The sequence below is a fragment of the Phalacrocorax aristotelis genome, chromosome Z (assembly GCF_949628215.1).
Source record: "Phalacrocorax aristotelis chromosome Z, bGulAri2.1, whole genome shotgun sequence".
In the NCBI taxonomy this organism is placed as follows: Eukaryota; Metazoa; Chordata; class Aves; order Suliformes; family Phalacrocoracidae; genus Phalacrocorax; species Phalacrocorax aristotelis.
The window spans coordinates 4,385,451-4,607,236 of NC_134311.1; the positions used below are offsets into that span (position 1 = coordinate 4,385,451).

At 40.5% G+C, this 221,786-nt stretch overlaps 1 protein-coding gene and 1 long non-coding RNA gene across 30 annotated transcripts; one reads left to right on the plus strand and one right to left on the minus strand.

Moving 5' to 3' along the window:
• Positions 1-43,776: 43,776 nt before the first annotated feature.
• On the minus strand, positions 43,777-54,897 carry LOC142050605 (uncharacterized). Of its 2 annotated transcripts, none has more exons than XR_012658075.1 (2): positions 54,752-54,897; positions 43,777-46,619 (listed from the first exon to the last, which is right to left on the minus strand). It is a non-coding gene; the product is annotated as an uncharacterized LOC142050605 (long non-coding RNA). The 2 variants fall into 2 exon arrangements; XR_012658074.1 differs by having other exon boundaries at positions 43,777-46,677.
• On the plus strand, positions 45,122-185,256 carry MEF2C (myocyte enhancer factor 2C). Of its 28 annotated transcripts, none has more exons than XM_075079414.1 (11): positions 45,122-45,294; positions 55,620-55,718; positions 106,731-106,928; positions 119,159-119,362; positions 147,544-147,687; positions 154,665-154,851; positions 156,066-156,113; positions 170,795-170,967; positions 173,193-173,322; positions 174,211-174,346; positions 181,269-185,256. In XM_075079414.1, the coding sequence occupies exons 3-11, from the start codon at positions 106,875-106,877 to the stop codon at positions 181,588-181,590; spliced, it is 1,398 nt and encodes a 465-aa protein (XP_074935515.1). In that variant the 5' UTR covers positions 45,122-45,294; positions 55,620-55,718; positions 106,731-106,874; the 3' UTR covers positions 181,591-185,256. The 28 variants fall into 28 exon arrangements, with proteins under 28 accessions (XP_074935515.1, XP_074935530.1, XP_074935526.1 ...); XM_075079429.1 differs by having other exon boundaries at positions 181,365-185,256; XM_075079425.1 differs by having other exon boundaries at positions 154,665-154,842.
• The last annotated feature ends 36,530 nt before the right edge of the window (positions 185,257-221,786 follow it).

The window sequence follows — 221,786 nt, forward strand, 5'->3', positions numbered from 1 at the left end:
GACTGATCTTGACATTCGTTGAGTCTGTTGTTACCCTTAATCCTGGTTATGTGCTTGGTACCTCTGATGTACATACAGCACATCACTGCATCCTGAGTGAGTCCTACTCTTCACTGACAAAACCCATTTTCAGCAGTTTTCCAGTTTTTGAAGACTGAACACAAAAATATTACTATTCCCAGTAGCACAGAATGATGTGGAAATACCACAGAAATAGAGTTCATGTTACACAGGGACCCCACCATTGTAGACAGTCTCTTATCTCTACATTCATAATAGCCTGAAACCCTTACTCCATTGAGAAAATGAGACTCTAGAGTAGTGAGCTGCACTGTGAAAATCTTAACGCACACAGCTTTTGAAAAACCCTTGCTCCTCACACAGTTATTTCTCACCACCCATCTCCATGACCCGGCAGCTGTGCTGGGAAGACAGTGACTTCTGTGTGGTCCTGTCCCATCTCTCCCGTGGTATCTGGACGTTGCTCAGAGAGGCAGCTGTCCGCGATTACAGATCTCCCTTATGTCATGGGTCACATCACCAGGGAAGTGGGAAGGTTCAGGATGACAAACTGAAAGTAATCTGTCACTGTCAACTCCATGGGATCAAAGGAAAAACAAACTCTATCTGTTTTGGCAAATGGTGAAGGGAAGAGGAAAAGCACAGGATGTTAGGTTAACATAGACAGACAGGACTGACCTCTGCTATCTAGATTAGTTTATTTTGCTGCAGTATTTTGCATGCCGAAATCACTTTTGTCAGAGAGCCTCCAAGCTCTTTTCAGAAGATGTAATTAAGAGCTGTGACACCTCTGTGAGACACGATTGCACTCGTCCTGCAATGGGGTGGCCCTCAGAGAGATGCTACGTCGCTCAGGTGATACCCGAGAAGTAACAAAGGTGTTCTGGATTCAGTAACCGCCAGGTGTAAGGGTGACAATAGCATGGACAGCATAGGGGCAAGGTGACAGCACTCCTGATGGAATGGGCCCAAGAACCGGTCTCTGGGCCATGAGTGCACAAGTCAGAGCTGAGAAGAAGACAGTTCAATATTGGTAAAGAAGTCTGGAGAACAATGACCTCTGCCCAAGGGTGGAAAGGAGCTTCACTTAAGGCGAGGCATTGCTGGCATAAATTTTCAAGCAACTGAAAACTTTTAAAGTGGTGTTTGCGGTCCTCTTAAAATATCAAATTGAAAACTGGTATAAATGTTTTCTTTTTGTCTCTTCTAACCTGCATGAGTAATACACGAGCTACATCTGCTTCAGCAATCTCATGCACACGATCACCATTGCCCGGCGTTAATCAAGAGCAGTGAACTCAGCTTCCACAATACAATCAGTTCTTGTTCTCAACTTCTGAGAGTTCATAATTCAGTCTTACTGTCATTTCTTTCCTCTTCCATATTCTTTCATGAAAGGTAAACCTGCACAGAAAGAAACCAGAGTCATTAACTGTTGGAAACTTTAATGTGCTACAAAACCAGAATTAGAAGTGATAATGAAATTTCCACTGCTGAAAGCAGACTTTGCTAACTGATGTATGTAGTGAGAAAGTAGTGGCCATATAACCAACAAAAATAAGAACCATGTTCATTTTTAATATGCCTCATTCATCTTTGCTTGAATTGGCAGAACACCAAATTAGACTTTAAGTTAAGATGTTCCTTTTAATTTTCAGTAATTAAAATAAATATATGTTTAACCGTTTCCATTAGACTCTGTTAAATCCAGCATATTTGACAAAATATCCCTTAGAACAATGTCTACCAAACTTAATAACATTTGTAGTGCACTTTGGAGTGAATAAAATGAATTAGTCCTGAAAAAACAGGTTCAGTTCTGCAAAAGCAGCTCACTGCTAAATTACTTGTATTTCCATGGACAGACTCTGTTGTTACTGAATAAGTTCTTTTTTTCCCCCTAGGAGCTAAATAACGATGAGCAGGAACAACCTAAACCATGAAGGCAGATAAGATTAGCATCCTGACTATCTGTCCCATCCACACTCCATGATCAGCTGGGCTGGGAATCAAGCAGCTCCAAACTTCACAAAGCAGCCTCAATTTGCAGGCCAGCAGCACAGATTTTTGCAGCTATGAGCTCTTGCAGTTCATAAAAGGCTTGTAAGTCCCACTATTGAAAACTCTTTTCCAGGTGCTATGCTATGGTCCCAACACTGCTCCCATTCAATCAACAAGAGATCAATACCTGAATTCAGAGGAAACAACAGTGAGGCCAGAAGGACTATTTCCACACATCTTCAGGCTAACACTAAGAAGTTGTGTCATAACTTCTCTATTGTCAAAACAGCAAATTCTCTGGTTTGATCCAAAATTCCTTTTTCAGTGAGAAAAACCTTTAACTGAAAATACATGTTTCATTTTGCTGGAGAAAATAGACTCAGAGATATTGTTGCCACTTCCGGTTTCATTAAAAATTCTGGAAGTGTCCTCTAAACCAGTAGCAAGATGAGAAGGCAATTTTGATTTCGACATGGATTCCAAAATGCCTAATGAACTCAAATGTTGGAATTTGTTATGGAAACACAGAAGTAAATAGCAGTAACTGTATCAAGAACAGGACTGTTGATAACAGCAAAAGGTAAAAAGCTAGGAGAAAAGAAAAAAAAAATCAAAATAAGAGAGAGTTTCTCTTGGAGTAAGACAGATTTCCAAAAAGCAGAGTTAGAAGCAAGGAGTGACAAAGTTACAGGGGGAAAAAGGAAACTGGGAAAGAGAGAGAAAAGAGAGAGAAAGCAGCAGAACTGGGTTATACAGAGTCTTGTCCTGAGGAATGGACACTGAGGAAATGAGGTGGCCAAACTCTACAGAAAGCAGGGCATTTAATAGTCAAGTCGATGAATTATCTTGAAAAGGAAAAGAAACTGGCAACTGAGACAAAAGCTAGCAGATAAACATAAATAGTGCTATGAAATCAAAGAAAATGAGGCATACACACACAATACTAAGAGAAGAGAGAAAGCCAAACCACAGAGCTCTGCCAAGGGATCAAACCCTGGAAGATTCATCTCGCCAAGAATTGTGAGGGCTTGTTTATTTTTGCTTTCTTATTCCTGCCAGAAGATATAAACTATATCTATTTACTTAGGGGGAAAAATTGTATTGCAATACAGCCAATTTCTCTTGGGGGAAAAAAGGATGCTGTAACAAAAATGCCTGAACAGTTTTTCACAGTATATCCAGGGACGCTGTAAGTGTTCGGCAAAGCTAAAAGTGTACAAGGTCTCTCTACAGGGCTGATCTACGGAGAAACGGTGGAATCATGGGCCAGATTCAGATATGCCTGTGAAGCCTGAATAGCCTGTGTCAGGCTCAGTTCCACTGAAGTCAATGGAACTATTCCCAATAATCAATTTGAATCAGGACTGTGAGACTGATAATGAAGCTTTTGCTTTTTAATAACAGCCTTAGCTTCACAAACATAGACCTTTTACAGGCCCTCACAAAAAGGTAAAGCGAGGAAAATGGATATTCCATTTTGGGGAAAGAAAACGTGTGTTTGCTGGTTGCTCCTCAGGCTCTAAGTGAGCGTCTCTGCAGATCTGCTAGCTTTAACAAAACAATGGAGAAAATAATTTGCCTCTATAATTTAAAAAGAAAACAAGAAAATAAAAGAAAACCCACCCCCAGTGATCTGCACGTTGCTCCTGTACAAACACTGGCTGTACGTGATCTGAGCTTTGAGCACACACAGAGGTTGGTAAGTTCAGCTGACGGCTGTGCAGAATTTAGGCCAAACAGCACACAGAGCACAGGTCCTCTCAGCTTCAACCCTTCTGCAAGATTTTATCTGACAATATTTTCCCTTGCCCACACCTTGTTTCATGTCTTTAAAGTGCAGGAGGAAGCAGGAGGCATTGCACCAAACAAATCTTAGATAGCCTAAGCAAACCACTGGCAGGCCACAGGAGCTGGTCGTCGGGCTTGGAGTTCTGTTGAAGTTTTCAAAACAGACTCTTTCTCTTCCCGTTTTGCCCACCTCATTTGTTTTTTAAGCGTCGATTGATCTTTGACTGGCCACAAGACCTTTGAAACTGGCACGAGGCTTTTGCTTATGCTTTGACTACCCAAATTTGTGAACCCGCTTAATCTACATTTATCAAAAATTGAGTCCACTGGCATAACTAAAGTCTTCATTTGAGGTAGCTGTAAGTTTTCAAAAGGGCAAGTGATTCTCTGCTTTTTCCTCATTGTAGCCCTCTTTTCTGTAACCTGCTCTCTTTTTCTACGACTGCACAACACAGATGTGAATTTTAGATTTGCATCATGCCATATAACATTGCCACAGTGCACAGAGGTATTTTCTATGTGGAATTGTGCTATAATCCAGCTATCCTTTTTCAGCTACCTGTTAAACTACATCATTATTGTGTTACTGACTGATCTTGAATAAAGTGATGCGGCGGCATCTGGAAATACAGGTAAGGGATGCACCACGTTTAGGCAGAATCTCCAGAAGTAAAAGCAAATCCAACTATTCTCAAATTGCTTTTTCAAGCAAATTACCAGAAAGAAATTTCAGCTTTTTAATGAAATACTTCCTTAATACACTTTAAAGAGATGGAAGGCCAAAGGAGATTGACCACGACAGAACACCAACAGCTGAGAGGAGGAAGGCATTCCTGAATAAGAGCTGGCGCTTAACCTTTGCATTCCCTTCCTTGTATAGTGGAAGAGCTGGTCCTAGGGTAAGAACAGGATTGGCTGGAAGTGGAGTCTGACCAGGAGCAGTACAAGGTACCATATCTCAAGCTGTGCATGTAGTCATCATACAAACGTGCTTCCTGTTCCTTCCTGTAAGTGCACGTAGAGAGCAGCATAATTTTGTAGACCTGGAAATGCAAAACCCTAACACATCGCTGGATTTCCCGAAGTCTCAAACATCTACATTAAAACCTTTGCTACTTTTAGTTTTTTATCATTCCTACTTGAAGTCAAACATGACACTATAATTGTATTGGCATTTGGACAAAGGGCAGCTCTGAAATCTGGGTGCATCTCATGGCCATAGACACGGCATATATGTCAGAGCCAATGCACAGGATACAGGACGGGTGTATACTCAGACGCAGAAGAGGGAAGTAGAGAACAGTCTGTTACTTTCTCAGACCAGTGAAGCCTGCTCCCAAGAGAAATTTAAATTTGTGCGAAGTGAAGCTCTGCCAACATATGTTGGCATATCAGGAATCACGGGCTGGGAGCTGCCTGCATTGCCATTGCTTTGGGGCAGGGGGAGGGGACGGAGGCTTAGGAGGTATGCAGTTGTTGTGTGCACAGGGACAGATATCTGAGAGCTTTGAGCTCAATCTTTTTCCATGACCTAAGCAATGGTTAAAGATTTCCATTCCTGCCGGATTCAAGTCTTACCCTAAGGCTAGCTTTCAATGTGTCGGTGGCTTTGGATACACCCCAGTAGTCCTGAAATCCCTGTAGTTTTAAGGGACATGTATATGAGGTTATCCAAGCAACGTGGGAATGGACAAGCGGCTTCGGTTATCAGAGCAGGACTGATTTCCATCATCATAGTACATCTCCCCTTTTAACCCAGTTACTAAATTAAATATATTAACTACTAACTAATTAAGTAGTATTAAACTATACAACAGCAGCTAGTTTTCTTCCTCACAACAGCAATCTATGGACTCATAAAGGGAACAGCACAGTATTATGTTACACAGCACGTGTTTCTGTGGAATTCTTATGGGAAAACAGAGCCACATCACCTGCTGGGAGGTCTGCTGGGGGCCAGCAGACACATGCAGCACCCAAGACACTCTAACTGTATTAAATAAGGTCTGCAAGAATTTGGATTAATGTATATTTGCAGCCTATGCAACATGCATCTTTTTTCATGTAAAAAGCAATGATAATCAGCAAAGAGGTACATAGTGATGGGTACTGTCTGTTACAGGAGACTCACTGTGGGGACTTGCAACATACTAAGGGCTTGCAGTGTACTAAAGGTTTGCAATACCCTCACTTAAAACCTTCATCAGTGAGCAAATGCCTCACCTGCCTAAGGCAGCTTGGAGACCTTGCATGCTGGGGCAGGGCAGGGTCTCTGGACGCAGGAGACAGTGGGATTCGGCACATGGCCCATGACCAAAAGCCGTGAAGGCTGAACAGGCCTAACTGTCAAACAAAGGACTGATTCTCACCCTTGCCCTGCCCAGCCTGCCAGGAACAAGCCAAGCCTGGGGTATCAAACTCTGAGCAGAGGAGGGAGGCTCAAATCCCCAACCTGCAGGAGCACTGTGGCAGCCGCATGCAGCAACCAGCAGTGTGTTGGAAGATAAGGTACTTGCGGGTATGATAAACGAAGCCCTGACTCTTCCAGCCCTGCTTGGGGCAGAACTAAATTGCTTTAGGGACCACGTTACTCCAGCACAGCTTTTCAGAACCAGGGTAATATCACCTATGGTAGTTTATCCTGGTTGTATGTGTATGGTCTGGGATTAAAACAAGCTGTTGTGTTAAGATGTCATTGAGCTGCGTTAACCTCAGAAAGGACAGGGCTTAATGAACAGGGAGGTTCCCTGAGAGATGAGCAGAGACTAGAAGATGCTCCGAAAGAAGAACAGAGGAGGCAGCACTCCAGTAGCACATTGGCTTATTTAAAGAACGCAAGCTGACTCTTTTATTTTTTCTCTAAATTAAGCTACGATCAATGTTAAGCTAAAACTAAGTTTAGGGTACTTGTTTTACAGAGACCTGCTGTGATGTCATAGCACCAGTCACTCTTTCTCAAAGGACTAAAGGCGAAAGGGCAGCTCATGTGGTACAGAAGAAATGCATAGCCAAGACAGGGTATGACATCCCTAGCCTGACCACAATGTGGGATATTTGTAAAATCCTTCCCCAAGACACCTAACGCCACACATTCAGGGACAGTGGCGTTTTTTAACCATAGGAAGGTCTGGGGGTTGTGTCTGTCCTGTCAAACTGATATCTGCTAATGACAGATACCTCTGGTATTCCTCTCCGGGGTTCACTGTACTGATATCAGTCACCTCATTAACAGCGCTAAAGTAGTGTGAGAGATAAACCTGGCTCCTTCTCTTTCAAAGTCTGTGAAAAGGAAAATTGTAAGAGGGCTTTTCTTCCCTAAATTAGTTGACTGCTCTGTGCTCCCATTGCATAGCCTCTGCTCAGATTCACATACCCCTGCCAGCCCCGGAGCCACAAAGCAAGCCGTGACAAACAAGAACACAGCATACTTCTTCATACTTACTCCAAGACTCCCCCGGATTGGGTTGGCACTGCATGAAAGAGGAACCCCATCACACCTCATGACAAAACAATGAGGAAACATGCCTATCCTATTCACAGCGGTCCTCAGAAATGCCCAAAGACTCATTTCTCCCAGCATGATGAAATGTAGATGAAACACCAGCGAAAATGGACTGTGCATCAGCGCTAAAGTATTCACACCTCATTGGAGAGCTAAATGGGGACAGTAAGCTAATCATTGTGACACTATATAACTCAGTTTGTGGGGGAACCCAGCAAAAAAAAAAAAAAAATAGAAATACACCATACGAAGCTTCATTTGCAGCTCATGGCAAGCTTCATGTTTGTCTTCCAGGTATATGTGCTTGTGAAGATTTCTATTTGCATCTGATATTTCGTATTGCTACAGCTCAACACCTTTATTGAGAAGGGATTTGGTAGATTTTTATCCCCTAGCCATTTATACCAGCCTCATTCTGTGAGGAGGCGTGTGCTGCTCAGTCATACTTGCGCACCACGTAACACTGAAGCCTCCTGCTTCTTCCAACAGGACTTAGTTGTCCTTACACAACCATACACTTTGGTGTGTCCTTCTGTGCGACTAGTGATTCATCTTCTGCCAAGCCTGCGGCAGTCACCAAGACGCAGCAAATGGCACGTTTTCTGGCTCATAACTGGCTTCAAAGTAGACATCCCACCTGAACATCTGCCTGCAGATGAGAATGTAACCAGTCCACCGTGGTGCAAAGAGCCCCAGGAGAATGGCATGGTTTTCAGCCACTCCAGCCAGCAGTGTCCAGCTTTGGAAGAATTCTGAATGTAGAAAATAAGAACCAGCACCCAGTTAGAGGTGCTTCAGCCCCAGGTGAAACGTGCTGTCCTCACTTGATCCTGTCCTGCTCCTTATTCTGCACAGGGTTGCCTACTCCAAAAGGTTTTGTGATGGCCATAACCCACTATTGCCTCATTTTCACATAATGATAGAGCTGCACTCCAGTTTCTGATCCGTAGGCTTGGAGTATGAAGATAGCCAATGATGGCTTTTCTTTTCAAGGCTTTTAAAAGTGTGGGATGAGTTGTCAAAGTGGCAAATTTCCCTTTTCTTTGGCACTAATGTTTCTAACCAAGAAAATGGCTGGAAATTTTCCCTTTTTTCCATCTTGCATGGTTGCCACTCCCTGGGACTCAAATGACTCAAACATTTTCTCTGTCTGCTGAACAATGATGATTTTGTGGTGAAAGTGCTGACATCGTCCTGCCCCTGGTAAGTTTTTGCTGCCCAGAAATTACTAATTCCCTGTGTACGATTCTGGAAAATTGCACTGGGTACTTAGTTGTAAGTACTGAAGATGTGTCTCAAAATAACATTACTTAACCATCTCTCTGAGCTCACACGAGGTATTACGCCACCTTTATTTGTCTCAAGGACTAAAAATGGAATTAAAAGCAAAGAACCGTGTCTTTGGGCAATTCCACATCTTGCTATTATTTCTTTTTCCTCACTGCTATGTATTTGTTTGACAGTATTTACTGCACTATATCATGGTAAAGTTCTGAATCCTCATTCATTCCTTATTAAAACAACTTGAGTATTTTGAGATCTCCAGATGGGAGGGACTGCAAAATGATATTCTGAAAAAACATATTTAATAATTGGAAACTATCACTGTTACATCATTAATGGCCATTCTGAACTTGAACTGCTGGTATAACTGTTGTTCTGCATTGGGATTTTTGCTTAGTTATGGCAGTATCTCACCAGATACAGCTTATACATTCAAGTGTAATACAGAACTGTTAAATACTAATAGCCCTTTCTTTACAGGACGTTATATGGACACTAAGTTCAACAAGGTTTAAAATTCTGATCTTACTCTTCACTTTATTCCAACCGACATAAAATAATGTTAAATAAAATTGTATGTGGTGTCTAAAACTTCCCTTTAAGGTATTTTCCTAGATTACAAATTTTGCATACACCCATTTTAAAACCCTTGTAGCCATTTTAAAGGTTTTCTCATCTTTCAGAATCTCTCTGCACCCCTTGAAGGAGATGAAGTAACCTGCTTTTTCTAACTTCCTTCACTTTTTCTTCTTTCTGCTCTCCCAAAAACACCTTTCTGCTGCTCCTTCCTGCCTCTCCGACCGTCCTTGTGCATGCACCCCACAAACAGCCACCTTTACTCAAATCCCTCAACAAAAGCCAACGTTTTCTGAAATCCTTAAGGGGATCATCATCTCAACATTATTCTTTAATTCATAAAACAGTGAATTAGACAAAATGCACTTCAAACTGGTTTTCTTTTCATCTCCTCCTTCGTCGTTTTATCAGCCTTTCACTTGACCACAGATTCAGTAGAGCTGAATTTGCAGGGAGCTGAGCACCTCCCGGGCACGAGCATCCCGAAACACGAACAGCACCCTTGGGTTTAGGCACGATGCTGCTAAAAACAGCTAACCCACCTGCAACCCCGCCTGCAACTGACAACCTAAACTCCTTTCAGTCTGCAGCCACCAGGACCGTTGAGCTTCACCATAACACTGGATACCAGATTGCCTTTGACATCGTTACTTGACTTGCACAAACAACTATGCCGCAGAGCTTGTGTGAGTTAGTGGAGTATTTTGTACAAGCAGGTGCGGCAGAGGGAATGGTTAGGCACAGTGCCGTTTTCTGGAGCAACAAAGCCAGCCTCAGAGACTTATGTTCCAAACCCCCATACCCTGTGCTTCACCTCCCTGGGGTTGTCCAGATACCTGTTTTTTAAGCCATGCTATACACTAGAAATTTTATTTCTTTATGCCAGGTTTAGGTAAGCTTCAGGAAAGATAATATCTGCTTTGGCAGAAATGTAGAGTGCTTTGGCAGGTGATACTTAGGCTTGCAAATCTAACCTGTAAACAATTTTTGGGCAAACATGAGCAGGTTTGTGCTCTCTGACGCCTCAGAGCCAGCCCTCGCAGCTCCCCAGCTATCCCACCAAGCCGTGGCCTGGGGCCAGAGCAGGCACATGGATTTCACACGCAGGGATACAAAGGACTCGGTTGTTCTCACTCTGAAGCCAGTTGTACTTCCAGAAAGAATTCCACTGGGATTTCAGCGAGCTGGCTGCCCGCAGCTGGGAAGTCGCACCCTCCGTGCACCCCAGGCCAGTGGTGCCCCGTCTCAGCAGGGCTTCTCCCAGCTCATCACCACAGCTCCAAGCTCTTCATTACACAGCATTCATCAGGAAGACCATATCTCGTTCAATCTTCAGCCAAAACAGTGTTAAAAAGAGAAGCAAATTAAAAACTTGGGGAAAGTGAGGTAAGCGACAACCACCCCTTTCCCTGTTTCTGCAGGTCTCCATCAGAAGTGCCGACACCACCACTGATGCTGTGTCCTCGATCGGGATGTGCGTGAGGGCTGAGACACGTTACTAAGCATCCCCCAGACAGCTTCAAGGTTGGCAGGCCTTTTCTGGCCGTCATTCTGGACCAAGTGTACGTGACAGGACAAAAAACCGCATCTTAAAAGTCACGAAAGATGACGAGTCAACGTTTTATTTTCATAAAACATTTTCTATTTTCCAGCACGACCGCACTCAGGTGTAGCGGCGCCTGGTACCAGAAATGCTATTCAGTGTGAGCTGTTTCCTAAAGGAAAAGCGCATGTGAGAATTCAGATTATTTTGTCTAGCGCAGCTGCTGCTTGTACTGCAAAAGGAGAGCTGCAGCTGACGACAAGGTGGTATGGAGCGTGACACCTCTGCTGGCCCCCCTCCAGGAGCACTGAGCCGGCCTGCAGCTCACAGTACGTGTCTTAATTGTTGACAGCGACCCATTAGGACAACATAAGCCTCATTTAATGAACGCAATAAGTTAAAACCGAAGCACTTGGGTAGACTTTGGTGGTGTTGGGGCAGGAGGCTGCGGAGTGAGGTCGCATTGACCACGCAAAACAAAGTTCTCCCGTGGTAGACCATGGTGCTGGAGCTACGGCTGGACTGCTTAGTCTGCTGCCTTCATCATCATAACCTTCGGGCTTTGTAAGGGGGGAGGTAAATGATATTCTGGTTCACCCTTAACACAGTTTTGAGGCTGCAAGGAAAATGTACACCAGACAGATACACTTGAGCCATAAACGGCAAAAATGTCATCAATAGCTTCATTACTTTGACCTTCTCACAGTCTTTTTTGTAAATACTAGTAGGTCAGTAACTTAAATACGCTGTACCTTAAATACTTGCATAATTCAGAGTGAATTATTTCAGCCCCAGTTTTACAAAACCTTTTGAAGGAATGAAAAGGTGTTAACGTTTCCAACCCAAAGTATTTATTTACAGCACAACAAAGAAGAAAAGAGGTGAAAAGATTACACAGGCAATAAAGATCTCCCTATTTATTCATCACATACTTTCTAGGGCTTTTTGCTCTTTAGATTTGTTCTAATATTATCAGAATTGATTTTTAGTCTCTCTGATCCCAGAGGAAATGTCTTCAGTGAAGCTCTCGGTGGATAACTGTAATGAAGAATCAGCTTGCAGAGCTGTTACTATGGTACTCTTAAGTGTAGAGCTTCTAAAAAATTAACTGATAAGAAAATTCCGCTGCACTATATTTAGAAGTATTTCATTTCCTAGCTTTTGACATAAAATAATTTAACAATTCAAAGTCTACATGGAAATTGTTTGTTTTTTTATTCCAGCATGGTATCTTTTAAAACATGTTTTTGTTGGCTTTTCAATAAACCCGAATTTAGTAAAAAGCTTGCTTACAAAATTCTCCAAAAATAAAATTGGAAGCAAGAATTATACTGTTCATTTCTCTGGGTTTTGTTTTGGTTTGTTTTTGGTGGGTTTTTTTGTCATTCTGAGAACCAAATCCCTTAGACTCTACTAGAAAATATTTATGTACAAAGAGCTCTATTTGGATGTTTACCTTTACTTTATACTCTAGAAAGGCATTTTAACAGGGGTACTACTTTCTGACTCCCTTGGAAAAAGCCCAGGTCTATTTTTAGATGCCAGCATCCTAAACTGTGTACTATATGACACAGGGCAATGCAAGCAAAAACGGCAAATTCAGCTTCCTATTATTTTTGAGCACGAGCCAACACTGGCCCGTTTCTGTAGGACAGCCTGGCTTAAAGCCCTCTATAGTCACCACTGAAATCATTATGGGGAATATGGGATTATTACAGGCACGACTGTACTTCACATACGTAGTTTATACCACCTGAAGAAGAGTGAGTGCAAAATAACTGAAAATGACACCAAAGCACACATACACATTTGCAGAAATCTCTGTACTGTTATTACAAATCAGTTTACGCTAACACCTTCATTTGAATCATTCCTATTTAAAAAAAAAAAAAAAAAGAAAAAGAAAAAAATCACCCCTCTCCGCACTGCTTATAACAAATTGCCTGCCAGCACACAATTAATTTCCTGCAAACCTGCTCAGCAGTGCCCTCCCCACCTTGTGGCCGTAGGGCTGGGGGATTAGTTGCCGTAACGGCTTTCTTGTACCACTTATAAATGAGGTAAAATGCTTGACAATTACGCTTTTTCAGGGTTGGCCACCTGCACTTCTCTGTGAGCACTTGGAACTCCACTCGCAGCTCTGGCCATCGGATTCCACCCGGCTGAAGTTTCATAAATGGCTCACACAGCATCACGGGCACGGCCTCGACGCAGTGCAAGGAGAAGAGTAGGAATGTAGCTGCTTTTAGTAATTAGTCAGATAAAGGTAATGAAAAAAAAAATTGCTACCATTGAAATTACCCTCTGTGCCTTTCCATCGCCTTTGTATCTTTGCATTGTCTTTGCGTTCTTGCACCTTTGCAACATGTCTGGCAATAATTCCACCTTCAGTGGTTTCACAGAAAGAGGAGGGCGCATCATAAATGATGACGAACGAATAGCAATAAGGTTTTTCACTTCTGCAAAGGCTTTGTATTCTCAAAAAGTCATGTGGAAACAAAAAATTAACCACATGACTTTGTAACATCCAAGTGAGGTTAGCACTAGCTCTGAGAGGGGAACATCCCATAAATAACTCCTGAAAGGCATCTGATTATGTGGTTAGGATAATATCACTTTCCTTCTCTGCAGAGACCTAGAAAACAAGTAATGAAAAGTCCTATACCAATCAATGATCGATTAATTATATTACCACCATTAGTATTATAATCTTATTATGAATTATGAATTATTTCATCATGTTTTCCCTCCACTAACTTTTCAGTGAGAACTGTATTGCCATTTGTAATTATGTAATTCATGAGCAACATTCACCTATTCTCCCCGCTTCCGACCCAGAAATAGTCCCGGTTGTTGGGGTGCGTCAGGGCAGTAAGTCGTGGCTGCGTCGGCAGGCGTGCACGCCGCCTGCCGCAGAGCTGAGCAGATCGCTGGGGGCCCGGCTTCAGCCCTCTGCATGCTCTTAGTCTGGGGAAAACAGTATTCGTGTGTTACAGAGAGTTTTGCACGGTTCAGAAACACTGACACCGTCTATGTGACCACCCTACTCTAGCTGATGCTACGAAGATCATACTGCATTTTCTGAGCTTACTCCCCATTTCTATTCACTAGCCTAAAATATTGGGCTTTGAAAGGACAGCTTTGACTAGCTGTATTTTTTTGTGTGCTGTTTCTATTGCTTTACATAACGAGAAGACATCAAGGACAGTTATTTAAACGTGGAGAATATAGCAGAGTTACAGAGTAGGGGTATTGTGAGGTTTCAAGACTAACACTTTTATACATATATATATGTATATATACACACGCATATATAAGTTGGCATGTACATATTTATTTTCTATCACTTTTTATTCTTTTATTTAAATATTTCTTTGCATTTAGTACCAGAGAAGAGGTTGACATGGCTCCTTCCAACTTTTGCGCAAGTTTTTAACTGTTCTCGCACTAACTAACTAATAATCTAACTTATGCAGAACCGCTCATAGTAAATATCATTAAGAGTGTAAGTTTTTAAAAGCTAGAGCCCTAGAAGTTACAGCATGGGATGGAGAGTCAAGAGTGTTGAATTCCACTGCTGATTTCGTCACTGAATTCCGGAGTAAAGAGCGGTTACGTCATTTCACCTGTTTCCCTGTTATTTCACAGGGACGTTGTAAAAATTGAAGTTTTAATTTTGGAATCTCAGGATAAAGGGAGGGGTACAAGCTTGCCAAGTGATTTTATGGTGGTTGTTGTGACTTGCAAGAAGCCTGAAAAAACCAAATCCTTAACAAGGATTCTTCCTTCATTATTTTTCCACATTGTTTAATTATTGCAGGGAGTGCTGAGATGTATACACCAGTGGCTTTCTAAACTAAAGATTTGAGACAGTGCTTTTGCGGGGGGGGAGACAAAATAAATTACCTAGGTTTACAAAAAAGATTAACCAAAATTTTTAGGCCAAGTTTTGTCTTTGTTAAATGCAACTTTTGTTCCTGTAGACATATAGTATTCTGTGTGCCCCATGCTCATTGCTATTCACTCTTCTGCTAGCCATGGAGAACTGGGGCACTGAGAGCAAATGCTTGGCTCATAATGGCCATTTTTATGGAGTTTTTTTATTTATTGACCAAATAATGCCTCCCCCTGCCCTACACCAAGCCTGAAAGCTCTTACTGGAAAGTGGAAGATGGTTTTCTCCTGCTGGTTTTGAAGAAAGAAGATTTTTTGAAAGCCATTTTTGAATTATCCCTGTTTTTAGTGGCTGAGCCAGAGCCATTTTCTCTTTTATTGTGCACCTCATTTTGTTCACTTCATTTCCCTCTGAGGTCAACACCAGAGCTGAGCCTACCCATGGGCAATGGAGTATCCCATCAGATCTGCCTCTGCCACGGGAGCACAGTGATCCAAGAGTCAAAACCTACCCTACCTCAGCAGCCTGTTGGTTTTACGTTAAGTCTGAAGATCGCACGTGATCTCGATGGCTTTTGATCAAGTGCTGTTGTATAAACACAGGCACGTTCACTCTGCTTCGCAGAGCTGACTCCTTCGTCAGCAGCGTGCACAGCTCCCATCACATCCACAGGATAGGATCCCGAGTGTGTAAGTTCATTGTCTGCTTCCTCCTCTTTGAAATATTACATTTTTAGAGCCTTGGTTTTAAACATGCTCTATAAATCTGACAGTGAGTGTTGCTGAAGTCCCAACTCTAAATAAATAGTTTAAAATAAAAGTTGTATAAATACCCATCTGTGCCAACAATACAGTTTGAAAGGGAGCGCTGTAAACACAAAGTAAATTAAATGGGATCCACTTTTGCGGGGTGGATGGCTACTTAAACCAGTTATTATAGAGAAGATTTTGTTGTGTGGTGCGACAGCACGTACCCATGTGGCTAACCAAGAGCTGGTTGAAGAAACAAACCCCACCCATACCTAGGAGCAGTGCCACGACCAGACCACAATTCCTGCGAGGCATAAATTTAATTTGCTGAAAATGAAGCACAGGCACTGTCGCAGCTCATTAGCCAGCAACAGACATATTGCAAGAGAAGAAAGTGGAATTTGGTGGATGGTCCAACTTCTACATGTGCTGTGAATAAAACAGACTATTGTTTTTTGATAAAGGAGTATTGTTTTGAATGTGCCGGGTAACTAAGTAAAGCCAGCAGAATTTTTTGGCCAAATATAGTCTCTTGCTCACTGCTAAAAATCCTAGCTTTTAAATTAGGAGCTGAAGTCATTGAAAAAAAAGTTTACATTCCTGCAGCCGGCTGCAGCAAAGCCAAACAAATGTTTGGCTTAATATTCATCTCTTTCATGAATGTTTCTTAAATGTCTAAGTCAGAAAATACCATTTCTATTATTTAGTAATTCGATGCTTAAAGCATTGGTTTTCTTCCCTTCTTTTCCCCCCTTATTATTTTTATTTTAACTTGTTCAGAAAAGACCCAGTAGGGTCACTGCTGTGGTATTAGGCTATGTGAAGCATTTCATAACTTAAAGAAATCATGGTTTCAGCTTCTGGCACCAGCTCCAGTTGTAGGTCACAGTTACTAGCAGTATGTTTTTTGTTGGGTTTTTTTGTCATATCCCAAACCACTGGAAAAGAGGAAAAGAAGGTGTTGTTTTTAACAGTAGCTAGCTGCAGTTGTGATATGGGTCTAGAAAACTAGCAGGGCTTAGGAGACCTGACTGTAAAAAACAGTGAGAACTGCTACATTTCTTTAGGGCAACGCTGTGCGAATGACAAGCCATAAAATTATTAAAATTAGTACAGTAACTACTGCAAACCTGAATTGTCTTCCACAACCTTTGATATATTTGGTGCTCGCTGCATTTAGCCACTCTGGCAGGCCGACAAGGCTTCTTTGGTTCCAGGATCTGGGTCTGAACAAGTCAGCCCCATTCCTGCCCCAGCAGCAGTGCCAGGACCAAGGTGGAGGGATGCAGCCTATGCCTTGCACCTCCAGGGGACCTGAGGAGCATTTGGCCCCAGGAGACATTTGGTCCCTGGTCCAGAGCTGGTGCCCTTTGTTTCTCCCTTCTTCCCACCCATGAGCTGAGGGTATCATCCAGGAAAGCAATCTCCCTAGCAAGCTAGTTTTGGAGTACATTTCTATCCAAGCAAACAAAAATCAATTTCTCTGTTCACTATTGCAGCTACTTTCTCTATTTGCTATTTCACATCTCTATCTTCTTAATACCTATTTCTTCTGACAGTGTTTCCTCCAGAAACAAGCCATACTGGGAGATTCAGATTCAACCCAATGAGGGGCATCATAGAATCATTAAGGTTGGAAAAGACCCTTAAGATCATCGCGTCCAACCTCTAACCTATCACTGCCAAGCCCACCACTAACCCGTATCCTCAAGCACCACATCTGCCCTTCTTTCAAATACCTCCAGGGATGGAGACTCCACCACCTCCCTGGGCAGCCTGTTCCAATGCCTGACAACCCTTTTGGTGAAGAAGTTGTTTTTCTTAATATCCAACCTAAACTTCCCCTGGCACAGCTTGAGGCCATTTCCTCTTGTCCTATCGCTTGTTACTAGGGAGAAGAGTCCAACCCCCACCTCGCAACAACCTCCTTTCAGGTGGTTGTAAAGAGCAAGCACGCATGAGAGAGCAGTGCAAGCATGAAGGCAAAACCAAAACCACACTGGGATCCATCCACTAGGGTGCTGAGCACAGCTCCCCTAAACTGCCAGAAGTATGACTGCCACGTGGAGGAAGAGATTAGCTACAATTAACTGACTTTTCTCCTTTTCAGACTTCTTGGAAGCTGTATTAAGACAATAATCAGACCAGCATGTTGGCCCCCCTAATACAATGTGGGGTACAAAGTGTGTATTTGGTTGGTGCCTGTGCTTTGCCTTTTTCTTAACCATACTAAGGAAGTTTGATTTTTGGGTAATGGGTATCTCTGACCATAGAGCGATGGAGTGGAAAGGGAATAGAGAAGGTGGATGTACTCAACCTGGCCCACTGGTAGGGTCCAGTTCAGTAGGGCACACAGGGATTGCCCTGGAGGATTAGCTGAGCCATGGCAGAAGGCTGACCTGTTTTCTAAGAATTAAGAAGCAGGTGCAATCAGAGCAGACTTGTCTTTTTCCAGCTTTTTCTGCACAGTGATGAGGCCACAAACACATCATACCTCAAAAGGGTGGACTGTGAGCAAAGCCCCTTGGATCCCATCTCACCCCCCCTTGCCCGCTACGAGAGCGGACAACTTGTCTTCTCATGTTTATTAATTTGTCTGTGTTAATGATTAAGATGCACAAGCATTTTGGACTCTTAGAGTGCTCATTATCATGTTAAAAACACAGGAATTCTTTCAAATTTTATTTCTCCCAACTATTTGCTAGGACATGACTTAGCTAGTTGTGCATTGTAAGGAGGGAAACCTACTTCAGCGGGGAAACCTACTACAGGAAGAGTGTAGAGTTGGGATATCAATTTATTTACATGAATTTCCAAAAAGTGTACAATTGACTTACCTTTGTTCCCTTTCCTTCCAGTTTACTTCACTATTCAAGATGCAGGAAGTACAAAATTATATGTCTGAAAACATTGTTTTAAAAATCCCACATTGTAAGCTTATATGTCTTCTAAAGAACCTTTTCCCCAGACTTGGCATGTAGGTTGTGAAGCTTCATGCACTTGATGGCCAGCTTTGAGGTCTTGAACCTCTCAGGTTTTGAAGATGGCCCTGAACATGTTAAAGTTTAGGTGGTTTTAATGGAATTACTTCAAGATATAAAGACAAGCATCTGCATAAAACATTTCAAAATTACAATTAATACATACCACATAAGAGTTACCACACACTGAGTAGTTTCATTTTATTCTGCTGCAGCTAATACAAGGAGGGGGGTTCTGCCTGCTTCATTTCATCTGTAGAAGTTAATATATATATTAACACTCAATATTTCCCTCTCTTCAATTCTTGAATGATACAAGAAGTTGCTAGTCACAACTTTGGCTGAGAACCACATTGAGGATAAAAAATTTTCCTTCCAATCGTACACAACATTAATCAAACAAAACAAAATACTTATTTTGTTGAATTATTTTAACTGAGTTACTATAACAATAAGCCTATCCTAATCAGTATTGCCAGCACTTGCAGTTTTATCACCAGTCACAGGATATTTGGTGGTTTCCATAAAATCCCCACTTTTTTTCTCAGGCAGTTAGATCCAGTATTTTTAAGTCTCAGTCCCTTATAAATATTGAAAAAATCATGAGTCCTAACAAGTGAAAAACCAGAAGACAAATGAAAAAATTATGAATGGACGGAATGAAACACTGACATTTCTGGCTTTGACTTGCACGTGATAGGGTTTCTCGCTCTCATTTTTGTTTGCTCGTTGGTTTTGTTTTATTCTGAAGCCAACATCACTTTTGAGGATCTGGTTCACAATTTTGGAAAATCTGGGGATTGCAGTGCTGCCGATTCAATAACATTTTATTGGGTTACAGTCACCTTTTCTTTTTTTTCTTGTATTTTCTCCCTCTTTCCCTCCTCTCCCCCACTGCCCGCCCCACTTCCAGGACCAGCACTAGAGCTTCCCCGCTATTCCTGGAATGTCTGACCAAAGCCCCAACGAAAGGCACCAATGTCTTAAAAGCTGAAGCCTTCTCAGATTACAAGTAACACCAGGGTAACACCAAATGCTGCCTGTGCCACCCACGGCCACTGTCATCCATGTCAAACTTTCACTGACAACAGCTGATCTCAGACAGACAATGGAAAATTTGGAGGATTAAAAAAAAAAAAAAAAAAAAAAACACCCAGAAAAAAAACACCTACAAAAACCCAACCCACTGTTAAAAAGAGCAAACAAATTGATAGTGACATGGATCACTCATGTTGACTTAATAGATTGCCCTAGTTCTTCAGCATGGATGACTTTACAGCCGCTGCTATCCCAGCATAGCTGTTGCTGATCATGCTGCTGTGCACTTTAAGAAGAGTAGGACTTCAGAAGGAAGTGTGGTGGAAATTTCCAAAATATAGACGGTCTGTTTGGATAAAGACAGGCTTTTTATACTTAATTGCTAGGCCTGGGATGCTTGGCTGCCCTGACCACTGGCTCTGTCTGGGTACACTCGGATGGATTCACACTGGTGGGATCCCCCGTGAATAGGGGCGTTCCCTTCCCCTAGCATCACTTGCTTCTTTCTTCTTGCTGTACGAGGCAGACGACTGAAAGGGGAAAATATTTCCATCTGCTTTGTTGCTAACATTTCTGGTTTTCCTAGTTCTGGGTGAGGAATGATTTTGCTGTCTTGTGGGGCAGCTGGAACAAAAGAGAATTAGCAAAATCAACACATCTCCCATCAGTTAAAAAATGAGCTATATTAAATATTTAGGTACTCTTCAAATGTTGTCTGAAAAAATAACTTCTGTGGCATAAACAGGGCTTGTCTTAACGGTTCTGCAGAGCGAAAGGACCTTCATCCATTAGCAATTAGATACGCAGTAGACAGACTCCTGAAGGTTGTGACATGCTTGCATGTAAAGAAGGCTTCCAAACCGTATTAAAATTAATCATGCATTTTCAAACATGCTTGAGCTTTTTGATGCAGACACCAGAGTAGGTAACACAGTTGCAAGGTTTCAACATATAACAGCTCTGGGTTATCTAAAAATAGACCATCAGATTCTATTTTTAGCAATGGTGATATAAATCTAAAGAAACCTCACTAACTTCAGAGTAGTTGCCTTGTATTTACATATGAATTAAAGATGCCAAATCAGTCTCTGGTTTATTGCTGCATACTGCTAAATGCAAATCTCTGATTCTGCAAACAAAAGCTGTACTAATGCATACGACTGGAAATGTCCACATTAATTCTCTGTAACAGCCACCAAGCAAGAGTTAATATTCTCAGGTAGAAAAAGTCTGTGAGTGTTTTTTACTACCAGTCTGTTTTAATACCAGCTTGTGGATTGGGACAGCTGAAACAGCAATTGCTCAGAATGTTTTTTAAGCCACGATTTTTTGGTTACCTCACTTATCACCATGTCAGAATATTTTCTTCAGCAAATTAGAAACTGACTTTTTCCTTATGTACTTTTAAAGTATTCCAAAGATTCATTCACAACGCCAAGCTGCAGTAAAATCCAGCATAATGTAAATCACTCTCTGATACTTCTTTTCCTTTCTCTTTCTGGATAGAGTTATGAATGCAATGAAAAATAAATGATTTTGAATGCCATCAGTGGAGAAACTGGTATCACGGATGGAGTTTAAAAGTCAGATCATCTTGCTAATAGCTAAATAATGTATTTCCTAAGTTGGATTTTGGCTACACAAGTTTGAATGCTTGAACATTTTTTATTTTAATAAGGAGAGCATTTTAAAGTGCTGAAACCAGGGATAAGGTAACATTATCCTCTTGGCACATTTAATAATATGTACTAACGCAGCCCGTATTTCCAACCCCTCTTCCCTGTCTAGCATTAATGCTGCAAATTGATGTATTTTTCTGAACAGCAAACCCAAGCAGTAATGTGGTCATGGGAAACTGGAACAAATGACCACTTGCTCTGGAAAGCAGCACACTGAGAGTTTGAAGTCCTTTGTGTTTACATAGTGGCTTGACTCTCAGCAACAGGTCATAGCCGCAGAAACAAGAGCTGCCTGAAATATCGTGTAGGGCCTGTAAACCCAGGAATGTGCTGTGTGCTGCCAGCAGTGCCCTATAGGATCTCAAGCAGCCCGTGTTCCCGAGGCCTGGGAGGACTGCAGACACATCTGACCAGACCTGTTGGGCTAAGGTGACTTTGACAGAAGTCAGCCCGTTAAGCTAGCAGTGAAGCTTGTCTTTAAGTCTTTCAACTTCTAAACGTTGTAGCAACTCCAAGACAAAGACGCTGCTCACAACAGAGAGCACCACTGACAGTATTTCCAAGGTAAGAATTAATTAAAAATGAATGCATTTTGTTTTGATGGCTTCTTTGGAAAGCAAAACAAACCCCAAACCTCATCTAAGTTGGTCCTTAAATGACACAAGATACCAGCCTGTGTTTCCTCTCCAAATGGAAAGACAAAAATCTACCAAGTTTTATTCGATGAGTTGTAATATGCATAACGGATTCAAAGACAGTAGCCTTTTCTCGGTAGCTGATACCGTGGGAATGAGTATTTTGAAAGGGGTGTTATATGGAGTTTTTGAATCAAAATGTCACTTTTCTAGGCTTCCCATGTACCTTCCTTTCCTGTTTAGAAAGAAAAAAGATGGCAGGCAGCTAAATACCATCATTGACAGCAATTCCCTTACGATAAGTGGACCCCCAGCATGGCATCACTGCAGGGCTGGTTTCCCTGCAGAGCTAGCCAACCAGCTCACGCATCCCTGTGGCTGCTGCCCACCAGAAACCTTATGAATGGCCTCAAAACCGAGTCTTGGCTGATTTGCAATCCCTTCTAGTTTCATGGTTCCTTCTAGGCATCTCAGTAGATCCATTTTACTTTAGATAAATGTTTCTACCTTCTCAACTCACACATAACTCTGACTTGTTATGGTTAGCTATCAATTGGCATTTCCAAAAGCACCCATCTCCACCCACCCACCAAGTAGTCCAGGATAGCAGGGTACCTATTACACAAGCCAAACCAGTCAATCTGTTCAAGGGTGTGAAATTCTGAGCTGGCACTGACTAGTAGCAAAGAATTATTCAGAAGCACCACAGTGTACACATTTTAAAATACATTTAACTTCTCAGTTCTTAGACTGCCTGTAAACTTTTTGAGTTGCAGAGGCTACACTGGGATGTAATTAAATAACAAGGCTGCTGTCTATAATTATAATGACTCTTTTAAAGGTTTTCATTTAAAGACATAAATGTGATGGCCTTAAAACAACCGGCAATAGTGTGCATGGCTTGATTTCAAATTTCTATACTTAAATGAGCAGAGATCAGGAGAAACAAGGAATCTTGCCACTCTTTTTGTGCCAGATGAAGACTGTCCAATCTCATTTCCATAATAAAATCAAAAAGGCACATTGAATTGTTTTTCATACTTGGGATTGCAAGAACAAACTAAATGCCAAGGGCCAGTCCTGAACATGCCTATCTTCTTCAGTAATGTAACTAAAGGAAGCAGTGCTCCTGATCAACTGGAACTACTTTTGCTGACACGTATGTTTGAAGACCTGGGTCATTAGGGTTTAGTTCTTGGCTTTCAAAATTGTGCCTGATCCTTTCAGAAAAAAAGGCTTTTACCAAAGTACTTTCAAATGGTTGACGCCACCCCAGTCTTCTATCAAAGAGTTGATTACCTTAAATGAAAACAAATAACATTGCCATGCAAAAAAATGCAGGTTTTGCTGTTGTTACAGAATCCTTTTTTCCCTGTCAAGTGGACCTACCACAGTTCAAGATATACGTTTTAGGTTAGGCAGACAGGATAAATTGCATTCTCGTTAACAAAATGCATTAGGCTACAGACTAACAAAAACACCTTACTTTGGGCCAACAAAGCTTCCATTAAAACTAAAGGATATTTGTGTGGCAGAGCCATAAAATATGCTCTTTGCACAGGATTCTTTCAAACCACAGTCTAGCGAAATGCATGGACATGCTTCCATTGGCATTAGTGACTTCTACATCAGGTGCTAAGACACTGTGTGTATCATGCCTTCTTAATGGAGATTCACAGGGGAAGAAAAAAACAGATTTATTATAAATGGAGATGTTCTGAAAGTTTTTTTACCTATGCTAAAAAATTACTGAGTGGAAATCAAGGTTCAGCATGACGTGTACTTCTTTATCTTACCCAAATCAGCAGTGCTACATCCAATTCTCCATAGTTTTGTCGAAGCCGCCTGAAGATTTGAAATCTTAAGTGAGGGCACAAGGTCTTGAATTGCCAACAAAGACAAATTTGTAGCATGCCATTTTTAACAAAGCAAAAAAGTCATTATCAAACCTTTCAGACAACTGAAATAATAAATCATTTCAATTTCAATTAATAGCATTCCCATTCTTTGTGAGGCAAGTCTTTGAAGGCAGATAATGCTAAGTTTCCTTGCTAAAACCGGGTGCGCTGGGACCCACCACTCCGTCTCATGCTCTGCGTAGGGGTAGCAATGACGGCATGTAACGGCAGCATTTAGGACAAAGCACATAATCAGTGCACACTCTGATCCCCAGCTGCAAAATTAATACAACAGTGTCAAAGGGTAGACAGGGCTTGAAGCCTCAGAAAATGTCTGTTCCAACTTGCCACACTTGGGGGAAAAAAGAGAGTTAAAAGTATATATAATACCTCTTTCTGAGGTCGTAGGCAGATGATTAAAGTTTAGTCTTCCGTCATAATCCTTCTGGCACTTGTTACGCACGTGGCTGTTAACTATAAAGCCACTCTGTTGTTGCTCTTACTTCAGGCATCTGTAGGGCACTTTGGTGTGTGCTGCTAAAGAACAATTTACATAGATCAGGAAAGTACCAAATAACTTTGCACAAAAGGGAAAACACGTGCCCTGTGACATTGAGCCCCAACAGGTCTGTTGCCCACAGTGGGGGCCAGTATCGGATGTAGTGACAAGCCAAGAGATTCAGTGAAGGTCAAGAGACCCAGTACTGCATTTTCCTTAATCTTCCATCAGCTGGAAGTGAGCTAAATGACTTGTCTCTGGTCCTAAAACGGTCTGAATTCTGGCTTGGATGTATTTCCCTGAAACCATTCACCAGAGCCAAGACAGTGTCACTGAAATTATCCTCTACACCATCATTATTAGTAACATTCCTGGGGCTGAAGCGTTTTTTCCTAACAAAGCTGATACAGCAGGGCGTAAGTGGATACATCGTCTGAAAAACAGCCCGAGGCGATGGGGTGGTGGCTTGCGAGGCACACAGCAGCCTTTTGGCCACCACCAGCCCTCCGTCAGAGGGCAGTTGAAGCATCCGCGCCACCGCCGCTCGGGGATGAGCCGTACCAAAGAGGGACAGCCAGGCAGGACTAGCGCGGCTACCTCTCCTCCCTTTGCATCAGCCAGAAAAATTTCTTTCCCAGAAAATAATATATCGCACACCCCCTCCCCTTGCCATTAAACAGATGGACTTGGCTGTCCCAGCAGAGAGCCTGGGGTTGCCATGGCTTTGATGAACACCAGCGTCACAGGGCATAACTCAGCAGCACCCTGTGCTCTGCAACTCTGCCCCAAAACACTCCTCCGAGCAACCCTGAGGGGCTGGAAGCATCCCGCGCCCCATAAACACAGACCTTCCATCACAGTCCAAAGCAGGGATGTGTTTTTACCACCTCCCAGGAGATGTGTTGTAGATTAAAGCACAGCCGGCTTCAGCTCTGTCACTCTTTCCAATTGCAGCCAAGGGGTATCGTCTTTTTCTGAGTACCAAGATATTTAGAGGACCTGGCACCAGCAAAGCCTACCCATTGTACTGGGCTCTGTAATAGGTCTGGAATTGCTTTATAAATCCGGAGAGCAGCATGTGAAAATGAAGACATTTGAGGAAGAAAGCTTCTGAAAATGTTCTTGTGAATATGCTCCCATTTCAAGTACAATTAGATTTCTGAGGCACCAGAGAGCCAATTAATTATGCAACCAGCTCAATAAAGACAGATAAAACAAATATACCAAACACACATACACACATGCAAAACCCCCTCATGTTTTCTCTTGAAAACTTGTATTTTTTAATATTTGGTTTCTAATTTGCCTATTTTCCCTTGATCACAGCCACAGTTCTTCAGGCGGAGGGCAGACATATTCTTCAAGGACTGAGAGAGAGCTTTCCGTAGTAAGTAATTTTCAGATATGGATTACAACTGTGTTTTTTTCAAGATTTAAATGAATCAAGCAAGAGAAAGAAAATCTTGAAACTTTGCCTAGAACTTGATACTTTCAAGCTTCTAAAGAATCTGGGAAAACGAACTTCACATCCAGCTTCCTCTTAAAAATACAAAGGAATTTTTTAGCAATTACCTTGTTATTTTCACTACCAGCACATAAACACAAACTCATGCTATTGTTCTACAAAGAGCATTTTCTTTTACCCTACCAAACAATCTGGTCCTTGATCCTGAAAGCCTGCTGCATTTTCCTTGATCACTTGGGAAGGATGAGGAGTCCAGGGCTCTCAAAATCCGTACAGCAGTAAATCAATATATGACATGTCTGCAAGACATTGATTTAGTGGTCACATATTTCATTGATTTTTGACACTTAACCTGACTCTAGTTTATCAGTGTTTTAAACATTTCTTGAATGTGTGCAAAACTTTTCTTCAGTGTGCAAAAGAACATCCTCAGCTCCTCCTTCTTTCCATATTGGACAATCCAATTAGCAGCTGCTAAATCTGAAAGATTCCACCTTTCCCAAGCATTTTTAAAATAATCATTATTAAGTCTATATTGTTCAAATATATATGTATGGGGGGTTCTGGTCCACAGGAGGTGCTTATTCTGGCCTCATTTTTCTTGGGTGGATGTCACTGAGCGGAAACAATGTTTTCTGAAAACAGATTTACGAACAAGTCTTGATTAAATCACGTAGTATATCTGAGGGACAGTCCATATACGATAAAAGGTCAAAGGTTGGTTGTCCTCACATTGTAACCGGTAAGACAGTCATGTTGTGGAAATTTAGGTTGTCTTTAATCCTGCATTAGCTGTGTGTCTGCATGCATTTGTTTGTATGCAGGGTAGGAAGAAGGGGCACACAATTAGTTGACTAATTACAATTACTTGCTGTGCATGCATTCAATGGTCAGCATCAAGAAAATCCTAAAATGTAGTTCAAAATATGTCACATATTTTCTATACTTATGATTAAGCTTGAAAGAAAGGGCAGCACTGATGGAAGAGTGTACTGGCTGTAGAAATGTATGATAGGCTTAATTACAGAAGCCCTAAAGCACCTGAGCATCGGAAAGTGGGGTCGCAGAGAGCGTCTACATGGCACACCCGGTGGACACACTACGCAGTGGCACGTTACTCCTAGACTCCATGAGATATTGCTCCTCAGCTCCTGAAGGCTGAGGAGGGAGAATGACCTGACACTGCTCACTTAATGGGTGGCCCATCACTGGAAGTGTTCAAGGTCAGGCTGGATGGGGCTACGAGCAACCCAATCTAGTGAAAGACGTCCTTGCCCATGGCAGGGCGTTTGGACTAAGTGATCTTCATAGGTCCCTTCCAACCCAAATCATTCTATGATTATATGAATTGACAGCAGCAAGAAATAATCCTGGGTGGTGCTTGGATCCTTCTTGTCTGGTTCCTGCCTGGACCATGACATCAAGACATAAAGCAAGCTATCTAGACTTGCTTGACAGTCATAGCACTGGTGGGCTCCTGTAGCGTAGGGTTCATCGGTTCTAAACAGGAATTGTGGCGAGGTGTCTGTGTCTTGCCACCGACTACAAAAGGAACTTAAGTGACAAGCTTAGGCTCAAAACTTTATCCAGTGAGAAGAATCACACCCATTGGGCTCAAAATGCCAGCAGTGGCCTTGCTCCTTTTCCATGGTCCCTGTGGCTCCTGCCAGTAGAAACAACTGTAGAAGCGCAACATCTAAGCAAGCCCTGTGCAGACATCTCTAGGGGCTTCTTTCCTTCGCTCTGTATTGCAGGCTATGGGTTAATCCAAAACATGTTGAGATTTGTCCCAAAACTTAGGAAACCCAGCTTAGCCAGTGTACTGAGAGCAGAAAATCAAGACAAAATTTGGCCCTTTCTGTTTTCAGTTGTTGATAGAAATTCTTGAATATTTTGTCTTTAACTATTTTCAGATATGGCCAGAAAACAAGTATTTCCTTTCCTTTGCCCACTGTTTCTCCACTATACAGTGCTACCAATGTTATGTCTGCTAGCCACTTTGCCTCGAGTACTGAGAAGGTTAAAGCCCATGGTAATACTGAAACTGAAGAGAAGAAAAATGTAGGCTGGCTGTGGTAGAGCAGAGATCTGGAAGGGAGCTGTGCCTGGACAAGGTTGCTTACAGGATCAGGGACTTATTTATCCTAATGTACGTTTGTATCTACAGCTGGTGTGTGTCAATCTTCCGTCCTCATCTTCCTGGTGGTATCTAGGCACAATGTTTTGAGGGAGAACAAAACGAGGTTGTGAGCCAAAGCTCACTCGTATTGCTTGGAAAGGGGACAGTGACCCAGGTGGACTTCATGTCATGTCACTTGAGGCTATTTTTTTTCTCTTCATCTTGTAAAGAGAAGGTGGCAAAAAAAGAGTCTTGTGTAAAACTTCAGTTTTTTAAAGTGTTTAATTGACAATCAAAGGCAAACAATGTATTTAAAGGTTATTGTAATTACCTCTACTTACATTTTTGTTCCATAAACAACATTTTGTTAACTTTCCAAATTATGCAGTGTTGCTTTGACCTGGTTTTTTAGATGCCTGAAAGGATAATAAAGAATCTGAAAGGCAGTAATTTTGGACTTAAAGTTTGAACGTTGTATGCATTTATTTTTAGTATATAATGTAAAGGATGCTTAAAGATGGGGGGGGGGGGGGGGGGGCAGAGGAGTAAACCCAGGTCAGGAATGAAAAAGTGTTGATTTGGGCAGTTTACTGCTCACCTTTTATTTATTCAAGCTGCATTATTTCTTTTTCAAATGAATCATCATGCAATATCATTTACAGTCTGACCAACAAAAGCTGTTACTAGTGCTAGAGTTAGTGGGATTTCATAGTCTCTTCAGATCTCATGAACGCTCTAACTGTAACAATGAAAGTACACACTTATTAAAGATAGCAAGTTAACACAAAACAAAATAATTACTTTATAATTCATTTTCAGACCCATCTGGCTTTCTTCTCAAAGCTTCTATCACCAGGCTGAAGATTATCTGGGTATTCTTTAGCTAGCGACTTGAGAAATATTTGGGATTCAGGAGCCGATTCAGGAGACAGAAGACATGCTGAAGTTCTTGGAAACTATGTGTCAGCCTCCGTGGCTCCAAATGGAAAAAAGGGCTGCAGAGAAATCCGACCAACACCAAGCAACTGTTCTGAAGAATGCGGCTTAAGGTTTTCAAAGTGGAGTCAGCCTGCTAATGCATGCAGCTGTAGTGGAGGGACACACAAAAGCAGGGAGCAGACGGGAACAGGGAGAAGCACTCCCTTTTCATCAATCCTGCATGAAAGATCTTCCTCTGTGATACGTCCAGATTGAAATGTTCTTCACTCTAATTGACCTTAAAGAATAACCACTGATAGAAAGATTTACTAGCTGATAATTACAGCCCTTCATTTATGAGATTTAGGTTTTCAACCAGACAGCCAGAGAACGAAATATGAGTCAAGCTTCTACTCTCTGAGTCCAGAGTATCGGGGTACAAATCTTCATCTGAGATTGCAGGAGGAAATTTCACAAGGTGACATAAAAATGAACATGTCTTCCCGCAATGTAGCTTTTATTGCAGCACCTAATTTTACCCTAATGACGCAAAATGCAAAACTGATATTGGTTTCTGTTAAGAGCAAAGCCCTGTTTGTAACACTTGCTATAACTTTTATTTTAAACCTGGTAATTATAGGAGGCACAGGTGGTGCTGCCCATAGCTAAGGCTGCCCATGATTTCCCATATTAAGATTCTTTTTTATAAAGATGTTTACATTATAACATCAAGTCTTAAAATAACGGGAAATACCAGAATTAAGGCCAGGAGTGCATCTTTAAATTGCCTCCTTCCCCCCTCGGTTGTACATGTTATGTCATGCTCTTCGAATACCTTATCACAAACCTCTTTTTCTATCAGACTCCTCCCTAACGCAGTGCAGAGAGCGGACCATTTTCTGGGCTTGAATTGGGCTTGTTTAGTGAAGACGACATTTGTCTGAGACACTTGTTTCATAATTTGGTTGGAGAACAGGGAACATGTCACCGGGTTGCGAGAAAAGGAAGGATGGTTTCGTAATTAATGCAGCCCCTTAGTCCCACACTCCATCACCGTACAAGCTCGTCAGATAAACCATTAATAGATCGCTTCAGTTGACAGATTTTCCCATATCATCTCATAGAGGCATAGACCCATCTATGATATTCCAAGATGTGCAGACCACTGCTCCAACTGGGGAAACACGCAGCTGGTCATGCTGAGCCAACCCAAAATCCAGACCCTCCTCCCCCTCAGGCTCTTGTCAGAAACCCAGGATTTTCAAAAGAGTTTTTAGTAGATACAAAGTGGAAATCTGAGTATGTTTAGACTAACAAAGTCTACACTAATTTATATTAAGAAAAATCCCTGTGGGTTTGTTATAAGATTTTGTTGTTGAAATTGGCTTCGTCCAACTATTTCCACACCCAGACATGACAAAAAATCTGCTGAGTCCCATGGCTTTGACATCTTACATGAAGAATTCAGGGTCAATAGGATGGAAGATATGACTGTGTTAACTCAGGCCCATTTCCCTTGACAAACTTTTGGCTAAATAACCGAGTTTTCCACTCCTTTCATCTACTTGATAGGGAGAAAAAAAGAATGTGCATAGGGCACACACACCGATTTTTGTATATAAATATGAAATATTCTCAGAACAAAAGACAATATAGATTATTTGTCCAAATCAAATTCAACATAAGGTAGACATAAAATGCAGTGGGAAGCGGCATGAGAGGAATGGTGATAATTCACTACTGTACCACTTTACAAAAGTATATCATGCTTTAGACTGCTGTCTAGACAAATCTCTTCTTACAAAGATACTTCAGTAATCTCCTTGGAAGTACATCATCTAAACCAAGTAATATCAATTTGAGTTACAAATATGAGCTGTTCTTATCTAGAACTTAAGGTCAGTAGCAGATGTTACAAATTCCTATAGATGCATGCCCAAAGAGAAGGATTTTTTTTTTTTTTTTTAATGGCAGAAATCTGCTAGCTATTCTTGCCTTATCTGCAACAGCTGAGCAATCTTTCAGTGCCATGAGGAGATTGAAAACTTGGCTCATATCTAGCATGGACAAGCTTGCCTTAATCACATTGCTCTTTTACATGTGCACAAGGACATCAACATTGACAGTGCTACAGTAAAGCAGCCATTTGCTGAAAACAACTGTCAACATTGTCAAGTTTTTTGGAACCTTTTATAATGTGATTTGTGTGACAAAGCTTGTATAATTCTGTTTATCAGCTGCAGTAACAAATTTCCGTAAGGGGGATATATGGAGAAACATACCGGAGCTGGATTTTCTGTTACCAGCTCCTGCCTAACGCTCTAAAGCAAATGGATTAGAAAACATTACCAGATAAATGAACTGCAACAGCCAGAGCTTGCAGTCCCATTTAAACCAATTTTGAGAGTTTTCACAAAAAGTTGAGAAAACTGAAGTAGAAAGATTTTGTCTTTCACTTAAAAGTCAGACTTTTTCTAAATCATTCATGTATTTTTCTTTCTACGCTAATCTTGCCATTGAACACGTAAAGATACGCTTGAAGAAAGAATCAAAATTAAATTATGTGTGGTGCTAATTGATACCTGGGGTTTTTTTAAAAGCCAACATGAAAGGCTTGGAATAGGCACAGAATAGGTGAATACTGCAAGGTACATGGTAAAATGCTGCAGAGGGTGGGACATAAACCTTATTTAGGATTAGTAATTTAGACTTGGGACTGGTGCCTACCTTGCGCATATACCAGCTATTGGCAGTGCTTAGCTCTTCCAGCACATCGCAAGACCAGTCTCTTAGCATCTGCCACTCTCCAAGCTACTGGACCATTAACATGAATCTGCAAATGGCTCTTGGCATCCTTGGCACCACGACTCTTTCAGTTTACTGCATTATGCCCTCATACTTTCCTAGGTATCAATGTTATGAAAAATAATAAAATCTAACGGTATTAAACAGTCAGCATTTTGTCAATAACAACTTGAAAGTATATGAAGTCATCTCTAACCAAATTTCATCCCACAGGCTCAGTGCTGTGCCTGATTACCCGAAGTTCTAATCACTCTAGCTCACCTTCTTCTCCCTTTCAATCAACCATTCTTCCTATTGATCCATAAAATAGCGTGTCAAGAACGAGGCGTGTTTGCCCAAACAGATCCTGTCTCACATCTCAGATATGTTACGAGGACAGCTTTGCATTTCCTCCTGCAGTTCTCTTCAGACCGTGCATTAATGCTGCGGGAGGTACTGGCCCCTGAACTCCCGCACTGTCCCCATGGAATGCTAATGAGAGACCGACTGCTCTAGCAGAAAACTTTCTCTGTATCGTCTTAATCACAATTTCTAAAGATGCATTTTATGTATGTATCAGCTGCAGCCCTGTTGATGCTCTGAGCTGTTCCAATTGATTTTTCTAACACACACTTGCAATGCCTGGGAGATATCTTAGCACAAGCTGTACAATTACTGGTATATATCTTGAATTAAAGAGGAAAGGGGGAGGAAAAGAGGGAGAGGAGGGACTGTGGGCACAGTGCACATTAGGCCCAGAGAGTTTCGTAACTCCCAGGAGAATCTAGTGCACCCTGTCAAAGTGAATGGTGTCTCACACTTAATTTGGTTGGTGGCCAGAGGCTACAAATAATTCTCTTGCCCACAGCTAAGGTTACTCAGCTGTATAACACGGATGAAAGCACTGGCTTTGGCAAATACTTAGAATCATGGACATGGTTTTGCCATCCGGGGAAGCACTAAGTTATACAGAATTGTATAGGTGTTGCTCTGAGCTTACAATGTAATGCATTTCTGATTGTTCCCAAAGTTTAGGAAGAATAAAACAGTTAGTCTTCATGATGAGAAAAGGAAGCAGGAAAATAAAGTGACACACTTGAATGAACTGTGAGGAAATAAAGTGCACAACATGTGATAATGCCATGACTCTGTGTTACTGCGCATTTCTGGGCTGAAAAGATATGGCTTGATGGGTAATTTGTCATGCTGTGCAATAGAGAACAACAGTAAAGAGACTTCAGACAGAAGAAAATTACACAAATAGTAGGGTGGAAAGGTATAATTGAAGATGGCAAAAGACTGAAAGAAAGACATTTAAAATTACTGTACTGACCTACTAAATGCACTTGGGCGTGGAATCCTGGCCCCACAGAAGAGGCGTTAAAGGACTGCAGGCTGTGACACTACTACAGGATAATGCCAATCTTATGGAGCTCTTAGAGGATAAAAAAAACATCCACTGTTAGCTGAAAAAAATCAGGCCCTTGTTTTTTACACACACACACAGCCTGAACAAATAGTAAATTCACAACAAGGGAAAATTTACCTATGGCCAAGCTGGTCCCTGGTATCCGGACCCGTGGCAGCAAGACCTCGCCTTCTCCTGGTGAACTCCACAAGGACTTATTCTCTGCCACTGGGACGTGTGGTGCACTGTGTCTGCAGACAGCCCTAGTGAGCTAAGAGAATATTTGCTGCTACTTTAGCTCATTTGCCTTTTTGCCACTGAAGAGAGAAATAATAGCCAGAGATACTAAAAGACCCGTGCTCAGAGAAGCTAGCAGTGGAAAGGGCTACCACAAATATGTCTTTCTCTGTTCGACATGTCCACTGCTGCTCAAACTCCTGGTTCCTTACCAAAAGCTCTTGAGAGGAGTCTGAGACTCTCCTTAGGACACGGAATCTTGTGCTACAGAGAGAAAATGAGATGCCTTCCAATAAGGCACCTACAAATAACCTTCCTGTCACCCTTCTTCCTGTTCTTCTTCCCGTACTCTCATAGCATGCCACTAAAGGTGCACTAAAGGAAGCAGAGGGAGACCTTATTTTTCCTTTTGATTTATTACATAGTACTTACTAGTCTCAGAAAGATGTTGTGAGTGCACATGAAAAATATCTGAGCCCTTCATAACCACCAGGTGAAGAAGGCTATCAAGGATTGAGATAAGGTCTATTACTGTCTCCTCCAAGACTCCATGAATGTGAAATGTTCATATTATCAGCTAACTTCTTACTTTCACTGATGCGCTTCAGTATAACACAAGGAATACCACCAGCATGTTAACAGTTTTGTCTTTTCTTCACTTCAGGAGGCTTTTGAGTTCTACTTTCATATCCGTGTGCTCTTTTATCTGAGAGAAATCACAGAGCACATCTCTTTCTCCCCTCAGGAGAAACACCAGAAAATCATACTAAAATGAGCTTCCCAAGGCTTCCTCGTCACGGGCACAGTATACTGGCACAACAGCAAAAGCACTGCTGGTTTAATGGTTTGCCAGGTTCCTGAAGCACCCACTCTGCGTGAAGCCTGAACTGAAGAAAGCCAGAGCAGCTGCAGAATGAGGCACTATCCCATTGCAGAGATACGCTAAACCATTTTGCTACTGTACAAACATTTTGACCATAAAAATAAATGATCTAAATTGTGAAACTGTAGCTAGCCTGCTGTCAAGTTAAATAAACAATGAAGCAACCCAGAGACTCCAATAGCAATTGCTGTTCCATGACCTATGCTTTTCAAAAGGCCACTTCTAGTGCATTTAAGTACTAAATGAAGAGAATACTTTAGTAAAATAAGTTTCTGTGTTTGTTTATCACACACCATTCGGTAATAGTCAGGCCCCTGTGTGATTCCGTGGCAATTAAATTTGCCAGAGAATCCACCCACTGCTGCAGACGCACACTGCAGGATGCAGACTGTCATTTTTTAAACTAAAATAGGGTGGTTTTTTTGCCTTTAGTGGCAAAGAAAATCTTCCAGATGTTAACTGAAAATAAAGTCATGCAGAGATACATGCCCAAGTTTGCAGGCAGCCTAACACAATGGCTCTGATAGGCTTGAACTGCCCCTTGATTTTAATTGTTAATTAAACCAGAAAACTTGATCGCCATTATTTAAATGGTCAATGATGCTAAGTATTTCGCAGCTGCTTGTTATCCTAATCTCTGCTTCCCAGAACATCTTCATATTCTTGCCAAATTCGACAAATTTCAGCTTCCCCATATCTACTCCCCAAACCTTCTGTTTATTGTGCTGACAACTCTTGGTAGCAATATTGCCGTCTGCAGCTTGCTTAAAAATGAAAAATTAAGTCTGGCATAAAATCAATAGGATGCAACATAAGATTAAATGCCATACAATGCTGAATTCATTGTATCATTTTGGTAAAGACTTCCTTTTATTTCTTTTTTATTTATTTATTTACTTGCAGCAGAGCCTGAATTCTCAATCTTTTGCAACAGAAGACTGCAGCAGAATTCAGGTCAAGGCAGCTGCAGCTTAAGATAGGGTCATAAAGAAAGCATATCATAGTGTGCCAGCCATAAGTAACAGTTCTGATTCAAGTCCTTATGCAAAATAGCTATGTTATGCTCATGTATCTTACCCATTTCAAAACCTGCGTGCTTTATTGACATTTCCCAGACTATAGTATATGAACATAAAAGTAACATAAGATCTAGGACCTCAGCTGGTGTAAATTAGTGTCTGTTCAATGGGAGTGATGCCAGTTGTGTTGGCTGAGGATTGGTGCATGGAAAATGACTGGGAAAATATAGATGGAACTGTGTATAATGTTTCCCATTAGTAAACTTATGTTCAAGCATTCCCAAAGAGATGAAAGGTGGACTCCTTGTCCTCACAAAAACATAAAACAAGAAAAAAACCCACCTTTCCTTGAGGTTTACTTCTCAGTCGGCTACGTAAATCACAGCCAATCACTCGGGGGCATCGCCACATTTTCTGCTCTGAGGATGCAAATTATTACTCATCAACCTTGAGAAAGAAGTTAGGAATGAGAGCGGGAGGTGCAATCCTTCCCTTGGCAAGGTGAAGTTCCTTCACCATTCCTCTGTCACAGCTGTGCAAACAGGTATGCTTCTGGCCCGATTTATGTAGCTGTAGCTTTAGGAAGAAGTCATGGAATGAAACCTTGGACAACTCTCAAAAGAAAAACTTCAGCCTCAAAAATTGTTCTTAGCACTTAAGACTGAATACTTTATTCACTGTAAAGTAGTCCTTCATGCTGGCTTTAATACCGGAAAACAAATTCATATAATTGACAAAAGTGCTAAGAACACATTAGTGTTCACAGAACAGCTCTGCTTCCTTATGGAGATTTTGGCTTTTCTGTTATTCAGGGGGGTTGGGGGGTTCAGAAGCAAGACAACTTTTACTTGAACAAATCCATCATGTTACTTTAAAAAAACCAAACAAAAAAAAATGTTTGAAATTATGAACTGCTTTTATACATAGTTAGCAAAACCTCATTCAAGGCAACCTAGAGAAAATACAGGATTTGGGCTCATTTCACACTATTTTTACTATACTTATGGGCTAAATAGTGGTATTTTGTCCTTACCAGAATGGTGGAATTTTCAAGACTAGTAGTTTTCATTCAAAAATGGACAGGAGCTATTCCTAACTAGAGGGTCATAAATTGATCTCATGGATTTATACTGTAAGTAAGCTAGCTTATATTGGCCGAATAACCTAGCAAAATAATTGCATTAACCTGCAAAATCTTCCTCCAAAAAACAGCATTTACAAAGCATATTCCGTAGCCTGAGGTTTTAGTCTCAGCTTTGTTTTCCCAAGAGCATTCCAACTCCCTTTCCCAAGCAGCTACACGCATAGCCTTTGCCCAGAACATTTACAGGAGGAAGCTAAACTGAAGTTATTTCTTTCCTGAAAAGGATGTCCTATTATATTTCATAACCTGTGATCTCAGGGATAGAGAATGGAGACCTGAAGCTCTCGTAGCTATGCTTAAATGTCTTTGGTAGCTCTATGTTTGCAATGGCTGGACCAAGTGGGTCAAATCTGTCACTTTATCTTCCCTAATTCATCTGTGACAGAAGCCAGTATGCCCAAGCCATACTTCGGCAGTTCTAATTTGAACTTCATAGCTTTCCCCTTGCCCCGCCGCCCTCGTATCGAGTGATTAGCCTGGCTGAGATACAGAAATTGTGGCTGTTGTGCCACCGAGGGGTAAGATGAGCAAAACCTGTAACCAGGAGCAGAAGGTCCACTTCAGGCATGGCTGATCTCTACTCTGGTCACTGTAGGCTAGAAGCCTCCAGCCAAGCAGCAGACTACACATTTCATCCAGGTCACGAAATACCTGGATTTCCACAACAATGGAATTATACCGCTCTCCACATGTGGGATGATTGGCTGCAGGTATGGAAGTTTCCTGGGTGAAAAGTCACTTCTTGATGTTCTGCAGAGGTGGCACCCTCTTTCCACCATTGCTGAAGGTAGAAACATATACACTAAAATATGACATATCTGCTGTTCTTCTTCCTTTTTGTCATGTGACTGTTGCTTTAACTATCTATGACCAAAACTTTCCCTCAAAAACTAATCCTTTCGCCTGGACTTAAGTGCTGGGAGATGAAGAAGTGGCTGGTGCTGGCTGTCCTCTGCATGCTTCCCAGTTTTTTGTTCTGCCAACACCTTCACCTTATTGAAAAAAACTCCCTCTGGCTCAATGGAGCTGCTGCAGCTATATCATCAACACGCATCTTGTGTTCTCCTAACTTGTTGATGAGGGTTGCAGCCATGCTCAAAACAAGATGAAGTGAGGACTCTTCATCAACCGTGTGTCAGTCCTCCCCCAAAAAAACAAAGCCAGGGAACTCTTCCCTAGCGTCTGTATGTATAATCTCTACTGCATTTCTGCAAACACACCTGCAAGACACAGATGTTTTCCACTTCCATTTTTCATCTCAACCTGAACTTATCCAAAACACACGGCTCCTTAGGACCGTCACGAGGAAAGGTGACCTAGGCAGATGCATGACTGCAAGCATTGATAAGGGAAAGAGAAAGGAAGAAGCTGTCAAGACTGCAACAGGCTGTAATGGCCCTGATAAGCCTCCCACACACCCATGCCCCCAGACCCATGAGCTCCATTTAAGCTCAGCCCAGGGCCTTAATTAGCCAGAACTATGTTTTAAGTATAGCAGTCTTTGGATGGACAGTAGATCTTTGCTACAGGCAGCTGTCTCCTGGGTAGGCACCTGCTTTGCCAAAGCTTTGTCACCAGTCCTGTCTTTGGCCTTGTGCCCTGGATGGACTAAGGAGCCATGCTGTGGCCTCATCTCCAGCCCTGGCCCTGGCCCACCTCCTGCCATTCCTTACTCTGCTCTCCGGGTGATCCCTGGACCTGACCGATTGCTTCGCCCTGTATAGATTAATAGCATTAATTACAGACTTCAACCTGGGCCACATTACATTTCCTTAAAATCTAATTACAGCAGGTCAGTATATACTTACCTCGTCAGAAAGCTGGAAGTGTTAATGGCCACGCGATATTCGCCCAATATAAAGTCATTAAATGACCAAGTGAGTTGATGGTTGTAAGCACCCTAAATTTCCATTTTACACATCTTACCTGATGTATTTTAACTGTCGTAAATACTGTTCTAATCACTCCAGCTTCAAGGCAGCTGATGTGCTGTACATGTTTGAGAGGGTGGTATCAATTAACTACACTATCTATAATGCCATGCCTGCAATTACTACTACTTCACAACTTATCATTAATGCATTTGCCAGGGTTTTTCCAAAGTAACATTTATTTAGAGGTTAATCAAAATTCCTAAGACTGCCATTTATTATAATCTGATTTCGGATAATTGTCCAAATCAGTGGCTCTTAGAGGCAGCAGTTTTGTCTCAGTCTCAATGAATATGGTACATTAATGCCAAAAACAACAGAGGATTAGAATTACATTTTTGTACATACAAGTGGCTACTGCAAAACTCAGTTCTTCAGAATGTATGAATCCTACTAGAAATCTTTCTGCCTACTAGCTAGAAGGCTGGACAATACTTGCAGCCATACTAAGAGCTAGGAGGGTGGGACAAAGGGAGGAAGACAAGGTGAGCTTAGTTCCCTGTATCGTTCCAAGGAGCACCAGAAAAGGAGTAAGGAGAGAAAGAATAACCTAGATATTCATCCTTTTGCAACAGAAATTGAGACCGAGCAGATAAGGAGCGGGATAAGGGAGCAGCCGACACATCTGTCCCTATAAAAGGCAAAACATGCAGTTTACTGTGCACCTTAGTAAATCCTCAGAAACTGTGATAATATACTGTCCATTGCTTAATATATCGCAAATATCAGAACTAGTTGCCATGCAGCTCTAAGTTGGCTCTATGTATATAGGCATGCCAACAGCTTTTAATCACTTCCTCCCCCGCTTTGGTGCCAGATTCCCAACTGAAGCCTCAGACAGTGAATTTCTCTTTGGCAGATAATGCCACTTGGGCAGACGTCAGGTACACTCCTAAGACTGTCCCTAAACTTCTTCCATTATTCCAAAACCTGTTTTGGAGATTCCAACCTGTTTTAGAATCTCTGTCAGAGATTCCTAGTGAAACAACTTTACCTGTTTTTTTTTTAACATGTGTAATCTAGAATACCTCTGCTCCTGTTCAGGTAACTGCTGAATCATTCTAGAAAAACCAGGATGAAAAGATAACTTTAAATCTCAATGGTTGACATTTGAAAACATGCAAACAATGAAAAATCTCAATGAGAAATGTTAGGCAATCTTGTGGATGGCTGTGGTACCAGATCCACCTAAAATAACAGTTTTTAAATGAACTATTCACATAGTCTGAAAGGCTCAAAACAAGAAGGAGGCCCATTTACTTGTTTATTAGTAAGCATCTTTTGTAGACATCAGGCCAAATACAAAATAATTCTCTTATCTATGGAACAGAACATATTTGTGAAACTGGGACTTGCAGGAGTTTGGGAGGCAAGAGCAAAATACGAAAAAATGGTTTGCAGGAGCAGGAGTTGAGTAATTTTTACTTGAAACTGGGAATCTTTAGCAAAACCCTTTATTCCGCTGATCCTTTCCAATGTTTATTATAAATACTCCTTTTCAAATAATTAATTTGACAATACAACATATTGCTGATTTGCACTAAAATGTTTTAGTTCTAAAAGCTTGTAACATTTTGAGGTTTTCGGTTTTGCTTTTAGATGCTGTCTATGAATCACTCCCTATCATATTTATATTTCAGTTCTTGGGCAACTGTACTGGCAATTAGTATGTAAAACAGTTATACAAAAAAGCAGATCAGTCTGTAATAAATCATACTTTGGCAGAGAAGGTCACTATTAATTTATTACTTTAAAGTAACTTATAATCAGTGTAACTCTTCTGCAGTAAACATTCCTGGGGAAGCTCTCCTCTCCTTCCTCTGTTGACAGAATCCTGGAGCACGCTTAAATTAATGGCATATACGTACCTGAGTTCCCACAGACTGCAGCTGCTCGCACTGCTTTCACTCCAGTGCAATGGTATAGATCTATTCACGTGTATCCCAGAACCTCTTTTCGGTTTTACTCCGACAAAGTCTAGTAAGAGAGAGGTTTGTGGTGAGTTAGGCGTTTGTAGCTCCTGGAACAGGCCTTCTTATTGACTCAGCCTGTCCTCTAACGCCTGCACGTGAACCTGGTGGGACAGAGGCAATGCTACAGCCTGCACTGAGCTGCACAGAGGCTGCTCTGCATGAAACGCCAAGTTTGGGCCCTACCATGTCATCTCATCCCTTCCTGTCTGTATATAGCTCTGCATATTGTATTACACAAGCTCACTGGCTACTCAGTATTCTTGCATGTGTCAGAAATTACTTCCTCTGCCTACAGGAGTAACCTCTCTGCACAGCTTCTTTTAAATCTTTTAAAGAAAATCTAGCAGAAGGGGCGTCTGATGTGCTCATATAGGTGTGCATGCAGCACTCTCAGACACAGTATTTCAGCACAACCAGTAACTCACTGCAAGGTCAGATTCTTCTCTGACATTCACCTGTCTACCCTTCCCCTTCAGTGGTTTTAATTTTCGTTTTTTGAAAAGTTGCTTTCATCTTAGGACATAAAAAATGGAAAAGTAGAGAAGCATATTCCGAAGTTTTCTCTTTTCCCCACTCTCAGAGACGTGCTTTTGCCAAGAAAGGTTAAGGACCTTGATGTCACTTCCAACCTGGTATTTTATGTTTCTATGATTACATTTTTCCCTGCTTTCAGCTGCATTTATGCCAAATCTGACTCTTTCTGCAATACGGCACACATCTCCCTCTGGCTACAAACAGCTACTGCCGCAAAGAGAATTATTCCTACTTAAACACCATCTCTTCCTTCTGACTCCTTCTCTACTTCTCTCTTCTCTATCTCCCATCTCACCCTGTATTTACTCCATTCCCCTTCTTAACTTACGGACCTACATATTTCTGAAGTTTTATTGTGCAATTTGTTTCCTAAATAAAGTTATTCTACTTTGAAATACGACTCCCCACCGCTAAGAGCCACTTAAATAGACAGGCATCTCACCTTCTCTACCTTAACCCTGCCCTGCTTCCTTCTCTCAAAACTATAGGGAATGCTGTGGCTAAACCCACTTTTTTCTTACTTACTGTCCATATAACTCACGATTTACTTTCTTTTCAGGAATAAAATCGCAGCCCCTCTTCTGTATTAGGAAAACCTATGTAACACTGCCCTTCCTCTCACTTGCCAAATGCATGTTTACATTCTTTCTGCTTTTGGACTCTGCACAATACAGGGAAGGCCACTTGCAACTTCACATATGTGTGCTTAGTGCTGTATGCACGTATTTGAGTCCATTTATGAACTCGGGGTGCCACACTCTATCACAAGGCTATTGTAGCTGTGTACTTCCCTCCTGGCAACTGCCTGCTCCTACCAGGGGAAGCAGATGCTGTGTTTTCAGCTTCCCCACCCCTTTTCGAGCCCAAATTTGAACCATTTTTGTTGTGTACAAGTTCCTCAAATGCAGCTGCTTTTTAGTCAGTCGAGTTTCTTTCTCAGTCCTTTTTCAGCTGGGTATGTTTCAAGCATGGAAGGGTCAGAATTTAGGGCCCATTTTCACTCTGATGGCTCCAAAATAACAGGAAGTGCTCCTTGGAGAATTCCTTGTCTACAGTTTAGTCCGCTGATGATCTTTAAAAGCCGTCAAACAACTCAGCTCACTTTCCTTTTCACAGCAGTACTCCCCACACCTTAGCGTATTCTTAAATGTTTTCCTGGTTTTTTCCCCCGCTTATTTGTATTTGATCTATAAATTCAAAAAGCATGCAATGAGCCTTTATGTTTGTGAAGTACGTGTAAGTTGATGGTGCTATAAAAGTGGTCTGTGGAAAACTAAAATAGTAATAATAAGTTGGGCATATGATGATCTAGAGTTGTATAATATGCCCATTATCATACGATCTGTGCAGTTTTGTCATAGCTTTTTAGCACCTGAAAAACTGAATATAGGCCAAATGTTGTATCTCTATTTTACGTGATGGAGAAGGGAGACAGATTTTATCTGCAATATGCTCAGGCTGACTTTCTAGCATTTTGGAAGTGATTCTTTAACAAATGCTAGGAAAAAAAGACATCTTGGATTAAAAACCTAAAAATCATAAAGCTGAGAACATATTACTTAGATGAAGATTTATGTGCCCAAGTGATACCACTATCAATTTTCCCCATCCCTTTCTTTCCCTGAGATATGTGGCTAGGAAGAATCAGCTTTTTACTTGTTACAGAGGGGCAACAGAGCAAATCTCGTTACCCCGATTTTGGCGTGGCAGGGTCAAGCCCAGCCTTCACTGTATTTTGCAGTGCACCTGAGCAATCCTGCCATTCAAGTAAATAACTGAAATTTTATTTGTTCAGGATGGTGAACAAGGTCAGAGCTTCCTCGTCCACGTCAGACTGAATGCACAGAGGGCTGAGCCAAGACTCCCTCCCTCTACTTCCCCAGTCAGTACCCCAGCAACCTTGACCTTGTAGCAAGGACAGGCACATGATCGAAGGGAAATGTACAAAATCGTCATGTGTGCTGCATCCTTCCCCGGAGGCTGAAAGTTTCACCTCTCTGATATGCTTAGTTGGCTCAGAGTAGAAGTTCTTGAGAGCGATCACAATCCTGGCTCTCACGTGGCAATCTGCAGGGCGAATGGGACAGCCCACAGGCGGATTACCCGCTGAAGCCTCCACACACAGTCAAGCAGGTTCAACTGGCCCACACCACAGTCGCACTTCTTAAATAAAATCTTTACACATTTGTAAATGCACATGCATGAGTAAAAGGATAAGCCTGATGTGGAGAACCTAGCATGCGAAAAGGTAACACTTTCACTAGGTAGCAAAGTTTTACAGGGTTTCTACAAAGGCTGTTCCAGCCTAGTCAGCGGAGAGATCATTTGTGCCATCTGCACTCAGCAGGGACTGGGTTGTTGAGACAAGGTGGCAAATAAAAACAGGAACAGCAGTAAATGAAAATAATATGCAGATACACAAACTTAGCAAACCAAGACTCTAAACCAGTTGGATTTCAGTGAGAACTGCTGGATCTCCCTACAAAGAAACGTGTTTTTCTGATAGCAGTTGTAATTAGCGAGGCATTTTAGTGTTACAACCTGGCCCAGGTGAAGCAAATGTTTTCCATCAGCAAAATTAAGGTAGAAATTTTGAAAAACACATAATGTAAACTAACGGATAGCAATCGCTCATTTTCATACATTGTAGATCATACTACATTCACAGCGTGCACCAGTTGTACCAGTTAATAGGTAGAATTCCAAGAGAGTTTTGAATTCAAGCCAAGGCAACTTTGAAATAACCACATTTGATCTGCAAAGGATCTTCCTCAGCGTGATAGTTTTGAAAACAAATGTAGTTCGTCCCTTACTTCTGTTAGTTCTTTGCTTCGATATTTTAGCCAAGTAGTGGGGCAGACACATCTTAATAGGAAAAATATTATTTTGCATTTGCCTTATTTCTGTGCTCCAGCATCTCCTTTACTTTCAGTCTTTTCATTCGGTTTCAAGACGATTGTTAAGCTCTCAACCTCTGTGACCGACTAAACAGGGATATAGATGGGTATGGCTGTTGCCAAAAGAAAATAGTCTGACTCCTTAGTATTTTTTCCTATTTATTCCCCAGAAAGACAGAAAAATAGACTAGTTTAATGCAATTAGAGCAGTGCCTTAGTCTGTTGGTAATATGAACTATGATCATTGCTTCTCTAACACTAATGGATCATGAAAAATTTCAGAGTTTTCATTCATTAGGACTTTTTGAACATTGTTTTTAATCTAAGAGTGAGAGCTGATACGAGATTTGAAATGAAACACATGATTTTATCAGATATGATGAAAACGTAAGGTCTTTATTATGACAGATACAAACCCCAAGAACCAAGCTTCCACAAAGTACCTCCTGTATAATTATTAAATAAAAACACTTACTTATTCGGTACTCAGCTTTTAAACCCTGAATAAGAGAAGTACATATTGAGACAGAGGTACTCAAAACGTTTCCATGGATACAGGATGATGCCAATCAGGTCCACGTTTTTATCTGAAAGGGTGCCCCTGCAGAGACATACAGCTTGGTGAGTGGTTGTTTATACAAGTAAGTAAATAGGAACCTTGTTTATTTTACAAAGAGCTCCTGGCCCACACTTTTTTGCATCACTTTTTCAGAAGGAACATTTTGCTCCTCTTAAACAGCATATTGTAGTAAAACACACACCTTTGAAATTTTTCCTTGAAGTTGTTTGAGCTTATGACAGTTTTCAAGCAGAAAATGGAGTATTTAGGTATGCTGCTACCAATCCTGGCAAACCTACGTGGGTGACTCTTTTTTTTTGACTCTGTGATAAGACATACTGATACAAATGACATCATTCTATTTTGATCACTCAAAGCCACTTCCAGGAAGGAAAAAAAAGCAAGGGGCAGATGTAACGATAAATACCCTTACCTTCATCCAATAAGGACAAGAACACCAGGTTTTGATCGCTTCTCTCAGAAGGGTCTCCATTTAGTTTAGCTCCCATTTTAAAAGTGGTTGGTTCCTAGATTCCCACCGCAAAAGCGCTACACACATGTAATTTTGACATGCAGCCTCTCAACACTGCATGCTTTCTAATTTGGGGAATGAGATTAATACCTCCCGTTTGAGAGGTCTTAGTCTTCTGGTATTTCTTTGGATAAAAAAGCACAATGAGTTAGCGAAAAGAAAGGCAATCAACTTTATTACTTAACACACTTTAATAACCTGAACTGAAATATGTGTGTGCTGTATTTCCATTTAAAAAAGTTTCCTTCCAGCCACAATTAATAGAACAAAACCCCGTCTTGTTCAGAGATTATTCTTGGAAAACTAATTTTAACATCTATGTAAAGGAGGAAAGTTGGGGTTTTTTGCCACGTGCAAGCAATTTGGCCTTCCTTCTTCCCGAAGAAGCGATTCCTGGATAAGACGACCGATCTGATATTTTCCACTTGAACTCGCAGCGTGCTTGGAAAGGGGACGGCAATGCCGCGTTCGTTTGCCAGCGCTGACAAAGGTCTGTTTGTCAGTGATACCTTTTACAGCTAAATTTACTCAGGAGTGACAGAAGCAGGTGCACCTTGGCCTGCCAGACACTTGCGCGCCCGCATCACGCAGCCTACAGGTCAACAACCAAAGGAGAAAAAGCCCAGGGCTGAGGAGGAGAGGGTGAGTGAGGCAAACACAACCCAAACTGGGGGGTTTCTCTTCAAAGCCAGCTGGTCTGGCTTTATTCTACAGGAATTTTTTTACCTGCCGGTTTGATCAACGAAGCCCTCAGCAGGTGCTGACGGGTACAACTTCCTGGAGAAGCAGAAGAAGGGCACTGGTGAGTTTTAATCGAGAAAACAATTAAAAAATATATATATTATTCTTAAGCCTTTGGAGTTGTTCTGCTTTCCGCAGCGCTGGCCGATTCGGCTCCAGGCTCGTGGCTACGCTCGCAAAGCTTTCTTCAAGAGAAAGCAGATAAGCTTTGTAGCATGCTTTGCATTTGATTTGATACGGTGCTTGATTTTAGCTTCTGTTGCCAAGAAAAGTTTCTTGAAAGTGACTGGGTATTTATAGTCAGTTTCTTTCAAACTGATTCTATGAATCTGAATGGAAGGAACATAAGAGGACCACATACAGGAGCACCAGAAGACAGACAGCACTGGGGGTGTACTCTGTGCACCCCCCATCTGCCTCCTTTAAAATAAATGAGTTGTCCTGCTAATTTCCAAATAAATAGAAAGGATGTGCTGTCGGGAGACTGTTCCCCGCATGTGGAGCTCCAGTAGACATTCCAGAGCCTTAGAAACTCCTTCTGAACATCAACGTAAGATTATTTTTTAATGAATAAGGGAGTGAAATTAACAATGTTTAGAACATTTGACAAGACTTGGTAATCAAAGGATAATCACGCAAAACTCTTGCCTCTCCTTAAAGTGAAAAGGTAAATTACAAAACAGAGGCTACATGACAGCACTGCTTGGCATGATGTTTTTTAAAGATATCACAAATTTACACAATTTTCCTTAATTTAAAACCACAAATTATGCCCTTGTGTGTACTCTTTAATTTGCGTAAGAGCTGGGAAACTAGACGAAGGGAAAAAAGATTTATTTTTCTAGAACAATAAGATTTCAATTAATGTGAAAATGTAGGAAAATGTGACCACATGTTAAAATAAATATTTTGGAGGGGAGAAAAGCATTTTTATTATGATTTCTATTTCAAGAACTCATTCTTTTAACTTTGTTTTGCAGTATTCATTACAAATTGTTGTGTTAAATTGAAAACATTTATTTAAGCAAGTAAACAGACAGAAAACTTGACCATAGGAATCTTTCTGAGTAAACAGATTCCATATTCACAATTCACGTGCACACCATAGAAGACACTAATGGGAGAAAGAAAGGCTTCTTTCTCATACTGTACACGTCAATATACAGTTAGGCTACTTCTGTAGTAGATACTCCCTGTGTGTCAAAATAAGTTATTTACCAGCAATGGATGCCCTAAGATTAGGTTGAATAACAATACCTGAGGCCCTTTTAAACATCCCTGATCTGAGATCTTTTTCAGCTAGGCTGCTCGGTGTGGGACCAGTACAGCTGGCAGGGAACTCCAACCTCCGCAGATATAGATCAGGCCTCAATCCTTGTCCATTTTCTTCATTTTGGGAGACAAGAAAAGCGCAGCAGAGATCATTTTTTCTTTCTGGAATGTGCTATACAAAAATAATCACCCTTTTGTTTGCTGCAAGAATATCCCACTGTATGTGAGATTAAAAGACCAGTAGAATAAAGCATTACTAGTCAAAGCATACAGCAAACCTCTAAATATGAAAGATACTTTCTCAGATGAAGTATGAAATGTAAAACAAAACAAAAAACCCCAAACTAGAGCTGCCTATAAACTAAGCAATACCTGTAAAACATCGCTGTTTCATGCATCACATTTGTAATGTATGGAAACCAAATCCCCTAAACAGTCATTAAAACCAAGCACTGCTAAATCCGAAGACAGTAAATAGTAACGGCAATTCCTAGAGTTAACCAGACATTGTACGTGCTACACTAATCAAGAAAAACATATAGCCTTTGGTTTAGAACCTTTGATTCTGTATACTCTAAGTTTGTCAGCATTTTACCGTATTGATATTAAAGACTCAGAAACAGTAATTAATGTGACAAACTCCTGGATAATTTCAGGAAATTACTATTAAATTAGTCTATATTTCACTGCATTTGTGAAAAACAGTATTGTGTAGAGTAACACTTCAGGATGTTTTACTTTTCTAGAAAAAGATTGTTTAATGTTGCAAAAGGTGGAGATTACACAGTAGATAATTTATAACATTAAACGAATGTCTTTTATTGGTCTTTCTGTTTCTTATTTTTCTCATCATCAGCCTTAAGTAAAATTCTAAAGTATTTCTATTATTAATGAAATACTGAGAGATTAAGAAATAGAAAAACCGTATTTAATTCACTTACACTTTACTACCATTTCAGTTAGAAAGAGAATCTGCCCTAAAATGCCTGGTACCCTCACTTGTTTCTGTACCAACTATTCCCCATTAACTAAAAGCCCTGCTGTCTGTTTTGTAAACTAGGGTAGTTTATTCTAGACTATCTTTTTACCTCTTTTATTCTGAAAAGCTACAGTCTAGCTCAGCTTTCAACAACCCGTTTGCCTTTTCCAATCACTCCAAGCTTTAGTGTCAGGAAGACATCTATATTAGTTATTCCACAGTGCGTGTAAATATAAAACGGGATTTAACCACAAAGCTTTGGCAAAAGTCGCAATTTAGTGACTGTGTTGTGGTCTCCAGAAGTTAATCCGAGGCTTTTCATACAGTGTTACATGGTATTTTCAAGCGCATAGTGCCGCCTTCTCCCTTCACTTAAGGTGGTGAAAACTGGACACTTTCCACTGAAGGCAACAGAGCTGCATCTAAAAGTTACTTAAATTTTGTCATGAACTGCATGACAGAAATTAGGGGGAAAAGTCAGATAAATTGCCTTAATTACTGATTCATATATGAACATTTAAACATGCATATTTTCCATTTTACACTTCTATTATGAATTCAAAGTGCTTGTGTGTCAATATACACACACCTGTGTATATTAAGCTTATGTGTACTTACATATATAGAAGTTTGTATATATACACTTTATAATTATTTTTCCCTTGATACAGTAAGCAAAATCTTATTCTACAAAAGATATATTTTTTTTTCCCCACAGACTTTTCTGAATTCATTTTTTTGTTCATAAAGTCATTGGCTATTGGTCTGAGACCATCTCCCTGCAAATCAAAGGGACCCATGCACGTTAGGAAGCAGTGGAGAGTTCTCCTCCCTGCCAGTCTGCCGGCACCGCAGGGAGCCGCTGCCTCGCTGGGACTTCACCACCCCTGAGCTGTTGCAGTGGCTGCAGACTGCTCTGCAGCTGCGCCCCACCCCTGCACCCCACTGTGGCCCTTTCCCATGCGGAGACACCCCCCGCATTCCCACACCACTCCCAAAGACTGCTCGCAGCTCCTCCCTGCTATCCCATTTCAAAAATGCTGTTGCACTGTACAGTTCACCCCAAAGAAGGTAACGTGGGCTGGCCTTGCAGCGTTCCCTGTGCCACACTGCGCAGACACGCAAACTGCTAACCGAGCCATCCTCTCCAACGAAAGGAAGAACAATTTATTGCATAGTTAAACTGGGGTTTATTCCTTTGAAAGCAACTAGGATTATGAGGCGAGTGTTGGAAGCACCACTTAAGAAATCTTCAATAAACACAAAAGCAACAGCGCATTCTCTGCATAACTCTAAAGGCACTGGATTCTAAATCAAGTTCAATAAATACAGCTTACAAAGGATAAACATATAGATTTAAGCTAAGGTGTACCAGTTTGCTGGAAGCATGTAAAATAACTACACAGAATGGATGAAAGAGCAATTACCGCTTCGTCATAAATACATAAACCCTAGTTCTACATATAAAAGTTGCGCTTACAGTGTACAAAGTTCAATCTAACGTTAATGTAGCCGATGCACCATACCCTGAAACATGACAGCACCTGTCAGGGTGAAAAATTAAAAGCTGAATAGTATGATACCCAGCTGCTAAGGATTAATTGAGCAAAACAAACCTTTCTGTATCTAGGTTGTTTGGGTTTTGGTTTGGGTTTTTTTTTTAATTTAAAAAAAAAAAAGCTTTCCCCCAGTAATTTTCATCATTCTCTACTTTCTTTTATTGCTATACCAATAATGATATGGAAGTATGCAAAATTGGCAATTCCTATAGTTTTTGCAATAGATATTTGCAGCATTCATTATTTTTTCTTTGCTTTCTTAAGTGATGGCAGGATACCCTCTATCCAATCTAACTATATGCAAATAGCCCTTTCCCCAGTATCAATCTATCTCCTGAGTTTGAAATTATTGTAGAAGAATGTTTAGAAGAGATTATGAAATAATCTACTTGTGCATCAAGAGGTAGTTGCTACCCTTGGAAAGATCCAGCTATCCATTTAATTATGTGTCCTTGCACTGACTGACTTCATTAACCATTCAATCCTCAACCACTATGCTTTCAATAGTGCTTTAGATCCCAGGCACATACAACCTCACTGAAATGAGATTTTGGTTTGTATTCTTCCTCCGATATATGAAGGAATTGGGTCCCAATTAGGGCAAAGAAGCACTTGTCCCTTGGACAAGTCCTGGAGGAGACTGTTCCTTAAAGGGTTTGCAAACTGCTGGGTTTAACCTGCAAAAAGGATGCAGGAACTGCTCATTGAATCTTACATTAATCCAGAAACTCTTAATCTGTCTACCCCCATTAGTGACAGCCCTTCTTAAATCTTTTCTGCCCATATGCCTTTTGTCCCATCTTCACCTACCTAAACATCTAGACCCCAAAAGACTCTTCAGTCCCACTTAAGAGCTAGAAAAATTTCATAACTCCCTTCCAAACATGCACCTGTTCTCCAGCACTTGCTCCTTTATCTGAGTCACAGCCAAGAGGGCAACTAACCCATGTCCAGGGATACCAGTGGAAAAGGAAGGGGCTTTACAGCACAGACCCTCAGACTTCTGTAGATCTAAACGGTAAAGTCAAACGCTAGCACCACCATAACTTTAAGTCTTACTGAGAACTTAAAAATGGAGAAGGTAACAACATAGTCGATGGGTTAGTTCAAGAGGTTTCAATACATATTTGATTGGAGATTAACTAGTTAATTAAAAAAAGAACTGAAGGTGTCTCTGTATGGTCCTTATTTGCCTGACAAAAATAACACCCCTCAATTTCAGAAGCTTCTTCGATTTAGTAATCAAATTTCTTCTCCTTTAACCGTGTCAGTGTAGGTATCTGTAAAGTCATCACTGACATCATATCCTGCTGGTCTGATTGGTGCAGGCTTGTAGAACGTAACAGACCAGAAATGGGGACTTAAATTTGTCTGCACCATACAGGATGGGTGCAAAGATGCTCAAGCTAGATCATATGACAGCAACAATAACCTCCGATGAAATACATCTAAACCAAAGCACATATCCAAACATGACCTCTGAGGCTTAGTTTCCTTTTAACCTCAGTAATATCAACTTTTTAAAGTGCTTCCATGGGAAGAGTTATAACCAATGACATCACAGCTGGAGGCTCATGGAAGTTTTAATATAGATGAACATTAAGTGGCACAAGCAAATCTAAAAGCTGACCCAACTATTGTGCAATTACATTTTATGACCACAGAGGTTACAAGTTCTTATTCACTTTTCAACAAGAGCTGTCACCCTCCAAAAGGCCTTTTTAAAACACCTAATAAAAGTTTTACATTAATTGTTGTTTTAATAATAGAAATATCAGTATTACAGCAGCACTTAGAAAACACATTTATGGATCAATGCCTGTGTTTGGAGCTGTTCAAGTACAAAATAAAAATATGAATTTAGTACTGAAGAGTTTACAAACGCTCAAAACCAGTGCATTTTCTCAAAATGTCCAGAGAATAACCTGTTACTTCTTGATACCTGCATGGAAGTGTATCTGTATAAAAGTTTGCCAGCAATACCTTTATCTCCTCATTCCATGTAATGATCTATTGCTGCTCTATTCTATACTCAATTTATGCTGCAAACATCACACAGCATACTCTGTTACAACAGGAAGGATGATTGACCTTTAAAATTTGCATATCATTTACTCCAGCTTTGGTTCCAGAAAGTGGTAGACAATTTGAAACAGAGGCAAATTGTCAGAGAAACAGCCAAAAAGCTGAATGCTTATCTAAAATATATCTCAAAGTCTAGTCTGGGAAACTCCTAAGAATTGGGTTCCTCAAAAAAAAAAACCCAAACCAAACAAAAAAAAAGTAATTTCCTTTTCTAGTTCAGAATACTATTAACAGCAGCCTTTCATGTGGTACGTTGGAATCTGTATCTGCAGCCAGGATGGGGAGCCATACTGGCCTTCAGCAACAGGAGATGAAGTTGACCAACGTTTTTCCACCCTTAGAAGAAGTTTGAATTGTGGCTAGGGGTCTATCCAAAACAAATCTCTACTTCCCTTGGCCCTCAAAATTACCATGAATTTCATTGTCTACACAGATGCAGATGCTGATCTAATTTGTAGCAGCTGCAGAATACTTAATTAAGCCTTTTCTGGCCATCTATGGCTGTCTGCTTCTGCACCACATCATCATGCAGTGCAAGATAGACAAATGCTTGAGTGTCACACAATTAGCAAGGGGGTGCAATCATATTTTTTCTTTTGGGTTGTCTGGGTTTTGGCAAAATACCTGAAAATATCACAATACCTTAGTCAGGCAATTCCATTTCAGGAAAAGAGAAGGAATGCACAGCCTAAAAAAAATTCTTCCCCTCCCCACCTCAACACCTTTCCCAAAATGAAAGGCTGTCACAGGGAGATTCTCTTTATTCAACTAAGGGCAATCAGAAGGACAAATAGATGTGGTAGCAGGAGCGAGAGGGTTGGTCCTTTCTTAAAATGCCACTTCTGAAACTGAATTTCTTCTTGGAAGGAAGTAAGGAGAACTGTCCTAGCAGAAACTTCCTTTTACAATGACCAGCTAATGGTGAAGAGGTTTAAACCTTCTAAAGCTGCAATAATTAACAATGAAATACAAAGTTGTCTCCTCTTAGTCAAGTCTAGAGGTTGTGTGAGATACTGGAAGGTAGATAAAGATTTTAAAGCCAGGGACTCCCAGCGCTGTACTCTGCCGTTGGCAGGAACCTACCTGATCCCTTCTGTAAGTTCAAGAGGCTCTACAGCTCCTCTGATTTAGTCTCTGTTCGGACATAGGCCCTTCCAAACAGAATCGCCAAAGCACAGCATGTCTCCCTCCACCATGCTCTTCTGTATTAGCGACCAAGCTGAGTAGTAAAGATATTGTATTTCTTGGGCAAAGACTGTTTAATAATCTAGGTAGACTTTAATCACAGTTGTATTAAACCATACGATAAATTATACTTCCACCAAATGCCTTGCTTTAAAAAAAAATCTAATGTTTCTGAGGCATATGAAGATGCAGAATAATCAGACTGATGAACAGCAGTTCATGAAAATGACAACGTTTCCAAAATTATTCTTCAAATACATTTCTGTACTTAAACCCTATTAAGATGGGGAATTGATTCCAAATTTCCACTCTAAGCTCATATTTGATCTATTTTTATATTTTTGCATAGGAAAAAAGCCCATTTAGCTTGAAATTTCACCTAATTAACTTTATGTCAGAAGAGATGGGGGGGTGGGGGTAGGATTGAAACTAGCTCCTGAGCTTTAGAGTTTGTCTGAGACTGAAGTTTTGCTTGTCGATTTCTGACTAGTGCTGAAGAACTTCAAAACCCTTGATACATTTCTTCCATGCAAGTCTAGACTCACATTTTTGGAGTCCCTAAATCTCAACGGGGGAAAGGTCAGTAGGTTAAATTCTTCCTTTAGTTACACTTAAGTAAGATCGTTGACTACAAGTATTGTCCCCCTAAAATATAGACGGGTATATATAAACTATGTGCATTTGGTGGAACGTGGTCACAGGATGATGAGGACATTTGAATATCTTACAGGGAGACAGGGGCTGGTACAGGAACTAGAGTTACTGCACAGCCAAAGATTAATTCTGAGGCAGGAATAGGATCTGTGTGGCCACTGACGTAGGGCTGAGCTTCCATTTTAGGGTCTCACTTGAGAGCTATCAGACTGCACTGGATTTCAGCAGACTTCAGGGGACTCTGGGTGTGGCACCTGAGCCCCGCAGCACCCCTGTTCCACACCAAGAATGAGATTCAACATTTCTATAGCTGTTAACTCCTTCAGATGCAAATTCAGGCTCACTTTCAAACAAACGACAGACCTGAAGTATTAGTTTATTTCTAAAAAGCATGTGCAGCAAAGAAAAATAGTGGTTATCACTAGCTCCAGATCTGATTCTGGTATTAGTCTGTGTTGCCATTCACAAAGTAATAAGTACTATTTTTACACTTCTAGGACAATTTTAGCAATATATAATCTTTCAAAGAAAACAAATTTGTCCACAAAAAAGTTACCTCCTATCTCTAGTTTTAAAACACTGCTGAAAAAAGACACAAAACAAATATTACTCTAAAAAAAATTCTTAGATAAAAATAATCTTTGGACAACTGTTTATGAGATATTTAAAGGACAATATCAACTTGCAAACTACGGTTTCAGAAACTGCCTTTTGTAACAATGAAACACTTCAGATTACTAGAACTGGATCAATTTAGGAAAACAAACAAACTCCCTTTTCATTGTTGACTTAGTGCATCTGGCAGCCTTCTCCCCTCTACAATCAGGCTCTTCCCTGCAAAGGCCCTTGAAAAGGAGCAGGGAAAAAAATGTATTATTTTTTTTTAAAGAAAGCGGCATTAAAAAAACAACTTCCTGAAAGCCTGGAAAGTAAGAGATAACGCCCCAGTTTAGTCTACCTCCAAGCCCTCCATCGAGCCCAGAAACAGAATTTAGGCTATCTTTCCACATGTCGCCCCATGCCCTCCCACCACACCTGCAAGGCGTTGCTCACGCATGGCGTGCTCGACACCCCGCAGCCTCCCACCAGGCCCCTTCCAGCATCGCCCACGTCCCGCTTGAGCTTTACCAGCCTCGGCCCTGCTCGGTGCTCCGTGCTCGGAGCTCGGTGAGCCATGCCCATGCTCCGCACCCTGCAAGACCCGTGCACCCCTGGCTGCCCACCACCCACCCCCCGGTGCTGGCAGGCAGCGGCATGCCTCACGCACCCCGATGTGCACCCCCAAGCCTGCTGGCACTGTAGGACTTTGCAGATATCGGTCTCCCAAATATTTATCGCACAGGTTGGAGAGGTGGGCGACCCACCGCAAAGGCAGCGAGGGGGCCCAATGGAGACAGCGCCCCGGGGAAATCAGGCTGCCCCTCGCTTCCAGCCTTTCCCAGAGCCAAGCTTTGGCCGGCCCTTCCTAACCCTTTGCTATTCCCGTACTCTTAACTTTAAACAACCACCGCCTCATGGGGGTTCTCGCTGCTCCTCTCACGGTCACCGCGACCGCTTCCCGCCCTCCCCGGGACCACCCGCTCCTGCCTCAGCCGGCGCCCAGCCGGACACGCACCCACCCCCCGCCCGCCTCGGCGCCTTCCCGCGGAAACAGGAGGAGGAGGAGGAGGCGGAGGAAGAGGAGGAGGAGGAAGGCTGCAGCACCCCAACACCCCCGGCGCGCCCCCGGGGGCCGCGCACCGGCCGGCACCGCCCCCCCCACACACACACACGTGGCAGCTTACCTCCCCGCACGGCGCCGGGGCCGAGCCAAGCCCAGCCGAGCCGGGCCCAGGCGAGCCGCCCCCGCCGGGGTCTCAGGCGGTGCCCGGCACGGGGGCGGGGCGGCGCTGCCTGAGGAGATGGCGGCCCGCGGCCTACCTGCGGCGGCTGCCGCCGCGCCCCCCGCCGCCCGCGCCCCGCCACACGAATTTCTCCCGGTACAGGAATAAAATAAGTAAATACACAAAGAGAACCCCGAGGCAGCCTGTGACCGCGGTGCGAGGGGTCGGGGAGAGGCCGGGGCGGCCGCTCCTCCAGACCAAGGTGGCGTTGGGGACCCCCCGGCCACGGCCACAAGTGGGCTGACAAAAAAGGGCTTTTTGGGGTAAAAAAAGGTCCCCCCAGTTTTACCCTGCGTTGCCTTCCTCGAGGCAGGCCCGAGGAGATGCGTCCTGGGGAAGTGGCACGGCACAGAGCTGTCCTTGAAATGAGGGAAAAATTAATATGCCAAGCTTTAGCATTTTTGCATTTGACCCCAACTTTTAGGTTGGGGTTTATTAAACAGTGAGACAGCCACGTTGTCCAAAATGCACGTAAAAGCATAAACAATTTTCCAAGTACCAATGGGAAGATGAGCACGGTCCAAGATCAATTGTTTTGTAATTTTATTGATGGTGTTGCATCCCTAAGGTAGGATTCAGGTGGAGTTTATTACAGCTTCTAAAAATGTCAAGTTACTTACAAGTGATACTCCTTTTAGGCCTAAGTGCACATCAGTAAAGACTCGTATTCCTTTTATAGAAATTGTTTCATAAATCTCTTTAAATATATTTAAGTACTATAGGTTTGCATTTTAATAATATACTACTTTTGTGCTTTTAAACATCTAAGGTGCCGAACAAGAATTGTAAACTGTGAAGTAACTACTATGGGAAAGATTAAGTAAAGCATTGGAGGCGGATGATTTTGACAATAAAGAGGGTGTATGTGGTGAGTGTTTAATATTTATTGCATTTAATATTACAAAGTGCTATTTATTGTTTTCAGATTTAACGTTAAAAGCTCAGCCTGGAGAGCAAGCTCTGCTGCGTTATGTACTTAGAGGTATACCTGTGACAAAGGCTTTCTGTAATCACTGCTTGATGTGTATAACACCATTTTAGTAATGGCATGCCATTTTATTTAAAGTTCGTATGTCAGCTGTGCCTACCTTGCAAATATTTTTTGGCAGTCAAATGATTTTGCAAAGAATCATGTACATTTCAGCATTCAAATTGTGCTCCTGGAATATATATCCTATTATCTTTGAAATTATCTGAGTTTTACATCTTTTGTTCATTATAAAAGCATATGGATTGAGGGAATATTCTGAATGAATGAAGAACAAATACAGTACTGTTGAATAATCTTGTGGGGTAGATTAATCTATAGCTTCGATTTCTCTCAGGGTGGGTTGCTGTGGCAACCGCCCCAGCTCACTTTAAAATAATTTTGTAAAGCTCACTTCAAGCGCTTTGCACCCAGCGTGGGCCAAGTTTAAAAGCAGCCAGACATGGGAAGAAGTGTTATACTGTGTTGCTCTTACAAGATAGGGAGGTGGTGGAAGAGAGCGAGGCGTGGAGTGGAGTGGGGTTGAGCAGAACTTTAAACAGAAAATAGAAACCAAGCCACCCCAGGGTTAAGATGCAAAGGAGGTGGATCATTTCATAGTAACCTTACTGCTTTTCAGTTTAAACACCATTAAAAGATGTAAGCTGGCAATCTCATTCCTCCTAAGGGAAAGATGCATTCTGCATCCACAAAAGAACAAAAACGGACTTTGATAATCATCTTCAAAGGAAACGTTACCTTGAGATAATCACACTTGTAAGGGAAAGAGATACTTGGATACACACTTCACTCTTTGATAAAACTTTGGCGATCTGCTTTTATAATTACTACATTTTGACTGATGTGTCATCGTTTAAAACATTGCATGCCTCAGGTGGTGGATTAGGAAAAAAAATAAGTTTGTCGGAGTTTGTCGGCAGACGCACACATGACTTGTGGACGGCAAAGAGGAGTGGATTTCAGTCTCATGCCAGAAATTTGAAAAGGGTGCATTTGTGGAGCATCAGCACAAGTACAGACACCAGAACAAAGGTTTTTCACTGTTTGAAATTATTCCAGATTTTAAAATTAAATGCAGCAAAAGAGAGGAAAAAAATCCTAAACACTTCAAAAGATACTGCATAAATTCATGCCTTATCTAACCCTGATATGAGCAAGAAAACCTGATCCTCCCCTTATATATGTTTGCCCATTTAGCGTCTGAACTCTGTTTTAAAAATCGAGGTGTCCTTCACTTGGATTTGATGAATTGTACTCGTGACAAAAACTTGGCATGGCTTTAAGGTGCTCTGGTATGTGAAGGTCACAACTATTTAAAGATTAGGCCACAAGTGCCCACACGGAGGTGTAGTAGATGTGCTAAGCTGCCGTATACTTTTATTTTTCTGAAATACTTGCCTGCTCTAATAATTGCTTTCAAGATAACAACGGTGCTTGTGTTCTGTCGTGCCCGTCAAAGAGCTGTGCTACCAACTAGCTAGAAACCTGAAAACTTACATATCCTGCACAAAATAAAGCAGATGACAGTCATTTTCAATTAGAGCACTTAAGTGTGAAGTCTTCAGAGTTTTCTATTTTTGCCACGAAGAAAATGTGAGTATTGCTGGGTAGTCGGGTGCCGTGCTGGGAGACCAGAATTGTCTGCAGAAGAGGCATAGTAAGGGTACAACCTGTGTAACTGTTCCGTATTCCTTTCCTCCTGCGCTTGATGCCAAACCTGGGGCTGAGAATATGTTTCTTCCCCAGCATTACTCGGGCTCCACTGCTGACACTGCCGAGCATATGTGCCTCTCACCACCGTACACAACGTGCTCGGCTTGCGTCTGGCTGCCTGGTGGCTCTGGGCACGTCGGTATTACTATTACTGCTGTTGTCGTGGGTGCATTTACAGCAGGTTACTGCCTGCCCATCCAGAGCTGCCCGCTCTCTATCAAAATCTTACCGAGAGAGTTGGGCATGATGAGACCCAAAGTCACTACGTGGAATTCTCTAGGGATCTGCGCTGAGAGCAGCTGCAGTGTGCTTGTTAGAGCTGCCTTAGCTTCTCTTTGCTCTGACCGTGCTCTCAGCATCCACGCTTTAAGAAGTACAGTTGCATTGAAAAGGCATTTATTCACTGTCGAATACGGAACTTCAGAAGTAGGTCAGTGGCCCAATGAGATGTTTATGGGAGAAAAGACTGAGAGACCAAGGACTTATATTAAAATAAGCCAAACGTATATTTATCACCGTTGTCTGAATTTGGTCGTTTGGTTTTATCATGCGTGCTGTTCCTATTTCCAGTACCTTAATCTGTCGTAAAAATAATGGTCTGTGCCTGTATAAACTCCCCTGCTGCTCTCAGAGGATCGTAAAAGTTGGCTATCTACACAGAAATTAAACCAAGTATCTGCAAAGTCCAGTTTTGCTCCCACATGTTGTTGCACGTGCTTAATTTGGGTTCAAGCTCCCACACAGTACGGTCCTTTTGGTCCAATTTTAAGAGCAAATGAACCTATTTTAAAAAAATCACGGAAAAAGGTCCTGTCCTTGCCCACAGCGTGCTGTAGCACTGCATGTCCGTAGGTAAGCTGGGCAGGAGAGCCTCCCCGCTGCCGGCCGTGACAGGGGTCCGTGGGAGGCAGCGAGTGGGGCGAGCATCCCCCCGGCCAGCGATGCCCTTCGGGTGCTGCCGCCGCCCCAAGCCCTCCCACCGGCACCCCTCGGAGTTTGGGCAGTCCGGGCGGAGGGAGAGGAGGCCGGCCGGGGTACCAGCAGGGGACGGATCTCCGGGGGTCCCCGCTGGGCTCCGGCTCCGCGTCCCGCCTCCCCCCCCGCCTCCCCCCCCGCAGCAGCCGCCCGGGGGTGCCGGCGCGGAGCCGTGCGGGGCGCGGGTGGGCATATCGGGGTCGCGACACCCGTGGCGGTGAGGGGGGGGGAAGGGGGGGGGAGGTTCCCCATGCCCTCCGTCCCGCAGGGCTCTCCGCAGGCCGGCCTGATCCCTGCCCCAGTCCCCCGGTGTGTCGGAGCGGAGCCCCCGCAGCTATCCCGCAGCCATCCCGCCGTCCTCACGCCGCTCCGCCTCGCCGGGAGGGGGGAAAAAACACGCACCGGCTGGCCGCGTTGTCTGCCCTCGGTATAATAAAGGATTGTCATTAGGTTTGCGTGTGGCATATGCCGTTACCCCCACCGTAAAACTAAAATTAGCAAAATGTCAGGAATGGAAAGATTGATTCGCCCAAGATGCAATTATCATTTAAAAAGTGCTTGATTGAGGTGCTGATGTTCAGTGATTTATTCTGCATACCATATACATAATTAAAGTAGTGTAGTGGAGTAATTTATCAATCTAGTTTAGACTAGAGGGGCAAGGAAGGGAGCTGCTGCCGCTGCTCTATGTTTGTTTTATTAAAGCGCTTTCGGGATCTGATCCCGCCCCCTTTTTGCAAGAGTGAAACTGATTATTTCTCCAGCTCGGGAGGAGAGAGTCATTCGTTTGGGATTGTGGGAGAGGGAGAGAGAGAGGGAGAAATAGACGGAGAAGGAGAAGAAAAGGGAGGAAGAGGGAGCGAAGCAGAAAAGGACACCTCATCAGGCGTGTAGTTTGAATCCCTTGCTCGCCTCCCCCTTCCCCTCCGCGATGTTACAAAGGCTGTGAGCTGCTCGCCTTTTCCCATTCGCCTGCTGTCACTTCCTTCCTGGACGCTTTCAGGACGAGTCCGGTTACTTTTAATCCGACCAGCAGCTCAGCCACTTTCTCCTCCTCCACGCTGCACACACGCACAGGCGCGCACACACACGCACACACACACACACCCGCACACCCCAGGCGTCTTCTGGCTGCTTATTGGATTGACTTTGAAGGTTGTGTGTGTGATTCAAGGAGGCTGCATGTCGAACCAGGTGGTGAATATTTAAGGCTGGAAGAAGTAAAGGGATTTTTTCTTTTTCCTGTGAAAGGAAAATATCTGAAGGACTAGCCTGACCATCCAAACAGCTAAATGTTTATAATGTAAGTACGTGGGAAATTCAGCATCGGAACAAAATGTAGTGGGCAAGGTACAAACGCCCTGTGTGCATTGCCTATTGCGTTTGAAGAATGTATCAGTCGTTGTCTGTAGACTGGCACTGGGGCTGCTTGCAGTCTCTTTAAGTGTACGATTGCTCTGCCAGTTGCTTAAAAGTAACTTTTTAGGCAAGTAGCATGATTAAATCACTGTCTCGTAAATTATTGCTGACTTGTCTCTCTCAGTGTCTTCAGTGTTTAAACTTTGATGAAGTTACTTTACATCATTTGTGTGCTTGGTATTGTGAAGTGTTCGAAGCTTATTTGATCTGAATAGTTCACCAAATGCTATGACCTTGTAGTGCTTGCACCCTGATTTATCAGGCGAAGGAAGCAACCCAGTTTGAAGGAAATGCTCTAAAACTTCATTGTGTCATAGGCTTTTCGGTCCTGGAGTTTAGGTAATGCATGCTTGCAAGTGTTTAACTTTGTGCATCTTTCATTTGAATACTTATGTTTGAGGTGGAAAGACCCCTCGCATGGATGTGGAAATTCAAGTCGCAGTCTGCAAACCTCTCCTGGAATAGTACACTTTGGTCTTTAGGTAGTACTTTGAGTAATCTTTACATTTTTTAACACAGGGCTAATCAGCCTTACAAACTGGCTGGTTTAGTTGCAGTACAGTTACTAACAGGCTAAGATGAAGTTTAATGTAAATGAGAGACTTGTAAGACTATTGGTGCATTATGTAACTGTAATACTTAGCATTTCCCATAAAACTTAGTGTGACCTTCTGTCAGCCTGAAAACTGAAATGAGTGTAAAGACAAGCTAATAATTCATTTTCTCAACAACAACAAAAAAAGCAGCACAATGCAAAAAAAAACTTAATAAATCATTGTGGGAACCTAAGGCTTGTCTTTTATGGAAGAGTTCTATTTTCCTTATTATATGTAGTATTTATTATTAGCAAATACCTGTATCCTGAAATTAAATACTGTAATACACAACTTAAGACTGAAGATTTAAGAGGATTAAGCAGAGAAAGGCACTTTGCCATTATTTTACTGCTGATCAGAAAAGAATTGTCACAAAATGCATTTTCCTAGCACCTATCTGACCATCAGCTTAATGGCAAATGTCCTAGTTTCATACCTTTACTTTAGAAGAACTACAAGATGGATGATAAACCAATTATATTAGATGCAAATGTGACTAGACTTCTTTTATTGGCACTTTCCCGGGTATTGTGGTTGAAGAGTAAAGATGTTTATATGGAGTATAATAACTCTAATCCCTAGAGGCTTGGCAGGGCATGGAAATATAACCACCTGTGAACCAGTTCTAACCCCTGTATTACATACATACCAATTTCCAGTTCAAGCATTCAGGCAAATGGCCACTTTGGGGATTTGTTATTTTGTGAACTATTTCTGTTACATGATTTTAGGTACCTAACATGAAGTCAAAAAACCCACAAGACTTTCTTCCTTTATTAAAATACCTGTTATATTATTATTTTTATAATAATACATAACTCATATCGAGTCTAGTACTGAAGCCTCTGCTCACACTTAAGTCCCTTTGGAAGTAATGGGAAAATTCTTTGAAGAATAGTTTAAGAGAATGGCCCTTAATTCAGGGTGGGTCTATGTTCCTTTGTAGTGCACATGCTTTTATTTGAAAACTTGCTGGTTATACATATTTTTACTAATACGTCCTACATAGCTAGTATGAGAAGATAGTTCTGGGACCTGAACATGAAAACCGTCTTCCATGCAAACAGTACTTGCACAACTAGTCCCACTGACAACGCTGAGACTACTTGTATGGAAATGAGCAAATCACAGGATTAGCAATTTACAGGATCAGGCCCCTAGGAGACCTAAACCTCTTGCCTGTCCCATAGCTCTCTTAGGACAGAGGTGTAAAGAATGTCACTTTCGATGCCCTATGAATGAATGCAGGAATCAGATATGTCTGTATCCTCTTAAGATTACTTGACCAAGAAAAAAAGAAATTTAGGCTTAAAAGCTTTATAGTAATTGGTACTAAATGATGAATTGTGTGTGAGATTGAGCCTTTTAGAGTTGCGTTCCTGAGCTGCTAGTTTTGGAGTGTCATAAGAAAATTCATACAAATATTTTCTCACTGTGAATTTTCTTTCATTGTAGGATCAGAAAGTTTTTCTTATTTTTTTATAAACACTCATAATTTGTGTACCTGCAACATGTATATTCAAAAACAGAGAGATGCCTCTCTTAAATGTTTCTGGTTTTTAAAGCAACTGAAATATTACAAAGAGAAATTAAGCTTTCTGAAGCTTTTTCCAAAAGTTTAGCTCTGAAAGATTTTGATAGCTCACTATCTAGTAGATAACTATAACTACATCGAAACTTAGGAACCGAGTTGTGAACAGAATACTTTTGCCAACTTCATTTCTTTCAATTTTACTTTTCTCTGTAACAGGTTAATTTATTGTTCACCAGAATAGTTCAGTTCATCTTCAGAGACAAGTAAGGATATTTCTATGTCTCATTGAGTAAGAAGTCGTTAACTACTGTTAGGTGCTTGAAAGAATAAGCATGTGGGTTTGACACATAGACTCCATTTTTACCTGTTGGACATAATTTTTCTAAATTAAATGATAATTTATCCAAAAATCAATTAAGTCGTAGTGGTATTCTTTTGAAAACACTGATTATGAAGATGAACCTAAATAAGGTGCTGTATAATTTCGAGGAGTTTATAGTCTCTGCTTCAGCATTTTGAATAATCAAAGCAGTTGTGTTTCTGATGTGTTTTAAGGTTTTTAAATTTTGCTATATGATATCAGCAGAGAGATTTTGCTCCATCCTCATTTAGGTTCTATAACAACTTAGGTATAAAATAAAATTTAAAAAAATCTATACGTAATTCCGAACAGCTGAAAAACTTCAAGCTTAAGAGTAGTGTTAGCATTCTGGTATTTGAACAGGATGAAAATAGAGTTTTGCATCTTATTTCAGAAAAAAAATGGGCTTAGAAGAGCTCTGGTAAGCAAACACAACTGTTGGTGCAAGTGAAAAATTGAAAAATATAATTTTGTAATTTTCTGTTTTTAAAAGGAATTATTTGGGTCCTCTGACCAGCTTCAAGGTAATTTTCTCAGAACTGATGGTCAATGTTGCATGTGGACAGGTGATTTAAAGCCAGTGTCTTCAGTCCTTCACTTTAATCTCACTGTCTCATTGACTGCAGTGCAGTAGAGCTTGTCTATTCACTAGGATCTGTCATCTTTAGGAAATCAGACCAGCTTACAGAGGCGATTCACAAAACCAACAGTGACAACAAAGTCTTATGTGCCTTACAAAAGAAGGATTAGGCAGTTCACATGTCATTTTGATTGGGCAGAGATAAAAGCTGATTGCTGCAGCATGGCAAGGCACACTTCAATTTCAATTGATTATTTTATAGGACAACTATAACTCTGTTGCTTAGTCATTGTTAAATGCAGTTTGAAGGAAGGAAAACTCAATTTTGACATTACTGGTTTCATATGACTTTATAATAAAAGGCAGAGCCACTTGTAGCATTGTTATACAAATTTTTAGAATGCTGTTTAAGTCGCCGCTTCTGGGAAATACATTTAAAATCTAGTACATGATTGTCCTGGCATTTTATGAAAACATTTTTGCCCAGATTATATCCTGTAATAGCAATTAAAAGTTCTTAAAAGTGGCTAGGACTATACTAAACTCACTGCATTTACCCTATTAAGAGCTTATGTGCAGAGGAGAGTGCATAAAACATGTCAGGGCTTTGCAGGTTTCTCAAAAAGTATAATACTAAGGAACAAGTAAGTCATCTTAGTTTACCTCTATTCTGTTATTTTAAAAAATGTAGTATGATGTAAAACTACACTTTGTGTTGCCTGTGTGAACATAGTAGTCTGGTTTGAAAATAGTTAGGAAATTAAATGCTGCCCCTATATTATTAAATATGTCATTTATCAGTGGGAATAGAGAGTTTTGGCTATTTGCATAATTTAGATATAATGTACAGCCTTTGACATTTGGAAGTATGAAACTTCCAAGCTGATAACTCCTATGCTAATTTCTTACCATTTTTCAAAAGAAGAACTCTTTTTTTTTTTTTTTACCCAACTGATGCCTCCTAGTGTTTCATATAATAAAACACTAATGAGTCAACCATAAATGTAAACATTGTTTTTTTCATTGTCTTCATCTTATGTGATACATAAAATTAATATTTATGTATTTAATTTTGTGTGTTATTATAATCAGACAGGAAACTTCTGTAAATTCAGATGTTTCATCTCAATGGACACTGAAAGCACATTTTGATTTTCTTTCATTCTAGCTTTGCCTAGCAGTATCTTGAAAAGTTCCTGTTATATGTAAAGTACATTTTCTTTTTCTCCTTTTGTTTCCTATGTGCATTACACTAACTTCTCAACAAAGTATTATGAGGCTCACATGGGAATTTTAAACATTTTGGTAGGATAATGTTTCAGAAAGTAAGCCCTTGGAAGCAGGCAGTAAATGCAGTTATAGAAATGTTTGAAATATCCTGAAGTACCTCACGGCCAAATAAGATGAAAAAGACTAGTCTGAGACATGCTCGCTCATTACAGTCCTTAAAGAATAGTTAAGTTATCATATTTTGTAACTGTCCCTGGTTATTTTACTGCTGTATAAGCAAGAAAACTGTACTAGGACAGTCTTCAAGTGTGCAAAACGTGCACCTTACACTTGTGACTGTAGATGTGGATGATCAGTACTTTTGAAAAGGAATTCACGTCCGTAAAATATTGAAACAGAGCTAAGAGTGGTAAAGACTGAAATACACTGTCCTGTTCCTAGAAGTTCAGTCTGGCCATATAACTCATGAACACCTGAAAAAAAGCATTCAGTTATATTAAATTTGTGTCATACAACAGTAGAATATTTTATTTTTTTGATGGGAGGGTGTAATTTTCAAAAACTTACCTAGCATCAGTGTGAGAAAATACGGCTTATGGGCCCCAGCTGTATGTTTGAGCTATCAGGTACGGTCTTATAATGATAAAGAAGCAGCCAAGGCTGAGTGCACTTTTGCACATTTTAATGTCACACAGTTTTATGTAAAGTATGACATCAGTTTAGTTATGACATTGGAAATATAGCCTGTTATTCTAAGACTTTCAAGAAAAGCAGAGGAATTCCTAGATACTTGTTCTGCTAAGGAAGTTTTAAAGAGAAATAAATTATTTTGCAATTAAAAATCATAAGTTTGCTAGTTAATATGGGTGATAAAAATTTGCATCTTCTTCTCAGTGCATATATGGTAAATTTAGGCACCTGCTTACAGATAATAGTTTCCTACTGAATACAGAGAGTTAAATTTACACATGCAGATCTCAGTCATGGAAATTAGTGTTTGGCTTGAGAATATATGAAAAATGCAGGTTTTAGGATTGTGTTCTGCCATCAACCATGTTAATATCACATTTTTCTCCCATGTTTTGAAGTGCAGAGAGACCTTTCCGAGATCTGCCATTTATTTAAGTCACTAAACATCGGATAGTATCCTAGCCTTTAAACTTCCTTGCATCTTGAAAGCATTTCAAAGTATGCAAATGGCACCCATTATTCGTCCAGGAAAGCTAGCATGCAAAAGTGATAGAATTTTCTGATATAGCTACATTGCTTCTTCCCTTGCAAAGAGAAAGTAAATTTGCAAGAGAAATAGGGGTAAGCAGAGAGAAAAAGAATCCTTAAGGCAGTTCAGGTGCAGGGCTGAAATACAGCTAAACAGAACTCGCTAAGTGGTTTTTCCCCTTTTTTTTTCTTTTTCCTTTTTTGTTCTTTTCCCTTTTAACAACCACATGCATTTAGATTGCAGAAATGTATCCTAGGAAATTCTTAGGGAGTACATTACCTGACATATTTAGAAACCGGTCTGGATAAATTATTTGATAATTATTGATTTTAAAATAGTATGGAATAAACTTGTACAAGAAGGATTCAGTAATCACACGAGTGAGGTCTGTAGCCTGGGCTCCTTCTGTAATTCCCTGTACAGGTGACTTAGCAGTCACCTGCTTCAGCAGGGTGGCTGTACTTATCTCTGCCTTCTGCCACCTTCCCTAACACTGGAGGGCTGCGAGAGTTTGAGCAGAGAGCGCTTCAGAGATCCTGGCCAATGCAGCAGGTCCCGGAAAGTCGGTATCTACTGCCTTTGTTTAAGCTCACCATAAGGTGGCCCACAGATTAGGGACGGAATGGAACAGATGGCTTAAAGCTCCTCTGCCTCCATTTCCCAGGTTACAAAGTGCTGCTGATAGAAAACTTAGAATCCAGCCTAACAGGTCTTCTCCGACTCTTATTTCTCCAACTGACTAATTGATTAAGTGAAGTTTAACATGAAAATTATTATTAACCAAATGACAGTGCAGGAATTCACCTGTAAACGCAAGGTGTACAGCTAAATAAACTGAATTAGAAATAACTATTTATGTTTGCTTTTATAGATACAGGACCCATGCCATTTGTGGAACCCATGCTCAGTTAAATCTCACTATTTACTTTTAAGTAGTCGATCAATAGCCGTTAGCAAAGTGTGTACAAAGGACAAGGAGTGAGGGTTGTGAAATTGTTTATAAAACACATCTACAAAAGTAAACTTAATGCAGAACATTGCCCACGTGAAACGTTACTTTCAGTAATATAAATAACAAGTAGCATAGCAGCATGGGCTATTTATTTAATTTCTAATAAATTCTTCCCCCTGCTGACAAATATATTGTGATATGACATTATATTCAAAATAATGGTACATTATTTTAATCCAAATAATTTAGTTATTGTCAGATCGCTACAGAAATGAAAATGTTCCAGAACGTGTCCACCAGTGTAAGAAGCTATGCTGCGGCACTTCTAATTTAAAAATCCCATATGGACTCTCAGTGGAGATTGTTTTAAATCATTTAATTGGAGTTGGGTGGAAAAGCTGTCCCTGAACACGGAGGGGAGTGTTGTAGAGAAAGATGGGACACTGATTCTGTGGCCGTCCTGTAGGGCTGGCCCATGTGTCCCCTCCAGCCCCACGTTTTAGCTTCAGGCACCGCTGCCAGGAGCTCCCCTCTGGTTGCCGTAACCCTTGGGAGTGCCTGAGCAGTTTGCAGAGAAAGTTAGTAGTTTGAGGATACTCTGTGAAACCAGCAGGAGACAGTATGTTCTTTCCACTTATCCTCAGGCCTGCTTCCTCTCTGTCCGTCTGTGTCCTGGATGTTGCGTCCACTTACACTGAATATGGGAAGTGGGAGAAACAGCAAAAAAGGGGGAAGGCTTTTAGGGAGGTAAGGAAGAATGTGGCTACGGACCATTTGGCAATAGGGTATGCAAATACAGGAGAGCGGACAGCACATAGTGGTTGAACTTAAAATCTTAACCTTGTGGAGTTTTTTCAAAAATATTTCCTATTGAGGCATATAGAATTTGGCTTGCTGTGAATAATCCTTAATTGCTGTCAACGGTCTTAACAAAATAATAACAATGATTGTTTAAATGTGTTCTACACCTATAAGGAACTGATCTTTGAAGCAGCATTTGATGAGAAACTCTTTGCCCACAGAATCCTGGAGAAGTGGTTAGTTTTTCCTTTATCTTACTTACATGCATAAGATGCAGGCAAATAATTTATATAGCAGCAGAATGAGGTAAAATCCAGCTTATTACCCCACTGCAATATGTGGAATAAGTGTGAGGCTGCACTTAGCAAACTTCTACATGACACATTTTTAATGTCAGAATACTGAGCCAGGGAATGCATCCTTGCAGTGGCATACAAAACATACAACTTTATCCAGAACACACATACATACATTTTAGAGATCAGAAATATGACCATAAATGTAAGTAAGAGCCTATGGACTGGTAGGCTTATTTAAAACTAAATAGGATGAAGCAAAATTTCATTAATGTTCTTGGCAGCACACACTGAAAAAAATATAACCCAGGCTTGTTGGATTACTAGTACTTTTATTTACATGACATGTTGTTAGCAGTTGGAAATAATTTAAAATTACATTTTAAATGGGTTTTAATCAGAAATTAATATTCCAGTTTTTTCTTAAAAAGAAACATGAGGGAATGATTGGCAAGCCAAACCAATTAAAGCAGAACTGCCCGTAATTACATGTAGAGAAGTAGAGAATGTCTACCTATATCCTTGGTAGGTAGAAATCTGCATATCTTCACTGGGAGAACAATAGGATTTGGCGTTTCTGTTTTATTGTTGATGCTGCAATAAAAAAAGATAATGCATAGGACAGAAATAGGAGAGTATTCTACATTTCCTATAATATTCCTGTCATACAAGTTGAAAATTGGACTAACATTTTTGTGGTTTTTCGAAAACTTGATATTGACAAAGCAAAATGAGAATCTATCATCGGTATGAGTTCCAGTACTTAAATCCCCATCCAGAATATTGCATCGAGTTCAGTTATGCTTCTAGTAGACATTGTCACCAGCTCAGTATTACATTTTGTGGTGATCAGCAGAATAGTCATCTTGAAAGGCATCCTTGCTGAGCGCTGTCTTTTCTGGAATTTCATGGTTTTAAAAAAATGTATCAGGGATAAGATATGGTGGTGATAGGCATAGTGCAAATCCTTACAACAGCAACAAAGAAAGCAATAGAGGAAGTAGCATTTTTGCATGGCATTTTAATGCTATTGGGCTTTTTTTTCCCCCTGCTTCTAATCCTGTAGAAAAACACTTGAGATCACCAGGATTTCTCAATGGAGATAGAGTGCATTCTTTATTTAACTTTCTTTTTTTGTCACTTAATAACAATATGAAGCAATATCTGATACAGCAAAGAGGCATGACACTAAAGAAAGATATTTTGGTCTGTTTTGAAGAGTAGTACTTGTCATGTATCTGGACAAGTGGTGATTTTCTGGTGCTGCCTTCTGTTCCAAGTCACTAAATGTCGTCTGTGAAGCAGTAGCACTATGTTCTACCACATTATTCTGTGTAAGATTAAAGGCAAACCTGTCATGAGACCATCACTACTTTGACTACCCCAGACAGGACATGGAAGAGCACTTCTACATATTTCTGATAAAAAGTAATTTTGAGGATGGTCAGGAAGAAAGTATTTGTTCTCTCCTTTCACTCTACTGTGTTCCAGATGTGATCGGAAGGAGGAAGCTGTTCCACTAATGGATCAGAAGATTGCTCTGTGATTTAAACATCACCCTAAAAATAAAGCTTCCATGTTTGATAGATATAAGTTCAAAACACAAGGCCTTTTTCAAAATCACAAGTAATCTATAGGCATAAAATTTTGCAAGACTCTCCTGCTAATACTTGCAGGAAAAAAAAATTACCAGTATTCTATTTTCATATGTTGGTCTAAATGCTGATCTTAAATGCAGAACAGTTAAATAAGTACTCACTATCGTGTCTGTTCACAGAGTGCATTTTTAATATATCAGATCTAAACTAGATATCTGTGATTAAAACACAGGTTTTCTGATGAACAAGTTAACATACAGCACATTCAGTTCTGAAGCATGCTCCAAATTTTAAACAAGTTTCTGGAATATAATAATATCCAGCGCCACATGCAACCCATCAGTGACGATTTCCAAGAAGACCAGGGAGTGGAATCCTGCAATATGAATTCCAAAACTTAAAAATAAAGGGGGAATTTTTAAAATATATTGTGTATCTTTAACATACAATTCACTAATCATCATCCCTAAAAAAACACCTGAACTTTTATTTCAGGCAACATATGCAAGGTAAAAAAGTCTGCAAATGAAGTGCAGAAGGCGCGCAACAGTCTGATGCATACCATATCAGAAAAGGACTCAGAACTCCTAAATATAATTTTAAATGCAGCTGCTAACTTTCTTTGTGCATGTCCGTTATGCAGTGTCTCAGTTCTCCAAGGGCAAAACACGGATGAAAATTGGCAGCTTTACTGAGGTGCTGTAAAAGCTGAGATCTATTCAGCATGCCAGGAGGTATCCACATAATTAGAAAGGGCTTAGGGCAACATGAAAAATGCAAATTTCTGTTTTACTTTGCTGTGTCCTGTTGTCTACTGGAATTCACATCCCCAGATTAAGTCTATAAATTCTTTATAAACACTGGTTTAACTTTTATAGCAGAAATTCAGGATTTGAGAAACCTCATTTGAAACACTTCCTACCCTTAATTTAGAGCAGTTCACAGAAAAGACAATAATCTCTTTCTGGAAAGGTCCTTAATCAGTTGGCTATAGAATATTCTAGGAGAAAGCTACTCTCAGTTTCCAAATGTGAGGCCATCCCATTTTTGTATAGATAATTAAATATTCATCAAATGAAGGGCTGTAATTGAGTCATGTTTCACTGGAATGCCATAGTTCCTTAGCTACAAGAGTTGGTCTCTTGTGCTCTTTTATCTCTCTTACTCAAAAAGTACAAGCCTTTCTGTGTTTCGACTCTGTAATATAGCTTAAAACTAGTTTAAACAACCAGTTCCATGCCATCTTTCCTACTGCGTTGTCTGAAAAGTTTGATTTTACTTTAGCAAATACAAAGTATAAGAAGAAAGTGCCTTTTGTTGTATCTTTACAAGTGTATTCCTCTAAATATGTGAAACGAGATCTTATATAAGTACCTCTCTGTCAGTCGTTCATAATTTCTAGTGGCCTCATTCCTTCATTTGAGTTTGTTTCTTGAACTGAGACCACACCATGCCTAGCAAAGCTCTGAAGTCAAGGATAGTAGTTAGAAACATGAAGAGGTGTTTGAATACGAGGACAACGAGCAGGCTGTAAATGACTAATGGATTGATTATAGGTTGGCTGGGACGGGAAGTACAGCTTCAGGGTGCGATAAATTGCTCAGGCTACCCAAGAGTGTTTAATAAACCTTTATGAGAACAAATAGTTCAAAAATAGCCATTATGTGCACGTTCTCAGCCATCTTCAGCAGAGCTTGGGTGGTCCTTTAGGAAAGACCTTGTGGCCTAGCACGCATGCCCCTTCAGCCAGTTTCTTGTACAGTTAATGTGTCAGTTGAATATGTGGGTGTGAATCCAAACCTGACTTCCTGACCACATTATTATGCTTGAATTAATGAAGAAGAATAACAACTCTGGTTAAAAAGTTGTGCCGATATTCAGTCTTGACTAGTAGTGTTTATCCAAGAGCTTGAGACGGCTTATAAGTTGTAAAAATGTGCTGCTTTTTTCTTTCCTTTCAACTATAATTGGGAAATTCCAATTTCACAAATACAAAGAGAACTTACATCCACAGATATTAATATGTTTATTTAACAGTGTTTCAGATGTAACTGAATATATGATACTATGTCCTCTGCTCGTGTATTCCAGCATAACTCCACTGACTTGATGACCTACTAAAAACTGCTTTATATACAGAATTATCGTTCATGTTTTAATTAACATCCACCTCTTTTTCTCAGTTCCACTCTGACTCTTTTTCCAGACTCATTAGAAACAAAGGTACCATTTGAATTGAACATTTCAAAAGAAGATCTCCTTATCTTCTCTTCTGGACCACACTGGGAAGAGTATGTAGAGGTCTGCCTCTTCTTTGATCAAGAACATTATAAGCAGACTTAATCAGTTTTCAAAGTCCCACTTGGGGGTTCACGTCTGTACATGTACGGCTGCCATTCACACATCCTGAAATGAGATGGAACGTGAAGGTGCATAATACGCTGCTCTAGAGCTTTTCTCAGACTAGGCGAGTATGCGTCAGCTTCTGTCCGCTGGATGTTAATTGTACTATGTAATGATATATATGAGTTTTACAAGTACCAAACCATCGCATTTTACTGATATGATTCTGAAGTGCCATCAGAGTATTAGATAGTCACTGTGTATGGAATACGTAACAGGCTGAGACCAATGCTCTCATGAAGCTTCCAGATGCTCTAAGGAGATGGCTTGAGCTGCTCGGACCGTTAGGTGCTATACTAATCTTTACTCAGCTGGCAGACACATCTTGTTCCTGGTATATAAGGCAAAACAGCATGTAAAACATCAGTGCAAAATTCAAAAGAGTTTGTATGTCCTTGTAATTGGAATACTGGTTTCTTTAAAAAAAAAAAAAAAAGGGCAAAAAAAAAGAAACAAAACCCCTTTCACGTCTATTTGGTCTATCCTCAAGTGATCAGCTGAAAGGGAAACAATGTAAGTTACTTTACATCCGAAATAAAAGATCTATTCCACAGACTCAGCAGAACTCCTGAATTCACTCCTGAGCGTAAGCATGCAGTTCTGCTGCCATGGTGAGTCAATATCTGGGAGTGCTTTTTAACTATTAGTGAAGATCGGGTTCTCCTTTCATATGAGATTACACAGCTAGCACTATTTGTGGTAGCAATTCTGTACTGAAATCTGCAACTTATTGATCCTTTTTAGAGCCATCTTGGGCTCTCAATCCATATATTCAACAGTAAAACTTGAGAGGATACAAGCAGCAATAGCAAAGCTGACTCAGACACCATTTGTGCTAATTTAACTTGTCAGGCTCACAAGTCCTATAATGCTCGAGTAATAGCTAGTTATTTGTTTAATGTCAATTGTAGGTATAACAGTATTTTTGTTTGAAAGCAGAGCTAAGCCCAGGAAGGGTATTGTAGCGTTCAGGATGGCAGCCTGGATTTGGAGTGGGGGCTTAACTCCTTCTTCCAGAACCTACTTCAGATGACTGGGAGGATTTCACTTTGTTGGTGCATCAACTCCCTGTCTGTAGAACAAGGATGGTATTTCCCTGAGGCAAAGTCTGTGGGACCCAGACACTGTGGGAATGGTGGCCATATGAGTACCATAGGGAGTAAACAAGACAATGTAGAGCATAAATATGTAGTTGCTTTTCAAAAGTTACAGTCTAAAGCAAGGCATATAGTCTGCAACAGACTCTTAGATAACTCCACTTTTGTTAGAGAACCATTTTAATTAAAGTTTAGAACTTTCTGCTTCTTTCTGTCCATTTTTCTTCTACTTCTTTAGTTGTTGTGCCAAGGTATCCATGTGTGTTTCTTCCACTGTCATCTGGCTCATTCCCAGCAGATGCACACAATCTGTTTTGCTGTCACTGACAGGGCTCAGTTTATGGAAAGAATGTGACAGAACATGCTGCTGTAGTCACTTATACAGGATTCTCTTTTCTAAAAAGTAACTGAGAATAAATTAGTTCTTTTTATTTTTTTTTTTTATATATTGTTCAGTCATAGGGTTTTATCCAGGCTACTCTGCACCAGGTTAAACAGGGTATTTGTTTAACACCTTAGCTTTCTTTTTAATTCCTAGTTCGTAAAATATAGATTTGCCAATAATGTATGTAGGAAATTACCACAATACACTGACAAACCTCAGTTTCAAGTGGTGGCCGTTCTCCTGGCCGTACTGGAATAAATGTAATATTCCTAACTCTTATTTAGAAAATATGATGGTATATCTTTTAGATTCCATATCCCAGTTTACAAATATTGCTGATCACCCAAAAATGTGGTGTCTTAAGCATCCTGCATGCATATATATGACGCATGCAAAAGTATATTGTATAAGAGGGTATGTGTTCCTCCTAGTACGAACTAAGTGGCTGAGCAAAATGAAATTTGACTATTTCAGACTTTGTTGCCTACAGAAAAAAACCTTTAAACACAATTTACATTGCCATTTACTGTTGTGTTGTGGTAACAGCTACAGGTCCTAATGGGGATTAGGACCTGTAGTGCATGATGCCGTGCAAATATGCGTTAATAGACAGCCTCTGCCTCCAGGCATTAACAGTATGAACAAAGAGGGTGAACAAAGACAGTAGAAGGAAAAGAAATGCAGGTAGTTTTACTCTTCAGAATGTCTTGCAGTTCTTCTCAGTGTTCAGTAGGATGAGTTGGTGTGTTAATTAAACTCCATGGAAGGCGTCTAACCAGCATAATACTGTTTATGAGGTGATGCAGCATTCCGATTATCTCTTTGCCAGAGGGAAATTAATCAGTAGCTCAAATTTGGTGACTATAACTTTGAGTTACCACTTCGCTGCCTTCTACCTCTACCCCGATGAGGGCAGGGATGACAATAACAAATTCCACACTGGGCTACTAAGGTTAAGCCTAAGACATTAAAGACACTGTTAACATTAAATATGTATGGGCACACTAGATGTTTATTAAAGAATAGAATTTGTTTTACAAGCTGGTGTTGCCGTAACCCTATTATTTTAATCCTTAATGATCTAACTTCTATCTTTGAATTATACTTTGTTCTGAGGGGTTGATGTCTCTGGGTTCTTTTTTATCTATAGTTTAAAAAAAAATCTTCAACAGTGGAAATCTCCCTTAATTCCCAAAATCAAAAACTAATTTAATGAGCTTAGTGACTTGGCTGCATTTGAAATAGCGGCATATATGCATCAACATAAATTAAATATATTTAAAGAAATTTGATCAGTATTTTTAGGACATATTTGTAAACATTTTCTTTTGGGGGAGTGCCTTTAAATCCTTAAAACTCTGAATTCATGGTTTTGTACCTCACATAATTGCAGATCTTATGTTATTGATAGGGTATATATATTAAAAAGGCTATCTAGAAATATGCTACAGTGGTAGACTGCCATGTTAGCTAAGCTTGTGGTTTTTCTGTAAAATCACTTCCTATGATCATGTACATATATTTACACATATGTACACATATATACACATATATCTGTATATCTGTGTGCTTTATATACAAATATATATGGTTTTCAAACTATACTTGCATGCCTCTGGGTATGCCTTACACTCTAAATAAAACTGTCAAAATGTCTCTTCACAGTTAGACCTCATAAAAATAATCAGTCCATAAACACGTGGTGCTCTTTATTCACATATATACAGTTACTATATAAAACGAAAGTATTTCTCCTGTTGTTCTAGACCTACAGTCCTTCTATATCATGGGTTAGAAGTATGGTATTTTTTAGCAGTTTTTGTATGTACTTTTATATTTGCTTGTGTATGTGGGTATAGGAATGATATATATAAGCATCCCAAACCTAACTTTTCCTTGCTTTTAGAGACAGCTTGGATTAGAAGATTATTGTAACCCCTGGATTCCATTACTATATTTATTAAATTATTTTTTGTTACAAGCTAGATCTTTCTAGGGTTTCTGCAAATAATACTGGCTTTTTTAATTAGTCCTAAAATTATTTTTGGATAGGAATCATTAATATGTGTATCTCTAAGAGACAAATATTTTCAGTGTATCAGTAATCACACATAATGTAAAAAGAAGGTTAAGAGGAAATAGAGTCCTCAAATTATTTCTTTTGCTACCTCCCTGCCTTGATTGCTATGCTCAGTTCAGCTCCAGAAATATTGTTACCACTTAGCTATTACACTTTTAAGACCAAGATTACAACAGGACCAGCATACCTATTAGTAAGTCAGTCAGTGAGAAGTGAATGGGATAATTTAATACATTTCTGAAAGGGTAGATTTTATATCCTGATATATGTTACAAGAATTGATACTCCTACAAAGTGTCAGGAAAGAGGCCAAAGACCAAACGAAAGCCTAGGGAAAGTAACACCCTCTTGTTATGTCAACCTGTATTTATCTTGATTTTTTTAATGCATTTTCTTTTCAACTTAAGCATATTAATTATACTTTCTTTATAAAGAAACAACCTATAATCTGAACTGCAGTTCAGCATAGCAATATATTCCTTTTCGATCCAAATGCTAAGCACAAGAATCTCAAATCTGTTTGCCTGGTGCTTCGCGATCCTGCTTGGAACCTGATGTGGTAAAAAAGATTAAATCCATACACATCCAGACTGGACAAATCAGATTATAAATTCCAAAGCTGAAGACTTATTTTATAGAACTCTATTCCGTAAGTTTATCAGTTTTAGAGTCTGTTTCAGACATCAGTGCTGATCTTAGCAGTGGATGTATCACAAATGAGAAGATATAAAGTCAAGAATTTTTCTTCTCATTTTATACATAGCTGATAACTTCATTTTTAAAAAAATCCATAAGGAAAGATGATCAAGTGATTAGCAGAAAAACAATAGGCTGGGAGCTGCTTTTCCATAGACACTGCTGGGTTTAGTTTACATACAGTAGGGCACTTAACTTTGTATTCCCCTTACTTTCATCTCTGTTGAAGAGGGATTATTATTATCAGTGTCCCAGTAATGTTTCGGGAATAAATATTGATAGCTACTTAAGTGATAGTATGAAGAAATCTGTGTATCTTTAGATAAACAAATGTATAGAGTAGGTCAGTAAATCCAGTATATGTTTGCATTTTATGTTTTCTAACACTGTTAACAGTAACTTAACTGGAAAATATCATGAAAGGGATTAATTTGGTGTATGATTATACACTGGAAAATTATGGCAAAATCAATACTAAAAAATTATATTTTCTTGCTATTCACAAGGTGGAACAGTACGGCCTTTTTCACTCGAAAATACTTTCCAGTGCCTTGCCAGTAGCCTGTTTCCGATGGGGAACCACCCTCTGTAGTGGTAGGAAGCAGATTTTTTCCCTGTATCAGGCTAGATGTGCACCTTTCATGAGCAGAGACAACCTATTTTTGTGATGTGAGCTGGCCCCAAAAATGTATTATTCATGGATCGTAGGGCTCTTCACCAGTAATGATAGCTTGGATTTCTTGGGCTAGTACTGCCCCTAGTGAAAGCACTGTTTGTTTGGGGAATTTTTTCTTTTTAAAAATACACTTTTACTTTTTTATCTGTTTGTACCAGGATGCAGGACCAACACATTACTCAAGAAGGAATTATACTTACCCACAATTTAAGAGAGAAGGGGACCATCTGGTTGGAGTCAGAGTTAGCCACTGACTCTTAAATGTCACACAGATTTGGCTGTGGTATGCAGTCATGCTCCACCTGCATAAATCTCATCAGTAGAAGTTGCATGTATTTATACAGTGCAGGAGATACCTTAGAAATTATTAGTTTTTAATCCAATTGCTATACTTAACAAACAAAAACATCAGTAGTCAGTTCTCTGGTCAATTCTATTATGGCTTTCCATTCCTGTTACAATTTGTGCCTGGCAAAAATACAGACAGTGCTTTAACTATGAATTTATTATTTTGAAGAAAAATGTTGTGGTTTTGAATGTACTTTTCAGAGTATTCAGAAAAATTAACCATGTTAACTGTGTTAAGATGGCTGAGGATGAAGCAGCCCTTTGGTAGTAGCACTTCTAAGTTATCTTGAAAACAGCTCAACTGAAAAAGCTATCTAATACCATATTAACTTTTTTTAAAAAAATTGGCAGTGTTATTAAGTTTTAAAATACAGTATCTCAATAACTGTTCCAATTTTTTAATTTCTGTTAGCTAAAAAATGTGAAAATAAGAACAGACAGATAGCTTTGTTGTTTCCAAAGCCTCGTAATTCTGTTTTAGTTTGTTTGAAAACTTTACTGTTAAAATATGAAATGTAAGCAGCTGAAAATATAATGTGCATTATAGCTGTCTGGTTGTGCAGATTCCTACTGCAGAGAAAACGTCCCTTTGATGGGATAAAATGAAACCTTTCTTGCCAGTAATTTGTATTAGAATTAGCAATATAAATTGCAATCCATCATGTAAATCTACTTGCTTTATGTTTCTATGACAAGGCATCAGTAGGAGATAGAACTCCGATTCTGAAAAAATTTTAGCGCAAGAAAGCTCTTACTCAAATGATCAGTTAAATTATTTGCATCCCAATTAAAGTCATGCCTAGACCAGACCCACTGGGCAACTCAAGCACTGAAGCATCTTGCTGTTGTGTTGAACAAGAAGAGCCAGGGCATTTCTGGAGCCGAGAAGAGAAACAGTTCATTCCAAGAAGGTAAAGCAGATGTTTAAGAAACCTTTCAGCTTATCTCCTGGCAACGAGAGGACCTTCAAATCTTCAATATTTGCTTAATTTTTATGGTGTATATGGGATATATAGGGCATTCAAGGCAAAGAATTTTCCTTCTCTTGTGCATAGAGCACACTTCCTATAAACAGAAGCTGGCTCATGGACAGGAAGATTATATATTTATATTTTTAAAAAAATGTAAAGCAGCAAGCTGATCTTTCAGTCTGTATCATCAAAAAGATTTTGTCCACTACTGCTTTCAGTCAGAAGTGCTGCACACAGTAGCTTCTCAGTAAATCAGGAAACAGCTACGTGTGTAGCTATTTCAGCATTACATTAAGCTAATGTTTTTCCTTCCCTAAATACCCACTGTTACATAATGCCACTGAAAACTCTTTAAAAAAAAAGAAACTGAAAAATACTCAGATTGTTTAAACAAACTTATCTGAGAGATCACTTCCTTTAAGCAGTATGGCCTGGTGACAGTGGAAGGTCTTTTTCTGAGTGATTAGAGTTTGCATAGCTTTCCTTTCTTTGCCTACCTTGCTTTATAAAAAAATATGTAAACGGATTTGTACGGTTTCTATTCAGAATTGTTGGAGTGTGAGAAGCCATTCTGTGAAAGCCATTCCTCCCCCTAAACTGTACTGATGGTACAGGTAGTTGCACTGTCATCAGGGAAACTCATGTTACTACCTCCTTAAGCTTCTCTCCCCTTTTAGCAAAGTCTTGTTAGCTCAAGAAAAACGCTGCTCGACATCAGAATATTCACCAAATAACTTCAGGCAATTTCCTGACATCCTGAAGTGCCATATTTTCACTGTGAAGTAGAGAACATTACAGAAAATGTTCGATACAAAAACCTCAGACCAGAAAGTTTCTTCCTGTTTATATGAAGCCAAGAAAAAGATCCACGTTATGAAAGTATAGCTTTTGTGCGCAAAGCTACTCCTAATGAGGTTTTGGGGACACGGTAATCTAGGTGAATTGTGTGGTTGGGTTAAGGTAAAGGACCAAATCTCTAGTAGAGGACCTGAACTCTTTTCCCAACTGCTTCTGTAGACCTGCTGCATAACTCATAAAAGTCCATTTGAAAATTCCTCCTTCTGCTGTAAAACTTCACTAGTTAATGTAAGTCAGAAGTGAAAAGCAGTGAGGGAAAAAAAATTTTTATTATATATGTTATCTTATAATCAGTATACTATTTTCAGAAGCTTCTGATAAAATAACACTTGTCATTTGAGAGCTGCAGCTGTTAGTCTGTTGAGACATAGAGGGGATGGGCCATATATTGAATTATTCATGACGGCTACTGCTATAGTTGACAGAAGTTCATCAGCTAATTCCCCCACTCCATTCTGAACTTTCTTTCAAACTCGGTCAGGCTGCAGGGGTACAAGCTGTTACTTTTAATAATCATGCTACTAGAAGTTTCCTATACTGTATACATCACATAAGCTTTCTCTTTTAAGTTATTTATTGTTCATTGGGGGCCAATAAGTGCTTAACTGTGAATACTTTAATTCACAGATAATGCGAATAATTTGATGTGCTTTCAAGATGTAACTGTTACATAAATGTATTAGGAAATGTACGTAATGATGCTTTACTACCTTAATTCAATTTGATGAACCAAACTTCTCCAACGTTTTAATTGTGTACATATTTAATATTTTCCTGATTTAATAACACAGGGAGGTTTTGTGTTCTGTTACAATACTTTTTTCAGTTATAGGACAATTCAACATGCACAAATGCAAGTAAATCTCAGTTTGCACAAGCATGGGGAAATCGAGTACTTTATATTCCAAGTGCTAAGCCTCACGTCTGCCTTAGCCAACTATTTTGTTGTGCTGACTATCAGATTCATGATAAGAAGTATTTTATGGTTATTTGAAGTACCAGGTTAGTTTGGCAGACACCAGAACCATGTCATGAGTGTGCGCTTGCGGTGGGTATTGTAGATATGCTAAATATCAAAGACTTTGTCCCAGTTTGCGCAGTAAGGAGCTGCGTGCCTCTCACTCCACGGATTCCACAACTGTAGCTCTGTTTTCACACAGGTGGGATTGCCAGCTACCGCTGCCTCAGCCACAGCGAAAGCACAAATCTTGCCGGTGTGTATTTGTTGTCTTTAGGAGGCTGCTCTTGCTCTTCATGTGTCGCTACACACCGAGTTGAGGGAATTGGGTGCAGTAGGAATTCATAGTAAAAATTCTGATGTCCAGTTCATTCTCCGCTCCTCCGTGGAGATTTCTGCACTGAATGAGATTGAAAAATGTCTTTTAGTGGTGTGCTTGATGCAGACAGTGCCCTTATTTATCCTGCGATGACCTCATAGCAGCAGCACATGCCCTCTTGATGGAGAGGATTATTGTAATTCCCTCCTAGAAAGGCTTCCAGCAGCTCAGCTGTGTCACTTGCAGCCTGTTCAGAATGCAGTGACACACTCCCATCCTGTCTTGAGCAAATACGATCATCCCTCTTGTACCTTAACTCATTACTTTGTCTGGTATGAAGTAGCTGTTTGATTTTAAAGTTTGCTCTCTTAGTTTTGAAATCCTTAATGGTTTAGATCCTGGCTATTTTCAAGAACTCCTCCACAAATATCATCTTGACAGATATCACCACCCCCATAGCACATTTTAGGAATCTCAGCATCACATCTTAGGTTGGCAAGTTATGTCCTTTGCTGTGATAGGCCTTCAGTTAAGGAACTCCCCCAGGAAATCTGTCTTGAACCATATATCCTTATCAGAAAACATTAAAATTAAATTTAATTTTTGGCTACTTAGTTTTTCTCCACCATTATTTTCCAGCATAATTCCTGTCAAGACCATAATTATTATGGTTGCTCTCAGTAATTCTTGTTGAAGTTGGTTTTTTAAATTTTCTTGTTTCCTTATTTGTTGAGTAACCTAAGCGTGCTAGTGGTGTAGTTATTGACAGTGACTTCTTGACGGTGAGTTGCATGTTGCATGATAAGAGTACAAGCTATATTCTGTGTTAACATACACAGTATGTCAATATAATTGCTTACTAAATAGGACACATGGGCCATTATTACATTTACATATTTTAAAAAAAAGTGTTTGAATCTTTATTCCTCTTCCTTACAAGGAATTATTCCTTTCATGTTCCCATTGTGCAGTCTAAGTCACTAGGCTTCAGCTGTACAAAGCTTCAGGTGGAGAGGAATCCTCACATTTGTTTGCTTGTCTTGCTGTCTGTCTTGCTACTTCTATTATAGTCCCTGTAATTACAGTGAGATGTCTACAGTTATGTTTATATGGTGCCTCATTTTCTCCATGGATGATAAAGTAAGCCTACGACTGAAGAAGCTTGGACTAGATGCCAAATGTTGATGGCTTCAATGAGGTCAGATGTATCTTACACTTGCGGGCATTCATATAGTACTTTGTGCAATACATAAGGCTTTTTTCTTCAGTGCCTTGTCTGCATTTGAAGTCTAATAACTTTTGTAGTCTAATAATGCATTTTTCACACGTGAATTCAATTGTGGAATCAGATGAGACACTTTTTCCAAAATTGCTCTGAACACTCTTCCACACACTGATCTGAACACAGTGCCTGTGTTCAGGTCCACGCGACTTGTGTCCACCAAAGGTTTATGAACAGCACCAAGGATCTGCTTTTGCATCTCTGATGTACTCTCTGATTTCAGGTTCTGACTGGCTTGCTTCACTCATTGGGATGCAGTAACAACGTCTGTGATTTCATTCATATTAACCATTACATATGCACTTAATTTTAGGTACATGAACAGTTCTGCAGCCTTCAGTGAACTATTCAAGTGATTCAGATTAGGCATGTACATTCATGCTTGTGGGTTTGGGGCTACAAGCCATAGTACTGCAAAGACTTACACATTTGTTCAAGTTTACTCTTTTTGGATCTTGTACCGATGTCACAATTATTTTTGTCAAGTAAAATGCGCCGCCATTAAGCTTTCACTTCACTGGCTGGTGTGATGGTGTGCTTTTAAATAACTTTAAATCCTTTGAGTTTTAAAGTATTCCATGGGTGCAAGTTACTTAGATAGTCTGATTGAAATGGTAGGAATTCAGAACATTTTCTAGACTCTGTGTATTACTACAAAGTGAAAGCTTGTCTTAAGGAAAAAAAGAAGTTGTTGGTCATTTTTTTCCTTAAATAAAATTTTACAAATTAGTTATTTCCGGAAAAAAAGAAGGAAATGGAGGAAGTTACCATGCATACCTGAAGCTAACTTCATTATATTTAGGTCCTTCTAAATATAACTTCAGTGCAAAATCCTTGTTCTGCTAGGTCAGCTAAATAGATGATTTTTTAACTTTTTGTTTGTCTGTTATTTTTAGTAGTCTTCTGATGGATTACAGTCAGTGAGAATACCAGGGAACTTTTCAGCCCAAATAATTCTTGAAACAATCCAAAAGTGTTGCATATTATTATGCTGGGAATTTTCAAATCCTCATTACTGGATAGTCTTCAGGGTAACTTACTCTTAATCATTAGGCTTTGAACCACAATCCCAGCAGAATGTGGTGTTTTTAATAGCACTGGTTCCTATGAGCAGATTTTATTGTGGCATCGTGGAATACCATGCTTTTTTTTTGCTTTATGATTTATTCTCCCTAGATACAAAGCTGTAAAAGAGATGTGTTAATCTATTTTTATTCAAAGAACAGAAATAGCTCTGTTACAGCTGAGGGATTGAATAACCAATATGAACGTACTTGTACCTTAGTCATGCTATACCTGATGCTTACAGTAAGAATATTGATCAATTACAGGTACAGATATGCAGCACATTTTACAGATTATATAAATAATATGTTGTTCTGTTTCAGACTGTTTTCCCAAAACACTGTTGTAAATCAAAAGCATAAAGTTGCTACATTAAATAATAGATAATGTGCTTCGATGCTGGTTGCGACTATGTACTAGGAAAATACTCACGGTGAGCTGATTCAACATTATGCTTAAAGAATGACAATACTTTGTATGATTTTTCCCTATTGATGGGATACTTGGGACACTGTTCTTCAGGGATTTATGGCCTACATATGTCTGAATTTATACAACTGAAAAAGAAGTGTGTCAGAATGCAACATTTATCTCTAAATTGAGGGAAATTGTTACTCACCTGTTTCTCAGCATGGAATTAGAAACTGGCTGTTATGCAGTGCAGAAAGGAGAGTCAAGGCAGCTTAGCCTGCTCATCTGGCACTTACAAGTCCTTGGCTGATAACCCAGCCTAACCCTGACCTTGGGAGAACTTCACAAGTAATCTTTTATAGGGATGAACTGTTCTTGAACAATTTATCTAATATATTAGGCACAAATATCTTTCCCTTTGCCAAAGGAATGCATATATTCTTTTTCCTTCTTATCTTGAACGAACATATTTTTAAAAGCTGCTGCCCAGAACCTTCAATTTTCTGTTTCTCGTTTGATATCAGTCCTTTTTGTGGTACCTGGTACTTGACGGAATGCGTAAGTGAAGGTTAGTTCTGGAGTCTTTTTCTGTCAATAATTTTGACAAGTTCAGGTGGTCTTGTTTAGTGACCTAAAGCTGGAATATTGCATGAGAATGAACAAAGTGGCAGCGGGGACATATTTTTAGTCTATTGGCATGAGAACTGAACTGATGAACTTTCCCCAAATTAAAGGAGATGCACTACTGCAAACAGACAAGATAGAGGTGAAAGGAGTGGTGCCTTGGACATTATCATGGGTTCAGATACTGAGATGGAGGAAATTAGATAAGTCAGATAACTGAACAAATCAGAGCTCTTCTGTTACTTAAATTTCTATGTGTTTGGTTCTGATGGAAACTTCATGTCTTAGGGATATTGCATATAGCATTCATTTACACTGCAGTTTTCCACAAAAATATATGTGGAAGTTGGAACTATTACACACTTAAAAAGTGTTTCCCTTTTCTCTTTTTCTTACGTAACTAATGCATTTATGTGTTACAAACAGCAAAAGGGAAGTAAGATACATGTGCACGGATGCAAAAAGAGCAGAGACTTCAGGTAATCAAGGGAACCTGCTTCATAATCTCAGATTGAATCATTGATAAGCATCAAGAGATTAAAAATGAACCTAAGTTGTATTTTCTGAAGGGCTGTGCTACAGCAAATCTTTAAAAATCATTTTAGATTTACTGAAGACAGCAGGGGCAAAATGCTATACCACAGCATTAACAGATTTTCAGTTATAGGGAATACACAGTCATTCTTAAAATGCAATTTTAAGGAATTTTTTCATTATTATCTAGCTGGCAGAAGAGAAGAAGAATGTAAACTAAATTACTATTGTTACTGATCATTATTCTGTGAACAGGGAAGAATTAAGAGGAGTCACAGCACACCTCAACAGGTGCACAGCACTGCTAAGATGAGCCACCATTTCTACGCAGTGCACGTATTTACCCTTCACACTTCTTGGTTTCATAATGTGCATGATGTGTAATCCTGCTACGCAGATACAAGCGCCACAGCCACGACAGTGGGACGATTTTCCGCAGTAAAACGTAAAAAGTGATGCAGTTAGTCGAAAACAATGTGACAGTTTGTGTTCGTATTCATTCTGTAGTTCACAAAGGATTCAAGTTTGTAATGGTTATAAAAAAACAAACTCACAATAGATATTGATTAAAATATATGTAATTACTTGCTAATGATCTTAATGTACTGAGTATATTGAATCATGTTTTTCACAAGGTGCTTTTCTTTCAGTGAGAATAGGCCCATGTTAGACCCTGTTTGTACCTAATTTTAGGTCTTGCTGTATTCCACAATGATTTTTACCCTGTCGAGTGGAATACTCCATATATTTCAGTTAAAATATGTCCAAAATTTGGGGGGGGGGACCCCACAAAAATATAAGTAAATATATCAATATAGTCTTCCATGCAGATTTAACAGCAAACTGGAATCTAAAATGTCCTCCCTAAATTTAATGATAAATTATTTTATTTGACTGAATCTTGAAGTCTGTACCTTAGAAAATATGAGATTAATTTATTTAATTAGAGGCCATAGTTTCAGGCTTAAGAAGTATCTTATTGCTGGTAGCCGACACAGAATCCCAGAATCCCAGGTTGGAAGGGACCTCAGGGATCATCTAGTCCAACCTTTCTGGGAAGAGCCCAGTCTAGACAAGACGGCCCAGCACCCTGTCCAGGCGGCTCTTGAAGGTGTCCAACGTGGCCGAGTCAGTCCCTTCCCTGGGGAGATTATTCCAGTGGTGACTGTCCTCACTGCGAAAAATTTCCCTCTCGTGTCCGATTGGAATCTCCCCAAGAGCAACTTGTGTCCATTCCCCCTTGTCCTCTCCATGGGACTCCGTGTAAAAAGGGAGTCTCCACCTTCTTTGTAGCTGCCCCTTAAGTACTGGCACACGGTGATGAGATCCCCTCTGAGCCTCCTTTTCTCAAGGCTGAACAAACCCATCTCTCCCAGCCTATCCTCATATGGCAGCTTCCCAGGCCTTGGATCATCCTGGTGGCCTAAAACAGTCTACTCCAAGTCAGTGCTGGGTTTTGGCGAAAGTGGACCGAGACTCCATCTGGGAAAGAAGATTTGCCCTTGGAACGGTTTTAAACAGAATGCTAAGGAATTCAAAGTTGCGCTGCAGCACCACCTTTATGGTGTTTAACTACTTTTGGTTTTTAAATGCATTGGAAAGACACTTGAATTCGATAAGCCAGAGAAAAGTAACACACTAAAATACTGTCTGCTTTAGGATTTGAAGGTTTTTCTTTTTTTAATATGGTTCAGTAGAAACTAAATTGGTGCATATGCTATAATTTTTCCCCAGATTAGTCTCAACTGATCTCAGCATATGTACCCATTGAAAGTTACTATTTCTGACAGATGTGCCTGTCCCAGAACTGCTGAGTTACAGTTCTAACCTATGGCATTTTTGAGGTCCTTCTACCCTTTTTAGTCCAATTCCAGACAGAATTTGACCACATCCAAAGCTGGTGGTGTCATCTGTTTTTGTGGCAGACATTCAAACACAAAGGAAGCATCTGACATCTTGTCAGATTTGTTCAGGGTTGTTTGATACATTGCAGATACAGCCTTCTAAAGCCTGACTTTAGGCTAAAGCTTGCCTATCCAGAATTTAAGGAAGTGTTCAGAGTTGCTGATGGCTATAATTCTCCCTTATCTACAATTAGTTTCTGTAATTTTCTGTCCTGCGTCAATATGTTCCCTTGTGAAGGTTTCCTTAATGTGATATGTCATAAGAAGGACCAAATAATTCTTATGTGATTTGGGTTCTTTTTTTAGTTAGTATTCGAATCAACAAGGCTAAAAGCCATTATTCCATGCATTATTCCAGGAGAGCTGGCACACAAATTTCATACCCACAGAAGTTTGCCTAACTTCAGTAAGAAGCTATGCATATGTAGAGGAAAATCCCTTCTATCATTTTCAAATGATAGAATTTGTAGGCAATTAAGTTTTCTGAATTAGGAATTTCTCAACCTATTTAATGGACGATACCTAAATCACCTCATCCCCCATCACGGTCAAGAGAATGAAATCTCTACAGCAAGAATAGCTATACTGTATGTGACAGAATAGTGTTAGTAAACACTGTCTTTCAGTATCCATAATAAAAGTGCCTTCAACTCTGTCATATTGTAGCACGTTATGGTATACCTATCCCCTGGTAGTTAGCAACATTTCTGTGGATCATGGGTTTGTGATTAATCACAATGTGAAAACTTCTGTTCTAAGAAGTTCTTTCTTGTAGGAAAAATTGGCAGTAAAGATAGTTTCTTACTTCGCAGGCACTTTTGGTGTCTCGATCTTGAAAAGTATAGAGAATTTGGGTTTCACCTATAAAACTTAGTAATTGGGTAGTATGAAAAAATTTATATACCATACTTAAAACTCCATCTTTGACTGGGTTAAACTGCAAACATATTTCTGGTGAAAGGGTCTTGTTCCTCTCTTCCTACATAGTATTTTTTTCTGTTGAGAACTTTCTGTTCTTTCGCATGATGCCAAGTCAGCAGTGTAGGGTGGACTTTCACGTTCTCTGTGTGTGCGTCTTACTAATGCATTCTTATATTACTCAGAATCTGTTTTCATGGAGACTGTCACTCCCTGTTTCTAAGCAGTAGATCTGGCCTTCTGGTCAAAAATTATGTTTCTTGGTGGGTGCCCCTCGCACCCACACAGGTTGCTGCCACCAGAGGTTGGCCGTTCCAACCATTTTCCACCAAATACTGAGATTTGACATCTCCAGGTTAATAGGAAGTTGGGGCACCAATTTGTTAAGAAATGAGTGGTATGTTTGCCATGAAATGTAATCACTGCCATAACCCTACTAAAAATCAGATTGAAAAAATGGCTACTGTACAAGAAGTCTATGAAATTTGTCACAGATCTGGTTGAAAATACCACCACTAAAACCATTGCTCTTAAGAAGGATCTCCACACCCCAGGGACTATGTCACGATTTACCCCTTGGCCTGTTTAAGACTGAATTACGTCCACCAGTTTGATCCCTATCACTCTGCAAACTAATGCAGGGAAAAGGATAGGTTATTACAGGTTTTACAGGAATATGTGAGTGATATGGAGCTCTTCTCTCTCTGATCTATTAGTTGTGTCCACATAAACCACATGATTGTTAAGAAAAGATTATCAGTTAGGTTAGGCTTATTCCAACAGCACTCAAGAATTATTATCATTCCTTTAGGTTTAGTATGTGGTTTTCTTTCACAGCATTTGTATAGTCATCCGTGAGATGGTATTTTTGAGAAGTGCACGTTGCAATCAGTTATATCTGAGAAGAGGAAGTGTAGATATTAGTTTCATTGTGGGTTTTGGATGCAAAATGTTCACGTTTTCATTAACCTTCATTAATTTGATAGGAGGTTCTTGTAAGTATTTCTCTTCTTCTGTGTTACTTTTCTTGAAAAGCTGGTAAGAGAGAAAGATTTTGGTCACTTCAGACGTGATGAAATTCCTATTAATAAAAACGCTTTCTAATTTTATAGTATGAGACAGGCCTCTATACAACCCATTGAAGGTAAAATATAAGCAAGGAATGTGATTAGCTCACCTGACCCTGAAAACAGAGCCACAGTGAAACACTAACACTTCTAACAAGACAAAACTTCATGAAATCTGTCTAAACCAAAAAGCAAAGAACGCCTTCTTCAACTGCATTAGAATTTGTACTGGCAGAATAATGATCCAAGATGGAATTTGGCCAGGACATTAAACATAATTCATTCTGTAAAGATTGTCATGAAATCTTTGATGTTCTCAGTGATCAGGGTCTTGGTTTGGCAATTCATTTGTAACCCACTCTCTCCTATTAACACAGTGCCTTCAAAACTCCATTGGTTGAAAACTAACTTCATGTGTTGCCCACACATGTTTGGAGGTCTTTTGTTAACTACAGTGAAAAATGCAAAAAAGTTCAGTAATACCCTGATGTTCCAGTTATGACTGAAGGCCCATTATTTTACCTGTTACTTTTTGTACCATAGAAGCTTATAGGAAGAGGCTGTCCCTGTCCTCAAGAATTTGCAGTACATAAATCTGACCCAGCTTGACCCTAATTAGCTTGTGAGAATCAACAGGATCACAACACATGCTGGTTTGACTGCAGCAACTCAGGGAAGTGTCTCTTTCGTTAACCAGGGTGACCATATGCCATACAGGTTAAGAGTAGTTGGCACCTCTTTAATTGAGGGTGACGAGTCTTTAAAAAGATGAACATCTAATCTCACCCTCTGGTATGGCAGAAGAGCATGGCACTAACTTATGGGTTAGGAGAGCAGGGGCAAATACGACTACTCTCCTGTATGCATACCTATCTTGATATGGAATATGCTTTGTTTGTGGCAGGTGCAAAACCTGCTTAATTTTGAAGGAACCCTTAGAATCTGCTCCCAGTAGTGTCAGACTCTCTACTCTTGCTGCTCTTCTGCTTTTTCTCAGACAAGCCAGGCTGAGTAAGATGGCTTGTGGTCCTAAAACCCTATACTTGAAGTTTTCCTAACACCTGCCTATCATGGGCATGACACTGAATGTCACAGCCAGCATACTTTTTGACTGGTGAAGGGAAATGAGTGATGCACTGCCTTAACCAAAATAGCAAAAGAATGCAGGGTGTCAAGTTTCCATGGTTTTTTATCAGACAAGGTATTGTACTTGAAGACTTGACAACTACCAGCCTGTACACACCTGAATCCACAGACAATTTTTCACCTGTCTCTTGTCAGTAATTATTCCTACAGAACCATGCAGCAGTGAGTGGGGTTTCCAGAAACAAGCTCATGTAGATTTGCTACAGGCTCTGTTTATCCCTGCAAGAGGTTTCAGCAGGAGCTACAGGCTAACGCATGGCTCTCATCTGAAGAAACTGCTCTGGGAACTGGAACAAATTATCCAGGAATCTAACGTCAAAGGATCAACAGACAACAGAATAAATATAAAAATAAAGATTTTGGCCTAAAAAAGAGCCCCAAAACCACACTAAACTTAAAACCCAGCAAGAGAGTTGCTTCCATCTACTGGAGCCAAGAAAAAAAATGACAACTGAGCAGCAAGCTCCTCTAGCTTGGGCTACAAATCAGTTTGTTGTTGCCTCAGACTGCTGGTGTTGAAAAGTAAATCCATGAGCTGGTATGGGAAAATGTTGGATGATTAAAATGACTTGAAAGTATCCCTTTAAGTTTTCAGTAACTTGGAAATTTTAACAGCGAAAGCTGTAGTTGTAGTTAAAGTTCTTAATTTATACTTGGACATGTTCAATGTATTCTATAGTTGTTTCGTGCAAAATTGCAAAATGGAGCCTTTGATTCATCAGTGGTTATCTCTAGGTAACATCCAGGACTAATGCCTTTGTATTAACATGGCTGGTACAAAGTTGTTGTCATTATTATTATTATTATTATTATTATTATTATTATTATTATTATTATTATTATTATTATCAACTTTGAAAGTTTTATGCCTCATTTTTATGATGCTTTGTTACTGTATAGCATTGCTGTAACCTATGAGGATTTAGAGCCTTCTGTGTCATGGTAACTCATCTCTCCTCTCCAGAACCACCCAGTGGACTCATCAGAGAGACTGTGAAACACCACCCTATTTTTCCTTTATTTAAACAGGATAATGCCATAGAGATGTGTTGGTAAGACCATATATAGTCTGCAGCCTTGATACTAGCGTGGTCTTGGACATTTAATTCAATATTCTCAACTTTTTTCCCAAAGTCTCAGTGCGACTATTTTTAAAATAAATAGAAAAATCACCACTAAACTCTGTTTCCAAGCTCTACAATCAGATTTTTACGACAACTGTAAATTAAGTTATGACATGCCATCAGCATTTCCATTTAGTAGAAGCCATTACTGACTCTGATGGTTTTCACTGCTGCAGCACAACATGGATAGATAGGAGGATGAACTTTTAAAAAGTATTTCATCATGCATAATTTGTAAATCTATTTGTAAAAGAAAAGAATGCTGGAGATTTCTTAGAGATATTGTGATAAGTAAACAGCAGATCAATTTGATAATTATGCTTGGAAAACATGTTGCTTGGAAAACATGTTGCTTAATAGCAGTGGACTGATACTTAGTTGTCATTTGTACATTATCTAATTGTAAAATTATCTGATTTTACCTATGAAGAGAGGAATTGTAGGCTTACAGAACAGGAGATCACTCTGACACAATATTTCCTTACAATTAAGAACTTGCTTTTAATTGTTCTGCTGTTACTCTTAGCAGCAGTTTTTTAAAGCAGATTTATTATCAGGAATAAATACTGAATTTGAATCTGGCTTATCCAAAACATGTAGCTTTATTCTTAAAAAAAAAAAAAGGCATTAGAAAAAAAATACGGTTCCCATCTGGCTCTTGTTTATTGTATCAGCTGCTAAATACTACTTGTTTTGCACCTTGAGTTTTATTATTCCCGTCTCAAATTATCTCTAGGGCGAAAAGTGTATTTTCTGTAATAGACATAAAAACATAGTTGATATGGAATGGATTTTGACCAGTCTTTTTGTCTTTTCATTGCAAAATGGAAATTAATCTCTTTAGCTTGAGGCTGCGTAGTTTACTGTCATTAGTTGGGGACAGCCAAAGACATGTGAAGTTTCAATAGTAGAGAAGCCTTGGGATTTTCAGCTATTTCTGAGATCTTAATCAAAAATGTTACTGGTTACTTGGGAATCAATGAACACACTCCTGAGGAAAAAAAAGGCAGCATAACCTTAACATTATTCACAGTGTTTTGTTAAAAGGGACAGCGATTCATAATAATAATTTTTTATCTTAACATAATGTAGTGAATATTAAAGAACATTAGGAATTTTTGCTCCATGTAAATGGATCAAAAATGTTCAGTGCTTTTGATCTTTTTGAGGCAGTCTTACACACATGAGTAGCTTTAAACACTTAAGAGTTTACCTTTTGACCTCTTGGCATATTAAGTTTTAGCATATTCAAAAGTCTGGGCGTACTCAGGGCTTTTGAAACCGTAGCTCTAAAGGTGACAGATACTTCAGCACCAATATAACAAGTGCTGTTTTAAGAGAATTAACTTTGTGCTGATGACACAAACAACAGCCTCTAGCATTAATGGAAGCAGCATTTCTGAATTGCTGAAAAACTTTGAAGGGGAGAGAAGACCCTTAAAAATCATTACATTCCACTTTGGGGGAATACTGTCTGCATTATACTACCTTCTGTTAGCAGTGATTAGAATTTGTCCCTGCTTTTATCCATCAACATAAAATTATGTTTGACTGAATAGGAGTTAAAGCATTTTTAAAAATACATTGACTAATGTCCAGTCAGACTACTGAGTTTCAAAACTTTGTTTTTCTTGGGTCTCTTTCAAACAGAAAAGAGGAAGCGCTTCCTTTTACAACACGATGTCAAGACAAGGACACACACGCTCGCATATGCACACACATACAAACAAGGTACTATTCAAATTGCCTCAGAGTTACTGGCTGACACATCAGATCCTAAATGATAGCAAGAAAAAAAAATGCATAGTGCTTGTAAAAAATAGCAGCTTAATTACGCAGTGTTTCAGTAATTAAAATATTGCCGTGCAAAATATGAGTAAAGATTATTGTTCAGAACAGCCATCACAGTCAGAGTTCTGTGTTAATAAAGCAACAGGCTTCATTTTCCATGCACATATATGTGAAAACTATTTTTAATCAATTTATTTATTTAAAGGATGGTTGCAGGCTACATTCAGATCTCATTTTCACCGATGTAAATGTGAAATAATGGAACTGGCTGCAGTGCAGTTTCACTCACGGCCGTGCATTTGAATAGCTAGGATCACAGCGCTGGCCCTGGGGCTATAGCGCTCGGTTTTACAGTACTGTATTTTCTGTAGCAATAAGGACATGCTGTGTTTTCAGAGGAATGTCTTGACAACAGAGTGCATCAATGAAGGCCACCTCACTCACAATGAAGGTCTGTCTTTTAAAATAGCACTAAAACAAAATAACAGTTGTGTTTTGGCAAGGGTCTTAACTATTTACAGCACAACAGCCAGAACAGTGAGTAGTGCTTCAGAACCCGGATCTCCCCAAGCTGTAACTTCAAACCTGGAGGAAAAACTTGAATTAGGGGCACTTTTTTCTGTAGTTTTTAAAAATATAGTATCCATTATCAACATAAACATTCAGAAACACAGACTGATATTTCTTTTTAGAATGCAGAATTTTGATTTGTGACAGCTGCATTGGATCTTTAATCATATATTATCTTTATGGGAGCCTTTTTCTAACATATGTTAATTGGCTGTTTTCTGTGACAAATTATGAGCTCTTACTTTGATGAGGTTCAATTGCAATCATGTTGGAGTTGAGTATGTAGAGTTTCCAGCCCCCGCTGGCTCCTTAAACCACTACAAACATCTGCACGTCACTGCAGTGCTGAGTAATGTCAGGATTTGGGTTGATCTGATTTCTGTACAGAGTTTTTTTTTCCACAGGATATTTTCAGCACTTTGCACTAAATCTGCTACAGGGTTTGCTGTTTTTAGCAAAAGAATGATCTAAAATTAACATCTTGCATGGGATTATTAGAATACAATGAGAAATAATTGGCAGCACAGTATACTGAAATCTTTTTTCATCTTCAGATGTGCTATTAGAGATTCTCTGTCAACTGTTATTGCATGTTACAGTTCAGATTTACCAGTCATATAGCATTTCTGCGAGTAAAACTGTTGCCTGCCTTTTGAAGATAATATATTTAAATTCCAAAATGTAACATTTGCAAGTTCTTTAAAAATACATTTATTGTACTTTTTGAGAAGTGGCTGGCATTACTTTAATTTTTTTAATTTTTACAAAGAAAGGTATGTTTTCCAGCTGGACAGGAATTGTGTCTAATTATGTTTTACATAAACTTGCAACCTTCCTGCTAGTAAAGAATATGTTGCACTGAAATTTAGTGTCGTTCTATATTTTTTGTGTTTAAGGAATATCATAATCACGTTTGTTTGGTATGTAAATTAAAGAAATATAGGAAACATTCACCACAATGGAAACAGTATTTCTTTGAGCTTTTTTTTACTTGTTACTTCTCTCTTGATGATAACTGTCTACATAACCTTATTTTGTACAGCAATTCATTAGAAATATTGATAAGGAAAATATGTGCTGTGTTTTAATATGTTATTACTCAAAGCTGTACTTAGGGTGAATGTGCAGAAATACAAAATCTTAGATATTTTAATACAGAGAGAGCAGCCTGGTCATGAAATGGATGGAGCAACATCTTTTCAAAAACTGTGTCAAACAATACCAATTACATCGCAATTAATTTAGCAGAACACCACACAGCTCAGCTTTGACCTAAACCAAATGGCAGTAGATAAATCTGTCCCATTTGTTCTTCAGAGAAAAGATGGGGGTTAAATTTCCAGGCAGGTGTTAGAGTTTAGAATAAGAAGAGCCAGATGTGTATGGAAGCTACTTCAGTCTCATGAGGCTGGTTTTAATTCAGCTATTTCCCTGGAGTACCACACAATCAATGAGTTCCAAATCCTGGGGCTACCTGCCTTTACGTGAAATCATGGGAACATTTCTTCACAGCATTCCTACTGAACATGTGTGGAAAAATTAGAGCAGAAATTAAAGGTAGAGGAAGGTTAACCTCAGAAGTTACACAAGTGTCACATTTCTTAGCATTTCTGAAATGAGATGATAACCAATGCTTAAAGAGGAGATGTATTACTAATAAGGAGAATTGTAAGCAGTGCAAAACCTGTACCATGGACACTTAATATATTTCTCTAATCACTGCTCATTGTAGGCAGTGTTTTAAAAGTAAGCATATGTAGGTCATGTGCAGCACAGTGAAAGGCATTAAGGCTAGGTGAATTGAATCAGGGAGGGGTTTCAAAAGGATGATTTTGAGCACGTTGTCCGTACTTCAGCATGCCTGTGGGAGTAAATTGATGCATTGTGTCTTGAATTAGTCTACACAATGGCATTCAGTTCCACTTGATAAGATGAGCTTAATTGGCTTTAAGAAAATAAAGCAAGGTAAAGGAAGATGTACAAGTGAAAGAGAGGGCTCGGCACTTTATTGGATTTTGAGGCCTGTGAGCCATGTGTCTTAATTGGGGCCAGTTGGGATCATTTAATAATTGCTGTCAGAAGATCAAATTTAATTCTCTTTATAAAAAGACCACAGTGGGATAGAGTTAAACAAATTGTCATCTGAGGTTTCAAATGAATGAAGCTTTAATTAGGTTGATTAGGATTCTGTAAGAAAGAGAGGGTAAGAAACAGGAAATTGATGAATCTGCTGTGTACCATCTTGGACCTTATATGACAGTACTGTCAAATATCTTTATTTCAAGAAGATATACATTAGCATAAAGGGCTATAGCACGAGAACAACATGTATATAAATGCTTTAGATATACAAGATAATTATAACTTTCTGAAATCAGCTATTTTAAGCACAGATGTTAATATTTTTATTATCATACTCTCGCCCTTAACATTACTTTCATACATTTTAAAATCTGCTAAATTATATTCTCTATTTGTTTAAATACTCACTGACTGTGCCCGATGAGAGTTATAGTATATCCACTGAAAGCCCTCAGAATGTCTCTATTGTGTAATAAGCATTCCCTGTACTTACTTCTCAGAACATTTGCATGAACAAATCCCCAGGTTTCCAACTGAGTAAAAAATGAAGGTGGCATGAAATATTTCTGGCAGAAAAAGGAGCAGATCTCAGCCATGTTTGCATCCCAGCCTCAGATTCAATTCTTTACACTATGCTGCCTGCTACTTTTGCCGCAGCTGTCTGTTTCTAAGAATAACTTTTGTCAGAAATCACCTTGCATATCAATAGAGCTCAAAAAGTGCCGTTTCTGAGAAAACATAATGTACATTCAAGGCCACAAAAAGATTTAGCTAATGTATCTTTGTATTGATTATGTTTTGTTTTTTCAACATGCTTCTAGGACAATAATAAAATCAGCAATGCTGGCAATGATCCGTTTAGAAAAAAAAGTGCTCGTTCAAGATAGAACGGAGACTATCAAGCAAATTGCACTGTATTTCCCTCTGCAAATTAAGCACGTTTCATATGTCCGTTTTCTTCTGATATTTGTCAAGGATGTTGACTTTTTGCATTGGCTACTGCCAAATGCATTATGTTCTGTACGTGTAAGAAATAAAATAAATAAATCCAGCTGCACATGCTAATGGATTGGTTACAGCTGAGGTTCAGCAGGCAGGGTGTGATGCTCACTTGTGGCTTTTGTAGTTGTAGACAGTGTGGTAAACACCTTCTATTTCAGTAGAAAATTTGGTTTTTCAGGTCTTCAGGTGAGCACTGCTAGACTCCGATTCTGTGAAAAATTAGAAGAACAAATCTTCACGTGGAAAGTATGAATTAGTTATCTAATATAGTTTTCAAAATCTGAATGTGAGCTATGATGTGGTTAAACAGCATGCTAAATTAGATGGGACTATTTATGCCTTTGTAACTGATTCAAGGTGGATCTTTAGTATCTAAGGTGCAGCTCTTTTAGCTCTTTATCATATCAAAGCATAACTCAACGGTGTGCTGTATGTGTTAAGTTTCTCCATTCTCTCTCTTTTCATGTGAATATTGTTAACAGAAATATATCTATTGCTTGCCCCTTTCTGCACCACCAAGGACAAAAAAAGTCTGTAGAATATCCCACTAAGCCAGAACAACAGAAAATTCCTTCCTCGGCAGACAACAGAAGTCAGTTGTTTCAGGTGTCTTGCCCATTTCTTCTCCCACAAGGGATCTTTTTCTATTTTCTCCATCATAGAAGATTCCATGTTATCTTTTGTTTCTTATAGCCATGCCTGTTTATGCATTTTTTTCGAGTTCCAAGCCAGTGGGAATCCAGTTTGTATCTTCTAGCGTAGAGGGATCCTCTTGTCAAGATACAGCCAGGAGGTAGAAAGCAAGTAGCTTCAGCAAACGACTGACGGTGTGCTAGCACTAGCAGATATGGCCGTGTACTTCACTTCGTGGTAGACAGAACCTTAAGTTTCCTAACAGATGCCTCATCCTGAACATGCAAAATTCCAGACATGAGGCACCTGACAATTACGTGCAAGGTTTATTTCCTATCATGTGGCTTATAAGAGGTATCAGATCTTTGTAATCACAATATAAGCGCTTCTTCGCAATACTGCCACTGTACTTCTCTCTTTTTGCCTTTCTTAAACAGATGTATTCTGAGTTCTTGTCTCTACCTAAATTGTGTGTATTTTGTATATTTAAAAGCAGCAACTTGTCGTAATTTATGAGCTTTCCCATTAGAAAAAGAGACATAGACAGAGACAGTTCTTCACCCCTATTCAGTGAAATGCAGGTGTTTTGGGTTTTTTTATTAGCCTTATTATATACCTGACATACATTTCATCTCCTTTTGTCCTTGGGAAGAAAATGTCTGAGTGGGATTGGAAGCATTAATATAGACTTTTCAGCTGTCATGGTCATTGAGAAGATTGATATATTTCCCTTGCCTTTTTTCTTTTTTCTTTTTTCCCCGTCCCCCTTCTTCCTCGTCATTTTAAGCCTGCAGCTGTCTCTGGGCAAGCAGTTGAGTTCAGGGAGTGTCATAGTTTTTGTACCTGTATTTATCATATTAACATTTACACAGAATGGATGAGCTCTCCACCATGTTGTGCAGTCTACTTTACCTTTCAGAAGAACTATATTTAATTCTTGACATTTCTGGGAAGGTTAGGAATTGAAGGGAAAAGGGTATGTTTCTAGAACTGCGTATACAACACAGAGAAGCAGAACATCTCTATATCTAATCATTCCTGTCTAAGAAATGAATTGACAGATGAAGGATGTACTGATCTGAGATTGCTTTAGAAAACTAGTAAAGGTGCTTAAATGTTAAAAAGTTATGTGTTTGGGTCTATGTTGTAGGAAAATAACTTTCTGTTGTAGCGTAGTTGTAGCTGAAATGGTCTAAGTCCACAAATGAGAGAATGTTTCTGGGCAAAGGTAATATATTTCATTAGGCCAGCTTCTACAGCTGCAGAAAAAGGATGAGCTTTTGGGTACACTGAGGATCCAAAGAAGGGCTTGTACACCATAAAGTCAATTTATTTTTTCCAACTCGGTTAATTTATATTAGATATTACCTCGGCTTACAAAGCTTGTCTAAATCCTTTTTCAGTACTAGTGGTGGATCTGTTCTGATCTCTCTACAAGGGAGTAGCTCCATAGAAATCTGTGGCATTCTGTGGATTTAGAATTGTATCAGCCTGAGATTCAAGCCATCTTTGACAAGTCAGTTTTTGCTTTGGGTGACCAGTTGCATCATATAAAATTTATTAGTGACAGATTAAATAAATAAATAAATAAATGATGCATTAATAATAGCCGATCCATACAGAATCAAAATTTTCAAGCCTGAACAGGATAACAGTAAACTACTAGCTATTTAGCTTGAGAGAGTGGCACACATGGCTTCTGTAGATCTCCCAAGATTTGGTCAGACTCTGAGGCAATTCTGTGGCTCAGGGACATCTGCCTGAAGTCTTTCATGTTTGATTGCTTCATTTCTCTGGTAGGAAGCTGAACCACGTTAGGGGATATGCTTAAGAGATATTGCACCCTTTTGGCTTGAGTAGCTGGCCAAATTCGTATTATTATAGGTTCTTGCCATTAGGGTAGGGAAACTGACAAGTGTCTCAAATATTTCCTTGATACTGTTTGTTCACAAAGTTTTCTTATATCTCTAAATGTAGTAAGACCTGAGAATTAATGTCCATTATCAAGTATTAATGCCTGAGTTCTCTTTCCCATCAGCAGTAACTCCAAAGCCATTTCTCTGTGTCAGTTTTGCTTCTGGGCTCTACTCCATGTATTTTCTATAACTGAGCTCTCTCCCAGTGTCTCTCAATTTTCAGCTTCTCTGTGTGGTCACAAATCACAAACCTCCATAAAATAATACCTAACAATGTCCTTTCTGTCTTTTATTCAAGCATCCAGGTCTATATGATCACAATCCTACCCCTTCTACCTTCTACCTTCTTTCACCTTCCAGCCTTTACTCAAATTACTCTTAAAATGGCAAGACCATGAGCAACACTTCCCAGCCAGAAATGCTATCCCACCTTAGCATATTTATACAGTTTTCCTGTCAAGATATTTCCCATCACTAATCCAGAACATTTTTATTTTCATTCAAGCTTTACCTTGAACAGTTTTGTCACTTACTTTGGTCATCTTGAAAGGATTCCTTTTATTGACCCCATCACAATATTTCTACAGAATCTGTTGTCTGGCAGAGACACATGTTTTGTTTTCATGAGGAACTTATTCACATAGCGGTTTTTCTTCTCTTAATTTCTAGTCTTATGTTCCCAGTTTTAAAGTACTTTCATCCTCAATTTTGTCCCTATTCTACCTCCTTAGGTGATCCTTCCTAATTTTCAGCTTAATCTTTGAACCAAATACAATGCCCACTCATTTATTTGCTCAGCTCTTTAAAGAGAGTTAAGGTCTTATTAAGTTTTGTCCTATTTATTCAGGCCATGAAATTCCTGCTTCTAAAAGCTTTCTCTTTTCTTTAAAAACTTCCTGAAAAGTTTCATTTGCAAAAGTGTAAGATATCCCCTTTCGAAACATGATTATTAGGTTTCTACAATCCAAACCATTGTTCCTCCTCACAGAGATCAAGTGGTGGTGCAGCACAAACGTAGAAAAGCAGAACTCAGCTTCTGTTGTTAGACATAGATAGGGACGATTACAGTGCTCTTTGAGCAAGAAAAGGCAGGATCCTGGGTCAGAGTGTATAAAATTCCTCTGGAGCTCGTTGGATGAAGATGAACAAAACCAGGTTGTGCACATCTGAACAAGTCCACCTGTTTTACCCAAAATGTAATTCTCTTCTCCATCTGCTCTCTGTGTTGCTTCAAGACTGATCATTGACCCTAGCTCAGACACTGCTGTCTCCAGCTCTCTTGTCTAAGTGCATATACCAAGCTTGCTTGCATTCCTGCAATTCAGCACGTTATAAGCAGAAAGTAAACAAAAGTCTTTTCTGGTAACAAAGAATCCTTTTCAGAATTGATCCTTACTTTCTTCAACAGCGGACAATGTGAAGTTGTCTGCCACTGGTATTGGCATTGCCACGCCCTTGTGGCCAGGTTCAGACTGTGATCTGATATTGCAATACATAGCTCCTTCCAATAATACCTGGAGTTGTCCCCTGACTCTTAAAAGCCGTTGTGGGCATTTATGTTCCTCACCACAGACTTCCTCACATACAAGCACTAGTAACAAATCTCTAAATCTAGATCTAACCACAGCCAGAGACTGCTTTCAGGTGATGCAATGACTTAACTCCAGAGATCTTAGGCTTTTCCTGTAATAAGCCAACACTCTACAAAGTCCTTTGTCTTTGTCTATAAGACTGCTCCCAGACTGTAACCACTAATATCTTACCCAGTATGAAAGCTGTCTTTAAATATAGCTAGACCAAGATCAGAGTAGTTCCAAGACATCTTTTCAACACACAGGGTGCTAAATCTTACTTTCTTGACCACTGAAATGCTTCCCCTTCTCCAGCTCATTAAATGACAGACTGAACTGGTAAAACACCTTTCCTGATATTTATTGCACACCTATTAACTATAATGCAACCCAATCAAATTACTAGCTTAAAACTCTCGAGACTTCTAGCTGCAATTGCAGCAGTGCAATTTCCCTACTCCATTTTCAGACAGGTTCCCATTGCTAGTCACTGTCTCCATTTCAGACCAATTAGTTGATTCAGTTTTCAGTCCTTTATTTTTTCCCTTGTATTATTAGCTTGTCTGATTCAATAAACTGTTATGCTTGAGCCAGTCTCCCAAGCACTTCAAGGATCTTATTCCATATTTATTGGTCAGACTTCCATTATGCCTGTCTAGCTGCCAAAGGTACATCATGAACCTAATAATAAACCTGTAAACTTTTTCTTCAAACTATTTCCTTTCCATTTTTTTCAACTGGGTGATGGGTAGACACTGAAATATAACTTGCTAGTCATTTTAGATTAAAAATCAACTTTTCACAGGTATGTTTTTTAGTAGACTAGTGTTTCACTTAATTGCTTTCCTTAAAATACCCATTACTCTCTGCATTCTTTGCTTTACAAATCAAACATCCTTCTTCATCTATTCTTCAAAAATGTTGTAAATTAGCCAAGTCTTCCTTTCTTCATCAAGCGTAGCAGGCACATATCTCTTCTTATAGGGCTGCAGGCAATCAGTTTTCATCTAGATTGCTGGTGGTTGCTTCCTCTTTTTGGTGCACCGCTGCAAGGAATGACTCACCATCTGTGGCAAATTCCACAATCACTTGGAAGGCCTTTGGCCTCCTGTCATGGATCTTTATCAGCATGTCCAGGTTTGGTATAACATGTATGTACCATTCAGAAAACCCTCCTTCACCGTGCCTGATGGGTGACTCTCAGCACATCCTCCGGAAGGTAAGCTGAAGTCACTCCTTTCCTTTTCATCCAGGCATGGATCAGCTTTAGCTGGTAGGTGGCTACAGACTAGATATTCAGTGTCTGGATAACTCAGGCTTTTGAAAAGCAGGGACTGTGGCATAACGTGGTAGGACTACTACTAGGAAGTACCATCTTCTCCACTGTTTTGGCAATGACGCTTGGTTTGCCCGGACAAACCTGTCAGGGGCGCTTTGCAAAACAATGGCAAGTGACACTCTCCTACCCACATTGCCTGAGTCCTTTGATAAGTTCCCTCTATTGAGTACAAGACAGTAACTTGGCTGAAAGACAGGAAACTTCTGCAGTTCATAGCAGTTAGTATAATAGGAATATGGTCAAATATAAATATGAAGGGCAAGTAAGGTATATCTCCTGAAGTTCAGACTTAAAAGTAAACTCATTCTGCTATCCTTTACAAATAAATAAACAAGCAAACAAATAAATAAATAAATGGAGCATCAGTTGGAGTAGAGAATTCTACAGATTGAGCAAATGTTTTCAAAATTAGTAGTAAAATTAGTGAAATATGAATTCAGATCAAATGATTCAAGTTTTCTCTAAAAATTTTAATTAACAACTTAAATATAGGGAATGATTTTGCAGTTTTGCGAGTTTATGAACATTTTACTCCTGCCTTGATGCAGAACTTCATTGCCCTTGAATTGTTCTCCGTTATAATTTAGACTCATGCCATAAATCAGGAATCAGGTTAGATAAAGGAAAAGATTAATAGGCTTTGGTAGTTGAAGATGACAAATATTTTCTTTATGTTCGGACTTTTTCAGTTTGACGTAGTCTCTCTCTGGTAGGCTGTAGTATTTAATCTGTTACATTATATCCATTATGGCTTAAATGTTTGTTTTATACTTCCCGTAGCAAAATGCACGATCTCTTGAGAGTTAAATTTAGTAGGCTAAAATGAACTCCCTTCCAATCTTTTCATGTGGCAGCCTGGCCATAAGATCAAAACACATAAATGTAGGTTATGTTTAATTTCTAAATCGGAGTGTTGTGGACAGATGTTTGAAACCTTAAGATGACTCAGATTCATTTGTTGCATGGCTTTCTGCCTGGATAACCATACTGTAGATCGTGCCATTTCTGCTTTACTGATGTATTGCCATGGTGATGACATATATAATTTTATCATAACCTTTCTGTTAATGGCCCAAACTGTGTCTTCTCTATTGACCATGCAACCAAACCGCATTGAGTGTGAAGGACCACTTCTATCTTTAATGTCAGCTGATCTCAGTCGAATAACATGAGAGATGATCGTTACTTTCACCCTTTTCTGTATTTCTTTCAGCTTTATCCAGCTCAAGATGACAGACCCAAAATGATCAGTGTCTTTATTTGATGCAGTATGCCCAGCTGTTTCTTTGCTGCGTGGCTGTCTTTGTGTGTGTATGGTACATAGCTAGGGCTTTTACAGAAAACGTTTCAGTGACCATTCTATTTGAATATGTGTTCCCCGCTGTGGATTTTCATGGTTATGTTGCAGTTTTCGCAGCTAATTTTTCATCAGAAAAGTAGCTGATGTATTCTTACTCAGTACATTCATATCTTTAGAATCTGTTCAAAACTCTTTTGAGTAAACAGAAGGGCTTGCATAAAAAGATCTCATAGATCTTTCAGGTTACTTGTATTTCTCAATAAGTAAGTATGGTAAGAGAATGGGGATAGCATTTTTTTGTTTGCTTCCTTACATCAGGACAATTAAAAAAAGTGGTTTGTTTCTTTAGTTCTTTGGATTTTAACCTAATTAATCCACTCAGATTGCAAGCTGCTCAATGGAACAGGGACATCTTTATGGCAAGTTTGTTTCTTTTGTAAAGCAACCATGAAAATGCTAAACCCTAGCACATTTTAACTTAGTTTTTCTCTGGCTGCCTTCTTGTTTATAAATTAAATATTTTGACTCTCCTGTTTTGGTACTCCTTATTGCCCCTGGTGTGACTTGGTCAAAGAACTCTCTGTCTGGGGTGTTGCAGCAGAGCAGATTCAGACAGTTCTGCTCAGAGAAGGAAGTGGAGAGTTTTGGTTCCCATTTTGCACTTCTGGAACAGTTTAGGGAAGGAAGCACCTTTACACCTTTTATTGTTCGTGGTTGCTGACATCATATCCTTCCCTGACCACTCTGTGCGTGTTTCCTGCCATTCTATCAAGATTCTTCTGTGCTGCAGAGAAGGGATGGTGGGTGCGCGTGTGTGTGTGTGTATGTGTGCGCGCGCGTGTATGCCCGTGTGTGGACGTACGGAAGAGACAGGAGCGGTCAAGTGATCTGCTGCATTTGTCCATTAGCTCGTTTGCCATCTCAAGGCTCAGATCAGCCTTCTGTCAGCTACCGCTGCCTCTGCCAAATCATACAGTGAACAGAAGCCCGCCAAAAATGAAGTTCCTCTTTTTGTAAGCAGTCTGATTTTTTTTTTTTAATGTTTGGGTTTGCAAAAAGGAAAACTGCTGAAGAACGTAACACCATGGCATGTAACTATGTGTTTCTTTAAGTGCAATTTGTTTGCATGTAACCATGTCATTAAGTTGGAAGGTTTCTTTTATGTGGAGAGTTACTTCAACAAAGCTTCTGGAATTATTTTAAGTTCCATTTTTAGATTCTCCTGGATAATGAAAGCCTGCAGTACTATTTGAGTTTTGTAGTACCTTCAACTTTTCTACCTGATGTGCTTTATTACTGTTAGAGAAATACAATTTATCACTTAACAGGAACAGGAACTTCAGACACTTAATATGTAATCTTTAATCCTGCAAGAACTTTCAAAAACTATTAAGGACACTGGTGAAATCCTAAAGCAGCCACGGGGATTTGTCGGTCTCCAGAGTCGAACATTCAGTTCGACTCGGGCGTCACCAGCCTTTGAAGGTTATAGCCCTTGAATCAGATTTCTTGATTTACTCATCTGAATCTAATTGATTTGGAATCAATCCAGCTATCTGCTTTATATATGTGCATGTGCAAATGTAGATACTAATGGCAATGAAATGAATAGAACTATAGGCAAACACATAGTAAGAATAGCACGTGCAGCTGTATGTGTTGATTTGTATAGATGTGTAGAAAAGACAGATATAGAGAATGCCACAGCATTCCCAATTTGTTTCTGGTAGCAGTGAAAATAGCATAAATTATTTTTAAAACGGGAAATAAATTTGCTAGAAAAACTGAAAAGCCTTTATCTGTAATTAGACCAGTAAGCAAAAAGCAAATAGGAGATTTTTTTTTTTTTCATCAGTGCAAGAAAACTTAACCTGCTGCCTGTTGAAGTGAAATAATGTTTCTTTGCAAATTGTATGTTGGATGCATATGACCTAATACATTCTGTCTTCTCCTTCAGGTTCTCTCATATTGTGTGATAATATTTAATAACCAAATCATCCTTGTTACCCTTCAACTCTATTTTCCTGCACATTTATTTTTCCACTTAAAATAAAACTTGTGTAGTTAGTGGATTACTGCAAGTAATGAAGAACAAAATGTGGCTGGTTGTGTGTTGCATGAATTTAAGATAATTTTGTGTAGATCATAGGAATTGTAAGTGTTCTGACTTTAAACTGTCTATAAAAGTTTTTGTCGTTTGAAGACTGGTCTTAAATGTGGAACTGGTAAGTGTGTGGGAGGGACTCAACATATTGCTCCTCCGCTAAGATTTTTGTCCTTCGTGGTAGATTTTCTCACTATTCAGTGATTTTTCTGAACCCACGCGGCATAAGCATCTTGATCTGCAGAGCAGCTCTCATCCTTGCTAACCTGTCACCGCTGCTCTAATCTGTCCACCCTGACCTTCCACCTTGAAGTGAATAAGAGCTTAGGCAGGCGTAGTGCTGTAAGCCGATAGTGCCACTGGCTTCAGCTGAATGAAAGGAAAGGAAATTGTTCCATATGCATTTGCTGTGGATTAGCATATTGGCTTACTGTTACAGAGAAAGCCTGTTAGGCTCCTTTCGGTCCTGCATGAGCATGGGAAACACCATCCTAACTTGTTCTTTGTATTGGAGGTAAGACTATAGGAAAAACAGGAAAGAAACCCAGTCTGAGGAAATTTTAAGCTCTTTCTAAAAATAGGCTGGGTTTGTTTGTCAACACTGAATATCAGATAAGACTGTCTCCTAGCTTTGTTTGGGAAAAAAGTTTTATAAATACGTTTAATCAATTTATTTCAAAGTTTGGGACTTTGTTGTTGTAAATATGATCAAGCACCTTTGTGTCTTTTTAAGCAGTGAAAAGTTGAACTATTTTCATGTAACTAAAAAGCAGCAAAAAAATTTTGCAGCCTTTACACTGCAACATATTGGCAACATGAACTGTTCCATGTTCGGCATTACAGTAATGATTTAGGCATATATAAATATGCCTAGCAAATAGTATAAAAAAGCATTCATGTACAGAAAGGTAATAAGCATTATACTTGAAAATTTGTTTTGCCCAGCAGATTAATTATGTCACCATGGCCGGTTGTAAAACTCAGACTGACTGTTTATTTGTTAACTTATTTTTTTCTTAGAGCGATACAACACTTCAGCAGCTTAAAGTTTAATGTATGCAAAGAAAATCAAGAGAGAATTGAAGATCGGAATGAGTGAGGTCTAGCTTTTCTACCTCAGTAGCTTTGAATCAGAGCCAAATAATGGATTAAATGGCCAGGACATCGGCTTAGTGTTACGTAACATATTGTGAGAATTTATCAGGTTGGCTGCGAGACTACAAGCTTAAAATAAGTGAGGAAACACCAGCCCCTGTTTTAAAATTACTGACTTTATTTCCAGGGCAATATTTAAATACACTATGGATCTAACATAAAAACTTTTAAAAATAATTTTAAATGAATCTTGTTCAGATTCTCTTTTCTCTTCTGTATTTGAAAGAAGTCTGTGCTGTTCTGGTTAAAGTGTGTATGCACAAAAATACAGTAAGTGAAGGTTGAAAAGGGGAAAAAGTGCAACCTTTACTTTACTACTAGAATGAGCATCATTTCCCTATTTTTTTATATTTCTACCAAGTCTTTTATTGCTAAAAATACTTTGCATATGATAGAAATTAATTTTGTGATATATGACATTTTGTGAAATATGGAATGTGCACTGCATTATGTATTTTTATGTATTGCATCTAACTGTCCTTAGTTTTGCAATAGAACCAGTATTGTAAAGTTCAGGGAGGTAGTATCAGTGCATGACTAAACCTGTGAAATTATTTTTTAAAACATTCTTAAATTGTCATCTGTCCCTATTATTCTGTGCTATATAGCTTGTCTTTTGGTGCAATAATTTTTAAATGAAAGATGTGTGTGTTTGCCGCTTATAAATCATTCATCAGAATGTTTTGGAATTTACATTGAAATGAAATGAGGGAAAATGCACTATTGTTTTCTGCAAGTATCTTGAGTGATACTTGCACTAATCTATATTCTTAAAGAATAAGGTTAAAAATTTTGGATTTAAAGTAGCTGACATCCCTCATATATCAAGTAACACTTTAATAAAGGTCCATCCTATTTGCATAATGAGGGACATTATCACCTCTGCTGTCAAAACACAAGATTGTTTTCCCTTCAGAAATGAATTAGCTGGCCTACTTAGCACACACAGGTACAAAAAGGTTCATTAACTCTCTGATTTAGGTAATTTTTCATATTAGAGCAGTGAGTGATATTTAAAACTAGAGACACCTGATTCTGTTAAAGTTTTCGCAATGTGTATTTCAGTCCCCTTCTTAATTTCCTGATATATTGGTGGGTTTATTCATAAAAAGAAGCCTTTGAATTAACTATTATTCCTCTATGCATTACTTATTTTATAGATGCAGTAGATTTTTATTATAATTTACTTGTACACTAAATTATAATTAGGATGCTTGGTCAGCTCCACATAATAACATTCATATAGTTATCAATTTTGTAATAACACTTGATTTCCTTTCTGTGTTTAGCAGGAACGGATGCAGGGGACTGTGAACTGAGTAGTGCAAGTGCTGAAGAAGGAGGTTTGTTTTGAGGAAACAGGAAAGAGGAAGAAAAGAGAAGGGAAAAATACATAATTTTAAGGAAGAAGGAGAGAAAAAAAAACGGGGACTATGGGGAGAAAAAAGATTCAGATTACAAGGATTATGGATGAACGTAACAGACAGGTGAGTAGCAAAAATACTGTATTTGAACATCATACTGTATTTCTAAGGTGACTTATTCTCTTAAGTGATTGAAAAGGTGATAACTTTGTGTACATATACATATACCTACACATATGTATACATATATACAATGTATGGAAGACTATCAAAGAAAAAGTACTCTTGGAAACAACCAGAAACCTCACACACAGTTTTTTCAAGTTTAGTAACACGGTTAGGAATTCATCACCTGAGGCCTTGATTCAGCAATAACTGATGTGTGTGCTCTACTGTGGGCCCCCTCTGTACATGCTTTGACATCGGTGTGTAATACACACAGCTAAGCGCATCTGCAAGTTGTGACAGGATACAGGCTTTTAGTACCGTATTTTGTGAACTATGAGTTTATTTGCGGGAGGACTTGCATTCAAATTCATAGATCCAAGTGGTTTATGTTTTTACACATTCGCAGTGGTTTTCTTTTTACCTCCTTCATAAAAAAAATGACACTATTTCATAGAAAAACTTCATCTTTTTCTTCTGAACATGAACTTTAAAAAGAATTTGAGCAGCCTAACAAATCCAAATACAATAATATTGGCATGTTTTAGTTATGAAATAAAGTGTCCTTTGCTGATGCGATGGATAAATAAGTCCAGCAGGAGTGGTTAATTAATTATTACCACTGCTTTAGATAAAATGTCTGAGTAGCTGTCATGTATTATCAGCACTATCTCTGCTAGTTAAAATATGGTCAGAAATTAGAGAAACTGCCTTCCTGTTTTCAGAAAAACAAAATTCAACAATTGGCATCTTAAAATAAAACCAGTGGAAAGCTGCTGCTGTTCTCATTTGATGTAAACAGATGGATATTTTGTTGAAACTGGAGATTCACAAGTGTGAGAAACTCTCCATAAAATTATTTAACGCTATGATTAGTGTTCTTTATACATGTGGCTGTAATTTAAAAGTAGTCTTCAGTAGCTGTTTTTTAAGAACATGATACTGAGATACTATTAATATATTAGTTCTACTCATTTGATCTGTAAATTTCTTCATACATTCAGGTTGTTTTTTAAGAAGTGATTATGTTAGTCTTGAAAGATTTTATAAAGCCCTAAAGAACTCAACCTAGCCATAGCAACAAATTATAATCTTTAAATGTGCTTTCCCAGAATTTTTAAATTCTGTAGTGTTAGTAGTCACTTGTGTTCTCTATGGCAGAAAATCATATTTAAAAGCAAAATTATACTTATGATGGATATATTTTTGTGTTTTCCGTAAAGGTTGGCTATTGCTCTGGGCCAAGCCAAAAAGCAGTAATTCTATCAATATAAAACCACTACCATATGTATTTTAATTGCTCTAAAGCTTGGAACTGAAAATGGATTTGAGATATTGAACGGAATTAATCATTATACATTAAGACACTAGTTGTTTGGAACTCACCCATACTCCCATGGTTTCATTTTGCTGTGAACCTGAATTATTTTGGAAATGATAGTACGAATCTTTGCCATTTGTAACATTAGTTTATATCATACCTTCAGTGCCAATTTACTTACCCAAATATATGATTTACAGAGAACTTAATCTCCAGTTTTGTCAGAGATATCTTTCAAGAGACTAAGTTTACTTTGAAAATTGAAGACATCTAGTCTTTCAAGTCATTCACAGTAGAGTTTCAAGACTTCTAGCACCAGCTTTCAGAACTAATAATTATTAATAAATCTGTAACAGTAGAATACTAAAAACTGTAGTGTTAGTGCAGAAAGCATTTACCTTCCGAGCATTTGATAATATCCATCATGTTGGTTAGTCACTGTGAGGGTGAATGTATAGATTTACATTACTTTACCCTCCCCATAGTATAATTGGCATGATTCTGCTTCTCATTTCTACTAATACATTGAAACATAATTTAGAAGGTGTTTCTACTGGTTTTATCCTCTTTGCGTTTAGTGCCCCAATTTAAATCTCACTGAAGCCAATGAGAAGATTTCCATTGATTCATTTGGACTGTGGGATCAGGCTTTTTAGTTGTAGTGATATATATGTAGATAAATACAACTGGATTTTCATTAATACCTGATTGGTCTTTTAAACATTTGTATGAGATATACTCTTTCACAAGCCTTACTGTTTCTTAAAATGTAGTGTATTCCATAAGCTATGCTGCTTCAGTGAAGCTGCATCAGTTTATTTGTTTTCTAACTTACACACTTCCAGCAACCTTAAAAGAGTAACTGGTTAATATTCCTATGCTATTTTTTATTTGATTATATAAATATGTTTGAATGCACAGAAGAGATTAAAAGGTTGCACCAGAAAAAAGGTTAAAAGTTTCTGATTAATAAAATTAAGACAGCAGCTGAAGCACAGTTCCACAAAGCTTATTTGCAGCTCCATTTACCATGATGTTGATGGAGACTGTTTTCTTTTCTTTCTTAGTACCTCACTGAAAGCTGTTTGCAAGTACAGCAGCAAATCTGTTGACTTGAAACTGCCTTCTTGTTGCTTACATTCAAACTCAGTGTGGTTTCACAGTACAAGGAGTGTTAGATGGGAATATGATATGCATGGATAGTGCATCCTCAGCTGTTTTCAAGCACATAAATTCTCTGCAGGACAGCACATGCAGGGAAAAATAGGTCCTACACATACCAAACAAGGGGATATAGCAATAGTTTAATTCTGCCCTCTCCCAGTGCAAGGGTGAGTCTGTGTGGATAACAGAGTTTTTGCAAAAGTGTTTAAATTGTTACAAGGCCTGTGGAAGGTGATTTCTGTCCTTGCTTTTCCACTCATTCGCCCCGTGTCCTGACTAGCTATTTATGTTGTCCATTGAATGGAGTACTTGTTCTATCAGTATAACAGCTGTTTTCTTCCACACTACTGTCTGCTACGGTAGGAGACTTCCCTACTGTTCAAAGTGCTTGTATAAGTGGATTGGGAAGGACAAAAATAGTGCCGACCTCCCTTCAAGAGGATTTCTTCTGAGCAAGTCTGGTTGGTTGGATTTGTGTACTTTAGTGACCATACTGGTAATAAATGTAAGTCGAAACTGCCCAGAGTCAGATGTCTGGCTACGAATCTCATAGAAATGGGCAATATGGGGATATGATCTGCACTTTTCCGAAAACTATTTGAAACTTTGACATTTGGGGATAAGTTAAAGGAAAACTACTGCAACCTAGACATTAGAGGCCCAGTCCTTTTACCCTGGACTGCATAAGAGCTCTGTCATTGACTTCAGTGAGTGCAGAATTCACGCTTTTAACCAGGAGGAGCCATTAATTTCATGTTGTTTCATGTGGGCTGCCAGCTGGCTGAGTTTTCCTGGCCCTCGTAGATACCTTGTGGTGACAAAGGTGGCAAGGATGTTTGAATCTTTTGTGAGCAATCGCGAATTCTCTTCGGTTGTGGAAGGTTCAGAAAGCTCATCTGAAAAATTGCCTTCACTACACTTTTAGCCCCAGGGAGAAGGGGTATGAATAACTGCAAGGGCTAGAGCAAACGTGTATTTATTTGTGTGGTTTAGTTACCGTCATGATATTAAATGCAAAATAAAACTCTCAAGAGAATCCTGCTATAAATAGCCAGTGTGACCAGAGACTTTCTTTTTAATATTGTGACACTAGAGAATATAGTCTTCATAAATGTGGAGTGAATCTCTGGGAGTGTTGCTCAGGCTATTGAGATCGTGGTAGCCTTGTCAACCGCCCATTCGAGTAGATCGCAGACAGGATATTATTTGTACCACCAATAGAACCAATAGCCAAAAGTATTAGCACTGACATCTGAAGTTGGAAGCTCCTGACCTGCTGCGAGGTCTTTGTGCAGAAATTTCAATCAGACAGATGATTGGAGAAGGCTGCTATGAAGAATTCTGGGTTGTTTAAAAAAAAAAAAAAAAGAAAAGAAAAGAGGAAGGGCATTTGGAAAAACATGGGTGAACTTTATTTTCGTGTGTCTTAATTGAAAGTAATAATTCAACTAGCTCTGTTATGGTCAACACATGAAGGAAAAAATGCATTCATCTGCCTCAGAAAAGTTCTTTTATTTTTTTCTATTTGTTTTTCATCAGTTTGAAATATTTTGTTAGTTTTAATGAGAGCCTTTTGTGGTCTTCTGTAGACTGGAATCAACTGAAACTCTCTTTGCAACTGTCCAAGCAGGGCTGCCCAGGCCTAAAATAAATAGGTGTAATGACGTAAATGATATTGTATTACTGTTATACAAGGTCACCTACAAAATATCTCATTAAATCCATGGTCTGCAAGCTAAATCCAGAGGTATACTGACCCAGGAAAGAGGCCATATGGACCCAATGACATTTTGGTATCAGGTCTGGAACACCCTTTTGCTTTTAATCAACTGGTTCTTCTAGTTCATATTAGCAAATATGTGGTCTTCTACAGTGATACACCATTTTTTATCCCTCTGATCATCTTGCTCATTAGTTCAGCATTTTTTTCCTGCTGGTGAAGCATGCAGTTGCCAGAGTCAGAGTTAAAACTGAGTTGAGCTTAGCTAATGACCCTGCATACTGTTTAAAACATCTCTTTGAATTTGTAATGAGCTGCTGGGAGCTCAAGTGTTTTTAAACACCATAGGAAGGGTACACTTTAGTATTAGTGCTTAAGTATCATGTCTGTGTAATTCTATGGGGTATGACAGTAACAAATACTTGATGTTTAACTTTTTTATGCATGGACATTTTATCATTCGTTCATTCCAGCAAATCTGTAAAGCTATAAACCAAGACCTACTGCAGTTATCAGCTCAACAGGGAACAAATTAAAGCCGATAAGTAAAGTGAGGTTATGGGGCAGGGGAAGAGTATCCTGGAGGGAAATGACCGTTTGCAGGAAGACCTAGATTTGTTCTACTGACTTCAATACCTAATGCTGCTAGCTTCGAAACTAATTTCAGCCTCATGTATCTATTTTTATCTGTGTTTCAGCTCTATTTGAAAGGAAAGAGTAAGAGACTATCAGCTGAATCAGAAACTCCCCTGTAGAAAGAGAGAAGAGCCTTGCATATTAGTGCTAATATGAGCGCAAGTTAGAAAATATTTTTCCACCAATTTCCTGATACATTCAGTTTTCCCTCATGGGATGTCTTCATTTTATCCAAGATCTGAGATTTTATGATTTTTTCCCTTAGGGAAATATTTTCATATGAAAACATAACTGCTTAACTATGCAACTAAGCATCATTCTGTTCAATGAACCTGTGCCTTAAACATCATATGCTTTTTGTCTTTTATATATTTGAATTCCTTCTCCTGCTTCCATTAAATTGCACACAATAAGACATGTAGTTGGAATATAGCATTACAGTTAGGCCTTGCTCCTGGTTTTTTTTCAGAGGTAAAGTTAGGTTTCTGTAAGCAAAGAATACAGCCCAAATTTTCATGACTCCTAAACTGTAGTGATCTGTACAACTCCGGCAGCACGTCTCATATTATGCCCTTAGAGGTAAAGTTTTAAGAGAGCTGCTGAACTGAACCGTGAATTTCTAGAATGTATTATATTTAGGGTTAAGTGTGCTTGTATTACAAATGTATGTTCTGAGCATAATTTAGAGTGAATTAGCATAAGGTAAATATTTAGGTCAAATTACTTTTAATTTGAAATGTGAGCAAGAAGCCTAAGTAAAGAGAGTGCAGTAGTGAATGAGGCATCTGCCAACACAGCAGAGCTGAAAACCAGTGCAGACATAGGCACAGCCTTGCTGTCTTGCAAGGAATGATTTGGAAAGCCCTCGGGGAGAAAGAGCTGGAGGTGGGAAGCAGAACTGAAGCCATTGTGGAGAGGAAGAAGTTACACTCTTCCTGTTATGACAGGAAATGCAGACAAATGTGCTTCCTGACCATTTGCTCAGCAGGGAATGAAATATTCTTTGACCTTTACCTTATGAACATTTTAGCAGCACAGAACTAGTAAACATGTTTATTACCCTAAATATCTGTTTGTACCTGCCAGAGCTAGTGGTAGCATACAAAAAAAATAGTCGGCTTTCTCATATATTGTATTAGCTACTGTGTTTTTGATAGAGATGAAGTTTTTTGCCTAAAATATGCACATATCTGTACATCCATATATAACAGGCTTAATCTTATCTCTCTGATTCAACAAAAGGAAACAAAGTGTCAGAGATTAACCATTTTTATTCTTGCATCGCTGTCTGGTTTTAGATCCTAATTTGTAGGTTAAAGTGGGAAGCATATTGATACTGCCTAGCGTACTAATTTCTGTTGCTATATGATCTGTTAATCAACACATCTTCCAATTATCCCTCCTCTCTACTTACAAAGAAAGAATATGTATGAGAGATCCGCTATCGTGTTGGATTTGGCCAGACTGAATAATATCACTATTTTAAGTATTTGATCTGTTATTTATGTGCTAATATACTAAAAATGCGGCATAACACACAAGTACAAAACCTTCCTTTTTATACAGATTCATCATGAACATTTTATTTGTTATAGCTATAATTTTAGGGCATCCTGATTAGAACTCCTCTTTATCTGGACTATTCAGCAAGTAGTAGCTCAATGCGCTTGAGGCTTTCTGGGACAATAGCTCTTTTACCAGCATAAGTCACTGCTGTCTTATCCCTGTAAGTTACGCTGGAGGGTTATAAGAACATGGAAGTAGGCTGCTGAAGGTCCTTCACTGCTCTTTAAAGGGTCTTTCATTCAATATGGCATGCCCAGCTATTGCATAAAGGAAGGTTTGTCCAGAGCAAATCCTGCACTGGTGCTGCTTCCCAGTCCCACTGAGGGTTACTGTAGAGATTGTTGCAGCCAGGCCTTCTCCATATGACAAACAGATCTAAACAAAAATCAAATAGGAGGAAAAGGAAGAGAGAATATGACAAGAGCTGTTGCCTCTTGAGTAGTTATTTGGGGTTTCAACGTATGTTAGGACTAAGTCCTTGACATTTTAGTCAAGAGCCCCTTGGTTTTCACATGGCCAACTTGACTTTATTGTGTTTGAAATTCGTTAGATTGCTCATGTAGTACCTCCTATTTGTCACATACATCGTATCTTCCATGCTTGCTCCAGCCTCTGTGCCAGAAGTTTAGATATTCCAGATAAAATTGGAACAGGCAGAACAATATTTCTTCTTAAGCAGGCAGTGTCTATATCAGATACTTCTGTGCACCAATGGTCGCCAGTTTTCACTAGTCACTCATACATGTTTAACGGCAGGAAATGTATATGGGAAGGGTTCTGTGCAAATTCCCTGTTTCTCTCATCTTCCTGTATCAGTAGCTATATAGGAGAGGTAAGGGGAACACTGGTATTTTGCCACTGGTTGGACTGAATTGCTTGAAAGATCACAGGACTGCCATCTTCAAACCTGAAATGTTAGCACATATGCTGTGACTGTTCAGGACAAATACGGAGTGCTCTTGTGGCTCAGCCTCTCAGAATGTATGAGGTTTCGGAAAAAGTATTAGAAGGACCTGAATTAAAACAAAGATAAAATGAAATACAATAATCCCAAACCAACTCCCACCAAAAAATACAGAAAGAAACAAAGACTACATTGCAACACAGATAAATAAGTATCCTGAAGGCTGTATTCATTAAATGGGAGTATTTATGGCTGCTTCTGTTCCTCTGGTGAAGTATTAACATCTATAAGAAGCATATAATTGTTGTTACAAATTTAGGTAAATAAAGACTATTACCAGTGGCCACTTTTCTCATTTACACACACACACATATTTAAATTTAAATTTCAGCACGTGAAAAGACTTATACTCACAACCAAGCAACATTGCTTTCTACTTTATTTAGTTTAAGTTTTACCTACTAACTACTAAACAAGAAAATTTGCTCCGGGCCAAATTACCCTCTAAATGGAGCATATCACAGTGCATGATATGCACACCTGAATTCAGGCTGTCTACAGCTCCGCTTACAGACATTGCAATGACTAGTCCATGAACCATCTCTCAGAAGACTCTTGCAGCTTTATGCATGAAGAGCTAGTTGAGAGGTGTTTCCATGGTACTGAAGGCGAGCCAGAGTTGAAGTGGAAAAAAGTCCTTTTAACAATCCTCTTTTGTCAATGCCTTGCCTTTAGCACATACAGTGGGTTTCACCTTTAGTCAGAATTTCATCCAAAATGCATAAAAGCTTGCCTTAATTTATATCAAGGATGTTGGGAGGTGGCTACTTCACTGTTGGGTTTTTCTTTCGGTTTTCAAGATACTTGAAAGCAGCATCTGATTTGCTCACAACCTGTAAAGCCATCAGCATTTGTGCTTCTTCATATACAAAAATGCTGCAGGCTTTAGTAACCTGCCTTCTCAGTACTGCCATTCCTGTTATGAGGGCAGTTTGGCTCTTACATTTTTAAAAATAACCTTTAAAAAAGTAAAATAACCATACTGCTACGACAAATAGTAACAGACCATTGGATTTTCAGTTAATATGAAGGGATGGAATTAGGTTCTTTTTCTGTGTTGCAGAGGAATGTGGTACTCTCCTCGCACTGCTCTTTTTGCAATACATATAAACTATGCATAAAAGCACTTCATAACAGTATTTAGAAACTGAGTCAGTGTTTCAACCCTGTGTTTTATACACACATGCTTAAAAAGGTTTTAAAGACAGTTGAATGCTGGCCTCTTATCTGTTCCACTTCCTCCCTCCACTCCACTTTCATTCTCCCCAGTTCTCACACTGTCATTATAAAATATTGTATCCCAAAAAGAGGAGGACTTCCTAAATTGCCTATCATTCTCCTAAAAAGGAGAAAATTTTGAACTGAAAAACACCTACAAATTATCAATGGTTTTGAGAGCAGGGATAATTAATCATTTCATGACTAATATTGTCAGGAAAGAGAAAGTAGTGATTCGATTCTTGCTGCATGAAAAAAAAAGCTAAATATTAAACAGATATTGAAATGCATGCACTTTTTTGGATGTCGTTTTTTAAATATGTTGGTGGATTGTCTTGCTGTGTGTTTTCTTTCAGTCTCAGTCGTGTTCTTTATGTCAAATGACGAAATTACTTTGTCCATTGTTGTATGATGCTATTGTGACCAAGAACTTTGAATGCAGTATATGACAACAGGACTATGTGATCGCCTGGATTTTTTGGTACTGTAGCTACAGCTACCCGAAAGCTTGTGTTTGTGCGGATTGTGTGTGTGTCTTGTTCATTCTCAGCACTGAGGCAGTTCAAGTGTAGTCAGATCTGCTTAAGTGTAGGTTGCACACTGCCTTCCACCTAGGCAAAAGACACCAAATGTTTTAAATAATTTATGCTAATTTTTACCACTCATCAAAATTTCTGCAAGGCTAAAATATTATCTATTATGTATGTATTAGATACGTTTAGTTTGGGTAAGTATGGTAAACACAACAAACGGTTAACAAATTGATACCCAAAAAACGTTAAATAATAAAGATGCTGTCTACTTATATTGCTCACAAAAATATTTTAGCATACGGAAGAGAAGTATATTCATCTTCCTTATGTAGCCACATAGAAGAAAATATGGGGAAAAAAAATTGTTTTTAAATGGCATTAAAAGTATTCTTAATCTTTCCTGAAATTACTGACTTTTCACTAATTTGAAAGTACAAGTTCACCCCCACTATAAACTGATAAATTTACATATATACATATATATGTATATATATTTCTGTAATATATATGTGTAAAGGTAAGCCACAATTAATGGCATATTTAAAAAGAAAAGTAATACTCCAGATCACCATAGAAACAGTAGTAGATACAATTTTTAATGCGTTTATCAGCAGTGGCAGAAAGCATTATCTGATAGATTTAGAAAATGTTAGAAAGATCAAGGAGTTAAAAACAAATCAAATTCAGAGCAATTAAGATTATATTTTAAAAAAAGAAAAGAAAGGTCTAGATGATTTGTTCTTTTTTTCACTTTCCACAAAAAGGAACTCTAACCAGTATCATTCTGGTGGTATGTATTATGAAATACGTATGTGCTATGCAGCATAGCTGTGTGGTTATTCTAAATGTTCAGGAGCACCTAACAGTAAACACAAACAGTGGCTTTAAAGATATTTCTGTACTGGAGTGTACTTTGATGGTAAGAAGCTGTAACATGCTAGATTCTGAGGTTTCTGTGCAACAGAAACCATACTGTACAGAGACACTCCACCTACATCACTGTGGTCAAAAAGTTGATTGAAAGGCATTTTAGATGCAGAAAAATATGTCGAGTTAGTACATTTTATTTTCTGTATGTTTAGCTTTTTCTAAAACATGCTTTTATATATGTATGTTTCAACAAATGCATTGCAATTTTCTGTAATCAGGGAAAACATTAAAGGAGTATTTGAAAGATGAGGGGTTTTTTTTCAGAATTTGAATGAAGTTGTGTTACCTATCTCATTATTCATTCCAAATGTCAAAAGCCATTGAGACAGACAAATTTAGGAAGAACTTACTATCAGTTATGCATACTTGAGACCAGGCCTGTGGAAAATGTGTTTTTAAAATGCTTGAATAATTGTATTTAATGGCAATCCATCTTTTCTTAACAGTTTGTTGACAGAGGCTGAAGAGATTGAAATGACAATAGAAGGAATAACATTCAGTGTACATTTGGGAGAATAGATGTTCATAGTATTGGCACAGAGCCTCATCTTTCTGAGATGGACCAGCAAATAGGGATCAGCAATACTTAAAGGTCACGTTTTCCATGGCCTGATGTGCTGGGATTTTAAGGTAGTCTGGGGTCGCAGTTAGCATTAACTTGCATTAGGAGTGCAACAAGATAAAATAGCAGCCGTATGAACCATACACAGACGAATCTTCTTTCCTCAGCATTAACATGCAGAGGTGCTGCTGCTTATGGGTATTAAGGAATGGTAGCAACAAGTGCAGGATTAGGCAGACCTGTAAACTTGGTCCTGTGTCTGTCCTTGACACGTCAAATACCGTGACTACACGTTACATTTGATTAATAATAGGCTTAGCAAAACCGTATTTTCATCTTAAAAACTCTTGTCACTGAAAATTATTAGAGAAAAAAATAAGATGTAAAAAAATTCACAGTCATTGTATACACTTAATGGAAATGGCACATATGAAGAAACAGAAGAAGGAGAAAAATTAAACCCTACAATTAGCTTAAACATCTTATGGTAGTTTCTTATTCTGAGTCACATATCTTGCTGGAACTTGTAAGCTAGTGCAGAAAAGAAGAGGGGAAAAAAATTTATTTAATGTGCAGGTCTTTCGTTGTCAAAACAGTCCCTGTGGAAAATTACGGTTTTGTACAGAGTAACGATACTTGTCATACTGTCTAGGTTTTGCATGATGTCAGGGCATTAGCTGGCCTACTGAGAACTTATTAGCACATCCCTATTTTTCCCTATATAACATGACCCAAAGTCCTTTGTACTAAAAAATGCCAGTTCGTATTTCTAAGCATCTAATTTGAAATGAAATAATGTATGCTACTTCTGTGTTTATATAAGGCCTTGTTTCAAAGGTGGTATTTGTTGGTGTCCAACTGTTGTTTGTTCTTCATTCATGCTTTATATTTCTTATTTCTCGCGTGACTGTTTGAATTTTTAACACTAGATATTTCCTCAAAACTATTCTGAGTTTGTTTATATGAAATATGTATCTGTTTCACACAACTTAAATTCTGTATGAAATAATTTCTTCCAAAAAAAATCTAGTAGAGGCTGGGGGATGTGGAATCAAAGTCAATCACTATCAAAAATAAGAATTGGCTCCACGGGCTTCAAACTATTTACAGCTGCAGATCTGAGGTGTGGTTTTAAAACATTGATGGGAAAGGTGTATGCAGTATAAAGAGTATATGAATTAAAAAGTTACAGAGGAAGATGCAGTATCAACCCTTCATAGTGTTACTTAAAGAAAATGTCCCATGCTCTTTAGTTTAGTGGTGGACTTGGCAGTGACAGGTTGGTGGTTGGACTCGATGATCTTAAGGGTCTTTTCCAACCTTAACGATTCTACAGTTCTGTGATTCTTTACCTGCACCTCACGTTTTGTGCCGTGAGAATTAGGTATATTTCCTCCCTTACATAACAACACACATACTTACATTCTGTTTGGGAACTATATTTATATTTAGGCATTTGCCTTCTGAACATCTTCAACTCAAAGACTACAGCAGTCACACATTATTCTTCCAAAAAAAAAGAAAGACTACAAAGAACAGCTTGGGGATTTTTGATGGACTTTTTTTTTTTCCAGGTGACATTTACGAAGAGGAAATTTGGGTTAATGAAGAAGGCTTATGAGCTGAGTGTTCTGTGTGACTGTGAGATTGCTCTGATCATCTTCAACAGCACCAACAAACTGTTCCAGTATGCCAGCACTGATATGGACAAAGTGTTGCTGAAATATACCGAGTACAATGAGCCGCATGAGAGTCGAACGAATTCAGACATTGTTGAGGTAAGTTTTTGTGCTCTGTGAGGATTCTTTTTTTACTTTGCTCTGAGGCGGAGATACTCAAAGCGAGAGGCCTGATCATTTTTATGAGGGGTTGTAGAACATACCCTGGAGGTGACGTAGCAGCAGGAGAGCAGAACAGGTGCAACGGAGTATGGGTTTGGGGGTTGAAGGCAGTGCAGCGGAGACTGGAGAGAATCCGCGTCTTTTGTGAGCTGTTTTACCTCGCATGCTCAGCACAAACTCCTGCGATGGGATCTCTGGCTCCCTGTTGTCCAGCTTTCTGTGCTGCTTTGTCCCTTTGTCATGTTAGTCCTCTCTGCACCTTGACCACTACTTCCCAGCTACATCTCCTGCTCATCTTCTAGTCACTCCCGGTAAGATGCTCTCCAGAAAGCATCGTGTGCCTTGTCTCCTCACTCCAGAAGTTATAATGTCCTCTGTCCAGGAGGAACTAAAAAAATTCATTGTAAAAGATGAGGGATAAAAAGATTTAGAATCACTGCTTTAAGGCACTTGTTTAGCATTTTGATTATTTACAGAGGAAGGAAGTTTATTAAAATATGAGAAAAGTTTACTTATGAGCTGCACAATAACAGAAGTTTCAGCTACCTCATACAGAATGCTGTTACCATAGTATAATAATAACAGTGTCAAAGCAGTACTGTCAGAATGCCAGAGACACCTTGTAATTATTTTAAAAAAATATATAAGGCAAGTTGTATTTATAATTACTGAAAATAATTAATTGAAATATAAGATTTTCAATTTTAACCTTCTAATATTTGCAGAAAAGGCAGTTTACCTTATAATCACATTAGGATTCAAGCCATGCAAAATAAACTAAGCTTTCAATGCTTTTGTTCTAACAGCAGAACACTCAGAGTCATATCTAAAAAATTGGTTGTGTGGCTTAGGTAACTCCTTTTTTCAAGGCACTTAAGTGATTAGACGTCTAACAGTATCATTTTAAAAAGTATTGGAAGGATGGGGTCCTTTCCTAAATATCAGTAAAAATCTATTCATAAATGCTACTGAGTACCTTGGCCTATACACTTAGTTTACTTCAGATCTTTTTAAAGGTGTTAGTTTCAGATTTTTAAATAATCTGGATGTTGTCTAAAATGAGACTTTGGTGCTTTGGGAATCTTCACCTGGATTAGTCATGTATTTGACACTAGCCAAGGGAAAAAACAAGTGTGTGAATTATCTATAAAATGTTTTTGGTGGAAAAAAAATACTGTCTAATAGACATCGTTACACTTGTTACAAGATGCCACAGTCACACCACCATAGATTGGCAAAGACCGTGACCCAGGATACGTAGCACTATTTTGTCTGCCCTTATGTCAACATATAGGATGATACTGTTTTTCTTCCTTCGTGATCTCCCAGCAGCTTTTCTCCTGCACTAGGAAAGGATGAGGTTCTGACAGCAGAACAAAAATTTATGTGAGTTAAAACTAAGAGGAAAGTACATAATTTCTTCCTCCACTCCATCATGTCTTTTCCACTCTTACTTCAAATCCGCTATATAGACATGAAGCCTTTCCTGTCACCTAGCTCTGGTAAGCCCATGTCCTGTGCAGCAGAATTTAAATTCTGTCCCCAAAATAATGCCCTGTCCTCTTTTAGTGGCAAAAAGCCAGAATATTCTTAGCAGGAAAAGTTTCCTGTGATATCTTTACTTCTTCCTGCAGGCTTTCTTGTGGAAATAGGTGAGTAAGCCAGTAGTTAGGGATTTATTACTTGCTTCACAATGAATGAGTACTTTGATCATGAAGGCTATGATTTTTCAAGAAACTTGAGTGAAAATATAAAATGTAAGATAATGTTGTCTTTGTTGAAACCTTGAGATTTTCAGTAAGAGCACTCTCTGCACCAGCAATGTCCCTTTCCTGCAAAAATAGTGGGCCAATTTGGATAGGCTGATAGGCAAGTTTGCATGCAGACGAGTAATTTCTGGCTATACCCAAAATTCGGTCTTTTCACTCCTCTAAGAGGAGCCAAATAAGAGTAAGTAATTGAAATAAACATTATTTAAATTGAGTAATCTAATAATAGGCAGAAGAGGCCAAATGAAGTGCATGTTTATATTTTTTCCGTTTTTCTGCCAGCTCTGAACTCAGTCATTTGATCGTTTTGCTGTTACTTTTTTCAGTGTTATGCCTGCAGTGCAAAATACTTCAGCCACGCCGATGCCAGCACTGTTTCAGGATCAAAGGAGTATTTGTGCAGGGTGTAGATTTTGAACAAGGGTTTCATATTATCGTGTCTTTACTTGATAATTAACATCACAGTTACGAGTTCAGCAGAGGAGCAGAACCCATGAAAGTATGCAGTCTGAGAAATGGCTTGACTCTTAGTGTAGTTTGGATATATTTTTAGGTACAGGATATAAATCTGCCGCACATTTAAATATTTAAATTGATCAGTTAAACTGACTACATTACACATATTTTCCTTGTAAGGAGTCCATTTTTTTTCGCTTTCAGACAGCTAGATTTCACACTTACAAGTTTTTAATCTTGTTCTTCCAGAGCAATCAACAGCAGCTGAGAATCAGACAGTATTATTAAATCTGATCGTTTTCAACTAAATGACTGTTCAATAACTATATTTCAGCAGAAGAAAAGGGCATAGCTATGCTCACAGATTTCTGCGGAGTATAAGAGAAAGAAAACTTTTTTAGGTAGACTTATAAAAATTTGAAATATAACTGTCAACCGTATAAAGGTCTTTAATTTAAAATCCAATTTCTGTTCACATTCAGCATAATATTAACTATTTAGTTACTTTTTGGTTGTGGTAGAACTGTGTTATCAGTCATTAGAATGTAGTATAACTTCTCTGAAGAAACTATATTTAAAGAAAATCGAAACGGTAGGCCTCTAATATGTAGTTAATTACTTTTAAGTTAAACCACTGCTATTTGAATGGAAAAGTTACGTGAATTTTCACATAGATCTAGCTAAAACTGTTAATTTTATCAAGCAAACGCTTTCAGTTTAATTACTGGGATTAATTATAGTTAGCATTTCTGAAGGAATGATTCTTCAGACCATATTTTGTTATTTGAAGTATCAGAAGACACCAAGTGTCATACATCTAACAAATATTACACTGGCTTTCAAGGGAAGAATATTTTACGTTCATTTTAATACTTGTATTACTGCAAATCAAGCAATTTGTTCCTACCCAACTTAGAGGTATATTACCTGGTTACATCTGTCATGGTGTAAAATAGAGTGGCTAATATTAAGAGGGTGGTAAAGTTTAGTTGCTGTTATTCTTTGAGGTCTTTTGGTTTAATGATTTAAACAAATACCTTCTACTTTCTTTATACATGTAGTATATTTATTTACATGTAATATATATAACTGAGATGGGCTTTTCCAGTTACCTCATTCAAAATGTAGTTGATTAACACACAATGTGGTATATCTGAGTTCTTTGGATCACAAAAAATATCTACCAGCTGAATGCATTTCATTTATTACCCAGAAAATACAACATCCACAGGTAACTAAAAGTCAATGTGTACTCAGGAGGAGAAAATATTTACGTTCAACACTCAAGTTTATCCATTTTAAGCAACAGTGACAATTATTGCGAGTCTTACCAAAATCTGTGTGGAGGATTTATGATATGTATTAGTTCTGCAAAAAAAAAGTGTTCACTCTGAGACTTCTCTTTAGAATTAACCGGATTCTTAAAACTGAAGCCTTTATGTCCTTGCCCACCAAACCACTCACACCACAGTCGTTCATTCAATTTTTTTTCAGTTAAAAAGTGCATGTTGGTTGCTGGATATAGCAACTTATTTTAAGGAACAGCAGAACCTGTGCTGGGTTCCTTTGACACTGAGGAGAAAAAAGATTAATTTCATCCTTATGCTAACTTGCAAGTGCTGTATGTACATACCAACAATATATTCAGCAGCTGTCATTTAAAATCCTGTGATACAATTACTAGAAGATTTGTAATTTACCTTAAAATGGGATTACATTTTGTCTCATTAAAAAATCCTGTGGCATTTTGTACACAGTCTTTGGTACAGAAGTAGTGTTTTTACAACTAGAGTTCCAATCTGTCCTCAGAAGTTTGTCAATACATCCATCCAGTTCCTATCTGCTCTGTCAGAAGATGACTTATCTCATGAGTTCGTTGTTTATCAGCACAGTTGTATAGGACTAGGCAATATTTTTCTTATGGCAATGAGGAAACAGGGAAGAGTAAATGTCAGAGCTTTACAACAGACAAGTACGTATATTATGCATTTTTTGCTGTTACATAAAATGAGGCCAGGACCCCTTGTTGTTTCTCTGAAACAGAAGCGGATGTAACACAACTTATTTCAGTGATATCTCACTGCCACACTCCTGTGAGTAACAAGACCCCAGTGCCCAAGCACTGCAAGCCCACTGCTCAGGAGCTCAGAAAGGACATCACCCTTGGGTTGTAGGGGGCATTTTCAGGGTCGGCATGCAGGGAAACGTTTTGCATCTTGGCTGCAAATATAATTTCAACCCTAACCACATTACAGAAATCCGCTGTGGTTCTTCAGCTAAGCCATCAGGCCTTTGCTGATTTAAGGTGAAACTTCCTGCCTGTTTTCTCTCTCACTGTCCCTTCTTCCTTGTCACTTCTTTCACGTCAAAGCATCAGCTACTGTCTTAGCTCGAACAGTCCTCTAGTGAGGTCTTACTAAGTCCTGGTTTTGATTCTGTTTCCTACATACTGAGTCTAATATACTGATCCTTGCTCTGAGTGCACATAAATCATCCCTCCACAAATCACTAATCACTCTATCTTTCAGCTCTTTTTAAGCCCCCAATCCATCAATTTCTTTGACCCTGCTGTCCTTATTGTCCCTTTTCTCCAACTGACTTCTATTCCTCTGCTGATTCAGTGGTCACTACCTTTAACTCAAGGTCTCCTACTAGGTCAGCCCTTTCAAATTTATCCCATTAAACACAGCTTCCGTTTTCTGGCCAACATACATCCACCTCCTCAGTTCCCTTCTGCCATACCGCTAATCACTAGTAGAGAAAAAAGAGGAACAACACAAACTTCCTCCATTTTTCTCTTTGCTAACTGAGGTTCTATGTTATCAATGCTGATCACCCACCAAATCTTCTCTGCATTTTGTAAAGTTCACTACTTAAAACTGCTACTTTGCATGCATGCACACACATTTGTCTGGTCCTTGCAGCTGTCTTCTATCTTAGAAGGAACTTCTTCATGACCTCAGTGTCTTTTCCTTTTCTGAAATATTCCTCTTGCTATCTGCCTTTGGCTCTATCTTTTACTGGCATCTGGCTTCAACTACTTTTTTTTCCTCTTTTTTCTTTTTTTTTTTTTTTTTTTTGCACTTCGAAGGCATGCAGGGTCCTCAACACAGAATTTTACATATAGGAAGATGTCAGCTCCTGCAATGCGCTGCCATATCCTTCTGTTTCAGTAAAACCTTATCCTCGTCTGGCTTCTCAGCTATACATTGTCTTACTCTGTGGGGTTTTTTTCCCCTGAATATTTGTCAGTCCTACTATGCCCTTTTACCCACCTCTCCACTCTTCTTGCAATTTTGCCATATTCTAATGCACACTAACGGGTCCTGCCTCAAAGTGCTTACAGCCATACTTCAGACACGGCACAGTAAGAACAGCAAAATAAGGTGTTGATGAAATGGTAACATGATTCTCCATGTAAAATACATCAATCACGATGCCATCAATGTTTATAGCTGTCATACCAAGGACCATCTTTTGACCATTTCTGAGGGTGTCCATGTCTTCAGCTTACCATCGGTTTCATCCTTCTTGATCTCTTGCGAACTGCACTCCAGTACATGCTTCTTTTTCTTTCTTCATGTCCCTGAGAGTGTCATTAGTTAGGGCTCTCCTCTGCTGCTCATCTCATCAGCAGCTCCTTCGGTCTGCCTGTTAGGGGTCACCTTTTCGTTACACTTGATGCCTCTCCATCCTCTTTTCCCTTTCCTTTCTCAATGAAATCGGGTAAGTTTGGAGAAACTTGCATTGGGTGAACTCTTGCTTTTAGTGATACTGAAGAGTATTAAGAATTAGCCATCAAGAATTAGCCAGAGCTACTCTAGAAGACTTTTAATTATCCTAGGGACATGGTGATGGGGTAGCTGGTTGGCCATGGGGAAAAGAAGTAGTTCTAATTTGCAATAATATGTCAGATTTTTAAATACTTTACAAATTATAGATTCTTTTTCATAGATAATCAGCATCTAGCATTGTCTTTCTAACTTGTTTTACATATGGTCATACATCTTCATTGCTGTAGAAACTGCTGACGAATTGACCTTTTGCAGAGTATTTTCCTTTCCCCAGTGGACTCCTGTATTTGGTGAGGGAGAATGAACTGGACGTAGTGAGAGAGATGAGTGCCATTTGCATCAGCATTTTCCCCCAAGGGGAAGAAGTGAGCTTGTGGACGTGTGAGGGACTTGAGGGACTTGAGGCTTAAAACTTATCATAGCTTTAGCACATTGGAGGGTTGCAGTTGATGAGGATGGCACTCAGGCAGCAACATGCTGCATGGACAGTATATTCTGCCTGAGAGGAATGCCGTTGTCCTGTGTTGCGGATGGACTCACTGCACATGTTCCCATCAATTATTACAGGTGTGCTGTGGGTCCTATAGCACATGTAGGATTAGTCACTTGGTGTGGAAGTTCTGAATGAAATGAAGAGAAAAAAAATTCCTCCTGTCAATTATTTCTAAAGGTCACAGAGCTAATGACTAGCTGGGAGGTTAATTAGATTCTGAAAGCCTCTTCATATCAATTAAGGCTCTTATCTGTATGTTTGCACTAAATAAGCCCTTATAACTCTCTAAATGTGCTCTTTTTAGGAAAAGTAAGGCAACCGTTTAATGTAATAAGTGTATTTTCTTCTCATGTCATCATAACATAATACTGCATATAAACAAGCTGTGAAACACACATCGAGTCAGACCTTCAGCTGTTGAAATCAGGGGAATTGTTTCAGCTACCATGGGCTGAAGATCTGGGACAGTATAGAAAGTAAGCCTGTATATAAGAAAGGTTATTCAGGGTGATCTAAAGACAGTACAGTCTATTGGATACTGCCCTGGACTAGGACTCATGAGACTTGGGTTTTATTAATAGCTTTGCCAAATACTGTTGTGTGACCTTGGACAAGTCACATTTCCTCCTAATGCTTCAGTTTCCCTATCTGTAAAATGGGGAGAGCATTACTGATCTCCTTTTAAATTCATTGAAGACCAGCTTGTTAAAAAACCACCTACTGTCACCAGTTTCCACAGGCCAGGAGATGATTGGACAGGGAGAACTGGCCAAAGAATTTCCTTTGGATGATGATTTAGGCTTTTTAAACGCTTACTTTTGTTTCATTTTTAGTTATATATAAGCCAAACCATTATTGCTAACCTCATGTATGACAGAATCATGGGATTGGCTTCAAGATCTTCGGCGTCTTTGTAATATTTCTTTGGTCTTTCTTTGTTTGCCTTCTGAGTTTTGAGCCTTTGGAAAATGTGTTAGTAGCCTAATATTCTAATGTGAGGGGTTTTTTTCATGTTATTGCTGACCATGTTTAGTACAAAAAGATCTTGGAGGGGAAAATATCCCATTTTCAAACAGACTAAAAAACTCTCCACTTTATCAATCTTAATTTCATGTGTTCAAGAAATTCATTTAGAAATACATCTTTAGCAATACAAAAGCTGATATTCTTACCTAATCTTATTATTCCAATCACTAGATCAGTTTGGGTTTTATGTAAATATTAGCTATTACAAGACCACAAGAAAAACTTGAAAGCTGTAAAACTGTGGAAGGCAATTCTATTCTGTCCAGAGTAGTCCCTCAATGGGACTGCTGTTCCAGTCAGTGGGACTGCCCAAATTAGTCCCTCTGCTACATCTAATAGATAGCAGTTTATTCCCTTCCTCCCACTTATCCACATGAGATTTTTGACTCTTTATCTTTCCATCCACAGTCTATTGTTTAAGTTCTCCTTGATAACTCTGCAGCATCCTGTTGCTGTGCGTCTAATAAGTGATAGACTTTCTAGACTTGCAGCCTAGAAGAAGAAAGGTAGAGGGTCAAGTGCTGACACTATTTTTTTTTTCTAAAATATTTCAAATTAATCCAGCATGTGAAAAATGCAGCCAAGGGAAAGTTGCATAATGGGTTGGTTTGTTTTCCTTTGTCTCTCACACACACAAAAAAAGGGTTTTCCACTATGATTTATTTGCAACAAGGATTTGGTTGACATGAAGGTTAGTTTGTAATCCTAATTTATCTCAAATGAAAGTGAATTAGCTCACCTGATAGCTTGTTTTTCCATGGAAGAAGAGATTAGGGACAGAGAAAACTAAAATGGATGTCAATTCGGTTACTCTGAAGCACGTGGTAGAGCAAAAGCTACTTTAGAGCATATTTTGACGGAGTTCTGGACCTCCTGATTTTTATTTACTGAGGATTAGTTCTTGATACTGGTCATATCCCCACATTATTTTCTTTTATCCTTTTGCTCTTAGTAATCACTTTAAAAATATTTTAATAACTTGGGAAATGTTTTGGGTGGATTGTTGTAAAAACGCTTTGATGACAAAGATGAAAAATATGTGCAGAATATAAATGTGTTTCAAACTCTGTTCATAGTTCCTTTCTTTGTCAAACTGGGAACTTAAATCTGTATTTCTGAGAGCAAGGTCTCTTTCACAGATCACTGTTTCTTTCTCCAAAACATGATATATCTGGCTGAGAAGCTGGAAAAATCTTACATGCCTGTGTAACATTCTTATAACTTAATAGCTCCAAAGTTTTATCCCAATCTAGTCATTGGAGAATGTTCTTTGTTTTTGTAGTCACTGTTTCACATAGTAACAGCTTGTTGTATTTTGGTCTGTTTGCCAGAGGGTAGGTTTATTTTTAAATCCCTGAACTCTGAATTTTCTTTATTTTTCCAAGATTGGAAGCAGCTGAAACGCCTGGAGTTACAGGTTGAAGGGCTTGCTTCACAATATGAGATGGGAAGCCTCATCCCCTCCCCCTTTTGTGTTTTTCTTTTTTTAAATTTTTCCTAACAAATGTCTCTTAACTGATATTTGTCTAAAAATAGAAAACTGCCTAACTAAAAATAGCTTGGCTTTCAGTCTTGCCAAGGAAAATGGAGAGGAATAGGCGTGGAATAGAAGGCTGAGTAATCCAGCTCTATTCATTCACAGATCCCTTTGAGAATGCAGGCGATGATAAAGTGCCCTCAAAAAACCACAGGCCTGACTTGCTCTCTTCAGACTTGTAGGTGCCAATAAACATTTTAGCCCAAGGATATTTTTTTTTTCTCATAGATCGTAAACACTTTCTGAAAGACAAGGCTTTGTTTCACAGAAGCTAACTTACTGTCAAAAATAGCTGACTTTCCTAAGGTCCTTTTTTTTAACTTTCCACATGTTTTTTAATTTATTTTCAGATGAGCAGTGACTGCAGTGTTCTGTCAAGAATTACCATGAAATGTCACATATCTAGTGTGAATGAATGAAAAAAAATAGATGCTTTTCATTTATTTCATACTTAAACTTGTGCCCTCAAAACTTCAGGTATCAACAAGAAAGAAAAATTTATTACTCTGATTTTGAGTCGTAAAAGTGAATGAGTAGGCAGCTGATTTATTTCACCAAGAACTCAAACTTCAGCTGCAGAGCACTTCTGCATATATATAAATGAAGTTTTTTACTTATAATTTCTCAGTTATCTGAAACTCAAATTTTACCAAGAGGGAGGAGGAGATGGGAATGGCAAGGGGCAGGATCTGATTAACTTAAAAATAAACCTGTTGAGAACCCCACAAAGCAGAACTTTTCATTTGAAAAGCTGACATGTTAGACAAAGCCAATCTTGTTTTGTGCTACAGAGGTTTTTATATCACATCACCAGTGTGGTATTGCAGTGCGAGGTAGCAGTCATACTAGACAGCAGAAAAGACACCAGGAAGGGCTGAGCATGTTATTTACAAGAGGAATGTTTCTTGTTGTTCTGTATGGAGTTTTTTGGGTTTTGTGTTTTGGTTTTTGGTTGTGTTTTTTTTTTTTAAATCTGAGTAACCTGGTCAAAGGCAGCAACAGGGTGTGGAAATGTCAGCACAGTTCACAGGGTTATTTGAGCCTGAGTATTGTTTTGTTCAGTTCCTGTAATGCTACTTGTGATAAGACTCTGGAGACAAAGGACGATAATTGATGGAAAGGGACTTAAATCACTCCAAAAAGAATCAAGGTCCTTGTATTTGGGTACATCGACTCTTCTGGTCTCCTTCCTCCTTGTAAAGCATTTTGTCTTCTTGCATATTGGCCCCCTACTGCTCTTTGTAATGGAGGCAGACCACAAGTGATTCCTTTATGCAGTACACAGGGTGTAATTGTGTCTGTGTGGTGTATTAGTAATTACCAAGGCTGAATTCCCGTATTGTATCTTCACTGCAAGCATGGAAAAATAGGACACACTACCCTGCATTACCATTTTCAACCTAGATAGTGAGCTACTTATAGCTATGTTCCAGACACGAAGGCTTTTGTGAGCAAACCCATTTTTCATTTTCATCACTGAGACATCCCTGCTTTGTAAGGTAAATACAAAATGTGGTTATTTACCTGGATTATTACACAGTACTAATAATCACAAGTGTAGAAATACCACATCTCCTCTTACCTCACAAGTATCTTTAATGCAAACTGCTGACCTTCCTCTCTTTTTCCCCAAGACTTTTTGGGTTTTTAGGCTCCTATAATCTGTCAACTGTTCTTTGTGAAACCAGTGTTGAAGATTTTGCAGCACTGAGTTTCTAGCAAAATCAGCAAGTGATGCACAGTTCTTCATATGCTTACACATGACCAAAGGGGTTTTTTAGTGCATGTTTCCAGATGTGGGCCCTTAGCCACTGCTCATAGTTGTATTGGGTAGAAAGAGCCCTACACTATCAAAAGCCAAAAAACTCTGATACGTAAAGTCCAACATTCACATTTAATTACTCCCCTGATTTAAAGCCTAGAGTGGTCAACTGGAGCCTTCTGACTAACTTCAAAACTGTCTGGTTACGGTTCCTAACACTGACACCAATTTCTACGGATTCTGTCACCTTTTGTAGTAAGCAATACTAAAATAGGTCTTATTTCTTCAAAGATTCATAGAAGTCCTGTTTCAGACAGTGAAACTGCTCACAGAAGAAAGTTGAATGCTCTTGCAAGTATCCGCAGAATCATGGCTTCATTTCCGAAGCAGTTCCAGTGTCAGTAAGGGTGGCAGAATTGGGACCTGAATAGTTCATACCATAAGTAGCATTTATGTATGTACTCTGAGAAGCAAAACCATCCGCTTCCCTTCCATGCCACAGAGAGCTGGCAATAAGTGAACCCCCTTCCCTGGGTAACAAAGGCACTGTTCAAGAGCAGCTTCATCACCAGAGAGGATGGGGATACAAAAAGTCAGCCTAATCCTGGCTTTGTGTCTACTTCACTCCCCCTGCTAGGGAGCTGGTGTTTTAAATGCTCTGCTCAGGCCAGTGCATCTTGCCCTTCTGTTTTACATGAAGCAAAATATCTCCATACCTCTCCTTCCCTGGACTGCACACAGATAACGCTTTCTGTTCTTGAGATGCCTTTCCACAGTTTTCATAGTTCTGGCAAAAGTTCTGTTAAACTTCAAAATATGCTGACTTTTCTTCCTTGTTACAGTAAGAAGGTATAAATTAATTATTTATTTGTGTACTATAAAATTTGCATCCATCCTTTATGTATTATGTAGTTCATATTGATTAGACTCCATTTGCCCTGAATTCAGGGAGGCCTCTATGTGTTTGTTTATATAGAAGATGACTGAAATTAATGTAAGTTACCAAATTTGCAGGGCTATAAAACCTCAAACACATACGCTTCTTTGTTCTACATTTTTAATAGTACAAGTCTAGCAGTCAGCTGTGAATTAATGTCCATGGTCCAGAACTGTAGAATGTAGTTAAATCTTAAATAACCATTGTTCTTCGGATTAAAAAAGACCCTTTAAAACAGAGTTTCAATCAACATTTCCTTTATGCGGTAATTTATAAATCCACAACGTTAGGCTGTTGTGTTTTCCTTGCTTAATTTTGCTATGAATATTTTAGTATATGGTTACCAGTTAATGGAGGAGTAAAAACTTCTATTAAAAGACATTGCATCATCTGTGTTCTGAACAGTTCATTAATGCTTTTGCATGATAGACAGTGGTGTTAAAGGAAGAAAAACTCATGATATAATGGATAGGCTTGTGTTAAAAAAAAACCTCAAACCCATTTATTTATATCATCCTGTGTGATCTATAGACAACTATAATTACATTTCATAGTGCAGAGTTATAAAAATGTGCATGCACTTTACATTGGGTTGTTAAAGTATATGTTTATTTCTTTGATCAAATGTTACAGCACACAGGTTGTTCAAAGAAAGCAAATTATAGAATAGTCAGTAAGAGTTCTTTAAACAACACACAGCTGCTACAGATTGATTCAAAAGAGATCAAAATCTTGACAAAGAAGGAGTTCCTAATGGAGTGTATGGTATTTAAAGTATATTCAGCTTACTACCAGAGATTCATGGCTATAACATGGAAAACATAAAACCACATAATTTTCCCGTTCGTTGTAATAATCCAAGTCTTGGTTATTACATACTTCTAGCATGTTAAAACATATATCAGCAAATGGAAGCCTTACACTTTTGCCTTCAGCAGTTACCCGTATGTGCCTTAGCATTTAATCTGTGTTTTTGTAACCTGTGTGAAAAGAATCTTGCCTTCTCAGATGTAAATTTTTGCACAACCCACATATATTGTTTAACTCATGAATAAAAATTCATAATTATGCTCAGTACTTTCCATCCTATATCTGAAAGTGTTTCACAGAAGTGACTAAACGTGAAGTTTAAAATATGGCAACTAAGGTCATTTATCCAAAAGGCTAATCTGGAGACACATGAACTTTATGAGGGATCTTACTATTTGATCTTGACAATTCCTAGGGGCCTGTACTGTGCTAAGTATTAACCCAGTCTGGGTCAAAATGAAGAGTCTTTTCCCAGTTTAAGCCCCAAAAGATGTAGGAACTCCCAGTCCTCCATGAACAAAATACCCCTGGCAAGCAATTCCTAATGCAATGCACAAGTATAGGACCAAGCTTTTCACAAAACAGAATCAGAAGATATTGCTGGTGTTTGTGTGCTGTCAAAGGGAGGGAGACTTCAGTTTCACTCCTTTCTTAAAGGATTCTCTCTGCGTTTGGGTGAGGGTCTATTCAACATAAAATGCAAACACCAGCTCTGGAGCAGAAATCAGATTTCAACAGATTCTTCCCCCAAACAAAAATGCAGTAAGAAGCCACCGAGCTCTGTCCCCCTGTTGAGTCCTGTTTCTCTGACCCAATAAATGTTGCATTTGTTAGTGCACAAAAGCAAAATGTTATGGGGAAGCAGAGAGGTTTAACCGTTCTAGAACTGCATACAGCATGGGAAGCTAGATAAACCCTGTCCCTTACAGGGATATGGGAGACAGTAGATTTGAGCCTATTCAGATCAAAGAAGAAACAGAACCTGTGTTTCCAGTTTTGTAGCATGTTTCTAACCACTAGTTGTTATACAGAAAATCTGCAACAGCAGCCTTTTCTTAAAAGGGAAGAATGACTCTTCCTCAACTCTCTGAAAGATTAGCTGTAGGAGGGGACACTATGCCTGAGTCAATGCCTGAATGACAGTAGTGCTTTGTGGAGGAAGGTGTATCTGCAGCTTCACTTCTGATGAGGGATAGGATTTCCAAAACCCTGTTTGCTTGGTCTGGGTTACTCACAACTTCATCACATGCTGCTAGGTTTGGATCCTGTTCTGTAGCACCAAACTCTTCCGATACCCTGGATAGGAAGCCTGAGATCCTAGCACAGTGTGAATTCCACTCTGGAGCTCGGGTGCCTAAATAGTAAGTATTGCCAGATCGAGCTTCCTAATGTCCCTAAATCCCTTATCAGACCTGTTCCATAGCCCTTTCCTGTCACAAGACCCTTCCCTGTGGCAAGGGAATTGCAGCAGAGTGTGGACTGTCTTTGTAGTTTCAGTGTAAGCTCAAAGCAATTCCAAAGGAACCTCAGAAAGGTGTGCTCTCATTTCTCTGTCCTGGACATGTCTTCATCTATAGCTTTCACATGATGGCATGTTTAGGGGGCTCTACCTAGCTAGCTTCATTAACAGAACCCTTGAACTGTTAGGACTCCTGAAGATAGCTATATTTGACAGTTCTGGCTTGACCTGTATCAATAGTAAGGAGTTTTGTTTAGCAGGACTGAACTCACCCTATAGTAACACCCATTGAGGGATTCACAGCTGTAACCTGAACAGAACTAAGATGCTTCTGGGCTCGGACTTGAGGTGAAACACTGGATCCCCAAGGGTTATAGAAACCTCTCTTTCCCACAGACTACATTTTTCATTCCCTTCCTGTTAAGGAGTCTGAGAAATCCTCCTACTCCTTCTGTACAGTCTTTTTCATAGGAGAAATGTTGTTAATTCCACCTCCTCCTTCACGGAGAGTGATGGAGCAAAAGAGCTGACTAAACATTCTGCAGCTAAGTCTGCTTCCTACTGATCTCCATGACCAATTTGGTGGCAGGAATAAAAGAAGTACTCATCCATTCCTGCTACCACCATTTTGTTCTGGGGTCTTGTGATCTATCATACCCCAGGCAGAAACAGGAGTCCTGCCAAACTTCAGAATCAATGTAAGTAAGCTTTGCTGCTGTTTCTTTGGAAGTTTCACATTGTTGAGAAACTCCATGCAAACCTGAGGACTGTGAACCTCTCTGCAGATACTAGGAACAAAACTGTGCACTGCTGAACTGGAGAAATTCTTATATGCTCATTGCTTATATGCCTGTTGGCCTCTTCATGGAAAGGATCTTGTAGCTTTACTGAATTTCACTGAAATTTTGGTTATTTAGGACATTGCTAGTCCCTTTTCCTACTGTAAGTGCTGTGTAAAAACCTGGGCCCATTGAAATTAGCCAGGATCTCTTTGCCAGATCTTTGATTTTAATATATCAATCGTAAGAGGCAAAGCCACACGTATTTTAAGGTAGTCTCATCTTCAGACTTATCACAGTCTCTGATTTCTTTGGCACAGGCAGCTTCTGATTGATTTTAAAATTGAATTTTCATATTCAAACATAAAATAATTGTTAGAAAACCTGAAGTATTCCTTTATCATTCCATGGGTTTTTTTTTACCTTTCCTTTAATTGTCTTATTGCATTGTAAATGCTCTGCAAAGCTTAGGGAAGAACCCTTGCTACCGCGGCAGCAGGCTGATGGCTGCAAATGGCTTAGAAGATAGCCAAGATGATGGAATAAGTAAATGAGCTCAGTCTTCTTGCCACAGTAATGTTGACAGGAAATACTATTGTTCATCTCGCAGCATAATGGTTTCAGATTCAGTCTGTAGTCAGTCCAAGTAGCTCCAGCTAGATTTTGGGACTGGGAGTAGTGATTGTGCACCTGTGGATCTCAGCTCCTTGTTTGGTAGTGATCTAGTATGGTTCTTCCTTGTACACAAGCTGAGCGTGTTAGAAAAAAGTCAGAATGTTACCGACTTCTGACCATTTTTCTCAGATAGCCAGATTTACCTTTTTTCTGAGGAACACAGTCCCCAGAACACTACTTATGTCCCCGTTGCAAAACACTGTGAAGTGATAAATCACGAAGGTGATCAGTTCTGTAGAACAAGTACAGTCCTTCAGGCTGTTCTGGGTTTGGGATTCCCAGTTAGAAAAGTTTCCTTTCTTACCTGTAACATGTCTCTGTGAGACTCTGACAGAGGCTGTGTGAGGAAACAGCTGTGGTATCTGGAGATGTGAGTACCCCCAAGCTATTTATTGCCTTTGCTCCGTTGGAGGTTACCACCTTCGCAGCAGAGTCAGAGGAAGGGAACGCATGCCCACCCGTTGGCCGCTCCACCTCCGCAGCTCTGGTATGGTGTGAGTAATCTCAGATGGCAGGGCAGAGCGGGCAGCTCTGCGTGGTGATTTATCCTGCAGCAGCGAGAGCCACCAAAGCTGGTCAGAGCCCACCGCTAAGTCTTGACCAAGTGAGACAGTACCGGTCGTGCACACGTTCATGGTGCCCTTCGTTCCCACCTCTACCAAGTCTTGGAAGGAATGAAATAGGCTGAAATCTTGCTCCATGTGTCCAGCCCTCCTGCAGAATTAGGGGACCCAGGCAGAAGCATCTTTTGTAGCCCACAGATTTTACTGTGTGGGAATACCATATGATTAAAGGTTTGAAGATTTCAGACAGTAGGGCTTTGGCAGGCCAATATACCAATTCTTTTTTACAAAACTATAATTTTGTCCAAAAAAAGAAATCCAGTTTGACAATTTAAAACCCTAACATTTAAAGTATGTTTCAGCTGCTTCTGGAGGAAGCTGAAATTTTCACAAAAAGACAGTTTCTGAATGAAGATTTTTTTTTCTTTTCTATTTTACATTCTCAGACACGAATTTTCTAGTATCTCTGTAAACTCAGTCCTCAGTTCTGGTCAAACTTTTCTGACTAGATCTTGAGTCTGCCTCTGCCACTTCTGCTTTCTCAGGCAGTGATAAGAACTGGAAGCCGCTCTGTTTCTCAAGTTTTCTTCCTTCCCAAACAGAGCACTGCAACTGTCCATTATGTTGTTAATTTAACTTAGATACAGACAGCAGCGTGTAAGCCAGTTTTTTTGCAGGTATTTGTGAGGGTCTGCCTGTCTATATTATTATTTAGCCTCCTTACTGAGTACATTACAGTTTACTTGGGTTTTACCTTCTTATAGCACCCTGATTACACTGGTAGTTACTATAATTCAACTTTTTATAGAGGTAAAAGTGAATCGACAAAGCCCATGTGGGAAATTAGTAACAGAAGTGAGAGCTAAACTGCAGCTTCTTGGGGTACACGGTAGTAGCTTAAATCTTTATAATCATATGTAAAGGGGCTAATCCTTTGCCTCCATGATGGTACAATTTGCAGTAATGGAAATTTAGAATTTCCTTGCCTGGAAAGCTTCCTAAACTCTCGAATTCTTTTCAAAATCTAACCACTTTTTCCTAATTCAGTCATGTCTGACTCTTTCCTTTTGAGAGAAGTGCTTACTCCTCTCAAGGGGAGAGCAGAGTGGTAGGAGCTGTATGACTTTTCAAGAAGTTATGCTTCAGGAAAACAGAGTTTCTTGAGGGACCCGCTTTCTAGGATAATTGTGCAGTTCAGGAGTCTCATCCAGCTCCTCCACACAACTCCTGACTGTACTCTCTCACTCCTTTTTTGGCTCAGGTTTAGTTGAGTTATCTGCAAGTTGCAACTTGCAAAGTTTGTGTCTGAATCTTACCCCTCCTGCAGGATTTTCCATGGGAGAACAAAACCCAGCTCTTTGTTTCTAGCAGATGACACTTTGGTAAGCAGACAACTGCATACCATAATCTAGGGATTTTAACAGCTATTTAAAGATAGATACAATTTGCACAAATGTTTCTGGTAAATAACAGAACTCACATAAATTGTTGGTCTAACAGAAAAAAACAAAGACATCTTAAATCAAGTATAAAAATCTGCATCGTTTGAGTCATCTGTTTTCATAATTAAAACCATGGGCCAATTTTTCTTCTCCAATAGTGCTTGCTCACTCTAAACTTAGTGGAGAGACTTCCTTCTCTTTCTCCTTGGTGAAAACTTGACTCTATCAGCAGAACAGTGAGTTGATGGTTATTGCTTTGTGCTATTTAAGGCCTGCATCCTGCAATGAAACAGGAGGCTAGAGTTTCAGAGATCTAACCTCTATTATAATTCACCATTTTTGAAAAATATATTGATTTGGGCATTTTTACCAATGGATAAAACAATTACGGTACTATAAAAATAAAAGGGAATGTTCTTTTTCCTTTAAAAGGAACTGCTATTCAGCAACATTTGCTCATTGTCATATCAGTACTGTTTTTTGTAATACCCTGTAATTTGATCAGCTGTAAAATAAGTGTTCAAATTCTGGGGAGAGGAAGAAAAAAAAAAAGTCTGTTCAGAACGTTGATACATTTAAGATTTTTATGGGAGACCTCCAAAGAAAACCCAGGTGCTGAAGGAAGTGGTGTTCTTGTCTCAGTGGGTGGCATTTTCACCGCTGAGTCAGGACGGCACCAATTCAGTGCTGCCGGGGGTGCTCTGTTTCAGATGAAATGGAAAAGCAGAATGTTGTGGTCATCAAAGATTCCTTGGCCCCATGGTTAAGGGAGAAGGTGTTTGCCCCATGGTCTAGGAAAAATTTGCTCCCAACTTATATCATATGTTACAATTACATTTGTCAGAGGTACATATAATTTCTGCTCCTGAAAACTTCATTGGCTCGTGCAGCTACTCAAGTTGACAACATATTGACCCCAGGATGACTGCATTTTAATGATGTGCGAAGCAGACCTTAAAAATATAATTTCTGAGTCTCTTCGGGATCGTTTAGAACATAGATAATGCTCAAAGTATATGCAAAGTGTAATTCCTACCAGCTGCCTTTCTTTCTGTAAGAAGTTTTTGTGACAAAAGGTTCTGTAAAATATATGTGTTGCTCTGTATGTCACATTTCTCAAGTATTTTGAATATGGCATTTAGTATTAAAGGTTCCCATTTATATCATGGAAAAACACCAGCTGCCTTTGAAATAGTTAATTGTTTCTGCAGTCATTTATATTAAGCCCTGCATATTTCAAATACTGTATGTTTCAAGAGATAGTAACACTGATGTAACAGACTTGGTAACACCACTGTACATCTAGAATAACTCAACTGGTGTCTTTACAGCTGTTCCAAATCCAGCTACAGATTTACACTAGCGTAAACGAGATCTGACTTCAGCCTTGTATTTGTGTATATGTCTGACTAAATTAGACACAAATGAAAATGTTGAGGGCAGTGCTCCATCTGGAAGGGCTGGAGTCAGTGGAGAAGGATTATAGATAGACGAACATAAAAAGAAGGAGGGAAATAACAACCTGTTGATGATTACAGTGTTTATTTTTAAGTGGCCTCGTATTCCCTAAAGAAGCTGAGATGGTTCTGCTGAACTACTGTAAAGTTTATTTTTCCATTCATATACTTTCTGTGTCTGGCAGCAAAACCTAGTACAAATCAAATACGCTATGTCTCACCAATATCTTCTTTTTTAAATATGCTCAATCAAGCTTAGAGAAAACCTGACCATTTAAATACTTCATACACTTCAATGGTTTTGAAAAAAGAGTAAAGGATATAATGGACTGATATTATGCTGTGGCCATGGGGCAAGAGGCAAGTCAGCGGCGCATCCATCTATTCTGGCTTCAGGCCATCTTTGCACCCCTTGGCAGACCGGGTCTGCTCGCAGACTGGTGGTGCTTCTGCCAGTGAACTAGTGGAAGTAGCCAGCATATAGAAGTTTTGTCTTTGTAGAGTCATTCCACAAATATTGAGCCTTGAGAAATAGTGGAAGTCTATTTTGTGTACATCCGCCTTCCAATATAGAGGATGGAGAACGAGGTATTTGCCACTAGGCTGTGGTGCTAACCTTCATTCCACAGGAGAAGGCACACATTTACAGGGAGGGCAGCATGTGTAAAGAGTGCTGGGAAGAACAGGAGAGCAAGCTGAAGTTTTTTCTGCCCTTACCTATGTCTTCTGTATTTCCAATACTCAAAAACAGTGCCTGTGACAGGTCTTTGCACCCTTAGTAAGGGGTTATAATCATTGGGGCGCTCAAAGAGCAGCGACAACTATTCCACCCCTAAAACACAAATATCCTGAAAATACCTCTGATCTAAGTAAATAATCTGCTAATTTTGTGCATGAAGAACTGACAGCCAGTCTCCGGAAAGTTGTCAGGTTTTTTTAACACAACAGAGCAGAATTTGACTGTCCTTTCATAGTACAGGTTTAAAAAAACAGCTGCACAGAAGTCTCATTTTAACACAGTCTTTGCATGTAAAGAGTGCATTTGACAGTAGAATAAATTTTTACTAATGCTTGAATGGCATTTTGTTTGTCCAAGGCTGGTTTTTTTTTTTTTCTCTTTAAATCTCACGTATTTGTAGAGGTGATTTTATCAAAAGCTGTAATCACAACTAGGTCAGCATTGCATTTATGTCACTAATCTTAACACCTCCAATTAATCTCACTCGTGAATTCATTATTTAGGAAATGCCAGTCTTGTCTGGAAAAGCACATCCTTTTTTTATCTCCGCTAATCCAACACACCAGCAATATTAAGCCAGTATTATACTGCATCTTAGCAAACGGAGGCTGGTCATGCTTATGCGTGAAAACTTCTAAAACAATCCCTCTAGATTTGAACAAAAAGGTGCTGGGAAGTGATCTGGTAGAGGGTGCACACACGTATATATAAATATACGTAGAGATGTATATGCACATGTATTTATGTACATATATATATCAGTAAGCGCTAATGCTGCTGCGTTCCTGCATGCTGTGACCACATGAAAGCCGAGAAGTGTGACAGCAGCGCGGGCAAAGTAAAACCAAAAAAAACCCAAACCCAAAGTGGTCGGCCGGCGGGGCCGCGAGCGGAGCATCCCCAATCAGCGCCGCAGCCCTGGGGACAGCCATCTATGGCCATGGGGCAGCAGGTGCCGGCGCTGACAGGTGCGGATGGCAGGGATGCGTGGCATTGCTGCAGCCGGGGCCGGGGACCCGCTCCCCGCCGGGACGCGGCCGCATCGCGCCGGGCAGCGCCGCCGGTCACTTGATGCTCCGCTCCCCCCGTGGATTCCCGGCCGGCTGGGCTCAGCGGGTGCTGCCGCCCGTCTCCTCTGTCAAGGCCAGGGAAACGCGATCCTCTCCATTGAGGGTTGGCGTAGGAATCCTACGTCAGCTGCCCAGGGGGATTTGTGGGGTTTTCAGACCTTATGCGCCGCGACGACGGATGGGAAAAGCCTAAAGGATGAGGAAATATCCTTACTTAGAACCTCAGGAATTATTCACATCTAAATTCTTTGAGAAAAAACAGTTTACAAGTACATCAGTGGACAGAAGTCTGCGTGTCCCGTGAAATAATTGTGAACGTAGGAGGGTGTGAGCTTAGTTGCATGAATTAACAGAAATTTTAATTCAAAGCTTTAATGCTGGAGTCCTCATGTGATTTGCTTTTGCTTCTTTCTGAGAAAATCCAGGAAGATACACAGTTTAGATTAGCTGCTATGAGATCTCTGAATCATACATATCCTTCTTCTATTTATATTTATAAAACCCTGTATAAAGCCCTGTGTAAAGCCCTGTGTTTTAGCTTTATAAAGCTGCAAAAGCAACTTTTTGCCCTGTGTGATTGAAGTCAATACTAAATAGAAAAGCACTGGTGAGTGGGTAAGACTGAACATTAAAGAAAGGGATCATGCTTGGTTTCTTTTAGAGAGCAGACCCCTGCCATGTCCGCACCTCCAGCCTCCCCATCTCTCCGGAGGGGTGACCCAGGCGCACAGCAGCCGGACGGCAGGCTGTGCTCTCTCACGCAGATGCAGGAGTCGCGCTGCAGAGAGGCAGCAGGAGATGTGGTGGGGCCAACCGGTATGCTACAGACTGCAAGGTCAGAGCGAACAGACTGCATCTCCGGGGGGCTGTGTGTCGCCCTGCCTCAGGGGCTGCACCGGGTGCACTGCCTTGCAAAGCTCCCCCGTGCCCAGATTACAGAGCACAGCTCTGGGGAGCAAAGAAGCAAAACCCCCACTGTCCCAGTGCCCACACGGATTAATTTGGTTTTATACAGCTGTTACAAAATACTGTAGAAATGGCTTGGCACATGTCAGGGGCACGAGTGGAAGAGAATAGGCTGAACTCTGTAAGCAGGTAGAAAACTTGTGTCCTGATGAGCTTGCAGCGTGCACGTCTAAACATTCATAACACGCCGGTCGATCATTTGTAAGCAAAGAGAAGCAGATGTTACCAGCAAAGGGTGTCGGCATTGTTTGGTTTCACAAGAGGTGTGATTAGAAAAGGTACTTGAAGGAGGAGAGAATGTTCACGTGGCATGCAAAAATGAGAGGCAAATCCAAGCAGAGGGTTTGGTGTATTGTTGTGAAAAGCACACTTATGTTTTTTTCATTTGAAGACACACGTACAGGACCAGACAATGGAAATTTTTTTTCTTCGAAACTTCGGTAAAAATAAAATAGTAACAAAAAGGTTAACATGTGGTTATAGAAGTTCAGCTATTACATAAGCCCTGTAGCTTATTTCAAAAAGAGTGTAAACCACAAAAGCATTTTATGATTTATACAAAAGAGGTAAGAAATATTCCATTTTTCTGTGTTACTGGTACACATTTTTTTTTTTGTCTGGAGCTTGTTAGATAACAGTAAGTATAATAATGTTTTATCTGAATCTCCTAAACATGCAATTAAAGTACATTAGTACCAGCATGCTAGTTTATGTTCATTATTATATGTAAAAATCTAAGAACTCTGTATTAATGGAACATAAAATTTGAGATTTTAGTTACACAGAAATCAGGGAATTCAGATGGATGGTTCCCATGGCAACATATCTCTTCCTCTTTCTGTTTTTTATTTCACTAGAACCTTTCATTACTTGATTGCACCATACATTGTATCATGCAATTTCATCATAAAATTTCATCATTATATAACCATGCAAGAGAAGAGAGTGAAGGTTGTCTTCACTCAACACTTTCTAACTTTAAAGTTTCTTTTGCACAGGGAGCAATCTGACACCTAAATGAATCAGGCCCGTGATTTAAATATTTTCTGTGCTTTTTTGGGGACCTCCATAAATTTGTCTGGGTTCTTTGGAATGTCTATAAATAATAAAGCAGTTGAACACAATAGCGTATCATTCCTTTGTAATTGGCTATTGTCCGCCTTGCCACGTAGATATGTGTCTCCAGTGAGCAAAACTGAGACCAAACCATTTTTCATTTGTGGCTGAAAGATTTATCCCATGCAGATACAGGAAAGAAAGTGATAGTGGAAAATGGAGGGCACTTGTGGTTTTTGTCTTCTGACAGTGGAATATAATTTGCCAAATTACAACTCTGTGGATTGTCATGGTTGCTAGTGGGGTTATCAGTTAGAGATCATTGTGGTGGCTTCTGGACAACATAGCAGATATGGGAATTTGTAGAAGTAGACCTGTAATTCTGAATTTTTCCATACTGTAAATTTTGATTACAGATGAAGAGCCAGTGAGATCACACTTTCCATTACACAAGTGAAGACAGTGTTTAGCCTTGCAATAGTTAGGTCTTTGTTGCAGGGATGTTGAAATCGAATAGACAGAGTGGGCTGGTCTGGACCTTTTGGGGACCTTATCAGGTGTCCTGATCTTTTTAATTTGGCAGTTATACTGTGAGCATCTCCAAGCCCAAACATCTGTGGCTTCTCAAGCCCTGGAGTGCTGCGGGGAGCAGTTCCACAGCAGATGAACCTCTTTGGAAGAAAGGAGATACCCGTCTACAAAGATGAGCAAACTAAAGGATAGGATGAAAAAAAAAAATTGAATTTCTAACCTGCTCCACTCTTCCTGTTAAAGAAATGCTAAAAGAAGAGGATAATACTGCAGAGAGACTGGATTAGGAAAATGAAAGGCTTTTCCTTCTCAAAAGCCTTCAAATTGCAATGATTTCCATCGCCTTGATAAAATCAGATCTGGCTGGTAGTGCTATATTTTCTTTTGTGCTTTTGTAGTGATGATAAATTTTGCATGAAATGAAAGTAAATAGTTGTTTATACTTCATTTTACAGCAGCCAGTATGTCACTAAGTCAGCACTTCTCCTCCGAGATTTATAGAGCAGGATTTAGGCTAAATTGCTGGCATATGAGATTTCAGCCAAAGGTTGTTTTCCTTTAACCGTTTTGTTTTTCAAATGCCTTGGCTGATTTGAGGTTATTGGAGTCCAATATAATTACTTGCTTAATTGCTTGGAAGAAGTAGAGCTTCCGTAGTTCAAAAATGACTTATTTTCTTTAAAAATAACCGAAATTTGGCTTGGGGTTCTCTAGAATGCAATACACTATACAATTGTGTAATTTTATCCTCTTAAAAATTCCCTGAATAGTCATTGAATCTTTGGAAACTAGCTAATCTCCAGGAGAATGCAATAGGTCTGGCTATTTTCCAGGGTTTGCAAGAGGCTATGACAGCTTGGTAAGAAGAATGGTTTCTAAATCACTGCAAGACTGGGTCAAAGACACTAGCCTGCTGAAACCCAGTTGGTCTTCTTAATGACTCCAGTCTTCTCCGATGTCCAGCATCAGCCTCTGCTTTTAAGAGGTGACACAGAGCAGAGGAGAGAGGAAAAATTGACATGGAGTCCAGAGAGCTTGTGAATAAGGATGGATCAGTTAGATATTGGTCAGTGACGCTTTTAGCTATGCTGAACCAACTTGTGTTGTGTTGAAGCACAACAATAAAGGAGATTTATGAGAGGGATAACGTGTTAAGTGATGATGTGGAGGAGACTAAAGTAACACACAAGGCAATAGAACAGGCAGAACTGTAGCCTGCATGTTGAGAAGCGAGAGGGAATGCCAGGATGTTCCAGATCGTTATGTTTGTCCCCAATACCTCAGTACCTTTGTGCAGAGGATAAGTATGTCACCTTCAGCCTGCTCTCCTCTCCAGAGGAGGACTCGTTATATGAGTGTGTGTGTTCATGTGCCCGTGCAGTCTATCAGTCCCTCTGCCTTTTTCCTTATAATTCCTTCATTTTTTTATTCAATGCCAAGCAAATCTGGTGCAAAGGGAGGGGGTCTTACAGGCAATGAAATTCCAACAAGTTTCGTGAAAATTATACATTCTTGTGTAGAAAAAGAGAACCTGAAATTACTCCCAGAAAGACTCCCAGCTGAAGGCAGTGGTGCAACATGAGTCCTTACATATAGAAGCAACAAAGAATCAGCAGAAAGAGGGGTAGGGGGCAAGAGAAGCCCCAAGAGACACAGCCACAGGAAAGCTTCTCTAGATATTGCACTTTACCCCAAAATGCAATTTACAGGGAACCAGGCATTAGTTCCAGCACTCGCAAAGCCAGGAACTGTGCCTCTAACTGCAGCACACTTGGAAATTGTGGAAATTTCTGTTGCCTAACCTTACCCCAACTCATTGAAGGATGGTCTTTTTTTTCTTTTTTTTCTTTTTTTTTTTTCTGGCGGGAGGGGAGGGAGGGGAAGAGGTTCACTACGCTAGTGAGCTTGATTAGCCTTGTCAGCCGAGGTACCAGCCAAACACACTGGCTTTATGTGTTTTGCTAAGGGAAAGGTTTGCCTCTACTCTTTAGGGCTAAAGCTAACTTTGGGTAGAATACCAACATGATTGTATTAAATTTGGTCTTTGGCTTTTCTGGTGAAAATAGAGATTGCTTCTTCTGCTGGTGTGGCAGCAACCTGATTTCTAAGGATACAAAAATTAAAAAATGAATATGTATTAAAATAAAAACATCACTATGTTAGGAGGGATTTTGGTCTCTTTTTGGAGGGTGCTGCAAGACATTCCTCCACTGGGCATCTGGAAGATGGCAATGCATTCCTGAACCTCTACAAACCACAGAAGTGACTGTGTCACATGAGGGCTAAGTAGATGGTCACAGAGCTTTAGGGAATAGTGAGTGTGCTGAGGACAAGGTGCATCTTCTTTCACCCAGACACCATCTTGTGAATGCAGCAGACAAGAATTTCAGAATGATGGGAGAGGAAAAGATTCAAAGAGGCTGCGAAACAGTCTCCCTCTTGTCTTTTCATATTGCTCTTCGTCCGGGTTGTCTGTTAGGATGAGAGTTGTGCATCTCTCTTCTCCACCTATACCTATTCAGTTGCAGCTGTGTTGACCTCTGGGGGAAAAAAAAAAAAAAAAGAGTTCATTGCTGTTTGTAAATAGAGGAGCTGGACTATCATCTCAGAGCCTGGAGTGGAGGTTGCCATCCAGTCCAGCTCACATCAGCGTTACTCCTCAGAGACTCCATGTGAATCAGCAGGACTCCATCAGTGACTCAGACGAAAAGGTCCCAAGAGTGATGATCTGGGTTTTATGTCTGGACAGCTTGATCCAATGGATCTTGAAACCAGAATGTTTTATGTATTCAGAGGACAACTGTTTTGTACTTGCATGAAGAGAAGAACATCAGTTGAGATTAGTTATTCAGATGTAAAAGAGAAATTTCACTTCTAATATAACATATTGTATCTATTAAATCTATCGAACAATAGCTGGTTGCAAAAGCCCTCTTTATAATTGGCTTGTTTCAAACTAGTAGCAGGAGAAATCATACATGACTATGTCTGTTCTGATAGTTAACATTTAAAAGATAAAATGGAGATAAGAGGGAGTGGAGACATGCAGGTAATCATTCAGGTTGTTTTAGCTTCTTAGTGTTTGATTCTCGTGGATTTATAATTTTGTCTGTGTGCCAATAGTAGCTCATGGGATTAGACAGATTAGATACGAAGTTTGAAGAAGAAGACCTACATTGAGCCAGACTTCCACGGTTGCCTAAATCTGTTTCATTGGTCCACAACATGACTTCGGAAGGCTCAGATCTCTTAGGGCAGGTCACATCACTTTGCTGACTTAATGAAAATGTGAGGTTCAGGGACTGTGTCTCCACAAGGAGAACAGCTTTATAGCTTTTGCAGGAATAGGAGGCCCCTGTTCTTAAGTCTCAGGTAAAGTGCAGACCATGAAGTCTAATTTATAATAAATAAATACAATAGTACAGAACCAAGGTATGACATCGCATTACTTGAGGGCTTTAACTGTGGTAAACTGGACATTGCCATAAAGAAAATAATTAGGAAATGTACTTTTCTAAAAGGAACAAGAGGTTCAGATGAGGGGCAGCCATTCTGAGAAGGCAGAAAGAAACCAGTTAGAGCATCCCACACTAATACACAGCACAAGCATAGCCACTTGACCACACAAGAGTGCTGTGTGATCCGTATGTTGTAATTGAGATTGCTTAGCCAGGTTTCAACTCAGAATTAACTGCAAGCTGTCTAATTGAGTAGTAATAGCCAAATGGACTCTGAAGAGTTTTTGATTGAGAAATTCCTAAAGCTACATTTGAGAAGTCCTACAAATATTGACTTTCTGTACTATTGCTTGTAGTTCGTGGGTCCACAAAGACTTGTTTCTCATATTGTTTTCTCTTAATGAAGCCAATGACTGTTCTTTGGTGCTCTGTTGAGATAGATCAGTTAAAACCTATCTGAGACCAGGCAACCGTTCTGAATTGTTTGATACTGATCTCATTCTGTTTTTAAGCATTTTGATCCCTGTTATTTATCTTGGTGAGGATTGATTTGAGCTGCTGAACCTGAAATTCATCTGTTTTGACTTGTCACTAAGCATCTGTTTTAGCAGTGCTTTTTCCTGTACATTAAGCTTCAGCACTGTGCATTTGTAGCACTGTAACTGGAGTCAATAAAAAGTAAACACCGTGTCTAGAAGCTCTTAATCGGTATTTCACAGCCACATTAGCAACTCTGTCCTCCCCCTTGTCCTATCAAAAGCATACACTTAAGAATGGCAGGTCGTTGCTAATGTCATCCCTTACATCCAATTCAAAGGAATAATTCAGTTTAGGTACTCCTCCTTCTTCTTCTGTGAAGAACATGAATTCCTACGTTTTTTTGCAGTTTTTTCTTCATTTCTTCCTCCTGTATATTTCTTTAGAGAAAAGGAAAACACCAGGGTATTCCACTGTAAACAGTATGCATCTTTTGCTTTTAACATTTATTCATTTCAAACGGGTAAATATGTTAAAATAAATTGCATTCTGGGTGGGTATCTTAACCCTTTAATGCTGTCGGATATGGTGGGAGGGAGGGTACTAGCACAGGCACTTTGCCAGATTGCCAGCTTCATTCTTTATTGATTCCAGTTTCAGAAGAAAGAGGTCTGTATGGTCCTCTCTGGCCACTCGTTAACTGGAGACCTACAGCATCACCGTGGTGGATCTCTCGTCACTTTCTTTCCTTAAAGAATAATGTAAAACCTGGCACTGCTGGGCAGTTTGTGTGATTGTAACACTGCTGAGTCTTTCTTGCAGCCTGTGTCAAGGATTGAACTTTCCAAATTATGTATTTCAGACGTTGAGAAAGAAAGGACTTAATGGCTGTGACAGTCCAGACCCCGATGCAGACGATTCAGTAGGTCACAGCCCTGAGTCTGAGGACAAGTACAGAAAAATTAATGAAGATATTGATCTAATGATCAGCAGGCAAAGATTATGTGTAAGTACTCTGAGCTCCCTTTCATTTTTTTTACTTTTTGATATTTCTCTGAACCTGGCAGGCATTGAACAAGAAAGAAAACAAAGGTTGTGAAAGCCCCGATCCTGACTCCTCTTACGCTCTCACCCCACGCACTGAAGAAAAATACAAAAAAATTAATGAAGAATTTGATAATATGATCAAGAGCCATAAAATACCTGTAAGTACCAAAGGTTAGATGGCTGTCTGCTGATAACTGCTGCAGTAACAAACCATAACCCTTTCAGTTCTGGCTTCTTAAGGAAAAGATTTCAGCTGGAAACAGGCTTTAATAGCCCAATATATAATTAAACACTGTGGTCAGAAAATTTCACACACCATATTTTCCTTCCAAGACTCTACCTCTGACACACAGACAAAGCCTACTATAGGTGAAACCTACAGAAGGAAGTGAAATATACATATATACATTATATTCACTTGATTTACAGAACTGTTTTACCACACCACTCGCCCAAATTATATCTAAAAAATAATGATGGAAATCTTTCTTTGTGGACAGGCTAACAAACCCACAGAATATGTTCTGTGGTGATATAGAAAAAACAATGTAGAACTGAAATTCCTTTATATATCGTTATTAGTGCATTCTGTGCGTGTCACTTCAGTTCTCAAGTGTCCCTGCTAAACTCAGTTGCAGCACTGAAGGGTTACAGCTACTCACTCGCTGCAGAGAAACAGACTGCATGAGAGCCTAATGGTAGGATTCAGACATGTTTGTGTGTTGGGGTGATTTTACAGCTTTATCAGAGAATTTGCTTTGACCTCATCAGCATTTCTTTAATGCTTTAACATGAGCTAAATTTTGTTTTAACCAAGTCAAAATTTCTAACCATCAGTCATATGCCTTGCCAGATATCTAAGAGAAATAACTCTGCATGTGCTATTTTGTTTGCACAAGACATACAAGGGGAGAATACTTTGTCATTATGTTTAATATTACACGTATAAAGCCGAGAAAAAGAATGTGGAGGTTTGGACATTATATTTGGCCCTTCTTCCAAATGTGTGTGGAAGAGAAAGTAGCAAACCAAAGATTTGCCCAGGTCCAAAGAAGCATCTGAATTTGCATAGGTAACTGCTTGCTTCTAAAGGAGATCATTTGGATGTGTTCATTCCTCATTCCCACATGGTTGTATGGTTAGCTGCCAAAAAGGATGTCTGTATACCCAGAATGAACAAAGGCTCTTCTGCAGTGCTCATCAATTGTGTGTACAAAATCTGATACCTCAGCTGAGGATACCTCTTAAGGATGCTCAGGTTGAGTCTCATGCAGTATAAGTGTTCTTTCCAGTAATTCTCAGCAGAAAGATTTTTCACTCAGGGTAACTAAAATTTGAAGAATTTCTCACATCTTGGACAATGTATTTTTGCAAAAAAAATGTAAATAATAAAAGATTTTCTCAGAGACCAGAATGGTACCAAATTTGATGAATTAGCATTTGGAATGGCTGGTTAGGGATGCCCGATGTGAATATAAAATATCAGAGAGGAATATGTAAATATTCCATCTTTTTTTACCTCCCTGTTTATTTTCTTCTTCTGGACAGCTGTTTTTCTCAGGAAAAAAGAAGCTCTAAAGTTGTCACTGTGATTTTGGTTTCTCAGGCTGGAAAACAGTTTGACAAGTCATGACTGCAACATTTAGGGTGACTGTTATAAGCTGGAATGCTAACCCTTTTCCACGTCAAAATCTTAACAATTGCCCTTCCTTTCCTCTTTTAAGGATGACCTTCGGCTTGTTCAAATCAAAGTGACATATTTTTCAATCAGATAGTATTTAACCAAGCTACTTTTCCACCTTAAAAATTATGTTGGGAGCGGTCCTTCAAATCCTCTGTTTCTCTCATGCTACCTGTTTTTGTTCAAAAAAACCAACACATTATAACCACTTGAAATCTTAAGACATTAAAAAAACCCTTGGAAAAAAGCTCATTCCTGTGGTAGTGAGTTTCATAACTTTCGTTACCTCCATAAGCCTTGGGGAAAAATTGTCTTTTCTACAAAATGAGGGAAGTTCTAGGAATTGAAACAATGCAGTTAATCTAAACATGGCACAGCACTTTTGTCCTCCCCAAAATTAATGGATTTTCCCTCTGGTTGCTTTCATTAAATTTAACCTTTTGACATCAAATATAGTCCTACTTCAGCTATTAACTTCATGATTAACTTGGTGTCCTGAGCTGTATTTTGGGTATAATGTCACTTCCTACCTTGCGGGGATGTTACAAGGTACAACGTATTATCTTTTTGTGAAATTACTTCAGAGATGCTTCAGAAATACAAAACTGCAAAATGCAGCATTTCTTTTAATGTAGGACAGGATATCCCTTCTTTGAATACTTCACACGCAGAGCTCAAGGTGTGTGAGCTCCATCAAGCTGCTAACCACAAAAGAAGAATCAGTAGGTGTTCTCCCCTAATGCAACAGGGGCTCCTTCTTTTGGCATAAGCCAAGATGTAACGGGCAAGATGGAGCCCAAAGCAAGTACAAAACGGAAATTTGTAAATATTAAATATTTTAACATATATGTAATACATTATATACCATAATGTCCTTAGCTGTACAAATCAGTAAAACCTCAGGGAAGTCAGGGAAGTTATATTCATTTACTTGTGATCATCAGAGGTAGCCAAGAAAGTTGGAGGGAAGAAAGCAAAATTGACCAAAAAGTCACCAAGTCAAGTCATTAAATCACTGCTTAGAAAATATATAAAACAATGCAGTGCCAGTGCCTGGTCTTGTAATAGAATAAAGCTGCTGCCAAATGAAAACAAAATTGGCTTTTGCTCCTAACAGCTAAAGCCAATAATGTTTCCTCAGATAATTTTCTGGGGATAAGTATTTATATTGTTCTAAAACATCTGATAATAATTAGACATTTATTTGTAGTATTCATAAGAGTGATGAAAGCAGAGGAGACAGAAATAGTCCACTAGAAGGGAGCTGTAAGTATCTCTGTCTCTAAATAAATGAAGGCCTGGTTGAACATGGGAAGGATAAAAACAATATTTAACACAGAATGTTTGGTCCATTGATTTCCAAGGGTTTTCGGTCCCCAACACTTTGCTTTGCACAACAGACCACAGCTTGTGGAGCGTGCATCTACCGCAGCATGTGCTGTACACTGACGGTTTCCTCTCAGGTGAGCCATCTGCCCTCTTGGGCGATTGTGTCCCAAGGAGAAAAGACAGAGACATGAAGAAAAGGCAAAATGTGGCAAGCTGCACACGCGTTAGCGTAAGGCTACGTCCATGTTAGTAAATTAGCAAATGGCAAGGAATGTACCGAGGCAGCGGGAGGTGCTTATCTCGGCCCTGCGTTGTTTGAACAGTCCCAGGCATGCTTTTGGCACCTGCCAAATAACGCTCTCTCAGACAATTTCTTAGCTCTGTTTGGTAGTTAGCTCAGGCCAGGAACAATTCCCAATTGTCAGTTTATATGTAGTCATGATGTTTTTGAGGTTGAGAAAGCTTAATAGTATGGACATGGGCTGCTCTGTGGCCTCAGATGGCCTCAGTTCCTAGGCAAGTTTAATTTACTAATATAGATATTACGCAAGTGCATCATAAGCTTTAACGTCCATCAGGCCTAGCTGGAATAGATATGCCCCGTGACTTACCACCAAGAACGACCAGGGAATCTGCAGTAGTTTGCAGTTCTCGGTGAAGGACATATAAGCCTGTAACAAAATTCGGGCAGCCAGAGCAAAACTGTAGCTAGAGGCTTAGAGACAAACTTCTCTCTCTAACCTTTCACTGCAGAGGAGAAGGAATAAAAACTACTATATCCCAGATGCAGTGTGTATTGTTCTGCAAAGCAGAACGTAAACTGACTTTGCCCTGGTAAAATTGCCTATGAAGTGCTCTGTAAATCGATATAAGTATATCCAGGCAGGTAAAATGGTATATCCAGTATAGCCAGACCATTAGGTAAAATGGTGAAAATGAAACAATTACTACAGAAATCAAGAAAATAATTTGCTTGACTAGTTTAAAAAAAAGATTTTTTTAAATGACAAAAGGAAAGCTAAGTATCTGTTTCAGCAGTGTTTATGCGTTTCAGGACTAGTGAGACTGGCAGCCACAAGAGCAACCAAGACTGGAGCTCTTTTGTGCCGTACTAATGTAGGGAAAAGACTGCAGCAAAAACTACAGGGTTTGGTTTGTACATGGAAGAAATACAAGGCATAATGATGAAAGTGGATGAGCCTGTTGAGGATTGGCAGGGCCTTCAGATTTACATTTGTACCCGTGTTTTAGTTTAGTCAGCTCAACAGAGGTTGGGATTAGGAAAATAAATTGAGAAAATAGAGACAATATTGGTGTCATCAGCTGTCTACCCAGGCTTGGAGGGCAGGTTTCACAGATCTCATGATACAGGTGAAGAAGACACTGTGCAAAGTCCTCCCCAGTGGGAGATGATCGGTTAGACATGGGTGGGTACTCGAGCAGGAAGAATCCTGTGCTCGAAGCCACCAGGCAGAGAGATCTCCACCACAGCCTTGAACACTGCGATAACAAGAGACTCCATGTTGGCTTATTCATGTCTCACATCAGGCTGGAGGTGGAGCCAAGACATCTGTCTTCATGTGAATTCACTGGCTAAAACCTTTTGAAAAGGCAGAAACCAGCAGCAGCAGCTGGCTTTGAGCTCCAGGAGCAGCCATGCACTTCTGACTTACATGGGATTTGGGAACCTCTTGGGTCCTTCTGTGGCCAGTGAAGAGAATGTCTTGCTTCAAAGCATACCTTCAGGCTGATAAAATCTTTCAGGCTGTGCTGTGTGAACCTGTTTCCAAGGACACTAGACCTCAGTCGTGGCATACACTGGTACTCCTTGTGTGATGTACTTCGTAAATTTTCCTTTGAAAGACAAGCCACACATGCAGCTAATGAACTGGACTTCAACTGTAAAAACATCTGCAGGCAAAGAAAAAGCTTGCTCCTGAAAGAAATAAAAACATACTTTAGCAATTACATTTTTCATCATGTAATCATTTATTCTATTTTTTCTATTTGTGAGGCACAAACATCAGTGTTTCAGGATCCCTACACAGACCCAGCAGCATGTGTAGTTTTGCTCCTTACCCACTGAACACATAGCTTCCCAAGGCACCTCTCCTCCCCCTCCCACCTCTACTTAAACCCATCAACTCTGTGGAAAAGCTGGTCCTTGGGGTGCACTTCAGCTTCTCAGCAAAGGGAATCGAGTCCCAGCGTGCAGCTCTGGCTGGGGAGCAGTGCCAGGAGGTGGCCTGCCCGGTCCTGGCTGTTACGCTATGGCCACCTCTCAACAAACCCAGGCCACAGGCTATGCGGAAGGTTTCAGAGCTAAATTAACACCTTGAAATAAGTCCCAAGGCATTTGTGTAATGTACCCATCGCATCATACCCTGAACTAAAATCTTGCTGTGTGTTTCAGCAGTTAAGCAAAAGGATTCCTCTATATTTAGAGTAAAATTATGTCTGCCCCTAGAAAGGGGAGAGGACACAAAAGAAAACTTAAGGGATAACCGTAATTTGATGGCCAGTTCTGTAACAGGCAGGGCACAGCCAACAGCTCTGGCCAGCCGGAGGAGAGACATGTGGGTGGCACAAGGTCAGGGCCCCTCTGTTGCCTGGCACAGCAGATTATGTGTCCAGCTGTCAATGTACTCCCTCTAGGTCCTTGAAGACTTACCAGCGCTATCAGTTGCCAAGAACAAAATTAAAATCTGTGATTTTCTCCCTCCGAAGATGTTACAAGGCTGGTTTGAAGAATTTTTTGATGGGTTTAGACTTTTGAAAATTACAAGATTTTTAAATGGTAAATAAAGGGGTACTTCATTTGCCTTCGGGTATTTGAGTATTTAAAATGCTGTCAGGTAACTGAAAAAGTTTTCTTTCTGTTCACGAAGACAAGAAATTAATTCTTTTTAAAACAGTTAAATTAAATATGGGGTTCTAATGTATTTGAATGCCATCAGAGTCTTAATTTCAGAGAAATTCAGGCAACTGCCACCCAAGAAAACCCCAAACAGTAAACCCACCAACCAACCAATAAAACCCAAGTTGGGCTTTCTACGAGCATGAGAGTCAGGTACTGCATCTCTCGCACCCTCTGTCAGAGCAGTCCATAATTTGGTTCTCATTGAAAGGGATTCCTGCAAAGTAAAGTGGCTCAGAAGAGGTTCCTGCCTTGAAGTATGAAAACAGTGTATTGAAAATGCATCACCAAACACCATCACCGCCCCCCAAAAAAAACCACAAAAAAACCCACCAAAAACAGAAAACCCCAACAAAAATAAAGACAAAGAACCCAAAGACTGACGTGCATCAAAAGTTCTTGTATTTACTACCTGTCCCTGAGTAGAACTTTATTTCTTTTAAGCCCCTCCAAGCTACGATAGAAATCTTTAAAAAATTGATTTACTGTGTTGGTGACTTTAACATGATTTAGGATCATTCTGGTTGCTAAAGCAACATAAGCTGAAATTAAACTTTCCCTTTTGCGTTCCACACCTTCTAATTTTTCTCCATGCAATGAAGTCATCATAATCATGTAGCTTTGATCTTGCAGTCATCTGTGACACTAGATTAAGATATCACAAGTGAATAATTGCAACTCCATAGAATGAAAGAAAAAGAAAATTAAGCCTCATAAAGCAGGGGTTTGTTTTAAACAAAAAAAAAAGGTGAAAAATTCTTCCCAGCTTTTACAAAGTAAATGTGTAAGCTGCATTAAGGGAAGATGGAATCATGGTTTGAAAAATCATATTTAAAAGCCTTGGTAACTCATTTGAAACTCTTCTCTTGACTCTTGGGGGAGGGGGCTGAGCGTAAATATTTTAACCACCAACTACAAAATATTTGAACTAAATATAGAGTAACTGTACTTTAAGGCTGTTGTGCTTCTGTACTATTCTCGTCTTTGTTTCCCTTTTTCGCCTGTGCAGGCTGTTCCACCACCAAACTTTGAGATGCCAGTTTCTATCCCAGTGTCCAACCACAACAGTTTGGTATACAGTAACCCAGTCAGCTCACTGGGAAACCCCAACCTTTTGCCGCTGGCTCATCCTTCTTTGCAAAGAAATAGCATGTCTCCTGGTGTGACACATCGGCCTCCAAGTGCAGGTAACACAGGTAGGCTCTGTTCAGTCCCATGCCTTTGAATGCTCTTTTTATCAGCTGCTTGTGTGCCTTAGGTCACTTTAAACTGTACTCTGAGAAACAAGAACTCTGTTTTTACAGGTCATAACAGTTTGTTCAGAATTGCTGTGTTGAAAAGTCAAAAGAAGAGCCAAAGGGGTTTCTATTCCCAATTTAGAAAATTAAAAAAAACAAACAAACAAAAAAAAAAAAACCCAAAAAACAAAACAAACAAACCAACCAACCCAACATTCTAGAAAAAGCTGAGTATTGACTAAGAATGAAGGAAATCAATAAAGGATAAAAGGGCAGACAATTTGCTGTTTCATAAAAAGGCAGCTTGTCTATTTAATTCATGCAAGAACTCACTATACCATAAAGCTTAAGGGGCCAGGGGAGAAAATTTAGCTAACGTAAACAAGTTGAAGCAAGCAAGATAGGACACTCATTACTTAAGTCATCAGTCTAGAGGCTAAACGCAAGATTTATTATTATTTATGCATTCACAGGTTCCTTGATGGGTGAAAGTTAGTTGAGCTCTGTACTTGAGTGCCTTGTATAGCAAGAGGCTGTGCTTTGCTCTGGCGATGATGAGGGCTCACCTCTGAATAGGATAAATGGGGATTAAGTTCATTCAGTCTGTCTGGCTGAAGCAACTTCAAGATCCTTAAGTATACTGGATTCAAAGAACCATCTGAGGTCCCCAAGTGCAAAGGGAAGTTATAAAAATCCTCAGAGTGAATGTCTATGAAAGGCTGAGGAAATTATAATGAAAAGCTATGTAAATATATGTTATAGCTTCTGAGTTATGTTCTCGTAAAGGAACTTTGAGTCTGTTCCTCCTGATCCTATGTGGAAGCATTTGCTTTTCTGACTAATACTGAACTAAAGATAGTTTTCAAATGAAGGACTACTGTACATAATTTTCAAATATCATTTACTTTTCATATGCTGTGGAAGTATGAAAATAAAATAATGAAATGTTGTCTATTACGTATTTTATTTGTCCTTGAAAGGCAAATATCTTGTGCGGGTAACATTAAACATTACAATTTTATGACTGTGGGTCTGATCCAATCCCTGTTAAAGTCAGAGGAAAACAGTCGTGGGCACTGGAGCAGGCCGTCTGAAGGTAGAGAAAATGTTTTGAATGTTTGCATGTTATAATTTATTGTGCTCATTTGTAGTATTTCATTTCAAACCCCTAGGTGGCCTGATGGGTGGGGACCTCACAACCGGTGCAGGCACCAGTGCAGGTAAAGAGAAAAGAATTTATATTTATTTTTCTAAGTGAACAAAGGACTTCCTTCAAAGACCGAGTCCTAAAATAGCTCCATACTGGAGGTGGGTTATTAGAAAGTGACCAGCATTGGTTTATTTCCCCCAGCTCGGGGGCAGGGAGTTTATAGTTGTGCTTCTCTTATTGGTAGGGAGAGACTTGTTTTCAGCAACCTCGAAAACCTTGCACCTCAACAAATTCCACAGACACAGATGTCTGTTTTCCTTCACCTTAGCCTTTCCATGAAAACCTTTGGGTCCATTGCATAGCCCTGTTCAGGCAAAATTCCTGCTGAGGCCAGTGTTAGAAACCCTGATCCTTTTTAAATCACAGGGAGTTTTTCCATTGACCTTAGTGGAATTGGGGTTTTGTTTTATGAATTTAAGTTTGAGTGAAGATTTCAATATTGAGTCTTTCATTAGACTTCAATCTACTAGCACAGATTTTATTTCAAGCCCCTGCTTTAAGACCACTGCTAGTCAGCAAAATCTGTTAGCATTTACTTAAATAATCAGTAATTAACTTAAGCTTAGTTTTATATATTTACTTAAGTGCTTTGGTACACAACTGGGAGAGGATTTTCAAAATACCCGTGCAGAGAAAAAGATTAGCCCCGTTAGTCCTGCTCCCATGGAACTGGTGAGAGCTGTACTTGCTAAGGTCTGTGTTATCAAAGCAATGTTGTCAGAGTAGTCCCCTTTGCTCAGTAAACTCAGTGGTTTGTTAGCAATGTCAGCAATGTTGCGTTATTACAAATACGGATTACAAAAGACAATGGCAAGATTACTGTTTCAGTTTGAGAAGTAAACACATATGTTTGAAGAAAATAAGCTGAGTGGTACAACATGGAGCACATCCAATTTTACTGGGTTAACTGCCTGCTCTCAGAAAGAGCTGTGTGGAAAAATAGTTGTAAGATCCATTTTGTGCACTACAAACCTAGGCTGATATATATGCCGTTGCGTCATAAAATTACTTATAAAGAAATTCTGGATATAGCGATCTTTTCTTTCTTGGCTCTTCCTAGCCTTCGTTAGACCACCCTCCCCCTTTTATCTTCATGCATAGATAAGTCACAGATGTTTGAGTGATGCATTTGCAGTAAAACTGAAACTGCACAGCATTGTGTCGGAAAGGCACTTTCAACGCATGCTGAAGCTTTGAGGGGTCATTTTGTGTTAATTTAGGAGTAGAGAAGGCAGACCACGGGAACTTAGCTATTAGTCTCCTTTGTTCGCAAAAAAAAGAAAGCATGATAGAAAATTACAGTTTTGTTAATTATCTTTTGTTAGCCTGCGAAACACATGTAAAGAAAGATTGATTCTGACGATGTTCGCATTTCATCTCGCTTTAACCTCGTGTACAGCAGAAACTTCACGAACGGCCGCGGAGGGGCTCGGGTGGGAGATCGATTGCCCTATTAAGGGGCTCCCTCTACTGGCTCATCAAGAGATGTCATTGTCTCGTTACTGGTTTCCCTGTTCCTTTAAAAAGGCGCTGGAAAGCAATTAGTGTAGAGGGCAATCTTTTCTTTTAAAAGGCGCACACGCTAAAATAAAAGTTCCTCTACACACGCATTTCACTTAATAATCCTTGTGCTTAATAAAATCTGTATATCAATATGCCAGTTGAAAATTTATATCCTTTCTAAATACATTTTTTCTGGGAAATATATTAAAAGCATATATAAGCATAGGAAGAGGAATAGCTTGATTATTCACTCACAAATTAAGAGTTTGTATTTCCTGGGCGCAGCGTTATGCATTAAGCTCTCAAGCATTGTAACTTTGGAGTAGGCAATTGATTTGAGGGGCATATGTATGAGGGGCATTGCTAGGAATGCATCATAAATATTTAATTGTATGAATAGTCTTTGTTCTTTATCTGGCAACAAGAGCTTTAAACACCATTAAAGAAGTGTTTTCTAAATCTCTTAAATGCAGAGCAGTAGGAAGAATTTGATACAGGGCTGAAGGAAGATTAAAAGGTCACTATAAGGTTGAATCCTCTATCTTAGATGCATCATTCCACAATGGCACTATTTTGGACAGTCCTCTTTCTTTAGGGTGCAGAAGAATAAACATCAAAAGTTCTCTTTGTTCATCATTCTTCACAAGAAACAGAGACCTCTGTGTTTTTTTTCAATTTGGCATCTTAGAAGCTGGTAGCATGATCATGTGGTTTAATCTGTTGGGGTTCATACTTCTGGCCAAATTAGAACATCAAGAATTTGCATTTTTCTCCAGTGTCCAAAAATAGCATATATTCAAAATAAGATACTCCAAGAAGAAGAGTCGAAACAGTTTCATTTCTGCCATTAAAAAATGAAACTACTTTTGATTGCTAACACCAGGCCTCAGTTACTGCACTACTTTAACAAATTACATTATAACAAATTACATTATAACTGCAATATCAGAAATGGAAAAAAGATTAGTTAAGTCTGTGTTTTGAGAAGTATGTTATTTTGTTGGTTTGGATTATATCAAGTAATAACCCTGAAATCATCCACAATTTACCTTGGGAGTCAACCCAAGACATAAATAGAACTTTAAAAAGCTGACACTATTTCTTTATTGCCCTACACAACTAAATATCGTTGGTGGTATTTTTAAGTTAAACCGAGGTTATCTCAGGTTTGTTAAAGTAAATTTGTTCTTAGCCAAACACTGATTGAATAGTTTCTATCATGTGATAGTAGCAACTGCCAACAAAACTGGAGTAAACTTCACATTTAGTATAGTTGCTAAATTGTAAACACAGCAATGTCTTTGACACTATTCTCTCAACCCAGAGGCTTTTGATTGAAAGAGAGAACAAGAACTTTCTGGACCCAAGTCGGTAATGGTGTAAAACCATTCTAGCTTGCCCCATAACTAATATGAAGACTCAATGATGTGTTACCTGTTTACATAATAGACCCTGTGAAGTTCTTTTCATTTTTAGGGACCGTAGCCTTTAACAAAACCACTTAACAGTAACTTGAGAAGAAATAAATATTGTCTATGAAGTTTTAGTGCTGTAAATTATCTGAACTCAACTTTTATTCGGTGGCTCAATATTTATATTGAAAGCCTGACAAAAGATTAAAACTTAAAAATTTTTTCAGTAGTCTTAAAATCAAAATGCAACAGTATTGGGGAACATCTTTCTTTGCATTTGTACTTTAAACTTTTGATTTTCAAACTGAGTCATGCCTTTGAGTTATTTTTTTCTTTTTTATATGGTTTTCAGATTATGACATTTTGTATTTTGTAATTACATTTTCTTTTGAATAGAATAAGGCCATCTGAATCAACAGAATTTCTTTCATTTTAAACCACTATAAATAATAAAATCAAAGGAAAAATTCAATCTCAAGTTTCAAATCCAGGATGGATATAATAAAAAATATACTTGCCTTAATTGTTTATTTACTTCCTGTGATTTGTTTATTTCACTATCTGATTTTTTTACTGCCTCCATCTTAACATTAATGTTAAACTAAAGGAGCAAGTTACTCAAAAGCACTTGGGACTCTACAAATGCTGTCAGAGGGGCTAAGTGCTTGGTTTTTAAATCAAGCATCCTCAAACTAACTTTACCCCTGTTCTTTAAAATCATTAGAAACTGGAAAGATCAGCAACGCCTTTTGAAAAATTAATCCCATGTCTTTTTAATAACTGAATCCTGTATTTATCTATAAATCAGCATTTCCTTCTGGAAATTAATGACAAGCTAACGGCTGCCTCATCATCTTCTGAGGGCTGAGGTCCTGGGTCTGCCAGCCAGTATCGTAATTTGGTAGTGCTTTCCTGCTTCTTTTTCTTTTCTTGGTCAGGTGCTGACTGTGGGTGAATGTATTCTATACTCTATTTCAAGCCACATGGGAGTATATGTAGTAGTAGGGGATTTTTAATTTATAAACCCTCAGGGCAGAGGCAATCTGGATTGTATCTTCTCAAAAAAGAGATTTACTAAAAAGAAGCAATCTGCCCAAATAGGCCTACAGGCAGTACCAAAATTAAGCAAGGATTCCAAAGGCAACTAGTTCCATTAGTGTCTTTTGAAACTATGAATATAAATAAGCAAACTAATACTAAAAATAAAAAAAAATATATATAAAAAATTAAAAGGTTACATAAATATTCTCCACTGTGCCCTGAAATCATGCTTGGCGTAGTCAAGAGAAGATAATTATTGGGCTACAAGTTTGGAATATGTTAAATAAACAAGTGAGCTTATAACAATGATTCCCAAACCACAGTTTATGGGCAACCTGTTAGGACTGGGTTTGCCAGGGAGACCGTGGTAAGTCGTTGCCCTTCCCATATTACTCGAAGAGTGCAGTCGCCCACAGACCTCTGATCCAAAGATTGGGCAAGATGCAGTACAAAAGTATAGTAAACAATAGTTCCTGTCCAAGGAAGTTTACTGTCCAAAAGAAAGAACATGCAGTCATTCATAACAGAGCTCGTGGTGCAATAGTGCCAAATGCAAACAATAAGAAATCATAAATTAGCAGGTTGGCTTAAAACCATGGAGGGGGATAAGAAATGAAAAACACAACAGCCCTCCTTTCCTCTTTACCAGTCATATTATGCCAGTAAGTGTTCCTCTTCCAAACTTCCCTCCACATAAGGAGGATATATCCTCTTTTTTTGCAGTGTTTTAAGGGAAGTACCTACAGGTAGGAGATTTGTGGTAAAGCACGAAGAACACTAGAACTTGCTTGGCAGCTCTAATACATAGTACGAAGGAAACTATCTAATGACACCTGAATTTCATGTCTTTGTAAGCAGCCCACACAGGCCTTTCCAAAAATCCTCTTCTTGCCAACAAATCTGTTTTACGCAGCTTATTAGGGCTCTTTTCATACAGGTAAAAATCATATCAGTGGAACTTTGAGAATAAGTTTGAAAGGTTAGATGCTGCTGTCCATGTAAAAATAAAAAGAATCTTGCAATGGGTGTCATGCAAAGTTTGGATGCGTGTGTTTTAACTAACTCATGTGACCCCATCAGCAATGAAGAGATCCGTGTAAGATCATTCTGAGTAGATCTTAATGAAAATCTGTGAAACTTTGGCCTTTAATAGGTTTCCATCGGTTGTGTTAGTGTTGACTTAGTAATTTATTTAGTTATTCTCTGTATCATCATCTCTCTAATCAGCAGTGTCTCAATATTTATATTTATAAAAAGACAGCTTGAAAGGATTGAAAGGGAGAAAGCCCTAAGTTCACATGTAATGAACAATTAAGTGAGTCATACAAACTGTGGTTCTTTGAAAGTGGGATTTTAAAGACAGGCATGATTGACTTCTTTTCCTTTATGACAAGCAGTTTCAAATGTTCCTCAAGAATAACTTGGATTCTTTAGATAAAATCCTTTTCCTGGTGAAGTCTTTGGGAATTTTATGCTTTACTGCAGTGAGGCAGGGATTTAATTGGGTTTTTTGTCTGTGCATTCTTGATCATTAAGACACCACACTGTCTTCTGTTGCACACTGCAATCCACATTCTTGTTCAAATTCAGAAAATATAAAAAGGCATTGCAAATTAGGAAACATCTGGATTTCATGCTTGTCCTGAGTCCTGAAAGAGATGGTTGATGCCTCGTGGATCTGGAATGCAGCAATGACTTTGCTCTGAGAAAGAAAGCAAGAAATGCATTTAACCTCTTGAAGCTGGGACGGCAGCCACACATGGAAGCTCCTGGCAGTATTAGGTTAATGTGACCCCTGCCCTTTAACTTTTAGCATGATTCCCCAATTAAGATATTCAATCCATAGGTTCCATTTGTTTTTCAGATCTCTTGCAAGCTAATTTTTCCTTTGATAACAGTTGGAACAGTCTCCCAGAAATAAAAGCCAGAGGAGACAGGAAGAGATCAGTTACTGGTCTTTTCTTTGTGCCTGCTTAAATTTCAAAACCAATCAAAGTAGCAGTATCTGTGTGCAGAACACTTTCATTTTCTGTGTATATCTGTTCTAATAACGTTGGTAAGTTAAAAATATAAGTATATGCCATTTGTGCTTAATATATGTAGTCCTGAAACCTTCCTGACATTGAAATTTAAATTATACATTCTTCATTTTTCAATAATTGTGCATTTAACAAAAATCAACAATTTAATTTTAGCTACATGTTTATGAAAAAAAAAAAAGATGTTAACAGTTCTACAATTTCTTTGGAGAAGCAAGAAAGTACAGTTTCAAATAATGTGTTCAGTTTATAATAGGAATTACTTCTTGTCTTGAAATATTTTTCCCCAAACTGATATTTGATTTCGAACGCCAGAATAAGGAAATTATTTTTCATCAGCAAATAATTTGTTCAAAGCAGATGATTTGACAAAGGGTCTCAGTCGGTCTGTCAGGAGGAGAAATAAGTCTTCTATCTTTCCCAGGCTCATATCTTCTCCCTTCATATCTTCAGAAAACACTGTATTTTCAGTAATGTAGTTTTCCCTCCCATATAACTCAGCTTTTTTTCCCTTTCTTCTGACTCTAGAACAGCTCATATAAAAAAAGAAAAAATACTATTTGTTTTTCACATAAACAGGACTAGAATGGAGCTTCTTTTCAGCTAGCATGCAAGAAGGAGGAAAATATATGCTCCTAGAATGCATTATTTAATTGTTTTAATGATGTAAGAATTATCTTAGAGCCACGAGAGACCCACTAAGTCCTGAAGACATATTTTGGACAGGGGGTTGTCTCAGATAGGTGTGGCCCAGATACGATTTGTGCATCCTGCACATTAAGAGATCAGGCTTGTGCTACTTAATGCGAAATTTTTGGAAAAACTGTTTCCCAAGGTAAATTTCAAGGAAGCACCACTGAAAACCATCCTCAGTTTTTGACCTCTCCTAATAGACTAAACCTTAGTGTGGAAGATCACTGCATTCCTAGTGCAGATCATGGACTAACCTTTGCAAATGTGAACAGTGAGCGAGGAGGGAGCACTACGCGAGGTCTGGGGACATTGCGCTGTGCCTGCGCCTCCGGGGAGCAGCTGCAGCACCAGGGGCAGGGGCAGGGTAGCTGTTTCACCATGGTAAGTCACTTTTAAGTGTCTGGTCCCTGACATTTTGTTTGGACCTTAAAAACTTGTAACACACAGGAATATTGTTCTGATGCTCCTTGTGCAGTGCCCACGTTTGAAATACAGAAGTGTAATTTTCATAAAGCACAAAACTGAAGACCACTGTGTCATTTTCTTATTTTTCTCAATAATTACAATTTAGTAACTGTGATGATTAGCTGAAGCTTCAAGCAAAACAACATTGCTTGAAATATACAGGTTTTGAGATTAGCATAGCTATTGATAAATTTGTTAGAACAAAACAGTGTTTTGGAAGTGGAAATAAGTGAATCAGTACAATCACAAGTAAAGATATAGGAAAGATGGTGTTTCTGCATCAAAGCTGTATGCTCTGAGATTCCTGAAATGGGGCACAGTTAAGGAATTATGAAAGCAAGTAGTAAGATGCTATGAACAGACAATGTAAGAATATAAGCATACTGACAGTGGTAACTCTTCTGCAAATTTAAAATCAAAAACCAAAAGGACCTGGATCATCTATTGCTCTGTTCCTTTCCTGAGCAAAAATAGGAGGAACAAGGATGATCATCCTTGAAGAAGGAAGAGAACTCCCTCTTCTCTCAGTGTATAATTAGCAACAGACCCTCACTGCCTATGCGATATACCCCTATTCCAAATGTTGCAAGGAGGGAGTCCAGAGATGTGCTGAAATATCTGCCTGCAGCTTGGGAAACCTGATGGCAATAAGAAATGTTTTGAAGAGTTGCTCACAGCTCCTTATGTGGGTAGGAACAGGCTAATTCTGTAGAGAGTCATGTGCCACCTTTACATTTATTTTATTAAGGTGTGAACTCCAAGACTAAAGTGGGAGAATACCTAGTGCAAGAACTACTTTAGAAACATTTAAAAACAGATCCTATTATAGCAACAAAACATAACCACAGTGTTGGTGATCAGGTTAGTTTGCCATGTACTTCGTTATGCACTTGACTCAGCAGTAAAGTATTTGCATGAAGTGTAATGGTCTGTGATACACAGGTCAGGTTTCTGTGTTCATGGCCTTTCATTCTACATCTAAACAAACTCATCTATTTCTCCATTTGGCTGAAAAAGCATCTCAGATTTCTAGCCTCCTAGATTCATGGCATGTCCTTAGATTTCCAGAAATGTGTTTTGCAATGTGTTCTGTGTTGTCAAGTGGCCAAAGAGCCACATCTTTACTTTCAGCTTCTGCCTGAGAAGCATCGTCTCTGTCTTGAAGGAAATCTGAGCCCAGTTGCTGCAGTATGGAATACACATGCCCTTTTTCAGCCATAGTTGCATGCACCTGCAACTACTCCACATAGAGTAGATTGTAAGGTTGTTCCAAATTTTATATGGCACTAGCCCAAGGGTTAGAAATAATTTTGACTACTTCATCCCTGTAAACAGTTCATTAAGGTAGCTGACAGTACTCAACATGAAAATTTGAAGAGGAAGGGTTGGTTTTTAATTCTTTCATAATGAGGAACCATGCTGCCAGGACACCCTGGGGGCTGGGGGCAGCTGGGGGCCCGGGGCAGCGGAGGCTCCAATGGGGCTTCTCAGCCAGGACCCATCCTGCTGCCCCAGCAGGGAGCAGGGCAGGAGAGGGGGCAGCTGGGGGCAGACCCAGCGCCAGGCACCTCCGTAGGGTTGGGCCAAGATGTTGGCCCGTGGGTGGGAGTCTGGATCAGGACCAGTGAAGGGAACCATAAGACTAGTTAGAGGGCTTTTAAGGACATTGAACAAGAGATTTAGCAGTAAGACCCATACTGTCTCAGTATGCAGCATGTGAGCCTAAGCACTTGAACAAGCCCAGGGACATAGCAAAACTGAAGAATGCGAGCCACAGAACTGGGAAGGCAGTCTCTTCACAAAATACTACAAATATAATCAGATCATACAGACAGTTTTCCTGGGGAATTTTGATGAGACCATTTACCTTCGCTGCAGTGGAAGCAGTGGAGATTTGCCTCGTTTCCAAAATGAGATATCACTAACACCCAGAATTGTGAAATGGGATGCACAGTGTAACCTTTAGCTTTGTGCAGTCCTGGTGCAGATGGTCCTCCATTTACACCTAGATTGCCTACAGTATTAGCAGTATTTTAGTGATTCCCAAATACTGCCTTTTTTTCCCAGCACAGGGCAACTGCAGTGCCGTTAGAGCCCTTCACGTGGCTTTAGACTTAAAGAGCAAGTATTTCCTGTTAACAGTTATACAACCTGCATGGCAAGAATGAGTGAGTTAGAGAGACACCTGGGACATCAACTTAGGCTTGTATTATTGTAGGGATGTCTACCTTTTTATTCACATTGTTTCTAAATTATTGGCTTTTTATAACAAAGGGTTGTTGAGACAGTTTTCTCCTTATTCTCTTCCTATTCTTCCAAATGGCATTCACAGCACTTTTGTCGTATTTCAGACCAAAAAGCAGCTGATATTTCACACAGTGCTTGAGAATTCTTTCACACAAAGTCAGTAATTTTTATATACCACATCTGTCTGAGCTGGCTCCCAGTAATTCAGTAAAAAAGGTCTGTTAGTGTAAAGAAGTGACAATGGGCAGCTACTTTAACGTAAAGATTTTCTTTTTTCTGGGTGAGCATATCTGCATATTGGTTTTCTTCTACCACTTGCCGTCAGTAGAGGTTATGTACCGTGAACTGACTAGCATGCAACGTGTGAGTAAGGACCTCCAGTTATCTCTTTTAAAAATTCTGTTTAGGTGAACACCAGTAGAGCTCCCTGGCATTAGTGCTGTATTGTTGGTATCTCTTCTGTTTGGGTGGTGAACCATAGCCTGTTTCAACAGTGTGTAGGAATTTTTAAAAAAGCTTTACACATAAGATGAAAGAGAGAAAAGGAACCCTTTCATTGGCTTTTAATTACAATTAGGAACAATTACCATTCCTCCAGAAAGTGGGAAAATTAAGTGAGTGAAGGATGCAAAACTAAATCTAGCAAAATTTCTATTACTACGTTGATTCTTTTATATATACATATATTTTGAAGTGGAAGTAAAGTGTAGCATAGTTGTTTCCATGTTTATATAGATTCATTCTGAATTTAACATTCTTTTTGAGAAGCTTGGTGGTCAGGCATTACGTCATATATATGGGATGTGCATTTAACAAAACCCACTAGGAAGCAGGAATCCTCCATGAAATGGAATGTACATATTCTTCTTGGAAGAATTATGATAATTTCCACAAGTAAAAGCATACACTTGTTGGAAACTTGAAATGGTCATTAATATTTATTGGAACTCCTTTGAGAATTTGAAAGCTCTTTTCCTATTAAAATTAATGGCAGGTAGGCATCCCAGGTTCCTAAAGATCTTGTAAATTCTCAACCCATATGGTCAGTGAAAAGCATTAGAGTAAATGAAAGAGATCAAAGAAAGGACATACAAATGGTGTGTCTTCTTCTTCGTTCTTCTAGGACTACCATAGAGGTTTTTTAGTTCAGAATATTTTGTACCTTTGAGATCAGAAATTAAAAAGAAACAAATAGGGACATGACAGGTTCAAAACTTCAAGAAATCAAAATACAAAAATGTTACAGTGTTTCAAGGCTTATAGACTTTGGATCATGACAATGCTGTTCAAGAACGTTGAGAGATACAGAGATAAATTATTCTCTCCTCGTTTGTATTACCTCAGCATGTGGAAAGTTTCCTGGCTTAAATGCTCCGTACAGAATTAGTGTCCTAACTCTGAGAATATCAAGAATCGCAGCCACTCTGCAACCACTATAACACCAATGACCAAAACTACATGTAAGGTACAGGTGTTACTAATGGGGGATGAAAGAGGAGGAGTAAACTGCTCTCTGTCCTGTCCTGAGTAAACTTGTGCCCTACTCGTACCCTTAAATTCTTGAAACATGGAAGTGACCATTTAAGATAGTAGTATGTGAATTTGTAACATGGTTCAAATCATAGTTTTCCATGAGTAAATGAATTTTTTTTTTTTAATAATTCTTCTTGATCAACTAACTGCTGGTGCACTAAAATAACTTTTCTGGATGTTTTTGAAAAGTGATATTGCAGGGATTAGTCATGCAGTCTGCACTTGGACAGAATTCCTTCTAAAGTCAACGGCACTTGTGCCTAAATGCAGAATGTGGGAACATGCCCAAGAAGAGCATTCTATGCTCAGAAAGCATTTGTCTTTATATTCTGCCATTAATCCAAATACAAAGTCTGGCACTGCATTTCATGACACGTGCCACTCCACTAGTTCTGTCTAGAAACAAGCTCTTTTCTGTGTAAAATATTTTTACTCTTTCAAGTCAGTATAACAAACAACACGAGGAAAAATACTTTTCTCTGAAAACATCTTGAATTGAAAATGCTGTAAATTTACAAATTCTGACATATGCCCTTTAAAACTTGTGCATCTACTGTTTTTATTTTCATTATACATCACAAGTTATATCCGTAATGTTTAAAAATGTTCTATTCCAGCAAAAAACATGGCTTTTAACCAAATAAAAATGTAAAGCCAACTTGCTCCAAAAATCCATCTGTTTTTCATTTTCTTATAATCTATAATCAGGAAATCCATTCATACATGACATATAATTTTTGCGCTTTCAAGTGGATAGTGGAATGTGATGTTCTGCATACAGTCACATCTAAATTGATAATTGTCCAGGCAGAGTGTAATTTTAAAGTATAGGATGAAGGAAGGCTTAATTTGTATATTAGAAGTCTTATACGTTTTTTTGCCTCTGAATGTAAATGAGGCCATTCTCTTCGGTGGATTTATCTGAAGGTGGGACAGCTGCCTCAGAGCAGGCCACAGCTTTCTGAGTAAAGAGGATACAGTTTAAAGAACTGGTTTAAATGCAGACTCTTCTTAACTGTAAACCGCATGCATGCATTCATCATTGATTTCCAAATGATGGGTTTCTGTGTCGCTGGTTTAAGGTCCACAGTCTTACATTCCTGAATCCACATTATACCAAAAGAATAACAATTTGGTGGCTGGAAAGAGGAATGGTTATTATATGGCTCCAAAATGCTAGCTGGCATAATATGCCATGAACAGCAGAAATCTGCTGGTAAAGAGAAGATTGCAGTAGTTCTTAAAAATAATTTGACGTTCTAAAAATAAAAATGTAAGAAATGTTATCACTGTTCAAAGTATTTTACATCAGTGGGTAAATAATATAAAGGTCAGATGAAATTTTCTGAGGAGTAAAGTTTTATACAGATGCATTCTCTTTCTTAATTTTTAATAGTAAATTATAGTAAGTAAATCTCATATAGAAAATGGGAGTTCTTTCCTGTAAGGGCTTCCATTCTCTGAAAATCACAACTACAGAAGCAAACATATAAATTCCAGTGCATGCTGTTTCATTAAATATCTTAGGTTGTATATTGTAGAACTAAAAAAAAAATGCACTCCCTTTGCAAACAGCCTCATTTTCTCTTTCTGAACAAATGCTTGTGATACCACAGATTTCACAAGGCAGTTTTACTTCCCGTTGGTAAAATATCTCCTATATGAAACCAGCACCAGAGAAACTCTACTTTTGCTTCAGTTTCCTCTGTTGTTCACTTCTCCATGTCATTAGGTTTTCAGTGTTCAGTTTGTAATAGATCAACTTTTAAAAGGCACTGTAGTTTCTAGAAGAAAATATTGTTGTGTATTCAAAAAGCCCCTTCTGATTTTGCCACCTCTCGCAACACATAGCATAAATTAGAGCATAATATGTACCAAATCCATGTTGAGAGCAATTGTTCCTTTAAAAAAAAAGCCTGCTGACACAAAATGGAAAATTCTTGACAGTGTTCTGCTATTTTAGCTTCATAAGTGTAAAATACACTTTTTTCCATTAACTTATTTTATCTCACTAACTCTAAGATATTATTAAGGAGATAAACAATAAGATCAACTATAAAAAAAATTTTAATACAAAATCTCTGAAATTATCTAAGTGCTTCTCATTTTTCATCTTAATTCCTTTTTGCAAAGGCTTGGGAGATCATGATAACAAAAAGCATAAGGATAAACAAGCCAGGCCAGACCTATAAGTAAAGTCACCTCACAGTATGGATGTCAAGCACTTCATGATACTTTTCCTATGTCCTAACCTTACTGTTCACAGGTCAGGGTCTTCCAGAGCTTGAAGTTGTGTTTTTGTATTTAACAGCCTTTGACAGATTTTTTTTTCCCCGTGCATTTGCTGATCTGATAAATACAATTAGCTGATGTGCTTGTGGATTAAAAACATGATATCATGTTAGCTGTGCTTGGACACACTCCATTATCCTAACTAGAAGGCAGATTCACTCTCATGTACTATCATTTTTATGCCCATCTCATAGACTTTATCAAATTTAGTTCCATAACCCATTTATGTCCTTTAGGGCTGTAAACCCCCTTTCATGTGTGAAAAAAAAAAAGAAAAAAAGAAGTGAGATACTGAGTCCTTCAGTGACTTTGGGAGTACAAGGGAAATTTGAAGGTCCAGGCCTTCTAACTCATAGGGCTCTGCCACACTCACTAGCTCACCTTCCTACACTATTTCCAGGCTGCGTGTCGCAGCTTGCGAGCTGTGAACAAAAGATGAGCACTGAACAGAAAACCTCCCTTGCATTCGTTTTCTTGGTATTTATCCATCAAAGTTTTCTCTTTCTGTACTAGTTTTCATGCTATTCCCTCTCTATGACTGGGCAGTTTCTGTATCTCTCTTCAGCCTGTGCAGCCAGAATTTCAAGGCTACACTAAAAAGTCATTTCTTTTCCCAGACTTTGTGTGGGTAAGAGGTGAAATTAAGTGGATGAAATAGGAAGGTCTCATTTTCAGAGGAATGGTAGGTCGGTAACCTTACAGATATACAGTTGTCAGTACTGTACAGTACAGTGGTGAGAGAAGGAAACCCTTTTCTGAAAAAGGCAAATGAAGCATTTCCCTGTCAGAATTGTTCCCGGGGCCTGCAGAAAGCAGCAGAGAGATGAAGATGAAAGATACGGTGGTATTTTCCAAATAAGGTTATGCTCTTGCTCGCATTAACTTTAGTGTTGACAGAATCAGGTCCAAAAAGTGTGGTGAAAGAGAGCCAAAAACATTTAAGAATCTTCCTAGTCCTCCCCCTGCCTTTTCTGGAAATTATAGCCTTGCTATACTCATCTTTTGTTTAAAAACAAAACAAAATCATGACCTGGAAAGGGCTGAGTCAGGCAAGGCAGAATCATCTATAGTTGTCAAGAAAACACAGCATAGTTCTGACATTTTTTTAAGCCGTAAGATTGTCTGACTTTCTTGATTCTCTTGTAAGGCAGACGTTAGATCTTGGCTGCTTTGAATGCACAGTAGACTGCGCTATATACCATAGTACTGTAAACAGAGTTGTATAATTGAGTTAATTTCAGCATATCCTGGAGATGCTGGCTACCACAAGAGAAAGCATTTTAAGAGCAATTGTTCCAAATACGGCATGTGTTGTGTTTTCCTATAAAAGTACATGGCAAAGGTATTTACCTTTAATTTTTTTATTTGACCTTTTTAGTGATCAGTCTTAAGAAATACATTGGAGTTTATAATCATCCTCGGTCTTTTTTCTTCTTTTTTTTCTTTTGTTCTTTTTACCCAAACAGGAAATGGATATGGCAACCCCCGCAACTCACCAGGTCTGCTGGTCTCACCTGGCAACTTGAACAAGAATATGCAAGCAAAATCTCCACCACCAATGAATCTGGGAATGAACAACCGCAAACCAGATCTCCGTGTGCTTATTCCACCCGGCAGCAAGAATACAATGCCATCAGTGGTAATCCATTTTCAAAGCTTTTTTTCATCTCCTTCAGATAAGGGATATTTAGGAATTTCAAGACCTGCTCAAACAACTAAAATCAGCAAAATAACATCCTTGCTTGTTTAGTCTTCCTGTCTAACCCTAAGGCTTGACATCGAGCTGAGGATGTAGGCAGAGGCTACATCGATTGCTTTTATGAAATTATATTTACTTCCTCCCTTTTTTCTGTTGAGTTGCAAAATAGGAACTGTGTCCTGCACAGTCTACGCTTCTCTTTCCTAGTACCTGGAAGAGCCTTTCAGCCTTTCCTGGATTTGTTATGAAGGCTGAATTTAAGCCTCAGTATTCCTAACCTACTATGTTTTTTCTTTAATGTTTAGCCACACAGACTCTCAGCAGATGGCAGATTAACTACAAATAAATTAATTTGAACTCTATCACTCAGAGCTCCAAAGGACAAATTTTGTAATATGAGATAGTAAATAGATAGAGCAGGATAAAAAGGAGCATGAAGCTGCTGTATCTCCTGCCAGGATTAACGCAGTTTGGGCAGGCTATTATTACGCTAGAAGGTTGAATCATGAAGGTATCATGTGCATATCTTGTAGTTCCCTTCCGAAAGTCGGTTAGTGGTTGCAAGTAAATCTTTCATGAGTGATTTAACATTAAAAGTGAGCTTAATTTAAAAAGGATCTTGATGGTAAATTTAAGTGACACTATAAACACGTTTTTCCATTATGTAACAGACACTATTAAAACAACTTGCAAGTTGGCTACTTCAGCTTGACGCATAATAAATTAACTTTGAACATCAAACTAAAACCCCCCATAAAAGTGATGATGCCTTCTGAGAGGATAAGTAACAAATAGTCTCCTACAGGGCAACGCTCAAAGTCGACCCCGGCAGTGACAAGCTGTCTGCATCAAATGATTTATTCCAAGGTCCTTAAAACTGATACTTTCCAAGGGATTCTGTGAATGGTCAGGTCTCCTGAAACCAGGTATAGCAACACGGTCTGCAGCCACCGGGGCTGTGGAAGAAATAATGAATTCTTAGAGAAAGTCTTGTTCTGAAAACTGGATAGAGTGTCCTTGCAGTTGAAACAAACATCCCGTTAGAAGGACAAAGAGGGGATCTATGAAGTATTATTTTTCCAAACTATGCTCAGAAAGTGTTTAATTTGCTGCCCCTGTCAGATTAAGCTATTCCCTAGGCTAGAAATCTGCATCCTGGTAAATAATTATATTCACTAATTTTTAATGCTCCTTTCCTATGCACTCAGTCTGAGGATGTTGATCTGCTTCTGGTAAGTGGTAGTGATGTTCGTCTTAATAACGAGGAAAACAAAATCAGTTCTTTTGTATGATTGATACTTGCACAGGTGAAGACTTGGTTCAGATAAAATGGAAAACTTTACCATAACTACTTTGTGAATAAAAACGTCATCATAGTTTTTGCAGTTTAGCAGTATGGAAGGCCAGGTGCAGCTGTTGCACATATTCAAATGATGCATGCTAGAATAAAGCTTTCTTGTTGCTGGTGCTTTGAGAGCATCTAAACTTGTGCTGTTGAAGATGGTGCAGCCTTATGACACTTTTTTGGTGGCTCTCTGGTCATTGTGTCCTGCCACTCACAGGCTTAGAGTTCTCTAGTGTGGTTTTTACAGTGCAACATCTAGTGCCGTGGAGTTAAAGATAAGCGTGTAACTGCTTGTGCTACCTAACGCTCTTGAAGTTTGTTTTACTGCACAAAAACGAAGTAGTCAGAGCACCATCTGCTGGTAAGAGTCCAGTGTTCAGCAGTCTCGGGTGCCCCTCACTTTCAAAGCATACAATCCAGTAGGGCTGTGTTTGGGGGGTTTTCTTCAGCTTTTTTTTCTTTTTCCTTTTTTTTTTTCTTCATTTGAGTGAAAAGGAAAACAATGGGAATAGAGTTTACATATTTCACTAATTTTTCACACGATCTGTTCTTCTTCCCACAATAAAAGCAATCTTGCCTGTTACTAGTTCAGTTACCTAGGAGATACTGATGTAATTGGTTACTATGGTGACAACTGGTCTCTTGAAGGCTTGTAAATGATAGGGTTGGCAGAGTTCATAAAAGCCACATGTTAAATGATTAATTTCTAGAAATTTGTATCAGCCTGTATTTCTCATGCACAAAACATACCCAGAAAGCTAATACACTCAACTGAGTTAAAAACTAGTCAATAATATGTTTATTTTACTTACTTTAAAAGAATCAGAGGATAAATAACTCCCAGTCTGCTCAGTCATTGGCTACTCCAGTGGTTTCCGTAGCAACTCCTACTCTACCAGGGCAAGGGATGGGAGGATACCCATCAGCCATCTCAACAACATATGGTACTGGTAAGTATGGGAGCAAGATGTAAAGGCTGGGGGGGAGCAAGATGCTGACAAATGTCTGTCTCAGCACTAATTAATTAACTAATGTTCATTGGGAGAGACTGAAAAATTCATAGCTGGTAGGCTTCTGCACTGCATTTACTTATTCTGTATCTGTCACTAACTTGAGATGTATCTATTTAAAAGTTAGGTATTTTGTTGTAATGGAAAACTGCATTGATAGCTTTGTTTCATTGACTTTAATAAAAAATGTAACTCAAAATAGATTTCTTAATCCTCTTAATACTACAGATAATTTCAGGTAGAGTGCACCTCTCTGAAGCCGTAAGGGTAGTGGGAACAAGCAGCTTCACTGGCTTCAAAACAGAATTCAGTAACTTTGTGGGCTACCACATAGTTACCTGGGAGAGACTAGAAATGAAGCCTCAAGAGATCCTTTCCAGTTCGCATTGCAGGTTGCTGCTGTACAGAGCGTGCTGGTGTACCGATCCAATGCTCTTAGAGAAGACCTGTGCTGTTCAGATACAGGCTGCCTGCTGGGTTCCACAAGGAACACTGTAACCGGAATATTATTAGGTTTTTCAAGTCTTTGACTCTGTGAGAATGCATCTGTAGTTATGGTGGATATACAGACTAAGAATGCTTTCTGTCTTCCAGATCCAGAAAAGCCCTGCTAAATTACAGAATAATTATTAGTGCATTATTTGCTCCCAAGTTAATGAGTTGAGGGAAGAGGAAGGTCTACTTTTTCGGCTGCAACTTAATGTAATTGGTGTAATTAAAATTAAAAGGCTTATAAAATCACATGTGAAAATTACGATGCTAGTTATTGTTTAATTGCTTCCTCTTTAATTCTCGTTTAATTATTGTCTTTTCTGTTTTCAAATCTAGAATATTCTCTGAGTAGTGCAGATATATCATCTCTCTCTGGGTTTAATACAGCCAGTGCTCTTCATCTTGGTTCTGTGACTGGCTGGCAACAGCAACACCTACATAACATGCCACCATCTGCCCTCAGTCAATTGGGGTAAGCAGTATTTTCTTTATTTTATTGTTCTATGGTGACTTCAGTCTCCCCAAATCTGAAATATGTCAAAACAACACATCAGCACATGTTTCCTATGTCTAAGATCTCCATTTCCCAACACTAGAACCGCGTATTTAATGATTTGCTAGGTAGCTATAATGAAATATTCTGTGTCCATGACATTTTTTCATTAGCATAGTAAAGACTACTGTTCATGTTTTACTCATTTCTTTAAATAGCATTTTATTTCACTACTAAAGACCAAACTAAACAGTTACATTGTGCTGTTGCTGTATTTTGCCATTTATGCTTTTTATTTCCAGTTACTATAGCACAAACATTTACAATAAACTTGAAAATTTTCTAAACATTTTTAATCAAGAGTGACATAATGATTTGACCTGAGATTAAGCCTTAATCTTATATAATAATCCCATACTCCCTCATGCTCAGCTCTGACATTCACGTTTCATTTCTTTGGAAACACTTTGTACAAGCAAATAACATAATTAGGCCTAAGAACCATAAGCCCACAAAACTCACTGTGATTTGCCTACGTAGAGGAGGCTAGGAATCCGTGCCCTCTAGTGGCTAATTTCGAGACATTTATTCAAGATTGGAGGAGCACACTGCTGAATCATTTCAAGATTTTTAAAAGTGTGAAAATTCACACAGGGAATTCACCTAATGCATTCTTGAAGAAGCAACCTGTTCACTCATTGAAGTGAACTTTATGAGTATGATTTTAAAAAATCCTGGTATCTGCAGTTTCTATTGAGAAAGACTGTAGACATTCACCAATACGCCACATACCCCCTAAGGTATGGCTAGGTGTTTTTGAATTTTAGAGGTTTTTATTATAAAAATAGAAGCTGGAAACAGCGGGAGTATATTTATGAGAGAAATTTAATTCACATGCATTTGAAAAGTAAATTTTTTTTTTCAGAAGGAGGTGTTGCACGTATGCATTAATTTTTTTGCAAGATGGCTGCCATAATGTAAATCTATTTAGTACTATAAATGTGGATTAAACTTCAAAATTCTCCTTCTAATTTATCTGGCCACTTTTTGTAATTTACCATACTTTCTTTACCATGTACAGATAGTTTGGGTTGTTAAAGGACAGCTATGCAAGTGTTTGAGAGGAAACAAAAATTTCTAAACTTCATTTTTATATAAATAAGCATACGTAGATAATCATTACATAAAAACATACAACTGAAATAGTTGCTGTGCTAGAAGAAATAGTCTTGATACCTTTCTCACACTTTGTCTATTTACTTTTTGAGTTTGCGCTGGTTTTGGGGCAACATTCAGGCTAACTGCATAACTAAAGACATGAAGTCTCAAATAAATTGAAAACTCACGTTAGATATCAATGTATAACCTTACAATAAGCTGATTGTTTTCAGTGGTGTACCAAAGAATGTAATAAGGCTGTTTGGTTAACCAAAAAAGTATAAATTAAATCCTAGACTGACTACATGCCTTTTCAGATATATCACACATCGTCATCTGTTCCTAATTCATATCACAGAATGTCGAAGTGTAATGGCTGTGGCTGGTGGAATATATTCTGAGCTGCTACTTTTATTATTATTCTTTCAGTGATTTGTAAATGAGTTCAGCTACGAAAGCTGCTTCACTGACAGTTCTGGAGAAGTCTTCTAACTCTGCAGAAAATCATAAGCTTTTCTTTAATTTGTTTGAGTCACTGATATCTATATGCAAAAGCACCTGTGCTAACTTTTGGATTATTTTAAAAACTTGAAATTATACAGAACATATTCAGTCCATGCCAACCTGAGCTATAATTTGCAGGAAGATTAAAACAATCACACAAAATTATAGTCATTCTCAGGTGTTTGAGAAAATACATCCAGAAAGGGTTTGACAACCCAAATCTCTGTGTTGAGTGATGTCATTTACTGGAAAGATTTGGCAACTCTGAGATATTTGTTGGTAACAGTAGGCTCTAAAGACCTGTGAGAAAACAGAGTTACTGGAAGATACATCCTGGTTCTCCAGCAAGTTCTGTTTTTCACCAAAGCCTAAAGCTGAAAACCAGTTCTGCTTCCTCAATGCATGACAGAAGAATATGGTTAGTATTAGAGTAGGATATGGTTAGGCATATTAGATCGCTCCAGATAAGTCCACAACAATTTCAGCAGCACCATGAGAACCACCCTTAAGATAGTTGGAGAAGATCTCTACCAACCTAACACTTAACTCTTCATGTTGACTGCAATTAACAACCATCCAAGTTGCCCGTGGGCCTGAGGTGCAATACGTGAGGACATGGGAGCAGTTCATTTTCCCTGTCTGCACGGCTTTTGGCCTTTGCTGAGCCTGGTGAATAGGATGACAATGTAGAGCCTGTTCTGATATGATTGGGACATTAAAACAAGTCAGACTTTCAACTTTTTAGGTTAAAAAGCAAAATAATACTTTCATGGTATTTTAACTAGGTCTACATCTGGAAAAAATACACACAAATTCTACTGAAAATCCATCCCTCCCAAAACTTTGGGATTTTGTCTGATTATTGCTGTAGTGTCCCATACAGAGAGGGTTACTGACTATTTAACACAGACCAAAGAGTCTACCAGAAGTTAATTGCTGCTGGCCAGGAGAGAAGTCCATTCCAAACTTTGAAATAAATTATCTAAATTTTTTAGCCACAAGTCCATTATATGTAAAATTTTCTCTTTCATCCATATTTCCCAGTCTAAGAGAGAGTCTTCCTTAATTAACATCCACAGGTGAAATTTTGGCTTTCCTAAAATCTAAGTGCTAACTTAAGAACAGGATTTCATCTGAAGAATCTTCAGTAGAGATAATTGTTTATGTAGAAGGAGTCTCTCAAAACTTCTACCCACCTGAACAAAAAATTGTCCAAATTCGTGCTTATTGTTGACTTGTTCTGTGACTTTTAGGCAGCAAGCTTATTACTTAGCAATGATTAATTTTTATTAGGTAATGGCCAGGGCTAGGTATGGGAAAATATTCTCCACTGAAACTTTTTAACCTGAAAAATTTAGATGCCGTGACATCATGTTTTCTGAATTTGTATCAGTTCTGCCAACTTCATTGTTTTGAATAAAAGCATTATAATTTTACGAATAAGCCTTTTTTTAATGCCACCATTGTAAATAAGATGTTCTAGTGATTCAGTTTCATATTATTCTCTGTTCAGAAACTTGTTTTTAAAGTGTGGAGCTTAACTTGTGAGACATCATGAAAATATATTGACACACAAATTCTTATTCTGCTTTTACATTGATCAAAAAATGTGAAAAAAAACAAATTTGCTTTTACCTAAAAGGAAAACAGGAGGGAGGGAGGAAGGTTGCGTCAGTAGCAAGTTGAAAATATCCTCTATTCTCCTAGTTAGAGACTAGCACATAAGTTACGTAATTAAATTTTGCAGTGAATTCTCAACGGTTTCTTATATATTTTTATGGGGAAAATATTATATGAAGGGAGGAAGTAAACTAATTTAGAGAAGCAAGTGTGAGCATAAGAGAAAAGGTATGTGAGGCTCTTTCTTCCTTCAACAAACCGCTTTCTCCCTCTGTAAAACCTGTCTGGTGCATGTTCCTGTCCTCACTCACCACCTACTCAGACCTGCACTTCTCTCTGTGCATGCTGAGCTTCCACACCAGTTGGAGATGCAGATAGATGGAGGCACACACAGAACTGATCTCACTGGCATCAGCAAGGCCTAAGCTTGCTTGCAAGCCCACTGCATCCGGGCTCGCTTCCCACCTCTTAGACAGCAGAGCTGTGTCGTTGTTCAGTGATAGGAACCCAGATGGGCACCAGCCTTTCTCCCATGTGGCTATTGTATTCCACACAAACATCACATTTACGCTATGCTGGTCTCAATAGGAGCTGCTGTGTAGAATTAAAACGTTAATTTCCTTCATTGTCCCCATAAAATGAAATGTTTTCCTACAGTATATGGAAAAAGATGATTGGACTGTATGGCACTTACTGAGTGCTTAGAATTATACACAGTCCTTTGAAGTCATTTGCTTTATTTTCTCTGTTTGTTTTCCAGTGAACTTAGTGTAGGTTTCAAATCATGAAAATAGGGCGTGCCTGCACCAAAATTTCATAATTATATGAAAAGTGTAAAATATACATTAATACATATAGATACAAACAGCTGTTTCTACATCCACACACACACAAACATGAAAAGATCTCATTTTGTAGCAGACAGAATTCTCATTTTTTATAATACAGCTTCTATTCTAAATAGAGTTCAATCCTCTGTTTAGAATATGGGTCTAAAGACTGCACCTCTGTACTATTTCACCTTTCACATCTATGTATAACAGTAGGTTTCCCATGTAATTTTAGCTTACCTTAGGTCCTTGTAAAAAGGTTTCAGGAACTTTTCATTAAATAGTGCAAATTATAGTCACCAAAAAAAAATAGACATTAAAATTCAGAAATAGTTGTATCAGAAAAAGACTATATTTTAAAATAAAAAAAAAATACTCAGAATGATGGCCTTAATTTATTTATATTGTTTTAAACCTCAGAAATTTAGTCCTGACCTGCCAAAATGACTTAACATTTTTTCAATTTACAAAAAAGTGTTCAAAATGCAGATCAACTGTAGCATTTTTAAAACTGCCTCAAATTTTGTATGCCAGGTATTTACATAACCCTGCTGATGAATCACAGGAATCTAAAGAAGAGTCTATAGAGGTGCATTCTCATACTCATTTCTGAAACAGTAGTAAGAAAACAACATTCCAGTATAGCAATACTAGATCTATTTCATTGAAAGTGTAGCTTATCCCTCCGGATTTGTTCCTCTGGGGGCTGTCACGCATCAGACAAGTATGTTCCATGTGAACAAATTTGACTGAATATGGTTGTTTTTAACTAGCATGGGTTTTTTAGCTGTCCCCAGCTTCGCAAAGTGACACGTCATCTGCTCATATCAAACACTTCCAAATCAAATCCCCAGGCTCCACCATCCTTTATTACAGGACTTTCAGGTTTAGCTATAAGCCTGGCATCTAAAATAATATGTAATCTTACCATACATGCTAAACTCGCAGCCTGTTTTCCCAGGTGAAGTCCTAGCATCTCCTAAGCAACTGAAAAATAAAGTCACTGGAAATGAAAAGCAAAAAGGGGAAAAAAAAAAAGAAGGTGTTTTTGATTCCTGTTGGATTCTTTTCAACAAGTTTTCGGGAAAAGAGTGGAATAATTCACTGCATTGGATTTATGAAGCCTGATATTTACAGTTTCTTATATGTATTAATTTAATAGTGACAAAAGCAAAGAAAATGACCTCTTTGCAAAACAAACAAACAAAAAAAGGCCTACATTTGCTGCTGAGAGGGCTATTACTCACAAACTCTGTGACTTACGAAAGGGATCGCTGCAAATTTGGCACATTCATCTGTATAGGAATGAAGGGTAGATAAAAGCAGTTGGAGGTAGAACATCCTGTTTTCTTTGTTTTGTAGCAAGATCCATTCATTATTAAAGATTGCAATAATTCCTGATAAAAGCAGCTGATATCACTCAGTATGGAAGCCATATAGTTAAAACTGTCAGAAGAAAAGAAAACAACATTTTGTCTTTCATCAGTGCAGTAAATGTTGCTTATGTAAATCTCAACTCCCGGTTGACGAGCTATCGGGAAAAGCGGAATATTTCAGTAAATGAAAAGATCACATCTAAACTTAATTGTTTCTTCTACATGCTTAAAAATTACTTCCAAATACCAATATTTATTTTGCTTGCAGTAAAAATGCCCGCATATCCCTTTGGGTTTAAAATCTTATGAGGCCAAGTGGTCTGTTGCCCCTACTGCCTTCAGTCTCACCCTGTATAAATACTCACGAGCAGAAACCTTGAATTTGTGTCTCTGGGGTTAGACACTAACTTCAGCCTAGGAAATCGTCCCCGAACTGGAACGTAATGCAAACTGCATGTTGAGAACTCTGTTTTACTAATGACGAGAAAAGCCAGGTTTTACCAGGAGGTGGTGCTTTTGTACAAAACATCCTGCAGATGCAAGTGATCTCATTTCTCCCATAAAGTGCATTCTCAGTATTCACTCTCCTCCCTGCCACTACCTGCCCACAAAAATGCACAGAAGGAAAATGAACTTAGAATAGTTATATTGATTGCCTTTGAAAAAGTTCTAGCATAGCGGTTTCTCCTGATGCTAGGACCGTCCTCTGAGCCGGGCTGTCCTACAGGCAAACAGTACAATCCTCTGACATCTTCCACTACTCTTCAGCTGTTCTGTGGTAGTTTATTCAAAAGCATCCTGGTCTGAGTTACGAATTTGTAGATTTAAACCATAAAATCACACCTGAACCCTTGCCTGCCTGTGGTATTTTATCAATGTCAATCCTAGGACCATTCATGTCAGCCCGATTCTGAAAAGTATAAAATGTACCTGGCCCAAGTTTTTGTTTCTGTTTTGCACCTGAAGTCGCATGTCAAAGTGAACAGCGATAAAAAGAGTTGGGTGCATTCAAACTAATTGGACTAATCCCAGCAGAAAGTCCGTGCCTCCCCTGTCTCGGCCGGTGCATAGACACACACAAGCAGTAGTTGTAAAGAAACCTGCAGGTGGTTCCAACAGTGCAAAGGCTCGCCTTCCAAAATTTGTGACATTTGAGTCAAAAAGAGGAGAGAGAGAGACTGAAAGCGAGACCTCCTTTCAAACTGAGGGCGTGTCCCACTCAAGCCAACCGTGTTTGTTGTGATGCTTTCATCTCTTTGAATTTGTGAATCCTGCCCAGAAAACAGTCCTCATGCTCTCTGCATGCACTGGTCTTGCGCGAGCCTTTACACTGGTGTTTCGTGTGAGTGTTTGTGCATATCTGGGGGCTCCATGCCTCCTCCGTCTGTAACTGGGTTTCCTTTCCTCCTACAGAGCTTGCACTAGCACTCATTTATCTCAGAGTACAAATCTCTCCCTGCCTTCTACTCAAAGCCTCAACATCAAGTCAGAACCTGTTTCTCCTCCTAGAGACCGTACCACCACACCCTCGAGATACCCACAGCACACGCGCCATGAGGCGGGGAGATCTCCTGTTGACAGTTTGAGCAGCTGTAGCAGTTCCTACGATGGAAGTGACCGAGAAGATCACCGGAACGAATTCCACTCCCCCATTGGACTCACCAGACCTTCGCCGGACGAAAGGGAAAGCCCCTCTGTCAAGCGCATGCGGCTCTCTGAAGGATGGGCGACATGATAACATTATTACCTATTAGTTTTTTTTTTCTTGCAGTGTGTGTGTGCTATACCTTAATGGGGGAGGGGGGGTCGATATGCATTATATGTGCCGTGTGTGGAAAAAAAAAAAAAAGTCAGGTACTCTGTTTTGTAAAAGTACTTTTAAATTGCCTCAGTGATACAGTATAAGGATAAACAGAAATGCTGAGATAAGCTTAGCACTTGAGTTGTACAACAGAACACTTGTACAAAATAGATTTTAAGGCTAACTTCTTTTCACTGTTGTGCTCCCTTGCAAAATGTATGTTACAATAGATAGTGTCATGTTGCAGGTTCAACGTTATTTACATGTAAATAGACAAAAGGAAAACATTTGCCAGAAATGGCAGATCTTTACTGAGAGAGAAAGCAGCTGTTATGCAACATATAGAAAATGTACAGATGTTTTGACAGACCCAGCGGTTGGGTGGCCATGAATTGATGCTAGAAAGAGACTGGGTCACCTGACATACCGAAAATGCTCACAAACACGCAGGCATATCATTAGAGTATGGCGCTCAGTTAAAAAGGATCAAAACGTTTAAAGAGGACCATACTTGTAAAAATGTTGAGTTCGAGGGCTAACATATTTAATTTTAAAAATTCTGGGTCTGCATCACTTATTAAATAAAAAAAATATAAAAATATGTACATTACATTTTGCTTATTTTCATATTAAAAAGTAAGACAGAGTTTGCAAAGCATTTGTGGCTTTTGTAGTTTCCTTAAGCCAAAATGTGTTCTTTTTTCCTCGATAGCTTCGCTAATCTTTTAAACAGTCCTGGAGAAACAAACAGAAAGGACTTTTTGTATAGAAAGCACTACCCTAAGCCATGAAGAACTCCATGCTTTGCTAACCAAGATAACTGTTTTCTCTTTGCAGAAGTTTTGTTTTTGAAATGTGTATTTCTAATTATATAAAATATTAAGAATCTTTTAAAAAAATCTGTGAAATTAACATGCTTGTGTATAGCTTTCTAATATATATAATAATTATGGTAATAGCAAAAGGTTTTGTTATCTTAATAGTGGGGAATTATATTTGTGCAGTTGCACATTTAACTATTTTCTTTCAGTTTTCTTTTACTGGGTATACATTTTACAGATCGAAGTCAGCCGTTGAAAGACTGATCTGTAAAAAGTTAGAATTTACCCATGGTGTAACAACTTAAATCATTTTAATACAGCATTTTACAATCAGTTGGGTGAACTGCGATCCATTGTATATACTGATTAGTTCTTTCATGCTGTTTTGTGCATTGTAACAAGTTAAGGGCCCTTCTATTACTTAACGTCCTGCGTATCTTGTAGTTTTCCATGGGTTAAATGACAAAGTGGCATACCTTGGCCCTTTCTCATTAATGAAGCTGGTATTCTGCCTGTCAGAATTGGATGTACAGCTCTAACGGCTGTCAGTTACGTGAGCGCAGGTGAATATCTGCAGAAGCAGTAGGGAGAGTTAAAGGGAGGGATCGGCATGAACATGCCTCTTTTACAAAGATTGCTCCCCTCTCTCACAGATTTAAAACTCTTAGAGACATCATCAATTAAAGGACCATCCAGAAGTCGACTGATCTTACACAGCCAATGTTGGCCATCAGGTCCCTGGTTCTCAAGGACCGCTGCGGTCACGTCATCTCACAGTGGGCACGTTGTGGAACAACGCTCCCTGTGTGCTTGCACCCTCGCGAGATTCGCTTCAGCATATGGCATCCACATCTCCTCCTGCCTCATGTTGTTCCTTTGACTAAAATAGCTTGACCAGGGGGAATGTATCATTTCTTTAAGTCCCTCTTTCTCCCTCTTGTTTATGCGAAGAAAATGGTGTATTCAAATGTTTGAGTTTAACCTTTCTGTTGAAGGGAAAAAGTATTAAGCAAAATGTTAGTGCCATAGTGAAACTGTAATATTTCTCCTTTTTCCAAGAGTCCTTCCAACTCTCGCCTACCTACACTGACACTATGATGAAGGATATAGCGTGGACAGTTAAACATAACACAGAACATTTTATTAAGGGAAATCCACACTCTATTTCCCACCTATACGTGCAGTTGCTGTGCACTGCTCAGTGACAGAGTGTACCTCTCTGTAGAAGAGAATGATGAACAGACTACAGTGTGCATTAGGACATACGCTTTTCACTTATCATGACTTTATAGAAGCCTGCCTTACAGGCACTCTCAGCCGTGCAGGGACTAGTGCATAATCTGGAAACTCTTTAAGCAGAATACTGTGCTACTAGTGCATCCATCTTATCTTGTGTAGCAATCTGCAGGGTAAAGAAAAAGATACGCATGTTTAAAAAAAAAATCAAAAAACCAACCAAAAAAAAACACAAAAAAAAACCAAAACAAAAAAAAAAAGGTAAAATGGGGCCCATAATTAATTTTAAAACACAAAAAAACCTGTTTTTGAAACCACTCTCTTCACCTTCAGATGAACCTATACTCATATTCTCTTCTGAGAATTTTAAACTTTGGTGTGTCAAAAATATGCAAATATATCACAAATGTACCTTGTCATTTCAAGAAAAAATACAACTTTATCAGTATTGTAGTAGAAACTTGTCAGTGGGGAAGGGGATTTGGTCTATTGATATATGAAGAATAGCCATATTAATAGTTTACCTTGCGATTTGCCTCAGCAACGCATGAAAAAGGAAAGATATCGTATTTAACGAAGATGCAGTGTAATATATTACTGCAAGTAACTAAGCAGAAAGTAGCGTGAAAAGTATTGCCTGGGCAATTTATATTAACTCTGACAGTGATTTTTGTATAAACACAAGTAGAACAGAATCACGTGAAAATAAATGCCAGTCATCCCTCCTGTTCCTGCTGCAGAGGGCAACTAACTTATACTGGCAAAATTGTGGGGGATAATGCATATTTGCAAACTGATCTAATGATAAGAAGCACAACTTTGATTGTGAAGTCACTTTCTGTAAACTATAACTGTCTACCTTTCTTGTTCCTTTATCTGTACCTTACCATTTATTGTATTTGCAAAGCTAATTTGGGTTTATTGTGTGATTCCTTTGTATTTAAGGAGTTTGGGGCAGAGCCCTGAAAGAGTATTAACATTTACTTTACCTTAACCCATGCTATATAATGTTTTAGGCAACATTCTTAATTGTAAGTTCAAACACCTGAAGTGGCATTCTAGACATCTGCAAGTATTGTTATAGCTAAGCTAACCTCTATTAAAAGGTGTTGTCAGTTAGTGTTTAATTGCTGGTGACAATTATATGATATACCCTATCTGCACAACCTGTATATTGTATGCATTGAGCCATTTGCAGTAAAGCTTTTGTCATTTCAGTGTTTTTCAAAAGTTGTGTTTTATAACAAAATGGCTTATATTTTTCCCAGAAGAGGAATTTAGCAGTTTTTAATGAATAATATAAAAATATCTGTTGTCCTCAGATCTTTTTCAGGTAAAGCTAGCGTAAGAATAAAAGAACTCATAGACTGTTTTCAAGGATGTCAACCCTTTTGTATTGTATGTGTTATCCTATATACCCTCTTTTATCTATAGTCCTAACGGAGCTGTTTTGTTTTCCTTCTTCCTTCGCCTTGAAGGTAAATGCTTTGTAATTTTTTAAAAGCCACTTGAAACCTCAATAAAGGCTGTTGCCTAAACATGGCATACTTCATCTGTTCCTGTTTGTGCCATCTGCTGTGATGTCGTCAGTTATATGGCATTAATTTCCTGCCACTACAGGTCTCTTGAAGGACTGATGGAACATTGGTGTCTGTTAGAATGCTTCAGACTGTAGATGTAATAAAAGGCTTTTGTTAATATATTTTAACCAAAGATGTGGAGCAATCCAAGCTTTGAGCCACAGACCTTCTGCATCAAAAGTATCTGTTTGATTATTTTCATAATCAGGTGTTGCATTTCTACCTTCCCTGCTCATACCTCAGACTGATCCGTACCTCAGTTTGATTCAAAAAAAGGTCAGTTACATAACTCATTAACAAAAAAAAAAACTTTAAAATGCAGTACCAGAGTCTTTTGTGGAGTAACTAATATCAGACCTGGGTTACCGCAGGCATTACACTTGGATTGCTTCAGATGGTTTGTTGTATCCTTTTTTTTTTTTTTTTCTTCTTTTTTTCTTCTCTTTCATGGGGATTTGCTTCCATAAAACAATGGTGATAACAAAATAGCTTGTAAATGGGAGCATACAAGCATTTGCAACAAATATTAAAGTAGAGGCTCACAGCGGCATAAGCTGGACTTTGTCGCCACTAGATGACAAGATGTTATAACTAAGTTAAACCACATCTGTGTATCTCAAGGGACTTAATTCAGCTGTCTGTAGTGAACAAAAATGAGAAAATTTCAAAAGATTCTCCTGCTGGAAATAAGGTATAATTTGTATTTTGCAGACAAATCAGTAAAGTTACTGGCTTTCTTAGTGATACGGTGTCTGTGGTGCATTTTTTTAATTAATTTAAATAATGTTCCGTTTTCACTGTTTTGCACAGTAACCCATGAAAGAATCAGCACTTTAACAACCAGCAGTTGCCTCGAGGTCCCTCTGCCTGTCACTTGTGCTTGCTTAGAAAGTTAAGCACCTTTTTATGGCGCCCTGAGCATATTGATGCCTCGCGGATGTTAATGCCCCGCCACACATCATCCCAGCAGGTTAGAGAAGCTCCGTTCTGCTCTGGAAGTTAGCGTCACTTTGAATGGGGCCGTCTGAATGTGGCCCTGGTGTCTGAGCCAGCAGAGGAGCTAGGTGAGATAACGCCTGGCTTTTAGGTACTTAGTCCCTGACGGGGAACACAGAGTCCTGTATGTATATGTTCTGCAGTTCCTCCCCGTGCGGAGAACCGTGTGAAAACCCAACAAAAAAAGCGTGTTCTGTGTCAAAATCATGTATCGTTGGGGCTATGCTTTGTATATATTCTTTAACGTGATAACTTCATAGGGACTGCGTCAGAATTTATCTATTCCTTGTTGTGTCCTTTCGTCGTCGTTGTTTAATTTTTTTTCCCCACTAACATTTATAGTCTTGGAGTCTGAGAATACAAGGATCACTTTAATTCAACAAGATGTTTTTTCGTGCCAGGGGCAGACAAGCTATTAATAACTTAAGGTGCTTGGTGTATGTGGTCATTTCAAAAATAACTTCACAAGGCCTAGTTTCTAAATATGCTTATGAAAGAAAACAGCCGCACTGTTATTTACCTGTTGCTTTTAATGAAGTTTTTTTTTCAAGAGAAGCGTTTCTAGTATTGCAGTGTTGGACACAGCGTAATAATTGGATGGTAAAACTGAGGTTAAATGTCGTTGGGTTTATTACATAATGCATTTTTCTCAAATCACTTTTTGTCCTCAATGGCAAAGATGAGCAAAATATTTCTGGAAATGCAGATGAAGTGTAATAGTGTCTGAAATCTTAGAGAATTCATATCTGGGAGTACTTGCTCCTGCGATCAGTCATCTGTGTGATTAATATCGATAACGCTATACCAGCACTGGGAAAGGAATTCCTTAGCAAACAGTGTCTGTTATGTACTCTGTTTTCGTATTTATTGCTCCAGAAAATAACCATACACATACTGATTACTTTGCTTTAGATTCTGTGAACTATATTTATAAACAATTTTTTAAATTGTGTGTTGCACTAGAAGTGGGGATGTCCCCAGTTCTTTAAATAAGCTTTCTCGCTTTAGGCTGACGCATGTCATTCCGAAGAGCAATTGTAAAGTGAGTGGTCTGAGATAACTAAGTCTCATACCTTCTTCATCCAAAGTGTTTGCTTTCCCTCTGAAGGTTTTCCTTTTTTGCTTTAGCAAAAATCTACATAGCGTCTTTTTAGAACTGGAAAACTGAGACAGTTGTTGCAGGTGTCTCACAAAAGAGCGCTGGGGCTGTTGGTTCTGTTTATACTGTTGCAGGTTGTCACTGTGAGCCATTCATACCTAACCCTTTCTCAAACGTAATGCCTACATTTCCACAGGTAAAACACCAGCAGAGAGGAATTATTTTAAAACAATCAGACCATTTAGTCTGTGAACAGCAGAAAGACATTGTTCGTGCCTCTAGTGACAGACATAGCCTATTCCTCATTAATTCAGTGGAAATTTCCCAACGCAGACCAATGCAGCAAGGCTTCACCTGCTCCGTGACTGTTCCCACCTACATATAAATGGAACTCCAGTTTTCTGGAGTCCCTGATTTTGGGAAGCTCAGGCTGCTTAGCTGCAGCAGCCTCAGGCTGTGTTTGTTTTGTATTCATGCACTGCACTTGGCACTCTACCCTGAGTATTCAGAGCGCCTGCACTAGGTAAATCTATTCTGCATTTTCTGCAGTTCATGTAAACACATCCAAGATCGCTTTAACTGTTGTTAGCAGGCATTATGGCTAAGAGTAAAAACCCTGCTGATGAAGGTATTGCTTCCTCCTCTTCCAACAGATTTTGCAGCATGCTTTGGTTCCATTCCACATCACCTTAACTGCTAGTGATAGTTCAAAGCTCGAGGATGCTTCTGCAAATGATTAATTTGAAATGAGTACGTTGCTTCAGAAAGCTGCAAAGTGTGCTGTTCTAATTGTCCTTTCTACCCTGCTCTGTCTTTGTGCTTCCGTTTGTGATTCCCTCATAGCCTGCCCAGGGTTTTCAGTTCCCAGTGCCTGTTTGTACTTGTCTGGAAATGACCCATAAGTTGTTTTAGGCTAGAAAATGTATTGCCTCATTCTGGGGGACGGTGGTTGATCACTGTTAGCTGTGAAGGTTTCACCTCCTTGACCGAAGACAAGAAGTGATGTAATAGAACATTTCACTGCGTGGGAAAAACTTAAAGGTAGTATATTTGCATGGTAAACATAATTGGTGTAAACCACAATTTTGTTATGACAGTACATTACACAGCTAATTTTTTTCTGTATTTAGGAATCTTGCTCAGGATAGGTCGTGCAGTCTCGCGGGGAAAACACAGTGTCCTGTGACAAGTATGTACAGAAGTGTGCTGTATCGCCAAAACTCAAAAGGAGGAAACAAGTAAAAATCATCTGCAATCTGACTACAAAGAGCTGCCAGGCCAAGGTGCAGCACGCGGACCACCGAAACGGCCCGTACAAATGCCATCAGTTGCATCTACCAGGCTGCATTTTGAACAGCTGAGAAAGACATCATGAAGGAATTTCGTAGTAAAAAAAATAAATAAATCACAGTAATTTCTGCCTTTCTGTGCCTACATATCTGAATATATCTCAAAAGAATGGTGCTTGAAATGCAACTCTTTTGTTTCCCTCTGACACTTATCAGGAAAAACATTACTTTCTCTAACTATAATTTACCCTATTACACATTAGTTAACTTGGAAAAGCTGAAAAGAGGTTCTTGGCCTAAGTGTGCTTAGTTCATAGTCAGTAGCCAAGGAGCAGCACCCCGGTTTACAACAGCACTCTCAGACTATGGATACTGAGCATTCACTCAGCGAAGTTTAAGACATAAGCTTGGAGGAGATTGCACTGCGGCTGTTGCCTGACAGCAACACCTTACACCTTCAGAGGCAAGCTTGTGAAAATAGAACACATGTGGCACTTAGTCATCTAAAGTAAATTTATCTCTGCTTGGTGGGGGCCCAGGTCACTTTTTCACAACTTTTTGCACTGCGTTAGGATTGTTTTGGAAAGGAGCTGAGAGCTAGACTAGAAAATATCACTATGACATCCCTTGCAGATGTGTTCTTACAGTGGGAAATCCTGATCTAAGGCGCATTACTTCACCTCAAAAATAATATGGAATGAGATGGGGACAAATCTGCTTAAAAGGAGAAATTGCATAAAATGTGAGTCTTCAACTTGGAAAATAAGTGAATGAGGGAGTATATGCTTGAGTGAATGGTACGGAGACAGCAGATCTGCAGGAAACTACTACGTGCTCTCAAAAATAGTGGAAGCAAGGGATGTCCAAAGAAACCATTGGACAGCAGGCTCACAAGGACGTATGATGACCACATTACACATAGTTAAGTTGTGGGACTTACAGGCATAAAACATCATGGAAGCCAAAAGCCTGGGTAGGTTCATCAGGGGTTAGATAAGTTAAGAGGACATAGCTCCATTTGTCCTATTAAGCATGATGATATATTTAACAGTTCCCAGCTGAAGGAATAAAGAAAGGTTTTCTACGACTTATTCCTGGAAAGTGAGAGGTATTCTAGGGGAAAATTGATATATGCCATGTTTTTTTATGTCCTTCCTCCTGAAAATCCCCTACAGACCGCTGTCAGGGAGAAGATAATGAGATAAGTGGACTTTTGATCTGATCCCATATGGCAGTTCCTGTGTCTAGATAATACAACCATCCTTCTTTTCCCTGCAAACCTTTTTTTTTTTCTTCAGACTGTGCATATTGATTTTACAGTGCTAGAAATTAATACAGTACAAATGAAGTAGTCAGCACGCATGATAAGCCAAGGGCTAGAACTGTCAGACCTTTCCATTTAGTACGGCTTTGCTTTTTCAATATTGCAAGGCACACCCAGTTGACTCAAGTGTAAACATGCACCTGTTTGTTTATTCCATGGCAGCCAGGAAAAAATGAATACCTGCATAAATTACAGACAGCTAGTACGGCTAAGGATGCGTGATTGATAGAATTAGTGTGCAGGTACAGGAATGAGACAGTATCAGTGTGTTAGTATGGGGGTGGAAAATGAAAACAGAGAGGTAACACAGAGCTGGGCTGTAATTTTGCATACCTGCTGTTAAATAAGCGCCACAACTTTGCCCAAAAGACAGATTTGTAGTTGTCTGCAAAGTGCCAGCTAACGCACTGGGAATACTCCCACCATGGAAAAAGTTGCTTGCATATGTAAATATGCCAGTATTAGGCACCAAACTGTAATTAACAAAACACATACACACACAGGATAAATAGTGAAATCTTTGTTCACTCCGGAGTACCCAGCTACAAGGAAGTTCCTTGAACAGCATTATTGGGAAATGCAATCCATGTGCTCAGGGGCTTAAGATGGCTTTTGCAAGCAGCCCATGGGACCAGTGGACAAACGGATCTGCTGGATTACCCATCCCTGTGCAGACTTTGTTTTCAGTATCTAGACTGGCTAACCTAACGAAAGATATGCTGTAGTTAAGCAAAATTACAGGGCTAAGTGCAGAAAATCCTAAACAAAATTCCATGGATGTGTTACAGCTCAAACTCAAGGGCTTCCAGATTATGGTTTCTACTGTGTCTAATATCTTTTGAGTGTAGACTGAGGTATTTTAGGAGTTTCCAAAAATGTTTTTGTATCATCTGTGACACTGTGAATTAGTCAAGTTTATTAATAGTCTAACCACGAAACCGTTTAGCAAGAGTAATTTAGCAACTTGTGAGAAATGTTCATGGCAGATGCAGCGTAAATATAACAATCATTTTGCAAAAATCTATCTTGTGTTACCTTAACATGCAGAGGCAGAGGCTGAGCCCTTGTCAAACACAGCCTCCTGCAATGACTTCTTCTCTATTTATACCTTTTGAATATTAGCTGAACAATTCAGTGTTCCAAGTCATTTGATTCCTACAGAAAAACAAGCTTTGTCCCAAGATAGGAGACAGATAGAAGACAGACAAATGAAAAGCATACAAGAAGAGCAAACCATCTGCAAACATCATTTCAGTGCCATCTTTTTGAAATCTGTTCAAAATCTCAGCTGTTCTAAATTTGTATGGTTAAAAAATAGAAGTTATATTTAAATAGCTGTAAAGCAAATCCTGATCTAGCTTTTCATGTGGCTGTGTCAGTGTCGCTCACAAGTGTAAACAGCAATTGTTTGGGCTTTTGCCGAACTGGAATAAACCTGCAGATCAAGCAATGGAAGTTATCAGTGAAAGGATTTCTAATCCACTTTTAAAGGTAAAGGACCATAAAAAGAGAACAGCATGGCTTTAGGCCAGGTTTTCAGAGGTGGCTGATCAGCACACAGGGAGTGTGATATGGCCAAATATTTATGAGGCATTAGGATACTGTTTTCTTAACTTCTGAATTTAGCAGAGGAATTGCATGCTCTGCGTCCTGAAAACAGAGGAGAGGTTTTTCCAACCCAGGGTTTGTGGCTGATTCACTCTATTTCTGCAGGATGAAATGTGGATATACATGAAATATATCATGGTTTTGTAGAATCTGGGCGGATTTTTCTTCTTCCAACATGAAATAGGTACCGAGCAATCACCTCCTGAGTCTTTCACAGAATCACAGACAGGTGGGGGCTGGAAGGGCCCTCTGGAGCTCACCCCGTCCCACCCCCTGCTTGAGCAGGGACACCCAGAGCAGGGGCACAGGGCCGCATCTAGGCGGGGGGTGAATGTCTCCAGGGAAGGGACCCCACAGCCTCCCTGGGCAGCCTGTGCCCCTGCTCTGGCACCCGCACAGGGAAGGGGTTTGTCCTCATGTTCAGGTGGAACTTCCCGTGTTCCAGCTTGTGCCCGTGGCCCCTTGGCCTGGCGTTGGGCACCGCTGGAAAGAGCCCGGCCCCATCCTCCTGACACCCGCCCTTCAGGTATTTGTAAGCATGGATGAGATCCCCCCTCAGCCTTCTATTCTCCAGGCTGAACAGACCCAGGTCTCTCAGCCTTTCCTCACAAGGGAGATGCTCCAGCCCCTGAGCATCTTCATAGCTCTCTGCTGGACTTGCTCCAGCAGTTCCCTGCCCTTCTTGACCTGGGGGGCCCAGACCTGGCCGCAGCCCTGCAGCTGTGGCCTCACTAGGGCAGAGCAGAGGGGGAGGAGAACCTCCCTCGCCCTGCTGGCCACACTCCTTTCCATGCACCCCAGGACACCGCTGGCCTTCTTGGCCCCAAGGGCCCGGTGCGGGCTCAGGGTCACCTCACTGCCCCTCAGCACCCCCAGGGCCTCTCAGCAGAGCCGCTCTCCAGCAGGTCCCCCCCAGCCTGTGCTGGTGCGGGGGGCTGTTCCTCCCCAGGGGCAGGACCCTGCACTGGCTCTGGCTGAATTCCCTGAGGCTCCCCCGGGCCCAGCTCTCCAGCCTGCCCAGGGCTCGCTGGATGCCAGCACAGCCTCTGGTGCATCAGCCGCCCCTCCCAGCTTGGGATCGTCAGGGAACTTGCTGAGGGAACACTCTGTCCCTTCATCCAGGTCACTAATGAATACGTTGACCAGGACTGGGCCCAGCACAGACCCTGGGGAGCATCGCTAGTTACAGGCCTCCAGCCAGACTCTGCTCCTTTGATCGTGACCCTCTGAGCTCTGTTGTTGAGCCAGTTCTCTGTCTACCTCACTGTCCACTCATCTAACCCACAATGAAAGACATTTGAAATGTCTTTCCACTGCAGGCCTTCCTGAGCCTCTCACCTGTTAAATACTATGTACATATTGCAATTAAATTCCTGAGTCAATGTATTAAATAGCTAACATTTCCTCTCTTTAGTTAATATTCTAAAATGCTTTCAGGATACTGTGAGGACACACAAAAAACCTCATCATTGCATCAATATGGCTCAGAGACAGCAAAATTCTGTCTGCTTCAGAAAACTGTCAGACAAACAGCAGCTTTGAAACACGGTGCCAACGGGACTATTCTTTTAGGGAAAGGCAGTCACAGGAAAGTCACAGAAAAATAAGTGCTCCAATAACTTGCATAGTCAGTGAAGGCAACACCATAACAACCGCTCAGCTGTCCTTCTCTCCTCTTCCCTTGCTGATGAGTAACAGGAAGAGGAGGAAAATCTCTTTTCTTCCCTCATCCCCCTTCTGCTCTACTGCCTCAGATGTGCTCTTTCTAGCAGCAAGACTCTGAAGAACATTTCTTTTACGCCAGACCTCAGGGCTGCTTATCTTCTTCTGACACATTTTAAGATGGGGGACAGAAAAGAGAGATGATTTAATGTAATAGCGTATCTGTATGGTTTTATTTTTCAGAACATTTCCTTATGCAAAGTGATATCCCAAATTGCTCCTGACTTGTCATGATTTCTTCTTTTTTTTTCAGTATGCCATGTATACACAGTGCTGTTTTGTTCCTTTTTAATATTTCTGGTGATATTTTTATATAACTCAGCAGAATTTAGGGCAGAATGCTATCATATTAGAAAGAGAGTTAATCATATCTTTCCAGTGAAAAAAATAATCAGAAAATTTAAGCTGAGAATTAGTGGTCAGTTTACATGGTGCTGTTTAAATGTGTCTCTACACGTGCAAGAAGACTTCACCATTAAGAAATGTTTCATGAGAATACACACTGAGAGTTTTGTTGCTCCTTTGTGTAGCTGCTCAGCAGCACTTGGGTCACACTTTTTACTTTTGGTTCAGCACTTTCAGCTTGTCCGTTCCTGAGTGATTAATGGTAATTAGAATCTCTAATACCCTCCATCCCTCTCCCATCCACCAGTTCATGCTGGGAAGTATCAACCAGGCCTGTGTAGTCTCCCTTCCTCAGATCAGATCAAGGCTCCCGCTCCGAGCCAGGATAACGAGGTGTTCATCTCCTCAGGGATAATGATTTGTCTGATTTTACTTACGCTCTGTGTAAGAAGGCCCTAACTGAAAATCACAAGCTCAGTAAGAGCTGAGTGAGGACATCGAAGGGAAAAACAGGGAAACTATGATCAACTGCTTATAATTCTGAGACTTCGCAAGTTTTTTATATAATGAAGTAGTTTTCCTGAATAAGATGCTGTATCTGACTGAGCTCTCTCTTCTGCTGCTGCATCACGTATCCTACAGGTGAAAGACTTTGTGAAGGGGGTGTTTTATCTGTTTGCTGTTTACTGTGTGCATGTAGTATATTTTGTTTGAAGGGCAGTGTCTGGGAAGCCAACCAGTTTGCTTTACTATGGCTTGTACCGTTTTAGGCAGGCAAAGCCCTCTGGAAAACAAGGAGACCGAGCCTACCCTGGGAGAAACTGAGCAGGGAGTTTCTGTAATGATGTATAACCACAGGCTGAGCCACCCGGCAAGAGTGGGGTACTGATCATGGCAAGAAATCTCCTCCCCTCGAAAAGACTGAAAAGAGAGAGGGAAGGAACTTTTCCTAGGATGCTGAGGATGCTGATTTCCTAGAATTGCCTGAAGATTGTACAGTGCAAGAGGCCACCCAAGGCTGCTGGAGTGGAGCACAAGACCAGTAATGAAGACTACAAAGAACAGGGAGAGAAGACAGCTAATTTCCCTACTCTTGTTTAGTATCTCCTCCTCCAGACCTGATATTCCACTATTTAAAGTTTTCATGTGTTTAGCAGTTGCCATTTTAAGGAATCTTTGCCTGAGAGAGAACACCAGTGAGGATGCTCAGTAAGGAAAAGACAGCGTCACCTCAGGGGTCAGCTCAGCCAAGGCTGTCATCACACACTTCCCTGAGGATATAAAGACCCAGCTTCTAGGCCACTGTGGCTGCACAAACAAGCATCAGTTAGGCTGTACCAAGAGGTTTGTTCCATGTTAAGTTGTAAAATCCCTCTCTGGTTTCCAGCTGAAAAATACTTTTTCCCTAGGCAGAAGCTGGAAGAAAGAACACGATAATTTATTTACCCTATTGAGAAGCAGTTTGCTTCATAATTATTTGGCCTGTTTGCCAAGCATGGAAAGATAACACTATATAAAAGACAGTAATACTTCCTTAAACTAGGGCTAATTTTTCAGTAGGCAGAATAACCCTCTCAATGCAATATAGTGTCTTATCATAAAAGTTTTTATAGCTGTGAGAGTGTGAACTGCCCACTCGCACTGATTTTCTCTGACAAAGCTAAACAGACTGACTGCTGTTCTTGAGAAACCTCTGCAGTTATGCTGCCAGCTGGGGTCAGGCCATGTAGCTAAGCTGGGATAGTTTTTCTGCTAATGCTAACATCAGTCTCCTTCAAACAATCTATGAGTAGCTGCTAAAGAGAGAGCATTAGCCAGACATTTTCTCTTCCCATCCTCTGAATAGCAGCAGATTTCTCCAGCCTACTGGGTTATAAAGAAGCTAATTTTTCTGGGAGAGAGAGGTACCGGTCTCTCCTATATAGGTTTTCTGCCCTATTTTTTGGCGACGCAGAGTATTAAACGTAGAGAGGCTTCAGGAAGACCCTTCCTTTCCATCTCCCAGGTGTTTGATGATTCCCTCTGATCTTGCACTTTGGCAGCCAGAAAACCCAGGCAGTCACCCCCATTCCTTACCAAAAAAAGCTAATTCTGCCTGTTAGACTAAATCCAGTTACTTGAAAGGAACCTCATACTTCACCACTGCCTCCCTGAATTTCCTCTGATTTTTGGAGAACTGGTGCAGTCTTGCTCTCCATCAGCAGGTGGTCCCACTCCTATGGTTTGCTCACCAGGTTTAGCAACCCTTTAGCTGGTAGATGCAAACTGTCAGCCAGAGAGAGACACAGAGCCCACACAGCCTTCGCACAGCAGCACCTTGGCTCAGCCTCGCTCCTGGGAGACTTTATTTCCCTGAGGTTCATGTCCTTTACTACCAGAGTACAGGTTAAGCAGGTCTGAATTTAATTTGTAGTGTAAAACTGTTTTCTATGGCTACAATATTAGGAAACATTTCATCCTGTCCTCACATTGCCCAAAGCAGAAGAAAGCAACTTGGCCAGCTCTGTAGGGCACGCAGGTGAGGGAGGCGCACGTAGCGTTCATCACGTAGCGTTCCTGGAGGGCAGCCCATGTATAAAGTGGTGACAGTATTAAATCACATGGCTCAGTGTTCGTAGGGAGGAAGATGAGCTGTACACTGATGCAGAGGGTCAGCAGCCGATTGATACCTAATACTGGCTTCAAAAGAACATACAGTCTCCTCTAACTGGAGCAACATAGCGAAGTTTTTAAATACTTGGGGTACTTTGCAAATAAGATAGTCTTAGAATTTGCTATATGTGATTAGACAGAAGGGAATCTGGAGGAACTGTATCCTTAAGTAGAATAAATACGGGAAATGTACTAGAATAAGCTAGTTTATCTCAGCTAGCATCAGTCAGAACTGTGCAACCAAGCCAAAAATGAACAGAGCATGCCCGGAGACTGAGTTCAACCAGCGGACACAGTGAGGAAGACTATCGACAACCTCCAAAGGACACTGGAGGACCACCAATGAACATGAATGTGCACACGTTAAGGACATTTGCTTGTATTAATTAGTTCCAAGAAGAGTATGAATATGATAACCATATCCTAGAAATCTAATGAATATGTACACTTTGATTGCATATAACCCCTGTAGTAGAGCAATTTGGTGCACACACCAGGTGGAGCGATGCCCTGTGTGCCCGGCGCCACAATTAAGAGTGCCTGCTTTCTAAAACTACAGATTGAGTTTTAGAGGGTTCGTATATTTGCCGACTTACGGTATCACGGCATCCACAGACACCTCTGCTGAAAGCCAGGGGTTTTAGAAGAGACCAAGAACAGGTCAAGCACGGGAGATTCTTCAAGGATTATCCCACGTACATCTGCTGTGTAAGGGCTGTGACACCTAGACTTTACACAGGGACCTACTAGCCAGGTCTCCCTACTGTGCCAGACCTGTCCAGCTTTTTATGAATGCTAGGAGATTAAAACTGTAATTTTAATAACAGAGTTAGTGAATAGGCAGGTGACAAGACAGAAATACTTTTAAAAGTCTTCGTTAAAAGTCTGGGAGTTTGCAAAGGCATGCCAAGCCAGGGCATATGGGTGTTATGTTGAGGTTAAGGTTGCACAGATAACCTTAACCTCCTCTCTGTTGTGTAATGTGTATGATTTAGGGCTGTCACTCTACTGGGCATGCTGCAAAAGACATCTGTTCAGTAAGGTTTTTTGGAGAGCGGTGGGAATATTCTCACTGGAATGATGCAACAAAGCTTTTGTAACTGGCTGGATAAGATACTGTTTAAAATCATTATTTTTGCTGCTGTGACTTAATACTATTATTATTAATTATGAGTTAGATGTCTAGAGCCTTGTCTAGGCAAATATTTCACCTTAATTACCATTTAAATTTAAATGAATAAATATTCCACAATTCCTCCCAGGCAAGCCATTCTATCTGTGTCTCAGTTTTCTCCTGTGTCAAAGACGCCTGATCCATTCAGGACCTTTTCAACTGCAAATCCCCAAGTAAGCAAAAGATGAATGTAAACATACACGCTGTGTTAATGGCAAGGGAGGTTGTCAGACCTCGCCTTGGCTTGCATGCTGGGATGGAGAAACCTCTGTGTTGGTGGAATTCCTTCCTTCCATCGCCGTAAAGAGGCAGAGATACTTGGTGGCTTGGCACCACTTGCGTGACGATCAATCCAGCTTCGCAGACAAGCAAACATGAAATAAAAGTCTGACCAAGGTGTTTTGTCAAGACACCCGTGCACAGCTGCATAACCAGTTTGCTTGAACTGGCCAGGCATGTCTGCAGTGTATGTTTCAAGCTGAAGCTCACTGAAGGTGTTGGAAGGGCTCCAGTTCCCTTCAGCGGGCTTTGGAGTAGGGCCTGTCTGCCCAAGAGCACTTCTCTAATGCTCAGCAGGGGCCTCAGGAGCTGCCCTGAGCATTGCTGCAGGCAGACAAAATGCAATCTGCGTAGCAGCACCTGGGCATCCCCCTTGGGCATCATGGTTTTGCTGCACAGAACCCGTTAGTCTAAGCCGTGCCATAAAAGTGGGATCTGCCCCTTCTGCTAATCCCTGCTCCTGATGCACGGGTTTGACGAACGAAAAATGGCAAAGCAGTTTAAGAGTGATTTTTAAAGCTTCTTGCCCCTGGTGGGAGCTTAACTCTGCGTCCCCCCCCTTAGCGCTCCCATTCCCAACCCCTGGGCGAGCAGCAGGAGCTCGCGTTCTTCAGGAGCAGGCACTTGTCAGAGTGGGGGAGATGAGTGTAGGTGTTGTGACACTGCCTCACTGCTTGTGTGATCTACAGTCCCTAACTTTATCACTGCTGGAAGCAATCATGTGCTCCTCTCTCTGGCTGTGGTTGTGTTAACAACTCTGTTTTGATACATCCACAGGTAAAACCCCAGCTTGTTAATGGTCCCCATGGGCCCAGCTCTGCCCTCAGACACATGTCGGCAGCTCCTGTCGGGCAGAGCAGCTATGGAAACTGCTAGTGCTTCTTTGCTGCACTCAGCTGGCAAGCCTTTGGTAAAAATATTGCTCATGTTATCTTCCTGTACAAAATTCTACAGCTCATAAACAGAGACATCCCACTATGTGATACAAACGGTCCTTTCTGACCTTAAATCTCTGAATGTAGAGACGGAAACTATTTTTTTTTAGTAAGTTGACATTATCTTCTCTCTTCAGAAAAGCCCATGGTGTGTTTGAAAAGACTTTGAGGACCACTCATAATTATATATGGGTTTGCAATTGAAAACTATATGGTCAATATCTTCCATAACTTACAAAGCTTGACTAAGGCAAATTAAGTGTACAGTTATGCTTAAGTATATAGCTATGATATAGTTGAATTTATCATTCATGATACACAATAATGGAACTGAAATATAAGTGTTTAGAAAACTTTATGAGCTTAATACAAAAGCCTTACCTTTGTGTAAAATCAGTAGCAGATAAAAGTTTATGATTGGTGTCTGTTCTTTTACCACTAGAGTGTGAGGGCATGGTTTTAAGATAACATACCAGACAATCAGTATCAAAAAAAGCTGGCCACAGGGAAAACCTATGAGGATGTTCATCGGCTTGTATTATGTCATGTTGTGAAATAAAACAGTCAACTAAAAACCTGAATTACCATCTACATAAGCAAAGCCTGAGAGCATATGGCTATGTGCATTTCCTCAGGGCAGAGCCGGGTCGCAGCGCTGCACTGGTTTGAGTTACAGGCACTGCAGTGGCATTTTCCCACTGTCCTCTGACATGGAGGAGAGGTGATGGGATCTGGCCAGTTTCTATACAAGAGGACAGTGGTGACAGTAAAAAAAATTAATCCAAGTTGGGAAGCCTGATTCACCTGGAAGATGTCAATAAAGACAAAGAAAAGAGAGTGAAGCAGGTCTAAAAGAAGGTGACGAGACTCTCCTCTTCAAATATGTCTGATTTTAGAAAGCAGTAGCGTGTATTGAAGAGGGATCTTGAAGGAGATGGTCTAGTGGAAATCCAAAGGGGTCATTTCTTTCCATTGCCACCTTCTTTTAGCATTTTCATTACCACCTTGTGGACCACTGCCACACCTAAGCTCTGGGTCTCGGGTAGGGCAGGATGGATGGGAGCTGGTGTTACCAGGTAGCTTATTTACTGCACAGCTTACCAGCTGCGGTGTAGCCACGGACAGTACTTCCACGGTTACAGTACTTCCACCGGCTGCCCAAGGCACTGTAGGGGCTCAGTCCCAAACTGTGGACCACAGTTTGGACATCGTGTTTTGGGTGTGAATGGCTCAGTGAAGAGGAAAGGGGCAGCTCCTGGAGATCTTTATTTCACAGTTGCACAAAATAAAGGGTGCTGGGAAAGGGAGAGGTGTGCCTCTTTAGGGGCTGCTTCTCCGCTGAAAAAACATGGAATTGTCCTCCATGAGTGTACACATATTTTGATTTTCCTTACTGTATGGAGGAGCGTGTGGTTTGACAGCTGCAGTTTTTGCTTTTACAAGAACATAATTTTACGTCTTGGTTTTGCATAAAGGAAAGCTGGATTCTGGCTGTGCTGCCAGCTTTTGCCCCCCACTTTGGCTCCCGCTGCCTGCTGCAGAATGCCACTTCTCCCTCCCAAACAACAGAGACAGAGGAAACCGAGCCTCGCAGGCGGCTGGCTGTCTGACGCTCCTGTCGCCGAAGTTTATGCTGTGGAGCTGGCATCAAAATAACCAGGCACACCATTCATGTCAACATCTGCAGCTGCTCCAGAGCGGAGTTTAGCCCTTCAATTACGCTGTCTTCGTTTGTTTCTGCACAGACACTGCGCCTGAAACACCACTGGCACCTGGACCACCCCCCTCTCAGAGACCACTGTGCTTCCTGGGATACTTGGGTCAACACTTCTGGGGTGTCCTGTTCCCCTCCCTGCCTGGGTAAGCACTGCTTTCCAGGTGCCTCCAGCTGCCGAGGAGCACAAGGCAGAGGGGCAACATACATACATCAGTGCCACACCACCCCTGCCGCACCCCCAGCACTGGGAAATGGTTCTCTTTCTGGACAGCCTGTACAGCTGTGAAACAACGAGCTTCTCCTGAAAACAGTCCCTAAACACTCTCATGGAGGACTCTGTCTCCCTCCAGTGACTGTTGAGTACCTGCAGGGAATAGGCTCCTAAATTGTTTAAAGTTAGGTGTTTTAAGTGATCCCCTCAGGTTGGAAAACCAGACTGAACCTGAGATCATCTCAGCTGACTTCTCGTGTCCTGTGGGCTGTAGATTTTCACATGACAACCTACACTGAACATACTACTGTGCTAAAATACATCTCTGAGGCAGGATAGCAAGGCTTAGGGAGCTCTTCTCTTCCCTGTAGAGTTGGTGTCCTCTGTCCATTAAAGATATGTGCCTACTCTCAACAAATACAGCTTTTCATCTGTGTTTTTTCCCTCCTCCAAGGAAGACCCCTTCAGTACCTATCTCCCTATAAAGCTACTTATGTCATGTAAGCAAGTTTTTGGTTTGGTTTGGTTTGGTTTGGTTTGGTTTGGTTTGGTTTGGTTTTTTTAATAGTCAGATACACAGGTATGTGTCCGACTCCAGCTTTTGTTTTCCCCAGCATTCAAATAGTTTTTAGGCGTGCTCACCAATTTTTCAGCTTCCATTTTAAAAGGCGGATCTGAGAACATGTGAACATGAGACAGCGTCCCGGTTGTGACACACTGTTCCCGAGCTGTACGAAAATGTGAGCTGACCTTTCTGTGCACGCTAATTCCTCATCACTGCCTGAGAACAGATCAGTCTTTTTTCAGCAGTCTCAGGATGAGAATTACCGTTGAGTTGCCTGTAGATTCTGACCCTCTACAAGATTATGGCTTTTCAGAAGGACCAGTTGCAATTGTTGTCCCACGATGCATGACTTTGCATCTGACTTGCATATGCTTGGAAATACTTTGACTGAACCCAATTAGCTACAAACCTAGAGCTGTATGAATCCTCTGTAACTAATACTATTTCTCTCTTGTCCAAAGCTTGTACTATCTGCAAATATTGCCAGTTGTGATTTTTTTTTAATTTAGTTTCAGATAGTTAATAAAATATTAGAAGGAACAAAGTTATCAACTGATCAATGGGAATCCTGTCAGGAAGACACTTATTTGGCAGTTTTTCCACTGACACCGATTTTTTGAGGTCTACTGGTTGACCAGTTCCTAATTCATAATAACGTGCCCTTTACTGACAGCCTGATAGTCTTCAGCCAGACTGTCATGCATTGCTAAATCAAACAACACGTGCAGAACGATGCAGTTACTCATATCAGTCAACCCAGTTATCTCATAAAAACTGAAGTCATGTTTCTTTGATTAAAACCATTTTCCATAAAACTGTGAATTGGCACTAGTTGCACTCCCATCCTTCAGTTTCTTCTTGATTAATCATACATCAGTTTCTTCATTATGCTGTCTCAGATTGATGTTTAATTCATTATTTAATTTGTCCTGAGTAAATTACATTCTAAAAGAGATTTAGGACTCTACAGAAAGACAGAGACTTTATCATGAGTGATTCAGAACTGTTCTTGGTACTTTGTTTAATACAAAAAGGGTTGTTACTGGCAATAACGTACACCTTTTGAGAAATGAAAATTAATTGCCATTCACAACAACCCAAGATCTCACTGAAAAATAGTCATGAATAGCTTCAGTTACACACCTGATGTACTTTCAAAAAAAATTATCACAGGAAGAGGACTGAGTTTTCCAACAGCCACTCTTCTGTTATTTGCAGTCAGTGTCATGCTTGTTCTGAGGCTGAAAAGACCTGAAAGTCTGTGTATAAAAAAAGATAGGTTTTGCTGGAAAGCAACAATTTTTGGTCACAGACAGCATGATGTGGTCCTAGAAAATTACTCATTTCAAAATGTATCATGAGTGAAATTTGTTTGTGTGTCTTTGTTGACATGATAGACAATAAATATGGTCCCAAAAGCATAGCACACAAGCAAAACTATTCAAAATTGGCCTGAGTATGTTGTTCAATAAATAACTAATGCAATGTGTCAACAGTGCAGATTTTGTGCAAGGATGGAGAACAAGCAACATACAGTGGAAAAGAAGGAACAAATTACTTTTTTTCCCCTAAGAGCACTTGTACAATAGCACCGTCAGAAAAGATTGTCTTCAGTCTACAGAAATCTATGATAAAACAAAGGTAGATAATGGATGATGTGTCAGCTGAAGCATAAACCTCCAGAGCTGATTTTGCCAGCCACAAAAAAGTTTGGATTTTGAATAAATGGGTGTGAGGGGTGAAAGCTTTTCTAAAGAAAGCTTTAGATACGGCATCCACTAACTTTAACTGCATTTGGACTCTCTCCTGCAAATTACAGTCTGGTTTTGTGGTTTAGCAAGCCAACGGAGAGCCTTTGTACCTGTGACTGTTGCAAGCCCTAAGTGGTGAAACTGCAGCGTTCATCAATGCATCACTGCAATGACGAAGAATTGGACCATCACGTTAAGAGAGCTTGTGGTGACAGGGCAAGCAGATGGCTCTTTTCATTGCCTGACACTCGGAAGGTGGCAGTCATGATGCCGCCTCTGTTTTCCATCAGCTCGAGGATGCACTAGGAAAGCCATGCATTCCCCCTCATGCTGAAAAATGGAGAGTGCATCACCCCAACTTACCTTCTGCAAGCACATTTTGCTTGAGACACCAATGGCATCAGTGGACTTCAAGGCACAGCTGTTAGCTTTTAAGTGCCACAGCCATATTGAATTTGACAGATTCTTCAAAAAATCAAATTACTACAGAGAGCTTTCAGTGGCCTTGCTGGAAAGTGGCAATTTTAACCCTTAGTACATTCGCTTCCTATGCCTCTTTTTCACAGAGGAGCAAGGTTACACAGAGTGAGATCGTATGAATTGGGTTTCATCTTCTCTGCCCATCTTTGATCTCACAATCAAAAGGCAAGATCTTATTGTTCATCTTCATTTCATACAGTGAACTAAATTTGCTACCTACAAAGACAGTGAGAAAACAAAACCTGATTTGATGCTGCTTCTGTTAGTCTAATCTATGCATTTCAGTAAGTTTTATCATGTTACTGACATATCACTGAAGAAAATTGCCATTTTTCTTGCATGTGCAACTAACAGGAGCCAGTGCTTTTCCATTTAACTTGCTGTGAAAAGTAAGTCTACTAGTAGTGTGAGTTAAGGGTATTAGCCATTCTGTACTGCTAAAGATGCTCTTAATGCTTTAGCACTAAGAGCTCATCAGGTTGAGTGTAGCTGGAAAGGAATGTTAAATAAAGGCCCTCTGAGAGAGAAGCCAGAAGGTTTAGTGACCTGAGAGACGGGATGTAGAAAGAAGGCAGGACGTGGTGTTTAAGACAGAGGCAGGTAAGGGAGTGTTCAAAAAATGAGTAGACATGGCACTTCAGGGCATGGTTTGGGAGACATGATAGTGTTGGAATTGATGATCCTAGAGGTCTTTTCCAACCTTAATGATTCAATGATTCTATGTGTAATAGAGGTCACAGACTTAAGGAGAAACCTGTCGGTGACTGAAGGTAGATTCAGCAGAGTGAACAAGACGAATGTAGACTTAATTAATTGGGACGAGTGAAGGTGAGGAGGGAGGCTGTGAGCAGTTCTCTGAAGAAACATGATACTTCGTGTAAGAGGGCAGAAGGGTAAACAAAGGATGGATGCTTGTGATTTGTTTGGGACACAAAGTCTGTATCACCTCTGCCTTCCAGACGAGCTGTGGGCAACGGGAAAGAAGTCCCAAGCTGAATGCTAAACAAACATGTTTAATAACCTAGCAGTAGCAAATGTGAGAATCAATGTTTGGACAATCTAGCGGGGGGGGTGGGGGGTGGCTGTTGTTGAATGGCTACAATATGGTGGGAAGCAGCGAAAAGCTGCCTTTGTCACCAGCGCAATATGCTGAGAGAAGGAAGGTTTTATAGAGGAATGTCAACAGTTAGTCTTATTCTGAAAACCCAACCATCAGCACCATCTGAGAAGAATGGAAAACGTAAAAGGACCCTGGGAGGAAACAAGGGTCGGCACACGTCGCGCCCTTCTTTTGGCAGCTTGGTGCAGAGGGTTTGCAAACAAATCAAGATCTCACATTGTGAGTGGTTGCTTGTCGCAAACCGGTCGCTGATTGATAGGTATTAGGGAGAAGTGTGTGATACATACTCAGTTGGATCATTTATTTTGGTTGCTGAAGAGAATAAACATCCACAGCTCGCTCAGTCCGCTTGTCCTCCAAACTTCCTCGCAGTTGCCATCACTGCTGGAAACCCCTGCGAATGCCAAGGGCGGACCGGCTCCGGCGATCAGACCCTGCCGTTCAGTCCCTGCAGATCACACATGTAACAATACCAAAGTCCGTTACTGAGGGAAGACTGATGCCCTGTTGCCGAGAATAAAACCATTCAAAGCAGAAGTTAAAGATTCTTCAGGGATGCCTGAATAGCTCTGTTCTTCATGCCAGAGTCATTTTAAAATATTGAGGTCAGCCCATAAGGACAATGTGTGTAGCAGAAAATGTCTATGGTTGTGAAAAAAATGCCTATCTGTAAATAGGGTAAGATTTGGGATTTTTTTCATTATTACTTTTACTAAATAAATAACAAAACAACCTGTTTAACTCAGCGCTGTCTTCTGGTAGCGCTGCCTATTACTGAAGTGCATTAAGTTCTCCTTAGTAAAAAAAAAATTGCTAATAATAACACGATTATTTGACTGCCTGGCTGTTTCCCATTTGTGAGCAAAAACTGCAGGTAGAGTTTTATGTTTTAGTCACTGTTGTGTACTTAATTGCATTGTTTTCCTCCATTTTTAAAGGCTGGTTGGTTTTGGGGGCAGTGAGGGAGGCAAGTGGTCACTTTTAGGAAATTGAAAGGATTCTCAATTTGTTGTAAAAAAAAAAATGCTTTTAAAAGAAGAAAGCTGTATCTTCTAAGGGCAGGTGCTTGTTTCAGTTAATCTCTTCTGGAAATTTCACAGGTGTTATTTTGTGTGGTGCAGCCAAAAAAGTAATATTTACAGGAATACTCAGCCCATACTCCACAGAGTGACTAATTGCTAGTTTCTGACCTAGCAAATATTTGTAAATGTGAACTGTAACAAGTACCAGGGAGTAGAAAAGACAATGTAATCATAATTTTGTTTAAAATACTTCCTTCCTCATTCCATCAACAAAACTATTCACCCCCTCACAGCTGAAATAATGTGCTGTGAGTCAGTCTGTTGGACAGAATCTCAGTCTCCTGTGGGGCATCAGCCTCCGAGATAAACACTGCTTTCATCCGCTCTCCAAAATCACAGAACACACGACCTGAATTTTGACATCTGTGCTTAATAAATTTTTAAATCTTGTAAATGTTTGCAAAGGGCAAATATTAACTTTGAAATCATTACGGTTACATTCTGGTCCGTACCTCTCGTCTCTAGTGAGTATTGTGGATTGTACTGCAAGGACTCTTGCTTTTGGGAAATTTAGTGGAAGTCTCATAACTGCTTATGCCCCAAGTGAGGAGGCCTTGGTGCATTAAGAGAAACAGCGATCTTACAAGATCACCCCCAGGTCAGAAAGTGAAGCTCTCAGGGTGCCAATATGCCATAAAAAAGAGCCGTAGCGTTATATCTGCATGGGGCAGCAGAGCTGAATAAATTCTGGCTCTACATTTTAATCCTAAAATAAAAAATATTAATCTCAGTATTGCTCAACATTTCTAAAAGATAAATCATCCAAACCGTAAAAGTTTAATGAAATTAGTGGAAAGAAAAGGAATCACAAACTTAACTTTCATTTTTCACATTTGTGAAACATATTTCTTTACTTGATTAGTAATACAGAATCCCAGAATCCCAGGCTGGAAGGGACCTCAGGGACCATCTAGTCCCACCTTTCTAGGCAGAGCCCACCCTAGACAAGATGGCCCAGCACCCTGTCCAGACGGCTCTTGAAAGTGTCCAGTGTGGCCAAGTCAACCCCTTCCCTGGGGAGATTATTCCAATGGTGACTGTCCTCACTGCGAAAAATTTCCCTCTCGTGTCCGATTGGAATCTCCCCAAGAGCAACTTGTGTCCATTCCCCCTTGTCCTCTCCATGGGACTCCATGTAAAAAGGAAGTCTCCATCTTCTTTGTAGCAGTAGCAGTAGTGGCGGTGGTATGTGTTGCAGTGACTCAGGCTGCAAAAGTGAATGCCTGTATTGCGGCCTAACAGTTTGTTTTATAAGGAAATAATAAATATATGGAAAACCTGGGCATCCTCAGAACTAGATCAGAACAGCAGGGAAGGGTGGTAGCTCCAAGACTTGACATCGCCTTGTAGCATCTAACATCGAACAGTTACCTCTACTGCTCTGGACACAGCAGGAACAGAAATACTACAAGTTACTTCCAACCATTTTGATCTTACCCTTTCAAAAGTGTGTAACAGAGATCAGACTTTGAATTCTGTGTCATCGATCGACTGTTTTCTATTTGGCAAATATTGGCACTTTGAGACAGTTCAGGAGAAACAGCTGAACATCTAACCCTTGTATTTAACCACAGTTAAGCCTGAAGACACAGAGGAAGACTATTGTACCCACACCCGTGGAGGAAAGAAAGTTTAGCCCAGAAAATAACCTTCAGTAAAGCAATCCTTAGGCAAAAGAAAGATGATACACTTTTCAAGTATTTAGAGCTTTATTTTCATTCTCCTTGGCTTTTGGATGTCGGCTGATGAATACCAGATAAAAGGGTTTCATGTTTATAAATTTTTCTGAAAATTCAGACAAAACAAACAGAAAAAAAACCTGTATTTTAGGAAGAAAAACTGTCTTTTTCCCATCTTATGGGATAAGTAATCACAAGCAAAGCAGGAGGAGGGCTGTGGGAAGCAGAGGCCTGGCAGCAGAAACGAGACCCCGATTCTTCTTCACCATTGCAATGACAACAGCTTTGAAAGGGTCACCTGTCATCTGAAGTAGCTGTTTCCTGATAATGTCCCAGAGTTGGTGTTTTAATCCCAGTAGCAGCAAAGCTCTGCCACTGAGAGGGGCCCGGTGTGCTCAGTACAGCTAATTGCCGTTAGGAAAGAAGGGTTTCCCTTCCACGATTAGTTTTCCTCATGCTTTCTGATGAAAGCGGGAGTCAGTGACCGGTGGCAAAAGAACTCACCCCTCGCATTGTGCTTCCCAAAGGACGATGGCCACAGGTTACAGCGAGACGGCTCTCACCTACGGAGGCCTGAATCTACACAGTCTCACCCCTTTCTGTGGGCAGCATGGGGCCTGGGCAGGGGGGGCAGGTTGAGGAGCAACTGTTCATGGTGACCCACCCCTGGTTTGTGTTCCCAAATCCAGTTCTGCCCTGCCTGTAATGGGAGAAGAATCTGGGGGGCAGAGTCACTATAAAGTCTGGAATAAATTGTCCCTTTCAGCTTATTATTAATTACCTTCACAGAGCTGCCTGCTCCAGGGAACCAGCTTTCTCCCTGAGTCCCACCAGTTTTAAGTGGCATTACACAGTGTTGAGGGCACCACTCAATTCCTCACACCCACTTTTATTCTTTTTTCTTTTTTCAACAAAATTTTCAGCAAACTGCGCTGCTGCTGCAGCCCCGTGGCGAACAGCCCCACGGACAGCAGCGCAGTTTGCTGAAAATTTGTTGAAAAAAGAAAAAAGAATAAAGTGGGTGTGAGGAATTGAGTGGTGCCCTCAACACTGTGTAATGCCACTTAAAACTGGTGGGACTCAGGGAGAAAGCTGGCTTCCCGCCCCCCCAGGTGATTTTTCACATTCACTTTGCATCTTTTCCAGCCACATCCCTGCCTCCGCACCCACATTTGCTGCAGCCCCTCTCCTCGGCCTCATTCTGACCCTTTTTCCTAAAATCTCTGCCCCCCATTCTTTTCCTCTCTCATCCCCCCCCTCCTCGCTCTTTCCAAATTTCCCACTTCTCCCCTCTTCTTCGCTTTTGGCTCCATCGGGACGTGCCCTATCCCGCCCCCAGGGAGGCTGCGCGCCCTCACGGGGGTTTTCCAGAGTATCGGGAAACTCTTAAAAGCAGAAAATCGCCTTAATTTTCAGCCTTATTTTGGTTTTGTTTTTAATCTCCCCCTGGGGAGCGCGGGCAGGACCAAGGGTCAGGGTGCGTTCGCTGTCTTGCTTCCACGTGCCTTTTTTATCACCATCATCACCACCATTTTTTTTTTTTTTTCCTGTTTTTTTCTGCTGTTTCCCCCTTCCTCCCCCATCCCTTCCCGGCTCCAGGGACGGGGGTGCAGAAGACCGCAGAAGCCGGGGAAGGGGAGGAGGGGAGGTAGGGGAGGGGGGGTAGGGGAAGGGGGAGGCGGAAGAGGGGGAGGGGGGAAAGGGAGAGAGTGAGTCCTTAACCCCGCCGCCGGCTCCGCGCAGCTCCGCGGGTGCGCAGCGGGGCAGCTCCGCGAGGCGCCGCCAGGGGGCAGCAGCGCTCTGCCGCATCCCCCCCCGCCCCCCACCCTACTCCACTCTCCCCCACCCCTCTCATCCCCACGCCCACCCCTCCCTCGGGGGTCGCCGCCGCCGCCGCGAACTGCCGCCCCCGGCCCGGCATCTCCCCCCACGCACCGATCGCGGGACCCGGGAGGCGGGCATGGGGGTCCCACCGGTCAGGCCGCGGGCTGACCCTCCTTGTGTGTCCACCCGTCTGTCCGTCCATCCAGCCGTGCCGGGGAGAGCGGTCCGCTCCGCAGGTTAGTTTCTTTGTCTTTCCTTTTAATGACGATGCTGATTATTACTGTTAATAATAACATCGGCAATAGCAAAAAGTATAACGCCATATACTGCTATTGTCGCTATTATTATTATATATTTATCACAGGTGTACCCCCAGGGGGGGAGAGGCGCGTGCAGGGGTCTTGCCTCGACCTTCTCAAGGCGGCTTGAAAACCGGGCAGAAACACTTATATCGGGATGAAAAACCGGTGTTAACCCCGTCAAGGACGAGGAGAAAAGTGCTTTTTGTTGTTTTCTTGAACGCCGGAGGTTTTACCGCGGGGAAGTTGGCTGGCAGCTGCTCCCCCTATGCCGGGGGAGGGGGGTGCAGGGGGTCCCGGTGAGAGGAGGGGGATGCCTCCATTGTCATCCTCATCACGCACAGGTGTGTGCTCTGGATGGCGCTGCCTCCCGCTCTGGAAGGAGCGTTCCTGAGTCCCAGCCCTGTTTTGGGGGAACACGCTAGTGAGAAAAAGGTGCTTTTTTTCTGGGAGCAGGAGGAAAGGAGCAAGGTGCTGCTGGTGCCTGGGGGGAATCTGTCCGTGCGGGGCCTTCCTCACCAGGCAGCAGCTCTTCCCCCACGCAGCTTTACCTTTCGTGACCCAGGCGGTTCGTTCTTAGCAGCATCTACACTTAATGACATATAGCCGCGTGTGGCAGGTTGCAGGGTGTCTGCAGGACCGCGAAGTCCGTGCCGTGGGGTCTATCACCTAACGGGGGGGGATGAGAGGGGGGCGCTGCAGGCTTAGCTGCTACACGCTGCTGGTTCCCGGGTGGATCCCACGCTGCGCAGGTCCACCATTGCTCCACCTGTGGCTTTAACCCCTACTTAAGATAACTTTCCCTCCCCTCCCTTAGGTGTTCAGCAAGTCTAGGTGTTCGTCTGGGGAGTGGGAAGAGGGAAAAAATAAAAAGAAGCGGGAAAACAGTGCGGTCTTGAAAAAATATCCTGCCTTTTCTACACCGTTTGGGGGAAATTATCCCCTTTGATCGTGTCTGGAAAGCAGGTAGTCCCTCAAAAAAAACGTTAATGGAGACAATTCATGTAACTCTTCGTTTTCCTCTGAGAAAAACGACGCAGCGGGGCTCAGGGGCAGACCCCTCGATAAACGCATCACCAGCGGGGATGAAACGCTTCGCACCTATTATTTTTTTTAGCCCCACAAGGACCGTCTCGCTGTGGAAGAGCCCAGCAGCGCCTTGGCTTTGTCCGCAGCGGGACCTCACCCGGTTTTGCAGAGCTCAGGTGAAGGCGCGCTCAGAAGTTCTCGTTTTATTTCTTAAGCACGGGTGTTTTATAGCAACACTCCACTGAGGCTTCAAGAAAATCGACGCCCAAAGAACAGAGCAAACTTTCTAACCTCGTTTTTGAGGCCGTACCAGGTTCTTCCCCAGGAAAAGTGTCCCCTCGCCTCAGGAACGCTTTGCTGGGGCTGGAGCCTGCCTTAACGGAGTCAAATAACTAAGGCAAAATTCTACTTATGATGTACTCTTTGCCTGGTGAAGAGGAGGACGAAGCTCCTTAAAGCGTCCTGCTTTAAGCCAAATTCCCTTCAGGGGGTCCCAGGGACCCACCGAGCACCCCCACTCCGGCTCCCACCCGGGCGGACGGTTCCCAGAGTGGCCTACATTTCACCCAAAAATGCAGGTGTGTTGTTAGCGAGGAGAGTTTTGGGGGAGAGAAAATCATCAGCAGAAAGGCGGGAACAGAATTAAAGCGTTTCACTTCGCCGGAACGATTAAGCGGGGTTCTAAATGTTCTGGCCCCGTTTGTGCGGCGTCAGCCCCTCGGCAAGACTTTTTCTGCTGATTATTACGGTCCGTACAGCTGCACGATCGGAACAATCTGGTAAATCTGGGAATAAACAACTTTAACTTCAGCAGATTCCGCCTCCCCCACACTTAAATTCATTTGAAAAAGCTGAATACTTTGACTTTACCTGCCATACATACATATATATGTCTGTGTATATATATATTAAAAAAAGAGGGGCGAGTTTGAGAGCTACGTTTTAAACCAAATACCCACATACCCTTATAACCTGAACAACTGGGCTAACTTCTGCCCCTTTAGAATCAATTGCACCTAATTCCATGGCTTCAGAAACAATTTGGTGATTATTCCATGCTCAACAATCCACTTTTTTACCTCCGCTTGAATTCTTACAGCTCGACAGCAACTGACGCCTGACATCACCGGAGCTGACCTACCTGCCCTGGAGGACCTTGGCTGATTTTTGGAAGTCGAAAACAATTTTCATTTATCCCTATAAAAAAAAAAAAAAAAAGATAAAAAGGAGAATCACGCTGGCTTTGTCAGCGTATCTAGAAACTGCTCTGAAGAAGAATAAACACGAAAATGAGTGAGTTTGGAGAAGTGCAGACACCATAGAACGGACGGTCCATACGAGTGCGTGTAATCAGTAGCAGTGGTTATACACGGGGTAAGCAAAAAGAAAAAAATAAATCTGTAAATTCAGGAACTTGCTTGCTGATTTCTACGTGTTTCGGGTAGTGGCACGTAGCAGCAAGAATAGGCGGGCGGTTGTTCTGATGCCAACCCTTCTGATTTGAAAGGAAGTCAGTTCTAAAGTGTTTTAATCGATGTTTTGAAAATATGTAAATTAAAAGGAAAAACGTTTCCGTGCTCATTGGAATGACCAACATTATTCGAAGAATTCCATTTTGATAATTTGAATGATAGTAATTTTTAATTTAGTTTGAGTTAGCTGTTTGTATTTGTTATATTGGTCATTTTATATAACATCGAAACGAAATTAAAGGCAATTTTTGAACATAATATGGGATGCTTACAATACCTTTTCTTGTTTGTTTGTTTACCCTAAGCACCAAGGATTTATTTTTATTTTACTGCAATCTGATTTCAAACATACTGTAATTCTTATTTTATTTCGATATCATTACAGTCTCTCATTACATTATTTGTTATTGGAATATAGTATCTATAAGCTATCAGCATCCCAAAACGCGTTGGCAAATACTTGGTATTTGCTCTATTTCTCTCTACAAACACGAAACTTGCACAACCCTGCAAGGAACCGCAACCTTGCTGGTGTCCCGCACTCCGCTCCCATTAGCTGTATGGCAAACCATACCTTGCCGTCAGCTGCGTTACAGGGGGAAGGAGGCTTGGGGTGACGCAATCTGTGGCGTGCAAGCCTCTGGCAAATCGGGGCGGGGGCAGCAGCCACAGACGGGGGGTTCGGTCCCGGGCACGCCGTCCCCGGCGGGCGTCGATGCAAAGAGGTTTCGATCAACATTTCGGATTTTCAAAAAATCGCCGAAGAAACCTTCAGCCAAGGAATCGGAGGGGTAATTAGCACCTCTGCAGCAGTGAAAGTTTCGAGGGGGGTCTAGGGCGAGCTCTTCCGCCCACCCCAGCCCTTCGGACATTGGTGGGGTGCCACCGTGCCCCTCCAGCGGGGGAGGGGGCTGCAGCTCATCAAGCCTCCTGCGTAATTAACCACGAGGGCCTGCGTTATCGCGTTTCCGCGGGAATAACGGCGGCGTGGCAGCAGCGGGGTGCAGCCGGCCCTTGCCCAGCTCCATCGCCCCCTCCCCGGGCGGCGGAGCCCACCTTCCCCGCGGGGACCCTGCCCCGCCGACGCCCCTCCCAGCCAGCCCGTGGCTGCGGACCCATTTCTAATTAATTACCACTAGGAATAATATTAATAACAAGAGGAAGGAGGGGAGGCGATGCCCGCCTCGGCGGCAGCCCCACTCGCGGCGTGGGACCCTCGACCGGCGGGCAGCCCTCCCCCCCCCAGTCCCCTTCTTTCGGCTCTTTTGGTCCCAAACCCGAGTCCCCCCCGGCCCCCACAGGCTGAGCCCCGAGTTCTCGCTCTGATGGGCGGGGGTCCCGAAGGAGGGACCGTCCCGAAAGAGGTGTCCCGGTCCCCCACGGATGTCCCATTTGGGGGGGTGGGAAATGCCAAGGGGAGGGGGGACCCACTTCGTAGCCCGGTGTGGGGCAGCACCCGTGGCCGACCCCCCATGTCCCTCCACCCCACACCCCCCCCCTCCGTCGCCCCTTCCCCTCTCCCCTCCTGGCTTCTCCGGGCGAGCAGAGCTGGGCTAGAGAAAGCCTCTTCCGGGCTACGTGTGAGCGCCGATGCCCGGCGGGGTGAACGCGGTGAGTATCGGGGCGGGGGGGTCCCACGGGGGGCTCCTACGGGGGGACGGGGGGGCTCGGTAGGGCCGGGCCGCGCCGTCTCACGCCGCGACGGGAGAAGTGTGTTCGGGTCTGGGGGCGAGGCGGGGGACTCCCCACCCACCCCACAGCGCCCTGTCCCCTCGCAGACCTCTTGGCCTCCTGAAAACACGGGGAGAAAGGCTGAGGTCCAAGCGGGGTGGGTGGGGGAGGAACTGTGGAAGGGTTCTGCCGGGCGGGGGGGCGGTGTCCTCTGTGCCCCTTTTCCTCCTTAACACCCCTTCGCTCCCCAATTTCTTACCGCCAGTGACAAATCTTATTTACACGAGCAGAAACTGTTGGATTACAATCCTGATCACCCGGGGGGGTTGGGGGGATGTCAACTACGGGCTCGTTAAACACGCACGGGTGTCCGTGGGGCACCCGCACGGCCCTGCCAGCACCCTGAGCACCGCACCGGCACGGAGGGCGGGGGGGAGTGGTTTATGGAGGGGGGACAGGCCGGGCGAATGGTTCCCGGGGATAAATCAGAATAAATGGGATGGGGGCGAGGCAGGAGGGCGCGTTGCGGTGGTCGCTCGGGGTGTGACGGTCCGCCCTGGAGAGGGATGGGGCACAGCATAGCCTGCAAGGATTTCTGGGGGTCTTCCTGTCCCCCTCCGAGCATCTTTTCGGGGGTGTGAAAGGCGGGGGAGGGATCTGGGTTCCTGCTAGGGTCGATGGAGATGGGGTGACCGCATCTCCCGACCCCCAAACCTTCACCCGTAGCTCTGTTTCTTGATTCCCTCTTTGTTACCGAAAAGCTGGGGAAGAAAATAAGGGCGGGAGGGGGGCTCTCAGGGCCTGCCCGGTGCCCCGGGGGGGTCCTCCCCAGCAGCGCTGCCCCCGGTACCCGGGGCTGGGAGATGCACTGTGAGAGCTCGGGAAAAAACATTTTATGAACAAGCATGCGCAGCGCTCCCCTGGAAACGACAACTTTTTAATGAGGGTGTTGGGGTCCCGGATCGGGTTGCGGGGATGCTAGGGGAGCGTGGGAACCGGCCCCAGCAGCGCAGTCCGTCTGTCCGACTGTACGGCACGGTGGGGAGATGCCATGCCGCTGCCCGGCCCGATGCGGCGGGGCTGGGGAGGAGGCGGAGGGGGGAATTTTTAGAGTCAAAATAGTCCTCGGAGGTTCCGGGAGTCACTAGGGCAAAAGGACAAACCCTCCCCAGGAGGACAGACGGACAAACGCAGCCGTCGCTCTCCCCGCCCGGCGGCGGGCCGGTTGCGAGCAGCCGGCACCCAGGGGCTTTTGCGGCCCCTCGGGGGGTTTGTCATTGCTTTTAGTGCATATTTTTCCACGGCCCCGAGCGAGACCTGTGCTCGGGTAACCCGCCAGGTCCTTCAGCAGAGGTACCTTTGCTAAGAAGAACACCTCGGGCTTGGTGTGGCATTTTTTGGGGAGGAAATGATTCATATTCGGGTGTTATGACCTGGGACATTCGGCCACGTTTTGCTTGCGTGCCGGGTACGCACCCCCTGTACGCGCTGTCAGGGCGGTGTGAGGCAGCTGAAACCCGCGAGGGTCCGCCACGCCACGCGTGTTTTTGCAACCATGTATACTAGCCACGCCACCCTTTAGTATAAATAACGCCCGTGCGCCCACAGCCTCTCCTCGCTGCAAAAGCCCAGCACGTTGTTATTTCTTTTATTTTTCCGGACAAGAAGAAATGAAGTCCTGCAGGTGCAAAAGGAACATCCTCCGAACGAGCCGGGTTATTTTTTCCTCTGCCCCACAGCCTGCTGAGATAGGAGACAACCAAAATTCCTAGGAGGAGATCTGGGAAATCAATTATCGAAGCACACCGACTTGGCGGAAGCTCGTCTAATGAACAATAATAATAATAATAATAACAATAGCAACAATAACAAGTAGTGGATGTTAATCCAATTAAACGTAACCTCCAACTTGTCGGGAGCGCGTCTTCCTCCCGACAGCTCCTCACCGCTATTTCTGCTGGGGAAAACTGCCTTTCGGTAGCACCAAACTTTCATTTTCATTACTTTTTATCAAAAGGAGGAAGGGAGAATCGGGTAAAGGTAAAGCCTCGTACGATCAGGTAGCAAGTGCTTCCGAGAAGAAGGTCTTTCCACGCAGCACGGGTACAAATTAAGTAAAGAGTGGAGACATTCTGCCGGGACTAATAGCGGAACATTACCATTCCCTGGGATATTACAGCCGCCTCCCCCAGGCACACCCCCCACTCTGGTTCGCAAATCCCCCTCCGCGTGTGGAAGGTCCCCTTCCCCGGCGGGGGCGAGGGGTGTCAGGCGGGGCGAGGGTGCTGCCCCTCACCCTGGGGATCCTCTGCCCGCGGGGAGCCGCTTATCATTGTGCCCACCAGGTCCCATTTTTTAAAATTTTTTTTTTTTTTTTTCGGAACAGAGCCCAGATGCGGTGGCGAGGCGTAGGGCTTGGGGAGAGCCACCCCGCGCCGTGCGGCAGTGGGAACCGCACCCAGCGTGGGGTCCTGCCTCCTCCTCCTGCCTCTTCCTGCCTGCTGCTGCTTCCTCCTGCTTCCTCCTCCTGCCTCCTCCTGTTTGCTACCGCTTGCTCCTGCCTGCTGCTGCCTCTCCCTGTCTCTTGCCTCCTCTTGTCTCCTCCTGTCTGCCCACCCCTGCCCGCCCCGCCCGCCCCCGGCAGGTGTCGCTGTCCCCCCGCGCCCGGCGCCCCCGGCGCGGCCGCGGGTGGGAGCGGCCCCGCCGCTGAGCGGAGGGTCCCGTCCCGTCCTGTCCGCCGCCCCCTGCCGCTGCTCACACGAGAGATCCAGCCCGCCGAAGGGGTGCAAACGGCGGGGAGGGAGGGAGATAAACCCCGCGCCCCCAGACCGGCATTAAAAAAAAGCAAGTTTACGCCTCCCAGCGAGGCCGTGATTACGAAAAAAGAGCGAAATAAGCGCGCATTTCAAAACCTGGTCCTTATGAACTGGGTATTTTATGCCCAGGTGTACAGCGATTATGGAAAAGCACCAGAAAAGCCATGGCGAAATTCGGGTTCATTCCCCTTCTGCCGGCGCGGAAAGCCCAAAACCCACGGCGTGCGTGGGAACTCCGCTGCTTTGGCCGCGTGTCCCGGGCTGGTGCTGGAGTTGGCGTCTGCATGACCACCAAAACGCCCCGAACAAAGAGTTCGCCGTACGTCACTACCCGGAAATCCCGGCGTTTAGCGGTTATCTGAAGTCCGGGTGGAGGTCTCCCTCTTCTCGCCCCCTCTTCTCCCGCCGCTCCTCTGGGTTTCCACCTTTCCTCCCCCGACCAGGGCAGATGTTCTCAACCAGAAAAGAGGGGTACGCCTTCGGGGTTTTCTTTATTATTTCCAAAGGGGCGGCTCCGCGTGCTGTGCTCACACTGGAAGCTTTTCAGTAAGGAATTAAAAAAATTTTTTTTCGTGTGTAGGCGGAAAACTTTAGATTATTTTTCCTCATGCCAATTTTCGGTTACTCCAGCTAATATTATAGGTTTGCCATTCCACGTCTTTTCGTTTCAGTATTGAAATTTTGCAGGGGATGATGATAATAATAATAATAATAATAGTAATAGTAATAATAGTAATAATAATAATAATAATAATATTTCCTCTGTACCCGCATCCCAGCTCTTTTAAAATAACCTGCAAACAATGCCAAAACATGTATGTTCACACGTAGACGATATCGGCGCATTTCTGATTATTTACGGTTTGATAGGAAGACAGATAAAGAGGGGCTGCACAGGCGAGGGACGAAATCTAAGTGGGAAAATGTTAAATATTCGGTTTAGAAGAGTCTTAGTATTAAAAGCGTTGGGAAAAGAAAAAAAAAAGCATGGCAAGGGTGGGAAAAGAAATACAAGAAGTCGAGGGAGTGGATCTATTTCATGCATTTATTTATTTCCAGCCCGGCGCCCCATCTTGTCCCCGCGGCTGTTGCGGCCGCCCCAAATCTGAGCGTTATCCGCGCTTTTGCGTGTCCGATTTATTTATTTATCTGTCTATCCGTGGCCGAAATCCTCGAAAGCGCCTACTTCGGCGGCGTTTCGAGAGCCTCGGGCGAGCCGTGCGGGATGCGCGGCGGAATACGGGCGCCCCTAATTTGGGCCGTAAAAGGCCGATATTAGGTAACGCGTGTGCGGGGCGATATTTATTGCTCCTTTTCCACCCGTGGAGTTCGCGTTGCGGTGGCAGGTGAGGGCGGGGAGGTGGCTGTCCCCCACGATGTCCCCACGCTGCCCGTGGCCAGGCGGGGCGGGGGAGGGGCGCGGGGGGGAGGAAGGGGAGGGGAAGGGGGATGAGCTGCGGGGAGGGACAGAGGGACACACAGGCGTACGCCCCCGCGCTCACCTCCGCGCTTTGCATATGCTAATGCGGGCCCGCGGGGGAGCGAGAGCTGCACGTGCGCTAATTAAAAGCGGGGGAGGGAGGTTGGGCCGGGAGTCCCCGGCACTCGCGATTGGTAAAAACGTGTAGAAACGGTACTTTCTTAATGAATTGTTGCTATATGTGGTAAGGTAAGAACTAACCTAACGGGTGACGGTGTAGGTTTCCCTTCTGGAGTGGATTTTTATCCTCTTTTTTTTTTTTTTTTAATGTTTTACTTGTAGCCCTCTGACCACTTTTTATTGGGTGACATATCGGTGTCGGGCTTGTAAAAGGGTAGTGTTCAAAATACCGTGAGGAACGGCAAAGAATTGAAGTATACATGTGGTGAAACAGGCACTGAGCAATAGCGGCCGAGCGTGACGCTCTGCTCTTTATTTAAAAATAATAATAATTAAAAAAAATACATGCATGACAGTCCTTGGGGAGGGCTTAGTCTTGCCCTATACGTTCATGCAGGTAAGTCATTCGTAGTGTAAATAATTACCTATGCATGCACTTAGACTCTTTTTTTTTTCTCTTTTAAGGAAAAAAAAATATGTGTGTGGGCGGGTGTTAGGTTGGTTTGATTTTTTTTTAATGGAAAAACGTTACTCGTTTAAAAACATAACATGCCAGGACTATAAAAAGAGAGTAATCTTCTGGTTTTAATCAGATTTCAACTACTCTCCTTTCCGGTAAGTATTGCCCCATTAAGGTAAACCGAGATGTGCTCACACTGTAATGCAATTCAAGGCCTGCGGATTTTTCGGATAAAGCAAATTTAATGCTACGGGCAATATTCAAAAAAAAAAGAACGTCTAAAAATGCTTTTTCTGTAAAGAATTAGATAGCGGGTTTAAAGCTGCACACGCCAAGGTGAGAGGTAGCGCGTTTAATAGCATTGCAGTTAGGACAGAGCATACAAAATGTCTTCCTCGGAGAAAGCTCTCCGTACCTGGGTCTACACATTTTAAGAGATTTTGAAATAAAAGGTTCCTGAAATCAAGGGAGGTACAAGTGCTCTTATAGGCCGTAATACAGCAATGAAATATTATAAATCCTCTGGAAAAGTCCCTGTTACACGCATTATCTGTACCGCCTTACACCTTTCTTTTTTTTTTTTCCTAATACGAAGTTAATTAGGCTATTAAACTTCCCGTTCCAAGCTAGGTGCATGACAGCCGAGCAGGGTAATGGGACTCTCCTCTCCTCTTAAGAGCCCATAAACACCGTGTGCGCCTCGATTTGTAACATCGGCAGTGCGCGTGTTTCGTAACCTTGTACACACAGAAGTGTGGGGGAAACGGAATAATATAAAGACAGAAAAAACGGGGGGATGGAAGGGAGGGAAGGGTATTTAAAAATATATATATACATATAAAGGATAGATCAAAGGAAAAGCCATAGCCTGTAACTTTCGGTAAAATTTTAGAAAATGCAAATATACCTTTACATATGCATCAGTATTAAAAATAACAGACGTTGGAGCCAGCAGGAGGAGGAGGAGAGGAGGAGGATGGCTCAACCGTGCGGCCCGCATCCCGCCCCGGGGCCGCCCGCTCCCAGCCGGGCTCGCTCCTTTCGGGGGTGTTTGTTTTGTTGTTGATGATGATGATGATGTTTGGAAGGAGAGGGGAGGCTTGGTTTTTTATTCCGTTAATTAGAATCTTCCATAAGAGGGGCGATCGCTCCAGGGATCCGCGGTCTCTTCTCCGAGCAGCGGGATTTGCATATTCTTTTTTATTAGTAGTAGTATATGTATTTTTTAAATGCCCTAATTTCCTCGATGTATGTAAATGCAGCCGGACGTACAGTATGCCTCGAGCTGACGTCAGTGGACGTGACCTCGCCGTTAAACCTTGAACGTGAAGCGGGGGTGGGGGGCGCGGGGCGGGGGCGCAGCCGCGGAGATGCTCCTCCGCGCCAGGGCGGGGAAGAGGGAGGCTCCGTCCGCGGGCGCGCAGGCTCCGCGCCCCTGCACGGTGAAATGAGCACTGGCAGCAGCGGCAGCAGCAGCAGCAGCCGCCGCCGCCGCCGCCTGCCCGCCCCCCCGCCCGGCCCCAAAACAAAGCCCACCTCCCCGGAACGCCGCCGAGACCGTCCTGCTTTTTTTTTTTTTTTAATGGGACCTTATTTGCTGCTTCTCTTCATCAGGCGACGAGCGGGAAATAGAAAACTCCGAGCAATTAAAAACAATATATATATTAAAAAATCCCCCTCTTTCCCCCACAAAATACCGCATGACACAGTGGAGGCGAAGCATCCCTGCGGGCGACCAGCGCTTCTCCGCCGGGCACCGTGGTGTCGGGGCTCGGTGCGAGGGGCCCGGCGGGGGGGGAGGGGAGCTGCAGGGGTCTGCATCATGATATATAATCATGTTCGGATAACTTTTATCGCCCGGCAGGACGAAATGCAAGCAGCAGCTTGGAGGGAAGGGGTGCTCACTGCCAGCACCCGAATTTCTCTCCTTTTTTTCCCCGGTGTTACGATGTATTAATTTCTCAGCTGTGAGGTCTTCCAGAGCATCTCTCCGGACCTCGGCGCGGTCGCTCCCGCAGCAAAACGGCTGCCCACGCGCCGCCCCCTCCATTGAACCATCTCGCCTTAAACTTAAATTCCCACGCCGGGGAGTGGAAACGCGCGTGTGTTTCTGGCCGGTGCGGGTTTTTACAAACCCTCTCCGCATTTTTTTCTCGGGCAGCCGTGGAGGGGGTGCGTGTGTGTGCGTCTGCTGAATTCCCTCGCTCCGGACTGGGTTTTGGTCCTTACAGAGCTCTCTTTGTCCGCCGGTTCCTCGCGGGCCGTGCCGGCGTGGGGTGCTGGGTGGTCTCCACAGGGCTGTCCCCGCTTCCCCCCACGGGCTGTTCCCGCGGAAACCTCTACCCGGGGTCTGGGGAGCGCCTTCCTCCCCCGCCCCGCAGCCGCGCTCCGGGAGGGGCACCCGCCGGCAGCGCGCACACGCACACACACACACACACACACGCGCGCGCGCGCATATATATATTTGCGCGAGTATAGCATGTCTATACACCATCGTTTCTGAGCGTCGCCCCTTCCCCCTCACAGACCGCCCCCCCATACCCGCGCTTCGTGACACCGGCCCACGCGGGGTCGGGGCGTCGTGTAAAGCCGCCCCAGAGTGGGGGAGCCAAGGCGACACCCCACACACACAGGGCAGGGGGGAGCCCTCCCGCCGCCCCTCCCCGCGCACCACCTCCCTCCATCCCTCCTCCCTTCCTCCCTCCTCCCTCCCACCCGCACACCTCTCGCTCCGGCGCACACCCAAACTTCTCACCGCCCGCCCCCCGCTCCCCGCCCGCCTCCTGAGCCCTAAAACCCACCCGGGGCTTTTGACGGGCGTTTTCAGGCTGTTTCCAAACCCGGAGCGATGGAGGAGTGGGGACAGACGGAGGCGGCAGCGCCTTAGGACACCCTCCTTCCAGCGGCGAGAGGTCACGCTACAAGTTTGCATGACAGCAGGGATGGGAAGAGAGTCTTTTTTTGTCAGTACCATGATCTTTTTCTAATTTCTTTTTTCCTCCTGCTGTTGGCCGGCTGCTTGGTTTTGACAAAAGTTGCACAAAATGGAAGTGCCTCCCAAAAACAAGACCGGGGAGAAACTGTTCTTCGGAAGTTAGCAGGAGGAAAACACCTTATAAAACACGACCTTTTGCTGCAATTTCTCTTTTTAAATTTTTTTTTTTTTTAAGTTTCCCAAGAAACATGCGCTTTCCTTCTTCTCGGGGAAAAGGTGGCCATTGCTCTTCTTTAGACCAGACATTTCTAATTTGTTCCGTCTGTCAGAATGGGACTGTGAGGGGTTTTGGTGCAAAT

Excerpts from the sequence above, each read along its gene's own strand:
- MEF2C (XM_075079442.1), top strand. The coding sequence starts at position 106,875 with ATGGGGAGAAAAAAGATTCAGATTACAAGGATTATGGATGAACGTAAC. Across the intron at positions 119,363-147,543 it reads CGAATTCAGACATTGTTGAG|ACGTTGAGAAAGAAAGGACT; the intron begins GTAAGTTTTTGT and ends TATGTATTTCAG. Across the intron at positions 174,347-181,268 it reads TCTGCCCTCAGTCAATTGGG|AGCTTGCACTAGCACTCATT; the intron begins GTAAGCAGTATT and ends TTCCTCCTACAG.